Here is a 288,358-nt window from a genome sequence, read left to right on the forward strand (position 1 = left end):
ACCTGATTACGCTAGTTCGGATTTAAATTAGAAGTGGGGTTTCAGTGGCGGATCTAGAACTTTTGTAAAAGGTGGGGGCGCACCAGTCACGCTTCAGTGATTCCTATATAATCAACCAAATTTTCCCACGAAAAGGGGGGGGGGCGAGCCCCCAGCCCCCTCCTGGATCCGCCTATGGTTTTTCTTCGGCGGATCATGACATATAAAAGAACAAACTGACCTAGTCGACATATATCATCAGTTACGTTGACCTCTCGCGTGCATATTCAGGATAATTTTAAATTCAACAAAATACATTACTTAGCGTGATCTTGATATTTTTTGGTTAAATAATCAAGAATTTTATAAATAAATTGCCGACATTTACCCAATGAAACTAACTTTTCATAAATCAAATATGAACGGTAATAACTGTCCTTTCATAGATTTAGATATGTCAGTTTTACATGAGAAACTGAACACCAAACGGCCGATTTTTCGTTCCTATTGTTTGGGTTTTTTTTTCTTTTGCGGTCGGTTATGTTCCTTTGGCACCATCTTAATATTACGGCGTTTTAATATATATATATACGCACTAACTCGTTCTCTATGACCGTGTCTGTAGTGACGTTTTGGATTTCAGTGAACGTTATCTAGATGTATAACTTGTAAATTATTCTGTCAAGGATTTCGTTACCAAAAATCACTTACAGTAAAACCTTCACTAAATACATACAACTATTTGGTTTGGAAATTTGGCTGTATCTGTAGAAGACTTATTTCAAACGAGATAGCACATCTTAATTTTCACGGTTATGTTGTGTTTAAAACTGATTCTTTAAAACTAAATACGATTGGGTTTGTCGCCTGCAAGCATTTATATGTTCCAGGTTAGGGAAGGGTTTGGCACCAGCAAACATGTTAAGCAAACATGACTGCTAACGTGTAGGAAAATATTTTTGAAAAAAAAGCAAGGAGAAGCGCATATAGCCTCATCGGAGGAGGATTTCACGGCTATAATGAATTAGATGTAGAGACAATGGTGCATCTGTACAAAATATATGTATCCCCATTACTTCTCTATGGTTTGGAGCTAATACTATTTACAACAAGCTCATTAGCACTAATCGAAAATTTTCAAAAAAAGCTACTTAGACAAATACTGTCATTACCAACTTGCGTAGCAGATATAACTATTAACATCTTAACTGGAATATTGCCAATAGAAGCCCAACTACATATATTCGAGCACTTGGACTCTTCAACAACATCTGTCATCAGCCCGAAGAAAGTATAGAAAATTCGCTAGCTATACGACAACTTATCGTAAAAAACAACCAAAGTTCTAGTTGGTTTGTCGCCGTAAAACATATGCTCAGGAAGTACAATCTGCAAGAAGCCACATGGTACCTTGACAACCCCGTCAAAAAATAATTATGGATCTCAAACATCAAGAGAACAGAAAATAATTACTGGAGCAAATCATGTGCAACTGCTGCCACTATATAAAGGACTAGACCATCTCACAACGGGAAACCTGGAAAAAGGTAAAATTCATCCTCTATTCAGAATTAACTGCCACTCAGCCATAGATACGACAAGACTACCAGTTGAACTAAAGCTGCTTACTGGATCATATATTCTACAAAGCAAGCGAATAAAAATGTATAACGACGAAATCGATCCGAAGTGCCTACTATGCTCAAAAGGATGATGAAACTGTGACCCATTTCATATTACACTGCGTACAACTCCGAAATATCAGGAACAAGATACTTTTAGAAACAGTTGATGTACTAAACAGTCTTGGAATTCAATTTAATGAACTATTGGACAGTGAAAAGTTACAAATAATTCTGGACATCACACCGGTAGCAAAAACAAAGAAACTCTCTCCAGCCAGTGTAGCAAAAGTAGAACGCCTAACTAGACGCTTGATATATCAGTTACACATAGCCCGCTATAAGATAGTATGCGGATGATAATTATAATTATGACTTTAAAAAGGAAAGACTTACCAGTTAAGACTTGTGGCATAACATCGTGGCCACAAGTTATTTTTTTTCTGTTTAGTATTAAATTTATATTAAGATCCATTTTGTTACATCTTGTGATCAATTTTATTTGGCAATCGCCAATGGCAGTCAGCAGGGTTAAAGAACATCAGTTGTTCGACCTGTTAGTCAAATATATATAACAAGTCAAAAAGGGTACAACATCACCATTAAATAACTATAAAATGAACAAATATTAGATATTTCAGATAACAGATATCCTTAGCACGATGTCAAATGAATCATGTCAAAATATTCAAACTGAGAAACTTTTTCTAAATCTCGAAATGTATACAATTTAAGCGAACACCACAGACGCTGATACAATTTTAAAATTTCCAAACACGGCGCAAAGATTACAAAGATATGCCAAATGAAAATAGTTATTTTCGATGTGAACTGGCACAACTCTAAATTTCCAAAGGTTGTGACAGTTTAGATGTTATAACTGCATTGAGGGCAGTCCTCAAACAAAAAAATCAAAAATGTCCTAACCGAAGTTTGTATAATATTTCAAATTTGACAACGGTAGGACAATTGCAACAGAAACTACATATTTAAGCCTCCCGTACGAATAGCAGTCTAATAATGATTAGAATTAGAAATATTATGAACACATGAAGTTTGATAGAAAAGTTATAATTAAGCTATTCAAGAGAGGCAACATAAACAAATTATACAAAACCTTATATATCTAGTACAACTGCTCTATATTTAATCTTAGTTTTATCAAAGAATTGTTTATTGATAATTTAATTCGAGATTTGGTACTTGTCTTAATGAGTCGATTGTTCTGTTCAAGCAGATGATATCAGTTTGTTTATGATACGCCAGAATGTTATCAATGAACTATCAAACGCTAAACTTCACTGCATATCACTGTAAATGTAGCGTTTATGCAATTCACCACACTGACCAAAGGCACTTGTGTCTGATTTTTATTCTTATATACCTAATATAATCTTCTTATCTTACCTTAGACAAGTGCCTGTAACACTGACAAGGAATACAGCTTCTCATTAGCATTTGTCAGTCGTATAATGCACACCGAGAGTGCTCATTGAGCCCGGTAATTGAAAAAAAAAATAATTTCGGAAATGTATGGAATATGCCAAAGTAATGCTATCGATATATTTCTGTGTATCATAATATGTGACTGGCCACAAGATTTCCTGGCTTATGAGGTAGTTAAAATAAAATGAACTAATTGCTTATTTGTCCAATATATGATGAACGGGAAAAATCATGTCCAGTTTATATGACAGATTTGTTGAAATGAAAGTGTATTGGGTCATTTTCTAATTGAACTTAAACTTGCAATAAAATTAGCTTTAACCTTTTCTCTAATTTTTGTGCTATTTTCACATTTCCTGACCGGTGTGAGAAAAATATGATAGACCTGATGACGTCACATCAAAAGTACACAACTTTCCTCAAATCTTTGAAAAGGAAGGATATAAATAATTGGAGAAGCAGACTCTACCACTAACTCGTGTATTATGACATTTCTCCACTCTCAACAGTTAAATATTAAAATTTAACTGTCTCGAGTGGAGAAATATCGTAATACACTTGTTGCAGTTGTAGAATCTATATTTATCCTATATTTAGTAGTACTCAAATACAGTAGTTTTGAATATTTGATAAATAGCCTGCTGTTTAATCCATATTGCACAACTTTGCAATCTCCGGCGCAGAGATCATTGAAAATTTGTTTTTAATTCATGCGGGAAAAAGTAATTTCTACTTCAAACAAATACTTAAAACTTCTTCACATTTATGTTTTTGCCATCAAATAAGTGGAACCAAAGTCCCTCTTTATAAATATTTTGAAACGACTTGCACTGCATGAAATGATACGTTTACAAAGTTTATTCATAAATTAAATTTCTAGTTTTGAATTTAAGGTCTGATTTATGAAGAATTATTTTAGTAGTTTATGAAAGTTTAATAATTTTTTTAAATTTCTTATTTTCTTAAGTTTAATTCCGATTTATGGGTTATTAAACTTGTTATTTATTTGAAAAATAATAGCAGTTTAAATTTGTTATTTAAAAGGTTTAAATCTAGTTTATCACCGTTAAATTTTTCGTTTAAACATACGTTTATTTTTTATCAAAACTACTAATATCAGACGATTTAACTGAAATTTAATTTAGATTAAATAACAAGTTTATACTGATCAATTTTTGTTCGGTAAATTTGAAATTTAATGCCAGTTTTGGTATACGTTTATTTTTTATCGAAACTACTAATATCAGACGATTTAATTGAAATTTAATTTAGATTAAATAACAAGTTTATACGGATCAATTTTTGTTCGGTAAATTTGAAATTTAATGCCAGTTTTGGTAACGTGTTTTACATTGTTTTATCGGGGCCATTTATAGCTGACTATGCGGTATGGACTTTGCTCATTGTTGAAGGCCGAACGGTGACCTATAGTTGTTAATGTCTGTGTCATTTTGGTCTTTTATGGATAGTTGTCTCATTGGCAATCATACCACATCTTCTTTTTTATATTATGTTTCTTGTTTAATTTCAATGATGAAGTAATTCTTCTTCTTAAGGGTCAACAAGGCTTCACTACTGTCATATGAATACATGTTGTACAAAATAAAATGGAGCGAAAACGTTATTAAGAAAACAAGACGACTTTACGATCGGGCTTATTATAATTGTTCAAAGGGAAGAAGAAGAAAAAAGAAACTTTCGTTGAAAAAATATTTACAACTTACGTAAATCAATATTTAAATCTTGAAAATCCCCCAAACCTTTAGAGATTTTCAAGTAAGTAAAGGTCTTCGTCAGATTTCCATGGACGTTCTGGTTATCTTTTATCCCAGTAACAGAAAATACAAAACACAACAAATAACAAGAGCTTGGATAATGGCTAAATTTCATTGATTGATTTTTATCGTCTTTTATAAGGAATAATTCAGTTATGAATAGTTTAAACAACATGTATTTATCGAAGTACATATGTACATATCAACAACACAAATAGAATATATTTTTAGAAACAAGCAGTTTTGATTATCCCCCTTATTATAAACTAAATATATTTTGACATTTTGACATTTTTCTTTCATTTGATATTTATAATAATCATATATATACGAAATTTACTTCTATACAGTGCACTTTGTCAGATATTTTTTAAATATCGTATCACTTTTTTGATAATATTTATGATGGGATGTAACTCTTTTTGTCAACAATCATATCTGTTTCAGAGGAAAATATTTATTTTAAAAATAAGTTATCTCCCATTACATTGGAAAAGCGTAAAGATTTAAGATTATACATTTTAAAATTTGTCTTTCTTTTTAATATATTCAACACAGTTTTACAGATGGGTGGATAATTCTTTAAAAAAAAAATAACCAAATGTGCCGCATACTAGTATAAAAGGGCACACTAAAAAAAGTAAAAGCTGTTTTAGCGCAAATTTCACAATATTCACGTCAGTAAACGGGATTTTTTTCCCAGTCGTCGTATTTTGCTAACGACTCGTTCGCAAATAATGATACCCGTTTGTACAATATAAATCGCTTTTCCGTAAGTGAAAGTTATGCGGATGCATTTCATTTGCGCGCATTTTGTGATTATTAAGTCTCCAAAACAAAGTTATTGTTTTTGCTCAGTTCTTATTATTTTCATTATTCTTCTTCTTCCTCTTTTTCTTCTCCTTCTTCCTCTTCTTCCGCCACTTTAAAAATGAACTTGTCCGCAGCGTTTCTCCAAATCGCTTGTCAGATTAACTTAGGGTTTCAAAGAATGTTAGACTTATATGTCTAGATGAGCAATTTATTGTTCGTTTGTGCATTGGTGTCTATTTAGGGGTATTGGGGGGGGGGGGGGCAGTAAGAAGGGAGGGGCATAGGATTCTATTTTCTAAAATTTTCAAAAGAATATAACTTGAAAACTATAAGTGATAGACACATGCAGTCTTCAAAAATGTTCAAAGGACAATAAAACAAATTGCATAAAACATAGGGCAAGTCCCATGGGGGTCATCCCCACCCCCTTCAATTTGAGAATATGCAATTATCTTGTAAACGACCCAGATACCCACCCCTAAACCATATATATTCTTGAATGGGACAATAAAACAAATCAAATGAAACTAATAGGAAGTCCCGGGGGTCAACCCACCCCATTCAATTTGAGAATGTGCTATTATCTTGTAAACGGTCCAGATCCCCACCCCTAAACCATATATATTCTTGAATGGGACAATGAAACAAATGAAATAAAACTAATGGGAATGTCATGGGGGTCACCCCCACCCCATTCAATTTGAGAACGTGCTATTAACTAGTAAACGGCCCAGATCACCATCCCTTAACCATCTATAATATTGTATAATAAAACAAATCAAATGTAAGAAAAGGGAAGTCCATGGGGTCACCCCCACCCCTTTCAATTTGAGAATATGCTATTATTTTGTAAACCATTCAGATCCCCACCCCTAAACCATATATATTCTTAAATGGGACAATAAAACAAATGAAATAAAACTAATGGGAATGTCATGTGGGGTCACCCCCACCCCTTTCAATTTGAGAACGTGCTATTAACTAGTAAACGGCCCAGATCACCATCCCTTAACCATCTATATTATTGTAGGGGACAATAAAACAAATGCAATGAAATAAAAGAGAAGTCCCTAGGGAGTCACCCCACCCCCTCTTGTTTGAGAACTTGTAAACGGTCCAGATCCCCGACCCTAAACCATATACATTCTTGAATTTGAGGATAAAACAAATCAAATGAAATTAAAGGGAAGTACCTGGGGTCATCCCCACCCTATTCAATTTGAGAATGTGCTATTATCTTGTAAACAGTCCAGATCCCCATCCCTTAACCATCTATATTATTGTAGGGGTCAATAAAACAAATGAAATGAAATAAAAGGGAAGTCCCTAGAGAGTCACCCCACCCCCATCTTGATAGAAAACTTGTAAACGGTCAAGATCCCCACCCCTAAACCATATATATTCTTGAATGGAAGAATAAAGCACATCAAATGAAATATAGGGAGAGTCCATGGGGTCAACCCCACCCCACAACTTTTAAATGATTGAGATCCCCACCCCTAAACCATATATATTCTTGTATGGGACGATAAAACAAATCTAATGAAATGTAGGTAAAGTCCCTGGTGTTCACCACCACCCCCTCCTGTTTGAATACTTGTAAATGGATGGTACCATAGGAATGGCGAGTTATGGGAGCTTTGTTTGGGAGACTTCGTAACAGCATCCTGTTACAATTACTTCTTGGTTTTTTTACGTTTGCGTAATTACATTGGCGCGCATTAGTTTTTCAGAAACACTATGACAAGTAAATTAAGATAATTCATTTTTAAAATGACTGTACATATGTAGTTATATTGAACTGAACATGTTCAAAAGTTGAATTTTATATTTTTCACAATTCTGTATTTTATTTGTTTCTGAAAGAAATCGAAATGATTTAAAAGCAGACCGCAACGAGGACCCCAAATTGGATGTATTTCAAATAGATATAGGAAGATGTTTTTCTACTACGGAGATCTATGAACATGCACTGATACGCCTAGACTGGGAAAAGGATATCAAGGTTGGGGTAACCCACCCTTTTTATTCTGTTTTATTAAGTAAACAGCTTTTTTTCTTTTTGTTTCTATCGTAAACACAATCTAACGTTTGGGGCAGGTTACACGTGCTTACCTTTTTCTCTTATGTCCTCTGAGTCATTCAAAAAAAAAGTGCAAAATGACGACCTGATTTAAAAAAAAAGAAGGGGAACAATAAATGCAGGACCTTCTTTTGGAATCATACAGTGGATATAACTTCTGATCTCTCGTTAGAATTGTCAGAATAATCTGTCATAGAGCTGTTGTAAAATCTCCTAGAACAGTTCTACCTAGAACTGTTCTACCTCAAAAACTGTTCTTAGTAGAACTGTCAGAACCAGTTTTAGATAGAACTGTATTAAACTGTTATAGGTAGAACTGTTAGATCTGTAAATTTACTCTCGCATTTTTTGTTTGTTCTGTCCTATATATATATATCCGTGACAAGGTAACACTACGACTATAGAAGTTATATTTTTTTATATAGCGGATGTGGTCGAGTGGTCTAGAGCGCTGGACATGAGGCTAAGCGATTGGTGCTGTAGTGTATCAAAGGTGTGAGTTCGAATCCCGCTGAGGGACGGACAAAAATTTGTCAGTATAAAATCTAACTCTAACACTGTTTGGTGTAATTTTCAGACTTATATATATATATATATATATATATATATATATATAACAAGAACAGAACAATTGCGAAAGCAAATTTACAGATCTTACATTATTGGGTTGATGTTTAGACGAGTTGTATATACAGAATGTACACAGTCATGTATCACCATCACTGCTGGTGATCCGATAGATACATCTATTGTAAAATTGTCACTGGTTCAGACGTACTTGTAAATATAATTATTTCTGTGACTGTATCTTACATTAATTTGTAGGATCCTTCACTATATATCTATACTATTAAACGAGAAGACCTCATTTTGGGTGTCGCTTCTCTTCCTTCCACAATAAATCAATCATCATGCCTCTGTGTCCTATAGGTAACATGCATAGTCGCATTTGTCATCCATTCTTATGATTATTAGGTCTTTCCACCTCTCCGTGGAAAGACCTATTGGATTTCTTCTGATTATTATTATTATTTTTTTTTTTATTCTTCCGCCTAATTCTTTTCTTGCGTATTATTGATGTTTCAAAAGATGTCGCTTAGATATTTGGAATATGATATCGTAAAGCGTATGCACTTTTAAAAATGACCACTGCGTAACCAAATACTTTACGTTGTAAGAGTTATCTCCCCAAACACTGTTTTTCTTGTGGCCACTACTCCTTCGCAACCATAAAAGATTACGACAAATTTATTTTACCAAATTGCTCGTTACATCCTCAGGATGTTCTGTTTTATTTTGACCGAAGCCGTATAGAGACTCCATATGAGAGTTAGTTCCCCTTTTGTATTTGAAATTTTGAAATGTATTTTAAACTGGAAAACCATAAGTGATAGAGACCTAGGGTCTTTTGTTTTGAGATCATTGGTCCAAAAAAATGAAAATTAGGTAAAGGTCAAAGGTCAAGGTCATATTCTAAATTTTGATTTTGGTCTATTTTCACTAGTTTTCATTAACCTTATAAGATACCGACAAATTATTTTTACTAAATTGTTAGTTGCGACATGTCGTAACTTATATATTTTGGTTAAAAGGGTGTGTAGACATAAAATGGGAGTTTTTGCCCCTCCTATATTAAGAATTAAACGTAAAGTGATATAACTCATTAACTATACATATTACAGACCTAGGGTCTTTTTATTTGGGGTCCCTGGTTTATGACCTTGAAATATAGGTCAAGGTCATCAGTAAATTTGACGTTCTAGATTTTGACCTTTGCCCAAAATTCATATTTATACATCATTAAGCCATAGGAACTGACATTTTCAACTGAATTTTAATATTTTCATATCAAAATAGATCCTTATTGGTGGAAAGACCTTCAATTGTTCTCTGAACAATTGGTTTTTAATTCAGATTGAGTTGTTTTTGGAGAAATACGACAAAAAGGAGTCCGGATATGATTCCGTCATCAGACTGACTTTTAGTCATAGATAAAACTTCCGGTTTGAAACATGCACAAACACAACCAATCGTATGATAGATAACAAAAAATGAAGAAAAAAAAAATAAGCCTATCAAATCGTTCTCCATGTCATGGTGTTTAGATCGCAAGAACCACAACTATTATACCTCCTTATAGAGGACAGTTATCTTTCGCGTTTATCTACATGTAAACTACGATTATACTACTTTAATATATAGAGACTCTCTGTATTCTGTCTACTGTTTTTCTTTCAATTGTTTACTATTTCAGGGGTCATACCAGTTGCATATATATTAAAATAAGTAAAACATGTGACACATTTTAAAAAAACCAATCGTATGATAGATAACAAAAATGAAAAACAAATAAGCCATTCAGAGCGTTCTCCATATTATGGTGTTTAGATAGCAAAAATAACAACTATTATACCTCCTTAGAGAGGACAATTATTTTTCGCGTTTCATTTCATGGTGCAAAGATCGCAAGAACAACAACTATTATACCTGCTTAAAGAGGACAACTATTGTTCGCGTTTATCTACATGTAAACTACCATTATACTACTTTAATATATAGAGACTCTCTGTATCCTGTCAGGGACTTTCTATGTTAGTATAGAAAGTTCCTGATTCTGTCTACTGTTTTCTTTGAAATGTTTACTATTTTTAGGGGTCATACCACTTGCATATATATTAAAATAAGTGAAACATGCTTAACTTCATCTTAAACTACCTCGACCAAAAACTTTAACCTGAAGCGGGACTGACGGACGACCGACCAAACGAACGCACGGATGCACAGACTAGATGGGGCATAACAATTTATTGTTGAAAGTGAAAATAGTGATTTGGCAAAAATGAAAGTAAGCCGTAGAGATTAGAGGAGGCAGGGCCTTTTTCGGGGCGTCGGGATCGGGTGTTTAGAAACTCGGGATTTGGGGATTGATCCTTACGGGATCCGGGAATATATTTTTCGATTTCGGGATTTCGGGATATGAATTTCTTTAAATTCTGCATCTCGGGATTTCGGGATCAGGACCCCTCCGACCACCTCTCAAATTAGCCTTAGTCGGTCTTAGTCATTTATACAAGATTCATATCCTACCATTGGCATGTTAGTAAGACTCTCAAAAGAAAAAGCACTGATGGATTGTCCTTGAAGCATATTTTATTAGACTTATAATGGACTGTATATAAGCAGTTACATTTATTTGATGTTTGAAACGGTGCAAATTTTTAATTTGATTTGACTTGTACCAAAACAAGCATTGTAGCAAAAGAGACGAATAATTGTGGTCTGAGGCCAGAAACAAGAAAATAATTGAATGTAACAGAAAGCAAACAAATATCGGACTTTGGAAAAAGGGAGAGGGCTTTTGATACCTTTTATGAAATTCTTCATACATAATATCTTTTTAAAAAATAATTCTACAACAGTTCACAAGCTGTATGTGCCCGCGATTTCGCGGGTGTGTTCTAGTATAGATAATTTAGCTGATCTGTAAAAATAACATCTTCATGCCTTTTATAGCATGTACTGTAGTACGATGCTAGATTAAAACTGGCGAGGAAAGGTAACACCCGGCCAGCGAAAGCTTCATTTTTATGAAGCCCATGTGTTCGTGTGATCTAGCGCGCCGGTTACAGTGCAGGCGATTTGGTGCCACGATATTTCAGTAGCATGGGTTCGCCGGGATTCGAACCCATGCTACTGACATATCGTGGCACCAAATCGCCTGCACTGTAGCCGTCCCGCTTGACCACAAGACCACCTGGGCTTCACAATAATAAAGCTTTCAGCGGCCGTGTGTTACCTTTCCTCGTCAGTTTTAATCGAATCCCGGCGAGGGAAGAACAAAAAATTTGCGAAAGCAAAGTTACAGATCTAACATTGTTAGGTTGATGTTTAGACGAGTTGTATTTATTTATATATTTATATATACCACTCGACCACCTTGGCTTCACAATATGTATATATTATTATTAATAAGACTTATTTACATTTAAGATAAAGAGTTCTTAATACTGGTCTATGTGTAGAACTGACTAAATCAAATCTAGCCAATTTAGAATCGATTCTATGTGAAAGTTTGATATCAGAAGTTGATATGGAAAAAGAAATATATTAAAATATTTATAATTAAACTTTAATTTATTCTATGTCAACTGCAAAGGGATTATGTTGTATTGCAATTTTAATTGTTTTGCGCAGTAGCAAATATTACACACTTTTAAAAAGAGAATGACATAGGTTCAGATATTGTCAAGCATTAATGGGCAGGCTGGAAAAGAAGAAATTGATAAATACATTGTACTGTTATGGGACAGAAAGGGGGATAGTCATTTGGGGTGTAATTAATATTTTTCGTTTATCTTTTGATAAAATTGATTTTGACAAGGGCGTGTGCGACGTTGAAATGACACCAAAAGCTACACCATGTTATTTATCAAATGACATATTTACCTCAGTTTTTGTAGAAATGGAATTTGGCAATATATATGCCTTTATTGACTTGCATAGGAAGACATATGTAAGATATCTTTAGAAATGCCAAAAAAAAAAGGTGCAAGTAGTTATTACAACAAAAAGGAATGCTTATCAAAACAATCATACTAATTAACCAGATAGGTAAATACAGGTAGCTGAAACAAGTTCATGTTTTTCAAGTTTTTGAAAATCATGTGTTGCTGTTACTGCATTTGTACTTAAATAAATATGGATTTGTTATCTTAAAATGAAACAAAGTCATGTGCATATTGTCATAAAATCCAGTTTGCTCAAATTCTCTTTGGACTTCAAAGTTTATTTTTCAACATTTATATCTCGATTTATATAGTTGTGTGTGCTGTAATATTCTCCCATATTACTTGATGGAATTTCTTGAAATTTTGTATCGCATGTTAGTTAATTTACTATGTTTTATTTTCTTCAGTTTTTTCAGATATTTTTCTTGTTTCTAATATTTCTCCCTTTTTGTCGAGCCTGCAACTTTTGTCGCAAAAGCGATACATAGCCATCCTACATTCCGTCGTAGTTGGTTGCGGCCTCCACAAATATTCATTCTGTGGTAAAAGGTTTAAAAATGATAATAACCTTCTCAAACTGTCATTGATTTCTGCCAAACTTGGATAGAACCTTGTTTATTATCAAAAGCTAGTATCTAGTTCCGTATAGAACCTTTTAGAATTTTCTATAGTAGGGTTTCATAGAATAACATTGTGAAGGTGATTCGTTATGGTCACAAATCATCAGAATTCTTGTTACCCTATTTTATGGATTTTCTTTAAACCTTGTAACGTTTCCAGCTTGGAAATTATCAAATTTACTTATAGATTAATTGATTCGGATGATTTTTAAAGTTAAACAAATTGTTCAATTGAAATCTTCGTATAGTTTATATTAACTTATAAAATATTCAAAATGAAATGAAATTGAATAAACCGTTCAAACACTTGCAAAAAATGTTACAGTAGATTGTCTTTCAAATACAGGTTTCTTGTCAGCAAGTCTTCATTTTGCACCTATTCCAGATTTTCTTGTTTAGGGTCAAGGGTGTCTATCAAAATTATAATCAGGAGAAATTGAATGCAACTTTGGACCTAAAACCTTTGCTAAAGACATCAAGGGAGAACTTTTTTCCCAAGAAAACTAAATATTCAAGAAGATGAATTACCGTAAGCCAAAAAGAAATTGTCACGCAGAAAAGTCCCAAGGACTCCGCAGTTTAAGTAAAATAAATGGTAGCTAAAATGTCAAAACTACTTTACTCCAAAGTATGTTTAAGTTCAATCAATATCTAAAATTTAAAATAAATAAAAAAATGAATCCATAGATCAAGGACAATATTTTTGTTTAGCCCTCCCCCTTTTTCCAAGATCTGTTAGTTTTTGTTTTCTATTAATTACAGCTACATGTTACACTTGGAATTGAAAGTTTGTTTGATCATTTTAAACAAACTAGACAGGCAGGGCAATGCATACCTCGTGCCTACTTAAGAGTTAATTTTTACGCACGAAAATATATATATATATCAGATCCTTTGTCGATGCTGGAATAATTGTTTATGGTACATCTTTGTTTTTTCCTGAATTCACTGCAACAATAGTTTTAAAAAATAGGAAGTCATTAAGTTAATGAGAAATTTATCTAGATTTTTTTTCCATACATTTTATTAAATTAAATTAGATTAAGAAATACAAGGAATAGAAAATAAATATTCGTTTTTTCATTATCAATCTTGTATTTTTTTCTTATTATAAATGTTATCTGGACTATTAAACTATTTGTATAAGACCCTGTTTACACTGGCAACGAAACTGAATCGATCTTTATTTGAATCGATCTTAAAAAGACAAGGGCCGCGTTCGATAAGATCGATCTTATTTGTCAGTGTAAACGGGGTCTAATAGTCCCAGATTTTTTTTTTCAAAATCATCATATTTTTTTACCAGAGAGAGCAGAAAATACAATGAAACCTGTGGAAGGACAGGGACATACCAATTATACAAAACAATTTCTGATAAAAACAGTTTAACATTGAGGTTTACTTAGTCAACATACATCTGGTTACAATTAGTGAACCATAGAGAAAGTGTGACCACAAAGTTTATATATGTAACAGATTACTGATAACATGCTGAGATAAAACTGTAAATTATGTGTAAAATCAGGGCTTATGACTTAGAGTGAAATATAAAGTTCAATGAAAATCTTTATTCTCCCTGCAACATTGTTTTCTCTCACCAATTTCAAACAAACCTACTAGTAAATAGTTTTCAAATAAGATATTATCTTAAATATTCTTTTTAAAATATAGACAGTGTTAGTAGAAAACAAAGATTTTTAAACTGGTCTTTTATTCCTGACTTTTATTTTCTGATTTGCCATGCATGCAGTGGAGGATCACTGACTGCCGAAGAGGGGTACGCTGCAATCATGCCTCGGCAATTCCCTGTTTGACCAACCATTTTTGTTTTACCAAAAATTGTGGGGGGGGGGGGGGGGGGCTGCCAACTTAAAAAAAAAAAACTCTAAATCCGCCTCTGGGCCATGCATGTGTCTATTTTCTTAAGCACGAAGTATAAAACAACGTGATTCTGTCACATGTAAAATTAAAGTCTGTGTTCAGGGTAAAATCAAATTTTCAGGGACCTGATTTTTTGCTTTCTGTCTTATCATGTTTTATCATAACATACCGAAGGTGATCTTCGTTTGAATTGTCTAACAATTTATTACATTATATGGCTTTTGCTCATTGTTGAAGGCCGTCTATCAACTTGTTTGTTTAATTTACCGTCGTTTGGTCTTTGGCAGATACTTGTGGTATTTGAAAATAAACAATATATTTCTTATTTCTATATTTTAGCCATCCTTCAATTATGAAATATTATGGGTGCTCGATGAAATACGAAAAGTATCAAAAACACGACATGAACATTATAAAGATTGCAAAAAAGTTAGTATTCAATTTGGGCCTACCCATATATCATATATGAACCGCGCTGAAGTACGTCCATTATTCATAGTTTACTATTCACTATTCAATATTAAAAAAATGAATGATGATTAATGAAATGGTTTATGTTTCATTATTCAAATTGAAGCGGGGAATAGTGAAATAAATATAAAAAAAAATTGACTGTGACACTATAGCTATATTTTGATTCACAATGACCATAAGAGGGTTTACGGAGGACCTAAATGCAACAACATGCGTAAAAATGAGGAAACAAAAGAAGATGTGGTATGATTGCCAATGAGAAAAATATCCACAAAAGACCAAAATGACACAGACATTAACAACTGTAGGTCACCGTACGGCCTTCAACAATGAGCAAAGCCCATACCGCATAGTCAGCTATTTAAGGCCCCGATAAGACATTGTAAAACAATTCAAACGAGAAAACTAACGGCCTTATTTATGTAAAATACTGAACGAAAAACAAATATGTAACACATAAACAAACGACAACCACTAAATTACAGGCTCCTGACTTGGGACAGACACATACATGTACATAAATAATGTGACGGGGTTAAACATGTTAGCCTATTTTGAATAATGAAATGGATATTTTGAATTATGGAATGGACTGCTATGACCCTTCAGCCCCTAATTACAGATATATATTATACCTCAATCGAAAGCTTATTAAAAGAGGAACAAAAGGTATATAGTCAATATGTTCTGCAACGGATATTACAGGAGTAACCAAGGACTTAAATATCGAATTACGCGTGAACATTGAAAAATAGCCAATTTTAAATAATGAAATGAATATTTTGAATAATGGAATGGACTGGCAGGACCCTTCAGCCCCTAATAACAGATATATATTATACCTCGATCGAAAGAGTGTTTCTCGTTTCTCGTTTTTTTTTTATATATAGATCAGACCTGGACCGTTGGTTTTTCCCGTTTGAATGGTTTTACACCAGTAATTTTTTATCGACCTTTATATCTTGTTGTTGGGTGTGAGCATAGGCCCCGTGTTGAAGACCGTACCTTGACCTATAATGGTTTACTTTTATAAATTGTGACTTGGATGCAGAGTTGTCTCATTGGCACTCATACCACATCTTCCTATCTATGTGGATATCTTTCATAGAGTCTTGTAGCGATCATTTGTACTCGTGCATGTGCATGGTTAAGTATAGGAATCAAAAGGCGATCGAGTTTGGTAGAGTCGAATATAGGTCAGGTTTGGATTTATTAATGGTGGCAGTAGTCAGCCAGTGATCAAGAAATATTGTTCGAATAAATCTAGAAAACAGATAAAACGCAGATTAATGGCATTGAGCTCCAAGCGTCGTATATATTTATTTATCAAGTAAAAGTCAAGCTTATCAAGTACTGACCATTAAAATATGTAGGAAAGAAAGTCACTAGACAAAAAGTCACGGACAAAAAGTCACTTGACAAAATAGTCACAATTTAGTTCTGAGATTAGTTTTCTTTGAAAAAGAAAACACTTAATAAAAAAAACTAAATAGGGAATGTGTGCATGGGCCATATGCAGATAATCCCCCCGCTTGCATAAGACGTTATAAAGGCTCATAAATCAAGAACATTAAAAGTGTGTTCCTGATGTGAGTTTTGTGGCAGTAAGCATTTTTAAACTTCATAACATTTGGTTGAGGCAAATTTGAGTTAGAGACAGGAAACGAAATATTCAGCAATTTTGCATATTTGTAAAAGGCATAACTCTGGAACGGTGAAAATTAATGAGACCAAAATTCAAACTTGATATGTGTTATGTGGTGATAAGCATTGTGTGTGAGATTGTTACATTTGGTTAAGGCAAACTAAAGTTAAAGAACGGATACATTTTTTTGAACGCACGGACGTATTTATAAAAAAGAGGATGTGGTATGATTGCCAATGAGACAACTGTCCACAAGAGACCAAAATGACACAGACATTAACAACTTTAGGTCATCATGCGACCTTCAACAATGAGCAAAGCCCATACCGCCTAGTCAGCTATAAAAAGCCCCAATAAGATTAGTACATTTTTACGTATACGTACGAACAGACAAGGTTAAAAATTAATGCCTCCTCGGCAACGGCGTGACTGATTGTAAGTGTGACTGTTAGTTTGTCCTATCAAATTTTCACTTTCTGTCTTGTGACTTTTGTCCTGTGACTTTCTGTCCGTTTACCTCAAATATTTGTATGATGACCTTTCTTGATCTCTCTATATATATACTAACATTTCCCGACGAATATCTAGTGCATGGATTCTACTTCTTGATCCCTATTCGAATTTTATTGACTTTCAAAGGTTATCGCATAGAAATTGGAATCAGTCTCAAGCAAGATAGACACCCGAAAATTTTCGTTGAACGAGTCAAATCAATCTTCTGGTGGCTTCATCGATCAGTGTTGATTGAGTCTGATCGACAATGTGAACCTACTTTGTTAACTTGATGCTTAAACATTTATCTTCTCTTTTCTTACTCGATGTTTGACTTTAATATTGATAAGAACTCGATTATGGGAATTCTTTAATATGAAACATGCCTGGACTATAATATATACATTTTTAGATTTTTTTTGGCAGTCAAGTTGGTAATTTTTAAATAAAATTTAAGCCCAAATTAGCGGCCCAAAAAACCCAAATAAGTAGTTTAATTAGCTGATAATCTTTTTGCAAACCATAATACCCAAACGGGTTAAAATGCAAACATGATTTTCACAATTATGCATATACATGTAACCAAGACGATGTGGTATGCTACGGATCGATAACGAAGCCGTACAGTAACATACATGTATATAGATACATGTTCTGCGTGCTGTCATTTGAAAGACAATTTCTCTTTATTTTCAAGGAATCCCCATTGCGAGTAAGATTTTATTGAAATATTATTGCATGATGTTTATAAATATCAAAATAAATAGGCATTTCAAAAAAGTTATTCCCAAAAGGCCGTTTAATCTTGAATTTAATTTGTTCATTTATTTGGAGGTAGATGTCAGCCATTAAGACTCCATATACCTGCAGTGGCGATCCAGAACTTTTCATTAGGGGTTTGGGGCAATGACTGACCTAAAGGGGGGGCCGCTCTAGTCATGCTTCAGTGATTTCCTATATAATCAACCCTTTTCTTCAGGAAATGGGGGGGGGGCCTAACCCCACCCACCCGGATCTGCTTATAACCTGTCCCTTTTCTAATGTATATTTTTGTTTAAACATGATATATATGTCCATGTATATTTCCAGATATTTATATACCAAAATGGAGACCTACACCTATATAATGATCTGCGCTACATTGCCATTCCCTCTTAAAACATTTTTAAAACAAAGCTTATCGACACTTGCAAATTCCTACAGCCTATTTTTGATGTCAAATGGGTGCAAATTTACAAATAATGCCGGAAACATCTGACACATTTACAAAATTTTAATGTGGTTTTAACCGCAACACGATAAATACTACTAGCATCAGACACTTAATTAGAAATAACCCTGACCGTTTTAAATTTCCCACCCTTTTCATATATTAATGAAGCTTGAAAGACCTATTCAAGCTATCCCTATAGCCTTCCCCTGGGAATTAATGCATTAAGTTCCATGATAAGAAAAATATATAGTATGAGAATAGGGAATTTAACTAACGGATTCAGAAATGTTATACGTGGGGGGGCACACTGACTGCCTAAGATAGGGGGGGGGGGGTTCCGATCTGGTCATGCTTCAGTGATTCCCTATATAATCAAACAAACTTCCCCCAGAAACCCGGGGGGCTCCCTGGTCCCCTCTAAATCCGCCTCTGAATTTGACACATCCTCTTTTATAATTTTGACGACTCCTCTCCCAAAAACAACAGTTAAAGATGCTTTTCGAGCATCTGTACAATATTGTAGCAGGCTATTCTTCCGACTAAACTTTTGTCTTCCAAAGGTTATCATTCAGTTTTGGAATGTTGACCTTGCTATTGAAATTTTATAATTTAAAAACACAAGTTGTGCACATTGACAACGCTCCAGTCTGAACACTCTTAAATTATCCAGTAAAACTGACAAGGAAACTTATCAGTAACTGCATAACTTCAAATTAACATGTCATTTATATCAACCCCATGCAACTAGGTACACAGCTGCGTTCAATGAAACATGATCACAGATAGAAATAGATGTAAATTCTGATTCAGATCCTTTCTTTTCGATACAACATATAAAAAAAGGAAAAAAAGGGGGGGGGGGTGTTCAGAAGAAGAATGATCTTTAATTTTAAATAAAACTGATGTATTGAAATTATTTAAAAGGTGAATGTGTAATATAAGCTTATAATATATTTTAGACGGTTCAATAGAAAAGTATATTGATGCATTTTAAAAAGAGATCATTACTCTATATACCTTTAACTTAAGGGGAAAAAAATACATCACCAAAGATTAACCAAAATATTTTAACTGACAATACTACTGTGATAAAAAGTTACTAAACATCTTTACACATTAAAGACATGAATTTAGGAACACGAACTGAAAAATATATATTTATATAACTTCAGTGAAAATTGAAAAACAGTTAGTGAAATATGAATTGTACAACTCAACATGTATTGATTAGTAAATGCAAAATTATGTCCGTAACGCGTTCATCTCTATGTATACAACTAAACTGACATTTTCAGTTGGAATGATTTCGGAGAAGTAAAGGGTTTTTGTTTCTTTGATTAATAACTATCTAGGTTTTACAAAGTATTCAAAAAGTCTTGTTTTGGCCTCTATTATTATAACAATTTTAAGCAATATATCCTTAACCCCTAAATCGACCCAACCTTTCTTTTGTGGAATGAAACCTCAGTGGCGGATCCATGCATAATTTTTCATAAGGAGGGGCCCGTCGACTGACCTAAAAGGGGGCGCTCCAGTCATGATTCAGTGATTCCCTATACAATCAACCATTTTGTTCCCACAAAAATGGGGAGGGGGCCTCTGGGTCTTATGAATCTTGTGCTTTAAATTATAGATATTATTACTAGTATACTGATATTCCGAAAATCATTAAAAATACCCATTTGTATTCTTCACCAACGCTAGCAGAGGGGCATTATGTTTTCTGCTTTGTGCGTCCGTTCGTCTGTTCGTCGTCCGTCTGTCCCGCTTTAGGTTAAAGTTTTTGGTCAAGGTAGTTTTTTTATGAAGTTGAAGTCCAATCAACTCGAAACTAAGTACACATTTTCCCTATACTATGATATTTCTAATTTTAATGCCAAATTAGAGTTTTGGCCCCAATTTCACTATCTACTGAAAATAGATAATGATAGTGCGAGTTGGACATCCGTGTATTGTGTTTACATTCTTGTTTGCACTTTAACCCTGAACGGTTTGAGCTATAACCAACAAAATAAAACCCAACCCTCCCTCCGTTGTGCAAATATTTGTAGTATAATTGTATAGATATCAATACACTTTTACACAAGTTATTGTCCGGAAACCAGAAAAACGTTGTTTTGCTTATTATGGCCAGTTTTTGGTCCCTAATTCTTTTAAACCATGATATGGGACCATAACATTCAAATTCTAATTTAACGCTATCATTGATTACTCATCATTTGCACAGGTCTGATCTGCATTTCTTTTGCGCTGATTTTTTTTTATTTCTTTTTTGCCGAATTTGTGTTTCATTTGCGTTGTTTGTGTACATGTTACTTACAGGGTCGTTTTGATCATTATAAATCTCTTCCGTTAGCCAGTACATAAGTCATAAATTGTCAATCATAACATGTATATAACTGTTGTAACATACTCAAGAGGAGGTGAAAGTAGGCTTCCGAGCAGGATTATAAAAAAGAATTTAGATGTGGTATGGTTGCCAATGAAACAACTCCCCACAAAAGACAAAAATGACACAGAAATTAACAACTATGGGTCACCATTTGGCCTTCGACAATGAGCAAAGTCGATACCTCATAATCATCTTTAAAAAGGTCCCTATCTGACGATGTAAAAAAATTCAAACGAGAAAACGAACGGCTTAATTTTTGTACAATAAATGAACGAAAAACAAATATGAAACACATATACAAACGACAACCATTGAATAACAAGCTCCTGACTTGGGACAGGCACATTTCATAATGTTTCGGGGTTAAACATGTTAGCGGGATCCCAACCATCGCCCTAACGTGGGACAATGCCAATGGTATAACTGTTTAAAAACATACCAGTAAAATTAAGATAAAAGCACTCTGTTTACATCCATGAAAAACTGCACCGTTATTCTTACAGTTTTCAACGTGTGCAGCCGACCAGCAATGAGATGGCTAACTTGAAGTTCAGCATATACAAGTACAACATCTTAGAATGCATGGATGACGGCTTCGAGCGTCAGACATAATGTCAAACGTGAAGCAATCCTCGATTTCATGGGGGAAGGAATGGTCACCGCAAAACTGCGATAGCCATTTACCAATTTCACTTGAGTTTTCTCTCTACTAGCCCAACAGACTGGACCCCCCCCCCCTTCCACCCCCCCCCCCCCCCACACTAGTTATTTCTGCGCCAGATGAAAACGACAACAGCCTATTTGCAAGGAACAACAATTATTATGACAATTTATAACATGTGTATATAAATAGCGAACAGTAGAGGTTTGTAATAATAATGATGATAATAGTAATAATAATCGGTGCAAAAGAGAGATCGAATATTTTTAAAAAATGTTGAAATTCAATACTGGTCCGAGTCATTTGTGACGATTCATCTCTGATATAAGTTTGATTCACAATTGACAAGAATTTTACATGAGAGGTGGCTGGACAGAAACACGGACACGTTCGGACGCCCATGAAAAAGTTTTATGTCTACCGCAACGCATGTCGCGTAGGGTGGTACATTTAAGAAATATAAAGAAGAACAGTGCTGACTGCCAGGTTGTCAAAATATATATTAGAGCGATATTTTTGACACGATTATTAATAAGAACTTTTTTTTTACATGTACATGTATGTACTAATTTCCGAAGTTAACAAAAATGAATTCCGATCATCATCCCGTTCACAAAAAATTATAAGTTATATCATACCGCCTATATATGATTATCACACAGTCATGTCCCATGGCGAACAAGGCGGATGCAAATAGCAGAAAGAAGTGTTTTTTTTTTTTTATTAATTAACTAGTGTGTGTTTACGCCATGTATCTAAAATTTGGGCGAATGAAAAAAAATAATGTATTGGCGAAAATGAAAAGATGTTCATCGAATGTTTTAGAAAGACTACATAAAAAAAGGTGATGTGGTATAATTACCAATGAGACAACTATCCACAAAAGACCAAAATGACACAAATATTAACAACTATAGGTCACCGTACGGCCTTCAACAATGAGCAAAGCCCATACCGCATAGTCGGCTATAAAAGGCCCCGATAAGACAACGTAAAACAATTCAAACGAGAAAACTATGCCGGGTAATTCAGATTTAAATGAATATAGTATCAAATTTTAGGAACTACATATGCATGCAGAAGATCCCTCCCCATCCCTTTTGTGACACCACTGCATAAAACAACATAGGTTTGCATACATTTCATTTAGCAAAAAGCAATAAAGAAGTAAAACGTAAATTATGTGTGTCTATAAGACACGTTTAAATACCCCAGCCATAGTTGATTTAGTCCAATTATTAGTTATAATGTATATGAATGTATATTTGAAAAAAATATCCTATATATATAAAAGAAGATGTGGTATGAATGCCAACGAGACAACTCAGTCTCCACTAGAGACCAAAATGACACAGAAATTAATAATTATAGGTTACCCTACGGGCTTCAACAATAAGATAGGCCAATACCGCATAGTCAGCTATACAAGGCCACGAAATGACAATGTAAAACCATTCAAAAGAGAAAACTAACGGCCCTATTTGTATAAAACATTGAACGAGAAAAAAAAATACTAGTATGTAACACATAAACAAACGACAACCACTGAATTGCAGGCTCCTGACTTGGGACAGGCACATTCTTATATTATGTGGCGGGGTTAAACCTGTTAGCGGGATCCCAACCCCATGCACTTAACATGGGACAATAGTATAACAGTACAACATAAGAATGAACTATTAAAATCGTTTGACAATGGCTTAACTCATCAGATGACAAAACTACAAGTGGACGTGGCCGGGTACTTGTTCATCCCCCAACAAAAAGACACTATAGGAACATATCTCAAAGTATACTCGCAGTTAACTGACAGCTAGTTCAAAGCCACCAACAACTAATAAAACAAATCATGTATTTAAGACTGAATATGGACTTGCACATCACTATTATGCGTATAAACATCCCAGTTGCGGAACTAGAAATTTTTAAAAGTGGGTCTCAGTACTGCCGTTAAGGGGGCCTGTGCCAGTCATGTTTCAGTGCTTCTCTTTATAATCAATAACAAAAAAAGGGGGAGGCCCACCTGCTACCGCATTCCTTGATACGCCTCTGCATCCTACAAGATATCAAGGTCGTTGCTTAAAAAAATGTAGGAGTAGCTCTATAGATGCTGGTTATATACATAATTGTTAAGGTTCAACTTCCTGGCATTTAAGAATATTTGACAAAAATCAAGATGCATATATAGGAATACATGCATGAACATCTCAATTGTATGTTCGTTCAGGCAACCTCTGAAATATTAATTAAAACTATAAATTTATAGTTAAAAAAATGTCGGAAGAGGAAGCAGGACAAACCATGATCTCTCTCTGCATTTATAATAAAATGTATCCAACTACCTTGAATTTTGAGGATATTTGACTTAAAATGTTTCAGTTGCAACTCAAAAACTGTACGAGGTGATAGCTAGACAAACCAATCTATAGCTTGACGAACAGACGAACGGGTAGACGAACGAACCCGTAGGCGATACATTAATATACCCTTCGATGAAAGTGAGGTCATAAAATAAGCTTGAAATTGCAGTTGATACTTATAAAAAATCAAAACCTCATAGTGCTCAGTATGCTTAAACATTTCTCTTCAGCTTTATAGCCATGAATTCTAAGATTTCTAAGATCGTAATACATTTGAGTTTCTGAATTGAAAGTTATTTTTCAGGGATGCAATGGTTGCTTTCTATCAAATTTTGTTTTTTGTTTTGTTCTTGTTTTTACATACTCTAGGCTATTAATTGTTTCACATTTTGTCACATCGGGACATTTTATAAATTGTTACGTATATACATTTCGCATGTGTTGGTTTATTGTCGAAGGTCGTACGTCGAGTTTTTCGATTGAATCGATGGGTGCGTGGATACTTACAATACATGTGTCGGATCGGCAATTATAGAACATTTTCTGTTATATCCGTATTTTGCGTGGAATTCTCGCCGCGTTGAAGACCCAATTGCCTTCGTCTATCGTCTGCTTGTTTTCGAGTCGTTGTCTCTTTTACTTATTTTCAATAGCTGCAAATGTTAAATAACACCAAGATTAAAAGCACCAACAGCTAGTGTATAGTTCGGTTGGTATAGGCGGATCCAGTGGGGGGGGGGGGGGGGGGGCGTGTCCCCCTCTCGTGGGATTTTTTTTAGTGATTATTTACTATATAGGGAATCACTGACTTGAAAGACCCCCACCCACATTAGGTCAGTCAGCACCCTGTCATGTCATATTTGTTAAAAGAAAAGAAATATATTGCCATTCACTCTAAAAACGAAGCTAAATACTTAAACCCTCTTTTAAGAAAAGTTATATTGTTTCATTTTTACAATTTATTTTCAATAGCTTAAGATTAAAAGCGCCGACAGCAAGTGTTTAGCTCGGTTGGTATAGGCGGATCCAGTTGGGGGGGGGGGGGGGGTCCCCCTTTCGTGGGATTTTTTTATTGATTATATACTATATAAGGATTCACTGACTTGAGAGACCCCCCACTTTAGGTCAGGCAGCGCCAATGTCCTGTATTTGTTAAAAAATATATAAAAATATATATATATATATATATATATTGCCATTCACTCTAAAAACGAAGCTGAATAGGTAAATCCTCTTTTAAGAAAAGTAATATTGTTTCATTTTTACAATTTATTCTCAATAGCTGCAAATGTTAAATAACACCAAGATTAAAATCGCCAACAGCAAGTGTATAGCTCGGTTGATATAGGCGGATCCAATTTTTTTTTTTGGGGGGGGGGGGGCCCGGGTCCCCCGTTTGTGGATTTTTTTTTATTGATTATATACCATAAAGGGAATAACTGACTGGAGATACCCCTCACTTTAGTTCAGGCAGCACCCTGTCATGTATTTGTTTAAAAAAAATACAAATATATTGCCATTCACTCTAAAAAAAGAAGCTGAATACGTAAATCCTCTTTTAAGAAAAGTAACATTGTTTCATTTTTACAATTTATTTTCAATACTGCAACCAAGATTAAAAGCGCCAACAGCTAGTGTATAGCTCGGTTGGTATATTTAATAGAAAGATATTTGTAAATATGGTAAATAAACTCATCATAAATACCAGGATTGAAATTTTACATTCACGACAGACGGGTATTTCGTCTACAAAAGACTCATCAGTGACGCTCGACTAAAAAATGTTAATAAGGCCAAATGAAACTGACCATTTAACTTAAAAAATGCCGAAGTGCAAACATTTTTTTAGTTTTTCAACGCTATCCTCTTGACCACATAATGTGTTTTCATCAAAATTGGAAATGATAATATTTTATAAAGAAAAATCTTTACCTACGTCGCATTATATATACTAGTATACTAACATATTGTGTTGGAAAATGATGCCCTTTATGGGTTCTTGATTAGATTAATAAAAAATTCTATACTATTAACAAATTCAAAATATACTGCTTTACAAAAAAGGTAAAACAACAGATACATTCAAGTCAAATCTATCTTAATTTCTGTCAAGTTTTTCCATTTTCAAGTAAAGAAAATCACGCATTATGGTTCCATTTATTTCCTGTAATAATTAGATCACTTGCATACTTGTAACACACACACAGACAATAGGTATTGTTTATTTGTTGAAATATATTAAAATATGCGCTGCTGAACTTATATTCGTCAGTATAGTATATAGACTGTTTAATTTCCTGTAGTGTTTGATAATGACCCAGTGACCTACAACTTTTATAATAAATAAACCACATAGACAACGCTTCTGAATCAGTATAAAAAGTATGAATTATTTGTTAAACTAGTGTAAAATGTGGTGTGAAATAATTGGTAAAGGCAACGATATCCGGCTAATTAAATTGACCCGATGAGCTGACATGATGTTGAATTTATTTTGGAAATATTACACTTAATTTAACCTTACAATTTTTCATTATGTTTGTTTAGTCTATGTATTTGCAATAATCAAAATTGTTTTTTGTTTGTTTTGCAAATAAAGAATCATTATGTTGAATATTTTAATGAGAGAACCTTAAATAATCCATTATTTTCATTTTTGTTCTTAACTGAAAAAAATGGTAATACTAAATCCATTATAGCACAACCAAGTAAAAAAGTGTCCTTTAGTTTATACTTAAATCATAAATGAGATCATAGAACATTTCTAATCCGACAAAATGAAGATTAATAAAAAAAATTCGTTTAATTGAAAAAAGGGGGGGGGGGGGGCTTTGATAACTGTTACCCTAGCTTGCCCTACAACATAATATCCCCCCCCCCCCCCCCCAAAAAAAAGAAAAAGAATATAGATTTCTTATTCATGTAATTATATCCTACATTGCTCATGTTATCAATTTATTATTTGTGTATTACTTATAATATTGTGTATTTCACTAATGTTTATATAATCACTGTATGATGTTTTTGTATCTTGCCTGACAAGGGCCCATGATTGGTTTAATAAAATAATGTCTAATGTAAGTCTGAAAATCAAACCCAATAGAGTTAGAATTAGATTTTTAGGCTGACAAATATTTTCTGTCAATTTACATTTGCACAAGTCTGTCTACATGTTCACCAGTTTTTCAATTATCCACTAGTCTGTTTTTACTTTCACAAGTCTTTCTTATAGCCCCCTACTCTGTCCATATGATTTTTAACAGTCTGACTATGTCCACAAGTCACTGCGTTTTAATCGCGGTCTCTATGTGTCCGTCAGTCTGTCTCCGTGTTTACAAGTCGATATACACGTTTACCCGCCAGATTACGTTTCTAACAGTTTGCCTTCATGTCCTACACGTCTACCAGTCTGCTTATATATATATATATACCAGTCTGGCTACAAGTCTACAAGAATATTATTTGCATCATTGACTAAGTCTGTCTGGATATGTCGTCTGGCGGATTTGCTTGTCTCTCACATTCTGAAGATGATGATATTCCTCGTAGTGAAATCGTTAATACAATGTACCAGTACTTAAGTCTATCAGTGTCCATCTCCATGCAAGACTCGGGTCTGATGAAGGTTCTAAAACAATTAAAGATTCGTCTATACAGTCCTTCTGAAAGTCTTCTCGGTCAGATGCAAAAGAATGCCCGGTTAGCGCCATTTGATTTGCCCGGGGCATGTGGAGAATCAGTAGATATCGACACACCAAATTCAGTTATTCGACGAAGAATTTCAACACCTATCTCATTTAACACCAACATTACACAATAATGTCAACATGGAGTCAGTAACTGAGGTAACATTAAGTTAATTTAGAAGTCAATATCTTGTATTTTTCTGTATACAGTTTATAATGCATATATCACTGTCATGAATCAAGGATGTGTATAGTAATAAGGGTCTTACTATCATCGGAACTTTGTTTTTTTTGGTAACACGCCATTATTCCGACAGCCCATTAGTCCGACAGCCTATTGGTCCGACAACCAATTAGTCTGACAACCCAATAGTCCGACAACCCATTGCTCCGACAGCCCAATACTCCGACAACCTATAATTCCGACACTTATCAAGTCAAGTATCAGGATATCAGGGTAAAATAAAATGTGTCTGTCTGTATTATTACGTTTATATTTGTAATAACATATTTTAAGAAATAACTCCGTATATATAATACAAGGCTAAGGTAGTTCGTATACTTTCAATGTTAATTCTCGATTCGAAATCTGTATATAGAATAAAACAGAAAATAATATTTTATTTTTCAAATTAAAGGATCTATGTAAATCAACAACAAGCATTGATGGCGCGAGCTACTGATGATACCCTGCCCAAAGATTTCGGTAGATAGAAAGTTTTTGAGTTGTGAATCTGAAAAAGCATTACACTGTATAACTGACTTATATAAACCTTGAAGTTAAATATCAGAAATCATGGTATTGTAGTACCTGAGAAAAATGTGACAAAAGTTTTCAACTTGGCTGTCAAGTAATGAGTGATGAGTTTGAAAAAGCATCACACGATATAACTGACTTCAATAAACCTTTCAGAAATCCTTGTAATGTAGTTCATGAAAAAGATGCAACGAAAATAGTTATGGGACGGGCGACGAACTGACGGATGGACGGTTGGACGGACGGACAGACAGAGATAAAACAGTATACCCCCACTTTTTCGAAGCGGCGGTCTAATGATTGTGTCAACATTAAGACATTACAATACTAATATGATATAATTATATTTATAGCACTATAAGCCTCAGTCACAATCGGAGCTAAGACAAAATATAAGAAAAAAATACGTATTAATATCAATTAACAGTCAGTATCCAGACATGTACTACATTATTCAAAAGAACTAACGATATGATCCTCATTTTTTTCTCCATAATAGTAAAGTTTTCTTGTGTTCACTTCGAAATTAATCATAATTGTCTAACGTTTTAAAGTTCTGATATGTGCTAGAAATATGGCGAAAGAATTCCTCCCTCAAATTATAATGAAGTGAGCATGCATTCGATTGAAAAATGACGCTCATCCTAAACTTTATCAGCTGTACAATACGATTTTTTGAGTATTTAGCATTTTCAATTCTTCATGTAATGGAAGAGCACCGATTCTGAATTAACATATAAATTACCTTTCTTAAAATCAATGATATCTAAATATGTTTCTTCTTGAAACCAATTTTTAAATGAAAAATAAGTTTCCCACAAAACACATGTTACTAAGTTTTTACAATTAAACAATTTGACAAAGACACAAGGACAAGAATGTCACACATTGTCTTATTCTACTAGTTTGTTATTGTCTTTTATACTGCACTCGTTCTACTTGAGCAGTCAAAATGCGTTGACTGTATATTTCTATGACATATACAGTTACTGACCCGATATCACTTTTCCTTATGCATATTTAGATAGAAATTGCCGAAATATTCATGTCCGTCATATTTGTTTTTCGTAATAAGTTTTGTTGTAAATCATCATGCAGTCCTGCATCTCCACCAATCGTTAAAAAAGAGGCATATCTTTCTAGAATTTAAAATAATCTTAGGATACAAAATCGGTCTCCCAACAAAGTATTGAGTGTCATCTCTCGGATTATGTCTGAACGATCGCTATTAGAAGTGCTACATGTACTGTCTCCGTATTTCGTGGATTCTCATTCCCGAACATGATACCGTATTCATGATTGATCATGATTGGAATTGCTCATCTTTTCTGAGCACATATTTCGTCCTATTTGTCTTCTTATTTTTTAGGTTCTGGGTACGTATTTGTCTCTTTGTTCTTCTTATTTTGACTGACGCTACTTTATCCCATTATTTCTGCAACAAAATAAATTTAAATAAAACTCAGATGAGTGATACAAGGAGAGAAAGTGTTGCGACCAAAGAGGGCGGTTAGTGTTTTCCAACTCCGATGTATTATTTATTTATGTAGTTCATAGTGGGGGAACCTCACTCGGCCCCTAATACGCGAAAAGGGGGATTCGAAGATCTAGTGAAAAGAAGGTAGATCAAGACACACATGCAAGAAATAGCGAGCTAGAACAGCACAGACTGATAGTAGACACACAAACAACGAAATATAAAGATAAATAAAGTAACTAGACACGCAAAACGAAAGAGGGGCGAGGTTAAGGACTGAGCAGTTGCTATAATCATGTGTATCAACTCCAATATACTGAGACAAAATTAATGTCCGCATGCAAAAAATAATTGGAATCAAAACGGACAACCACAAATATCAGAGAGCGGAGTTGTTTTTTTTTTTTTAGAGAAAATTTATCCATACACTAAGAAAAACGCATATTGTCGGAATAATGGGCTGTCGGAGTAATGGGTTGTCGTAATAATGGGCTGTCAATAGTACATGTTGTCGGAGTATTGGGCTGTCCGAATAATGGTTGTCAGACTAATGGGATGTCACCATTTTTTTCCCTCCCCCTTTTTTCCAATATCCGTTATTTTTTCGTTTTCTATTTTAAAATTCACTCTCTTTATTAATATATCTGTGACCGCTGTGGATAGTAAACTTGGAATTGATAGTAAATAGCAAAACCAAGTAATTTGTAGTGTATTTATGTTCTAATGACACGTACAGACAGACGCGAAAAAAAAAATAATATTAATACGAAAGTGAGAAAACGAAAATATAAGATTTTGGAAAAAAAGGGTAGGGTAAAAAAAATGTCCTGTACCCAAGTACCTAGCTATGCTTACTATTAAAGCAATAATTTGAGAAATATATATTAAAGGTTATACTAATATCATGCAGGGGCGGATCCAGCCATTTTAAAAAGGGGGGGGGGGTCCTAACCCAGGACAAAGGGGGGGTTCCAATTACGTGTCCCCATTCAAATGCATTGATCGTCCAAAAAAAGGGGGGGTTCCAACCCCCGGAACCCCCCCTCTGGATCCGTGCCTGAATATGTGAATATTATGAGTCCAGGTAACTCGATCAACTTGATTTGTACGTATGAAAAATTATATTTATTATCTGGTCATGTCCCGCGGTTTTTTTTTGTAATGTTGTTATAATAACAGTGTAAGTTAAGACCAAAAAGTAGACCAGGAAAATACTTTATTATCTTTACTAGTTAATTTCTGGAGATCATGTGTCTGTCATTTATTCTGTTATTCACATCTTTTAAACAATTATATTATATACGCATCATATCAATCTATCAATTAGGATACATTATTTTATTTGGCTTAATAACATATTATTGGTATTTAGTGCGACCGTGCACCTTTCGGTTGTCTCGAGTGTTTTCTATTATAGCAATGTTTAAGTCGTCATGTTGTGGGATTTTCAAATCCCAAAAGAAGAACACACTTCAAATTCAACATGATTTTCGATTTGGTAACCGCATTACTTTAATATAGATCATTATATATTACATAACCTTACACAATCAATTTACTTTTTATGATTAATCTGATATGAATGCCCAATATATTTTATTCCCAAAACCTTATTTAAAAGGAGGGGACATGGTCAAAGTGTCGTGCAAACCAAATTATTGTTTATTGTCACGGAATAATTACAAACTGTGCTATAGTTTTTAAGATTATTGGATAATTGACTTGTTCTCTAGGTACATGTATGCTGTTTTTTATTTGGTCGGGTTGTTGTCTCTTTGACACATTCCCCATTTCCATTCTCAATTTTATACCTTACTTACCCAGGTGACATATCAGTTGTACCCTTGATATTGGTATAAATTCAAATCACAGGAACTTGTTTCTATCCATTAGAACCCCCACTATTAACGTATATATTTACCAGAAATAATGGTTTTAAGCGGAGAGGTGAAAAAATTACTTGGGTACCTTCTCGAAAATATACGTTGATAGTGGGTCTTCCAATGGATAGAAACAAGTGCCTGTGATTCTAATGCTTAATGATATATTAAAAGAAGATGTGGTATGATTGCCAATGAGACAGCTGTCCACAAGAGACCAAAATGACACAGACATTAACAACTATAGGTCACTGTACAGCCTTCAACAATGAGCATAGCCCATACCACAAAGGCCCCGATATGACAATGTAAAACAATTCAAACGAGAAAACTAAGATACATGTATATGTACATTGTACATGTTGTATATGAAGATTAATTAGATTAAAGTAAACAATGTGGTATGCTTCCAAAATAAATGCTATCCGCTAAAGACCAACTGATGTTGATCCAATTACTATAGCCAAACAAATGATACATACATGTAGGTTACCATACTTCCTTCATTTATATTATGATTATTGAGTATTTTTTTGGAAACATTTCAAACCTTTACATGCTGTTTATATATATGTTACAGTAAATAGGTGAAATTAGGAATTACATGTAATTACTAAAATTTAGGAATTACAGGTAATTCCCGATGCACTTAGTTAATACAAGTAATTCCTTAAACGGACCAGTAATTACTAAATTTAAAATGAATATTTACACCTATTTACTGACTGCTAAAACAACCATAACTTTTGATCACCTGACCATAATACAACATTGTTTTAGCTGTGTAATACTAACTAGAAGATCAGTTAGTACTCTTAAAATTTTGAATGGTTGATATGTATAAAAAATATCTTGAATAAATATGGACTTTCAAATATTTGGTTAAATCAGAGTAACTTTAGTTTTAATCCAAAATAGTTTAAGTTGAGCATTATAATACAGATAATTTTTGACCAACTTCAAGTGTTTAGTAATTACATGTAATTCCTAATTTCACCTATATTTACTGTAACATATACATGTTACTACAGTTCAGCGACTCAAGTTTAAAAGGCATTTATATAAAAGAATTTAAACTTAATATCATTTTGTATGAACATCATGTTGAATATTTACATTTTCTCAAAAAGTTTTTATTTTACTTAGCTAATAAAGAAGATGATGGATTTCCAAACAGAAATCTTGTTGACAGTGAAAAAATTGAAGAATTGCACCAATTGTTACAGAGAATCGATTTCAAGCAGAAACAGATGCTCAAAGATAAGGGAATACAACAGCCATCCATGTTCACATATAAAGGTATATATTGTATATATATATTTTGTCTACATTTTCTGAATTTATGATTTTAAAAATCTTTCAAAAGATATAAATGTACATTGTAAGTCATGTAATTCAAATAGAGACATGCCATTCATTGTCTTTGATAAAAGATAGAGTTACATGTATACCTTTTTAGTATTATCAGCTTATATACTTACTTAGCCTTGTTAATATCTATAAATATACCTTATGTATATTACATGTATGTTGAAATGTCTGTCAGAATATATACATATATGCATGTGATCATAATGTTTCAAATAGCCAAACATTGTAAAATACATGTATATACATATATATATATATATACAACTCGTCTAAACATCAACCCAACAATGTTAGATCTGTAAATTTGCTTTCGCAAATTTTTGGTTCTTCCCTCGCCGGGATTCGAACCCATGCTACTGTGATATCGTGACACCAAATCGCCTGCACTGCAGCCGTCCCGCTAGACCACATGACCACCTGGGCTATATACATGTATATATATATATATATATACAACTCGTCTAAACATCAACCTAACAATGTTAGATCTGTACATGTAAATTTGCTTTCACAAATTTTGGTTCTTCCCTCGCTGGTATTCGAACCCATGCTACTGTGATATCGTGACACCAAATCGCCTGCACTGCAGCCGTCCCGCTAGACATATATATTGAGTATTGGAAATCCTGTACACCCTTTCCTTAGACCAAGTTTAACAAATATAATATGAATGTTTAAATTCAACTAATTATCTCCTGGCAATACACATTTACTTTAGGAACTTTTTATGTTTTATTTTGCAGTAAGCAGCTGTTTGTGATGCTTATAGGCATAAACAATCTAGTCTGGACATGTAAAACAGCAGCTGGTTCTATTTTGAAGTAAGCTATTTGGTGATTACATTAATTTGACATGACCAGACCAAGTCTTGGGATAAATTAATAGTACTCATTGTCATGATTGTACTAGCTTTTTATTGTTTTATATATTTTATGGAAAATACTGTTAGTTGAGCCTTCAAAAATTAATTTATAAGGAGATAAAGTGTTGTTGCCAATGAGAGTAGAGACATCTAACAAATAGCATGAATAGAGTCATGGAGGATTGAATTCATACTCATTTTTATTAGAGTGTTACAAAATAATTGCAGGAAAAAAAACAACAACAAAAATCAAAATAATTGTGTATTTAGTAGAATTAGCCAAATCAAACAATAACTGACTTAAATCTTGTTTGAAATTTTCACATTTCTATTGATTAAATATTATTTTATAGATCAAATAATAAATAGATAAAAGGGCAGTAATCCAGTCTCAGATTTTTGTTTTGGTTATATTGTATACAGCTGATTGTATTTTAATACTATTTACAAATACTTCTTATATGTCAAAAGAAAAAAAAATTGCTGTACCTGATATTGTGATTTATATTGAAATTGATAAAGACAACAAACTCAATAATGAGCTATTCCAATATCAATCTCCTTAGGGAAAAAATGGGGTGCTACCTAATTTTAGACCTCCCTAGTGCCCATAGACACATCAAACACTTGCCAAAATATAAGCTTGAACCCCTGAGGGGATCACACATCAAATTATAAAAGTTGTATATATTCTACACCGTGAATAAGACCAAACAATGATAGAAGGAGTTAGTTTTAAAATATAATTGAAAAACTAAACTGATACAAATCAATAATTTTTTTGATGTTGATAAATAAATCACAATGTGTAATAGTTGTAATAAATTGTAATGCCAGCCTACAATAGTAGAAGGGGTTTATGTTTAATGATCCATGCTTTTGTTTGTTTATTCTTTCATCTGTTCTGCTTTAGGTTCAAGTTTTGGTAAAAGTTTTTTGGTCAGGATAGTTGTTAATGATGTTAACGACCAATCAACTTAAAAATAAATATACATGTGCCTTATGTTATGATCTTTCTAAGGATAAATTAATGGTTTGACCCCAATTTCATGGTCCATTGAAAATAGAAAATTTATCACAACTTCTAGCTATTCTTTTTATAGAGTTATTCCAGAAGATATTTTTGGGTCACTCATTAGAATATCTTTTAAATATATGATTTTGATTACAACTGCATTAAGATAGAATAATTGCATGCAGAAAATTATTGCTTTTGTCACATATATATCACTTGTCAATTTAATAAAATTAAACATTTTTTTTTTATTACTTTATTACAGAAGCTACAAAATAGAGCTAAGGCCCTTTAAGCCAAGAAACTGCCAGTGTCAGAAAAGGACAAACTTAGAAAGGCTATGCAAATTGATTTAATGTCAAGTTGGGACAGTGATTCTGTAGATAAACTCGCCTGATCACAACTGGGATTTGACTGTCACAAGATTTTAAATCTTACATGGATAAACTAAAGTCATTTACTAGACTGTAAATACCAGAGACAGCTGAATGCACAAGGCAAAGAGCTGAGGTCCAAGTAAATCAGAGAGGCCTTGTCACAAGAAATGTACAGAACTTGCATGGATTTTTACTTAAGGGCATATTACACAAAATTGAGAGATATCAATAAAAATTTCTTTAAATTTTAATAAGGACCAATTCAAAGGTACACTTTTGGAATTTGCAAGAACAAAAATACCTTCATGTTTACTTTTGAATTATAGTTGACAGTTTTCAGTTTAAGGGGGGAACCCTTAAAATGAAGTGGTTTGGTTTATTGAATTTGATTATTTTTTAAAGTAAAAAAATGAATTACTGCTCTTTTATTTCAACATTTGCATTTTTTATTAAAATTATTTACAAGTGCAGCATATCGGTGACATCAGATTACGTTAATGTGTTTGGTTAAGCTACATATTTCTTTTTACTTTAACTTTCTGTTGTCTTTTCTAATTAATTAAATGCTGAATAATAATTTGAGTGTTGCTCATTTCAGTGTCTTGTATTTGCTGTCAAGATTTTTCCTGTAAGATTTCACATTATTTATAATCGCTTGGTCAAAGGGAGATAACTTTTTGAATCTTCACATTAGATAATCTGCAAAGAGGATTATGTAAAATGTAAATAGTTGAAAATTAATTTTATGGTTCAATAAAATCAAAATAAGTTATTGCCATTCATTATAAATAAATTTCTATCAAAAATAAGGCTCAAAGAATTTTTTTATTTTATTTATATAAATAATAACAAAGTACACACATCATGCACATGTTGACTTCATAAAATTTGTAAACAAAAAAAATTGAAAATAAAACTAAAAAAATTTAACTAATCAGGAGACAGTCAATACACCAAATATATTTATAAGCATATAAACTTATTATTTTCTTCAATTGTCCAAGTACATATTCAATATTGATAATTTTTTGCTTGACATTACATAATTTTGTTGATAAAAGTTTATTTGTGTGCTATTTTATTCAATTGTACATATTTGAAGTATTTCATTACACCTTATTATTTTTATTCTTGCATACAGCATTTGGAATGAAATTTTAATCAATGTTCGAGCAGCAGGATGTTTTTTTTGTCGAGCCTGCAACTTTTGTTGCAGAAAGCTCGACATAGGGATAGTGATCGGGCGGTGGCGTTAGCTAACTTTTTAAAAGCTTAATAATTTAGAAGGTGGAAGACCTGGATGCTTCATACTTTGTATATAGATGCCTCATGTTACAAAGTTTCCGTCAGTCACATGTCAAATGTCCTTGACCTCATTTTCATGGTTCAGTGACCACTTGAAAAAAAAGATCAGAGTTTTTGTAATGTTGAATTCTCTCTTATTATAAGTAATAGAATAATTATATTTGGTATGTGCGTATCTTGCAAGGTCCTCATGCCCGTCAGACTGTTTTCACTTGACCTGACCTCATTTCATGGATCAGTGAACAAGGTTAAGTTTTGGTGGTCAAGTCCATATCTCAGATACTATAAGCAATAGGGCTAGTATATTTGGTGTATGGAAGGACTGTAAGGTGTACATGTCCAACTGGCAGGTGTCATCTGACCTTGACCTCATTTTCATGGTTCAGTGGTTATAGTTAAGTTTTTGTGTTTTGGTCTGTTTTTCTCATACTTTATGCAATAGATCTACTATATTTGTTGTATGGAATGATTGTAAGGTGTACATGTCTAGCGAGCAGATGTCATCTGACCTTCACCTCATTTTCATGGTTGAGTGGTCAAAGTTAAGTTTTTGAGTTTTGGTCTTTTTATCTAATACTATATGCCATAGGTCAACTATATTTCGTGTATGGAAATATTTTATGATCTATATGTCAGTCGCGCAGGTTTTATTTGACCTCGACCTCATTTTCACGGTTCATTGCTCAGTGTTAAGTTCTTGTGTTTTGGTCTATTTTTTTAAAACTATAAGTAATAGGTCAACTATATTTGTTGTATGGAAGCATTGTTAGCTGTACATGTCTGTCTGGCATGGTTCATCTGACCTTGACCTCATTTTCATGGTTCATTGCTCTTTGTTTAGTTATCTTGGTTAATGTTAAGTTTATGTGACAGTTTTTAATAAAGCTTTATACTTAGGACTACATGTATCAACATAATATCAATGATAAGTAAAGAAGGCGAGACATTTCAGTGTGTGCACTCTTGTGAATTTACGAATTATGTTAATCATGTAAATAATGTTATGTTTTTTGTTTTTTGCTTTTTGAAGTTTTTAAAATTGACAAATAATGCTAGCAGGGGAGATTATTCATTAACATTTTTATGATGCCAAACTTGAAATTTAGAGGTGCCTATGTTTGCTATTTGTTATAACCCAATTGTTATGATTCTTAAATAATCTATACAAGTAAGCATGTTAATTTGTCAATAACCATTATTTTATTAATTAGTTTGAATTTGATGGGGTTCTTTGATGTAGAACTTGACTTTTTTTAAACAAAAGTGTTTTTTTATTTGTTTTAAATGTTTTTAAAATTGTATAACAAACTTTTTGACATTTTATTTTAATTTATCACCAAAACAACTCTAATTTGTCAGTATCTGAATAAAATTAATTTGTTAGATACTTTGTTTCTTTTATTGAAGTATATACAAAGGGAGATAACTCAAAATTGTTTTTTTTTTATTATTCTGACCCGATTAGAAGTGATGAAAATAACTATGCCCTAGACAGGATGACAATAAGAAAATGCTAGAAATTGTTGTGTATGGTTATGCTTTGTCCAAAAGTTTTTGTTATCTCCTGTATTGTATATTGCTGCCATTGTCAAAATCCAAATCACACATAGATAGCCTTGTCCTATAGTTTATATCTGGTGTTTGTGTTTTTTGTATGTCTTAGATTCTAACTCTTCAAGTTCTTATATAAATTCAGATGCATTGCCATTCTTTACATATAGGTAAAGGCATATTTACAAAATGGAATTGAGCTTTGCAAATGAGTGACATGTATTCGTTGGATTATTGTTTAAGTTTCATCTGAAAAATACAGTCTTCAATGTTACTGACAAATTATACATTTGCACATTGCTATTTGAAACCACAAATATTATTCTACTGTAAATACACAGAGCAGCAATCCATGCCTTTCAAGTCTAATACTTTGTAAACATGGATCAGAAAAGTTGGAGGATCAATTTTATATGTACAGTAGCTACAAAGTTATCACCATTAAAAATTCCTGTTTTTCCTAATTTTTGTTTTTTTATTTAATTAGATATTTTCAAACCAGATATTTGGGTTAAAGTGAAAACAAATCCCCAACATCCCTTTTCCAAAAAGCAGAGGGAAAAATTCTGCCTTTTCTTTATTATTCATTTGCACTATTGTTTTGTAAGTAGTTATACAGGATTATATTGACTTTAAATTGCATTAAATTTGATGGAAGTTCTAATTTAAATAAGTCATAAACAAGAAATTTATTTGAATTTACATGTAATTAAATTACATAATTAATTAAATTAAATTTATATTTAAAATTCTTTAAATTTGAAATTTATTGAAATTTAATTTATATTAAAAGATCTTTAAATCTCAAATTTATTCAAATTTAAATTATATCAAAACTTCTTTAAATTTGAAATTTATTCAAATTTAATTTATATTAAAAATTCTTTAAATCTCAAATTTATTCAAATTTAATTTGCATAAACATTTCTTTAAATTAGAAATTTATTCAAATTTAGTCTATACTTAAATTCTTTAAATTTGAAATTTATTTAGATTTAAAAATACCTTTAAACTAGGTTGAAATTTGGGAATTTATTTGCAATATTAAATTTAGTTTAAATCTATATTAAATTAGAAATTTTCCAGCAAAGTAAATGCATAATATTTTTTGTAATTTGAAATTTAATATGCATAACATATGCATTTAATTTTATATTAAATGCATCATTTCATGCAGTGTTGAATAGAAGGAACAGTTTGAAAACAGCATTGAATTTGATTTGATTTACTTTTAATTTATAAATTACTTTTAGCCAATTTATGAATAAATTTATATTTTTTATAATATACCTCAATAAAAATAAATAACAAGTTAATGTATAATATTGTTTCTGATCTTTCCATTTACTAAACTAGTCTAAAGTATGAATATCTGAAAGATTTTGGGCATTTAATTTTTAAAAAAATCTATCTTCATGTCATGCGGCTTTCATACACTGAATAGATCGACATATAGACGAACTATTTTACATATTATTGGCCGCAAAAGGGAAACGGTCTTCTATATAGATAAGTTTAAGCAAATTAAGGAATAATTATTTCGAACAAAATGTGGTCGGATAATCATGTTATGATTTTACAAAAGAGTTGGATAATAAGATACCTTAAGAGATATAATCGTAGTAAAATATCCTGAAAAAGTGAACGGCTCATCATGGATCAGGAATGCGTATAATTAGACAATATACGTATAGTGTCTTGAAATATGAAATTCATTTGTATGAGGCTTAGAAACGGGGGAAACACGAGGTTCTACCGAGCATTTCCCCTGTTTCGTGCCGAATACAAATAAATTTCATATTTCAAGACACTATACGTATATTGTTTTTATACTGAAATCGATAAAAAAAAATTAAAAAATTAAAAAAAAACATGTGACAAATATTGTTAAAAAAAAGTTTGGAACAGTGTATGTAAAGTGCGGATCCTAAAATATCCTTTTTACTGTATATGCCATAAATGTCTAATGTAGAATGATAAATAAACAGACGAACTTTTTTTAATTTTTGAAGAAAATGAAGAAAAGTAGTTAAAATGTATATGTTCAGAAATACATAATACTAATAAAACAAAGTAAGAGATGCGAGCGGGATTTATCGCGCCTAAAGCCATCCAACTGTGAAATATATACCAAAATAGGTGAATTTTTAGGAAATTTCACGAACAGTTCGTGCAGGTGCTTTATAACTAACAGGTGAGATGTTGTTGCAGTAAAAAATATTCATTTTAATACAATTATTAAAGTTGTATAACGTAGAATATGTTTTGTCATTCAGTTTCTTCATATTTAACTAAATTCCACTATGATGATTTCGTAATGCTAGTCATGTTTACTGTCGAATAATGATACTATTCTTTCATTTTAACTGTGGAGCGAATCATTAGTATTGTATATGCGGTGCATTTTCACTGTATAATTATTATTTTTTTTTATCTATTACAGCTCATTTCTTTAAGCATGTAGAGCAAGACTTCAAATATTAAAAATACAGGTTAAACTGTGCCTATTCATATTGTTTAAAAATGTCAATCTTATTTACAAAGTTTGTATAAACAATTATACAAACAAAGCAAGCAAGCCAACCAAAGTTTTGCTTTACATGCATTAGGAAATTAGCTGTAAAGCCTTAATTTAGCCGACTTGCTCAAATAATAGATAAAGTAAGAGAAAGATTTGATAAAATTTAACTTACGGATAAAAGTTTGGTTTTAAAACACTCTACTAAATTCAATAGAAATAACATTTATTTCAAATGTATTCCATTTAGTTTCTTATAAAGCGTATAGAGATCTTTATCCTTATTTTTTTTATCCATTTCCATGACACTTCACCACTAATTACGTACATCTTGATATAGATTGCACCTTTGTTTTCCCGTTTAAAAGGTTTTACACTGGAGCCCTTTATAACTTGCTGTTCGGTGTGAGCCAAGACTCCATGTTGAAGACCGTATTTTGACGTATAATGGTCTACTTTTATAAATTGTGACTCGGATGGAGAGTTGTCTCATTGTCACATACGACATCTATATGGCTCAAAAACGAAACGAGACGGGATAAAAAGGGATGAAAAAATCTACGCTACTTTTTTAATATATTTATAATGGGCTTTATATGAGTCAAAATAGAGTAAAATAGTGGGTCGCATTTGGGTATAAGCGTCACGCCGGATTGCCGATTTTTTGCAAGCGTGACAGGTGAAAGTCTAATGATTGTGTAGAGAAAAACGGGAAATGAAGTCTAGCGGGACACGGATAATTACAAAAAATTAGAACTGCATAGTATAAGCGGGTTACGGGAATCTGACAAAACAATAAGCGGAATACGGGAATCTGCCAAAACAGTAAGCGGGATCCGGGATCAGAACCCCCCAATGAGACCCCAGAAAAAGATATTTTTGTATATTCATCCTATTGTTACAGTCATGCCTTCAATAACAAAAGTATCCGATGCATGCATTTTTTCATATTTTTGGTCCTTTTTTCAATTTTGTGGGGTCCAAATTTATAGACAAAAGTCCTTTAATATAGATATTTGGAATTCGTTGACATGCTGAATCTGACCATGTATCAAGTTTGGGGATTTTTTGCCTAGTTGCTGAAATAGCCCACATAGAGTTCCAAAGGGTCTAAAATCAACAAAAAAGAATTGTAGCATGCATTTCGTGTACAATAACCCAAATGTGCATGGTTTTACCTCTGTGGTAGTATCCATTCGCGGATCTAGAATTTTTCATAAGTAGGGCCCACTGACTGCTTAAGAGGGCCCGCTGCTGTCACGCTCCAGTGATTCACTATATAAGTTAAAATCAAGGAGAAACGTAATCTGAAGAATACAATATGACATTTTGAGAATCGCTTTTGTTACAAATTTGAAAAGCTATATATTTGATGAAGAATAAATGAGGAGTTTGTATTTCAATTGGAAAATACATGTATCATAAATCCTAAAGTCATCAACTAAGTTTTTTTTCATTTGTTGCAAGTGCATTTATCACATATAAATTCTACAATAAAAATTCCTCGCATCTTTGAAAATTCTACATTAATAATGACTGCACTAACAGTGATAATTCATCGCATCTATAGTTAAAATGGATCGCTTTCAATAATCGATATGCTATATTATGATGCTTTTATAACACTTATTTGAAGTTTAATGCTATGTTTGTATATTATAAAGACATATCACAATGAAAATATGTTAAAACTTAACTTAAAATCCTTTAACTTGATATTTTCAAAACGTAAACAAATACAGTTTTCCCATGATCCTTTATTCTACAATAGACATACCCGCATATAACAGTAAAAATGAACTAGCTGGATTCGTACTTTATATACACTGATTTCCCTCTTAGGGTACAATTTTGGGGTATTTCCCTATGACCGTAGCCCAGGCGGTAGGACATTGACATTTTAAGGAATTAGAAAGGAAAAATGATCTTAATTAATAACATTTAATAAACATGGTATATAAATTACCAATTTGAAGACATAACAAGTTTAAATTCATAAAAGTTTGACCATTGTTACTACACATTGTCATGGTTGTGACGTGACGTTGTTGATGAAATATAGTAGTTCCGGTAAGGAAGCGGGGCTTATAGGTTAGTTGAGGTCATTGACGATCATTGACGTATAAAGCTAACGTTTATACATACTTAGACAATATACGTATAGTGTCTTGAAATATGAAATTTATTTGTATGAGGCTAAGAAACGGGGGAAATGCGAGGTTCTACTGGTATGAAAAATCAGAAGTATGGATTTCAATATAGAAGCTCAATTCCAGAAGTTGTCGGACTGATTTATGGATGATTTCACCTGTACACCACCGAAAATGATGGTTAGTATTTTTTTATTTATACCTAGTTATCATAAATGGTTTAAGATAAATATTATTGATAAAGATCAGCAAAAACTCAAGGAAATTTTCGCTTTTAAAATACATTACTGGCACGGGGCTGAACACTTTTTTTAGGCACAATCATAACTTTGTTTACTTCCGAGAGATCCGAAAGGAATTTGTTTGCTACATTGAAAAGGCAAGAAATAACTTTTAAATATTATTAAATTGTAAGTAAACATGACACAATATAGTCTTTGTGATGTAATTATCACTCTGGTCTACAGGAATACCTGATAATCAAGGGAGATAACACACTTCATACGAGTAAAGTGAGATACAAATGTACATCATCGCATGTGCTTTTAACCAATGATTTGACCCCTGGTCAGTAGATATCATATGCATAAAAAACAGAAAAAACATTTACATGCTTTAAGAAAATCATGAATTATTATTTTTAATGCACATGAGCAAAACAAAAGATATTGTCATTTCTCAGCACTGAAAAAGGGGGAGGGTCAAACTTTTTTGAAAACAATATTTCTGCACCTATTCAATTATTAAGCTAGTTAGCTACTACCCATTGCTTCTAATACAAAAGGTTTAAATGAAGGTGGCTAAGCCACAAGGAAGAAGCATTTGTCTTTCTTTGTGATTAAACTTTCAAGAATAAGATTTTTCTCTCTCAATAATACTTATGTATTTAAATCAAATGATAACAAAGCCTGAGTATTTTTTTTTGTCTTATTTCAGTTCCAGACGTATCATTATTTTCAACCTGAGATGGCAAACTAGAGGTTTTAAAAAGTCCTGAATAACTGGTAAGCATTTTGTTTTATTAGGCAAGCTCTAAATTGTTTTTTATGATATTTATGCAATTGAAATTACAGTCGGTATGTTAAAAACATGCTAATATGAAAACTGTTGCTATGGTCTTGGTATTAAATGAAAAGGCTTAGTTACAGATCGTTACGACTCAATATTTCGAGTTAAATCTTGCAGCAACTGTTTCTCATGTAACACTGCAAACTATATTTAGCACTACTTTGATCTGTCGTTATTTAATGACGCCATTATACATGTGATGTCACAAGGTTTCCGTTAAGACCTCTTGTGGATTTCTCACTGATAAAAGGTTTTCACTGAAATACATGTAAAAAACATTTTTTTCTCAAATAGAATTATGTGAAAGGACAAGTTTTGAAAATTTGCACTATATTGTACTCTAATTATATGATATGGATGATTTCCAAGTAGTTTAGAGTGGTTTTAACAGTATTAAATACCAGATTTCCACTAGTAAGAATAATTATTTTGGTGTTGTTTTTTTTATACAACCTTCATTTTTGCATAATTTCTCTGTCAAAATGCACTTTAAGGCACAAGAAAATTTTGTAGAATGCTTTAACAGGGTCTGTGTATTGTAATAAGAGGTTATAATCAGAAGTTTTGTCCTTGTTTTGACTAGTGAAGGTATTCTGGAAGAAATTACTTATACATACTCATTGTATTCAAAATAAATGAATATAGCGACGAAAGTGTCATTGCCTTATAGTGCTAAAACAACTTTATTTTTTTTCAGAAATGGACAAAAATACACAGATTTATTCAGAATGTTATACCGATGAAGATCACATAAAAATATTTGGAAAAATCAGAAGTATGGATTTCAATATGGGACAAGATCCCTAATGCGCCTTGAAATGAGGAACTCAAAAGTCACGTGTAAACAAAAATTCTCTGTGTAGTGATATTTGACACTTTTCTATGATAAACAAGTGACTGAGCTTAACCATTTGAGTTAATTTAGAAAGTAGGGGAACACAGAATAAATGTGTAAAATCTATGGAGCTATTAAATGTGTTCAAAGTATTAAATTTTCAAAGAACTTTTTGTGTTAAAAATGGGATTATTTACCATGAGGAGCCGCATCACAAAAGGATACTCGGGGTTTGCTAATTTACGGAAAAAGTAATCTCACTTCGTACCCCGAAAATTTAACCACATATGTCAAAATGTCTCAGCTTCGAAACGAGCCATCACACATATCCAAGTTAACGATATGGACTGAGCAACAGAAGAAAACGTTACCATTACGGCCTATGGAAAAACTAATGCGCATCTGTACCCATTTATACTTCTAACGCGGACCTCGAAGAGAGCACCCTAGCAACACCTGTACAGGTAAAGCATCTGATAGCAACCAAGGATAAAGGGATGATTTTAGATACAGTTTTCAACGATAAAAAGATGATATGGGAAACTAATAGAGATATCGGAAAATATATAACTGTAGAACTATTATTATATTCTTAAACAGTAACTTCGTAACAGAATGACGTCATGGTTTGGTATGTGACGTCACGAACGTCAAGTTTTCATGTTTTTTTGGCACACTAAATGCAACTATAAAAAATACAAAACACACAAAAAAAATACATTATTAACCGATAATAAACAAACTAGTTTTTAAAACAACAGCACGCAAATTGTAAGGTAACCCAGGTGCTTCGGATAAGTAATTGAGAAGTTCTTTTTATGCTTTTGAAGCAAGACAAAAGTAGAACTGAAGGTAACCCAGTGCTATGAATCAGAAAACAGTTCATATTTTATAATACTAATCTGGTTGTATACCAGACTCATGGTCTGAAGGTATTATTGTACCAATATATAAATGTAAAGGAGACCCTGCAAATCCTGATAACTACAGGGGCATTACGGTTCTTAGCTGTTTTGGTAAATTATTCACATGTGTGCTGAATAATAGGCTTAATTGTTATTTAGATAATTTTAATGTTCTCTGCGAAGAGCAAGCAGGCTTTAGAAAGCATTATGGTACTACTGATCACATTTTTAATATGAACTGTCTGATTGATCTTTACTTGCGATGTAACAAACCTTTATTTTGTGCTTTTGTTGACTACCGGAAAGCCTTTGACTCGGTGGATAGATGTGCATTATGGCACAAGTTACTACAACAATGTATTGATGGTAAAATGTTTAAAGTTATTCACAGTATGTATAAAAATGCCAAATCTTGTGTACGATTAGGTTGTAACACCTCAAGTTTCTTTTTTAGCAATGTTGGCGTACGCCAAGGAGAAAATTTGTCTCCTGTACTATTTTCATTGTTTTTAAATGATCTAGTTGAATTTTTGTCACATTCTTATGAAGGTTTGTCAAATGTTTACAATGCTGCTCATATTTTTCTTGATAATGATGAAATTGCTGTATACTTTAGATTGTATCTATTACTTTATGCTGATGACACTGTAATTCTAGCAGAGTCTGAATCTGAATTGCAAGCTGCCTTGAATGCCATGTATTTGTATTGCAAATGTTGGAAATTAGAAGTAAATGTTGCTAAGACTAAGATAGTAATTTTTAGAAAACGTACTTTTGAACTGAATAATAACCTTGCTTTCACTTACGATGGTCAAAATATAGATATTGTTGATGATTTTACATATCTTGGAATAATTTTTGCTTCAAATGGTTCATTTTGTAAAAATAAAGAAAGATTAGTTTGTCAAGCTAGAAAGGCTATGTTTAGTATAATGAAAAAAAGTAGAAAACTAAATTTACCTATTGATATACAGCTTGAGATGTTTGATGTAATGGTTTTAGCTATATTAATGTATGGTTGTGAGATTTGGGGTTCTACTAATAACAGTATACTAGAATCATTTTGTCTGCAATTTTATAAATATATACTAAGTCTGAAGAAATGTACACCAAATTGTATCATGTATGGTGAACTAGGAAGATTTCCTATTGATATTTTTATCAAAAGTAGAATGGTTGCATTCTGGAAAAGAATTATTTGTAATAAGCAAGATAAAATTGCTGCTACTTTGTACAAGTTATTATATAACATGCATATCAAGAACTTTTTCCATTCTAAATGGATTGTTTGTATTGAAAAAACCCTTAATAATTGTGGTCTCTCAGAGTACTGGCTGTCACAGAGTGTACCAAAAAATGTAGTCATATCAAATCTAGTCAAACAATGTCTCTGTGATCAGTTCAAACAAACATGGGTTACTACTGTTTATGATTCAGCTAAATGTTTAAATTATAGAATTTTCAAAACCATTCATAATTTTGAAAGATATATTGTTGATCTACCATATGATCTTCGAAAGGCATATTGTAATTTTAGATGTATGAACCATAAATTGCCAATAGAACAAGGTCGTTTTTGGGGTGTTGAACGTGATGATCGCATTTGTGATTTATGCAATTTATGTGAAATTGGTGATGAATTTCATTATCTATTTAAATGTACTTTTTTTTCAAATGAAAGAAAAAGGCTTTTGCCCTGTAATGTGTATAAAAAGCCAAATGCTATAAAATATTGTGAACTTTTTTGTTCTGATGACTACAATTTAATTGTCAAACTTGCCAAATTTTGTAAAATTGTTCTGTCTGTTATAAATTAGATTTGCCTTCCACTGCAAATTCCTTAAATCATGTACTTTATGTATACCATTGTATATGTAACCATGTCATTCTATGATCTCATTATTTTGTATATATGTTATTGTTTGTTATTATTGTTTATATTAACATACCCCTGATGGGGTCTTGAGAAATAAAAAGTTTCAGTTTCTCCTGTTGAAATATATGATAAAGCGTATAAAACATGGCAAAATCCGTATCACATGCCGTATCACCCTCGACCATTATCGAACCACAGATGAATTATCACGTTGTGATTGGTTAAATGCCGTCACGTGGTGACCCCCTATGACACCGTATGGGGTTAGTAAGTTTCATATGGGGTTCATGACGCGTTAATGGCGACGTCATCTATTAATGTTGTTGTGTATCATTGTTTATTTTTCAACAAAACGCCGCAGAAAAAGACCAGCGTCCGATAAATTCGTTATACGGTTAACTACTGACCCCCTACGGATCCATAGAGGGTGAATAAAATTCATAGGGGACTTGGCCTCCGGCCTCACCCTCTATGGATTTTACTAACCCTCTATGGATCCGTATGGGGTCAGTAGCGAACCATATAACTTATAATATCATCCCTCGGGCCTAAAGGCCCTTGTGCTGATATTGGTGTCTCGGGATGATACGACATATGATACGGATTTTGCCATGTATTTATAGGTTTCATAACGAGTGAGAATTAGATATCGACTGATATCAACTCGAGTTATTTAATTTCAATAATAATAAACGAGCCTATGGCGAGTTTATTATTATTGAAATTAAATAACGAGAGTTGATATATCAAGCGATATCTAATTCTCACAAGTTGTTAAACCTATTTCTCTTATGGCAAAAAGTTGTATGTGCTGAATAGAGAATATATAACTAGACTTTATTGTATTACCATTGAGATACCATTGAGATATGACTTTAAGACAACACTGCCAAGGTTGACTACCTTGGACACGGATACGGAAAAGTGCCACCATAGTCCGTGTTCTCTTGTTGTCTCATTGGCAACCACACCACACCTACAAGATTACATCATTGACTCCTTATGATTAGTTCGTAAATGTAGTTACGTGCATTGAGTGTGGTAACTTTTAGAGACAACCGTGTCACTGTAACATAGGCCACTGTATCAAACACAACTTTTTTTAAATCAAAAATTCTATCATACAGAGGTAAGTTTTATTTTGAGAACTGGCTTTTGGCAAATAAACCAATTGCACATAAAGAGCCAAACTAAAAATGCTTAGCAATTATATTAACCAGCTGATTACGAATGAGTGACACAACTCATTCGACTGAATTCGGTTCCATGTATGGTATATTCTCGTCGTTGTCGTTATTGTTTCGATCTTTGTTGTTCCGTCGTGACTTGGTGGCATTTCGACGCTTACGTTTAGCATTCTTGATACTTGTCATCTACAAATAAACAACAAATAAAACTTGTTCCTGTTATTTTCGAAAACATCATTGACTCAATATATTTTTTTGAAAGATATACAATTCAAAATAATAAATACAAATAAAAATGGCCAATCTTTGAATGAGGTATTTATTTCAAATTTCATTTTTTTCGAAATATAAATTTCTATGAATTCTTAAATATATTTGGTCAATAGCTTTGGCAACTAAAAAAACGGACTAATATCAGAAATTCTAATGCAATTATTTTGTATCAATGGTTCTGATTGGATGAAAGTTAGCGTAAAATTCTATATCTTCTTGTCCGCTGTAACTAAGGAAGCCGACATTTTGAATTGCTGAATGTATTGACATATAATTTCTACAATAATAAGCCCAAAAAAATCACATGTTCAATGCACCTAAAAAAATTTATTTTATCAAATTTTATTACATTCTGAAGCAGCACAGAAGCCAGAAAACGCCCGTATTTATGTTTGATGCCGGAAGCATACCTATCATGACGTCACCTAGTGTAGAGACCAAAGACGCGGAATTTTCTTTAACAAAGATTTTACACTGAAATAATGATTGAAACTTAATTATGAACTTGTTTTGCATTAGAATAGAGATAACTGTATTGTATTTGAAGCTTTGCGGCGATCCATCGGTAGTTTTACTGTCGCAAATACCCGTTTACCTGTCTCCGCTACGCGTCGCCATAAACTATAAATTTGCGACAGTAAAACTACCGATGGACGTCCTTATGCTTCAAATACAATACAGTTATATAAGTTGAAAACGGGTTATTGTTCGAAAAAATATTTTTATTAATCACATGCCCCAACGTTTGTATAAGGTTTTGGAATTTAAAATATATATGGCCACGAGACATTTTAATTTTCCAAATATGCATCAGTTTTTTGTACTCATACTCCAAAATCAACCAATCAAAATGTTGGATTTAATGTTTCGGGCATGATTTTTATGCTCCGAGCACTGAGAAAAGTTTTATGACTTCAACCCCTTATAGTCGATTTCACAAAAAAACTTACGACTAAGATTGGTCGCGGTTAGTCATGAACAATTTACTTGCGATCAATCTTAGTCATAAGTTTTTTTGTGAAACTGACTCCTGGATTTGAGTAATAAGAGACAAAATGATCGCCTTGACTGAAATTTTTAATTTTAAGGATAAGACTTAGTGCACGATGATTAGTCGTTACGTTATAAGCAAATCGAAAAAAAACGGAATTTGCCATATATATATTTTGTATTCAATAATCCAATGAGTCATATACTCGGTATAATGCTTACCTCTGTCGCTAGCGAGTCGTATGCAGTATGTAATTTGATGAGCTCTTTTTCTACTTTTAAATACATGTTCTCTGCTTTATTGCAGTCCTCTACAGATACAAAAAAAAATTAATCATTAACGGTGGTATTAATAGTTGAACCCCAGGTTTTGATAAATATTGACAAATTTGTGATGATCACTCTTTGGTTTTCATTGTAGTGCTTTGTTTTAATGTTTTTCTCTTTATTTGGGCATTGAATCTGTCCATAGATTTACGAGTTTTGAACAACGGTATACTACTGTTGCCTTTATTTATCATTGAGTTTTTCATTGCCTTCATGGTATCAAGCCTTCTTCATTGTAACCAATCATGCAATCAGATTCCAAATTAATGCAAATACAGTTTCCCTATAGTATATGGCATGGTATTTGTTGCAAAAATTCGATATTTTTCATTTAAATGCAATATTTTATATTTTACTGGTATATTTCTTCATTAAAATGCAATATTTTTTTTCATTTGAATGGTATATTTTTTCATTTAGATGCAATATTTTTTTATTTAAATGGTATAATTTTTCATTTAAATGGTATATTTTTTCATTTAAATGCAATTTTTTTTATTCAAATGGTATAATTTTCCATTCAAATGGTATAATTTTTCGGCAACATTCCTTTTGCGCCAATTACTGTTTTTCAGGGGTATCATTTGCGCCAAATTTTTTTTCTTCAAATGTATCAATTGCGCCAGTTTTCGGAACTCATTTGCGCCAATTTACCTGAACACATTTTGATCGTACATATTAAAGATTAATATATATTTAGTATCATTTTTGTCTGAGTTGAAATCTTGCACATATACATGAGACAGACCCACAAAAGTTAGAGCGTCAAATACTACGAACAGCATGCAAAAGAAAAGCTACAGAAAATATATCCGAAAGACCAGCTGAGATCATAATTTTATGTTCGGAGCTATTTCATCATGAAGAGGAACATCTACAGAAAAATGACTTGAAGTGCATAAGACAGTCTATGTACAGAGAGAGAAGATAACTGTACCCTGCCCAACCAAAAAGTTCAGTAGAATTTCAAGAAATTTTAAGCGAGGTAGAGTGATCACAAATAAAGAAGAAGAGTTTGTTTTAGTAAATTATATTGAAAGTGGCATTGTTATTCTCGGTTGTGAAGCTAACTTGAAATTTCTTTGTATGCGGGGCAGAAGATGTTTTTGCTGATGGAACATTTTTAAATAAAGTGTTGTCCGAAGTATTTCCAGCAATTGTATACAATACATGGATTCAGGAAGGACATTTAATTTATATTCCACTTTTAGTTGCCTTTTGCCTTCCAAATCAGGAGACTGTTTCTTTGTTTGAGGAATGTTTTTCTTTAAATTGGCGCAATCGTATATTCAAAATGACACGTGACAGGGTTAGTGAAGGTCGTGGGTAGTATTATGGTGAGACAAAAAACAGTTTTATTGTTGTTTATAATTATATTTACACGACGAGACTCATGGAAGATGGATATTCTATAAGGACGATACTATAAATTGAAAATTTGTATAAAAACAATCGTTACATCACGTTTACCGAGCAAAGGTTAGTTTGTAATAGATCACGCCGTTCGAAATATTCGAGTACACCCAAACCCGGAAGTCAACAATCGTTTGTTTACATTATTATTATACCAGTGTCAACATTGATGCCAATTTGTTACTAATATCAGTATTTCTATTGAACTTATTGTTTCCGAACTTTATTTATCAACATGACTAGAAACAAGTTAAATACAAATGCAAAGCGTAAACTGAAAGATTTGTCAAATAATACAGACCCAGAATTTGATTCTCCAACACAACAACCTTATAAAAAGGGATCGAAAAAACTTTCGAAAAACAACACCAGTGTTCATTCTATTCACGAGGGCTTGTCGTCCGATAAGACACCTGATAATCAGAAGCATGCCTATAATACGCAAACCAGTACACCGCTTCAGTACCCGTACCCGCTCCCTTTTCCTGGCCCCCTCCAGCTCATTCTGGATCATATCCGTCATTTAGTTGGCCGCCACCTCCAGTGGCTGATAACAACGTTCTTGGTCATATTATGCAATACATCACAACAATCGATAGCCGGCTTAGTAATTTAGAAAATATGGACAAAAAAATCGATAAATTGGAAAGTTTTTGTGAAAATATGGAGAACTTGTATATTCGAGTTAAAAAAACTGAAACCGGTATTGAAACCCTAACTTCACAGATGACTGAAGTACAAGATATATGCGTTTCTCATAAAATAAAACTTGACGAGTTATGTGTAGAGAAGGATACCATGTGGGTAGCTATTGCCGCTGGTGGGGCAGGTAGTCCAGGCAAAGGGTCTAAAATTAAAAAGGAACTAGAACAAATACAAAAACAAAACGAAGAACTGAAATCAACCGTGACAGATCTGCAATGCGAATCTCTGAAACAAAACTTGGTGTTCTACGGAGTCGTTGACCAACCGGGTGAAAACACCGACAGTCTATTAAAAGGATTTATCCGTTCTGAAATCAACATAAAAAGCGAAATTAAATTTGTTAATGTTAGACGCATCAACAGCAAATTCAATCCACGTCCCATACTTGCCTCGTTTGAAAGTTTGAAAGACCGGGAAAAAGTGCGCCGTTCAGCTTATAGATTAAAGGGAACTCCTTTCAGCCTGAGTGAGCAGTACCCATCAGATATTCTTGCTAAACGGAAAAGGTTAATCCCAATTTTAAAAGAAGCCCGAAGTCAAAATGTCAAGGCAGTGTTGCTCAAGGACAAGCTTTACATTGATAATGATGTTTTCGACCCTTTAAGTACCGGTCTTTGTAAGAATCATGCAGGTTCCTGTTGATGGGCGATTCATGACCCCTCTTCAAATGTCTTTATATTTTGTTTATGATGAAGGTATGGTATGAAAATAAGTTTTCTGTATTATTTTTTTCTTTTCAACTTTGGTTGCCATGGAAACCATCCTTACAAAATTTTGCCTAAATACGTCCATAAGTAGCCTTTGAAAATTGAAATATAATGGATTTTAAAGAACCATAGAAATAAAGTTAATCAATACAAACAATATGTATATTTACAGTATTGACAAACACAACCCCAAACTATACAAACACGTTAAAATTTTGAATTTACTAAATGGTTTGTTTCCATAGCAACCATTTAAAAATGTGTTAAAATTCGAAAATGAAAAATTTCAAAAACTTTAAAATTTTAAATCTGTTTATCTCCCAAGACCAACAATACCATGACATGTCATTGACAAATTTTGAAAGACCACATTCTATATATTCAGAAAATAAAAAGAAAGTCGTGTGTTTTTTTTTTCATTAAAAAAATAATTTTAGTCAAAAATTGTCAATTTTCACCAAAATTCAGATTACCAAACAGATGAATACTGAAACATTTTGAACTTAAAAAGCTAAAACATTCCATTTATGCGTGCATTCCTGACACAAATTTGGTAATTATAAATGAGAAAATATGATTGATAGAGATATTTTTGTAGAGAAGGACATTTTTTTCTTTCTGGGCATGGTGCCCCCCCCCTTTTTTTTCAAAATTCAAAAAATCATTAATAAATTTAAAAGATGGAATTCAATTGTGAACATTTTGAGCATTAAAACATGAAATTTCTTCAAAGGGTGAGGGCAATAATAGAACCCCCTACACCATTTTTATATATTAGATTTTTTTTTAGAAATGGGGAATGTGTCAAAGAAAGAACAACCCAAACAGAAATTTAAAATCTTTAGATTCTATTTCATGGTCTTTAAAATTGACTCTAAAGAACCTGAATCGATCACCTGTAATTTTTGGTTAAATCTTGCATCAATGATTATTTGTCCCTTCAATATATATCAATGAGTGGCTTAACAATTCCATTTAAATGTTCTTTGTATCTGTCGTTTTTTCTTCAAAAGCAAAAAATGAATTTTACCCCTATGTTCCATTTTAGCCATAGTGGCTAAGTTTCTTGAAGTACAAGGAAATAAAAAACTAAATTTATACAAGATTATAACTCCCAAGTTGGGCTGAAATTGATTAAGCATATTCAATATCAAAAGAAGATTTTTTTTAAAGGAAGCAAACTAGATGAACAAATTGTGAAAAATTTCTTTAAAGGGCTATAACTCCATACGTCTGTCCGTCCGTCCGTCCGTCCGTCCGTCCGTCCGTAACACTTTCGTGTCCGCTCCATATCTAGAGAACCGTTATGATTTCATACTTGATACTTAACATGATTATTAACCAACACCAGAGGGTGTGTCATGTTGTATGTACAACTTCCTAGGTCAAAGGTCAAGGTCAAAAACTTTGGTTTCAGTTGACAACCCCGTGTCCTGTGGTGAAGATCGTGTCCGCTCCATATCTAGATAACCATTATGATTTCAAAGTTTATACTTGACATCCATTTTAACAACCACCAGAGGGTGTGTCATGATGTATGTACAACTTCCTAGGTCAAAGGTCAAGGTCAACAACTTTGGTTTCGAGTTGACAATCCTGTGTCCTGTGGTGAAGATCGTGTCCGCTCCATATCTAGATAATCGTTATGATTTCAAAGTATATACTTGTCATACATTTTAACCACCACCAGAGGGCGTGTCATGATGTATGTACAACTTCCTAGGTCAAAGGTCAACGTCAAAAAAACTTTGGTTTCAGTTGACAACCCTGTGTCCTGTGGTGAAGATTGTGTCCGCTCTATATCTTGAGAACCGTTATGATTTCAAATATTATACTTGACATCCATTTTAACCAACACCAGAGGGTGTGTCATGATGTATGTACCACTTCCTAGGTCAAAGGTCTGTCCATCGCTAACAAATTTGATCCACATTATATTTTGAGAGGACAGCTGTTATTATTTCATACTTTATACCTGACAAACATTTTCAACTTAACATATATATTAACCAACACAAGAGAATGTGTCATAATGTATGCATCCTAGGTCTAAGATCAGTCTGTCGGTCTGTCCATCCGTTCGTTGTTCTTAACAAATTGTGTCCGCTCTACCTCTCGAGAACCATTAATATTTCATACTTTATACTTGGTGGGTCATAATATATTGAAGGCATAATTCTAAAAATATGTGACAAATATCAATTGGGCAGCACCTTTAAACATATTGTTCAAACATCAATCCATATATCCATAAGTCACCTTAGAGTAGTAAACAATGAGTTCACATCATGCAGTCATCACTATTATACTATGAAAGTAAGATGAGAATATTTATCAGTTTTAACTTAAAATCTTAGATCAAAATCACACATGAGACTATGTAATAACTTCAAATAATGCTTCATATCAGATTATCCATACAACTTATTTACCCCACGTTATTGACAGCGGGGCCCACAGAGATGGCTCCCATCTCAATGATATCTAGTTCAGTTTATAAGTTTTACTGGAATTGGTTAAGTAGTTTCAGTGGAAATGTTTCAAATATTTTACACCGGACAGACGACAACGGAAGCAAAGTGATGGCAAAATCCACAGTTCCTTTGAAACGGTGACCTAAAAAAACTACATCCGTTCTATCAGAAATAAACTGAAAATAAAAAATAAAAAATTTGTACCATCGAGAGCGCTAACAAGGCAACTTTCCATAAATTTAAATATTTTTAAGGGTCATAACTCTTTTAAAAAAGTCAATTGTCCATGATTATAGAACTCATCCGAGATATTGTTGATATTAATCTAGTGTATAAGTTTTATTAAAAATCTGGCAAGAATTGTACCTGTGGGAGCGTTAAAGGGGCTATTTTCCATAAATTTATTATTTTCAAGGGTTATAAATGTTTTTATTAAAGTCGATTGACCACCAATATCTAACTTGTTCGAGATATTGCTTATAATAACCTAAAGTATTAGTTTCTTAAAAATCTGACATAATTTGTACATGTGCGAGCGCTGCAAGGACAGCCAGATGGACACAAGGACGGATGGCAATCAAAATTTTAAGCAGACCATGTTTAAACGAAAAAAAATAAGTTCTAATTTCGATTTTTATTAATTGAAAATTTTTTGGTCGCATATTGGTATCACGTTGGAGTCGTCGTCGTCCGAAGACATTTGGTTTTCGCACTCTAACTTTAGTAAAAGTAAATTGAAATCTATGAAATTTAAACACATGGTTTATGACCATAAAAGAAAGGTTGACATTGATTCTTGGTGTTTTGGTCCCAACAGTTTAGGAATCAGGGGCAAAAAAGGGCCCAAATAAGCATTTTTCTTGGTTTTCGCACAATAGCTTTAGTATAAGTAAAAAGAAATCTATAAAATTTTAACATAAGGTCTCTATGACCACAACAGGAAGGTTGGGATTGATTTTGGGAGTTTTAGTCCCAACAGTTTAGGAATTAGGGGCCAAAAACAGGTCCCAAATAAGCATTTTTCTTGGTTTTTGCATATTAACTTAAGCATAAGTTATTAGAAATCTATGAAATTTTAACACAAGGTTTATAACCACAAAAGAAAGGTTTGGATTGATTTTGGGAGTTTTGGTCCCAACGAATTAGGGGCCAAAAGGGTCCAAAATTAAACTTTGTTTGATTTCATCAAAAAATTAATTATTGGGGTTCTTTGATATGCCAAATCTAACCGTGTATTCAGATTCTTAATTTTTGGTCCTGTTTTCAAATTGGTCTACATTAAGATAAAAAGGGTCTAAAATTAAACTTAGCTTGATTTTAACAAAAACAGAATTCTTGGGGTTCTTTGATATGCTGAATCTAAACATGGTCATAGATTTTTTGATTATGGGCCCAGTTTTCAAGTTGGTACAAATCGGGGTCCAAAATTATTATGTTAAGTATTGTGCAATACCTCTGCGGTCGTATAAAGCTGCGCCCTGCGGAGCATCTGGTTTATTTATAAAAATACTATTTTTGATATAACATTTTTGATAAAAAAACGTGATTATTCTGCGGTATACAAATAATAATTCAGTTAGGTTTTAAAAAAAATAATAGACAAGCTGTCTTTTTCCACCACATACAATAGAAACATTGACGAATTCTTGCACAATTAATGTAGATCGTTGGTATATATTTCCTCAGATAGAACATGTAGAATTTGTATGCCCCCACTGTAGCAAAGGGGGCATTAAGTTGTACCCTTGTCTGTGAGTACGTCCGTTCCAGAGTTATACCCTTATACAAATGGAAAAAAAATGCTGACTTTTTTGTTTCCGTTCTCTAACTTAAGTTTGCCACAACCAAATGTTTTGAAACTTATACACAATGCTTATTTCCATAAAATTCAGAACAGTTAGAATGTTATTGGTGTAACAGGTACTATCAATAAGTTATGCCCCTTTAAAAATGGAAAAATGCTGAATTTTCCGTTTCCGTTCTCTTTTTTTCGTCTGTCTGACATAGTTCATCTTACCCTGACCTCATTTTCTTAGAACATTGATAATGTTAAGTTAATATGATACTTGTATTAAAATCTTTACATAACACTTACAGAGTTTCAAAAGTAATTCAATTATAAAAAAAACCAACCAGACATTTCAGGGAGAGTGTTCTTGTTTAGCAGATCTTAGTCTAGGGTTAAAGTTTTTAAAGCATCAATCTGTTTCAAAAACCAACAATGAGTTGCATTAAATTGTTACTGTAACTTCTTTATAGCCATTTTGAAAGAGAAAGTATCCTGAGCTAATTTTTTTTAAATGTTCATTAAGATTTGTTTTATAGATAATCATGTTATGCTCATTGTTGAAGGATATACGGTGATCTGTGGTTGTTTATTTCTATGTCTTTGCTCTCTCTGGTTGAGAGTTAATTGCCTCATTGACAATTACAACACATCCTCTTATCTTTATACATAGACTTACTAGTAATTAAGTTTTGGATTCAACTTTATTCTTTTTCACTGACAGCATCAGTCTTAGACACGACAACGGGTTATGCGTATTACCATTTTTTTTTTAAACTTCTGAGAAATCTTACATATAAGATTGAAGGGAGGGGGTACATATGCTGCCCTCAACTTTAGAAGTTGTGTTATGCTTAAATTCTTAAAATACTTAGTTCACAAGTAAATACAATGAGATACCACATTTCTTTCAACAAATTTTATAATTTTGAATAAAAAAAAAAAAAATCGAAAAAACGGGGGGTGCACCATACCCAGAGTGATGATTTTTCATTTTGTACAAGTATATCTTCATTTATCATATATTCTCCTTTAAAATTAACAAATGTGTGTCAGAATTGCACATATAAATGGAATGTTTTAGCTTTTAAAGTTCAAAATTTTTGATTATTCATCTGATTGTTAATCAGAATTTTGGTGAAAATTGACAATTTTTGACTAAATTTTTTTTTTAAAGAAAAAAAAACACACGACTTTCTTTTTATTTTCTGAATATATAGAATGTGGTCTTTCAAAATTTGTCAATGACATGTCATGGTATTGTTGGTCTTGGGAGATAAACAGATTTAAAATTTTAAAATTTTTGAAATTTTTCATTTTCGAATTTTAACACATTTTTAAATGGTTGCTATGGAAACAAACTATTTAGTTAATTCACAATTTTAACGTTTTTATATAGTTTGGGGTTTTGTTTGTCAATACTGTAAATATACATATCCTTTGTATTGATTAACTTTATTTCTATGGGACTTTAAATTCCCTTATTTTATATTTTCAAAAAGGGTCTTTTTTCACATATTCAGGCAAAATGTTGATTTGATGGTTACCATGGCAACGGGCATAATACAGGGAAAATAAAGACAGAATTTTGACCATCTACCAAAGTTCTTATGATATAGGGCAAAAAAAATTACTTCTGTGACATGCCATGAATCACCTTCTGCATGATTTTTACAAAGACCGGTACTTAAAACACAAGCAATTTATAAAGGAGTCAACAGTGGCATTTCCTAGTGGTGCTAGTTCTGGGAATTCGAAGGCGAAGAGCACAGTTGGTAGTAACGATGATGACCCGGATCCCAATAGCAGTATGGCTGAGAAGGAAGACTAGGATAGCGTTGAAGGACTTCCAACTAGTGTTTCATCTAACATTTGTACTGAGAGTTTGAAATTTATCTCGTGGAATATTAATGGTGGTTTACAAACAAAACTTGATGATAAAGCATTTGTAAATTTTTTATGTACATATGATCTTGTTTTTCTTACGGAATGTTGGTTTGAAAAAGATTTTTCATTTCATTTACCTGATTATAATTGTCATTTATTCCCTCGATTGAAAGCTAAATCTATTCAGGGAGGAGGTAGTGTTATCTTGATTAAAAAATGTTTTTCTACTGTTATTGATATTGAAACTTGTATTTTAGACTCTATTGTATGGTTGAATATTAAGCAGGGTATATTAACCAAAGACAAATCTGTATATATTGCTTGTATTTATATTCCCCCAGTCAAATCTAAATACTATAAGTTATATGATTGTGATTTATACAATGAGTTAGAAAATAGCATTGAGTTATACTCTGAACTTGGTCACGTTTTTATTCTTGGGGATTTGAATGGTCGAACTGGGACGTTAGTCGATTTCCTGGAAAATGATGATATTCATTTTACTTTAAAGAACCGAATTTGTGGCGCTTTCGAATATTTAGCCGATAGTGTTCTCCCGAAAAGAGTCAATCCCGATTTAAATACAAACAGTTATGGATCTAAAATAATTAGTATGTGTAAATCCTCAGGCTTAAGGATAGTGAATGGTAGACACAAAAACGGATTTTCAAATGACTTTACATATTGTGGCCCTATTGGTATGAGCGTTCTGGATTACTTCATTGTACCTTCGTTTTATTTCCCGAATATAAACCAGTTAATTATGTCAAACTTTACAACTTATTCGGACCATGCATTTTTACATTTAGAACTGAATTTATTAATAGACACCATGCGAAACACAGGCAAATGCTCAGATGCCATGGAAGATACAGAACGTCGTGTTAAATACAAATGGAAAGATGAATTTAAAGAACAGTGTACTGAGTGTATTCGTATCAATATGGACAATATCATTCGTTTACAGAATCGTATAAACTTTGAAAATCAAAATTCTTTTGATAAATCGTTGAGCAATTTTACATGTATGATAGAGGACATTATGTCGCCTTTCTTTAAAACGATGCCTTATGTAAACAACAAGCCGTATAAACCAGTTAATTATTTTGACAAACCTTGGTTCAACACACGATGCAAGGAACTTTATCGATGTTATATAGATTATCTACATGTTTTCAATCGTTCAAAATCAATTGTAAACCATACAAACTTAACTTGTGCAAAGAGGGAATATAAAGTTATGGAACGTCGTCTTAAGCGAGAATACCAACGTATAGAGGGTAATGCAATGGACTTTTTGAAATATAGTAACCCAAAACTGTTTTATTCGAAATTTAGGAAAAGGACCGAAAAGAAAAATAATGTACCGTTACAATCTTTCTATGAACACTTTAAAAAATTGTCTTCTGTGAATATAGACAATACATGTAACGAAGATTTATTTAATAACACTGATGGCGATTGTGTATATCCTGAACTTGATGAAGTGATTACAGAGGAGGAGATTTTAAAAGCCATCCGCAATTTAAAGCGCAATAAAAGTCATGGAGTAGACGGTATTTTGAATGAATATTTTATAGAGTATAAAGATGTTTTTATGCCAATATTAGTCAAGGTTTTCAATGGTATTTTACAATCCGGTATATTCCCTACTAGCTGGGCCATTGCTATACTTGTGCCTATTTTCAAGAAAGGAAACGAAGACGATCCAAATAACTATAGAGGTATAAGTCTTGTAAGTAATTTCGCAAAATTATTTACTTCCGTATTAAATCAACGTTTGATGGACTGGTCTGATTCTTTTGATGTCATTACTGACGCCCAGTTCGGCTTTCGCCCAGGTTTTGGAACTGTAGATGCAATTTTTGCCCTAATTTCTGTAATTTTTAAGTCCCTATCAGCAAACAAACGTCTTTATTGTTGTTTTGTTGATTACACAAAAGCATTCGATACTGTTCAAAGGCTAATGCTATGGTATAAATTATCAAAAATTGGTATTCAAGGTAAACTTTTAACTGTTATTAAATCTATGTATACTAATGTGTCTACTTGTGTATGTGTTGATGGTTTTAATTCTGAATACTTTTCCAATGAATTGGGCTTGATGCAGGGAGAGGTGTTATCTCCCATACTTTTTTCATTATATGTTAACGATTGTGAAATGGCTTTCATTAATAGTAATGCCATACCATATGAGATGAAAGAATTGAATTTATTTTTACTTATGTATGCTGATGATATGGTTATATTCTCAGAATATGTTTTGGGGTTACAAAATATGCTTGATACATTATATGAGTATACATCAAAATGGTCATTGAGTGTTAATATTGATAAAACTAAAATTGTTGTATTTAGGAAAGGTGGAAGAGTTCATGTTGATGAGAAATGGTATTATGATAATAAGGAAATTGAAGTTGTTGATAATTTTACTTACCTTGGTGTACTTTTAAATTTTAATGGCAAATATAATATGTTACAACAGAAATTGTCAGAACAAGGTAGAAAAGCAATGTTTGCTTTAAGAAGAAATGTGAAAAGTATGTGTTTAAACTATGTCACTTTGTTATCACTGTTTGATACTTATATAAATTCTTTATTGAGTTATGCAAGCGAAATATGGGGTGCACATAAAGCCCCGGCAATAGAGAGAGTCCACATGAACTATTGTAAAAATATACTTGGTGTTAAGTTGTCTACTAACAATGTTATGATATATCAAGAACTAGGTAGATTGCCTCTTATTTTCGCAAGAAAATGTAAGATTTTCAAATATTGGTTTAAATTGCTAAATACTTCAAACTGTATATTGAAAAATTGTTATAACTACTTGTATTGTGAATTAGAGAGATGTCCAAATAATAAGTGTAACTGGTTGTATTTTATAAAGAACGAACTTTTTCTTATTGGTTTAGGTGATGTATGGTATAGCCAAAACCTTATTTGTGACTTGCCTGATGTATATTTTGCTGTCATAAAGCAACGTTTATACGATTGTCTAAAACAAGAACTTGATGCTCAGTTACATATGTCTCCAAAATGTTCTAATTATAAATATATGTTAGATAATTTTTGTCTGCAATTTTATTTATGCAAACCAATTCCAAATGTTTACAAAAAATGTATAACAAAAATAAGATTAAGTAGCCACAACTTAGCTATAGAAAATGGAAGATTTTATGGTATAACAAGAAATAATAGAATATGTACTTTTTGTAAAATTGATATAGAGGATGAGTTTCATTTCATCCTCAAATGTCCACGTTTTCAAGGTTTTAGAACATTTTATATTAAGCCATTTTATTGGAAAAAACCGTCGATGTACAAATTTATCAAACTGATGAGTACTAATAATGTAAAAGAATTGTGTAATTTAGGTAAATTTATTTTTAGATCTTTTAAGCTTAGATCCGAAATGTTAAAATAATGTTTGTTTATCATTACAACACCTTCTGCTGTCACATAGTCTGTGTTTATGTATGTATTATATGTTTTATTGATGTTGATATAATTGTATACCTATAGTTTATATAGACTTTGGTAATAAAGATATATATATTTTTGGCGCAAATGATACCATGTAAATTTTAAACAGGTGGCGCAAACGTAGCATTAGAGAAAAAAAGTTGTGGCGCAAAAGGACGCATTTTTGGCGCAAACGGATCTCTCCCAATTTTTCATTCAAATGGTATCATTTTTCATTCAAATGGTATAATTTTCATTCAAATGGTATAATTTTCATTCAAATGGTATATTTTTTATTCAATTGGTATAAAAAATGATTTGCGTGCAATATTTTCTATTCAATTGGGGTTTATTCCCGATTGTCCCACTTTTTAAAATTTTAGAGTTCTGATTGTCCCACATAAAAAGTTCTGATTGTTCCACATTATTTTATGAAGTAAAATGTTCTTAGATAAACAAGGTAACTGTTTGTTTGTTTTGCAAAATAAACAAGAATTATTATTGCACATAAAATATTAATTTTATAAAAGTATAACATATCAATTTTATAAAAGTACAAAATATTAATTTCATAAAAGTACAAAATATTAATTTTAGAAAAGTATAAAATATTAATTTTATAAAGGTATAAAATATTAATCTTACAAAAGTATATAAAAAAAAGTTATCAGATAAAAACACTTTTAATATAAAACCAATATTATATCTCTGATTTATGAAATATATCTACAATGTTACGTTTAATATTTATAAAACAAATGTCAATACCATAATTTTAATAACATTTTCTTTGTAAAGTTTTTAAATAAATAAATAAATAATGCATGCAATTATAAACTCATTTACATTCTACCCTCTATCTGGGATCAGTATATCTAACAGTCAATTAATATGTTCCAGCATCTATATATGAAATTATTGATGGAGAAATGTTTCTATTAGTGCCTTTGCAATGTTACTAGGGATTTCAGAGGACATGTTAACAACATTCTCTGCGCTATTGATTAGACTGTTAAAAAATCACCTGAACCAACAACGTTCTTTATTGATAACGAAGCTGTTGTCTAGATTTTGACCAGTTTTGTCTTTTAAATAATCACTATTAAAGATTATTTTACCAATATCCCTTTTGTCTTTGTCGACAAGACTCGTAACCAACTATATACAGAAGAATCAGACTTCAATAAAAAAATAAGAAGATGTGGTATGATTGCCAATGAGACAATTCTCCACCAGAGACCAAATGACACACAAATCAACAACTCAAAACAATTCCCAATTGTCCCACATTTAAACTTCCCAACTGTCCCACAAACATATTCCCGATTGTCCCACAAAATTTCGTTACTTTTTTACCTGTAATTTCAAAAAGTGGGACAATCGGGAAGACACCTCAATTGGTATAATAGTTTTATATTTATATATCATGGGACGCCTTAAGGTCAAATTTGCAACAACGTTTGTGATTGGTCGGTATTTATTTGGATTTTCTCCCCATTCTTTCTAAACTTGAGTGGCCAATAATTAAAAAAACGCTTCAGAATATCGCCCCTCTAACTAAATCTGCCGTTCGTGCGAGTTCTGCACTGGCTGTTTTATCAAAATCTTGTGGTCCTGACTATTGTTTCTATTGCAAAATTTGGATGGTCACAACGTTCGGGCCACTTTTCAAAAACTCCCATTGTATATAGATATATATGCAAGTACATTGTATACTTTTTTTTTTATTAAATAGGTTAGACTTGAAATGGTTTTACACTAGTCATTTTGGGGGTCCCTTTGTGGCTTTCTGTTCGGTTTGAGCCAAGGCTCCGTGTTGAAGACCGTACTTTGACCTATAATGGTTTACATTTACAAATTTTAACTTGGATGAAGAGTTGTCTCACAGGCACTCATACCACATCTTCTTATATCTATATACAACGTAAACTAGACGTTTCTCAGACTGTTTTTTTTTTTAACCCTTTACCGCGCGTTGTGTACTGGTTGATAACTCAATCAGGAAGAACAAGATTTATTTCAGTTCTAGTTGTTACATGTATTAGCTTTGAGCAAATTTCCAGTAATTGCATATACTCTTATGTCGGTGCTTTGTGTCTATTGTCTTAAAATTAGTTTTTTGTCTGTGTCTCGTTCCGATCTTTTGAGTTAATCTAATTGCAACTGATTTTACAGGTTGTTAAATTAATGTGCTGTTGTACCACTGTCCCATATTCGAGATGGATTGAGTGCTCACAAACATGTTGTTGTACTGTTACACCGCTGTCCCAGATTAGGGGGTGGATTTTGGATCCCGCTAACATGCATGTTTAACACCGCCACATTCTGTATGTATGTGCTTGTTCCAAGTCAGGAGCCTGTAATTCAGTGGTTGCCGTTTGCTGCTGTGTTATACATATTTGTGTTCGTTCATTTGTTTGTACATTAATTCGGTGGCTAGTTTTCTCGATTGAATTGTTTTACATTTGTGATTTTGTTGCCTTTATAGCTGACTATGCGATGTATGCTTAGCTTTTTGTTGAAGGCCGTACGGTGACTTATAGCTGTTGATTTCTGTGTCATTTGGTCTCTTGTGGAGAGTTGTCTCATTTGCAATCATACCACATCTTCGTTTCTATATCAACCCTGCCATATTCTTTATTTACTTGTCCAAGGTCAGGAGCCTGTTGTTTAGTGGTTGTCGTTGGTTCATGTCTCGACTAATATTTGATACTTTGTAAATTGTTTTGTTATGTATAATTAGGCTGTTAGTTTTTTAGTTTGAATTGTTTACATTTTCATGTAGGGCCTTTTATAGACGACTTTACAGTATCAGGTTTTTGTCATTGTTGAAGGCCTTACGATTATCTATAATTGCTTACATCCCCTTCATATTTGAACTCCGGTGGATAGTTGCCTTATTTGCAATCACATTCCATCTCTTCGTTTTTATATTATATACCTGACTTCTAAACTCGTGTTTTCATGAACAAGCATGAAATATTTGTCACTGGGTGTTAAAATTAGCAGTATACAATCAATCAATTTAAACTTGTGTTAAATAAGAGCCATTTTATATTTATTTATTTGTTCGGGTGGGGGACAGAAGGATTTCATATATGAATATGGTTGCCTGGTAAGAGTTGAAAAATGTGCATGATTAGAGACAGATTGAAATGAGTAATAATGCTCTCCCTTCTCTTCCCTATCCTTCATTTATAAATTTAAACTGACCACCACGGAATAGCCCAATAGTGTTGACAGTAGCGTTAAACACTAATCAATCAAAAAACCCTTCCCTAGAATATCAAATAATTGTCCCTTTAAAACAGTTATTGTCCGTATAGTTTTTATATTTATCCAGCTTATCGTCCTACTGTCATACCATAAAAACGTTTATAAACAGCTCACATTCTTATATATCTGCATTCATAAATTAATAATTTCATTTAGACTAAACGACGCCATGTTTGTTATGTGCCTCTACCGTCTTAATAACCTATCAAAAAAGAAGAGGTAAATGAGAGCCAGAAGATCTTCCAAATGCAAAAAAAAAAAAAAAAAAAAACACAGAAATAGACTCTTCTTGCTCACTTCCGAAGAACAAACAAAAAAAAAAAGGCACTGGCTACGGTTACATGGAAATGTAACAATAATAAAAATATTATTGTTACATTGGAGACTAATTGCCGGAATGCAAAGTTGGGTGAGGAACCGATTAATTACAAATGTAACAATAATTACTGAGGCTACGGTTACATTACGTTATTGTTACATGAAATACAGCAATGGACGCTAGATTGATTAAACTTAAATCTTCTATAGTTGTACTGCTTCATTCTTTCATATGTACTAAACAATACTTGTAATTTAATACTGATAAATAATAAAATATTATTATTCAACAAATGGTGTACAACTTGAATAGTTTTACTACGTATTAATGGTTTTGATGTTCTTAAAGATACTACTCAAGATTAGGAGTGTGACTGTCAAAGGCGAAAAATATAGTTCAATGGTTTCACTTTTTTAAAGTATTTAACTGCACACCTACTCTTATTACTGTCATTATACTTTGGACCAATTTTGTTTATGGTGGAAAAAAAATAAAACTTGGGATGCGTTTTAAAGGAAACTGAAACAATATCAAGACATACATTTCATACAGCTTTATAACTTGACGCAAATTAATAATCAAAAGCAAAGTTTGCTAATTGTAACTTAAATACTAAGAAATTCTGTATGTACACGTATCCGTGGAGGACGTAATTTCGTTCATCAAAAATGTGTCGGACTTTAAAACAACTTACTGGATTTGTAGAAATTAAATTGTCATTGTAAATATAAATAAATTGTATGTTATAAATGTATGTAATAAATGTCCTCAACTTTTATTATTTAGTACATATTACTAGTCCCATCGTACATTGTTTTTTTTTATGTAACAATAACTCAATGTAACCGTAGCCTCAATAATTATTGTTACATTCGTAATTAAACAGGTCCTTACCCAACCATGCATTCCGGCATTTAGTCTCCAATGTAACAATAATATTTTTATTATTGTTACATTTCCATGTAACCGTAGCCAGTGCCAAAAAAAACGCGACCCATTCAGTGCATTCATTAAGACCCGGTACCCGGTACTTTTACCCGCCTACGGAAGCGTCTGGTACCGGCAGAAAAAAAATAAAAATACAAAAAAAATAATGTGTAAAATTCTTTTGAAGATCGTTCAAATCTAATTTATTTCTTTCCTCAAGAGATAATCTCCGTGTACGTCGTTCATGTGTATGTTTATAGGTGTCTTCGTCGAGGTCCGCGTTAAAGTATAGATCTATCTGCCAATTTAGGCACACCTCCAAAGTAGGAGAAGTGATAATTATAAACCACGTGTCTGTGTCTGTATCGTAAGAGCGCTTTAAAATGGGACGATTTAGCAGTATATTTTCAAGCGGCAAATTGTTGATGAATTTAAACAACAACAGCAATACTTATGGCTAATAAAAAAAAGCAGCTTGTATCACAGATTATTTTATGAATAAAAGGTTTAATAAAGGTGAACATTCTATGGAATTCAGAAAATCGTTAATTGTATCAAATCAGTTCGTTTCCCGTTGGACGTTGTCACTGATCTCCGTTTTCTCGATATGTGTTCTATGTTGTGATTTAAATGACTGCTGTCTGCAGGAAATTTTTAGTGTAAAACTTCGTGAAACATAACTGTTACGTTTACAAAATATAATATCTGACGAGATTTAAGACTTTTAAAATTAAAAAAAAAAGACAGCTCTGAAGAAGTGAAAAAAAACCCCAACATTTTTATTAACACAATCACCCCTTTATCATGTTTATATAAGTTAAGTAAAAGTTAATACTTGTTTTTTATCTGACCAGAACAATCATCACAACACTTAGCGTATATCAAAAACGTTTGTTTGCTGTTTTGCATGAGAGCATGTTAATTTAATAAGACCCGGTATACTACAATGTTTGTAACTTATGAAATTTCTTTTACAATATTGAACAAATGCAAAACATTTAATAAAAGTATAAAAACAAACAAAACATTTAAACAACATTTCACATGAAACCCCTGCAGTGCATTATAGGTCATACATATTTTATAACTGATTACAAAATAATTATAAGCTATGTATTTTCAGATAAATACTCAAGAAAAAAAAACACTTCAGTGTTAACTTACCCAAAATTGAAGCAAATATTACAGACTTTACCCTATTTTTTAAAGTAAAAAATTAAGGCTGAAATCCCTAAAATCCAGGAGCTTCCGGGGGGGCTTTGCCCCCCTGGCCCCCTACCAGAGCTAGCCCTGGACCTAATGGGGGCCTTAAGCGAACCCCAGACCCCTCACCGTTTGGGTTTGGTTCCTCCTATAATCTCAAATGTACCTCCAGTCTAAAAAAATAATGAAACCCCTGCCCATTAATATGTTCTTAAAAACGCCTTGCCCCTACCTTTTTTCCAAAAAAAATGGCATTATCAAATATATAAACAAAAAAATAGATAAGGGGCGGGACCAAACCTATAGATAACATAATAAAGAAATGATGAAATATACAGAATAAGTTGATTGATTTTTGGTTGCCTTATGTCCAGTGGCAAATATGTCACGCATGTTTAGGACAAATATAATAGCTAGAGATCAAAGGATAAAGAATAGAGTGAAATGGTAAAAACTAAAAGATATAGAATTATAGAAACGATCTTTGATCCGAAACCCTCCCTACACACACACACACACACACCATAATCATTGCTGCCAATACTCGCATGTATACATCTCTATACAAATATCTAAATTTGAACCTACCCCCCCCCCCCCCCCCCCTAAGACACCCGAGGTTTTTATCCGCTCCTGTTATGTGTGTCTTAATATATACATTTTGTACGGGTCTAGATAATAGCTAAACGTACAATCATATAATTTGTTGGATACCTATAATTATATTTATATTATATACTGTATCACAAAATAAACATGTATACCCCCTTCCTTTCCTAATGCAGTATTGAAATGTAAATCATTTAAAAGTCCTGAAGATAAAATATGTTTTGAAATATGCTCTGCATACTTATTCAAGCAATGACATATAGTAATTATTGAACTACTAACTGTGGGGCTTGAAAAAAGTCTATTTAAGGGATTCGGAGATGAGAACAGTAAAAAAAGCTCAGCAACGCATCCTAAATGTAAAATGATTTGCGGCATAATACATGAGAACACATATTATAGATAGTATTAAATATGAAGTTCACGCCTCATACAGTGAAGTCCTATCCCATAGGACTATTGTTGTAACATGGGTTAGTGAACTGGTTCCAATTTATCCTGAATTGTCTTTATTAAAGAACAAGTTCCGGAGTATAACAGCTTATGTCTCTCCTTTTTTATTCTTTTTCATGTTTGTCCACCTACAACGTCTCTGAGGATCAAGAAAAGTAAAAAAAAAAAAAAAAAATAGACTATGTACATGTAGCACAAAAGAACGTCATGATAACATGTATCTGGACTAGCTATGTATATATATATTTTTTATTTCCAATGTGAAGACTGTAGGGGAGTTTCTTCAGAAAGGGTTTTTATCGGGGAGATGTTTTTGCAACGCACGCAGGCATCTGTTTCTATCCATGAACAAGTTGTGTGTCAAATTAATTATTATTACTTGTCACTCGCATTTTTTTCTCTGCCTGGCCATTATTGGCATTAATTGCCAGTGCACGAACTCGCACTAACGCCAAATTTTAGTTAGATGGGCGATATTCTGAGGCTGACGCGTTTTTCAATTCTTGTGTCACTCAAGTTTAGAAAGAAAGGGGAGAAAATCCAAATAAATACCAACCAATCACAAACGTTGTTGCAAATTTGACCTTTAGACGTCAAAGAATTTCCCATGATGCAATTATTGCATATAAATAAAAAAATTATTATACCAATAGAATAAAAAATATTGCATGCAAATGATTTTTTATACCAATTCAATAAAAAATATAGCATTTGAATGAAAATTATACCATTTGAATGAAAAATGATACCATTTGAATGAAAAATTATACCATTTGAATAAAAAATATTGCATCTAAATGAAAAAATATACCACTTAAATGAAAAATTTTACCATTTAAATAAAAAATATTGCATCTAATTGAAAAAATATACCATTCATATGAAAAAATATTGCATTTAAATGAAGAAATATACCAATTAAATATAAAATATTGCATTTAAATGAAAAAATATCGAATTTTTGCAACCAATACCATGCCATAATAGTAAAGATGCCAACATTTATACATTTACATTTTTTTTAACAACATTTGAAGAACAACATCTTATAAAACTTACCTTTCCACAAAATACATGACCTGTAGGCTGCCATGCGATCTTGTTGTAAATAATCCCATTGCTTCTGGTAGTAGACATGGATACGAGCTGCTCTTGATTCTATCTCGGCGTTTACCATTTTCCTAAAAGACATAAGTTTCTTCAATTTTATAGCTGTGATATGCATTACAGGAAAAAGACAGGTATTACGAAGAACATACTTTTCATCTTTATCTTTATATGTGACTGTTTCCAGAATGAGTTTTCCAATACCATTTCTCCAGTGTAAACGAGGATATTATCATAGTCTATGTCGACATAGAATTGTGAAGCGTTGTCCTATTTTGGAAGTGTTTGTTTCTCATATGTTTTACAGATTTTGAGAGAAAGTTATGTAGGGAAATATACATTTTCTGAACTTTATTTTCAGGAAAGTTTTGCTTTTTTAATTAATAGGTCAATTTGTCAATTGAAAATTTTAAACCGAATTCCTATAACATGTCTTCTTAAAATTGTTTTGATATAGCCATGCATTATCATCTATGCATTTTTGTTGTAAATCACGATCGTGTTGAATAACTGTATTTGTAGTAAGTCCTATCGATAAAGCGTGTATACATGCATCTACAATTGATTTGCTGTTGTTGTATGTTGCGTTAAATTAATTTGGCGAACAGTTGAACTTCCAACCTTAAGATCTTGGTGTGAATTTAAAGTTCTTTAGCTTATGAATGAGAACTTTCCTGCAATTTTCTGAATAAAACAAAGATCTTGGTGATGTTAACTCCAAATACCCGGCATTTTCCTCAACTAATAATCATGCTGATATTGGTGTGGCTGTTTTGCTGTTGTTGTATTAAAAAGGTGAGACAAATAGGTAATTAAAAAAAATAGTCCGAAAAAAGAAAAGACAAAACCATGACAACAGATAAACGATGTGTCGAAAAGACACACAACAGTCCATAAAACACTAAAAAGAAAACTAAAAAATGAGCAACACGAACAAAACAAAAACCGGGATGTGCTCTGGATTGGTTATACAAATCTTACTTCTTTATTTGTGCGCCTGTCGTGTTACGCATTCAAATTATAATTTCGGAATATCATAATCGAATTAAAGAAAAACAAATTGTTATTAAGACATTTCAAACATATCAGTGGTATCTATGACACAAATATTCTTTAACAGTCAAACCAAATCATGAAGGCGTATATAATCATGAAAATTTTCGTAAGAATTACTTCAAATAACCATTGAAAACCCTTTATTCGATAAATTCCTTTTTAGCAATCCTCTTTTCAGGAAACCATGACAGAAAGCGTAAACAGTACGACTTTGGGCGAATGATCGGACCTGTGGCACACAACTCGGCATTAAATGTCATATCTACTGGGAGATGCAAGCGCTGCTTCGGTCTTTTGTTAAAAGCCTATAGTAGGTGGTACATATATGTTTATCATAATATCATAATATGTTTTCAAATAGTAGTAATTTTAATTTATGTCCAACCTAAATTCGATGAGTGGTAGTGTAATATTTCGCTCAGTAGACTGTGTAACATTGTTCACATCTGGAACTGCTTCGAATGGAACGTCTTCTCTTTTTCTGTCCTTTTTATTCTTTTTGTCTTGACGCCTTTGCTTTAAGCTTCGATCCTTATTATTTTTTGTTGCTCTACGCTTGGAAGGAGAAATTCCGGATTCATTTTCTAATTTAGCTGAATAAGAGACGAAAGATTGTATAAATTAAAACGTAGCTATATGTTTGATAACATAGGTTTACAATGATTTATGCCGAGTGGATTAGTATGCCCTTGTGTGATATTGTGATATCACCAACTATAGACATAATACACGACCGTCCATACATGTGGTTTCTGAATAACCAGTCGGAAAGCAAGCCCTTTGAAACAACAATTTGTAAAGAAAGAAGGGTGACAATGGTGAATTCAAAGGGTGATAAAGGTCGTATGCATCCAGTGGCGGATACAGAACTTTTTATAAGGGGAGACCGCTGATTGACCTAAAGGGATCCCGTTTCAGTCATCCTTCAGTGATTCCTTATATAATCAATCAAATTTTTCCAACGAACGGGGGTCCCCCCCCCGGCCTATGACATCCCCCTTTGATCGGAAAAAAATATCATGTACCAGCATACGGCGATTACTTCAACATTTTACCACTTATAACCCTCTCCCTCCCTCTCGTATATATACTCTGATACCCGATACTCACAATCTCCAAAGTCATCCTCGCCTGCCTCTTTCATTGTCACAGATAACAAAACTCTCTCTATGAAACTGTTTAACAAATCATCGTCAACATCGTCATTGCTGTCCACTTTAGAATATTTCCTCGGGTCAACATAAATTTCTTCCCCCACATATGGTCGAAGTTTTGTACTTGCAAGGAAGTATGAATTACTGTCATCGTCTCCAAGGTCTCGATATCTTATGCGAATTGAATCTGGTTTACTAAAAGATCCTTCGCTCTCCATTATCAGGCAAATGAATTGTTTTTCGTTCGTTGTGCAATATTATGACGTCGAAAATTGCGCGAAAATCAGAGGCACTATGATGTGAACAAAACATACTAACGAAAACCTTTGGATAACTCAACCTCAAACAATAAGCAATTTCATTCCGTCACTTACATATAGTATCGTTTAAAATCCGAATAAAACATTGTATATTATATTTAATTTTATTGTCGAGCCTGTGACTTTTGTCAAAGCATGCTCGACAAAGGGATAATGATCTGACGGCGGTGGCTACGGCGGTGATAGCACACTTCTCAAAAGCTTTATCTTTTAGAAGGTGGAAGACCTGGATGCTTCATACTTTGTATATAGATGCCTCATCTTACGAAGTTTCCGTCAGTCACATGTCAAATGTTCATGACCTTATTTTCATTGTTCAGTGACTACTTGAAAAAATTTTTTTTTGTTAAATTCTCTCTTATTATAAGTAATAGGATTACTATATTTGGTAGGTGCATACCTTGCAAGGTCCTCATGCCCGTCAGACAGTTTTCACTTGACCTCGACCTCATTCATGGATTAGTGAACACGGTTAAGATTTGTTGGTCAAGTCTATATCTCAGATACTATAAGCAATAGGTCTAGTATATTCGGTGTATGGAAGCACTGTAAGGTGTACATGTCCAACTGCCAGGTGTCATCTGACCTTGACCTCATTTTCATGATTCAGTGGTTATAGTTAAGTTTTTGTGTTTCGTCTGTATTTCTTATACTGTATGCAATAGCTCTACTATATTTGGTGTATGGAATTATTGTAAGGTGTACATGTCTAGCTTGCAGGTGTTATCTGACTTTGACCTCATTTTCATGGTTCAATAGTCAAAGTTAAGTTTTTTTTTCTAATACTATATGCAATAGGTCAACTATAGTTGATGTATGGAAATATTTTATGATCTATGTCAGTCGCGCAGGTTTAATTGACCTTGACCTCATTTTCACGGTTCATTGCTCAGTGTTAAGCCGGTTTTGTGTTTTGGTCTGTTTTCTCAAACTATAAGCAATAGGTCAAATAATTTGTTGTATGGAAGAATTGTTAAATGTGCATGCCTGCCTGACATGGTTCATCTGACCTTGACCGCATTTGCATGGTTCATTGGTTAATGTTAAGTTTATGTGACAGTGAATTATTAAACGTGTTGTTTTCATTTTTTTTTTTTTTTTTTTTTTTTTTACATCACTCTGCTGGTAGACTATAAATCCCCGAGGGTATCATCAACTCAGAAGTCAGAACTTCAGTACTGACATGATTCAACATTTTTTTCTAAAATTGTCCGTTTATAAATTTTGAAATTATTAAGAAACTAAGGTTTCAACTCCCTCAGGCAAAGTTGACTTTAGATGAATTTGGCTATCAATTTTAAGTATTTTTGTCATATAGCTCTTCAACGGTTTCAGTACTTATACATCCTCGGATTTCAAATGTTTGGCATTGGGCGTTCCTGATGAAGAGTAAATCCAGAAAAGCGCTTCGGCCTCATTGAAATTATTAATTTAAAACGAGTTGTTTTCAATTTTTGTAATAAAGCTTTATTTTAAGGAATATCAACATAATATCAATGATTAGTAAAGAAGGCGAGACATTTCAGCGTGTGCACTCTTGTTAAGGCAGTGGCTATTTGTCGGCTCTAATTGAAATAGTATCTTAATTCAAACCGGCAAATTATTCTTTCAGTGTATTATTACTTGTTTTCGTATATAGATAAATAGATAGGTATATTTTATTTCCAATAGTGGACCCATTACGGACATATTCAGTACATTGATATACAGTCTTTTTGATCGAGTTACGCTATTTCAATTGACATTTTATAGTGTGTATTTTAATGTTGTAATGTTACATTACTGTTCCAAGTTGTGGTAATGGTTGGCGCCTGTTAGGTCCGATGCATTGTTATGCACCTGTCCTGAGTCAGGACCCTGTTGTTCAGTGGTTTCGTTTGTTGGTGTGGTTCATAAGTTTCTCGTGATTTGTATAGCCGATTACACCGTTTGTTTTCCTGCTTGACTGAGGTAGATTCTATGCTTTATGAAGTATTTAATGTGTACTGTGGAAATCATTGATTTATTTTATCTTCTAAATTGTTGGGGCAAATGTTTTAATGCGTTAGCTCCAAAGTATCAGGGTGAAGTTATATTTTTACCCACTTCGTTGAAATTATTCTGCTTTTAGCTGAAATGCTTCAACTCCTCCATATCAGATCTATTTAACGGTCTTTGGTATAACACAGCAATGAATCCTATTATATAATTGAAAACTATCCGTATTCAAGAGAGAATGCTTTCACCAAGGCATTTTGTTGCCGTTTAACATTCTGATTTGTTTTTGTTAGTTCTGTTGACGAACCATTCTAAGTATAAAGAATTGGGAGTTTATGAACAAGAAGATCGCAAGAGCCGGAATCGCTCACCTGTGTTTTTTTTTTTTTTTTTGCCTAAATCTTTCATCAATTATTTTTGCTTTGCACTATATATTAATGAGTGGTTTGAAAATGCCATTTAAATGTTCTTTGCATCTGTCATATTTTCTTCAAACGCAAAATAAAAAATGCAATTTATCCCTATGATCCATTTTAGCCATAGAGGCTTTGTTACTTGACGTACAAGGAAATAATATACACAATTTATATTAGACACTCTGAAACTCATTCAAACCAAGTTTGGCTGAAGTTGATTCAGCAGTTTCAAAGGAGAAGATTTTTGTCGAGCCTGCGACTTTTGTCGCAGAAAGCTCGACTTAGGGATAGTGATCCGGCGGCGGCGTTAGCTAACTTCTTTAAAAGCTTTATATTTTAGAAGGTGGAAGACCTGGATGCTTCATACTTTGTATATAGATGCCTCATGGTACGAAGTTTCTGTCAGTCACATGTCAAATGTCCTTGACCTTACTTTCATGGTTCAGTGACTACTTGAAAAAAAAAGATTTTTTGTAATGTTAAATTCTTTCTTATTATAAGTAATAGGATTACTATATTTTGTAGGTGCATCTCTCGCAAGGTCCTCATGCCCGTCAAACAGTTTTCACTTGACCTCGACCTCATTCATTGATCAGTGACCAAGGTTTAGTTTTAGTGGTCAACTCCATGTCTCAGATACAATAATTAATAAGTCTTGTATATTCGGTGTATGGAAGCACTGTAAGATGTACATATCCAACTGGCAGGTGACCTTGACCTCATTTTCATGATTCAGTAGTTATGGTTAAGTTTTTGTGTTTTGGTCTGTTTTTCTTATAATATATGCAATAGGTCTACTATATTTGGTGTATGGAATGATTGTAATGTGTACATGTCTAGCTGGCAGGTTTCATCTGACGTTGATTTTCATCGTTCAGTGATCAAAGTTAAGTTTTTGAGTTTTGGTCTTTTTTTTCTAAAACTATATTTGGTGTATGGAAATATTTTATTATCTATACGGCAGCAGTGCAGGTTTTATTTGACCTTGACCTCATTTTCACGTTTCATTGTTCAGTGTTAAGTTTTTGTGTTTTGGTCAGTTTTTCTTAAACTATAAGCAATAGGTCAACTATATTTGTTGTATGGAAGAATTGTTAGTTGTACATGTCTGCCTGACATGGTTCATCTGACCTTGATCTCATTTTCATGGTTCATTGGTCAATGTTTACTTTTCTTGGTTAATGTTAAGTTTATCTGACAGTTGTAATAAAGCTTTATATTAAGGACTATCAACATAATATCAATGAATAGTGAAGAAGGCGAGACAGTTCAACGTGTGCACTCTTGTTTCAAGTAAGCAAAACAAGGTATGAACTTGATACTCAAGTCAGGAACCTGATGTTCAGTGGTTGTCGTTTGTTGATGTGGTTCATAAGTGTTTCTCGTTTATTACACATAGATTAGATGGTTGGTTTTCCTGTTTGAATGTTTTTTCACTAGTCATTTTTGGGACTCTTAATAGCTTGCTGTTCAGAGTGAGCTCTGTGTTAAAGACCGTACTTTGACCTATAATGGTTTTTCTTTTACAAATTATGACTTGGAAGGAGAGTTGTCATATTGCCACTCATACCATATCTTCTTGTTCTATGGATTTGAAGGGCAATAACTCAAATTAAGGGGTCAATTGACAATTTTAGTGGTATAAAATTATTTGTAGATCTTACTTTGCTGAACATTTTTGCTGTTTACAGTTTATCCTTATCTATAAGAATATTCAAGATAATAACCAAAAACTAAAATTTCCTTAAATCATAAATTCAGGGGCAATAACCCAATAGATATAGAAAGATGTGGTGTGAGTCAGATACCTGATTTGGCTGATAATTTCAGGGAATTTGACCTAATGAATACCAACTTCATGTCTGTTTTGCTCTTATGTTTTTTTTTAAATATAAGTCAAACCTTCATTTTATCCTATGTTCTATTTTTAGCTATGGTGGCCATGTTTTCTGAGGAAACAGAATATAAAACACAAACTTTGTTCTAGATAACCAATCATTTAGCTTAAGTTGGTTCAATTCGGTTCAGTAGTTTCAGAGGAGAAACATGATAAACAAATTGTCTTTAAAGGGCAATATCTCCTTAGGGGGACCCGGGGTCAATAGACAATTTGGGTCATATAAAATTATTAGTAGTTCTTACTTTGCTGAACATTTTTGCAGTTTATAATTTATCTTTATTTATAATAATATTCAAGATAATAACCAAAAAACTTGTTGGATTGATATGTCATTTTCAGGACTGATAGAACTTGACCAAATGTCAAATTTGCGCTTAATGCTTTAGTTTTTGAGATACAAACTCAAAACTGCCTTTTACCCTTATGTTCTATTTCTAGCCATGGTGGCCATATTTTTCGACAAAACACAAAATAAAACACAAAATTTATTCAAGATACCCTAAGGATTAGTCAGCTCAAGTTTTGTTGGAATTGGTTGTCAACAGATGCCAAGTGATGTAAAAAGCTCACATTTCCTTTGAAAAGGTCAGCTAATAATACACAGGAAATATAAAATTTTATGTTTATTTTATTCATACATAACAAGTAAAAACTCATAACAACTTTGTAACAAATGTACACACATAAACCCTTACAAACAAAAGTATAAACAAAAATAAACATGTGTACATGTACATCTGTAACTAAAACTTTTGACAATTAATAAGAGATCCATTAAGTATTGAGGAAAAGTGTTTTTTTCCCCTGTAATTAAACTAATGTTAATTCAGAATTTATTGCGATATTTTTATTATTGGAAAAATGTAACAGGGTTATAATCACAATAATTAAACTTCGCATTTTGAAATTATTTATATGAATCAAACTGGATTTTTCTGAAATCGAAAAATTTAAAATCACATTTTAATCTGAAATGACAAAATCCCAATAATAAAAGCATGCAAATTTTCTGAATTTACAGTATATTGGTTGGAAATTAAAATTCAATAGTAATGGAAATACAAAATAATCATATAAATGTCAGTAACAAACAAAAAATAAGGAAGTTTTCCAAAAACCTGATTATGTTTCAAAAACAAATTTAGCGATGGTATAATTTCTAATTTTCCATATCAAGTTGAATTAAAATGTGTCTAAAAAAGAATGTATATTTTATCATAAAATTATGAGCAATTCAGTCCTAATATAGATAAGTCAGTATGTGCAATACTGGTGATGTTGCCATGTTGATATAAATCATAAGTTAATATTGCTTTCAGGGTCAGTCTAATCTACTGCCTACTGTTTTTCAAAATGTTTTGACTTGGATTTTTTTTTTTTGAAGTTACAGTCAACTTTAATTATTGGATTAAAAATAATAATAATAATAAAGTCTCCAAGGGTCTTATTTTGACAACCTGGTATCTTTACATAACAAAGTTCCAGTATTAATTTAGAAAATTTCTGGGAAACATTTCAGATGGCTTTTGTTTTCATCCATCCTCTTGTTTCCCTGGATTTTTAACTAGAGGCTCTCAAGAGCCTGTGTCGCTCACCTTGGTATGTGCATATTAACAATAAACACAGATAAATTCATGACAAAATTGAGTTTTGGTGATGGTGATGTGTTTGTAGATCTTTCTATACTGAATATTCTTGTTGCTACAATTATCTCTATCTATAATAAACTTGGCCCAGTAATTACAGTGGAAAATATTTCCTAAAAATTTACAAAAAAGTTTATCTCTATCTATAATAATATTCAAGATAATAACCAAAATCTGCAAAATTTCCTTAAAATTACTAATTCGGGGGCAGCAAACCAACAACAGGTTGTCCGATTTGTCTGAAAATTTCAGGGCAGATAGATCTTGTCCTGATAATTAATTTTATCCTGTCAGATTTGCTCTAAATGCTTTGGTTTTTGAGTTATAAGCCAAAAAATTTCCTTCAAATTGACTATAAAGGACAATAACTCCATTAGGGGTCAACTGACCATTTTAGTCATATTAACTTATTTGTAGATCTTACTTTGCTGAACATTATTGCTGATTACATTTTATCTTTTTCTATAATATTCAAGATAATAACCAAAATCTGCAAAATTTCCTTCAAATTACTTATTTCGGGGCAGCAACCCAACAACCCGTTGTCCGATTCATTTGAAAGTTTCAGGGCAGATAGATTTTCACTTGATGAATGATTTTACTCCATGTCAGATTTGTTCTAAATGCTTTGGTTTCAGAGATATAAGTCAAAATCTACATTTCACCCCTATGTTCTATTTTTAGCCATGGCAGCCATCTTGGTTGGTTGGCCGGGTCACGCCAAACATTTTTTAAACTAAAGACCCAAAAGATGATTGTGGTCAAGTTTGGATTAATTTGGCCCAGTAGTTTCAGAGGAGAAGATTTTTGTAATAAATTACTAAGATTTACGAAAAATGGTTAAAAATTGACTATAAAGGGCAATAACTCCTAAAGGGGTCAACTGACCATTTCGGTCATGTTGACTTATTTGTAAATCTTACTTTTCTGAACATTATTGCTGTTTACAGTTAATCTATCTGTAATAATATTCAAGATAATAACCAAAAACAGCAAAATTTCCTTAAAATTACCAATTCAGGGGCAGCAACCCAACAACCGGTTGTCCGAAAATTTCAGGGCAGAGAGATCTTGACCTGATAAATAATTTGACCCCTGTCAGATTTGCTCTAAATGCTTTGCTTTTTGAGTTATAAGCCAAAAACTGCATTTTACCCCTATGTTCTATTTTTAGCCATGGCAGCCATCTTGGTTGGTTGGCGGAGTCACGCCACACATTTTTAAAACTAGATACCCCAATGATGATTGTGGTCAAGTTTGGTTTAATTTGGCCCAGTAGTTTCAGAGGAGAAGATTTTTGTAAAAATTAACGACGCAGGACGACGACGGTCGCAAAGTGATGGGAAAAGCTCACTTGGCCCTTTGAGCCAGGTGAGCTAAAAATTGGTGGATCAGAATCAAATACCTTTCTTTGTTTCCGATAAGAAAAAGGAATTTCATTTATAGAGGAATATTTTAAACATAATTCATGTAATCTTCGAAATAATTTATGAAGTAATTTCCAAGAAGATAATAACCACTGTTAAAAGTTTCAAAAGCTTAAGTAACCTCTATGCTTTATAAAATTTTAACATTATTGTCATTAGCAAAATACTACATGATGAAGACAAAAACTAAAATAATATGTACTGTTCATACAATTTTAAAAAGTTTAATCTAGTACATCTGTTAACAATGCCCATGTGCAGCATTCTGCAACTTATAACAATATTTATTACAAAAATGATGTTTAATGACAAAATGAACAGCAATGAGCACCAAGATTGAAGTAAATGATCCAAACCATTCATAATATTTGACCATATAATTTTAATAGCTAAATCCAAATGTTATCAATTTTAAACAAACTCTTTTTGGAATTTTCAGACTTTTATGATTGAATGGTCTTGGACGTTTGTTAATGATGAAATACATAAAATAAAAGAATATCATAATGATTCATATACAAGTCTTTTAAAATAACAAAAGTAAACTTTGTTAAAATATCATCAAAATCAATAATAGGGAAATTGATGAGAATTGATTGATGATTAAGCAGCTAAATTAACATGCATATTAAAATATAGACACTTTTACACAGACTACAGCTAAAAAACAATGAATGATGTGCACTTCTTGTCTTGATTGTTCAACAGAAATAAGGACTAAGTGTTGGTGCAGAAAGTTTTGAACATGGTGCACATTACCACATGATCTCTTAATAACAAAAGTCTTAAAGACTAAATGTGTCTTCTTATAAATCTGACATATCTATGTCACATACTTTTATAAATATTAAAAATCATTTTAAAAAGTTTACATTTTAAATCACTTCTGTTTGATCATTCTTCATTCAGAAAATATTTTTCTCTTCTACTTTCAAAGTAGAAATATTTGATTTATAAGATCCATTTTATACAACATTTGATTATTTTCATTTCAGGATTTGTGGTGGTCTTTGCTTACAGACATTATTGAAGTATGGATGTGTCAGAGCTGCTTTAGCTGATATTCTTTGGCTTGGTTCATACTTTAACATTTGCTGAAAAAACATTGTAAAATTCATTAACATGATTTCATTATAAAACTAGAGGCTCTCAAGAGCCTGTATCGCTCACCTGATTCTACTTCAGGCCAGGTGAGCTAAAAAGAAGATATGTGAGAACGCCTTGCACACAATTTTATTTTTTTTGTACATCAAAGTACAATTTTACAGATAATGAAAAATGGCAACAAATACTGTGGATTCATTTGTATAATTTTGTGGGTACTGATTTTTGTGGATAAAGGAAAACTTGTATGCTTGTAGATTTTCAATTTTGTTGTTTTTCTAGGGTCTGCATACAAGCCTATGATATAAAATTTGTATTTCGTTGAGAATCTAATTTCGTTTCTCACCTTTACCAACCAAATCACGAAAATTGGTATCCAATGATTAATAATGAAGTATAGCACAAAGTTAAACCCATCATCTTGCTTATAATATATTTTCAACAACAGTGATTTTTTTTCAAAACTTGTTTCTATCTAAACTAAGATCCAAACTGTATGATTTTTATCATAGTAACTTGTTTGGAATTAAAAACTTACTTCTAACATATCTAATACATCTCCTGAAATATGAGGGACAGTACAGGAAATTGCTTGTTGAGGCCATTTGGGGAATGTAGATTTAAAATCTGGTAACTGTGATACTCCTGGCCATACAGTTTCATCAGGTGTACCTGAAATATATATATATATGTATGTACAAATGTATATTGTATATAAAAAATAATTGTGGTATGCCAGAAATTCATAAGGAACAGTGTTAACCCCACTGTTGCAATTATTTTATCAGCCCAGACAAAAGTTAAAGGCATGAGAGTGCTAGTGATGCAATTTTTCATAGAATTTACGTTTCAAAGGGGACATACTTTTTGTAAAATAATTGATCAAATTTTAGTCAATGGAGAGTTTGTAAAAAATTGAGTAAGCCAAGATTTGATATACATTGAACACCTTAACTAAACAACAATTCTTGGCCTTAGTATATATAATTAATGATTTATGAACATACCTAAAGTTCTGAATATTCTGAAGAGTTGGTCAATTTCTGAATCTCCAGGAAATAATGCTCTTCTCGTCATCTGCAACAAAATAAATGTTGTATAGTTAACTATACTCAATCACATACTGCACGTAGAATTCGATTTATTGCATAACATTCACCTTCACAATCATCTATTCATCTTATGTTTAAAACAAGAGGCTGTCAGAGCGACAGCAAACCCGATTTAAAAACATTTATTTGTGTCCTGAAATTTTTCAATATCACAAGGACCATAACTGATGACAGCGAAAGTGAAAATCGTCAATATCAAATTTACCTCCATTTTGTCATCAGTAACAACATATTAAAATTTGAAAAGCTTTGGTTGAATGGTTCATGAGTAAATGCAACAACCAGACTTGGGGTCAATTACATTGGAATGTAATTAATTAAATTACACATTACATTGCAAAAATGATCAATTACATCAATTACACATTACACTGTTTTTGAAATGTAATTAATTAAATTACAATTACTTTACTAAAGTAATTAATTAAATTACACATTACATTTCGTCAAAGTATTTTTTTAACAATATTATATATGTAGAAATAATGCAAGTATAAAATATTCATGTAAGCATAGTTTAAGCGTTGCATTTGATAATCATTAGCTATTTTAATGTTTTGTCATTTAGTATGAATCTCTTTGGTCTGAACACTTTGACATCAGTTCTAAATAGTCTATAGACAGGAGCTAATGTGGCAGATATTGGTTGATCAGAACATGGAAGTTCTTTGATCAAAAGATCATCTATACTATTAAACGAGAAGACCTCATTTTTGGTGTCGCTTCTCTCCTTTCCACAATAAATCAATCAACACGCCTCTGTGTCCTATAGGTACAGTGTATACTCGCATTTGTCATCCATTCATATGATTATTCAGATTGAGTTATTTTGGGAGAAAAACGAGAAAAAAGGCATCCGGATATTGTCCCGTCATTGGACAAAATTTTAAGTCAGATTAGACTTCCGGTTTGCGTTTTTCTCTATACTTTGAACATACATATACAAAGAATAAAGTGTATTTTCAGAATTCTATCTGCTATCATTTTCAAGTTTACTATCCACGGCGGTCACAGGGTTTATTAAATAGAGAGGGTCTGTATACTATATCAATGACCACCATGGATCGATTAGTAAACTTAGAATTAAAAGTAAATACACTATATTTATATAGTAATGAATGTTCATAATATACAGAAAAGCGCTAAAAATATTCATGTGAACTTTTGATACCTTTTCTGAAATTCTCCAGTCATTAAATCTTTTACAAAATTCATTGATTACAAAAAAAAGAAGATGTGGTATGATTGCCATGTTAAGACAACTCTCCACAAGAGACCAATATGACACAGAAATTAACAACTACAGGTCACCGTACGACCTTCAACAACGAGCAAAGCCCATACTGCATACTCAGCTTCAAAAGGCCCCGAACTGACAATGTAAAACAATTCAAACCAGAAAACTACCGGCCTTATTTATGTACAAAAAGTGAACGAAAAACAAATGTGTAACACATAAACAAACAACAACCACTGAATTACAGGCTCCTTACTTAAATGTTCATAACATACTAAATGAAAACTATGTTCATATTGAAATTGATAGAAAACCAAAAATTGGGAATTTTGGAAATAAAGGAGGAGGGATAAAAAAAAAAGAAGCATTTTCCTGTCCCAAATAACCTATATATGACTTATGATACTTTTGCTGAAATTCTCCAGTCATTCAATATTTTACAAAATTCTTCCAACAACACTTTACATACTTTAAACTACGCTCTGAATGCCCGCGATTTCGCGGGTGTGTTCTAGTCATATTGAAAGGAGGAGGAATTGGTTCCTATTAACTTGCCAATATTTCAAGGGGTATTTTGACATCCCAGAAATGAAGTCATTTAAATTAAACATAATATAAATAAATATATTATACATAAATCATAAATATTTGTTTTTACATTAAAAATATCAAAAAGTGTGCTTGTCACAATATTGAAAATAATGTTTAGTACAAATAATGTATGTATAATGTCTAAATATTAGCAATATTTTGCTAATTGGATAATAATACATGTAACAGTGGCATTGCCCCTGGACATTTTAATCTGATTAATTGCTGTTTGTTTTTACAGCTGTTAATTATTATTTCTGTACTCCTTTTGTGTATACTAATTTGACAAAATGATTGTGTGTAGATTTTAAATTCTAAATGAACTGTCTAAGAAAGATTTTTCACAGTGACACTTTTTTTTTGGTTTTTGTTAAACAAGGTGATTAATTACTTATCAATCTATTTAGTTAAAAGATCTTTCTTAAAAACTGAACACTAATATATGATTCTCACATTTTTTTAATTTATAATTAAATAATAATTATTAAAAAAAAATCTGTAGGTCAAATAAATATAAATATGCATTGTAACTTCAGTATAAATTATAGACTTCATATATTAAAAAAAGTATGTAATGTCAATATTTGAAAAACAAGTATTATTTTACAATTGATATTATTAAACACAAATCCTTATCTTTAACACAATAAAAGTATATGTAATTGAAATGTAATTCAAAAGTAATTGAGCATTACATGCTTTTTTCAATGTAATTAATTAAATTCCCATTACATGTAATTAAAAAAATGCTCAATTACACATTACATTCAATTACATGGAAAATTGTAATGCATTACACTTAATTACCATTACATTTTCAATTACCCCATCCCTGGCAACAACATGACTGGAAACACAATTTTTCCATCTTTCAAGAACCATAACTCCTGAACCAAAAAAGAGAAAATCTCCATTATTGAACTTGACCTCAACTTTGTCATCAGTAACAACATATTTAAATTTGAAAAGCTTTGGTTGAACGGTTCATGAGTAAATACACAGACACGACTAGAGACACCATTTTTCAATCTTTCAAGAACCATAATTTCTAAAGGGTAAAAGTCAAAATCGTCATGATTGAACTCGACTTCCATTTTGTCATCAGTAACAACATTTTAAAGTTTTAAAAGCTTTGGTTGAACAGTTCAGAAGTAAATGCATGGACACGACTGGAAACACCATTTTTCAATCTTTCAAGAACCATAACTCCTGAACGGTAAAAGTCAAAACCGTCATTATTGAACTTGACCTCAATTTTGTCATCAGTAACAACATATTAAAGTTTTAAAAGCTTTGGTTGAACAGTTCACAAGTAAATGCACAGACAACATTTGGCTGTCGCTGGCCTGGCCGACCACCCGACAGTCTGTGCCAAAAACTATTTGAAGCACTAGCCCTATGGGCTAGTTAAAAAAAAAAAATTACTAGCCAGAATTTATAAGTACTGGACTGAATAAAATCTGTGTCACTGGTTTCGTGATCCGAACCAGCTAGGGGGGTTTGGGGGCATGCCCCCCCCCCCGCCCCCCAAGAAAATTTCGGAATATTAGATGTAAAATCCTGCATTCTGAGGTTACATTTTTGTATCTGGAAGTGTATATAACTTTTCAAAAATATAGAGTTTTTTCTCCATGCAATATAAAAAATTCTACTTTCCTTAAAAAAACCTTCTCAAAATTGTTGACAATATAAAAAAGAAGATGTGGTATGATTGCCAATGAGACAACTATCCACAAAAGACCAAAATGACACAGAAATTAACAACTATAGGTCACCGTACTGCCTTCAACAATGAACAAAGCCCATACCGCATAGTCAGCTATAAAAGGCCCCGATAAGACAATGTAAAACAATTCAAACGAGAAAACTAACGGCCTTATTTATGTCAAAAAAGACTGTTAAAGACTCTTGAATTTAAGACATACATGTAAAATAAATGTATACATGTAGATATAAACCCCTTGCCAAGCCCATCACATTTTGTTTAGATTAATTTCTCATTTAAATTTGACTTTGGAAGTTAAAGAGATCATCCTTTCTGATGCAGACCAAGAAAACAAGAAAATCAATCAGTTAAAATTTTATTCTTCATATTATTTTTCAATTTGCTGAACAACTTCTGTTCAAATACAAATTTGCCTCCTTTTCCCTGCTCCTTACAGTAGCTACAAAACATAACTAAATGATCCTAGATTCTCGTTTGGAGCCAGGGTCAGGGACGACCGTCCGTCCAATGAGTTTTAAATTCTCGGACACGTTTATCCTCGTATTTTTTTTAGCCTCCGTAACTTGGTCGGACTTGCGAGACGGCCTTTTTGGTGCCTTTCATGGTCTCGCACTTCCCAACAGTGAAGCCATGTATATTAAACGATGTTTGTGACCAAAATTATGTGTACAATTTCGAAATGAAAACAAAACTGGTTCCACTTCTTCATAAAATTAACAGTAACCGGTCACTGAAGTCATCCTAATAACCAATCGTCTAAAATATACAAGATGTCAAGCGGGCAGTTACGAATTAATATCTTCCGACACAAAAATGTTCAATGTTTTTTTTATTTTCTGTTATGATTATATTTTATTCAGTCTATGCAACATAAAATCACCAAAATTTGACATTTTCAAAACACGTGGTACTGACCGTTTTCGCGTTTTTTTTTATTTTGAACAATCGGTTATTAGGGAGACCGTCACAATTGGTTTACGGAATTTTTGCAAGGAAGAGAGTATCAGTCTTTATTTATATCGATGGCGTTGAGTGACATTCTGCGTTAACTTACGGTAACGATTAAGAAAGTGCACACAGATATGCACTAGACCGGTCGGACTATCAGCAGTCTACGTTAACTAGTCCAATCTTATTTAAACTAGACACGGGCTTCGGGCTACCGCTTAACGTTGCAGACTGCCAACACACCACCCGCCCACTGTACATCCCCAAATCAATAACCTAACATTTTTGTCACAAAAATCCAGTTAAAAATCTGATTGCTTGCATAGCCTAACAAGTGGCCTTTCAGATAATTGCAAAGATAAAAGCTAGATATGCTCAGTTAAAATCTGATTATCTTTAATGCATTTTTATTTTCGTTTATTCATTTCATATTCACTTTTGTATTGTTTACATAAAAGTATTTTAAAAGAAGATTGTTTTCGAGGACACAAATGCCACAATTAGGCTTTGCAATTTTCAAGGATAAAAAGAGGCATTTCTATAGAACATTACATGACCCATAGCCCAATTTCAAACTCTTGTCTTCACGTTTTTGTTCTTAGCTTTATTTATGAGTTTCATACAATTTGCATGAGGCAAATTTAAGTTCGATTATAGAAACGAAAATTGGATGGATGGACAGATCAAGGGTAACACTTAATGCCCCAGTTGCCTATCTTTCTTCCAGGAACTATTTTAGCACCAGTTTGTTTTCTGAACTTATGCAGTTCATCACAAGTATTAACTGGGATTGCTATAGTCTTTTATTGGTTACTTTACATGGTTGTGTCATTTATTTCTTACCATTTCAGCAAATATACAGCCTAAACTCCAAACATCTACTGGTGTTGAATAAAACCTGCTTCCCAATAATATCTCTGGTGCCCTATACCATAGAGTTACAACCTGTAAAGATGAAATATCATTTATGACAAACTTTCATGAAAGTTGACAGATACATGTATGACTCACAAACTATGGACTTTGAGTAAAGGTCAATATCAATAAGTAAGTTAACAAACATAGGAAATGTTTTATATTTTATATATCCATTTTATTAAAATAATTTCACAGGATATATTAAAGGGATAATTCACGATTTTTCACTTTTCATCTTATTATGTTCATAATACCATAAAAAACATATTCACCAAGTTTTATTTTGATATGAAAACTAATAAAGAAGAAAATTGGAAATTATTAATTTTATTTCTTGAAACTTCCTGACTTATGTGACGTAGTTTAAGTCTTTTGCATGCCGGGAGTGAAATTAATCTCATTTAAGTCTTGTTCGTTAACCATCTGATAACGTTATTTAAAGCGCATCGATGACTTTTGGTGTAGCTATTAACCAATGAAAAATAAGTGAAAGCCATGCAACTTTTAAAATAAGATCGTGTGGATTTTTTTAAACGAATTTTGATAATAAAAGTAAATCATACAATAGAACATTTTTATGATTTTTTTTCTACAAATACTTTAAACAAACATATGAAACTGACATGATCCATAGTGCATTAAAAATACATGTTTGTATTCTGACCTTTTTGCTTCATTCCAGCAAAATTTCTCACTTGCTTGTACGGTGGAAATAAAATGTGTATTGTTTTGTGACACTTAGTGAATGTTGAATGCGTAGTTAAACTCAAGATAATTAAAAGATTAGCATTATGTAATTCCAATCTTTTGATCTTCGTTCAGTGAAATCTAGGCGTCACGGTTCACTGGCATTTCCGGTGTGAACAACATTTCGTATCAGAATGGTAAACGGGAGTCAGTTAAGTTTTAGACACAGAAATGTAAAATAAAAGAATTAAAATTAATTAATGGGAATAATAAGGGAGCTACCATTTGATTTTTTTTTTTTGGGGGGGGGGCTAGGATGAAATTTGAAAAAAATAGGCAGGACAGGAGTTTTGAGAAAAAAAAAGGCAGGATGAGAAACTTGTTAAAAAAAAAAAGGCAGGATGACAATTTGTGTAAAAAAAGTCAGGATAAACTAGTAAAAAAAAAGGCAGGACCGAATAGAGTAAAAAATAAAAAGGCAGGACAGAGATTACAACTAAAAAAAAAAGCAGGACAAAATTTTTCATCCTAGCCCCCCCCCCATAAAAATCAAATGGTAGCTCCCTAAGGTCGCACAATAACTGGATAGCTGTTGTATATTTTTATATTTTCCATAAGATCACTTTAAATGAATTATGACTTCTGATTACTTATGTAACGATAAAATACTGAATTATTTTAATTGAATAAATCTATTAAAAATAAAAATAGCCTTCTAAACACGAGTGTATGAACTAAAAATTGTACTATTTTAAATTAGAATCGGCAACCTTAAATATTTCAAACAGATCATTTACAATTGCAATTATATAATTAAGTCCATCCAAAGCGATCCTTATTTACCTATTTAGGAATAAATGTTCTCATCAAAATATTTTAAATCTCACAACGCATGAATACTTCAGCTATATATACAAAGAAAGAAAATAAATCATGAAATTGATTTGAAACTTTGATACTCTATAGTTTTCCCTGGAAAATATTCACATCCCTTGGGGATCATTGTGTACGCCCAGTTGCGTATGTATTACATGCATGTCGGAACAATTGTGATGATGACGAATTTCTTTCTTTATTCGAGAACAATCTAATTGATATATAAATCTGTGATTTTACTATGTCCATAACTTCGATGAGCCAAAGCAATATATCGACCTGTATTTAAATCAAATGGCTCTCTTCTTCTTCTTCTTCTTTTGGTATACAATAGTCTGTTACATACTGTTGGCATACTTGGACTAGTCTATCTACAAAACTTTTACCCCAATTTACACAAAATGTATGTTTTTTGTCTTATGTTCAATGTATACATGTATATATTTCAATTTGTGCTATAGTTCCGTAACTTATTATCCAGGCGTATAAACGAATGGTCGACAAGTGCGTAAATTTTTCCAATCTGTCCTTCACTATTGTCAACGAGTATATATTACATTTTACTAAATTTACCCTAGGAAAAATATGTATATAGATTTTTATTTCATCAAATCTTTTTTTTGTATTATTTATATTTTTATAAATAATATTCTTTACACCAGAAATGTTATTTATAAACAAGGTATGCGTTTAGTAATGACTAGTATATTATATCACTTTCGGACACGCAAGACAGAGATGTATATTATACACCTAATAGTTCAAAATGGAAAGTTATAAGTAATCGGCCGTGTACACTGATCAATACCCTTAGAAGTGAAACGATGCATGAACTTACAAGCCCGACAGGAAATCGCTTGAATACCTGGACGTGTCACCTCACAACCCTCACAATACCTTTGGGAGTAATACCTTTAGCCATGCGGGTGATCAGTTGAGAGAAGATCCGAATTTATTTGAATAAAGTTTATTACATAAAAGAATTATGGACAAATTAGATTTTCGAAAACAATTCAATTTTCACGGAACACTTATTATGATTTGAACTTTGACTTTTTCATTATTTCCAATATTAACAGTTTAAAAATAACAAACCATGGTTATTTTTAAAAAATAAGAAAATTTTATGTATCAAGTTAGTTAACTAGTCGGATAAAAACAACCGTACGATTGACAAGATATCGACACGCAATTACGACTACATCAGGTTACTGTAGTTTTGGTCCTTAGACATATCGTGGTTTCAAATCGGACAAGATAACAAAATGGCCGAACGCAGAGAATTGATACTCTAAATTTAAAATCGATGGTGATCTCTTATCCAGCAGAATAAAACTTTAATATCTATGAATTTGAGCGTTTCTATACAGAATGGACATAATATCAATTTTTGATTTTTTTGCGAAGTTTCCCTTTAAGCAATCTAAGGTGATACTGAGGATTCACTGATTTTCATGGGTACCAATTATCGTGGTTTGAGGAAAATCTGCATATTCGTGGATATTTAATTTCGTGGTTTTGGCAAACTGAAAGTCTGCATACATTCCTTTAGAAAATTTGTAATTTGTTGAATATTTGAATTCATGGTTCTCTTCTATCCCAGAAATCCATGAAAATTAGTATCCAATGAAAATTAATGAATTCACAGTAATTCAGATAAAATCACTCTTGCTGTAATTTACTCTTAAGTGTTTTTCCAGAATTAATTGTATGGTGAGGGGGGGAGGGAGGCATTTTTATTAAAATTTGATTGAAGGTGGTTATCTAAAAAAGATTGCTTAAACATTTAAATGAAACGAAATATCCAATTTAAAATGTATGCCATGGTGGGGTCAACTAAAAAAAGTGCCTTCCTCCCCCCCCCCCCCCCTATATATTTATTTTTGGAACAGCCCTAAAACTTATCTGTATATATTCCATAAGTTATATATATTTAGCAAGGTTATAAACCAGAATATTATCAACTCCAATCACACAGTTTCACATATAATAAGCCAATACCAGTAAGAAATATTTTTAACAGAATCAACTTGTGTATACTATGATGACAATTGCTTGTCATAATTTAAACCAGTTGCTTCGCAGGGTGCAGCATTATACGACCGCAGATGTAGAACCCTGAACAGATGGGACAAGTATGGACACAACTTTTAAGTTCGATACAGCTATAAATGTGGATTGTGATTAAATAGTTGACACAACATAGGTTTATGTCACATTATGAATTTGGTTTAAGAAATGAAAATTAGTATTTAAAATTTTTAAATTGGATATTAAACTATTATGGTTCAATATCCAAAATGTAGATACATGATTATATTCAGGATATTATAGAATTCTAAAAATTAATTTTTTGATGAAATCAAGTAATGTTTAATTTTAAACTTTGTAGGCCTCAATGTGGACCAATTTTATTAGTGAATCAAATATTTAAAATGTAAATATATTGTTAGATATAGTATTTTGAAAAACTCATATTTTCATTTTTTGTTGAAATGAAACAGTGTTTCAACAATAACTGCTCATTTAAATACATTATACAATATTAAATGTAATAAAAAGTGCTTGTTATCACTGAATAGTAAAGATTGTTTTAATTTATCAGTTGGTAGTAAAAATGAAAATACATTGTATATTGCATAAAACAATAATTAAAGTTGATTCAACTACTATTCTATACAAAGAAAGATAACTCCAATTGAAAATTAATTGCTATTGCACAATATTGTGCAATTAGATATTTCTTGCTATTGTGCAATACTGTGCAATTGAAAATTTCTTGCTATTGCACAATACTTAATATGATAATTTTGAATCCTGATTTGGACCAACTTGAAAACTGGGCCCATAATCAAAAATCAAAGTACATGTTTAGATAAAGCATATCAAAGAAGCCCAAGAATTTAATTTTTGTTAAAATCAAACTTAGTTTAATTTTGGACCCTTTGGACCTTAATGTAAACCAATTTGAAAACTGGACCAAAAATTAAGAATCTACATACACAGTTAGATTTGGCATATCAAAGAACCCCATTTATTCAATTTTTGATGAAATCAAACAAAGTTTAATTTTGGACCCCGATTTGGACCAACTTGAAAACTGGGCCAATAATTAAAAATCTAAGTACATTTTTAGATTCAGCATATCAAAGAAACCCAAGGATTCAATTTTTGTCAAAATCAAACAAAGTTTAAGTTTGGACCCTTTGGACTTTAATGTAGACCAATTTGAAAACGGGACTAAAAATTAAGAATCTACATACACAGTAAGATTTGGCATATCAAAGAACCCCATTTATTCAATTTTTGATGAAATCAAACAAAGTTTAATTTGGACCCGATTTGGACCAACTTGAAAACTGGGCCAATAATCAAAAATCTAGGTACATTTTTAGATTCAGCATATCAAAGAACCCCAAGGATTCAATTTTTGTCAAAATCAAACTAAGTTTAATTTTGGACCCTTTGGACCTTAATGTAGACCAATTTGAAAACGGGACCAAAAATTAAGAATCTACATACACAGTTAGATTCGGAATATCAAAGAACCCCAATTATTCAATTTTTGATGAAATCAAACTAAGTTCAATTTTGGACCCTTTGGGCCCCTTATTCCTAAACTGCTAAACCCAAAACTCCTAAAAACAAACCCAGCCTTCCTTTAGTGGTCATAAACCTTGTGTTAAAATTTCATAGCATTCTATATACTTAAACTAAAGTTATGGTGCGAAAACCAAGAAAAATGCTTATTTGGGCCCCTTTTTGGCCCCAAATTCCTAAACTGTTGGGATCTCACCTCCCTAAATCAATACCAACCTTCCTTTTGTGGTCATAAACCTGGTGTTTAAATTTCATAGATTTCTATTTACTTAAACTTAAGTTATTGTGCGAAAACAAAGAAAATGCTTATTTGGGCCCTTTTTGGCCCCTAATTCCTAAAATGTTGGAATCAAAATTCCCAAAATCAATCCCAACCTTCCTTTTGTGGTCACAAACCTTGTGTTAAAATTTCATAGATTTCAATCGCACTTTTACTAAAGTTAGAGTGCGAAAACTAAAAGTATTCGGACGACGACGACGCCAACATGATAGCAATATACGACGAAAAATTAAAATTTTTGCGGTCGTATAAAAATCATCTACATAAACTTTGTCTTGTATCATTATGCTAAAGTCAATGGAATGCAGATTGCAAAATTCCTACTTATTGTATATGTCCTGATTAATATCTTATACAAATAGTGGAATACCAATATCTTGCTCATCATAGCCTGAGTAATCTCTTTTTCAGAAAAAATTACATCAACCATGATTATACATTTTAAAGGGGAAATAAAAACTCATTCAGTAAAGAAATTGAATTTGAATTTTGACAAATTGTTTTCATGAGTTATTTGTTCATTTAGAAATTTAAAATTTCCTTAATTTTAAATACTATAACCAGATGCTCCGCAGGGCACAGCTTTATACGACCGCAGAGGTTGAACCCTTAACGGTTGGGGCAAGTATGGACACAACATTCAAGCTTGATTCAGCTCTAAATTTGGATTGTGATTAAATAGTTGACACAGCATAGGTTTCTGACACAGAATGAATGTGATCTAATGAACTTAAAATACTTTTTTTCCTTTGAGCAATTCACTATGCTGTTGAATATTAATCCTCTCAAAAAAATGTTTGAAGAAATTTTCTTTTTATTTATGAAATCTGAAATGAGAAAAATTTAACCCCCCCCCCATTTTTTTTTCACATCCCCCTTTCCCTTTTTCCAAAACTGATCTCAATTCAAATTTCTAATGTAGTTTGCAACAATAACTACTCATTTAAATACATCATAAAATATTAAAATGTAACAAAAGGTGCTTGTTATCACTGAATGGTAAAGATTGTTTTAATTTATCAGTTGGTAGTAAAAGTGAATATACATTGTATATTGTATAAAACAATGATTTAAGTTGATTCAACTACTATTCTGGACAAAGAAAGATAACTCCAATCAATTGAAAATTTCTTGCTATTGCACAATTAGATATTTCTTGCTATTGCGCAATACTGTGCAATTGAAAATATTTGCTATTGCACAATACTGTGCAATTGAAGATTTCTTGCTATTGCGCAATACTGTGCAATTGAAAATTTCTTGCTATTGCACAATACTGTGCAATTGAAGATTTCTTGCTATTGCTGAATATTGTGCAATTGAAAATTTCTTGCTATTGCACAATACTTAATTTAATAATTTTGGATCCTGATTTGATTCGAACCAACTTGAAAACTGGGCCCATAATCAAAAATCTAAGTACATGTTTAGATTCAGCATATCAAAAAAGCTCAAGAATTCAATTTTTGTTAAAATCAAACTTAGTTTAATTTTGGACCCTTTGGACTTTAATGTAGACCAATTTGAAAACAGGACTAAAAATTAAGAATCTACATACACAGTAAGATTTGGCATATCAAAAAACCCCATTTATTCAATTTTTGATGAAATCAAACAAAGTTTAATTTGGACCCGATTTGGACCAACTTGAAAACTGGGCCAATAATCAAAAATCTAAGTACATTTTTAGATTCAGCATATCAAAGAACCCCAAGGATTCAATTTTTGTCAAAATCAAACTAAGTTTAATTTTGGACCCTTTGGACCTTAATGTAGACCAATTTGAAAACGGGACCAAAAATTAAGAATCTACATACACAGTTAGATTCGGCATATCAAAGAACCCCAATTATTCAATTTTTGATGAAATCAAACTAAGTTCAATTTTGGACCCTTTGGGCCCCTTATTCCTAAACTGCTGGGACCAAAACTCCCAAAATCAAACCCAACCTTCCTTTAGTGGTCATAAACCTTGTGTTTAAATTTCAAAGCATTCTATTTACTTAAACTAAAGTTATGGTGCGAAAACCAAGAATAATGCTTACTTGGGGCCCCTTTTTGGCCCCTAATTCCTAAACTGTTCAGACCTCAACTCCCAAAATCAATACCAACCTTCCTTTTGTGGTCATAAACCTTGTGTTTAAATTTCATTGATTTCTATTTACTAAAAACTAAAGTTATTGTGCGAAAACCAAGAATAATGCTTATTTGGGCCCTTTTTTGGCCCCTAATTCCTAAACTGTTAGAACCAAAACTCCCAAAATCAATCCTTACCTTCCTTTTGTGGTCATAAACCTTGTGTCAAAATTTCATAGATTTCTCTTTACTTAAACTTAAGTTATTGTGCGAAAACCAAGAAAATGCTTATTTGGGCCCTTTTTGGCCCCCAATTCCTAAAATGTTGGGATCAAAACTCCCAAAATCAAACCCAACCTTCCTTTTGTGGTCATAAACCTTGTGTTAAAATTTCATAGATTTCTATTTACTTTTATTAAAGTTAGAGTGCGAAAACTAAAAGTATTCGGACGACGACGACGCCAACGTGATAGCAATATACGACGAAAAATTAAAAATTTTGCAGTCGTATAATAAATCATACCTCTAAAAATTTTGCAGTCGTATAATAAATCATACCTCATGTGTATATGTCCTGACTGGAACACCAAATGCCCTAGCCAAACCAAAATCTGCTAGCTTGATGTTACCATCCACGTCTATCAGCAAATTTTGTGGTTTTAAATCTCTGTGTAGAACTCGATGTGCATGACAAAAGGCTACACCTTGTAGCAGCTGGTAAAGGTAGCTCTATTAAAATACAAAAAAAAACAACATGATCTATTTTCTAAGTCTGAAAATCTTTAAATCAAGCTACTAAATGGTAGATGCAACACAAGATTCTAGTGTCAGATTGAAACCATGAAAATATTACTTAAATGATGAAAGAACCTACAATTAAATATTGCCTTGTCTGCTGGTAATGGACCAAAGTTAGGTATATATACAGTACACTTGTATCAATCAACAAAACTTTTCAATTATATCAATTAATCAAAAAAATTTTAGCACTGAAAGAACATAAAATACAATTCCAAATCAATCAATGGACAAAACTTGACAAGAGCAAAATGGAAAACAGTTCAAACAAGACTTGATCTCAAGTTTGTTATTAGTAACAAAATATTAAATTTAAAAAGTATTAGATGAAGGGTTCTCAAGACATTGCACAGAATCAGTTGGAGTTGCCACTCCAATAATAAATGACTATTTTTTCTATCTGATGAATTTACACATTGATTTTGATTTTTAACTAATTTAAAAATGCCATACATGTAGTTTATCAGTGTTCTAGCCAGGATTTGAAAAGGGCAGGGTGATAGTGATAAAAAGGGCAATTTTACGCGTGAATGTCATTGAAAAATGGGTACTTTTACATGTAAATTTATTTAAGCCTCATAATGAATTAGCACATAATTTTTATCATGCATTATTGAAACATCAAGTTTCAGTTATAATGGAGTTATGTAATTTATGTCTTTTGGCACAATTTTTTTTATAGTTGTCTTCATAAATCTATGGTCATGATACTTATACACTCTTTGGGAAACATTTGTCTAATATTGTAATTTGTACATTGAGCTGTCTAGTAGTTGCTGTCACCATAAATATTATAGCCATGTTTTTAATGTCTATAATGTCACCATACCAGGATGAACATAAACAAGTTTTAAATTGGGAATCTTCGTTGCACTTGATAGATCAATTAATGGAAGTACAGATGCAAAATATAATTTTCAAAATATATATTTTTGAAGTGTAATCAAGTGTAATCAAGTGGAAATAGTTTAAATTAATATTCTAATATGCATTTGCATTTAAATTGTTTTATATTTTATCTTTTTATGATAAGAAACATAAATCTAAGTAATATATTGTGAACAGGTGATAAATAAGGGGAAGTAATCAAATTGTTTGTAATTACTTTTTTGGAATTCACAAATTATTTATGGCCTTAAGCTAAGGTAATTGGTGTTCTAGAACACTCACTGTTTATAGGCAAAGTCTTAACATCAGTAACATTGTTCTATACTGTTTCTACACACTTGTTTCTATTAACAAAATATCCATGTTTCTAAAAGGTGCTGCAGTAAATGAACAAGTTACATTTCTTTTTCATTTTTCATTAAATTAGTGTTATATGTCTATTTATGATACATGTACTATAGAGCTTAGTTATCTTTACCTTTATCAATGATGATGGCATCCCAGAAGGGGGACAACTGTCCATATATTTCTTCAAATCTTGATTTAAATATTCAAAAACTAGATATAGCTTTTTCTCACTATGTACAACATCAAGTAATCTATAATAGTAAACATATTGTATCAGTATTGCATTAGAATAAAAATAAGCAAACTATATTTGAAGATTACTCCAGTCTTCACGCTGAGTGGCAGCCCAGACAGCCCAGGCTAGTAAAATTGCTCTTGGGCCTGTAAAAATCATATCTACAGGCCAATAGAATCTAACTAAAAATTTTCAAAAAATGAACTCCGGGCCTGTAGTTTTTATAGTTCCTCCGGAAGACTGTTACTCTCTGTCAATTTGTGATAAGATTTGACTCTTCAAACACTGTTCTATTATTCCTTGACTATTCTTGAAGTATTCATAAAGTACAGTATGTATAATAATTTTGTTGCATAACTGTAATGCTGATTAATCCCTTTTTTATAATTAACCTATCTATCTGTATTGTTTCTTTATTGATAATAATTATATTTTCTTTATATATATAAGTACTAGAAATAAGCTTGTTGACACATGTTCTGTTGGTACTTGCTTCTCATTGGTGTATGTTAAATATTACCACAAAATGGTTATATATTCAATATTTTTGCCTTAACCATCACTAAAGGGACATGCACTGTGACAATGCACATAAAGTGCAATACAATTTGTAATGTTTATGTTATTACATTTGTACACTGTACATGGTTCAGCTATAAATTCAAATAAAATTCTAACTAACTCATAAACTTAATGTTAAAAGGAAACTTAATGTTAAGGCGAAGTGTACGTAATTGCACGCCTCTAGCGGAATACAGGATTAAAAACGTTCGTCGTTAGTTACGCAAGTTATCTCCCTTACTCCAAGAAAGGACACACGAAAGAGAAACTACTTTCTGCGGTCTATAATGAATCCAACAAGCACGCCTGTGCTGTCTTAAACCTCATAGAAATTATCTAAATAACTCCAATTAGAAATCACAGCATTCTGTACGTTGTTCTGTGTGCAGCCTAACTTAAAAACACTTTTTGTTTTTGTTTTAGACGCATAGGAGAAGGTATTTCGTGTTTATGATATCAACAGAAAGAAAAAACGCCTTACAACAAAATTATAAACAAATAAACAAATAAACATGTAACATTTTTCTTCTATTGATATCAAATTAATTAAAATGAAACCTGAATTGACCCAACAATATCTTTTTAAAAAGCCGTAGTCTGACTTGAACGAAGTTTTATAATAGGTTACAAATATTAAATGAAAGACGTGTGAATTTAATTGTTTAATTAAAAAGACGTTGAAATGTTCGTATTTTGTGCAATTGAAAATTTAAGGACATGATTTATATTCATATAAGAAATCAGACGATACCAAGAGACTAATTTGACCACTAGTACAAAACTTACCAGTCGGAAGAACAAAGACGGAAAACAAACAAAAAATAAACAAATTATGCCCCAAAAATTACTCGGTAACTTAAAAATTGTCTCACTCTAACATTTATCTTAAAATAAGTATAAATTATGTGAATACAACTCCCAGTTTTCAACTTTTTCTACATGTGCAGAAAATAAACAGGTGTCTTCTATTCCGTCCGCAATTTATGAGAAAACTAAATCTAAATTTAGAACCATATTGAAATTGAAAGTACACATGTAAGATAAAATATAACATGTCATTTCTTCTTTCACAAATTCCAATTTGGAAGAGATATATAGCGAAATCTGTTTTCTTTTATTGTGCCTGTGTGCATCATTCAAAATTAGAGAATGTAATTTTGAAGTATCAAGTCTCAATTCAAGATTATGAATGAATTGAATATAGAATTATGGGGGGGGAGGGGGTAGGAACTTTATCGGAACTCCGGAATCGGGTGTTTTTAAGCTCGGGATTTCGGGATTGACCCTTTCGGGATCCGGGAATTCTATTTCCGAATTTCGGGTAGTCGGGATTTAAATTTTTTTAATTCGGGACCTCGCCGGAATTCGTGTTTTTAAGCCCGGGATTACAGGATCTGGATCCCTCCTTCCCTCCTCCCTCTACCTATATTATTAAACGAGAAGACCTCATTTTGTGTGTCGCTTCTCTTCCTTCCACAATAAATTAATCATCTCATGCCTCTGTGTTCTTTAGGTAACATGCATAGTCGCATTTGTCATCAATTCTTATGATTATTCAAATTGAGTTATTTTGGGAGAAAAACGACAAAATAGGTGTCCGGATATTGTTTCCATTATCAGACTGACTTTTAGCATAGATAAGACTTCCTGTTTTAAACATGCACAAAAACAACCAATCGTATGATAGATTACAAAAATGAAAAATAAATAAGCCAATCAGAGCGTTCTCCATATCATGGTTTTTAGATCGCAAGAACCACAACTATTATACCTCCTTAGAAACAGTTATGTTTTCGCGTTTATCCACCTGTAAACTACGATTATACTACTATAATATACAGAGACTCTCTGTATTCTGTCTACTTTTTTCTGAAATATTTACCATCTAAGGGGTCATACCAGTTACATATAAATTGAAATAAGTAAAACATGTGGAAACCGCAAGAATGTGCCATAGTATACAGATGCCACATCGGCACTATCATTTACTATGTTTAGTGGACCGTGAAATGGGATAAAATCTCTAATTTGGCATTAAAATTAGAAAGATCATATCATAGGGAACATATTTACTTAGTTATGAGTTGGTTGGACTTCAACTTCATCAAAAACTACCTCGACAAAAACTTTAACCTGAAGCGGGACAGACGGACGGACGAACGAACGAATGGACGGACGGACGGACGAACAGACTAGAAAACATAAATCCCATAAATTGGACATAAAAATTTATTGTTGAAAGTGAAAGTAGTGATTTGGCCAAAATGAAAGTAGGGTAGAGATTAGAGGGAGGCAGGACTTATTCGGGACGTTGGGATCGGGTGTTTTTAAGCTCGTGATTACAGGATTGATCTTTACGGGATGCGGGAATATTTTTTTTTTAATTTCGGGATGTCGGGATATGAATTTCGTTAAAATACGCACCTCGGGATTTCATGTTTATAAATCCGGGATTTCGGGATCAGGGCCCCTCAGACCACCCCTCAAATGGGCCTTAGTCATTAATACGAGATTCAAATCCTACCAATGGTATGTTAATAGGGCTCTCAAAAGGAAAAGCACTGATGGATTGTCCTAGAAGCACATTTTATTAGAATAATAATGGTAAACAAGCAGTTTCATTTATCAGTTCATGTTTGAAGCGGTGCAAATTTTTAATTTAATTTGACTTTTACCAAAAAATGCATTGTAGCAAAGGGGAAGAATAATTGTGGTATAAGGCCAGAAACACGAAAAATAATTGAATTTAACAGAAAGGAAACACATAACGGACTTTGGAAAAAAGAGAGAGGGCTTTTGATACCTTATATGAAATTTTCGAGTCGTAATATCTTTTACAAAAATTCATCCTACAACAGTTTACAAGCTGTATATATGTTCGCGGGTGTGTTCTAGTTATGGTTAAAGAAAAGAGGTCAGGGAAGTTTTGTGATACTTGTAACTGCAATTTAATATTTAGTGGAATGAGAGGTGAAATGTGTTCAGACTATTACATTTCGATTATTTTTTTAAATTTAACCAAAGTTTACTGCAAGGGGTGTTTAACGACCTCGATGATTATCCATGAGGATCTCGCACTCGGTCAGCTCTAGGTTTTCACCTAGTTCATGATCATACAAGAATTGAGAAGCCTGTGGTTTACTAGTCTTATAATATGAGACTTTGGAGTTCATATAATTTACATTCTACGTTTTTTTATCGAATATTTCAAGGCTTTTTGACTTTCAATGTTGACCCCCCCCCCCCCCCTTTCCAATTGATTGGATAAAATGAATGGATTGCCGCCCCTATTTCAAACTGAAGTCCTATAAACTGACTGGTATTCGAATTTGCTAAAAGAAATAATTGGTATCTCTATTGATTCAATACCGTAATGCCGAAAAACAATCATTTGTTTCCGCGAATTCCGAACAGCTAGAAATATATTCCAGAGTTTCAATTTGAGTAACTCGAATAATTCAAGCCCTTTCCATGTCCGATTTTCTCCCACACGAGAAATGTAGCATTCGTACATCAGCTGAATAATAAGACTGAATTATTCGGGTTACAATTTGTGTAAATCCCGAATGCACATAAAAGTAAAGGTCCAGCCCGACTTTCAGAAATGGACTGTTGTAAATTTCAGATTGATTTCCAGAAATAAAAATCATACAAAAATGTTTCACGCAAATATTCGTCTTCAGACGTGTAAAGTTATACAACGGTTACTAGCCGGTCTGGATTGTGATAAAAAGAAGCGCATGCAATGCATAAAATATATAATGTCGTGGCTCAGGGATGTGTTGAATTATAGAGATGCTTATGCGGCACAAAGATAAGATTAATTTACCCAAATGTACTAAGAATTACCACACAACTTAAATTTACTTAGATATTGATTTGTTATCCTGTGCCAGACAGATGGCTGATATTCTGAGAAGAGACCTTGATGAAATGAAGTTTTATGGGAACAAAGATTTTGAAAACACGTCGCAGTGTTTAGATTTTAACAAAAATAAGGCACCAAGGTCGAAAATAGTTCTAGTTCATAATGAAGAAAATGTCAACCGTTTTCTAGCTTGGCGATCTCCGAACGCACCCGAATATAATAGACAAATACAATACAATAGTACACACAACTTAACATAAAGAACTAAAGACCGAGCAACACCATGAATTATATCATACTAGAGATCTACTTCATTTCTGATTATGTATTTGATACAATCTCTATCATAACGTTACATTACATCCACGTATGTCGATTCTTTGAAAGTTACGTACATTCCTATTGGTATAATGAAACAAGTTACGAACAAGTTGTTTTTAAGTTACGGACAGCCTAAGCCTTTTTTCAAATCGTGCTGTGATCGTTTATTTTGTAGAATTTAATCACCTGTTAAGTTTAGGGGTTTCCCTAAACGATTAATACAACTTTTTAATTCAGTGGTTTAATTGATGCATCCATGGTATTGTTATTCTATAGAAAAGAAGTCCCTAACTGACGCAAGGCGGCTCCATCTTGGGCTGTGGGTAACTTAAGTTACCCACAGCCGTTTAAGCACAGTGAACACGAACTCCAACAAAACGGTATATATTTCATACAAGTATAGTCCAGGCATGAAGCGTCGTAACTGTTGCGGCGACGTCAATAACGTTGTCGTTGTTTTTTGTTTTTTTACACTCAAGATTCAACTTTAACAGGGTATAGCTTGAAAAGTAGCACGGTTGCTAAGGACTTTCTTTGCACCAATCGATTCCTCATACATTTTAAAATCGTCTCATAAATTTTTTAAAAAATCGATTGTCTAAATAATAGAAAATCTTGGAAATGTAACAATTCCTGCCGAATTTCACGATTTTACCTATATATCCTTTGTAATTTTGGTGTATGATGCTGTTAACTTCAACAACTTGTATCTCAAAAACGAAAACGGTTACCCCCTTTTTTTATTTTATTTTCCGATTTATTTTTACAAGCAGAATCTACATGTAAACTTCAATATGCTTGATGACAATAAAAGCTCAACTTTAAATGATTCTTGTGATATTTTCTGTATTAAAAACATTATTAATAAAGCAACATGTTATAATAGAAATTCGAAACCAACTCTTCTTGATGTAATTTTAACTAATCAAGAAAATAAATGTGGTAAAAGATGTAATTTTGGATGTGGCTTAAGTGATGTTCACAACCTGATTGGGGTTCAAATAAAATGTGAACGACCTAATATCAAACCAAAATACAGAAAATGTAGAAGTTTTAAAAATTTTGATGTAAATGATTTTTTATCTGATTTGAATGAGTTAAATTGGGATGTTGACCCTCATAATAACATAAATACTGAGTATGAAAACTTCAACAAGAAGTTTATTGAAACAGCAAATAAACATGCACCCTTTAAAGAAAGAAAAATACTATCTAAACAGATACCATACATGAACAAACAGTTAAAATCTGCAATTTATAAAAAGAAAATGCTGTACAACAAATTTCAAAAAATTGAAATTGGAAAAATATGGCCTTAGTCCATCTGCTCTGGAATTACTCAAAAGCTATCTGACTGCAAGAAAACAGTGTGTAAAAATAGGCCAGAGTATCAGTCAAATGCAAGATATATATAAAGGTGTTCCTCAGGGATCTATACTAGGCCCTGTATTATTTAATGTTTTTATAAATGATATTTTTCTTTTTGTCAAACACTGTGATTTATACAACTATGCTGATGATAACACCCTCTCAAAAACAGGTACTACTTTGGAATCAGTTATTAAACCCTTAGAGGAAGACAGTAATTCCCTAATCTCATGGTTCTCTTTCAACAAAATGCAGGCAAACCCAGAAAAATTCCAGGCAATTTCCATAGGTAAAAAAACACACACTCAAAATATTACTTTCAACCTAAATGGATTCAACATAAAATGTGACGACGAAGTGAAACTTCTCGGTGTAACAATAGACTTTAAACTGGATTTTAACACTCACATCTCAAATATTTGCAAAAAAGCTGCACGACAACTAAACGTTCTAAAAAGAATTGGCACTCATCTCACCAGACTTTCAAAACTTACAATATACCACTCATTTATCGTGTCAAACCTCAGCTACTGTCCTCTTACATGGCACTTCTGCAGTGAACAAAACACAAAGAAAATAGAAAAAATACAAGAAAGAGCACTCAGATTTATTTATGACGACTACACAAATTCTTACAATACACTTCTTGAACAATCTAAGCTACCAGCACTAAAAATCAGAAGATTGAGAACCATGGCATTAGAGACATATAAAATAATAAATAAATCAAGTCCAGAATTCCTACATAATTTAGTAAATATTAAAGAAAATTCATATAATTTCAGGTACAAAGGCATAGCAGATATACCACGGCCAAAAACAACAAGGTATGGTAAGAAAAGCTTTAGTTATGAGGCAGCAAAACTCTGGAACTCCTTGCCAAATGAGGCAAGGAGCTTATCAACTTTTGGCCAGTTCAAAAATTTTATCTCCACCTGGTGTTTTTCAGAAAAATGTACATGCAGTTCTTGTAAATAATGTACTTACTTGCTGCCCCATAACTTGATCTCGAAGCCTGCTGTTTGTTTGGTTTTTTTTATGTTTTATTTTTTTGCAGTTATTTTTATTTTTTATTTAGCCATTTATTTCTTTTGCTTATGCATTACCTTTGCTATAGCTGCATGCAGTCTTTTGTTTGTGCTTAAAGTGTTTAAGTTTGCATGTGCTACTGTTATATAAATACTATGTGCTACTGTATATGTGCTGATATTAGACATTTGTTTTAATCTATCTTGCTTAGCTTTTATTCTGCATGTGCTATCTATGTATTAATATATATATGTGATGTCTGTATGTTTGTGTTGTATGTGTATCTGATGTTATTACATGTATGTTTTGTTTATTAATATCAGTCGGTTAAAGAGCTCTTAAGAGCTCATGTTCATTGTTATTATGTATATATGCAACCCGACTTTAAAAATAAAGATTACTTTACTTTACTTTATGTAAAATTTTAAAAAAATCCATTGTGTAGTTTAATTACGTACACTTCGCCTTAAAAGGCATCTGTATTGATGAAGATCATTCATTGTTTACAAACAATGCCTAAATCTCAAGTCTAATGAACATCCTACCTAACAACTGTTGGATGGTCAAGTTCTTTGAGTAAAGATATTTCCCTGATAGCCGTCGACGGGACTCCTTCAGATTCTCTACAAAAAATATAAAACAAAACACAATTTACTTTCTACTTAGGCAAATGTTTGTATTGGTTATACCAGTAAGTATTCATGAACAAAATTTCCTTGGTTTATGATTATTACTTCTCCAACTTTGGGTGTGTTTTAAATATTAATTGATACTTAATCACAGACCTCAACAAGAAACCCATAACCATAATAATACGAAATCCACAACACATAGAACCAAGAATTTAAAGGAAAGAATAAAATTAGAAGTGATTGATCTTCACAAGAATTTTGCATATGACTTTTCTGCCAGTACCTGTATATATGTTTATATTATTTAGTTGGTGAAAAAAAAAGGTAAAACGTCGAAAAAAAACGTAAAAAATGATAAATGATAATTTTGACGAAAGAGTTGGTGGAAAAGAAAATAGACCCTGGGGAAAACCTGTTAAAACTTAGTCTGTCTGCAACAATTTATTTCCTTCATCAGTACATGTATATATTATAGTTTCCAATTATTTATTTTTTCATTCCATGTTTTGTTACTTTTTATCCTCCAAGCTTTTATTTATCATGATAAAATTCTGAGGCCAGTGAAGGTTTATAATTCTATAATTTGTAAATAAGATGCATCATGCTTGGTTGACGGTGTTTTACTGTTCTGAAAATATGCTTGTGTTTTATCTTTGTTGGGATGATATGTTTACAGAGATCTGGCTGAAAACAGCAGGTGTCATGACTATCAACATGCATGTTCGATGAGACTGAATCATGGAATATAACACATGAAATCAACGTACGCATCAAGTCTGATTTTCTTCAGTGCTACCAGTCGACCAGTTGTTTTATCTCTTGCTTTGTACACAACTCCGTAAGTCCCTTCGCCAATCTTTTCTATTTTCTGGAAATTTTCCATTGCTGTCTGCTGGCAAGTTGGTAATTGAAAAACCGGAAACGTTTGGTACTGTTTTTGTTTACCATTTTCCCGCGCGTTTAATCCTTGGCAAATTCAGTCATTTGATTGGTTTAGATATTTCCGGAAGTTTAAGAAAATGGGCGTGTCACCACGAGGCGCAAAAATATAAACAAACTGTAAATATTTGTAAACACAAATATTTGCTGAAATATGCACCTATCAATAATAATGATTATTATTTTTTTTGTTAGATTACAACATATCAATAATAACAACTATTTTAAATCTGTAAAATGTTAGATTTTCTCGAACATAATATATCTAAGGTGCCAAAAACTTCGTTAATTCAAGGATTTGACGTTTAGTACTATACAAATCCTTGGTTAATTTTTGTATACCTGATTTTTGGGCATATATGACACTTAGAAAGTAATCAATGAACAAAAAAAACATTTGGAGATGCATTTTTTTTATTAATTTATTTTTGAAACTGCCATTGGAAAGAACCATTTTTTTTTTTTTTTTTTTTTTTTTTTATGAATTTCCCATTTTCATCAGTTTTTACCAATTTTGGGGCTATTAAATATACAAAAAAATCAGTTTCACAATAAAACCATTTCTCAAACTGTCTGTAAATATGAAGTGGGCCAATCTGAATAACTTTAAAACTATAGGTAGGTGTCAGAAATAATAATGTTTTAAAGTTTATAAAAGTATGGTTGTTGTTTCGTTTCAAATTGGTCATATGATAATATGCTGTAAATTTTATATTTTATGATTTTTTTTTTTTCATTACAACAAAAGGATTTTATATCAACTTCTTTATTAGGAATGATTGAACAAATATATATGTAAGAATTTAAAAAAAAAAAAAAATGATACGGGATTGACATTTTTTTGAAAAAATCATTACTTAAAATTGAGAATGGAAGTGGGGAATGTGTCAAAGAGACAACAACCCGACAATAGAACAGACAACAGCAGAAGGTCACCAATAGGTCTTCAAAGCAGCGAGAAACTCCCATACCCGTAGGCGTCCTTCAGCTGGCCCCTAAACAAATATATATACTAGTTCAGTGATAATGGACGTCGTACTAAACTCCAAATTGTACACAAGAAACTAAAATTAAAAATCATACAAGAATAACAAAAGCCAGAAGCTCCTGACTTCGGACAGGCGCAAAAATGCGGCGGGGTTAAACATGTTTTTTGATATCTCAACCCTCCCCCTATACTTATAGCCTATGTAGAAAAGTAAACGCATAACAATACGCACAGTAAAATTCAGTTCAAGAGAAGTCGGAGTCTGATGTCAGAAGAGGTAACAAAAGAAAATAAACAAAATGACAATAATACATAGATACCAACAGACTACTAGCAGTTACTGACATCCAAGCTCCAGACCTCAATTACACTGATTGAAAGATTGTCTTCATCATAGGAATATCAGGCACAATCCCTCTCGTTAGGGGTTTAGTATTATACTATCATAAAATATATGAGAAGAACATAACCCGTATCATGCAAACAACTGGTTTTTAAATAAATGTGTTTAATTCCGATGCAAAGACCCTAGAAGTGAATCAATACTCAGTAAAGCTAAAATATGCAATCTTCAATGACCTGACAACAGTATCGTAACTATATCTTTTCTTAATGAGTCTTTTTAAAGGTTTTGTTAGCTTCTGAGGTGAATACTGACATTTTTTGTGTGCCTTGTAAAGAATATTGCCATAAAAGATTGGATGTGAAATACCTGAACGTATAAAAAGTTTGCATGTTGAGTTATATTTACAAATGATGTCCATGTACCGATGATAAAATTTTAAAATTTTTGAATAGTTTGTGATATCGGAAAATCCTGGTGTAATAATTTTTCAGTAATACATAAATTTCTATCGTTAAAATCTAAAACGTTGTTACATACACGAGTGAATCGGACAAGTTGAGATACATAAACACCGTAAACACCGTAAGATGGTGACAAGGGAACGTTACCATCTAAAAATGGATAGTTAACGATAGGAAATGAAAAATCATCTCTTTGATCGTAAATTTTTGTATTAAGCTTACCGTTAATGATATAGATATCAAGATTGAGGAAAGGGCAGTGGTCATTGTCAAAAAATCTAAATGGTTGCCACTTAGTGGCAATTGGCGGACCAGGGGGACATCCGCTATTGCTCGCAATGGCAATTCTAGTTGTATTTGGTTCTGCTTGTAAAGAGGTAGCTAAAAGTTTATGTTTGTTACAGATGACGTTTTCTGAAAATGGAGTTAGTTTTGTTAATCTGCTTAATAGTTTAAAAGAAATTTAGTATAAATCAAAACGAAATCTACAGCAATTTGTGCAAAACTTGTTCCAACAAATCCAAATCACGCTGCATCATGAAAGAAAATAGTGTTACTGTGTGCATGCTTGTTTTCTACCGTGATTGGCTAGAGGTTTAGGTGGAGGGTTGATATCTCAAAAACATGTTTAGCCCGGCCTGTCCCAAGTCAGGAGCCTTTGGCCTTTGTTAGTGAACATAATACGTCCATTTCAGGCAGGAATAAGAAATAAACTTTAATAACTTTCAAAGTGGTTTGAGTTTGTTGCTGCCGACAAAGCAGTCATGTATGACCGGACTATTTGGACAGTGCAATGAAATTAGTATTTAGTATTTCAATTGTTTTAATGTATATTTAGGGTTTGCTTTTATTTTATTATTCTAGACTTTGTCGTAAATTTAGGCATAAGTGTTTTATACGGATTATGTGTCATAATCTTGGACAAATGTCTTAAATGCATTTACTCTATTTATCTCATTATTTATTCTCTGTGACAGTTTGGACTATAATTTACAAATACGTGTCGGACACTAATTACTCTTTTAATCTATTGTAATTTCTAATTTGTCTTCTGTTAATCTTCTTAATCCTTTAATTGCTTGTGCTTATATATATTGTTATTGTTTGTATGTTACTTTACATTTAGTTTGGAGCTGGTTGTTCGGTCTTTCCGGACTGCTAAAATAAAAGTTTAAGGAGCGAAATCTTCCTTCTTGATTCTCATTTAGCCGGAACGCCATTTTACCCGGCTATATCTGGTGTTAGGACATACGGGCAACGCATCTATCGGATACCTTGTTCTACCTGTGAAGCTGATCCCCCAGCAAACAGAAAAATGGATACGCAGAGAAACAGAAATTTCGGCCGAGACTGGAGATACCAGATGCCTGATCATGGAACTACCTGTCAGACAAGAAATTTTCAACATATGGACAACTACCTATGTAAGTTTTGTGGAAAGACTGTAAACAATAAATTTCATTTTAGACAATGTATAGCAAAAACGTCATTTTGCTATAAGTGCAGAAGTTTTGGACATTACGCCAGAATGTGTGATTTTCACAGACAACCGGACGTGAAAGTAGCCAAAGTTAAATCGAAATCGAAATTACGTCGCGACGCAGAAAGGATGAGGATATTCAAAGAAAATAAAGCTATGTCGATATTTCCTTGTGCGGAACTGAATACCATAGAACTGATGGACTTCTTCCCAACCTTATATTATAATAAAGAATTCATTGATAGCGTTAAACACAGGCACGTCCGAGTGCATTCAGAGAGAGTAAAATTTGAAATCAAAAGTGTTCATTATGAAAAGAAGTTCAAAGAGCTGAAACAAGAGCATAACAGTGTGGTTCGCAATCTAGAAAAACTTCAAACACAAGGTGATAAAACAGAAATGAAAAAATTACGGGAAAGTATTACTGATCTTAAAGAGGCTAATCTTCGGATTTACGATCAAAGATGTGAAGCAATCGACCAGCAATACCAATTACTGCGCGACAAAGAACGTATGTGGAATCGAATCACAACACTAGAAGACGAACTGGACAATATTCGGAAAAATACAAGAGAAGATACTTATTCAAATCAAAACTATCGATACCGAGGACGTAACAATCACAGAAGAAACTTTCAGAACAATTTCAGATGAATATAATATTAAGACCCGGGTCGTGTCTTCAGGGGCAGCGGGAATATATGACCGGACTATTTGGACAGTGCAATGAAATTAGTATTTAGTATTTCAATTGTTTTAATGTATATTTAGGCTTTGCTTTTATTTTATTATTCTAGACTTTGTCGTAAATTTAGGCATAAGTGTTTTACACGGATTATGTGTCATAATCTTGGACAAAGGTCTTAAATGCATTTACTCTATTTATCTCATTATTTATTCTCTGTGTCAGTTTAGACTATAATTTACAAATACGTGTCGGACACTAATTACTCTTTTAATCTATTGGTATTTCTAATTTGTCTTCTGTTAATCTTCTTAATCCTTTAATTGCTTGTGCTTATATATATTGTTATTGTTTGTATGTTACTTTACATTTAGTTTGGAGTTTGTTGTTCGGTCTTGCCGGACTGCTGAAATAAAAGTTTAAGGAGCGAAATCTTCCTTCTTGATTTACATTTAGCCGGAACGACATTTCACCCGGCTATACATGCAACAATGTATTGGTGGTATGCCGTATATACTACACAGATGTTCTTAGGAACAAATTTTTTTATTCGTCTACATTCAAGTCCGTGCGCTCTACAGAGTCATATAGTTCACAAACAATATCACATCACAGCTTCAGGTCATTTCTGAACATTTGTACTGAGGTCCCTAAAAACAGTAACGTTTTCATCTATAGTATAGTGTTTGTTCTACAACTGTTATTTCAATGCTTTTAAAAAGTTCCTCAACTACTATCAAAGAACGTATTATAAACTTTTAATTGTAATAAAATATCTGAAAATAGTGGAATTAACTATTTTTGGAGTGTAAAACAAATCTTTGATTGGTTCAGATTTACGTGCTTTTTGATGGTCCTTTTGATTTTGTTGACATTTTTTACTTTTCTCCTCTTTACAATAAACTTTCGAATATCATATAATACTTACTGGAGGTGTGATGAGATGACTGAAGCTGTTATTTTTCTCCTTGATAATATCGATGTACTTTTCGGCCACACAGTTTATCGACAGGTTGTAGATATTTAGCAGACTTGTTTTTGTACTGTTATGAATCACAGTTTAGGGTAAAACTCAGTAAAGACCCATTTAAATTGCATTTAATTGATAAATTCAACAACACTTACAGTTATCTTGATGATATTTTTTTTCGTCAAATAATCAAGAATTTTCCAAATATACTGCCGAGATTTATCTAAAGGAACTGTTATATATTTATAAACAATACTTCAATAAATCAAATGTAAACGGTAATAGCTGTTCTTTTCTAGATTTAGATATTTCCGTTTTACACGGGAAATTCTTCACTAAAATTTACAACAAAATGAAGGATTTTGTGTTCCCTAATGTTAATTTTCCCTTTAAATGGTGATGTTCCTTTGACACCATCTTACGGTGTTTATATTTTACAACTACTTCGCTATGGTGCGTTATCTAGGTGTAACTGGTAAATTATTAAGTCAGGGATTTCGTTACCACAAATTACTTCAAACCTTTAAATTCTTCCATATATATAAACATTTGGTTTGAACTTTGATTGTACCTGCATGTAGAAAAAAATATTTCAAACAGGATAGCACATTCTCATTTGTACGGAGATGTTGTTTAGTTACCGTCCTGGGAAATTTAGAAACGATCCTGGTAGACTTATCGATCATTTAAATAAATGTAATTCTAAACGGTTACCAATTCAACACTGTAATCAGATATCTTTGAATATTGTTTTTATTGGTATTGGTATTGATTTGTTTATCAGTAAATTAAAAGCAAACGAAATATTATTGTTATATAAATTTGAAAATTCATGGATCAACAATCTGTCGTTACCTCTATCTTGGCATTGAGCAAGGTCATGTTTTTCTCTGACTGTTTATGGCGTATTTTACTTAATCCATTGGATGTTGGATCTGTACTAATTGATAATAAAGTCCTAGATGCATGATTTTTACATCGGCATGACTGTGAGGGCATTCCGGTGTATTGTTGGCTTGCCACAGAGATTTGACTTTCATTTTTTACCATTAACCAATCGTTTAATATTATCGCGTACATTTTCGAGTGTAAAATAAAATTCCTTATCGCATGTTATAAACTAGTTTCTTCAATGAATACTCATAAAAAAATATCGTTTTAGAATATAAATTAATAATATGAAAACGTTTTGTCGTTAGAAATATACATATAAGGAACAAATCATTAATATCTCTGCTCACGTACATTTGTGTATTTCAAAAAAGTTTGCCAAAAAAAAAAAAAAAAGAGTTACATGTACTTCCCCTTTTTTATCACCTGTTCACAATATATTCCGTTAAGTTATATTTCTTTTCCTAAAAAGATTAAATATAAAAGAAATTGAATGTAAATGCATATCAGAATATTACTTTTAATTATTTTTCCTGAATAAATATTTTGAAAAGGATTTTTTCATCTTAACTGCCAGTAATAGATCTATCAAGTGCAATCAAGTAAGAATTTAAAACATGCAATCTCTCACTTGACCAAACTGGCATGGCAACTAATCACAAAGAACAACTTATTATATAGAATTAATAAATGTTCCCTTAAAACTAAATTTCAGATGCTAAAGTGTTTCATCAGTATCATGACCATGGATTTATAAAATCAACCATAATTAAAATTTGTTCCAAAAGTATTAAATTACATTACTCCGTTTTAACTGAAACTTGATTTTACCATAATGCCTAAGTTATATGCTAATTAATTATAGGCTTAAATAATTGCCCTTTTTTCAAGACATTATTTATGCTAAAAATTGCCCTTTTTTCAATGACATTTATACTTAAAATTGCCCTTTTTCTGACTAGCACCCTGCCCTTTTCAAATCCTGGCTAGAACACTGTTAGGTATGGGCTTTGCTCATTGTTGAAGGCTGTATGGCTATCTTTAAGTGTTAATTTCTGTGTAATTTTCTTCAGCAGTGGTATAACAGTACAACATGAGAACGAGCTATAAAAATCAGTTGTAAAAGGTTCAACCCAACAGATCCATGTATCCCCCATTCCTATAATTATTTGTACCAATGACATGTTTTTTCTTTCCTATAATAAAACTAACTTGATCATATAAATGTTGCATTTATCAATGAAGCATGCAAATGAGGTCAAGATCAGATTAACCAACTAGAGGCTCTCAAGAGCCTGTATCGCTCACCTGACTGTACTTGGGTTTTTGAAATCATATAAAAACAGATAAAATTTGGCTACAAAGTAACAACACTTGGCCAGCACCTAATAAAGAAAGGACAATTCATGCTATGTTTGATTTCATTCAATTGCGTGGTTCTCTCGAAGAAGACTTTTGTATGCATTTCCCATAGGGTCCTATGTTAAACTAAACCCCCCGCTGGCAGCCATCTTGGATGATGGATCCGCTACAAAGTAACAACACTTGGTCAGCATCTCATAAGAAAGATTCATGTTATGTTTGGTTTCATTCCATTCAGTGGTTCTCTAAAAGATGTCATTTGTATGCATTTCCAATAGGGTCCTATATTAAACTAAGTCCCCCCGCTGGCGGCCATCTTGGATGATGGATCCGCTACAAAGTAACAACAGTTGGTCAGCACCTCATAAGGAACATTTATGCCATGTTTGGTTTCATTCCATTCAAGGGTTCTCTAAAAGAAGTCATTAGTATGAATTTCCCATATGGTCCTATGTTAAACTAAGTCCCCCTCTGGCGGCCATCTTGGATGATGGATCGGCTAAAGTAACAGCACTTGGTCAGCACCTCATAAGGAACATTCATGTCATATTTGGTTTCATTCCATTCAGTGGTTCTCTAGAAAAAGTCATTTGTATGCATTTCTCATAGGGTCCTATGTTAAACTAAGTTCCCCGCTGGCGGCCATCTTGGATGATGGATCGGTTACAAAGTAACAACACTTGGTCAGCACCTCATAAGGAACATTCATGCCAAGTTTGGTTTCATTCCATTCAGTGGTTCTCTAGAAGAAGTCATTTGTATGCATTTCCCATAGGGTCCTATGTTAAACTAAGTCCCCCGCTGGCGGCCATCTTGGATGATGGATCGGCTACAAAGTAACAACACTTGGTCAGCACCTCATAAGGAACATTCATGTCATGTTTGGTTTCATTCCATTCAGTGGTTCTCTAGAAGAAGTTCAAAATGTAAAAAGTTAACGACGACGACGACGGACGACAGACGACGGACGCCAAGTGATGAGAAAAGCTCACTTGGCCCTTCGGGCCAGGTGAGCTAAAAATAAGAACATGTACACCCTACACTCGTTCTAAGCATAAATTATTATATAAAAGTATAAGAACTGAACTATCATGTCTAGATAAGGTGAATACTGTGAAACATATATTCTAATGTTTCATAGTTGTTCTAATACTCGTAATACCCGAAACAAGTCAGAGTAAACATCGAAATTTCTCTTTTGCTGTACTGATCATGATTGTATTTTATGTTGAAAATCATTTAAGTCCAAGGACTTACAACAGGTTTCACATAAACTTATCAATGATAAAAAAAGGTCAATGTCCGATGAACTTGGTCAAACAGACATGCACACCTTACAGTCAAGTTGTACACTAAATATAGCTGTCCTGGTGCTTAAATTTATAATATCTGAGTAACGGTCTCTGATAACAGCAATAAAAGAGCTGTTTATTTTCCATGTCAGATGAATTGGTCACAGAAATGTAAATCTTACAATTATGCTATACAGCAAATATACTAGAAATTAACCTATTTCTTTAATGAATAATCAAATGCTCTGCAAGGTGCAGTTTGATACGACCGCAGAGGTCAAACCCTGAACAGTTGGGGCAGTATGGACACAACATTTAAGTGTGATACAGCTCTGAGTTTGGATTTTGATTAAATATTTGACACAGCATAGGTTTTTGACACAGAATGAATGTGGTCATAGAACTTAAAACCAGATGCTCCGCAGGGCGCAGCTTTATACGACTGCAGAGGTTGAACCCTGAACGGTTGGGGCAAGTATGGACACAACATTCAAGCTGGATACAGCTCTAAATTTGGATTGTGATTAAATAGTTGACACAGCATAGGTTTCTGACACAGAATGAATGTGGTCTAATGAACTTAAAAATTTTTTTTTGCCTTTGAGCAATTCACTATGCTGTTGAATATTAATCCTCTCAAAAAAATGTTTGAAGAAATTTTCTTTTTATTTATGAAATCTGAAATGAGAAAAATTTAACCCCCCCCCCATTTTTTTTTCACATCCCCCTTTCCCTTTTACCAAAACTGATCTCAATTCAAATTTCTAATGGAGTTTGCAACAATAACTACTCATTTAAATACATCATAAAATATTAAAATGTAACAAAAGGTGCTTGTTATCACTGAATGGTAAAGATTGTTTTAATTTATCAGTTGGTAGTAAAAGTGAATATACATTGTATATTGTATAAAACAATGATTTAAGTTGACTCAACTACTATTCTGGACAAAGAAAGATAACTCCAATCAATTGAAAATTTCTTGCTCTTGCACAATATTGTGCAATTAGATATTTCTGGCTATTGCGCAATACTGTGCAATTGAAAATATTTGCTATTGCACAATACTATGCAATTGAAGATTTCTTGCTATTGCGCAATACTGAGCAATTGAAAATTTCTTGCTATTGCACAATACTGTACAATTGAAGATTTCTTGCTATTGCTGAATACTGTGCAATTGAAAATGTCTTGCTATTGCACAATACTTAATATAATAATTTTGGATCCTGATTTGAACCAACTTGAAAACTGGGTCCATAAACAAAAATCTAAGTACATGTTTAGATTCAGCATATCAAAAAAGCCCAAGAATTCAATTTTTGTTAAAATCAAATTTAGTTTAATTTTGGACCCTTTGGACTTTAATGTAGACCAATTTGAAAACAGGACCAAAAATTAAGAATCTACATACACAGTTAGATTTGGCATATCAAAGAACCCCAATTATTCAATTTTTGATGAAATCAAACAAAGTTTAATTTTGGACCCCGAATTAAACTTGAAAACTGGGCCAATAATCAAAATCTAAGTTCATTTTTAGATTCAACATATTAAAGAACCCCAAGGATTCAATTTTTGTTAAAAACTAAGTTTAATTTTGGACCCTTTGGACCTTAATGTAGACCAATTTGAAAACGGGACCAAAAATTAAGAATCTACATACACAGTTCGATTTAGCATATCAAAGAACCCCAATTATTCAATTTTTGATGAAATCAAACAGTGTTCAATTTTGGACCCTTTGGGCCCCTTATTCCTAAACTGTTGGGACCAAAACTCCCAAAATCAAACCCAACCTTCCTTTTATGGTCATAAACCTTGTGTTTAAATTTCATAGATTTCTATTTACTTATACTTGTTATGGTGCGAAAACCAAGAATAATGCTTATTTGGGCCCCTTTTTGGCCCCTAATTCCTAAACTGTTGGGACCTCAACTCCCAAAATCAATCCCAACCTTCCTTTTGTGGTCATAAACCTTGTGTTTAAATTTCACTGATATCTATTTACTTATACTAAAGTTATTGTGCGAAAACCAAGAATAATGCTTATTTGGGCCCTTTTTTGGCCCCTTATTCCTAAACTGTTGGAACCAAAACTCCCAAAATCAATCCCAACCTTCCTTTTGTGGTCATAAACCTTATGTCAAAATTTCATAGATTTCTATTCACTTAAACTAAAGTTATAGTGCGAAAACCAAGAAAATGCTTATTTGGGCCCTTTTTGGCCCCTAATTCCTAAAATGTTGGGACCAAAACTCCCAAAATCAATCCCAACCTTCCTTTTGTGGTCATAAACCTTGTGTCAAAATTTCATCAATTTCTATTCATTTTTACTAAAGTTAGAGTGCGAAAACTAAAAGTATTCGGACGACGACGACGCAAGACGACGACGACGAAGAAGACGACGACGAAGAAGACGACTCCAACGTGATAGCAATATACGACGAAAAATTAAAATTTTTGCGGTTGTATAAAAAAATCAATTGGACATTTACCTATTATGATCAAATATCCAAAATCTAAATACATGGTTAGAACTGGCATATCAAAGAACCCCAAAAATTCATTTTTTGATACAATCAAACAAAGTTTAATTATGAACCCTTTTGACCTCAATGTGGGCCAATTTGATAACAGGGCCAACAAAATCAAAAATCTAAATACATAATTAGATTCAGAATATAAAAGAACCGTAATGATTCAATTTTTGTTGAAATCAAACAAAGTTTTAGACATTTTGGACCTCATTGTGGACCAATTTGATAACGGGTCCCAAAATACAAAAACTTAAGACATGGTTAGATTCAGCATATTGTTTTGGCACCTAATTCCTAAAAAGTTGGAGCCATAACCCCCCAAACTCAATCCCAACCTTCCTTTTTTGATATGGAACCTTATGGTACAATTGCAGGAAGATCCATACACTTAAACACAAGTTATAGTCTGGAAACTAGAAAAATGCTAATTTGGGCCCCTTTTTAGGCCATTAATTCCTAAACTGTTGGGACAATTACCTCCAACCTTTCTTTTGTTGTTTTAAACCTTGTGTTTAAATTTCATATAGATTTATTCACTTAAACTAAAGTTATTGTCCGGAAACTAAGTGTCTTCGGACGCCGCCAAAGATGATGACGTGATACCAATATAGGAACACAATTTTTTTTTGCGGTCGTATAAAAATATCTGCACTTATCACAAAATCTTAACATTGACAAAAAAAAAACATGAAAAGTTAATGAGGTTAAGGTCAAATGAACCCTGTGAGAACAACTAGTTACCTAAGCTTGTAATGAATCAATATATAAACTAGACAAAGTGATGCCCTGGCACTCCTCTCTGAAGTAACTGTAACAAAGTAAAAGCTGGACTTTCTTTGAGATATTATTTAGTCTTGGAGACACAAATGATGCAAAGTGTTATTTTTAAATACACAAAGTTGAGCATGGGAGCACATAGGTCTATGATTCACTGCATCATCAAACACATACTAAAACTAGATCTCTCTAAATGTTCAGAGTAGAGAGCTTGTTGTCAATTTTTCTTTAATTCATATATTCTTTTTAAGATCATTTGAAAATAAAAACTGCAATTATATCCCAATGTTCCACAAACTTAATAGTGAACATCCTATAGATTGATTGATTGTTGATGGTTTTGTTTCTCATGGTGGCCAGTTTTTTTGTTGAGGCCCGTTGGTGGTTTTGTTTTTCATGGCGGCCACTTTTTTTGTTGAGGCCCGTTAGTGGTTTTGTTTTTCATGGCAGCCACTTTTTTAGTTGAGGCCCGTTGGTGGTTTTGTTTTTCATGGCGGCCAGTTTTTTTGTTGAGGCCCGTTGGTGGTTTTGTTTTTCATGGCGGCCAGTTTTTTTGCTGAGGCCCGAGTGCACATAGAAAACCACAACCTTTGATAGGGAAACTGACAAAACAAGTCAATTAAGATTTGAGTCAAGTGCAACCTCACAATTTCAGACAGTGTTGACTGGATAGTGATTACAGTAGTAACTACTTAGACCTCTCAGGCACTGAGGCCCCAAACATCCTACAGATGTAGCAGACTCATTTTAGTTTAATTCATAGAGCAGTTTCAGAGGAGTATATCTATCAAGAAAAGTATATTGTTAGATGACAGATTGATTGACTATGGACTCATAGGCCAGGTGAGATTATAAAAGGAACCCTTTGAACATTAACTTTAGACTGAAGTACTGGACTAGTTTTTTAGACAATCATTTCAAATTTTATTTCAATGATATCTCATTTAACTTTTTCTTCTGAATGATACAAATTTCTAGAAAGATTCTTTTGTGGTCTTGAAATGCATTGAACAAATTGATGGCCTTCCTCTGTTTTCTGCTCTTTGGTTGGGTTATTGTCTCTTTTGACGGATTCCCCATTTCCATTCTCATTTTAGGAAATCTCAGCATAGGATTAGAAACAAATATAGCGAAAAGCCAGACAGATACATTCTTAAAACCATATATAACATCAACTTTATTTTTACTTTACATAAATTTAGTTACTGTTTTACATCAAATGATCAGCTTCACTGCTGGACGGAATGCTTGCACTTAAAATAAAATTTGACTAAAAATTGTATATATAATAGACCAATAAAATTTTTTAAATTTGTATTATGATCTTAGTAATACATGTAATAAGAAAATTACCAAGTACTTTTTTATAGACAAAAACATATGTCAACAGATAGCAGCAAGTCCTTTATCTTATAATTTAGACTAGACATATCTTTGATTAACCCATGGGAATGTTACAGTAAACTTCAATTTATATTTGCAGAATACTTGGAACATTCTCATACTCCCAGTTTATACAATTTCAAATATTAATATCAACAAACAACAGATCTGTGAAATTTTTCTTAATTCCAGATTTTGCTTATTCTTTATAGGCTCAAAAGAGTTTGAAAAATGTTAAAAAATATCAATTAAATACATTTATGAAAATATGTTTCCTCAAATTTCAATAGTTAAAGTATAAAGCAAAATCTCCAAAAATCCAAAATACAAAGAATCTATAATATAATAAATTAATTCGAACAATAACAAACAATTCAAAAACATCATAAAATGTAATTATACATTTTTTATTCAAATGAACAAAATACAGCACTGTTTTTCATGTAACATCTAGGTCATTTTTACATACATTAATATTTACTTCCACATGAAAACAAAACAAACATAATATATTAATTTGCAATTTTGATGATTAAAAATGGTTCTTATTACACAACCTCCTCTAAATGCATAATCTTGCGTCAAACCCAAAATATATGTAAAGTTATATTGTATTTTATACTTTTAAAAAATATTCTTATCCAATTAAATCAAACAAAACATGGTAGGTTTGCACTTCTTGAAAGTAACCTGAAAATCAGTTCTTTGGATTGGCAATTGATGTCTTTAACTGATAAAGCAATGATATTTTTCTCCAAAACAAACTATATTGACCATGCTACTGTCTGAAAAACAACCTAAGATATTAAGTGTACATTTAACACAAATATTAGGAAATTGTAAGGCAAAATTGTCAATTTAGAATCTGACATAAACAAATTTTACGATAAACAAGGCAAAATTGTCAATTTAGAATCTTACATAAACAAATTTTACAATAAACAGGGCAAAACTTAATTTAAATCATAAATGTACAGCAAGATTAAACAAGTTGAATTGACTTATGATATCCTTGCTGTATATATTAGTTAACATGATGATCAATGAATCTGGAAATGTATACCATGCTTACATGAAGTTTGATTCAAAATGTCAAAAATCAAGGAATTTAAGTTTCTAAGAAAAATGGGATGAAAATTTCATACATTACCATTATGTGTAATAAAAATTTTCTAGAACAAAGTTTTACAATGCAATGCATACAGACAATATTCTTGAAAAATATAGTACTAGGCTTAATGCAAAATATTAGTTATAGACATTCAACAAAAACAACACAACTTAAACTGATTCCTTCTAAGTTGATTAAAATCAAAGCAAATACATGCACATTCAGAATGGAAGAATTCATGAATTTATGGCCATAAACCATTCCTTTATTCAGTTATTATAAAAAATTAAAACATTGATCGAATAAAATTTAACTTTACTGAAATACCCATGAAATATCACTGACTCTCTATAGTCAAACCTAAATATTGTTGTTCAGTATGAGGATTTTTTTTTTATTTACTAGATATATAGAATAATTAAATTATGAAATATATCCTTGATATTCTCTTATTAGCTACTGAGAGGTGCACTTCACAAAATTTAAACACAGTTTGACATACATAAAGAAGTACATGAATGGTCACTTTATATGATCAACCTACAATTGCCATTGAACATTTTCTGTCTATTTTACTGCTCAGCTATCTGCTTTTCTATTTCTTCTTTTTGTTCCACTAATGTTTCAATTTCTCCTTTCCTCTTTTCAATGTCTTCTTTATGTTTCTTCAATTCTTCTTCTTTCTGTTTTAGTTCTTCTTCTTTTTTCTTCATTTCTTCAATTCTTACATATTGTTCTGGAAGATAATAAGGTTACATTTATCAATATCTGATGCTAAAACAATCAAGTAATATTAATTTGAATGTAATACATTTTATACCACTTATACCTCTCAATGCAATAAAAGTGATTGAAATCATTGGTGGAAGAATAGCACGACTTATAAACACCTTGATTTTTGAGTTATGATGGGGAAACACCTTATCATCTTATATAGCATTATTGTATATACCTGTATTTATACTGCTATCCTTGAGAAAAACAAGCAATTTATTTAGTAGATAAAGTAAGCTTAATGTGTGTAAATAGGTAACAAAATTCATATAATTTCCTTTAAATTGCATTTTGATATTTTTATCAAAATATGTTCACCACTGTCCCAGGTTAGGGGAGGGTTGGGATCCCCCTTACATGTTTAAACCCACCACGTCATTCTGTATGTATGTTTCTGTTCAAAGTCAGGAGTCAGTATTTCAGAGGTTGTCGTTTGTTTATGTGTTACATGTCTGTTTTTCCTTCATTTTTTTTTGTACATAAATTAGGCCATAAGTTTTCTTGTTATAATTGTTTTACATTGTCATTTCAGGGACTTTTATACTGACTATGCGGTATGGGCTTTGCTCATTGTTGAATGCTGTACAGTGACCTATAGTTGTTAAATCTGTTTCATTTGGTCTCTTGTGGAGAAGTGTCTCATTGGCAATCACACCACATCTTCTTTTTATATAGAACAGAATTGAAACAGCAGTTCAAATCTTCCCAAATATACAATCCCTTTATTTTGACAGATCTTTTCTACCCAAAGTCTATGGACAGACTGAGTGGAGTGGTTACTATACCTGCTCTTTCCTCGGGAAAAAATAAAAAACAAAAATAAAGCACTCAAAAAGAAAGAATGTGTGATACAAACCTGCTAAACTCTTGCAGAACTTTTTATGTGTAGACCAGTGAAGTTTTTGACATGTCTGATTACAGTAATTAACCTACAAAATAAATAGAAAGACATGAAATTAAGTACTATATATATCATGGTTCTTACAAGTTAACATATTTAAACAAAGGAATTCGAAGGATGAGTTTGTTTAAATATGTTAATGAGTAAGACACATGGTATATAAAATTTGTAATATAAATAAAATGACTGACAGCTTCAAGACCTTGAACTAATATTGGGTATTGATTCCGTTAGTTTTATCCAATGAAATGGACGCTCGCTCAAGTCACTTTTGCGCCCCTTGTATGATCTTCTGTGTATTCCAGAATTTGCAGAAAGTAAAGAAAATGTCGGCTTTTCACGATTTTTTAGTTTTGCACCCCATGTATGATCATATGCGCAGGTAATTTCATAATGTACTCAGAAAGTAAACTAAAATGTTGGATTCCAGCGACAAGGATTAAATAATTATTCTAATGACGGTAACATTGTCTTTTTTTTGTTGGTTTTCAAGGTATTATACAAATTAATCATATTTGATAGGTTGTTCATCTCATTGAAAAATGCATATTTATACATTAATAGTTTTCGTACTAACTGCTTTTCTTCTGTTATATTATTAAATCGATTATTATATTATTTATTAAAACACAATTTTAATGATAAAACACTGTATTTAAACAGTGGCGGATCCAGTGAGCGTAGATAGTGTACGTCCCCCTAATTGATCGCCAAAAAAATCATGTTTTTATCACAGATTTTTGTAGCTGATATTTATTCCTTTTTCTATAGTTACCCCTCTTTTTGAATCGTAATTTAATTGAATTTGATAGTATTACATTTCATTTTTTTTCAAAACTTAAAGAAGAAATATTTAGTAATTTTTCAAAAATTAAGGGAACTCTTAACAATCCTATATAGTTTGAAAAGGGTTTCTTAAGATGTGGTACACATGATTTATTATTTTTGTTATAAATTAAAAATAAATGCAGATCTTGACCTTTTAGTACATTGTTCAGTTTCCTAAATATTTCAGAGCGGATGGATACCTTTCAAGAAAAAGGTCGAGCTTCAGCCATGGAATAACATGAAAATGAATATGTTGTACCATAGCTAAGCTCTGCCTTCTTTCCTTTGGATTCTAGTTGAGTTGCATATTTAATCAGCAAAGTATGGTACAGCATCAACTTGCATATAATATACCATGGTTTCCCCTCACCACACTTTTTGAGCAAATTATTTCATTAAAACATCAAAGGAAAAATCCAATTTATGTTACAACATATATTGATAAGCTGTAGAGCTTAAATTTAAGTAGACCAATTTTGAACACAACTATATTTTATCAGGTATTTTATTGGAATATGATCTGATTTATACCTATCTTCTAAATAAACAACATTAATTGAATGATAAACGCAGGGGTCAAAATTAACTTATGAAGGCCAGTAGCCACCTGAGCTACTAGACTTGAAAATCAGTTAGCCCAGACAAAAAGTCAGTAGCCCACATAATTTTACTATCATTGGTGAAGCCCGCAAAGCGGGCTGAACTTCCTAGGGGGGTTTGGGGGCATGCCCCCCCCCCCCCCCCAAGAAAATTTTGAAATTTTACACTCAAAATCCTGCATTCTGAGCATACCTGGAGGTGATTTAGATGCCTGGGAAAAAGTTATTTTTTTCTGATCTTTGTTGTCGACTTTATTCAAATTTCATTAAAAAAAAAATCATTTGCAAAATGGGAATCTTCATGCCCTGTGTACAAGATTTTTTAACATATCTTTTAAAGACAACTAAAGAATTCACTGTTCTGGAATACGTGTAGATGATAGATGAAATATTTCATTTTATTTCTATAATAATCTTATTTATTAAATATCTAGGTCGATTCAATTTGCGTTTTAAAACTACGTACATTTGTAAACAAATGACCCCCCTTTTTTCTCGACTATTTCACGTATTCCAAAAGTGTTGTCATAAACTTGATATCTTCTCTGATTTTCTTTTTTTTTGTAAACTGTTCAGTTAGTAAGGAACATAAATCATTTTTAACTATAAATGTTATTTATTGTGGTCGACAATTCTCTACTTTCGTTTTTTGATCTTCATTCTCTGTACACACATAGGCTTTGAAAATGTAACTACAAAAGGTACTGTTTTCCAGATTCTTTACAGCATTATATATATCATGCTTTCTTTTATTTCACTGATATTACTTCATGACATGCTATTGTCATCTTCCCTGACTTTCTTTGCTTTCTTGAAGCCAAAACCGTTATTGCTTCATATTGTTAATGACCATCGGAACAACTCTCTTGTTATCCTTGCAAGTATACGATACATTCCGACTTTAAATAGAGGACCAATCAGTGACCTGAATTAACGTGAACTATATTTAGTCACAGGTAAACACTGATTTGACATCCTTGTTTATCGCGACCGCGACTTTGATGCAATACATTTTAAAAAGATTTTTCTTTTTGAATTTAAATTTTTGTCCGTGAAGTTGCCAGTACTTGGAGTCACGGTAAATGGCGAATTTCAGTTAGTCAAGAACTTGTTTTCAATTCGCCACCTGGGCTACCATAACTGAGTAAAAAGATCGCCCAGGTCAATTTCTGGTCGCCGTCTTTGAAGAATTGCAAGGAAACAAGAGATATTGACAGTTGTAAGTATAAACCTTTTTCCAAATCAGCTTTATTCAACAACGTTATCAAGCACATCAGACTGATATTTGTCAAGACAAATTGTTATAGACATATTGTCTTTGTGTTCATATGAGGATTAAACTAATACATAAGATCTGTTTAGCTAGAAAAAAACAAGAAGTATATTTTTACAAAAAAAAATCCATTATAAGATTGCTTTTTTTTTTATGAGTTTGCTATGATTTTACATTATGTCTATACATTACAATGATTTATCACATAAAAATGAAATTGCCTCAGTAACTAAGTTTCAAGCACTAATCTTTATACATTACCATTTTACATGCAGAACATTTTTTCTCAGCTTTGATTTCACCACATGTTGAACATGTTTTATCATCATTGAAGAATCTCTGTCCATTAATTACTTGAGACAGGACATTTAATGCTGTTGGGTCATCTCCCTACAACACATTTAAAAAACCTTATACAGCATGTGGCACATAACATTAACCTATGTTTTAAGACTACATGATAGAAGTATATTTTTAAACATCCCCTTGGAAGTTTTTTTTTTAGCAATGTTATACATATTAAAACCAACTGGTAGTAAGTCATGGCACATACATTCATTTCCCTTCTATTTGAACCAAAATTACTAACATGTTAAATGTTTATGTTTTAATCAGATAGGTCAGTGTTTGAGCTTCAATTTGTCAGGAAACATAATATGAAGCTATAAAGCAATATTTTTTTCTGCTAGGATCAGTATCTAACTAAATGCAGGCCAAAACGACTTTCTTTAATGCATCAAATTTTATTATGCAGTTACACGATCTTACATAACATAATTTACTTACAATTTTCACAGGTGCTAAACTACGAACACACTGATGAAACAATGGGCAATCAGAATAAAGAAATTGCTTTATAGATTCTCTAATCAAATTCTCTTGCATTACAGAAAATCCATCAGACTGTCTTCCTTTAATCAACCTAAAAAAATAACCAGAAGTTTAAGTTCATATGCAGAGAGTTTATCAACTGCAATATCTCAAAAAGACACACACTGCTTATGTTCAGTTCTCTTCATTTCTTATACATGATAAATGCCAATTTAATTCCAAGGAATAAGTATTTAGAATTATATTGAATTCTTTAGGGCTGTCCAAGAAAAAACAATGTCCCCCCCAGAGAAGACATTTTTTTTATGTGGGTTGTTGTATTTGAAATAACTAAATGCAAAGGGAGTGGTGTCCTAAATCTATTTTCATTTCTGTAGGTTGGTGGCGTCCCTGGAAAGGGGATGGGGGCAAAGTATTTTCTAGTACAGCTCTTATTCTCAAAGAGCTACATAGGTTATAAAATATGCAGGTAATTTCTATTGTCTACGATGTTGTCTTCATGATTTCTAAACCATGTACAATGATTTACCTTTGCATCCACAAAATTTACAATTATCATTTATTTACAAAATGTGTTGTCACAATTCCTTAAAAGGGGTGTTCACTTTTTCCTTAAATATTCTAAGCTTAAACAGGACACACAAAAATTAATATACAAACAATTGCATCAAGTTCACCAATCAGAGAATGAAATAAGTGTTCTTGTACCTGCCTTATCAGGGGATAAAGTAAGAATTCTTGTACCTGCCTAATACAATACCATATTTATGCATAAAATTTTATATTATACCAACTTACTGTTTAGTCCATTCATCAAGACTTCCTTTTTCTTTGTATACTTTGCCAGCTTCTGCTACGACAAATGAAAAGTAGTGTGTTTTCATTGCCATCACATGATTTGTGTCTCTTGATTTCATACACTTCTCACATAATGACTCCAACGTACGAACAACCCTCTTGGAATTCTCTAAAAGTCCTGAGTTCTCTTGAAGGTAAAATGCTAGCTGAAATTAGAAATTTTTCAGAAATTTAAAAATTGTTATTAAATTTGATTTTTAACATTCATCATCATGTTTAAAGAGAAGTTTCATTGAGAAAACATGGCTACACTGTCAGTTATATGAAAAAAAAACAAAAAAAACTTTTAGTTGTTTTTTTTCCATTGATATGCAGAAAAAACAAATCATCCCAGTTATCAATCATTATCATGCTTATTGGATCAAGCCAGTCATGCAAAATGGTACAAATACCTCAAATAAAGAAATTTCCTAAATGTGGGCATATTTATTGGAAGCTCACTTGTTGTGTGTTGTAGCTTGGCTTTTTTCTTGTTATTTCTTTCTATTCCATTTGAATACATTGTGTTGTAAACTTTTGTTACATGATTTTTTTGTTCGTTTTAATCATAACCTATCAATAAATTGCATTGATATTCTGAGTTTTGATATTTATGGTAATTTTGTAACTTTAAGTTTATTCAGGTACATTGTTTATAAAAACTTTAAAGCAGTGTTTTTGGTTATTTATACTTTATTAAGGTTGGGATTAAGGTATTTTGTCATGTGTTTTTGGTTATCTATACTTTATTAAGGTCAGGATTAAGGTATTTTGTCATGTGTTTTTGGTTATTTATACTTTATTAAGGGGTAGGATTAAGGTATTTTGTCATGTGTTTTTGGTTATCTATACTTTATTAAGGTCAGGATTAAGGTATTTTGTCATGTGTTTTTGGTTATTTATACTTTATTAAGGTCGGGATTAAGGTATTTTGTCATGTGTTTTCATTTTTTACATCTTTTACATGTGCTTTCATGTTTTTCTGTAGTATGGAACCGTTAGTGGTTTTTTTCATATCAATTGCATAAATATGACTACTTCTAGAAATATGTTTTTTCTGAACTGTTTTAATAGTTAACCAAATAGAATATAAATAAGAGCTATTGTGAACACTGTGTGTACAACTAATAAGACAGTAGACATCAAAATTCACACATTTTAATTTGCATGTACAGTAGTACTCTGGATTTACCAAAACATATATTTTAAAAACTAAATCAAAGAATTAATAAAGTCACTCATTCTAACAATCCAAAAATAGCCTACTTTGACTGGATGCAGATTTGCAAAGTTGATCATTTTCGCAAGAGGTGCGACAAGTTCTTGTGGTAGTCTTGGTTCTGTGTCAACTCCTGAAAAATATTTATAAAAGTTATCAATAGATATATATATATTTACCTACAACAAAAGTTCCTTAACAGCAATTTCAATTAAAGAGTAATTATTTTGTTCATGTGCAATGTACATGTTCCGGACCATATGAGTATTTGGACAATACGCGTATGGTCATGACCATATGCATAAACTCAATATGGTCCGACCGTACGCGTATGGTCGGACCATACGAGTATATACTCGTTTGGTTATTATCGGGCCAGACCATATGAGTATTTGGACCATATGGGTATTTTTCAAATATGCATTAGAACCATTTCCATGATAAAATAAACTTTATAACTCAAAGGCTACATAAGCATTAAATAGTGATGCCATAGTTAGTTTTTATCGCTTCTTGCATTCTTGTATTTATGCGTAGGGTGAAATTTATTTCCACACAGTACTTGTCGCCATACCATAACTTTTCTGCATTCGCTTGTCTTGGTTGTGCACGATCCTTTGTAGTTACACTTTTTGCTTTCGAGTGAAAAGTTAACCTTCTTAGCAGCTTCGTGCAGGGATGACGAGGTCTTGATAATTGCATAACGCTTCTTATAAGAAATTTTGGAAAATATCTTCCAAGGTCGAAATGTTGCCATTTTTAAAAGCGTAATAACAAATCGATAATTAGGTATAAAATGTGTAAAATTAAATGTGTGATGCACTGCTTATTTTTTTTTAGTTAATCTTTATATATATTCAAAATATGATAAAATGACCTTTGGTATCGTCTTTTTGATGAAGTGACAACTAGAAGAGCCATATCTTATGAAGAGTTAAGTATTAACTGTAGACTTATTAATTACCCTGACCATATGCGTACGGTCGGACCATATGAGTATATACCAATACGGTCATGACCATACGCGAATGGTCCGGAACATATATATTCATGTTTGTATGTGAATGTCTTCAGAAACTCACTGTACAGTGTTCTTCCCAGAATTTTCTAATAGCACCATGAAAATAAACAAAGCACTGGTTTTCCAACAAAATGTAGCACCATGGACAGGACCCTCTACCTTCTATAAGAAAATATTTTACCAGGATACCACAGTGGTTTCAGGTCATTGGTAGAACACTCTCAAACTTTATATATGTGACCAATATGCAAAAATATAAACTTCAAATTAAATACAATACAGAAAAAATCTAGATGTGTCAAAGCGACACGAATGGCCCCGTCCCAAAAAGTTGAAAAGTCTTTCAATATAAACACATGTGGACACAAACATGATTGTAGTCTCACCCATCAAAAATCAGCTCAAAATCTGGAGGGGAATAAAGAAAAAATCCGTATAACTGTGATTTTCAATAATTTATCAAAGTCCAAAGCCCGTAATTTCAGCGAAAATTAGTGGAGCGGAACGAAACTTAAGCTTGACCTATAACTCATCATGGTTAACTCAAATACCAAAAATCAGCCCAATATCTGAAGGCGTTTAGAAAAAAAGTCTGTAAAACTGTGATTTTCAACAATTTCTCAAAGTCCAAAGCCCGTAATTGCGGTAAAAATTAGTGGAGCAGAACGAAACTTAAACTTGATCTGTAACTCATCATGGTTAACTGACATACCAAAAATCAGCCCAATATCTGAAAGCGTTTAGAAAAAAAGTCTGTATAACTGTGATTTCTAACAATTTCTCAAAGTCCAAAGCCCGTAATTTTTCGGCAAAAAATTAGTGGAGCTGAATGAAACTTAAACTTGATCTGCAACTCATCATAGTTAACTCACATACCAAAAATCAGCCCCATATCTGAAGGCGTTTAGAAAAAAAGGCTGTATAATGGTTTGTTGAGGAATGACGGAATGACAGAATTACCGAATGACGGACAAGGGGAAAACTATATGGCACCGACAACTTCATTGCGGGGCCATGTCCATATAATGGTTTGTTGCAGAATGACGGAATGACGGAATTATGGAATTTCAGAATGACCGAATTTCGGAATGACGGACAAGGGTAAAACTATATGGCACCGACAACTTCGTTGCGGGGCCATAAAAATAGTATATCGACTAAAATTATACTTAAATTTTGTTGTTTTATTTTATCAACATAAATCTGTGTTAAGTTGTCCCTTATTAGAACTTTTGGTTTCCGATGCTTTCCAACTACATATAATGTCATAATTGATTTTGCCTTTCACTTTTTCAACTGCTTTCGTTCTTGACGAAACCCCATGTTTATCGTTCTAGCAATGTTCTCGTTAAGGTACGCAAACACGCCTGTGCGTTCGATGGACGCTTCCTAAAAACACTAGCTTGTCTTGTTATCATCATAACTTTCCCTCAGCTATCTAAAAGAAGCTGAAAAGATGCTTCTATTCAATATTTTTACCAGACGTTTGCTTTCGTTTCAATTCATTGTATGTTATGATAATCCCAAGCAATTCGAAAAAAATATGAAAACATGACAACGCTTATTGGATAAACGCAGAGAAGATCGAAATGTTTTCATAAACACATGTACCTTTTGAGGAACAGAAAATTCCAACAGGGACCTATTTCAGCTACTTGATGCAGGGCTGTATTTTTAGAACAAAGGGACATTTCCAATTATGATTATTATAAAAATAGATTAACGTGACGACTGTAATCAGATAAGGGTAAATAATGCAAACAATAGCTATCAAAGGGTTAAGAACTCATGGTTTTGGCATATAATTGAGTTTTCCTTTAAATCAATTGGGTTTTTGAACCCTGCAAAGTGCAATTGCATTGGGTTTTTAATTATTTGTATTGCGTGATTACGCAAATACACAGCTTATCTGGAGCTTATCTGGAGCTCTGCCAATACTGCATTGTCAGCTATAAAATGACCCAAAATATCAATTTAATTATCAAGCCTACCTTGTATCTTGATGTATGGTGTCAAATCATCTTTAGAAAAGTAGTTGTTGATGACAGAAACACATTCATGTTGACCTAAAATATAAGTTATTTATTTGTTGTTGCTTTATTTCTTGTATGATTGATAAATTAATTGATTGTTTTGCTGCTTTACATCCAGTGGAAAACATTTTATAACAAATATTACAGATAAATCACGAAAATGACCTACTGAATTAAGACAATTTACCACATTTGTAATAACATAAACAACACGACGGGTGCCACATGTGGAGCAGGATCTGCTTACCCTTCTGGAGCACCTGAGATCACCCCCAGTTTTTGGTGGGGTTCGTATAGCATAGTTTTCTATGTTATGTTTTCTGTACTATCATTTGTCCGTTTGTCTTTTTATTTTAAGCCATGGTGTTGTCAGTTTATTTTCAATCTATGAGTTTGACTGTCACTCTAGTATCTTTCGTCCCTCTTTTATTTCAATATGTCAATTAGTTTAAATATTTTCTTTCAAAAAGTATAATTTTGACTGCTCTAATTTTATCATAAACCGTTTTAAATATTTTCTCTAATGAGCACCTGTTAAAAATTATTTGACTTGAACACATACATACCTACAAAAGCTGCCATCTGAGTGGCTGTCCTACCAACTGAATTTGTATAATCTGTCCTAGCACCAGCCTCTAATAACAGCCTTGTTGTCTCAGCATTCCCTAAACAGAAAAAAAAGACAATGCATAAAAGTGTACCAAGAAAAATACAAGACTAAACTTACTTATGAAAACAATGTGTCGACAATAAAGACAACAACACTCATGTTTTTACCGCATAGTATCTGTTTATTGGGTCTACATGTTTCGCCTAATCGATAGGCATCATCAGGACAATTGTACAAAGAAATATGACAGTGAAGTATGAATTTAGCGGTTAGCGGTTTTAACCGGAAGTGTAAGTTACATAATAGTAGTTATGGTGACGTTATATGAATAGAAAGTGAAAGTGAAAGTAAATAGAAAATATATAAATAGAAATGTTAGTGTTTTCTTGAAAGGTAACAGCATCTTGTGTGGTTGACATCTATCCCATTCTGTGTAGTTAATCTCATGGGAGGTCTTTGGTGGTATTGTACGTTATTGTTATCTAATAATCATGTCAGTGAATTCCAAATTGGACAACACCTCACTGTTCATTCCATACAGCCAACTGGCTTCGCTCTGGGACCCTCGAGTTACTGCTTCCAATTGTGTCGGTAATGGTGTGAAGTGTATGATCATCGCACACTTTGGAAATTAAAATAGTGGCAGATCCGTAAATATTTAATCATGAGTTGTGTTAATGATTAAAGCTTAAATTTGCTGTGGTTTGATGTTGAATCTGTAAGGGCTTCCAGCAGGTTTCTTCTTTCTAAACCGGTGGTAAAGTATTGTAATACTCTGTTAAATCTTTATGTTAATTTTGCGTAGTGTCATAACTTCAGCTAGGTGGTCTTGATTTCTTATTAGTGTTATCAGCGGTTGTAGCGGTTTCTTCTTCTCTTGCTCCTTCTCTTCTTGGACAGTGCAGAATCTTGATCCTTTTCAGGAAAAGATCGGGAATCTTGGTATTGGTCTGTGGTATCATTCATGCTGTTGGTCGTAAGGTACAACGCAAGTGTGGCAGGGTGGATCCTTGCGGATGCAGGGGTTCACAGAAAATAAAACAATAAAAATACGAGTGAACCAACACCTGAAGTGGTGATCGTGCGGTAGGGTAAAAACGAGTGGATACCGCTAGGTATTCCCAGTCATCTTGAAAATAAAGAATGTGTCGACAATAAAGACAACAACACTCATGTTTTTACCGCATAGTATCTGTTTATTGGGTCTACATGTTTCGCCTAATCGATAGGCATCATCAGGACAATTGTACAAAGAAATATGACAGTGAAGTATGAATTTAGCGGTTAGCGGTTTTAACCGGAAGTGTAAGTTACATAATAGTAGTTATGGTGACGTTATATGAATAGAAAGTGAAAGTGAAAGTAAATAGAAAATATATAAATAGAAATGTTAGTGTTTTCTTGAAAGGTAACAGCATCTCGTGTGGTTGACATCTATCCCATTCTGTGTAGTTAATCTCATGGGAGGTCTTTGGTGGTATTGTACGTTATTGTTATCTAATAATCATGTCAGTGAATTCCAAATTGGACAACACCTCACTGTTCATTCCGTACAGCCAACTGGCTTTGCTCTGGGACCCTCGAGTTACTGCTTCCAATTGTGTCGGTAATGGTGTGAAGTGTATGATCGTCGCACACTTTGGAAATTAAAATAGTGGCAGATCCGTAAATATTTAATTATGAGTTGTGTTAATGATTAAAGCTTAAATTTGCTGTGGTTTGATGTTGAATCTGTAAGGGCTTCCAGCAGGTTTCTTCTTTCTAAAACGGTGGTAAAGTATTGTAATACTCTGTTAAATCTTTATGTTAATTTTGCGTAGTGTCATAACTTCAGCTAGGTGGTCTTGATTTCTTATTAGTGTTATCAGCGGTTGTAGCGGTTTCTTCTTCTCTTGCTCCTTCTCTTCTTGGACAGTGCAGAATCTTGATCCTTTTCAGGAAAAGATCGGGAATCTTGGTATTGGTCTGTGGTATCATTCATGCTGTTGGTCGTAAGGTACAACGCAAGTGTGGCAGGGTGGATCCTTGCGGATGCAGGGGTTCACAGAAAATAAAACAATAAAAATACGAGTGAACCAACACCTGAAGTGGTGATCGTGCCGTAGGGTAAAAACGAGTGGATACCGCTAGGTATTCCCAGTCATCTTGAAAATAAAGAATGTGTCGACAATAAAGTCTTTATTGTCGACACATTCTTTATTTTCAAGATGACTGGGAATACCTAGCGGTATCCACTCCTTTACCCCACTGCACGATCACCACTTCAGGTGTTGGTTCACTCGTATTTTTTATGAAAACAATATATAAACACAATTTTAGGGTATTTTAAAGTGAATTGTATCATCAAATATTTTATGAGTAATTTTTGTTTTGAGAGAGAAAAAAAGTACTGAGCAGATCTCATCTGGAAAACTCATCTCAATAAGTGAGTCAGAAACGTGAGAGATATTTCTTTCCTTCTTCCAATGATTACATATTTGAAAATAGTGGTTTCCAAATATCATGAATGTTACATGTTGTTTCATAATAACTGGTTTATCCATAATGGCCATGGCCATCATACAGATTTATTGTACAGCCCGTAACAGAGAAGTGATCGAATTGATGTTTCTTTACCGTCAAAATTAGCTACGTTACTTTAATTGAGTAGTGACCGAACTATTGGTAGTTTAACGTTAAAAAGATTGACAATGCTGACAAACTTTCATTTGTCAATAATCAAGTTTAATACCGATAATATTGAAAATAATTCTAATAATATGAAACAAAATATGTCCATGCACCATTTCGACTGGGCGAAAAGTAGTCATTTCTTCAAAGTCAGAACAGAAAAATAAGATTTATGGAAGGACGTCTTGATAGTATTATTTCCTTTTACCCAAAACTAAAAGTAATATACTGGTAAACAAGTAAAAAGGTGTTTGATAGGAATGAAGTCCTTTATTTTTTCGGACTACAATGTGTCCTCGTAGTGAACGCAACCGACTACACGTGCAGTAAAAAGTGTACTCTTATGTCGGATACCGGGCAGTTTCTTTGTTATATCTGTACTTTATCAAATACATGTACATGTTAATATTTACTTAATATTAAATAGGTAAAAATTATTGCTGAAAGCCTACTTTCTTGTGTATGATTATATAATTTTTCACATGCCTGAACTCATTGACGTTAATGTAAGGTGCTCTATTAGAAAAAAATGGATTTCTAGTTGTGGTTTGAAAAAGAAATTTCGCCTTTTCTTGAGCCTGTTTTGTACATTTAGTTTAACAGATATGATCCAATGGAAATTTTCACATGGAACCTTCGGTAAATAGGAAAATGAAAAGATATGGGGTAATTTACAGAGAGACCACACTCCATCCATGAGAAAAACGGAGGGAATTTAAAAATCTAGAGGTCTCCACAAGGCTTTCAACAAGGGGGGAATCTCACTCCTTCTGAAAAGCTCTAAATCGCCCCAACGTGTACATACGTTTGGTCATCAAGAGATTCTGGTTTCTCTTTTTGTGTGTCATAAACCATACCTGTCAACCTGTGACGATGAAAATGCAGGTCATGACCTGCATTGAAGAATCAAATCTCAGGTCATAACGCGTATGAACTTTTTCGAGCTGAATTTCAGTATTTATGGTACATTTTCTTATAATGTATATCAAAGATACCAAAACATCAATGCATGTTCACTTTGTAAAGTCATTTTAAATCTTATTAAATATTATTTCATTGCACTTTTAAAGATTTTTACAAATTTGTGTAACTCAGTCTTATGTGCTTTACTTTTTGAGAAAAAATACTACAATCATCATCAAACACTAGAATTTAAAGTAATTCTTAAATGTTTGAGACTATTGACTATGTGGCCTTTAACCATAAAATTTCATTGAACAAGGAAATTAGACCATGATAAAATATAGTAATACAGTTAAAGGAAGTATAAATATAAAAAATAATTTTCAACTTTTAAAAAAAAATTGTATAAAGGTATAAAAATAATGAAAAGTTATTTTTCAATATGTATTTGAATTTTATATTTTTATGATTTAATCTTTTTCACCCATAAAACATAAATATAAGGAATAATTTTGAATGGTGACAAATAAGGGGAAGTAACTCTAGTTCAGTTTGTAAACCAATGGTGCAATTTATTTACGACCTAAAGCTAAGGTAATTGGTGTTAATTAACAGTGTGTTTGACACCAAAGCTGTCAAGTGAAGCCATGCACTCAATGGGTCACTTAATTTGACAGTTTACATAGCTAGATGAACTTCCTGTTCATGGAAGAATTACGAATTTGCCGGTATTTCAAAGGAATATTACTTATGAAATCAATCTCAAGGCTAAGAAATACAGGTGAAATCGGGTCATTTTCAGAATTCCCGGGTTATTTCATTGACCCGGCGGGTGTTCCGGGTGATCCCTCAGAATTGTGAAAATCTCGGGTCACACCCGCAGAATACGGGTCAGTTGACAGGTATGCATAAACATTCAATTCGGATTTGAATTTAATTTACCGAAGTACAATTTTAAGTAGTACATAGATGTACAATAATTCAGCTTCCTGTACATATTCATAAAGTTCTAAATTTTGAATGTTGATTTCTTTAAAAAACACCATTTTTTTACAATAATAAATCTCAAAATGTCCGTTAACAATGAAAAAGTTTGACCATGAAAAATCACATATCTAAGAAAGGCAGTCGTTTAATTGATTATAAGAAAGTTTCAGTATATCATGTCAAATTTCTTTAATTTGAGAGTTTTCCTTTAGTTACAAATGTAGCTCCATGTCTGATGGTGAAATAAAAATGAATGTCTCAGAAAGTGGTGAATTAGTTTCCATAAATGACAGATGAATCGGGCCAAGCTTAGTAACTTACAGTAAACAGACTACTGTAACATTGACGCACTCGTCGAACTGTTTAAAAGATTTGTGTTTATGACCAAAAATTTATATACAACTTCATTTATAAATTAATCTGAATTTCATAGCGCGTCGTCACAATAATGAAAGTTGTAAAAAAAAAAAAAATCTATAATCAGCAGATCTATACTTCTTGTACAAAAGGGTATTTATTATAGAATGGTCCTAACAATAGAATAGATAGTTTACCACAGAAATCTTAAACGGAAGTTTCGACAATTTTAAACAGAAGAAATTTGAAAATAAATTTAACTTTAAATAAACACTGAAATAATTCAAATACCTCGAAGGTGAAAAGAATAAACCAACAATCTCAATCTTTAAAAGTGTCTTCATTGCACTAACCGACGAGTTCATGTTTACAGTAGAAACAGTGGATTTGACTCTAATAAATTCATTATCATTGTAGTCATGAATATTTATCGCTTATATCAAATTGATAAAGATTTTATCGAGGTCGCACCAACTGTTTCTACAGCTAAGATCAGTTACATGTAACATGATCTCGTCGATTCGCACGATGAAGCCATTGTTTATGACAGAACACACATTCTAGATTATGTATTTTTGTTTCCGTCAGTTCGAAAGTATTTGATCATTTCAACTCCTTTGTATTTCATAATATGTGTCATGAACAAAGACATATGTTCGATTGAATAATGATTTCCTCGTAACAAATTTTAGAAATTTCGGAGATCCCGTATTTGATCCTTTACCGTTAAAATGCCAATGCCAATGACAGAGGTTGATTATAAAAAAATGTTTTACTGTGTTAATAAAACTTCGACTTAAACAATGAAAACTTACATTAAACATGAAATATTTTGTCGATGAAGAAAATTAAATTATATCACTTCTGAAATAAGTGTTGTCGATAATGTAACTTATTCTGACGGTAAAGAAACGCGAATTCGATCACTACTCTGTTACGGGCTGTAATTATAAAACATGTATGTAATTTTTCATTGATGCTATTATATTTGTATATGTAAATTATATAAGTTGTATTGCTTTGGAATAAAAGACTATTATGATAATCATAAGATGCCAAATCGGCTGTAATGGTTTGAGTTCTAATTAAATCCCCATACCTGATAATGCAGCAAACATAAGTGCTGTATAACCATTATCATGGTATCTTGAGTTTACATCTGCACCATTGGCTAGCAACAGCTGACATATATCAGTCTTTCCTCTGAAAGCTGCATGCTGAAGAGGTGTGGTACCAGTCTAAGTAAAAAATATTCATAAGAAAATTATGATTAATTTATAACATAGCTATAACATTTTCTTTAGTCTTTCTCTGTATAAACTGCTTTTGCAAGAAATCTTTTATTCTAAGGAAACACATACATCTGTTAAACCTAATTGAACATTTTCAGCGGCAGATTCTGTATGGGGGGTCCCTCTTTTGATTGGAAAATGTTATTTTCTAGCGTAAAATCATTTGTAATATGTTTAATAGGAATAAGGCAGGTTTAAAAATCAGACACGTCCCTAATTTTATCAGCTTAGTTTCTAATTCCTGTAAAGATAATTTCACTGACCCAGACAGACACAATGTACACTACCATAACAGATTATGCATTTATAGAATGGAACCTGCTAAAACTAAAACCTTTGCTTGCAAGACTTTTTTGTTTTCCATTGTAGATAGATGTTTAAAAATGTTAATCTATTGAAGAATATTCACTGTGTGTCCCAATAACAGTTCTTTAAAGACATATCTGACTGTTTTACTAACAAAATAAAATGCTTCGCTGAGTGCAGCCTGATACGACCATGGAGGTTGAACCCTGAACAGTTGGGGCTAATTTAGACACAATATTCAAGCTTGATACTGTCTGCATTTGGATTGTGATAAAAAAAATTGACAAAATATAGGTTTCTTACACAAAACAAATGTCAAGATTACTGTGCAATTAAAGATTTCTTCTTGAAACTTTTCAAAAATTTTAAATTTTAAAAATTTTGAAAAAAATATTTGAACCCCTTCAAAAAATTAGAACCCCCAAAATGTTTTGAATCCCCATTGGAGTAATTACCCCCACACTCAATCCCAGCCTTTCCTTTGTAGTACAATTTCAGAGAGATCCATACACTTAAACATAAGTTAGTGTCTGGAAACTAGAAAAATGCTTGTTTTTGGCCCTTTTTTGGACCTTAGTTCCTGCATTAATGGGGCAATTACCCCTAAACTCATTGCGAGCCTTGTTTTAGTGATATATGGAACCTTGTGGTACAATGTCAGAGAGTTCCATACACTAACACACAAGTTATTGTCCAGAAACTACAAAAATGCTTGTTTTTGGCCCCTTTTTGACCCTTAATTCCCAAACGTTTAGCACCATAACCCCCAAAATGAATCCAAACCTTTTACTTCTGGTATTAAACATTGTGATACAATTTCAGAGCAATTGAAAAACTTATACACAAGTTATTATCCTGAAAGTAGAAAAATAATTCCTAATCGCTTGGGACCATCATCCCCAAAATCAATCCAAACCTTCCTTTCGTGGTATTGAACCTTCTTATTAAATTTCATAGAGATCCATTCACTTAAACTTAAGTTATCGTACGGAAACCAAATGTGTTTTTGGACGACGCAGACGGCAACATCATACCATTATACGATCCAATTTTTTTTTGTGGTCGTATTATAAAAAGCATAAACATGTATTTAGAAAATCATGTTACACATTTTACTTACATCATCTGTAAAGTCTATCTTAATTGTAGGTTCTTTCAATAATGTCTGGACTTCCTCAAGTTTTCCTGAAATACATAAACATAAAAGCTCATCATTCCAATTTGGAATCAAAGTCAGATATACCAAACTAGCTGCTTTGAAAATTCTTTACAGAATAGTTTAATTTTCTCCCATCATTCACACTACTTTCGTATTCATCTTTCATACAAAACAGTACATTTTTTTAGTATATGATAACATATAAATACACTGTGATGTTTCTATTGTAAAGACACACCCTCATAGTATATTGAAATGTAAACAGGAAAAGTGCACAAATTAGTGTTACTGTATGATTTTAATTCTATCATCAAAATTCCAACTTGATGTTTGTAAATCTTTTATCTTTATAAGTGGCCAGATGCAGCCAAAGATGCTTTTCTTAACATTGAAAAATACTACCCATCAATGTCACTGCTTTGATTAAATGGGGTATAAGTATGATTTGTTGTTTTCTATATATATTTCTATATGAAACTATATCAAATAATCTAATATACAAAATTTTCTTTACGAAACTACAGTTTTATTCAAGCTGTCTCAGTATGGTCAGTATGGAAGACAAAGTTTGCATTATATTGATAGCGACTAGTACATGTCTAAGACTAAATATAACTATGAACAGCAGTATCTTTATTGAGTATTAGAATGTGTCAACATGATCAAAGGGTTTCAGTCATAAAACTTTTGAGTAAAATTATTGCAGTAAGACTCAGAAATCAACAAATTAAAATACTGGATTTGCCATTTAGTGTTCTGAGTACTCTGATGAGTATTGACTAAGTTTTATGATTAAAAAGCCTAGTTTAAAATAAAATTTCAATCAATTTATCTGACATTCAGAAATATTTCTGAAACTTGGCTCTAATATATATATAATAAATATATGCAAGTACAATGTACATGAAGTATATGTATAATTCAGCATAATTGCAATTACTTGGTATCTTTGTAATTTTCTATTTAATAATTTTGATTTTTTTCAGCTCTTCTTTTTACAAAAAAAAAACATTTAATTGTTTAAGTACAATGTATGTTAATGGACGGTAATTGAAAAATAAATTTATGCAAATTTTCTTATATCAAGTGTCATGATATAAAAATATAGGTGAACTGAAGGGCAAAAAACATGTCAATACAAGAAAAGGAATGGGAAACCACAGTTGATATCAGGAAAATCAAAAATTTTATGTCAATGGAAAAAGTCAATACAAATTACTTTGACAAGCAAACTAGCATAATCATGATAATGTACACTATTCACCTGTTCACAGGTTTCTTGTGTAAATGTCAGCCATTATTACAGTCAGGGGAATTAGTTAGTTATTTATCACTTTTGTTGACAAACTGTTATAACTATATAAGTATGTGAGAAATTTTCAGTCAGACTCAAAGCAAACATAAAATGCTTGACAGATTATTAGTTCATCATCATGTAAATGTATATCTAATATGCTTTAGAATATGACTTTAGCCAACTGATGAGTTAAATAATTAAAAAAATTATAATTGTTTGTGCAGTATTTTGCAGCTTTAATATTAATATCTTACAATTTTTAGTGTACAAGAAGTCTTATTGTGCTGTGAAACAATTGCTTATATGTTTGGGGTCTGCTATCAAATATCCTTATTTTTTTTATTGTTGATGTTTTAACATTTCTAACATGTCTGAATATGTTGGGTGTTTTGGTGATACATGTATTGCCTTGTCTTTAATCATTATGTGCGTTTTAGTTTTTGATGACCATGATGACTATATGTGATGAAAGGCTTTATGAAACAACCAAGTCCTAATACATAATAGGTTTCTGACACAGAAGAACTTGAACTGGTTATGTGATTGTGCAATACACTATGCTGTTGTGAATTAAACACACCACCCCACCCCCCCCCTTTTTTTGGGGGGGGGCGAATATTTGAAGGAAATTTTCTTTTTAATATCTGAAATCTTGAGAACAAATTGTCCCTGATCCCCCTTTTTTTTACCTTCCCCATTTTTCTTTCACTAAAGATATGGACCTGGTCATATAAATCTCAATTCAAATTTCCAATGGAGTTTGCAACCATAATAACCTATTTAAATACATCATAAAAGTTCTTAAACGGTTTGAGCCATAACCCGCATAGCCAATTTTTACCATCCCTTCGAGAAATTTTATAATTTATAAATTTGTAAAGCCTAAAGGTCATGCCAATATATATAAACAATTCACCAAAGTTTCTTGCAAATTGATGAAAGTTTTTTTTTGCTCCCCCCCCCCCCACCCCCACCCCTCCTCCCTTTTTTAGTAATGATTAAAACTCAAAAACTCAGAAACATAAAATCTAAAATTTATAAAAAAAACAAAAGGGAGCACACATCAATAGATTTAAACAATTTACCAAAGTTTCAAGCAAATTAGTTGAAGCGTTTTTGAGTTGATGTCTGACATGTTGATGACGGACAGACAGACAAAGGTATACCATAATACGGCCCTGACAAACCTTCAACAATATCATGACAAGAAATGTTCTTTTTGTCAATGCTGACTTTGAGCAGGAATCATTTCTGTGTCATCAACAGATTCATGAAATTCATGAAATTCATCATAGAACTTTCTGATATTCAATGGAAGTGATTTATATAATACAGTCTGTTCCAAAATCTTTTGAAAATACTAGTTAAAAACCAATATTCAGACATTTTTCTTACTAATTGGAATACAATTTTACTTGTCTGGTGTATGATTCTTATTTCTTTTTATTCATAAAGGTCTACTATTTCCATTTCAATGATTTTTTAGTTCATGAATAACATATTGTTTATTTCCTATTTACTGATTTCAACTGATATTAATCAAACCTGTAAGTCAAATGGAAACATTGAAATTGTCTTAACGATGTATAATGTAAGAAAGTCCATGTTTATTCTGCATTCTAATAACAAAATGCCTTTTACTAAATTATATTCCTTTTTTAAAATCATACACAAAGCAAATTTCTGTTGATACAAGTAATGCATATTTATGTAAATTATATGTAAAAACCATATGAAATAGAGTGACCCAATCAAAATAAGACCTTATTATCAATGTCCATCATTACTTGACATCACAAAGGTTCCTGTAAAATTCTGACGACAAAGTTGTAAATGTTTGACGCCACAAAGGAAAAATTATGATTGTTGTACAACATGTACAATGTCAATAGTCCAAGTGCTATAGATTTGCGGGTCAATTGAAGCAGATTTCCAAATACATGTAGTGATAAGTTTTTTTTAGACAAAACTATGCCTATGGTACAACTGATACTGACTACTGTAGGCTTCGGTAGCACATACCTGTGATCGTCTCATAGCAATATCCGAATATGTTGTTAACCTGATCAAGTTTTGTTTCGTCAGTCGTGTATTTTCTAATTATTTTTATTTTGCCTTCTTCTTGACTTCCAAATACTGTCCACATTCAACATCATGACATTTCTGGCTATATTTGTTGCTTTCTGTTAGGCAGCAACAAGTGTTCTGCCTTTTAAGAATGAACCGTTCGATTTGTTGCAGTGTAGAATAAATAATAGTTCATTTTACATATTATACAAAAATATTTCACATTTAAATATAATTAATTTACCTCCGACAATGGCATCAATAAACTTTTTCTCAGCTTCACTCGGCATTTTCTTTTCATCAGCTGCCATGATTAATAATCTCTAATACCTTTTCTTGTTTTAGTATATAACTAGAGATAAGATATAGCTTTACTTTAACATGATGAATGCATTGGATGAAATATGTTTTCACTTGAATTATCTTTCTAGATTTTATATTTGAATTCTTTTAGTGAAGATTTTGTTTCCTAGATAATTATGAAGTTCATTTTATAATAGGGGTGTTTTTTTTAGAAAGTTTTAAACATAAAACATAAAAAAAAAAGAATAACATGGGTGAAATCTTACAGTTCGCATTGTAAATACAGGCGTTTAACAAATCTTTACAATATTTCAACAGAATCACAAATTAAAATTAAATAACTAAAAAATACATCTTACCTTTAGTATAATGAGATCGCCCATTAATGGCGACAAAAAACAGGCCGCAAGGTGAAGCCACATAATTTTAGAATGATATTGCTAACAAATTGATTGTTGATATTCAAGTAAAACATTGTCAAACAGACGAGTTAATGAACTAATTAAAGGGTACAAATATATGAAAACAATTGCATGTCACGGTCTGTTTTAAATCCACTATCTATATAGTGTTGAAATTTTATGTTGTTGACAGTGACAGTGTTCGAGACGCGAAGCCCACATATCCAAAACGTCCATAACCATAGGATGAGCCATACCACCACATCGTCCATACGTTTTAGAGTAATTTGAGAGCTTGATTCTACAGACTCAAACGCTGGACACCCATGACTATGTCACAACGCAGTACCCCATCTCAGCAACTGCTTCATATTTTTAGTTTTACTAAGATTTCAAGTTTTATACTTTACTGTGGCATATTAGAAAATAACTAATTTCCAAATTAATAAGTGGGTCTCATTGGGGTCTAATCGTGACTCAAGATTGACGATTTTTTGTAAGCATGACACGTGAAAGTAAAATTATTCTGCTGTGAAAACGAGAAAGCAGTACACGGGAAATTACAAAAAAAATGGTAATTGCTTACATACATAGTGTAAGCAGGATACGGGAATCTGACAAAATAGTAAGCAGGATATGGGATCAGAACCCCCCAATGAGAACCCCTAATAAGGTCACAATAAATCAAGAGAACAATCCAACTAATATATAATACAAATATGGAATGCAACCTGCAATACGAATAACTGGAGATAACTTTCTTAAAAGTATGTGAACTTTACTATTTAACGTCTTGACCATGCCAAAGTTACATATAATATGTATAACAAGATAATACATGTTTTATTTGAAAAAATTATTACATTGGTTGCAATGAATTACATTGATTTACCAGTTCAATAAAAACCTATAATTTCACATGTGAAATAAACATGGCTATTTCACTCTCTGTTGTCATACAATAGGCGTTGTCAAGACGTTGATAACAGCGGATCAAAACAAATTGTGAATGCGTAGAAAAAAGATATAGTTTCTTACATGATTTACATAATTTCTTTAAAAAAAGTCATTTGCCAATGTAATATAAAGAATAACTAATTAAAGAATTCAAATATAGAAAAATATTCAACTCGTAACCGAACAACACTGATAATTAACTCATGCGCTAAGCGCATTCGTCAATTAATGTGTTGTTCGGTCACTCGTTTTTTGAATTCTTCTATTAGTTATTCTATAATTATTTAATAGTTTCTTATATTATGATAAATGTGAATATATAACAGTTATTGAAAACAGAGCTTGTTTAAATAAGGACGTAATACTTATCATGATTATAAAGTTCGTGAAGTGAAATGTGAACTAATAAATATTCATATTAAACTTGTGACTTTAGAAGCTCAAATTAAGACCTTGTATGCAAAATAAAAAACAGTAACTACTTATATTCATTGTGTTTTTATACTAATTTTATGTAGAATGACCATCAAGGCAGAATTCAGACCCAGGTGCTTCTTTGACTTTCAAATAGGGGGACAATCTGGTATGTATCATGTTATTGAAAGAGTGACTGAATATTATTGTTCTAGATTTTCATTTTAATGTCATGGCACTCATGGCAAGAAGTTTTTGCTCAGAAAAAATCTTTACTTTAGTTTTCCAATGGGTAGTAACAAGTCTTTCTAAGCATAAACATAAAGCAGTCTTACAATATTTACTTAAACGAAATTAAAGACAACAACACCCATCAATTACCGCATGGTGATTAATTTATTGTGGTCGACATGTTTCGCCAACAAGCGTGGCGTCTTCAGGACAATATTATACATGAAATCAAACAGTGAAGTACAAATTTTGCGGTTGTGCGGTTTGCCTTAACAATAGAGGTTGTTATGACGACGTTATAGATATAAATAGAAAGTGAAAGTGAAAGTAAAATAAGAATCTAGTATAGTTCAAAGAGAAAGTTAGTCAATAAAGTTATTAACGATGTGGTTATCTGCTATACTAGATTCTTATTTTACTTTCACTTTCACTTTCTATTTATATCTATAACGTCGTCATAACAACCTCTATTGTTAAGGCAAACCGCACAACCGCAAAATTTGTACTTCACTGTTTGATTTCATGTATAATATTGTCCTGAAGACGCCACGCTTGTTGGCGAAACATGTCAACCACAATAAATTAATCACCATGCGGTAATTGATGGGTGTTGTTGTCTTTAATTTCGTTTATTTGCTTTTATAGTGAAAGACAACTGTGAATACCGCGTGGTATCCACCCGCTATTACCCAACCGCACGATAACCACTTCAGGTGTTGGTTCACCATTTTTAAGTTAAAATATTTACTTAATTAAAAAAAAAAATGGAATGTCAATGAGTTCCTGATAACTCCAGTATCGCTCGGTAGTATCAATTATGGAATACCAAAATGATACTTAAACTAATTGGTTTCTTGTTAGAATGTTGTTACCTTCATGACCTTCTTATGCTTTAATAATTTTATTGAGAACTTGATTAGATTATTGCAAGTTTATATAATTAATACATGTAATAAATGAGCTATTAGATATGGTATAAAATTCTTTGGCCTATTATCTAGTCGTAGGTATTAATGTAAAGGTGTTTACGCGTCTGGCGTACTAAATTATAATCCTGGTACCTTTGATAACTATTTACGTTTACAAGACAACAACCCACAATACATAAAAATGGGTATAATTGTTTGTTTCCATGTTGTAAATGCAACAAGTACAGGAGAAATGCTGGATTAGAGTTGACATCCCTAAAAATAAAAAAAACAAACAAAAAATGTTATTTATTAATTACAATTCCCCAAAGCAGCAGAGTTTAAGCCAGGATTTTGAGGGCTTATGTAAAATAACTGATAATACTCATGAAGTTATGTTTCATTTTTCAGCTGGAAGAGTTGTGTTCGAACTTTTTTCTGATTTGTGCCCTAAAACCTGTGAAAATTTTAGAGCATTATGTACAGGTAAGACTATTGATTTTTTTATTTGTGCAGTCTGTTCAAACTATCAGAATAAAGCAAAGATTTGAAAGTTATTTTAATATTAAGGAAATAATGAAACTGACACAAATGTGTTGTGGGAAAAAAATTGTTTACACAATTACTTGAATACAAATAAACTAATTTAAAAAAATATGTTATAAACAGAGGTATTTGGCTATTATAGATCATTGATATTTTGAGAAAACTGATTTTAAGAGTTTCCATATTCACACTTGAACATGATTAAACATGATAAGCTTTCATAACAGGAAAATATATATCTTTGGTGAATTCTGGTATCATAAAGATTTTATTGCTTTTATGAAAAAAGAAACAGATTTTATTTATTAGAAAATAAAGCCCAAGTGCAAGTTGAAGATTCCCAGTGTGCATGTGCTAGGTGGAGTTTTGATTGATGTGCTTGCAAAAAAGATTATTTAACTACATGTACTATACTAATCATGCTATTAGTAATTTAAATCTTCTTTTTTTTCAGGAGAAAAAGGAATAAGTCAGAAAAGTGAAATTCCCCTCCACTATAAAGGATCCCCCATCCATCGTATAGTAAAAGACTTTATGGTACAAGGTGGAGATTTCACAAAAGGTAAATATGGTGAAGTATAAGAATAAGAAGATGTGGTATGATTGCCAATGAGATAACTAAGCAACAGACACCAAAAGATATAGAATTTAACTATAGGTCAATTTATGGCCTGTATTAGGTAGTCTGTATTTGACAGTGAACAAAGGTTCTTTTTTACCAGTGTTGACTGATATAACATACTAGAATTTTATTTCTGTTCTCAAAATTGATAGGATCATTACTGATTTCTGAGGAATATTGAATTTTAAGTCATTACAAATTCTTTTGTAGGAAAAGTCATGTAGTTTTTACAAAACCATGTCAGAAATGAAGGATCTATTTTAATGATAAGACATAGGATCTTGCTTAAATCCACCAGAATATTATGCATTCTGCAAGATAGGATTAAATGAAAAATAGTGGCACATGATACATGTATATGTATATGTGTATGTTTATTTCAGGAGTCTTGGTTTGTAATATATATTTGAATTAAAACTGTATGACAGTGTATAATTTTTAATGGTTTGACATTTTCTATTACAGGTGATGGGACAGGGGGAGAATCAATTTATGGAGGGGTATTTCCAGGTAAGACATTGAAAATATATGTACAGTGTAACCTGCCTAATCCGACACCTGAGTTTTCCAACATTCTGCTTTATACTGCACATTGTTCTGGTCCCAAAATATGCCTATCCTTGTAGAAAAAATATGACGTATTTCAACACCTTTTTAATCAAAAAATAAAATTACAGTCCCCCCAGTGTGTTGGATAACACAGGTTACACTGTACATGCTTTAGGAGTACCAAGAAGTATCAACAAAAACTTAAGGAAGAGATATTCTTAAAAAAGAATTTTGTAATAGCTTAATTATGTGGGTGTGTAATTAGTGTATTAGATTAAGTGTGCTTGCTTGTTGAGTGATCATCTTTAAGCTAGCATACTCATGAATCATTTTTGTCTTTTCTTTGAGTAAACAAGTTCTAATCATCTATTTATATCCATATATTACATGATTAATATACAATAGTATTTACTTACAAGTGTACAGTCTTTGGTAACATTTTCTAGGCATCTATAAATTTGATAAACCTTAATGGAAGGTTTTGAAATTTGGAAATAAAGCTTCTTCAACTTTAAGATTAAGAAAAAGCATCTGAAGAAAAAAACAAACTGACAACAGTACACTTTTTTAACAACAGCAGACACGACACGGTTCTGCAACCCCCTTTACAATTTTTTAATGTGGTATTTAATGACACAGGGTCATTTAAAACTTATTTAGTCATTTTGACAATAATTAAAATTATATTTTAACAACTTCCTTTGGTATTTTATCAGATCAATTGACTTCACCGTCTGAATCCATACTATGGCTGGTTGTCTGTATTTTACATTCTGGCTGTGTAACCTAAATTGTTGTATTCAGCTTGCTTAGATTTAACACTTACAGAATTACAGTTTGGTTTAATGAGATTTACAGAAGTCAAGAGAAAAAACCCCTATTCCATGTAAACTTAAGTTGTTATTTCAAATAAATTTTCAAGAGGCATCTCCTAACTCACAAAATTGAAATAATTGATGACCCACCATGTGTAATATTAAAAATGATGAGACTTAATTGAAAAGTTTAAAAAAAAAAAACAAATTATAGAAAATGCTTTGATTCTTTGGTCAGGAGGCATCTTGTAACTCTAAAAATTGAAATAATTTATGACTCATTATTTGTAATTTTTAAAACGATGCTACTTAATTGAACAGTTTAAAAAAAGAACACTTTATAGAAAATGCATACTTTGGTCAGTAGGCTTTAGTCTTAAAAAATGTATCATTTTTTTTTGTATGCACTTTTTTTCTTTTGTAGATGAGAATTTATCACTTAAACATGATAAGGAGTTTCTTCTTTCCATGGCCAATCGTGGAAAGGATACTAATGGTTCTCAGTTCTTTATGTACGTAAGGTGGACAAGGGAGATAACTCTTGATGTCTACATTTAACTATTGTTTACTTACTGATATATACCCATTCTATTGAATGGTATTATATGTATTTTGTGTAGATCTTAACTGCTTTTCAATTATCTTAGCTTTATACTGCTTATTGATTGAGTGAAGAACACAAGGTTTTTTGACAAAATAAAATTTTATTAAAACATTTATTTAAGTACTATTTCTGGTCAATAATTTTAAGAACATGCATAAGTTGTAAGGAACATGAATGAGTTTTAAAGAACACAATTTAGTTGCAAAGAACATTACCAAGTTGTAAGGAATATGAACAAGTTGAAAAGAACATGAATTAGTTGCAAGGAACTTGAATAAGTTGAAAAGAACATGAGTAAGTTTAAAAGAACACGAATAAGTTGCAAGGAAAATGAATAAGTTGTATCATAATTAATATCTTTTGATTGTAGTAAAAGTAGTTCTATTACCATTGAGAAGGAAATATGAATTGGATCCAATGGAGTTTAAATTATAATCCAACATAATGTACATGAACTTCATTTACACGATGATTTTGTTGAAAAAGCTTAGACCACATGTAATTGTTTCAGTGCGAAGAAAAAAAATCTAATGTGTAGCCAAAAAAAATGAGTTGATAAATTTTATTTCAGAATATGAATATCACTTCCAACTAAGATTACTGCAGTACTAAGTGTAAAATAAGCAACAGACAAACACTAAAACATTGAAAAAGTGCTCACACATACTAAAAGCTTTCACAAAAAATATAAGAAAGAGAAGTTTGTAGCTTTTGCCTTTGATGGCCACCAAAATTCTTAAATGGTGTATATGTCTTCATTTTCAGATGTTTTAAGTATTTACAATTTTATGTTTTAATCTGATTCTATGCAATATTTATCATTCTATACAGAATCTGATTGACAGCTGTATGGACCAATAAAAAGTCAGGTAACATTACCAAAGTCTGAGTAGATCTTGTCTACGAAAGGCTTTTACGGCACATGTACTTAATTTAAGATAGTATGAAATATTTGAAACTGTTTATAACCTGAGCTGTTTTAGATTTTGAGAATTAATTTTTTCCCTTGTAAATTTAATTAAAAAAATAGAAGTTATTCTGCATTTAAAAATGTTGTGAAGAAAATATATAAGACCAGACATGTTTAAATAGATAAAGGCTCCAAAAATGTGCCTTTGATGGATATTAATGAATATATCTACATTTGTTTTGATTTAAGACAATTATCAGAAGGCTGAATTTTCAATAGCCTTGTTTTATTTGCATTATTGGTTTAAATAACAATTTTATGTGTAGAATATACATGTAAGATAAAATGCGTTGTAGTAATACTTGGATTAACATTATTTGTTGATGTATGAATACATTAATCTAAATCAGCTCATAAATCTAAGATCTTTTTTTGCAGTTAAAAATAATTTTACTGGATATTCCAAACATAAGAACTGACCATTCTTAATACTATAGATATTTTATGGTTGAAATGAGATTTAAGTTAGAAATACTAATTTGTTGTCTTTTTTTTTCCTTTTATTTTTTGTGTTCTAATATGATTTATTTCAGATAGATGACCCAGCAGAAGAGCCAGTCCATTTTGTTGTAACTTTTATTTAAAATAGTGTATTTTCAAAATTCAAACATGATTTTCTTTCTTTTTCATATTATCCTTATTTTCCCCACAAATAGAACAACAAAGCCAGCTCCACATTTGAATGGGTATGTAATCATTATGTGATACATTCAGGATGAATATATTTATGGAATCTTATGTATTATCCAGTCTGAGCCATGCAAATTGTTTTGACACAAAATAATTGAAAGCTCTGTGATTTTCACATCGTATCAAACAGAACACATACAGACATATAAGACAATTACATCAAGCAAAATACAATTTGCTAGCTAAACCCATAAGCAAAATATTTATGGGTGGTCGTTCTGGTTTTTTTTTCCTGTACTTTACTTGATTCTCATATGATGCTCTTCTTACGCTTTTGAAACAAATATGGACATTTTTGTTGGTGTTGCTCACTATTAAATAAAATCATTCAAAAAGTAAGTTTACATGTATCTCGTTTTATTTTATTGTGAAACTATTGATTTTCTATATCATTTTGGCTTCATTCAATCAAAATGGCCTCTTTGCAAACATGGATTTTAGATCCTCTTTAGAATAAAGATGTGTTATGAGAGCAAATGAGACACCTCTCCATCCAAGTCACAAATTAGAAAAGTAAACCATTATAGGTCAAAGTACAATCTTCAACAAGGAGCTCTGGCTCACAAAGAACAGCAAGCTATAAAGGACCCCAAAGATCTTTAGTGCTTAACTTTTCAAAAGGGAAAACCAACTGTCAAATCTATATTAAAAACAAGAAAACGAGAAACACTTCAACAAAAGACAACTACTGAACATCAGATGCAAACTATCGCAGCCGGTTTAAATGTTTTAATGGTACAAAACCTTCACCCTTATCTGAAACAATAGTGTAACATCTATGCTCATTTCAACATCCATGTAGGTAGGCATTATATTTGTCAACATTTTACACCTATTATAAGCTCTGTATAAAGATAGTAACAAGTAGAATGCCTACCTATGTGAAAATGAGCATAGAGCATGGCATGAAAGAACTATTTCTGAAATAATCTAGCTTTCAGAAAATTATTTGAGGTTGGTCATTTAAAACGAGGTTCTGCTGTTGGTAACATTCTTGGTAATGTTTGTAAATCAATTGTGATGCTTAGCCTTAAAAAATACTGAACCTAGTGTTTGCCACCAAATACTTAATGGAGATTCAGCAAATTAATCCAAGACAAGATTTGAAATTATATAAAGCTTATATGGTTTTATTTTGTAGAGTGCATGTCATATTTGGTCATGTTATTTTTGGCCAAGAGCTTGTGATGCAAATAGAAAATTTAGAAACTGACAGTTCTAAAAGTTGTCCTATAAAAGAGGTTAAAGTGGAAAATTGTGGGGAATTGGTTCCACAGATGAAGTCTAAAGGTATGTTAAAGCGCTATAGAACTTTTTGTTGTATGTCTTTTTCTAGTTATCAATTGCAATTCATTAGAGCCGCCAGTAGCAAACAAAGATAATTTAAGATATTTTGATAGTGGTTATAATTTATGAAGACTTCAGTTTGTGTGCTTGGAAACTTTCAAAGCAAAATTGCAAAATGTGCAGTTTTATTTATTTATTTGATTAATTTGGAAAAAAGATTTCCAGAAAACAGAAGAAATTAGATGTCAAAGTTAATGATATAAAGATCAAAATATATTTTGGCTATATACTGTTACTTTTGTGTTGGTACTGGCAAAGTGGATACAATATTTTATCTGATTTGATTCTCTCAATGTATTCCGTCTTTTTCAGCCAAAATAGCTTCTTTTTATTAGGAATAATTTATTGTCTCTATGAATAATCAAGACAAGAAAGGGACCCAAACATTAATATGGGGATCTACTTAGTGCTACATTTAAGAGTTGATTGCTTTTTTTTGTAACTTCATTGGGGAGTAAAAGCGTTGACCAAAGCGCTTCATTCTAAAAATGTGCCACTGTCAACGCTTTTTCGACCCTATGAAGTTACAAAAAGAAGCATTCAATACTTTATTACTTATAATTACATTTTTTTAGCTAGGATCATGAAAACACGATTTTTATCAAGTTTTTATTTATTTACCTGTGCACTTTATTGTAGGACCTCGTGTCATCATGAATGATAGGTTTTATTGTGTAATGAAGTTGATTAAGGAATAACGCGAGACTGCAGTGTAGCCAATCAGAATAATGTATTACAATGAAACATACATCTAATGTAATTATTCCATTATAATCCTAAAACTAGTAGTTAGCATGTTTATAAAACTTGTTGATACAAAATTAATTTTAGGTAAGAAGAGGAAGAAAGTTTCAGAATCTGAGTCCGCTAAATCATCAGAAGAGGAATCGGCTAGTGAAGATGACAAAAAGAAAAAGAAGAAAAAACATAAAAAAGAATCAAAAAAGAAGAAGAAAGAAAAGAAAAAGAAAAGGGATAAAAGTCCCAGGTATGATATACTTACATGTTTTTCCTGCATATTATTAGCTCACTAAGATTAAAAGGTCAGTGTGAGGTTTTACCCTTTTTGCAGTCATTGTTTTACAAATTCAGCAGGAAATTAGTTAATAATAACAAAATGATTGCTTTTAGATAACTGTATAATTTACAAGCTTAAAATTGTGTCAGGTTGATTCCCTTGACCTAATTATGGACTCCAAAATTTTTGGTTTTCAGCTGTGATGGTATATTTGGTAAATAATTTTATCATTAGAAGTTGCATGTTATGTAACTTTGTTATGATTAACTTCTTTTGAGTCCTGGCTTTGCTATTGGATTTTAAAATGGGACAATGTAAAGGTATATATTTTGAATGAAATAACATATTGATTTTATCTTTACGTGATGCAGTAGTGAAGATGGGAAAGAGACTAAAGAGGAGGTAACCACTGTCTTTGGTGAAATTAGACCTGAAGAAATCCCAGAAGTCCCTTCATCAAAGTTCCTCGACAGAGGGGGTCCACAACCTGCAGCAGACAGGTAAATTGTCAAGTACCAATAAACAGATAACATGCATATTTTGTAGTTCCAAATTATTAAGGTCTTGTATGAAGGTCTTTTGATATTTTCTAGAACAAATAAGAGGATAGTTAAGCAAGTTCTTTCTTAATCGTGTAGCATTCCTGCCCCTTTAATCTAGATTAGTTAAACATGTATGAAGTAAAGCTGTTGGTTCAGAAGATTCACATTTTATGTTTTCATCCATTGAAATTTCTCCATTAAAACATTTCTAGATTGTAGACTTGACATCAACTTTTTGATTACCACTACAATCATTTTTAAATTGGAGCATCATTATGTTTCTTGTCATCCCAACTCCTCTCAAACCACACAACAGAATTTCACGAAACCTTCTTAGATAATAAGGACATAATATGTAGATGTGCATATCCACAGGAAATTATGATTCAAAATTTTTTCTAGGAGTTACGTCCCTTTGAACTTATTTGCTTTAATGTAATACTGCAACAGTTTGTCATTGCATCTCCTCTGAAACCACACAACCGAATTTCACAAAACCTTTTTAGCTCACCTGGCCCAAAGGGCCAAGTGAGCTTTTCTCAGCACTTGGCGTCCGTCGTCCGTCGTCTGTCGTCCGTCGTCTGTCGTCCGTCGTCGTCTGGCGTCGTTAACTTTTACAAAAATCTTCTCCTCTGAAACTACTGGGCCAAATTTAACCAAACTTGGCCACAATCATCATTGGGGTATCTAGTTTAAAAAATGTGTCTGGTGACCCGGTCAACCAACCAAGATGGCCGCCATGGCTAAAAATAGAACATAGGGGTAAAATGCAGTTTTTGGCTTATAACTCAAAAACCAAAGCATTTAGAGCAAATCTGACAGGGGTAAAATTGTTCATCAGGTCAAGATCTATCTGCCCTGAAATTTTCAGATGAATCGGACAACCCGTTGTTGGGTTGCTGCCCCTGAATTGGTAATTTTAAGGAAATTTTACTGTTTTTGGTTATTATCTTGAATATTATTATAGATAGAGATAAACTGTAAACAGCAATAATGTTCAGCAAAGTAAGATTTACAAATAAGTCAACCTGACCCAAATGGTCAGTTGACCCCTTTAGGAGTTATTGCCCTTTATAGTCAATTTTTAACCATTTTTCGTAAATCTTAGTTATCTTTTAGAAAAATCTTCTCCTCTGAAACTACTGGGCCAAATTAAACCAAACTTGGCCACAATCATCATTGGGGTATCTAGTTTAAAAAATGTGTCCGGTGACCCGGCCAACTAACCAAGATGGCCACCACGGCTAAAAATAGAACATAGGGGTAAAATGCAGTTTTTGGCTTATAACTCAAAAACTAAAGCATTTAGAGCAAATCTGACATGGGGGTAAAATTGTTTATAGGGTCAAGATCTATCTGCCCTGAAATTTTCAGATGAATCGGACAACCTGATGTTGGGTTGCTGCCCCTGAATTGGTAATTTTAAGGAAATTTTGCTGTTCTTGGTTATTATCTTGAACATTATTATAGATAGAGATAAACTGTAAACAGCAATAATGTTAAGCAAAGTAAGATTAACAAATAAGTCTGCATGACGGAAATGGTCAGTTGACCCCTTTAGGAGTTATTGCCCTTTATAGTCAATTTTTAACCATTTTTCGTAAATCTTAGTAATCTTTTACAAAAATCTTCTCCTCTGAAACTACTGGGCCAAATTAATCCAAACTTATCCACAATCACCTTTTAGGTATCTAGTTTAAAAAATGTGTCCGATGACCCGGCCATCCAACCAAGATGGCCACCATGGCTAAAAATAGAAGATAGGGGTAAAATGCAGTTTTTGGCTTATAACTCAAAAACCAAAGCCTTTAGAGCAAATCTGACAGGGGGATAAATTGTTTATCAGGTCAAGATCTATCTGCCCTGAAATTTTCAGATAAATCGGACAACCCGTTGTTGGGTTCCTGCCCCTGAATTGGTAATTTTAAGGAAATTTTACTGTTTTTGGTTATTATCTTGAAAATTATTATAGATAGAAATAAACTGTAAACAGCAATAATGTTCAGCAAAGTAAGATTTACAAATAAGTCAACATGACCGAAATGGTCAATTGACCCCCTAAGGAGTTATTGTCCTTTATAGTCAATTTTCAACAATTTTTATAAAATTTGTAAATTTTTACTAACATTTTCCACTGAAACTACTGGGCCAACTTCATTATAGATAGAGATAATTGTAAGCTGCAAGGATGTTCAGTAAAGTAAGATGTACAAACACATCACCATCACCAAAATACAATTTTGTCATGAATCCATCTGCTTCCTTTGTTTAATAGTCACATAGACCAAGGTGAGCGACACAGGCTCTTTAGAGCCTCTAGTTAGATGATAAGAACATAATATTTAGATGTGCATATTGACAGGAAATTACGATTCAATTTTTTTTGTAGGAGTTGTGCCCCTTTGAACTTATTTGCTTTAATGTACTACTGCAACAGTTTGTCATCGTAACTCCTCTGAAACCACACAACAGTAATTTCATGAAACTTTGTAGATAATAAGGACATACTACGTAGATGTGCATATTGACAGGAAATTACGATTCAATTTTTTTTCCAGGAGCAGCACCCCTTTGAACTTATTTGTTTTAATGTACTACTGCAACAGATCATCATCGCAACTTCTCTGAAACCATACAACAGAATTTCATGAAACTTTGTAGATAATAAGGACATACTATGTGGATGTGCATATTGACAGGAAATTAAGATTTTTTCTAGGAATTATGCTCCTTTGAACTTATTTGCTTCAATGTACTTCTGCAACAGTTTGTCATCGCAACTCCTCTGAAACCACACAACAGAATTTCATGAAACTTTGTAGATACTATGTAGATGTGCATATTGACAGAAAATTATGATTCAATTTTTGTTCTTATACAATTTTCTTTTCTTACACTTATTTCATTTCTCAAATGACTATGTGGGGACGTGGGGTATGTGAGTGCGCTCACTAAGGTTCTTTAATAACTGAAAAATATTGTCTGACCCTTTGACATAACTGATTTATAACATCAATTTTAACTTTTAGGCAAAGGTCTCCACCAAGATTTGGTAATAGAAGAAATATAGAGAGGTTACCCTATGGAAATAGGACACAGTATGACCAGAAAGGCAGAAAAATTAAAGGCAGAGGCACTATTGTAAGAAAATATTAGCAATTGAATTTTATGCAAATTTTTATTTTGATTAGTAAAATCATATAAGTTTGTGTATTCTTTTGCATCAAGGTGGGAGCAGATATGGATAAAATAAGATACGAGAAATATGACAAGGAGACAGCAACACAACTACAAAAATAAACAAATACAATCCTGAGGTCAACAAATGATCTTCAATAATATACAGATGTCTATACATATACATCAAGCTTTATATCAAATGAGTCTAGAAAAGCTGTAAATAAAAAGACTAGATACTATCTGTTAAAACACCAAGTTTTCAATATATTACAAAAAACAAACAATACTATATCAAAGAAAGCATACAGTAACTGATACCAAGTGCATAGTACCAGCTAAACAAACACACAAAATAAAATTCAGTGCAGAACAAGTGCTTAAATTTGAAATATATGTATAAAAGACAAAAAAACTACTTTTACAAACAAAACATTGATAAATAATAATGTATAAAGATTATTGATATTAGTACATTTATTTTTAGATGTCAATGTCTAATCCTGGTTTTATAATCTTACTTAAAGACAAAATTTATGCAAGTGAACATATTTGTTGTTTTATCTTAAGTATAATAAACCCTCCTGAAAATATCACACATAATAATATGTAAATATTTATTTCAGAGATACGGAGGAGATAGGAGTAGAAGTGAGACTCCTCCTCACTGGAAACAGGCTATGGAACGTAATGCTCCTGTCAGTACCATGGGGGATGCTGAGGATGGTGATCAAGATAGATGGGTTAGAGGAGATCGATTACAGCAAAGACAACCTCCACCTGATAGACAGGGAGGCAGACGACAAGGGTTTGTCAGAGAGGATAGGTATTAACATTGGATATTTGAAAGTACATTGCCCTTTGAGATCAAACATGTCATAAAAGTTATGACTTTTTTGTCGTGCCTTGACTGAGTCAAAAAGCGAGACATAGATATGCTGTCTTCGGCGTCGGCGGCAATGGCGTCAACAATGTATTAGTTTATGATTAGGTCTAGTTTATGGTGAACCACAAGTGGAAGGTAAATCATATTTGGTATGCAGTTGTATAAGCATTGGCACATCTCATTCCCATGGAAATTATTTGGCCCTGCTCCCACAGTCATGGTCTATTGACTTTGAAAATTTTGCTTATTTCACATGTATTAGTTTGTGATAAGGTCAGTTTATGGGGAACCACAAGTTGTAGTTCAAATATATTTGGTATGCAGTTGTATAAGCATTGGCATATCTCATTTCCATGGAGATAATTTGGCTCCTCCCCCTTAGTCATGGTCTATTGACTTTGAAAATTTTGCTAGTTATCATGTATTAGTTTGTGATTAGGTCAGTTCAAGGAGAACCATTAGTGGTATGCCAATGTTAATTGGTATTCAGATGTATCAGCCTGGGTACATCTCATTTCCATGGAGAATATTTGGCCTCGCCCCTCAGTCATGGTCTAATGACTTTAAAATTTATCTTAGTTTACATGTATTAGTTTGTGATTAGATCAGTTTAAGATGAACTGCTAATTATAAGTCAATGATATTTGGCATGCAAATTTATTGGCATTTGCAAGTATCGTTTCTATGGAGTTTATATAGGCCCACCCTTTCTTCATGGTTCATTGACTTTGAAACTTTAACATAGTTTACAAGTTTATGTTTGTATTTAGGTTTCGGAACGACTTATAATAAGTCAATGGTATTTGGAATGCAGTTGTATTAGCATTGGCACATCTCAGTTACATAGAGATTGTTTAGCCATGTAACTCAGCCATGGTTCATTGACTTTAAATATTTGCATAACTTGTGTAAGATGTTAAAGTATTGCTATTTTGATTTCAACATTTGCATAATCAAAATTACAAAAAGGTGAGACATATCTCTGTGATAAAAGTTTTATCCTAAAAAGAATGAGGGAGATTTTATTTTTTTTTTACCTATATGTCGGAGTTGTCTCAGTTTTTCTAGGGTATCCTATCCCAGACAGTACTGATTATGTATAAAGTTTGAACTTTTCTTATCTATCTGGAAGGATTCATTCTTTGCATTTTTAATCTTTAAAGTGCTGGGAAATTTTTTCTCTGTGATTTGTAAACAATTATTTTGTACCTTTGTTTATCTTATTCAAAAATTGCTTAACTTACTATGAACTGGTTGATGGGTTAACATAAAAATTTGTTATTTAACTTCTTTTGAACTGCTTACAGTTCATCTGAAGGAATGACAAATAAAGCTGTGTTTACACATCAAAATTACAGTCAAACATGTTCATGTGAAAATGTTAAAAGACATTGTGGGACATAGATGAATAAATTTGGATGCAATTTGTGCTTCAGAAATATTTTTAAAATTCCAAGATTTTGAATGATATGAAAACGGATATCCAGTCACACATACATGTTTGAACTTCATTAGAGTTTAACCTTCACAGATATCTTATTTCTTACAATAAAGTCCTTAATTAATAATTTTAAGAATAAGATAGGTAAACAATAATAATTAAGCTCATGTTGTTTTTAGGAAACTTTTTAATGTTTATACAGGTGCAATTAAAAAAGATGATCAATATCAAAATTGTTTTTAGGGAGGAAAGACGTCAAGTAAGGATGACAGGTCGTGTTGAACGTGTTCACAGCAGAAGAACACGATCCAAAAGTTTAGAGCCTGCTGATAAGCGTTTGTCAATAGCAGCCAGACTTCAGCAACATGCTGGTTATGAAGCTATAAAACCATCATCTGACGTGTATGTATAAATGTCTTACCTTTTATTACCAGAGGTCCCATTCAAGGTCATTTAATTTGTCCATAAGTGAAAAAATGAATAATTTAGCTACAGTTTAATATGAAAAATGAAGAGTAGTTGACATTTATAATTTAAAAATAGGGAGATGGAGTATTATTACCAATCAGTCAACTATCTACAAGAGTCAAGTTAAGTATTGATTAAGCTGTTTTTAATTTTTTTTAAATCTGGTAGATTTAGATAGATCTACAATAATAATCATTTTAACTATGCTGAACAAGCCACTATGGCCAAAATGGAACATAGGGGTAAAATGAATTTCTTTGATTTTGAAGAAAATATGACAGATACAAAGAACATTTCAATGAAAGTTTTAAGCCATTTATTAATATACATATTGAAAAGCAAAAATAATCATTGATGAAAGATTTAAGCAAAAAATTACAGGTGAGCTCTCTTTAGAGCCTCTTGTTGTTTTGGAAGGTGTTATTAATATTGATTTTATGAACAATTTTCTATTAGTTCATGTAGTTAGGGTCTCAAAATTACAAGCATTGATAACCGTCTCAGAAATATTAAGATGAAATAGCAATTAGCTAATAAATATATTGTGGAACTTTTAATTACAGAGAAGATGAAGATGGAGGCAGAAAAAAGAAAAAGGAAAAAAGGTATAAAACTGGCTGATATTTTATGCCTTAATTGCTATATAAACAAAACATACAGTTATAACCATTCTGTGACAGTAATAAGTTTTATCATCATGCTCCTTATTATTTTAATCATAAACACCTGCTTTTTGAGGTGGCCAATGTATTGTGACAAAAGTGTGTCTGATCTTTTCTCCTTCCATTCATTTATTCATTAGTTTAGGGACGACATCAAAAGTTCAATGTAGGATAAAAAACTTAATTCATATAGTTTTTTCACTGACCCCCCTACCCCCCTCTTAACTTTATTTTGGAAAAATTGATTGACCAATAAGGATATTTATCAAATCGATTTTAATTAACCAAAACTTGCAGCAATTTTTACCCCCACCCCCAAACTAATTGAATTAAGTTTTTTTTATCCTTCATTGATTTTTTTATGTCGTCCCTTATCTGACTGTTAATTCATCCCTTTGTCTCACATTTGTATCTGCAGCTGATCCTGAAAAGCTTGAAAGAACTTTTTCTCATATGATGTACTTTTGAGTCTTTCTGATAGCAATGCTTGCCATTTCTTTGTTCTGGAGGGTACACATTTTCTTAAACTCCTTATTAGATTTTATTGAAATTGTTTTATCCAAACAATTATTGGAATTTCCTTGGCACATCCTTATTCTTGCTTATAATTTATATGGGGTATCTATTATGCAATATCCAGATCCCTCCGAAGCCCCTCATCTAATTTTTGTAGTTTCCTTAAGCAAACCAATGACCACAATAAATTTGATTGGTAGGAGCATACTTAAAACTATTAACAAAGAACTATGAATACTATATCAGAAGATAACTTGTATCATTGTATTTTAATATCATTCCTTTTTGTAGAAAAAAAGAAAAGAAAGATAAGAAACAGAAAAAACAAGATCGAAAAATGTCAGAAAGTGATGAGGAAGAGACATCAAGGAAACCAGTTAGAAGGCAGCGTGACAGTTCTCCATCAGAAGGAGAAATAATCTCATCACCAGAAAGAGAAAGGAAGTCCAAATATTTAGATAGAAAAGATAGATATAGTCCCAGTCCTGACAGAAACCGTCAGATGAACAGGTCAAGACAAAGAAGGTACTTGTATTTGTGTTCCAAATGCAATCTATAAACTAGTATTTGTAAAATAAGTACTATACTGTCATTTTAGGTTTACATCTATTACAAATGATTTTCATGTTAAATAATTTCTAATGATTTGTTAAACATGTTAAAGTTCAATTGCTATGCCTAATTGTTCTAAGTACATGTATACATGACATACTTGCATCTGGACATTGAGCAAACAGGTATCAATCAATATTAACTTGACATTTAATTTCAATAGCTGCCTATAAAACAATTTTAAGATTCTGCTTTAATACATGAAGAAATCATGTTTTTCTAATTATAAAAAAATGAAAAAAAAATTCCTATCAATATGCACTTTGTTCCATGGGGTATATAATTTGATATGTCCCTCTTACCGTCTGTCTGTCCATCTATCAGTCCTGTTCCTGTCATAACTTCTTGGAAACCACACAGCAAAATTTCTGTAGAAAATAAGAACATAATAGGTAAATGTGCATATTGACAGGAAAATTTTATTCATTTTTTTGCTAGGAGTTAAGCCACAACAGAATGTTATGGAACTTTCAAAATGAGAAAGACACAAAATGTAGATCTTTTTATTTTTACCAAACTTTATAGGTCCCCTTCTGAAGAAAACAGAAGAAATGAAAAGAGAAAATTTAGGGGTGATAAGAAAGGTCGAAGTTCAGATGAATCCAGATCACCAGAACCTCCATCAAGGTCAAGGCGACGACATTCAGAATCAGATTCAGACTCTGATTCAAAATCCAGGACCAAGAGAGATGGTAATAGAAGAAGGTCAAGATCAACATCATCATCAAGGTCACGGTCAAGATCTAGAGACAGATCTAGCAGATCAAGATCAAGAGGTAGAAGAGATAGACCAAAAGTACAGCCAGCACAAAGGTATAACAGGGCATATATTCTAGTCTTATTTGAATTACTTTATGAAAGGAGTAGGTTCAGTAAGACCCCATTTTGGCCCCAAAATATAGCAGTTTTGCAAAATTGTGAAAATGTTATCTTTTAGCAATTTATTGGAAAGTAGAATGCTTTTGCTACACAAATATGGGCTATTTTTTTACAACACAATGCACATATATCGGGTACTAACATTATAAGGTCATGCTAAATTACTGAAATCTTCACAATTTTAGCATTTTTGTTAAATTTTAGACGGTTTCCGTCTTAAATGAAAGTGGCCGCATTCGTGTTAATTCATGATATTAAAATGTAAGTTGCATTTGATGATAATACATAACGTATATAAAGGTTGAGGATGAACATGGATGCGGCCACATTCAGTTTTGACAAAAACCATCTGAAAAGTGACAATTTTTTGCATATTTGATAGATTTTTCATATTTTAGCTTGAATCGGAGGGATTTTAATGACTTAATCAGTTAAAATCTTTCACATAAACTAACTGAATCAATTGAAATAGACACTTAAGTGTTTAAAAAGTGTCCAAAATCTTTCGTAAGATAAACCTGAAATTTGAGGCCAAAATCGGCCCTTACTGGACCTACTCCTTTTAGTTTTCTATCACAATAATTGTGTGTAAATATTAAATAGATTTTTGATGTAATTCTGAATAGGCTGACTTATCTTGGAAGATAACTTGCTCACTATGTACATACAGTATGTATGGTATGTTTAAGACTTCCTAGTCATACCATGAAGTTGATTTCTACACTTAGATTGATTGTTAATTGTTTAATGTTATAATCATAGTGATGTTAAATATAAGAATTTGCTCTCTGATCTTTATTTTAAACATGTTCAGGCTACTTTATCCACAAATCAAGTATATACAGACACATTACAAATATTTTCTTCGTTTGCAAGATAAATAGACATGTTGATTAATGTCAACCTTTGGCAAAAATCAAATGAGAGTCAAGTTTATCTTTGGATGTATGAATTTCAAAAGCACAAATAAAAGGTTTGTACATATTGTGTATAAAATTTTAGTTGAGGTTGTTTAAGCACTGATTAGTTGGGTGTTTTGTCTAAATCTAAATTAAGGTTTTGGTAATAAATTTTTGAACAAATTAATATTTCATCTGCAGACCAGTGAAACTGAAATCTGATAGCCCTCCTCCTACACACTGGAAACCAGGACAAAAACCATGGAAATCTAAGGAACCTGAAAGACCAGTCTTCACACAGTATGTATTGGGTTTAACTTTATCAATTGTTTTAAAAATGGAAGACATAAAAATAACACACAGATACATGTAAACAACAGCATAATGGTTCATATACCACAAAAATATCTCAGTCTGATTGATTGATATTGTCATTAGGCCTCACACTAAAATCATAATGAGGGGTGTAAAAACTTAAAAGAGAGGTTCAGTCACATGTCATAATGTTTGGTTTTAACAATGATATATCTAGCCATTTGTATATCTTGTAGATTTAATACTTTTCATATTGGACAAATCATATCTTATTTTATGTCTACAAAGAACAATTTACAAAAAATTAACAATCTTTCATAAGTGATTTGGAAAGGAACATTTTGGTTTTGATGCAATTAATAGATAAAACATACTATCAAAAGTAAAATGAAACAAATTTGTATTGCTGAAAATCATGATCTTTTGATGTACAATAGTATAACAAGTGGCAGAATTGAAAGAGAAAAGTTAATTTGTTTCTTTGATTTTGAAATAATATATGCCTAGTCTACAATGTCAATTCTTTCCTGACATTTCTAATGAAATATATTGTCTATGTCTTTGAATTTCTATACTTAGAAATAGAAAATTGTTGTTATATTGACTTGATAAAAAAATGAAAAATTATTAATGAGGAAAATGACTTTTGTGAACACCTGGGCAACTAGATAATTGCTTTTTGCCATTCAGCAAAAGTGAAACAACAGTATCTTCTTTGCCCTTGTCAACCAGAAGCATTAGCACAAATTTGTAATAAGTCATGTTAATGTGAATTGTGTTATAGCAAAGATTGAATTCCCTCTCAAATCCTTATCATACACTCTATAAGGCTATCAGATTTGGTTCAGTAACACATTAGCATTGCCTTTTAATTAAATACCTACCATAATTTATTTTCAGACAAATTTTAAATCAAGGCCACAAACCTCACTCTGATGTTACAAGGGACCAAAAGTCAGAGGTCAATGGATTCAGAAAGCCATCCACTGAGAGACGCTCTAGGTCAAGGTCAGCTAGTCCTCAAAGGGATGTTAGAAGAAGTAGTCATGTTGAAGGGAAATCCCCAGGTCAAAAAGAAAGTAAAATTCAGTATGATTTGGCAACAACTGAAGCTCCTATAAAAGCTAGTCCTCTTAGGGTACCAGATAAAAATATATCTCCAGAAAAGAAAAAGGTGTCTAGATCAAGATCATCCAGCAGCTCAAGTTCAAAGTCAGGCTCTGGAAGATCAAGGTCAAGATCAAAGTCATATTCAAGTGATTCCAGCTCTGCCAGTTCCAAAAACAAGAAGAAACCAACAAGGAAAGTTGAGGTATATAAACAATCCTTTTTAAACCAAACCTTTGTTTTTTGCACTGTCATATTGTGTGGACTGTATAAGCATTTACGATAATCAATCATTCCCCCATTAAGCCTACTCTATGATGTCAAGAAAATCTTGTATTTATTAACGTAGTCTAAATGGTTATAAATTTATAAACATCTATAATACTAAAATTACGAGGTCCAATTTGTCAGCCGTCATCACGTAAAAACGACGAATCAAAGAATTCAACTTTATATACAACTAATATAGTACAAAGGTGTAGATTAAAAATTACACCACTCCAGGCCCTTTTGTTTTCCACGTAATTAATATTGCCAATAATTAGGAAGTTCCGGGTCGAGTCCGATACCGATACCAATAGTATAATCACCTGTTACCTATTACCTTATCTGTACGTTCCTCATCTGACAGGCGCACCACCATACGGTGTATTCAGGATTAATATGCTATATACACGGGTCATAATCACAGGGTTGACACTACTAAATTGTCAAATTGTTACCTATTGTAGTATTTTAATCCGTAAGACTTTCTAAGATAACAATACGAATACTAAAAATCTGGACTAAAAATAAGTTTCAATTTGTTAGCGGGCATGACGTAAAACAGCGAATCAAAGAATTCAACTTTATTTATAACTAATATAGGACAATGCTGTTGATTAAAAAATACTCCATTCCAGGACCTTTTTTTTTCCAAATAATTAATATTACCAATAATTGATAAGTTCCAGTTCGACGGGTTCAAACAGAAAGATTTGAAAGCAGAGAAAATTGTGTATCTTTTAATCGGCATGACTTTATCAGATGACAGTACTAATACTAAGATAAGGCTTGGGCATAGTTATATACTTTAATTCAGTCACGGACCCGTATGGAACGCCATAGCTGTCTTCCGTTGTTCATATTTAGTATATGCTGTGATCATTTAATTATTTTCAGCGTTTCTTTCTCGATTATGAGTTCCCTTTTCATTATGTTCAGTAGTATAACAATTATGTTGAGCAGTAACATCATAATGATCAGTAGAATAATCATTATATTGTGCAGATCTGGTATTATATTCAGCACTTTAATCAATATACTTAGCAGTTTTGGCTTTATGTTCAGTAGGTAAATTATTCTATTGAGTAGATTTGTCTTTATATTCAGTCCTTTTGAAAATATCTTCTGTCAACATATTTTTATATTATGTAGATTTCTCATTATGTTGACCACAGAAACCGAAATATTCAGTGGTCAAACACACTTTATAATCAGTACTGTTATCATTATGTTGAGTGAAATAAATATTATGTTCTGTAGACTAATCATTATGTTCTGTAAAATAAATATTATGATCAGTGGTCATTATGTGGTGGTGGTAGACTTCCGAAAATAACCGAAAACATACGAAGCCGGACAGTTTATTCGGGTTTATTTTCATACTGTCAACATGTCGTCTGCTATACAACGTGCTCTTGCAGAACTTAATCTGTAAATCTTTCAAAAGTTTAAAGATGAGAGGATAGAGGATGACACTTTTCAGCACCTTACTGATCAAGACTTGATCAGACTAGGTGTTGAAACTATTGGTGATAGAATAAGATTGAGGGAAGCGATGAGGAAGACTCTGTGTGACTAAATGACACAGAAATTAACAACTATTATAGGTCATCATAATGTCCCCAATAAGAGAAGCTCCCGCATAGTCAGCTATAAAAGAGGGAGGAAAGATACAAGAGGGAGAGTCCCCAAAATGCTGTATGGCAGACAGTGTTATTAATTAATTATTAGCTCCCTTGGTAAAACTCCAAATTTCATATTTAATGTATTTCATTGTTAAATAATTTACATGAAGCTGAATAAGTATATATTTGTTAATTGCATAGCTTTTGCTATTTGAATTCATTGGTTAAAGATATTTATTTATATTGTAAATTTTAATATTTGCATCGTCGCAAAATCTTTGGTTACCTTCTTTGGATACCTTCAGTGAGAAACTTATATATTTTATAGATCCCATTTAAGATTACAAAGTTACCGGTCGTGGAAGAGCTGATCACCCAGAGAATCTATACTATTAAACGAGAAGACCTCATTTTTGGTGTCGCTTCTCCTCCTTCCACAATTAATTGATCATTGTGACTATATGTCCTATAGGTACCATGCATAGTCGCATTTGTCATCCATTCTTATGATTATTCAGTTTCGGTTATTTTGGGAGAAAAACGGAAAAAAAGAAGTCCAGATATGTGTCCGTCATCACTCCGGCTTTTATTCATAGACAACTTCCTCTTCCGTTTATATTGCTAGAAGTTTGGTAAATTTACATTACACATGACATACCCTATATTATCATGTTTTATTTAACATTCATTGCCTGAATCGTTATATAAGAATGTTGTCCCAAGTGTAAGCAACGACCCAGGCTGTGTGAAAATAAACACAATCATTTTTGTTATTCATTGTCCCAAGTGTAAGCAACGACCCAGGCTTTGCGAAAATAACACAATCATTTTTGTCATTCACTTATCGTCACGTAAATAACGACACAGGCATAGCCTAAATTATCATGTTTTATTTGTCACGTAAATAACGACACAGGCATAGTCTATATTATCATGTTTTATTTAAGATTCATGCAAGCCATTTTCACACTTATCGTCACGTAAATAACGACACAGGCATAGCCTAAATTATCATGTTTTATTTGTCACGTAAATAACCACACAGGCATAGTCTATATTATCATGTTTTATTTAAGATTCATGCAAGCCATTTTCACATTGCCTGAATCGTTATATGTTGTCCCAAGTGCAACCCATTTTCACACTTATCGTCACGTAAATAACGACACAGGCATAGCCTAAATTATCATGTTTTATTTGTCACGTAAGTAGCCACACAGGCATAGTCTATATTATCATGTTTTATTTAAGATTCATGCAAGCCATTTTCACATTGCCTGAATCGTTATATGTTGTCCCAAGTGTAAGCAACGACCCAGGCCGTGTGAAAATAAAAACAATCATTTTTGTCATTCACTTATCGTCACGTAAAGAACGACACAGGCATCCGGGAATATATTTTTCGATTTCGGGATATGAATTTCTTTAAATTCTGCATCTCAGTTTCATGGTTTTAAGCCCGGGATTTCGGGATCAGGACCCCTCCGATCGACAACCCATCAAATTAGCCTTAGTCGGTATTAGTCATTTATACATGATTCAAATCCTACCATTGGTATGTTAATAAGGCTCTAAAAAAAGCACTGATGGATTGTCATAGAAGCATATTTTTTAGACTAATAATGGTCTATATATAAGCAGTTGCATTTATTTTATGTTTGAAACGGTGCAAATTTTTTATTTTGATTTGACTTTTACCAAAAGAAGCATTGTAGCAAAGGAGAAGAATAATTATGGTCGTAGGCCAGAAACACGAATATAATTGAATTTAACAGAAAGGAAACAAATATCGGACTTTGGAAAAAGGGACCTATACCTTCTATGTAATTCTCCATACATAATATCTTTTACAAAAAACAGTTCACAAGCTGTATATGCCCGCGATTTCGCGGGTGTGTTCTAGTAGTATAAATAGTTATAAGTTTTACTGTAGATAGGGAATAATCATACATCTAAAAATAGAAATTTAATTTTAATTTTTTACTTGACATAAAACATTTCTAACTGGCTGCTTTCAAAATAACTTCAATAAGGTTAAATCAATTTCCTGGTAAGCATTAAAGTCTTGTACAAATATATTCAATGAGAGAGTTCATTTATGTACATGCCTCATACCATAAAGACTTAGGATATGATTTTATTATAGGAGAAAATAAAGTGGCAGCCGCCTCCAGATCCTGAAGACCATTTCAAAGAAGAAGAGTATCACAGATCTGTACATATTCAGGTACGTGACTAACTAGAGAAAGTGTACTGACTTGAGAAATTAGTTCCTTATTTATATCAAGGTATAATAATTGTAGGTAGTGTTAGGTCTATAACATATTTAACATATTTAAATGCAGGAGGGATGGTTGGTTGCATTTTTTTTAAGTTCCTCCTATCCTCACAATTCAATATTGGTTTATGTCTGGAATAGCCCTTATCAATTTCTTCTAAATGATTGCAGCTTTTGCTGGAACCTATCAGTATGCCATCATTTTGTATTAATTCAGTATACATACACATTTTTGTACTTATGTAAATTTATTTATTTTGAACTAGAATACTGTTTAAAATTTTCTTTTCCTAATTTAATTTCATTATATTAAAGGACTACAGGTATTTTATTATACTGAGATAAAAACAAAACATAGTATAAGAAGGTTGCACTATGAGTAAGAAGTTGTTTAATTATTGAGGTTTTAAAAGCTAGTTACAACTTAAAAGTGTAGAAGAAAACTAAAAGATCAATCATATTATAAATTTATGAAGACTATAATTTTGATGTCCACATTAAACATTATCAATCATTTACACCAAACAGCACTGTTGATAATTCTAGTATACCATGTTGACTTGTTAAAATATTATATCTAAACAATAGACCTGATCTAAAGTGTATATGAATATCATATTTAAAAGACCTTTATCCGTCTTGGTCTTTATTCATTGTATTATTTTGTTGTTTCAGCCAGTTGATAGCACACAGGAAAACCGATTAAGGACTCCACCAATACCTAATTTGTCACAGGTGGCTGAGGCAGCATCAGAAATGGCCAAGTAGGTTCATTTAGATAACACTGTAAAATCATTATTGATTTCCAAACAGCTTCATTTGTTGTAATTTTGTTGTTCATTGTTGTGCCATGTTTTTATTGAAATTTATTTGATTTACAAATTAGAACCATTCAATTTTGTTGAAAAGCGAATTTTTCACAAGCGGAACATGTTTTTATTTTCTAGGCAATACACATGTGTTGAACTGTCAGTTTCTGACAATTTTTAACAAGTTCAAGAATAGAAGATTGATTGTAAAATACATAGTTTTCTAATCTTAAGTAATTACTTGCCATATTACATTAGAAAAAAGATTATCAGTCATATTTTAACCCTTTTACCAGCATAAATGCTTAAAAATATGTTGATTGACTATCATTTGTTTAACAGAAGGAACCTGTATCGTTATCTGGAATTCATTTGTTATTTATAATCAACTTCAAATATCCGGTTTATATATCTATACTGTGGATTCATTTATTTTCCTGGGTATCAATTTTCGTGAATTGCTGAATCCTTGCATATTTGTGGATATTGGATATTGGGGTTTTGCTAATCTTTCTATACAAAACCTGTTGAAAATATGTTATTCGTTGAACATTTGAATCCATGGTTCCCACGAAATCCATGAAAGATGGTATCCAATGAATAATAATGAATCCACAGTACCTAAAGGAGCAAGGTGGAGTTCAAATCAGACATGTGTAGTATCTGTAGTGTAACTAATTCTTGTCAAGCGAAAGGGATCATAGATTTTGATATCTGTGTTTGTAACATTTAGGTTCAGTCTTTATCTAGGTTATTTGAAGTCATCAATAATACCAGGTATTGTCAAATTTTCATAAAATATAATTCAGAATTCCAATTTGTTTTCAGACATCATAGTAGATGGGATAGAAAGAATCCACCAAAAGCAGATATTCCGCATCAAGCTTGGCCAATCAAAATGCCAGCAACAGCATTTGAAAGAGAGAGACGGTCAGGAACTCCTTCTCCAACAGACAGAGTGTCCTCTAAAGCTAAGGAGCAAAATAAAGGCAGTTCATCCTCAGAATCAGATTCCGACAGTTCAAGCTCAGATAAATCCAGATCAGCATCTCCAACAAGTCATTTTTTATATGGCAAGGAAAATGAAGGTAAAAGAGGGCCACCTCCACCCCCTCCGATGAAAGATAGTAAGTCTTCAGTACTGCCAATACCAGTGGTTGGAGTAAAGAAGGAGACCATTTATGAAAAGGTGTTGAGCCATGTTATGACAGAACAGATTCCTATACCTGTAAAATCAAGTGATTCAAGTCTAAAAAACACTAACTCAAATGCAGACACAGGAAAGAGCGCTTTAGATAATAGGTTACAAGATTTGACAGAACCCCCAGTTTTAAAAAAGGAAACTCCAAGAAAAGTAGTGAGAAAATCAGCCTCACCAGCAACAAGACATAAATCCGATAGCTCATCCAGGTCACGAAGCAGGACTCCTAAAAAAAGGTCTACATCACCAACCATTAGACGTGTTATAAGGAGGTCAAGGACTCCCTCACCTTCAAAATTGTCAGCTAGAAGATCATCAAGAAAATCATCCTCTAGAAAAGGTTCAGAAACTCCTCCAAGAAGACGTATTTCACCTAGGAGAAAGTCATCCCCATCCCCGAGGAAGAGGTCACCTCCCAGGAGAATTTCTCCATCCCAAAGGAACAGGTCACCAAGGAGACGATCTTCTCCTTCACCAAGGACAATTTCTAGGAGATTATCCCCACCAAAAAGGAAAAGGTCATCTCCGTCACCTAGAAGGTCTCCACCAAGGAGATCATCTATTTCACCAAGAAAAAGGTCACCTAGAAGACGATCCTCACCATCTCCAAGAAAAAGTCTGCCTAGAAGGAGATCGTCTCCTTCTCCACGCAGAAGATCACCACCAAGAAGAAGGAGGTCATCATCTTCACCAAGAAGAAGACCTCCTATAAGAAGATCTCCTTTAAGAAGAAGGAGGTCGTCTTCATCCAGAAGACGTTCTGTTTCCCCAAGACGAAGTTCAAAATCACCAAGGAGAGCTCCATCACCAAGAAAACGTACCAAATCTCCAGCTAGAAGGAGAACACCTTCACCAAGAAGGCGCAGCAAGTCTCCAAGAAAACGTAGTATATCTCCAAGGAGAAGGTCACCGTCACCACGAAGAAGATCCAAATCACCAAGAAGAAGCAGGTCAAGGTCAAGGTAAAACAAAATTGTGGTTATTAATTAATTGCTGAACTGTTATGATTTTACTTGTTTTTTATACGACCGCAAAAAAAAAATTTGGATTGTATAATGGTATGATATTTTTCTTATCTAATCACTCACCTTGTGACACTTCATACTAATGAAGTTCTATTAAAAATAAGTTTCTTTTTCTTATTCAATCAGGTTTAGTTATTCACAACTTTACTTAGATATAGGAAGATGTGGTGTGAGTGCCAATGAGACAACTCTCCATACAAATAACAATTTAAAAAGTAAACCATTATAGGTTAAAGTACGGCCTTCAACACGGAACCTTGGCTCACACCGAACAACAAGCTATAAAGGGCCCCAAAATTACTAGTGTAAAACCATTCAAACGGGAAAACCAACGGTCTAATCTATATAAACAAAACGAGAAACGAGAAACACGTATATATTACATAAACAAACGACAACTACTGTACATCAGATTCCTGACTTAGGACAGGTGCAAATTTTGTCTATTGTTAGAGAATGTATATTTACTTCTTTTTATTGTTGTTTCATTGAAATACACATGACATTTCGATTTGATTTCCATGTGTTAAAATCTGAGCAATTACTTGACAATTTTTTTCATTGTCAGAGTTTATGTTTACAATTGCTATAAATATATAAACACTTATAAACTTCTTTTTTTCCATAATTTTTTCTTCCTTATAGGAGCAGGTCTAGAAGATCCCCACCACCCCGTAGAAGAAGGTAATTATCTTTAGTTCCTTTTGTGATCTAACATTATCAGAAATATTGTTATATGAAGATAATTAATGGAAAATGTTTACCTTGTATTCTGAAGGATAGCCAATTTAGCCATTATGTTAGTTTTCAAATATTTTATGTGAAAATGCCATCTGTAGCAACACAAAGCATTGAATAACATTTCTACTCAATTTAAAAAAAAATTGCAATAATAATTTAAATCCTTTAAGATTGTTAATTTTTAAGACTTGTAAAGTTTATATGACACTAGATTTTATCAATGTTCGGATTTTATCCAATGGGTGAATAAAAGTAAGAGAAAAATTTGCTACACATACACCTTAATAGGTCTTATATTTGTGAATATTCATACCATTGAAACATATCTTTTAAATTCTTTGTTGTGCTACTCATTGAATTATTTCTGGTCTTAAATCAATTAACAAAACTTACAAAATAAAAAGATAGCAGATGGTGAAACACTAATTTTCTTCAAATCTGTAGATTAGTTCAATTTGTGGTATCTTCCAATCAAATAGATGATTTCCATATTTAATATATTGTATGTGTTGAAAAGTGATAGGTATGGAGTGTTAAAATATTATACAGGAATGTTTATTTTTATGGCTAATTGTTGTTTTAGGTTTTCACGCAGTAGATCAAGATCACGTAGGAAAACCAGATCACGTAGCAGATGCCGCAGTAGTAGCAGTTCAGGAAGTTCCAGTCGTAGTAGGAGTCGTAGCCCTAGAAGACGAAGAAGATCCCACTCTCGCAGCTGGTCGTAGTCGTTTTGTTAATACAAACAGGTTATATTTTGAACTGTCATATCAATTCATGGTCAAAGGTTGATGGTTTTCATACAGAGCATTTTATAAATGAATCTGTTATTTTAAATATACTAGTGGGTTTTTAGTCTAAGGGATAAAAAAAAATGTATGAAAATTTATCATAAACCAATAGTGAATTTTATTTTATAAATGGTAAGTGATTACATAGATAATTTTTCTCTTTTACATCATATTTTTACTTTTTCAGAAGGGATTTAATCAAAACATTTATGGTAGTTTAATATGCATTTTATAACTTGTTGAAAGATTTAATAAATCAATAGTTTTGTTTGTACACATTTTACATTTTAATTAGATGGCAAGCATTTATACCTAAATATACATACTCAATCATACTGACAGCAATCACATATGCACTAATTTATTCATTATCAAACTTCTTTGGATAAAGCCATAACAATCATGTTGTCATATTTGGATATTCTTTCATCAATTCATTCATTCTCATTTTCAATAACAAATTCTTTTTCTATTTAACCTAACTAAGATATGTTAAAATCACAAAATTTTATTTTTTACAAACGATTAAAAGTACATGTTACAAAAATGGACTACACCCATAAAAAGATGGAGGTAAAATTTTTGCAGGTCATCATTAGCTCTGATTTAAGGCCAACCAACCAACCAACCCTATTTTTTTTAACCTTGCATGTTTCCTAGTGAGTCTTTATTATAATGATAAATGAATGTGGTAGGTTATAGGTGCACTTTTTTTTTTTAAATCTTAATTTATGTGGTAATCAAATTCAGGCTGAGGCCTTTTCTTATTCATCAATGGCCATTTCAATAATTTTTGAGAAATTATGTTGGAACATATGTATTGTCTTCTCAGAAAAAGCTAAGAAATGATATTTACTTCAACAATTTTCTGTTACAAAATCATGTGGTGATTCATTATAGAGTATGCTGTTATTGAATAACAATTGATTTCCATTATTGGATCATTTTTAGGGTGATGCTGTTTGGTTTTATTTTTCTTCATAACTTAATGTTTGACTATGTTCACCAATTGTGTATACCTTAATTTTTTGTCTATAAATGTAGCAAGTTTTAAGTGTTCATTAATTAAATCACATTTAATCCATCTTATCATGGTTAAAACAGTTACACTTGCCTTGTTAATAAAGACCTTGTGAAATCTACTTTAGTTTGTTACTTTTTGCACTCTCGTATACATAAAAAAATATGATGTACAGCAACAAATGGCAACCACCATGATAGAGGCTCCTAATTTGGGACACACAAAATGTTTACACAGCTAAAAATGTTGCAAAACCCTCCCCTATAACATGGGACAAAGGTGTAAAAGTCAGGTGAAAAGTGCTTAACTCAGTATATCAATACAAAGCACATACTAAGAAAAAAGACCAAGCCGCAATGTACAGATCTGAGTGTACTTGCAGTTACTGATAACTAGTTCAAAGTAAAAAAACAACTTTTTAAGCAACTCATGTATTTAAGACTGAAATATCATTCGTACAAATCCAACTTCCAATAGATTTAAAGCAAAGACCGTCATTTACAATCAGAGAAAAACATGGTATACCAATATACAGGTATGGCCAGATTGTAGGACATTGACTGTTCAAATGTGTACTCTGTGCATGAAAACTTGTTGAACATTTTTTGTTGACCTTTTGTTTTTATACGACTGCAAAAAATTTTGCGGTCATATATTGGTATCATGTTGTCGTCGTCCGAAGACGGATGGCTTCCGGATAATAACTTGAGTTTAAGTTAACAGAAATCAATAAAATTTTAACACAAGGTTAATAACAACTAAAGGAAGGTTGGGATTGATTTTGGGGATTCAACAAAAATTAAATGTATGGGGTTCTTTAATATGCTGAATATAACCATGTATTAAGGTTGTGATGTTTATCAAATTGGTCCACATTGAGTTAAAAGGGTCCAAAATTGAACTTTATTTGATTTCATCAAAATTTGAATTATTGGCGTTATTTGATATGCTGAATCTACCATGTATTTAGATTTTGGATATTGGACAATTATAGGTAAATGTCCAATTTAATAATAGACCACATTCATTCTGTGTCAGAAACCGATTTTGGGTCAACTATTTATTCACAATCCAAATTCAGAGCTGTATCAAGCTTGAATGCTGTGACAATACTTGCCCAACTGTTCAGGATTTGACCTCTGTGGTCGTATAAAGATTTGCCCTACGGAGCATCTGGTTTACTTATACTGGATTCATACTGTATCGTATGCCCCCATCAACATACAATCATTATCACATCAGTGACACTGAAATCAAAACCGTTGGAAGGCCAAATAAATTGAAGAGCATTAAAAAAACTAAAACTAAAACTTTGTGCCAAATATCCAGAGATATTATGATGGGTGCTCATGAAGTTTTGTCATTTACTGCGATTCATATATCTGAAGGGATACATCTGCATTGAAAGGAAAACAAAACTCAAACAAACTTACCCAAGGCCGTAGCTAGGCATCTTATTTTCGTGAGGCAAAAGAATTGAGCCGAGCGAAGCGAGGCGAAATTTTTTTTTGGAGGGTATGAAATGAATGGTGCAAAATCCTGCATTCTAGGCATTTTTAGAGAGTTTGATAATGTTTTGAATTTGGACACTTTTTATATAATTTTTTTATATTTCAAGACTTTTACTAACACCAAATTTTTAGCAACTTTGTTTAAATTTATATGTAAGATAATCATCCAAATGTCACTGATTTGAGTCTGCTGCCAGAACATAGAACAAACATGGATTCAGTAGAGTTTGACAAATTTTTCTATTGCCGGTTCAGTCAAATCGTTTCAGAATCATAATTTGGTCTGCTGATATCCTTATCGCGATGAACATGGAGCATGACAAGACCGCACAATCTCTCGCCACTCATGCATGCTCTTTTCCAAGTTTTCAGTCGTTTCAGGGCATTCTGTGTTTCTTAAGGTAGCACATTATCATCAACAAAACATCGTTAGCAGCATCGGTAGTAACAGTTTTGTTTGAAAAAGGGAATTAAGCTTTCCTGTAAGCACCATCATACAGTCGCAGTTACAAAATATTAAACTCGCTTTTATGCTGACAAAGAGTAGACAAACTAGGAATAGAATGAGATAATTAAGATACAGGTATATGATTCTATCTATAGAGTAAGTATATCTGATATGGGTACAGGGGAAATTGGAATGGAGTTTTTGACGTTTACATGTAGGTCTGTAATTTTCAATTATTTCTGGAAATAGTTGGTGGTATTTTAGTTCCAGAATCTATAAATTTAGGGGTTAGGGGTTGGGGGTGTCCGATTCCGAAACCCCGAATATAAAGAAACGAATTCCGTAGTCCCGAATAAGTAAAGACGAAATCATGTGTTAAAGGTTCTACCATTCCTCAATAATATTAAATTGGAATACGGGATATTCTTTTAATTTTTAAGGTTAAAGAAACATGGATAAAAACTAATCCATGCATGTTTCATATTATTTATATTTTATTTATCTGTAAAGAGAAAGATTAAAGTTCGTGAAATGAATACGCAGACAGGACTGCCCCCTTGCGATGCCCAGTATACTTGATTTGTCAAAAGTTGGTGAAACGGAGAAATAAATACGACTGCCCCTTTCCGAAGACCAGTACTTGATTTGTCAGTCTACTTATCGTTTTTGGATTGTACCAATGAAGTTATATGCAATACTCAGACTCTGTTCACAAAAATAGTTTACTAGAATTATTCCTTCTTTACCTTCAGTGTCGCTTTTCCTTTTTCTGCAAGAGCCTGTTTTAACTAGAAATCCATAATGATTATCGTTACTAGGTTAATGCAGAGACATATAATACATTGTATTATATGTGTCTGGTTAATGTAATTGAGAAACATCACCCGTTGAGATGCTGAGTTATATCCAGGAAGAATAGTTTAAAAGGAATGATGACAAGTTATAGAAATCAAGGTTGAGACAGAACAACAAATGACTATTATATTTACATATATGTATAAAAAAAAATAATCAGTGTCGAAATTTAAGTGAGGCATTTGCCTCACTTGCCTCAAGGGTAGCTACGGCCTTGCTTACCTCCAAAGGGATGGATTTATCAAAGACTTAAATAAACTACGATAGGAATCTGATGTACAGTTACTGTAGTTGTCATTTGTTTATGTAATTTATACGTGTTTCTCGTTTTTTTTTTGTTTTTAACCGGATTTTTGTGACAAAAATGTCGGTTATTGATTTGGGGATGTACGGCGGGCGGCCGGGCGGTCGGGCGGGCAGTCGGGCGGGCGGGCGGCAATCAAATGTTGTCCGTGCATTAACTCATGAACCGTTCAACCAAAGCTTTTAAAATTTTAATATGTTGTTACTGACAACTAAATGAAGGTCAAGTTCAATAATGGCGATTTTGACTTTTACCGTTCAGGAGTTATGGTTCTTGAAAGATTGAAAAATGGAGTTTCCAGTCGTGTCCGTGTATTTACACATGAACTGTTCTACCAAAGCTTCCCAAATTTTATTATGTTGTTACTGATGACAAAATGGAGGTCAAGTTCAATAATGACGATTTTGACTTTTACCGTTCAGGAGTTATTGTTCTTGAAAGATTGAAAAATGGTGTTTCCAGTCGTGTCCGTGCATTTTCTCATGAACCATTCAACCAAAGCTTTTGAAATTTTTATATGTTGTTACTGATGACAAAATAGAAGTCAAGTTCAATAATGACAATTTTGACTTTTACCGTTCAGAAGTTATGGTTCTTGAAAGATCGTAAAATGGCGTTTCCATTCACTTTATTGCATTTACTCATGAACCATTCAATCTAAGCTTTTCAAATTTTAATATGTTGATACTGATGACAAAATGGAGGTCAAATTTGATATTGACGATTTTCACTTTCACCATTCATCAGTAATGGTTCTTGTGATATTGCCAGGACACAAATAAATGTTAATAAATCCGGTTTGCTGTCGTTGTGACAGCCTCTTGTTTTTATTTTATATAGATTAGACCGTTGGTTTTCCCGTTTGAACGGTTTTACACTAGTAATTTTGGGGCCCATTATAGCTTGTTGTTCGATGTGAGCTAAGGCTTCGTGTTGAAGGCGGTACATTGACCTATAATGGTTTACTTTTTTTAAATTGTTATTTGGATGGAGAGTTGTCTCATTGACACTCACACCACATCTTCCTATATCTATTCAATAGACACAGTTGTATTGGTTTAAACATAAGCTTTGCATGCCCATATTTTTATTTATTGGTATATTGTAATTCGGAGCCGACTTCATAAGTATGGTTTAGTTGTGTCCAATCCATTTTACTTAGAGTAAATAACATATGTTTCTACTGAACATTAGCTTTGTCATACAATTTGATAATGAATGAGGCAATAAGAGCCTTGACATTTACTGGATGTAGATAAATCTATAGGGTTCTTGCTCAATTTAGGGAGACTTTCAGTAGTAACTAGGTGGATTTGTTTTTAACTAAAACACTGTAGCATGAATATTTGTTGGAACATATGTTTCGTTTTAGAAAAAATAGAAGGAACTGCCTATTCCTTCTTGGCTTTGTTACGGCCAGAAATCGCCTTTAAATTGTAGCCAACAAAAGACACAAATCAATAGTAAAATTTAACAATATTATACAAAAGTTTACAAGACGTATTACACAAATATTACTGTCAACTTAACTGTCAAAATATGAGTCCAATCTTTATCTTTATCTGTATCCGGATATCTTTCGGAATCCAATCTGAATATTACAGTCACAATCCAGTATGATGTTGTTTGTAGAATAAAAGTGTCAATCCAAATGCTATGAATATTAATGTCTATCGGTGTCTAAGTTTAAGTCCAAGAGTGTGTTTTACTTTAGTGTCTATATATATATAATTGTCATGGAAAATACTAGAACACTCTAGAATGGAACGTCCTAGAAAGTTACAACGGAAGTTTCTAGTAAAATGTAGAAGTTTATACAACGCATCTTTTATTAGGATCATTCTGGAAAGTTCCAATCATTCTTGTTTCAGTGATTTCTAAACTGCACATTTATAAGATTATTCTGTAAACAACTATCAGGCCACACAACACAAATCAGGCCAACATAAATAAATACAATAATTACAATATCATAACACCTCCCCCTTAAAAGAAGTTTTAATGTAACAAAAACTTATCATGAATAATATGAACAAATATACATAGTATATACAAAATGTTTTAATAAGCTCTAGATAAAGCATCTGCTATTACATTATCTTTACCCTTGATATGTTTTACAATAACATATTCCTGTAACAATAAACTCCACCTAGTCAACCTCTGATTCTTGTTTCTCAATTTATGTATGAAGGTGAGAGGATTATGATCAGTACAAACAAGAATAGGATATACAGTGGGATTCAAATATACATCAAAATGTTGAAGTGCTGACAACATTGCAAAACACTCTTTTGATAGTTGAATAATTTTTCTGATGTTTATCTAATTTCTTGGAAAAATATGATATAGGTTTCTCAACATTATCATCTGTCTCTTGATATAAAACAGCTCCAATTCCTACATCGCTTGCATCAACGGCAAGTTTAAATTGTTTTTCAAAGTCTGGAGTAATCAGAACTGGACTATTAATTAAAAGTGATTTGCTATTTTCAAAAGCGTTTTGACAATTTTCACTCCAGATAAATTTAGAATCTTTTCGTAAAAGATGAGTCAATGGTTGAACCACAGTAGCAAAATTTGAACAACATTTTCTGTAAAATCCAATCATGCCTAAATATCTCATAAGTTGTTTTCTATTTGTAGGAGGAGGAAATTTGGAAATGGCTTCCACTTTAGCCATAATAGGTTTCACTTGACCTTGGCCAACTGTATGCCCTAAATACTAGTAATCAACAGTGGCCTGACAAAATTCACTTTTACCAAGATTAATAGTCAAATTTATCATACAAATGTGTTAAATGCTGTTCCCAGCTATCACTACATACAATTAGATCATCAATATAAGCATAACAACAGTTTAAATCTTTTATAACATTATTGATCATTCTTTGAAATGTAGCTGGTGCACTTTCATGCCAAATGGCATTACAGTATATTGAAATAAGCCATCATCTGGTGTAACAAAAGCTGATATTTCACGAGCTCTCTGTGTCAATGGAACTTGCCAATAACCTTTCAACAAATCAAATTTGCTTACAAATTTTGCTTGACCAATGTTGTCAATACAATCGTCTATCCTTGGAATCGGATAGGAATCAGATTTTGAGACTGAATTTACTTTTCTGAAATCAGTCACAAAACGAAAGGTTTTATCTGGTTTTGGCACAAGGAGACAAGGAGAGCTCCATTCACTGTTACTCGGCTCAATAATATCATTGTCAAGCATATATTTAATTTCTTTTCTCATAGCTTCAAGTTTGAGTGGATTGAGCCGGTAAGGATGTTGCCTAATTGGAGAAGCATCTCCTATATCAACATCATGACAAACAGCAGTGGTTTTGTTTGGCACATCTGGAAAAAGATTTTTAAAAGAAAATACCAAAGTTTTTATTTCTTCTCTACGATCAAAAGACAAATGTGCAAGTTTTGAGTCTAAATTTGACAAAATTTCTGAATTTTTCAATCTAACTGTCTCTTCGATAGTTTTAGAACTAAAAGGTGGCTCAATTACATCTGGTTTGTCATGATTGTTCTCATGATTGTTCTCAAATTTAACCATGCCTAAAGTGGCAACTGGTTTACTCTCACATTCATTAGTACGCTCAAAATATGGTTTTAACATATTAATATGACAGACTCTATTTTGTTTGCGCCGACCTGGAGTTTTCACAATATAATTCAAATCATTGATTTAACTCTATTGTATAAGGACCACAATATTTAGCCTGTAAAGGATGTCCAGGGACTGGCAAAAATACAAGTACCTTATCACCAGGCTCAAAAACTCTGTCCCTGGCATCTTTATCATACCATATTTTCATCTTGTTCTGTACATTTTTTAAGTTTTTCTGAGCAATTTGACAAGCAGTGTATAATTTTTCTTTAAATCTAGATACATAGTCTAAATGATTCAAGTCAGTATGATCAGTAAGCCACTTTTCCTTAATCAATTTTAACGGTCCCCTTACAGTATGGCCAAATACCAACTCAAAGGGACTAAAACCAAGGGATTCTTGAACAGCCTCTCGGACTGCAAAAAGTAGAAAGTGAACTCCATCATCCCAGTCTCTGTCAAATTGAAGGCAAAAAGTTCTCATCATGTTCTTCAATGTTAGATGAAAACGTTCTAAGGCACCTTGAGATTCTGGATGGTACCGACTTGATCTATACTGAGCAATCCCTAACTGGTACACGACTTGCTGAAATAAACCTGACATGAAATTTGGTCCCTGGTCGGACTGTATACACTTAGGAAGTCCTACTAACGTGAAAAATTTGATAAGAGCTTTGACAATAGTAGGTGTCTTGATATTTCTTAGCGGAATAGCCTCAGGAAAGCGAGTAGATGTACACATGATCGTCAATAAATACGCATTTCCAGTTTTGGTTTTTGGTAAAGGTCCAACGCAGTCAATTAGAATTCTGCTGAAGGGTTCGTCAAAGGCTGGAATAGGCAGAAGTGGTGCTGGTGGTATTTTCTGGTTAGGCTTACCAACAACCTGGCATATATGGCATGATTTGCAGTATTCTTTGACATCATTTCTAAGTCTTGGCCAGTAGAAATGCTGCAAGATCTTAAGGCAAGTCTTTCTTATACCTAAGTGTCCAGCCAAGGGGGTGTCATGGGCAAGACCAATAATTTCTTGCCTATAAACTTTAGGCACCACCACTTGGTATACCACTCTCCATTCCTCCTCTGGGGTAGCATCAGGAGGCCTCCACTTCCTCATTAAAATGCCGTCCTGATGGTAATAGCATTCGGCCACTTTGTCTGCTTCCTCCTGTGGTTGAGCCCTCTGGCTGAGCTGAAGAACCTCAGGGTCTTTATTTTGTTCTTCGAATAAATTCTTTCTGTCTAATGAATGGCTGTTTACGTCTGGCCATGGCATAATAACATTCTTGTTAACACTAGGTGGTCTTATTATGGCCTTTTCTGATCTACCAGGATCTTCTATGTCGGCTAGAAAAGTGTCAGAAAGGTCCATGTAATCAAACTGGTCTTCTTGCAAATCCTCATCTTGCTGTTTTCTAGCCATCGCCCTAGTAACAACACAAGCTGGATACAATTCAGCATCATCTTCAGGTGATTTAAAATCTAACACGGGTTCACTGATAACAATTGGTTCAGCAACCACTTTGTTCCTAGCTAAATCGTTTCCTAGCAATAATGTAACACCCTCAACAGGGAGATTAGGACGAACACCTACAATAACTGGTCCAGTTATCAAATCTGACCTCAGATAAATACGATGGAGAGGAACATCTATACAACCTAACTCTACACCTTGTAACAAAACGGAGGCACCAACAGAAGTCTTCTCGGACAAAGGCAACACACCTTCTAACAATAAAGACTGAGAAGCTCCAGTGTCTCGTAAAATCTTAATAGCCTGAAGAGTAGAATCATCAACAATAGAAACAAACCCATCAGACATAAAGGGTTTATATTCCTCCATGTAATCACAAAAACTGGACTCAAAAGCCTGACTCGCAGGACATTCCAATGTACTGGTAACAACGGGTGTCGTACAAGCACTTGACTTTGGCTTATTATCTAATTCATTCTTCTTCTGGAGTCTAAAACAATCAGCCATCAGGTGACCATTCTTCTTACAATAAGCACAAATCAGTGTCTTCTTCTCAAAAGTATCAAATTTTGGACTAGACATATTATAACTGGACTGACTCTTATTCTGTGCAACAGGCTTACTATCAGTACGCTCAGTGCTTTGATTTTTGTAATTTCCACTGGAAGTATTTATATTTTGACCCTTGAAACTTCTTTTATGTGAAAGGGTATAATTATCTGAAATTACAGCTGCATCATGTATTGTCCCAACAGTTTTGTCGTCTAAATGTGTTTTTAAGTCTAAATGAACACATTGTTTGAACTCTTCTGAATAACATCAATTGTCTTAGGTTATCAAAATTGTTATTTGTTTTCTTTGAAGTAAGCCATTTATCAAATAGATCTTCTTTTTCCCGAGCAAATTCCACATAGGTTTGCGAATCAAACTTTTTATAAGATCTAAATTTCTGTCTATATGCTTCTGGTACTAGCTCATAAGCTTTCAAAACTTCCTGTTTCACCGTGTCATAATCGGAACTTTTTTCTGATGGAAGTGCGGCGTATATTTCAGCGGCCTTACCCTCAAAAACACTTTGTAGCATTGTAGTCCAATATGGCTTTGGCCAATTCAAATTATGAGCAATTTTCTCAAACTGTGGAAAATATTTATCGACTGTTTTTTTCACAAAATCTGGGAACCAAGCGTATATTTTTTGCTGCATCAAAATATTCTGATTTCAGCTGGACTTTAGTGTTGCTTTCTTCCTTGACCATTTCAATTTTCATTTTCGCCATTCCTTCATTTCAAGTTCTTTTAACTTCATTTCAAGTTCTTTTAACTTCATTTCAAGTTCTTTTAATTTAAATTCATCTTCTTTTTCCTTTGTTTTCTTTTCCAATCTTTCCTTCATTTCAAGTCTTTTACTATTTGTCTATTCCCAAATTTTTTATAATTTGTTTTCTCATAGATACCTTAAAATTCAATTTCAGATGTTTAGCAAGCAACATTAATTCCTCTTTCTTTAAATTATCAAACCCTTCCAGGTCTGGCGTTTTCAAAAATTTACCGGCATCAAATGCCATTTTGTAGAATTTTGTTGGCTAGTTATAATAAAAATACTGAATAAATTTTGAATAAGATATTTTCGTTATCCCGGACGAGCCCCCAATTTCTGTTACGGCCAGAAATCGCCTTTAAATCGTAGCCAACAAAAGACACAAATCAATAGTAAAATTTAACAATATTTATTATACAAAAGTTTACAAGAAGTACTACATTAATATTACTGTCAACTTAACTGTCAAAAAATGAGTCCAATCTTTATCTTTATCTGTATCCGGATATCTTTCGGAATATAATCTGAATATTACGGTCACAATCCAGTATGATGTTGTTTGTAGAATAAAAGTGTCAATCCAAATGCTATGAATATTAATGTCTATCGATGTCTAAGTTCAAGTCCAAGAGTGTGTTTTACTTTAGTGTCTATATATATATATATATATATATATATATAATTGTCACGGAAAATACTAGAACACTCTAGAATGAAACGTTCTAGAAAGTTACAACGGAAGTTTCTAGTAAAATGTAGAAGTTTAAATAACGCATCTTTTATTAGGATCATTCTGGAAAGTTCCAATCATTCTTGTTTCAGTGATTTCTAAACTGCACAGTTCTAAGATTATTCTGTAAACAATTATCAGGCCACACAACACAAATCAGGCCAACATAAATAAATACAATAATTACAATATCATAACAGCTTTAATGTCTTTAATAGTCTACGGACCTTGCTGTATATTATCATCACTTTGTATATGTCCTTGCAACAAACAATGATAGAATTGTTAACCGTTTTGTCAGCTGCTACAATCTCATGGGTTTGACTGGGCTATTAAAATATGATCATACCATATACATACATATATTTTTTCTTCCGACCGACAGTCATTGAAAACCTTTGAAAAAGTGAGCGGCTGACTGGCTGGCTGTACAGGATGTATAGATTTGCTCCCAATGGGAACGTTGAATTTAATGTCTCGTACAGAGAGAGAGTGTCACGTTTTCTGTGCCTTAAAGGAATCTTTCATTGACCCTTTGAATGGTCCGAAGGAGGTCTTTTAACAAGCCGAATGTCTACCCTGTCCAATATAACCTCATTTCCAGTGATATTCCAAGCAGCGTCTTTTATAAGACCTACTTATTGTGAAAAAAATGATAATTTGTTCTCGACATGAACATACAGATGGACGGAAAAAAACCAAGGCACTTTCAAATATTTTTGAAGAAAGAACCTCAAAGACTAAGATTTTGTAGTAAGGTGAAGTGGAAATGTTAACATAATATTAAAACATTCCGGAAGTATTTCCGATCAAAAGGCAATAGTTTCGACGCTTTTCATGTACATTCTATGCAATTATAGACCAACTTTACAAGATGTTGAATGCTACATATATAACGTTTCCATATTCTAAATTGAAGACTACTAAATGAATACAAATTCTCATCAAAATTCAAAATATCGCGCATACTTTGCCTTAAGGCATTTATTTAGTTACAGTGACTTGACTGTAAGTATTGCTACCCAGCAATTGCAACTCATTCAAAACTTTGACCAAATTGCAATTTGTATTATTAAACCAAATTGTTCAACTGGTCAGAATTTTGAGCAATTGTTCAGCCAAAATTTGAAAGTGCTAGGTGATAAAAATAAAACATACTTACAATCCTATAAGACTTTAACTCCACTTTAATGATGTTATGACAAACTTGACAGTTTGTATAGCTATATATTATAGTCATTTCCATGCTGAAGGAACTGTTATTATTTTGAATTGCTATAAAAAAAAATGTCCAAACTAAGCTTTCATATAGTTTTTCTTTCTAAAAGTATTCTATATTCATAAGAATCAGATATCATTTTAAATAAAACATCATATATTCAGTAAAATATGTGTGAAATAACAATATGCTATTGGAAAGTTTCCATGGGGAGATAACCTAAAATATTATTCTTTTGAATAAAGACTTTTTGAAAGAAAAAAATATTATCTCTCCATGGACACTTCCTACAAACATATTGCAATTTTACACATATTTTACTGAATATGAAATGTTTTAATTCACATAATGTCTGTTCTTATGAATATAGAATACTTTCAGAAAGAAAAACTATATGAAAGCTTAGTTTGGACATTTTTATAGCAATTCAAAATAATAACAGTTCCTGGCGCTAACTGTCATTAGACTCACGGTAGGTATAGTGTCCGGCTAGGATCGTGGTTTTTCGAGTGATTTGATCGGGTTTTTTTCGAGTGTGAGCACTTTTTTTCGAGTGAATATTATCAAAAATGTAAACAAGCAGACTTCCTTTCTGACAAGACGTGACATAGAAGCTTGAGTTTAATATACAAGGTTATACATGATATGTTTGCATTTGAGATATAAAGATAGTATCTTTCTGACATTGCTTTTCGTTTAAAAAGTTAAATTTAGTCTTAAAATGCTTTTATTCCAAAATACCGAATAAAGCCCTTTTCTTACTCATACTAATGCAAATGTCGACGGAAATGCATACATCAGTGGAATCCATATAATCCTTAGATATACAGACACTTTACAAGAAATATTGTTCTTGCATTGAAAACGACATTTTGAGACTAAATTAAGTTTTTCATGTCTCTGCTTTTTCGAGAGCAGCCCGGGCTTTTTCGAGTGTGTCCTTTTTTAACGAGTGATTATACACATTTCTTATAGCTAAAAATGTTATGTGTTTACGTTTAAGAACGGCTCAAATTAAGTACTTTCAAGGCACATGGTGTATCAACACTTGTATTTTATCATGAAACAAGTATCGTTCATTTGTATATATTATTTTTCTCACATCTTATAAATTGCATGTACAATATATAATTATCCATGATGTCAACAATCTAATGTGAGTGTTCCGGATACACCCTGATTAAGACAATTACTTGAAAGGCAATGGGTTTCAACTTGTAACTTGTGCTGTTTTGGGTAGCCTTTGAACTATAAAATTAATACATTTCATGTAACCGTCATTGTTATAGATAAGTTTATTTGTAGTATTGAATCGTTTCTAATGTATACCTATATGGTCCCAAATTGGGTGTCCCCTTGGGCAATTATTTCTTTTGCCACCTCTTTCGCCAAAACAATATATTTTTCGCCACTTTATTACGTTTTTTTCGCCAAGTAACATAAATATATCTTTCGTTTAAAATTTTTCATTTTTTCTACCCCACCCCACCCCTAAACCGTTAGTTTTCCCGTTTGAATGGTTTTGAAAATTTTCCTTTTTTTCTACATCACCCCACCCCTAAACCGTTAGTTTTTCCCGTTTGAATGGTTTTGAACTAGTTATTTTGAGGACCCTTTATAGCTTGCTGTTCGGTGTGAGCCGCAAGGCCCCGTGTTGAAGGCCGTACCTTGACCTATAATGGTTTACTTTTATAAATTGTTATTTGGATGGAGAGTGGTCTCATTGGCACTCATACCACATCTTCCTATATCTATTATATGGTCCGACCATACGCGTACAGTTTGACCATATGAGTATACGCATATGGTCGTGACCATGCGCGTATGGTCCCACTATAAAAGATTATACATCTTAGATATTTCATTATCTATTTGTCTTGTATCTTGTATTATTGCGTGAAGCCCTGATGTTATGATTCTGAGAAAACAATTTGGGTTTGATGGACAGTTATACAAACAAGCCATAAGAGCGCCCATGGGTGGTATATTTTCACCATCATGCACATATCTGCATCTGTATGTCCTATTAATAAATATCTTAGATAAGTTCCAATGAAAAGATAACATCAATCAGTGGCGGATCCAGAATTTTTCTTAAGTGGGGCCCACTGACTGACCTAAGAGGGGGCCCGCTCCAGTCACGCGTCAGTGATTCTCTATATAAGCAACCAAATTTTTTCCCCAAAAATGGGGGCCCGGCAGTATAAATGACATATCTTAAGTTTAATAAAATAACATACTCTTGTTAAATACTCGTTCAAATGGTTATAAAATTATGTTCAAAGGACTGAACATTATATAGTAATTGCACTGGATCCCTCTGGCCTGTTGATTCTAATAGCTATCAAGAGTCAAACCCCCAAGCCATTTTACTCGAAGCTGTGAACATGAACCGTGCAGGATTATGTTGTGTATTGTCCGCAGTTCTTCTGCCTCGCTGAATGTTTTCACGGTCCATTGACTCTTCTGTTTTTTTCTCACCAAAAGGGCTCATGCTTCTTGCACATGATCCACGTGAGGTAGATTCTCGAGATCTTACTCTTTGTGGCGTCCTATAGATACCACCAAAGGCTTGGACGTTGTCATCGTGATGATCAACTCTAAGAATTTGTGCTGTTTTGTAATTGTCTGTGATCCCTGTATACTGTACGTTGTTGTCCTTAATATTAGAATTATGCCGTCTTTTTCTATTGATTTTGTTGACATTAATGGTTTTTGGTACTGTATAATCACTGTTATGACTATCATAAGTACCATCTTCGTCAACTTTAACAAGTCTTTGTGACTTGAAAATATCTCTATCCTCCCTGCTCCTTCTTTTATTTATTCCATCTTCGTCGACTTTAACTAGTCTTTGAGACTTAAAAATATCTCTATCCTCCCTACTCCTTCTTTTATTTAGAGGTGCCATGTAACTACTACCTATACCAGTCACAGCGGGCGTATCCAGTCTTTCAGGTGGATTGTTAATCCCACCAACACCTCTCGCATTCGGTGTATCCCTATTCGTATTGGTTACCCACTGTAAACCGTCATCTCTCCTTTGAAACAGAAAACCTGGAAAAGATCAAATGTACAACCAAAATAAATAGAACATGTATACTGAGAATGAGATGAATGCGTTTCATATTTCTATTGAATTTTTTCAATAGGCCGAGAAAATGCCTCATTCTGATAATATAAAAATAAGAAGATGAGGTAAAATTGCCTATGAAACAACTTTTCACCACAGACCAAATGAAATAGAAGTTAACAACTATAGGTCAGATCTCGGCCTTCAACAATGAGGTACACATGGGGTTGAACATGTTTGTAGGCGCACAACCCTCTCCTAATCGGGGACAATTGTGTAACGGTGCAAACATATGAAAAAACTATGAAAATTCGTTTGAAAGGGTTTAACTCGTTAGATCACGGGCGCTGTTGGATTTGATCACCCCCTTTCTTTATCAAAAAAAAAATCCCTCTATCCTTACTTTATTTAAGGGGGCCACTCCACAAACGCCTGTGATACAAAGCAGAAAACATCAAACAAAATCACAGACTGGACGTGGCAGGCTATTTATACATTCCTTTTACAACAAAAACTTTTTATGTACAGATCCGAGAATACTTGCAGTTACTGACAGCTAGTTCGAAGCCTTTAACAACTAATTAAAAAAAATCGTGTATCAAAGACTATAGTATAAATCAGCACACATCCGACATCCATTGGATTTAGTGTAAAGACGTCATTACAGTCAGAGAAAAGCATTGGCCTTGTGCAATGCCAAGATATATGTATCGACAGATTTGGAACATTGCATGTGCATATTTATACATTTGCAATTAGATTTTTCAAACAACCATTGGATTCAATATGCTAACTTTTATTAGATAAGATTGTGTGGAAATGTAGTGCTAAGAGTTGAAAAGTCAAAACTGTCAGTAGAGTCAGATGTTATTAATTGAAATAAAACAAAAAACTAAAACCTTGCTCTCCACCTTCATTGTCATCTTCGTCTTCTAATCTGTTCCTGTTCGGAGCTGGTCGCACCTGCATATTAATCTTCTTTTTCTTGCGGTGACATTTGCAGAAAAAATATATCGCCATTGCAGACACTGACGTAATGGCGAAAATTGCAACAAATATAACCACTATTAACAATCCAGACCATTGATTATCCGTTGCCATCTGAAATTTGGGAATATGCTTATTTATTAAGGATGAACATAATATCATTTTTTTTTTTTTTTTTTTTTGCGAATTTTTCCTTTAAGAAATGCTCAAAATGTATTTTTCAGTACATGCTTTTCTTCGTCATTTGAAAACTAATGGATAATTGTCGGTTAGGCAATCATATAAAATTCTGTATTTCATATGTGTATGCAACTGACAAAAAAATACACTATAGTTTACTTGGCTCACTTTAATAATTTAAATTGAAATTGAAAAAAAAATGTTCTAGTCTAGCAAGCAATTGACCTAAGTCCTAAACATTCCCAACTATAAACTTTAAAGTCACCATAGAATTTTTTTCAATTAAAGAATATCAATACATCTATATTTGTTTTCCCCATGTGTGAATTATTGTAAAAAGACGTTTAAATTATACGTACCTTTTAGGGAAAAGTTAATTATGATTCAGAATATACCATTAATAATTCCGTAGTTTTTCCAGACTCTTGTTATTGAACTGTGCAGTGTGACCTTAGCATATATTTGACATAATCTTACTATGTTACTTAACGAGCGAGGAACAGATTAGAAGATTAAGCAGCTTACGAGTGGTTTTAGATTCTAATTATCAATTAGAGAAACGTGTGCGTATTTAAACCAAAATAAGGCTAAATCTTAATCCGAGAAAGCAAGTTCAAATTGAATATAGTATAGGGCATATTTTTAACGTGCTCATAAGTACTTAAAATAAATAATAAATAAGGAAAGGTTGAGAAGATTTTTTATATTATCGATTTGAATATTTTCATATAATTATTTTGTGAGGGATAAACACATGTACTCCAACTCTGTTTCAGAATTGAAGAAAAAAATATACGAATACGTATGCCAGTTTAGCTTGATTCGGTTCACATACTTGTATAACAATACAAAAATAAGGTCTTGAGAGCTTTTTACCGTGCTACAAGCGTACGTCGCGTGATATGAGACATATAATGCTGCGGCTGCGGTGTTAGTAATATGTATATAGCTCTATATTTCGTAACTCAAAGTATGCTTTCTACCTTGTTCACAGATTATTTAGACTAACTGCATAAGTCTCTGTTGTCATCTTTCTGGTGTCCTTGAATTAATTTTCATGGTTTAGCGACAGATAATAAACTGTACATATATAATAAATGACTTAACCATTAATTAAGAGTTACAGATTATGGAAAATTCTACATGTCTGTTGGCCAGGTTCGTTTGACCTTGATCACATTTATTGTATCAACGGTCAGTGTTAAAACCACTATATCAACAACAGGACACTTAAAATTACGTTTCTTTTAAAACAAATAAAAGCTACCTTTTGAGCAATTAAAATCCCTCCGAGCGAATTCATAGGTACATGAAAACACGGACAACATCACAACCAAACAGAAAAGCAAAACACTACAAAGAAAACTAAAGACCGAGCAACACGAACCCCACCATAAACTGGTAGTGAACTCTCGGGTACTTCGACCAAAACAGTTTAGGCACCACTAGTGTCACACTTTGTGTTTTAAACATGTTTTGAATATATAAACTATATCGCAGAATCTTCTGCTTAAAATAAAAATACGATATATTTTTTTTCTTAATACCTACACATTTTATTATCACAATCTAAATTGGGTGATCATTATGCGACACACATACATTCATTCATTTATTCATTCACTCAATTCTTTATTTTATTTCCTCTATCAAGAGATTGAATGAACAACATATATGTTAACGGATTAAATTACAAAAGTTTACAAAACAGACAACACAATACACTATTACATTATGTACACTTACAATAGTAAATTACCAAACGAACATTTTGATGGCAAAAAAAAGAAGAAAACAAAAAAGAAAACACAAAAATGTTCTCACTAACAATAGTTCATGTATTGGCACGCTACCGCATCATCCCTCTCGTGACTCTGCTATACTCAACAACACACAGTGCAACGTGTACGTGGCACAGATTGAGAAAACTGTTGGTGTCAACATTGACTGATTCAGACACGCATACAAAGAATTAATAGAATACAAAAACTCTTCAAAATTACATTTTAACAAATCAGAAATAATCTTCAATTAGTTTCCATGCAAGAAATATTTTACCCAAGATTCAATTCAGCAGGAACAAGTAATACTATATAGATTCAGTTACCGCAGAAGGATTTAACAATTACCGATGACCTTCTTGTGTAACGGTTTATTTCTTCCTCTGTGATATTTTATCCTGAGGATAATTTGTCCTGGTAATTTTTTTCCAGGCATGGTATTTCACAGGTTGATTTTTTCCAGAGGAGTGAAAATCGATCTGTGTTATGCGGATAGTATGTACCGGTATATATTTGCCGTACTATATTTCACAGAACCGTGTGAAATAGAGTCCCATTTACTACTATGTAGGTTACTCACAATCAGTATATACCTGACTATAATTATAAAATGTTTCACAAAGGTAGACCAAATTTGCATAATTTATCAAAGGGAGGTAATTATGAGCAATTTATATTTTAAAGATATTAATATAATATATATTTCTGAATCTATTTTATAGTGAAATTTTTCCTTGAACCTTATTTTATATATATTCATTGATATAAAAAGATGACTTACAACTTGATTTAATAAGACAGATAACATTTCACAGGTAAAAACTATCCAGCTGTTAAACATGCTTTTGTTCCAATATATTGTTATGCTATGATTTATCTGATTTCCATATAATCAACAACTACATGTACATCTCTGTCCCCAGACAAAACTATTTATAAAGTTAAAAAAATCATCAGAATCAAATTCTTCTATTACTGATAACAGTAGTAATGCAACTATATTTCTACCTTACTTTTAAATTTATATTTGTACTGAGATCTGAAAACAACTCACTTTAACATGTATTTCACTAACCTTATTTAATCATGATATTATTTTCACAATTACGATCTTTGAAATTACTTCTGGTTTTCTTCCCTATGTTTCATGATAATTTTCTCTTTAAAAGGATGATATTGACTTGAATATTTCAGGTAATTTTTTCAAGGATAATTTGTGAAATTATTTCCCATTATAATACATTTTTTTTAACAGTTTCGCTTTATTTCAAATACACTATTATTATTTCATAATATTTTTAAAGGATAAGTTTTTTCTAATAACTATTCAATAAGTTAACTACCAAGATGGAATTTCACGGCAAAGGAAAAAATATCCCAGGGAAATATTTTCCTCCGGATAAAAAAATAATAACAACTACTGTGACATTTTTTCCTCCGGATCAAATTTTACCCGGATATAATTTTGCTTTACACTTGCGGCTGTCCTTCGGTATATCGAGAAAAATGATCGCGGAAGAATAAGTAATGGTGATCAAGTATAGCGATTGATACAGGATCATGAACAGAAGAAAATATTATCGAGAAGGCACACGACACAGTAAATGGTATAGCTTATTTGCAATTTTAATGACAAATATTGGAAAAATTTAAATTGTTCAAAATTATGCCTTATTTTACGAGAAAATCAAGATTCAAAAGTTTACAAACCTACAATTATAGTCTACAAACGGCAGGTTTCTTATCGAAATTTCAATGCTTAGCACGGATGCACCGTAACATATTCAGTTCAGCTACATAATGTGCAATGGGTGCAATGCTTGATTCAACAAAATCGTTAAAAAAATAAACAATCGTTATTATATCATAAACATGCATACTAATGGTATATATTTTTTTATGTCCTCTTTTTAACTTCATGCATTTTTCACTCAGTCCTCAATTTTCAGCAAGTTTTCTTCCACCTTTTTCTTTTTTTCTGACATTGTTACAATGTTTTAGAAATTGCTTCAGGGTTCCTTATTTACTCATGCATCATTAGTCGGTCAAATAATCTTTATATTTATTTACAAGGCAATTGCGAAAGCAAAACATACATAGTCCCTAGCTTTTACCGGAAAAATTCTTAACCGGTCCCGTTCCCGAACCATTTATTAGCCTTTTTTATCTACTTCCTTTTTAATCCAACATGTCGAAAAGAGGTTAACATTTGTTACATTTCTATATTTAATCCACAATCATCTGTCAATCTGTATCTTACAAAGTTATGTTCATCTATAATTTAGGAAGATAAATGATTTAACTTGGTCGTCACATAGATATTTTGAAAATCAGACCAATAATAAAGGATGTTCGGCTTTATTTCTACGGTAGTGGTAGAAGAAGAGAAAAACAAATGCATAAACACATACCACAAGTTTGACATAAGAATCTATAACTTTAAAAGTGTTGTATTTAATACTACAAATTCATTCAATTGAATTTATAATGTTATAAAACTTAATTCTTCACAATGTTATTCCAGTCCAGTTACATTACCGTGTTGTGTGTCGCGCTCTGTCCCAGGTTAGGGGAGGGTTTGAGCTTAAATCTAGTCTAACCCACCACATTCTGTATGTGCCGGTCTCAAGCCAGGAGCCTATAGTCTAGTTCACTGGTTGTTATTGGTTCATGTCCGTCAATTTTGTTTTTGTGTTTTGTAATGAATTAGACAATTGCGTCACTACATACAGTATCGGGTCTAATTGTTGAAGGACTTATGTTTGCATATAATTGCTTACATCCACTTCATTTGAACTTTGGTGGATAGTTGGCAATAATACCACGTCTCTTTACTTATATATTTGACATGAATTTGTAGGTTGAAATTTCTTTGATTTATTATGTTTGAAGTCAGTATCCAAAACATTTATACATGACAGTGGACACCAAAAAGAACATGATAATTGTGCTGATCTCGAATGTGTTTAGGCCTTTATAAAAGTAGTGTACTTATAGTCGCCGTCGGCTGAAATTCGTAGCGGTTATCGGTAAAAATAATCTAAACTATCAATCGCGTTCACTCGAGATATGGTTTTTCACATTCCATTCATAAATCGCAAAAAGAAAAACCACTACTGACCTACCTTTTAAGTGATCGCACTGTAATAATCCTGACCTTCACTTTTTCATAGACGATTTTGAAAGGTGGAATCAGCCATTGTTTTTACCGGAAGTGTTTCCGTGGAGTTCAATTTCATAAAATTTGCATAAAGCGCGGGAAACCTTATCACATCAATGAAAGGAACATTTCAGGAAATTGCGTACAGTGACGAATGTCATATGTAAACAAATGATCCTCATAGAAACGAAGATGCCAGAATTACAATGGAAAATATTCTGGAAAATGTGAAGGTCAGGATTATTACAGTGTGATCACTTAAAAGGTAGGTCAGTAGTGGTTTTTCTTTTTGCGATTTATGAATGGAATGTGAAAAACTATATCTCGAGTGAACGCGATTAATAGTTTAGATTATTTTTACCGATAACCGCTACGAATTTCAGCTGACGGCGACTATAAGCTTTATTTGTGGGATGTAACCAGAAAGCCCTGATTTGGTGATTGATTGGTGTTTCAGTGATATTGTTGTCTTTTTTCAAAACTACCTCTACCGTTTTTTATTGGGAAAAATGCATATTTTTTATTGAAATTGGGAAATATTATTCTAAACACATCTCCGATTTTTTGCTGACCTTTGCTGTCTTTTTTGCACTGTTTTTTCATGTATATACATTTTCAACCCGGAAGATACTTTTCAGAGAGGGGAAAGAAACAAAAGCAATGATGGTACTTAATGCATTGAAAACCACATGTGTTACAAACACCATGATGATTCTGATCAGAAAACCGGATCTCAAAAGTGCTTTTTAATATCAAAATAATAACATGAATACGATATTTACAAACCTTACTACCAATGCCATTACTGTTTGGGGAAAATGTAGACCTTTTTGGGAGGAATCTTAAGCCATTTTTTTTAGAAATTGGGAATTTTCTCTAGGGGAAAAGGCCGAATTTCGGCTGTTATTTGAAGCAAACAATATCACTGTGTTTAAATGCCACTTTAGCACCTAGTCATTTAAGTCATTCACCTGCCACATGTGGGTTTCAAAGTCACAATCTCTGTGTTGACAGGCTAGTGATAACGTAGTTTGACTTGGCTTAATCACTCCGCCACGCAGTCTCCCTCCCCCTGTGAAAATGTGTATGCCTAAATGAAAATGTTACGTCAGTGGTTAAATTTCAATTGTTTGGGACATTACTAGAGTCAGAAACAGCAATTTATGTATAGTTCAAAAATATACTTCACTGTACCCAATCTTGTTGAAATCTATTCCTGAAAATTTAAACTAAGTTATAATAAATGTAACCCCTTTCCAACTACAAATGTAGTACACTTTTCATTACCACCACAATTCATTACAAAAGTGACCTGAAGAAGGTTAACACTGAAAAGAGAGATATTTTCTTACAGGATCTCTTATATCTCAAACATACTAGCATTAAAAACCTTTGATGGGTGGTCTAAACCATTCCATATTTTATGTGTATGGCAGAGAGCAGGAATAACAATTAACAAGTCTTTGGTTTGAACCAATTGGGATTGAATGAATGCAATCCAGGTGAGCACAGTACACTTCCACAAGACCCATGAAGCGGTAAACTTTTGAAAAATGTTATAAATACATGTACATGTATGTCATGTTGAAGTAAATTATTTGACCTAAAAACAAAGTATTGCTGTAGATAAAAATGCCGAGAAAGATGAATACTCATATATTTTACTGAATAAATATGTTAAGTCTGCATTGTATACTCATTACAATTTATCTATTCCAATTTTAGGAAGAGGAGGTTCCGCAGGAGGAAAGTTCAGGATCTCCTTGGCTTTGCCAGTTGGAGCAGTTATTAATTGTGCTGATAATACAGGTATGAGAACATGTAAGGCCTGGTATAAGGAGTAATCCACAAAAGCTATCAACAGATGTGACAAAATGTTTGATATTTTCATAAAGTATTATTTCAGGAAATGTGAAGATTTAAAAACATTTTAGTACAGAAAATATTTTCTTGATGACTAAACTATTGATGTTGACTCCATAAAGATCAAAATAATTCTGTCAAAATATATAAAAAAAAAAAAAAATAATCAAGTTAATAGTTTGATTCATAAGTAATGCCCAAACTATACAAAATGTATCATCCTTCAGAAAGAATAGAAAATTAAATGCTTTTAACGTGACATTGAAATATCAGTGAACTTGTTTAACGTAGATTCTGAATGGATATTGAAATTTTTCAGGAGCAAAGAACCTGTATGTGATTGCTGTCCATGGTATTAAAGGACGTTTGAACAGAATGCCAGCTGCTGGGGCTGGTGATATGTTTGTAGCCACAGTGAAGAAGGGAAAACCAGAACTTCGTAAAAAAGGTCAGCGCAATAACAGTGTTCCAAATTTCCTTAAATGTGATATGTGTTTGGACTCAAATTTAAAGCATAGACTTGCCAATAAAAGTTTAAAACAAAATTCCTAAAAACTATGTGAAGTTGTGACCTTTTAAAAAAAATCTTCTGGATACAGACAAATTTATACCAAAACTTGGTTACAATCAACTGTAAGTGTTAAAATAAAAATAAAAATCCCCATAATATATGAGAAATCATGTGATGACTTGGTTCTGGCCATCTTGCAGGAAAAAAATATGATGTGATTCTTTCAGAACGGTGTTTGATAAAAAGAAAAATTTACAAATCTGGAAAAAAACTAATGTGAAAACCAATGGCCGGCCTCCTTGATTAGAAAAAAAGACTAAATGTTTGAATACTAGCAACCGTCATTAAAAAATGATTGTCGCCAAACTTCAAGGAAGCTATCTTTCAAAGAACTAACACATCTACAGATTAAGATGGATCCAATATATACAGAAATTAAACAAAAAGTACATGCACATGAATTCATATAAAGGTTTTTGCATTTATTCTTTCATATGCATGACTGTGTGATTAATTTTACCTATTAGAAATATAAACATTTTCTCATCAAAACTCTGAATTTGTTTTAACAAATCTACTTTTTATTTTTAGTAATGCCGGCAGTAGTGGTGAGACAAAGGAAACCTGTTCGGAGGAAGGATGGGGTGTTCATTTATTTTGAAGACAATGCGGGGGTCATAGTAAATGTGAAAGGAGAAATGAAAGGTAAAATTTCTGCTGTTTATTGTAAAAAATATGTTTAAGTCGGTATAATAGATATTCTGATAAGCTGTTTGTTGACATAACAGTTGTAGGGCTTACTCCACACCTTTGATCAGAACAGGACAACACATTTATTTCAAATGAAGCATTCCTCAACCTAGTTATATACTGGGGTGTAAAATTAGTTTTCAAAAAAATTATGCAGAGATGCAGATAATATACTAATAAAAAAAACTTGAAGAAATCTATATCAACTGCTAAACTTTGATGGGTGCATAAAAAAAAGATTGAATTTTAAAATGCATTCACTATATATTTCTGATCATAAAAACAAATAAAAATTAATCTGTTTTTATTGAATTTTGTGAAAAAATATTTGTTGGTCAATTTTTATGCCCCACCTACGATAGTAGAGGGGCATTATGTTTTCTGGTCTGTGGGTCCTTCCTTCTGTTCGTCTGTCCGTTTATGCCCCACCTACAATAGTAGAGGGGCATTATGTTTTCTGGTCTGTGTCCGTCTGTTCGTTCGTCCCGCTTCAGGTTAAAGTTTTTTGTCAAGGTAGTTTTTGATGAAGCTGAAGTCCAATCAACTTGAAACTTGAAACAATATGATCTTTCTTATTTTAAGGCCAAATTAGACTTTTGACCCCAATTTCACGGTCCACTGAACATAGAAAATGAAAGTTCAAGTTTCAGGTTAAAGATTTTGGTCAAGGTAGTTTTTGATGAAGCTGAGGTCTAATCAAATTTAAACTTGGTACACATGTTCGCTATTGAATGATCTTTCTACTTTGAATGCCAAATTAGACTTTTTAACCAATTTCACAGTCCATTGAATATGGAAAATGATAATGCGACTGGGGCATCCGTGTACTTTGGACACATTTTTGTTTCATCTTAAAAAGAAAACATAATTTAAAAAAAAATTATATATACATTATTGAGTTGTTGTTTTGTATGATAAATTGTTATAATTAAAGAGTTAAATCCAGATTTGAAATATTGGCTAGAAATGTGCAACATTATAGAGTCCTAATCTCATAGATAAGATAAGATAAAAACTAGTTTATTAAAGTGTCACATATTGATCTACATTAAAATACATAACAATGTTAACATCATAAAAAAGAGGATCAATACCCAGCCTATAAAGACGAGACACTGTATATACAAAAAAAAACTATAACAGATATTACTTATACTGAAGGAAAATGTTTTTTATAAAAAGGCATAGTCATGCATTACATGATTTAAAACTCATTAAATATGTACACACAATTATAAAATATCTATTCATGAATGCTTCAAAATAATAATATAGAACTTACTAATAAAAATCAACAATAAATAAAAAAGAAGTATAATTACAGTTTAGTTCTCTTAAAAACGCCACTAGGGTAAAGGTTACTTAAAATTCAGTAAAAATACAGCAAAAAATAAATCAGTATATATACTCCTTCATGATAAAACATGAACCTCTGTCAAAAGTTTTATCTTGCTGGCCATGTGTAAGACATAAAAATCTGCTCTTATAGTATACTGGTACATGTATATTCAATATCCAAATCATTACTGGTTAAAGCAAATCAAATTTACTATTTAAATTCCCTATATTGTAGAAGGCGAGACCTTTTACTGTATAAATAAGGAAATGTAATAATATTGCCAATGAGAAAAAAAAATCCCCAGAAACAAAAGAACAAGAATGAAGGATACTGTATGTCCTTCAGTCATTATCACATCTTCGCTAACCAAGGGTTACGATCCACTCCCGCTCTCTCCACCCTTGGCAGATTAAGCCAACATTTGTGATATCAATGTTGCGCCATCTATCGGAAGATTAAATTTAAGCCTATTTCAAATACATTATTGTTGACCAATGGTAGCACTTTTACTCTTCAATTTGGAGGTAAAAACACGGTAGCATCTAGATTCTACACACTTGGTAAAGCCGGAAACGAAAATATATGTCAACATTCATGCATTTGTGCATGAAACATACACAGGAACTTCTATTAGTTCATTAAAAACATTCAAGCTGTCACTAAATATAGTCTTATGTTTAGTGATGTAAAGACTTGTTACAATTAAGACCCAATCATGACTAAAAATTATTCAAATGAAAAGAAAAAAAAACAGCTGAGGCACCTCATTAATGATAATGGGCAAAGTCAAAATAAATGGTTCCTTGCATATATAGCAATAATTATCAACCATGCTGATAATTTGATTGGATAATTTGATTTCAAATGATGTGGTTTAATGTGTAGAATATTCCTGCAAAATTTCTTTGGGAAATCTCAAGTATTAAAAAAATTATGTTAAAAAAAGATGCCAAAATTGTCAGGAGTGCAACACTTTTTTGTGACATTTTGAAAAAATACTTTTTTTTCAAGACACAGCAAATTGTTTTATGGAGTGATATGCCATAAATTCTTATTTCTTTGAAAACTGTTATATCTTAGTAATGATTCTAGCTCAAAATGAAGCTTTTCCATTGAACCGTTTTGATACAGATGTGTTTTGAAAAAAAGTTGTGCCATGTCAGGAGTGCAACACAAAAATTAGTATTACTGAGGAATAGAATGAATTTTGCTCAAATGACTCACACCTAAACATAAACAAAAGTCAATACTGTTAAACAAATATGTCCTTTCTAGAATAAATAGTTTATTTACCTGATTATTGATATAAATAATGTGTGAGAGTCAAGTAAATAAGGCCTCCCTATGAGTGTCAGGAGTGCAACTTTGAAGTTTAAAGACTCACACTTAAAAAATACAAAAGCAAATATATGGTTCTGTTTTATTTTTCAAAAGATACTATACTAGATACAAGATTGAACCCAAAGAGTAGTCTGATAGACAAGGAACTTTTCTTTTAGAACCATTTCTTTGATGTCAGGAGTGCAACACTTTTAAAATGACATTTTCTTGGACTTACATTTTAAGATAATCTCACCTCCTAGTGACTTATTTGCATCTAAACATGTTTTCTAACTATTTAGGTTACATGTATGAGGTATCATAAATTCTTAAAGGTAGGTTTCAAAGCAGGACTTAGATCCAAGAATTGTTTTTTGTCACAGGCAAACATATTTTAATGCTAAATATTCATATAATTTTCAAATTATGGAAAGTAATTGTCTTAAACTTTGTCATTTGATAAGGAAATAACCATATTTCATTTTACAAGTTTTAGAATGGTTTCATGTAACACTTATTAAATTATTATAATTGTTATAACAAACTATTAATTGTGTTGCACTCCTGACATGGATTTATCATAACAAACCATTTATCAATTTTTGAGTTCAATTTTAAGACCCAATCTTTCAATGAATGAAAGATGGGAAAGATGGTTGTGAAACTAAGCTTTAGAGTAATATCAGACAGGCTAAGTGCATACAAAGTCAACAAGAACTTCAATTTTGAGGAGTAGAAAATTGAGAAAAACAATGAAATAAGATCCTAATCTGAAGGACAATCTAGACAAATATAAACAAAGAAAGAATAAAGAAAACAAAACAATGTAACACTTAATTCAAAAGACTTTGACCAGAATTAAAACACATATGAGAAAAGGAAAACAAAACAGAGAAAGTGGCAACAAAAGAGAAGAAGAAAATTGACACAAGCTGAAAAAGTTGCAAACCAGCAGAAAATTGTTCAGTCATGTAGCAAAGGTACAGATGCACTAAAAATACCTAGAGAAATCAGAAAGAGAAGTCAAAGAAAAAGACATCTGCCTGACCATTCCAAATCTTGTGGTAAAACAATTGAGCACATCATATCCACAGCTACACCAAGGTGGTTGTCAGAGTTAATGAGAACTGATGGCAGCTGTGTACCAGAAATTGACGAGTCTTAAATATGTTGAAATATAAACAAAGATGAGGAACCCCATAAAGATCTGAAAACTGTTGAAAAGAAAATGACATTTTCAAAGAGTTCCTTAGTTCTAAGTCTAAGTTTTTTAGGTAGCCTCTATTCTTTTTGAAAATGCCAGTTTCTTTTCAAGTTTCCAGATCTATTAAGTGTCTCTCAACTTTATTTCCACTTCAGCACCCATCAATTTCTAGCACACTTCCACCAGTACTGATTAGTTCTTACAACTACCTTGGTTTAGCTGTGGATATGATGTATTCAATTGTTTTAGGGTAATATTTGGGTTTGTCAGGACGAATTAGTCTTCTCTTTCTGATTTCTCTCTATGGTGTATCTGTACCTGTACTTTTACTTATCGACTGGATATTCTTCTGTGAGTTTGGATTTATTTTTTTTTGGCTTGTGTAAATTTATTTTTCTCTTCTGTTGCCAATCTCTCTGGGTTTTTTTTTTTTCATTTTTCATATCTATGTTTTTGTTTTCATGTTTAAGTCTTTGTAATTAAGTTTTACATTTCTTGTTCTTTCTTTGGTTATATAATGTCTAGTGTATCCTTGAGGTGGATCTTCTTTCAGATTTTTTCTCAATTTTCTGCTCATCAAAGTTATAGTCGATGTTGACTTTGATGGTGTGTTTTGGTCCCTTATTAGTCTGTCTGATTTTATTCTCAAGTAAGTTTAGTAAGTTTAGTTTCATCAAATAATTTTCCCATCTTTTATATTTATTTTAAGGTTGGATAGGCAAGATGAACTCAAAATTTGTGAAACTTTCTATGATAAAAATATTGAATATGTGCAAAAACTTTTTGTTGTGGTAAATTCATGTCAGGAGCTCAACAAAATTAACTGTTTGTGATTACAGTTATAATAATTTAATTAGTATTTCATGAAACCATTATAAAACTTTTGAAACTAAAATATGGTTATTTCTCATTAAAATGCACAGTTTATGAGAATCAGCTTCCTAAATTCTAAAATTATATAAAAATTTGTCATTCAAGAATTTTTGATTGGGACAAATATATTTAAATAAATAAATTTATAAGTCCTGCTTTGAAATTCTAAAAGAATATGTTTGTTATACAGGATTGTCTTTTATTTTTATTTATATGTGAGCCATTAAAGCAAAAATTATTCTATTCCTCAGTAATATTATTTTTTGTGTTGCACTCCTGACATGGCACAACTTTTTTTCAAAACACATCTGTATCAAAACGGTTCAATGGATAAGCTTCATTCTGAGCTGAAATCATCCCTAAGACATACTAGTTGTAATATACATAAGAATCTATGGCACATGTCATCATATTACAAGTTGCTGTGTCTTTCAAATAAAACTCTTTTTTTTAAATGTCAAGAAAAAGTGTTGCACTCCTGACAATTTTGGCATCTTTTTTAATGTAATTTTTCTAATGCTTGAAATTTTCCAAAGATATTTAGGAGGATTATTCTACACATTAAGCCACAACATTCAGCCCATTTTAACATTGCAATCACTGCCATTTTAAAAAAATAGTAGCGAAATGTGATGAGATGTGAATTTATGTATACAAAAAGTGATATATATGATATAGCTCAAAAAAATATTGTTTAAATGAAAATAAAATGTCAAATCTGAAAGGCATAAATGTATATAAACACTTAATTTAGAAATCATGGTATGTTTTGATGATGTATAAACTATTTTGTTATGATATATATTGAATGTCAGGAGTGCAACAAGATAGGGGAAATAAAGTACCTTATATAGGTAATAATTTAAAAAAAAAATAAGAGTTCAGAAAAATTTTGAAGATTGCAGATCTCTTTTTAAGCTGTTAAACAACAATTCTGATGGATATTTAATGGAATTTAGTTCATAGTTTGGTAACTTACCCTCAATTGTATAAGAATGTGTCAGCAAAATGAATTTAAATATGGTCTGAAGTGCATAAGATGCATAAGGTAAAACAGAAATTACATTCAAATGACAGATTTAGGTCTTTATAAACCAGCAATGATTAAAAAAAATTTAAAAATCATGAGCATTTTGTTCTAGTTTCTGTATTTTAGTTTGGTGTATAATATGTCAGGAGTGCAACAAAAACAGGGGAAATTGGATGTATTTTCTGTTTGATACATCTTTTTTATTAAAAAATTTATCTATCATTTTTTTTCGTCAGTGAATTTAAAAAAGGGTTACTTTTGATAAGAAGAAGGTTTTTTATCAACTTATTGATGAATTATTTTTTAATTAAAACTTTTTCAATCAACTTTAAATGAATTGATACAAAAAAATAGCCAAAAACATTAAAAAAAATTATAATCAAAGATGAGATTATTATTTTTTGCATTAAAAGTCATGTTTGGATTTCTGCAATCAAATGGGGTGAAAAAAATATTAATATTTGATAGTATTTGTTTGGAATCATATTCCCAAAAGGTATACTTGATTTATTTTTTTTCAATTGGTTTATGTCAATAAAGTTTCAGAACTTTTTTGTTTCTTTATACTTTTTTTATATCGTTTTGGATTTATTAACTTAAATGTATATGTATCAAGATACTATAAAAGAAAATGGACTAAAATTATGTTGAAATTTGACCAAAAAAAATAAATTTGGACCATTTTTTTTGACTTTGCCCTATTAAAGAAAAAAATTTGTCTGACAGCCTTTTTAGTACTTGCTTGGGCTGTGGGAAGTTTGAGCCCAGAGAATATTTTAAACATTGAAATTTCTGACCCAGACTTGGGGCATGCAAGTTTATGTCTAGAAATTAGTAATAGATCTTTTTTCATGTAAAATCACATATCCTTTGATTCCTTATTAATTTTTCTCCACCACAAACATGTGCCTTTATTCAAGTGTCCTGTAGTAAAAAAAAAGGGAAGCTTTTTATTTATTTATTTTAGATCATGCTCTCTGCATTTAACCTTGTATAGCTTCTTTTGTTTTCTGTTTTAGGTTCAGCTATCACAGGACCTGTTGCAAAAGAATGTGCAGATTTATGGCCCCGTATAGCTTCAAATGCCAGTTCAATATCATAATAAAATACTGTGGACTTCATTGTATTAGTTTTATATTATATTGTTTTATAAATATGTGGGAATACATTTGTTCAGGCACTATTGGTATGACTACAGATGTGAATCTATAAGTCATTCACAGATTGAATAATTTGAACAATCAATTCTATAGAAGCAGTACCTTATCTTTTGATAAACATATGTATACTTTTCAACAATATTCCACTATAAAAAAATGCTCATCAAAATCCTTACCTGGTGTTTGAAAAAGAGGTAAATCTGTTTTAATTTCAAAGAATGTACTTCAACATGTAAGAGCTGTTTTATCCTTCAGCCTTTTGACGGAACCAAAATTTAAACCAAAAAGAATGGTGCTGCAAAACAACTTTTTTTGTGTGGTGGACTGACTTTTTACCAGCTTTGTTGAAGGTGGAATCAGTCAAGTAACTGCTGGACGCATTACTCCGTACATCAGAAAAAAGTTGTCAAAATTTTCTTGGCTTCTATGTTAAGGGAAATCAATGATTTAATATTTGGTCTGCAGCTTGATTATGTTGCATTGTAGTGAGTAAGCAATTTCTGTTGCAGAAATCTTGTCAAAGGGATAGTGATCTAGTGGGGGCCAGAGCGGTGTTAACAATCTTCTTCAGGTTGCACTTTGTAAATACAGCTGTTTCTCAAAACAAGCCTCTTTTGGGGAGATCTTGAATATTCATAGAAAATTAATTTTGTTTACATACTGGTTCCCAGTTGTGCTCTCTGTGTTCCATCTCACAGAGACATAACTTGGGAATGTTACCAGTAAATACATACATGCATATTGTTTACATTGAAATTTGTGGTAACCTTTCATTCGAGGTAGGGGTAGTTAAGAAAATTAGTGTTAGTTTAAACTCTGAGAAGTTCAGGGCATATAAACTTTGAAAATATGCCGCACAGCCCTATATTTTGACCTTTGAAAAAAATTGTGGTGCATATGAACTTTAAATTCTAGGATAATATTTTTTTCAAAACTTCATAGTTAAAGGAGTTCCTATGGGAAATTGCATTGTTAATATTTACAGAAATGCAACCTTCAAAGCTTAATATTTGAGATGGTAGTAGACCTGTGTCCTTACTTTGAATATAAATGCCTGATGCTAAGGAGTTTTTGTCAAATGTCAATTATTCTCGACCTCATTTTCATGGTTCAGTGCCAGTGATTTCAGGGGCGGATCCATTTAAAAAAGGGGTGCTCCAACTATATGTCCCCATTCCAATGCATTGATTGTCCAAAAAAAGGGGGGGATTTGTAAAAAAAAGGAATTTTAATTTCTCATCGGTTATAGGATACTGTATAATGCTCTTTGTCGAGCCTTCAACTTTTGTTGCAGAAAGGTAGACAAAGGGAAAGTGATCCGGCGGCAGCATTAGCTAACTTCTGAAAAGCTTTATTTTTAAGGTGGAAGACCTGGATGCTTCATACTTAGTTTATAAATTCCTTGTGTTACAAAGCTTCGGTTTGTCGCATGTCCATTGTCCATGACCTCATTTTCATGGTTCAGTGACTACTTGAAAAAAAGTTTTCAATGGAATCCAATCAAATCAGCCTTATTTGTGATGAAATCCTACCTTGGAAAACAAATGAAGGACAGCAATAAAAGACAACTGAATAAACGGATATAACATACATTTTTTTCTAGTTTTCAGAATATACATGAGATATTTGCAACTGGGCATAATTGAAACAATGAATTATTCAAGTGTGGGGGTTACATTTTCCAAGAATGAGGCCTTTTGTAAATACTCTGACAAGTTTTTTTTTTTCTATCAATGACTTTTTAATGCATTATTACTAGATAACAAAGCTGGAATAACTGAGATTTTTTGTAACGTTAATTTCTATCTTATAAGTAATAGGATAAATATATATTTCGTATGTGCGTACCCTGCAAGGTTCTTGTGGCTGTCACACAGTTTTCACTTGACCTCGACCTCATTTCATGGATCAGTGTCAGAACAAGGTTAAGTTTTGGTGGTCAAGTCCATATCTCAGATACTTTAAGCAATAGGGCTAGTATATTTGGTGTATGGAAGGACTGGAAGGTGTACATGTCCAACTGGCAGATGTCATCTGACCTTGACCTCATTTGCATGGTTCAGTGGTTATAGTTAAGTTTTTATACGACCGCAAAATTTGAAAAAATTTTCGTCGTATATTGCTATCACGTTGGCGTCGTCGTCCGAATACTTTTAGTTTTCGCACTCTAACTTTAGTAAAAGTGAATAGAAATCAATGAAATTTTAACACAAGGTTTATGATCACAAAAGGAAGGTTGGGATTGATTTTGGGAATTTTGGTCCCAACATTTTAGGAATTAGGGGCCAAAAAGGGCCCAAATATGCATTTTCTCGGTTTTCGCACTAACTTTAGTTTAAGTGAATAGAAATCTATGAAATTTTGACACAAGGTTTATGACCACAAAAGGAAGGTTGGGATTGATTTTGGGAGTTTTGGTTCCAACAGTTTAGGAATTAAGGGCCAAAAAAGGGCCCAAATAAGCATTATTCTTGGTTTTTGCACCATAACTTTAGTATAAGTAAATAGAAATCTATGAAATTTAAACACAAGGTTTATGACCATAAAAGGAAGGTTGGGTTTGATTTTGGGAGTTTTGGTCCTAACAGTTTAGGAATAAGGGGCCCAAAGGGTCCAAAATTGAACTTTGTGTGATTTCATCAAAAATTGAATAATTGGGGTTCTTTGATATGCCGAATCTAACTATGTATGTAGATTCTTAATTTTTGGTCCTGTTTTCAAATTGGTCTACATTAAGGTCCAAAGGGTCCAAAATTAAACTTAGTTTGATTTTAACAAAAATTGAATCCTTGGGGTTCTTTGATATGCTGAATTTAAAAATGTACTTAGATTTTTAATTATTGGCCTAGTTTTCAAGTTGGTCCAAATGGGGGTCCAAAATTAAACTTTGTTTGATTTCATCAAAAATTGAATAAATGGGTTCTTTGATATGCCAAATCTAACTGTGTATGTAGATTCTTAATTTTTGGTCCAGTTTTCAAATTGGTCTACATTAAGGTCCAAAGGGTCCAAAATTAAACTAAGTTTGATTTTAACAAAAATTTAATTCTTGGGCTTATTTGATATGCTTTATCTAAATATGTACTTTGATTTTTGATTATGGGCCCAGTTTTCAAGTTGGTCCAAATCAGGATTCCATATCAAGTATTGTGCAATAGCAAGAAATTTTCAATTGCACAGTATTGCACAATAGCAAGAAATATCTAATTGCACAATATTGTGCAATAGCAATTAATTTTCAATTGGAGTTATCTTTCTTTGTATAGAATAGTAGTTGATAATATATGTTGGAAATTTGCCAGACATGACTATGATGTCATTTTCTATTTTTATTTGCCAATAACTTTATGTAAATAACTTCATTGGAAATTTGCCAATATAAAATGTTGCTGATGAAGCTTTTTTTCCTTATCTTATCTAAAATGTTTTTAGATAATGTATGTTGGACATTTGCCAGACATGACTATGATGTCATTTTCTATTTTTATTTGCCAATAACTTTATGTAAATAACTTCATTGGAAATTTGCCAATATAAAATGTTGCTGATGAAGTTTTTTTTATTGTTTTATACAATAAACAATGTATATTCACTTTTACTACCAACCAATCTTTACCATTCAGTGATAACAAGCACTTTATTTTACATTTTAATATTTTATGATGTATTTAAAAGAGTAGTTATTGTTGCAAACTCCATTAGAAATTTGAATTGATATCAGTTTTGGAGAAAGGGAAACGGGGATGTGAAAAAAAAGGGGGGGGGGTTAAATTTTTCTCATTTCAGATTTCATAAATAAAAAGAAAATTTCTTCAAACATTTTTTTGAGAGGATTAATATTCAACAGCATAGTAAATTGCTGAAAGGCAAAAAAAAACTTTTAAGTTCATTAGACCACATTCATTCTGTGTCAGAAACCTATGCTTTGTCAACTATTTAATTTTAGATTTAAAAAGTTTGAAGAAGAAATCTTTAATTGATTTGTAAAATCTTGACATTTGTTTTGTGTAAAAAAAACCCATGATGTAATGTCAAAAATTTGATCACAATCCAAATTCAGAGCTGTATCACGCTTGAATGTTTTGTCCATACTTGCCCCAACTGTTCAGGGTTCGACCTCTGCGGTCGTATAAAGCTGCGCCCTGCGGAGCACCTGGTTGTGTTTTGGTCTGTTTTTCTCATACTTTATGCAATAGGTCTACTATATTTGTTGAATGGATTGATTGTAAGGTGTACATGTCTAGTGGCATATGTCATCTGACCTTGACCTCATTTTCATGGTTCAGTGCCAGTGATTTCAGGGGTGGATCCAGCCATTTTAAAAGGGGTGCTCCAACTATATGTCTCCATTCCAATGCATTGATTGTCCAAAAAAAGGGGGGGATTTGTAAAAAAAAGGAATTTTAATTTCTCATCGGTTATAGGATACTGTATAATGCTTTTTGTCGAGCCTTCAACTTTTGTTGCAGAAAGGTAGACAAAGGGAAAGTGATCCGGCGGCAGCATTAGCTAACTTCTGAAAAGCTTTATTTTTAAGAAGGTGGAAGACCTGGATGCTTCATACTTAGTATATGAATTCCTTGTGTTACAAAGCTTCGGTTTGTCGCATGTCCATTGTCCATGACCTCATTTTCATGGTTCAGTGACTACTTGAAAAAAAGTTTTCAATGGAATCCAATCAAATCAGCCTTATTTGTGATGAAATCCTATCTTGGAAAACAAATGAAGGACAGCAATAAAAGACAACTGAATAAACGGATATAACATACATTTTTTTCTAGTTTTCAGAATATACATGAGATATTTGCAACTGGGCATAATTGAAACAATGAATTATTCAAGTGTGGGTTTTTTTTTTTTTCTATCAATGACTTATTAATGCATTATTACTAGATAACAAAACTGGAATAACTATGAGATTTTTTTGTAACGTTAATTTCTATCTTACAAGTAATAGGATAAATATATATTTGGTATGTGCGTACCCTGCAAGGTTCTTGTGGCTGTCACACAGTTTTCACTTGACCTCGACCTCATTTCATGGATCAGTGTCAGAACAAGGTTAAGTTTTGGTGGTCAAGTCCATATCTTTGACACTATAAGCAATAGGTCTTGTATATGCGGTGTATGGAAGAACAGTAAGGTGTACATGTGCAAATGGCAGGTGTCATCTGGCCTTGCTCTCATTTTCAAGGACATTGGTTCAGTGGTCAAAGTTATGTTTGAGTTTTGGTCTTCTTATACGACCGCAAAAATTGAAATTTTTTTGGTCGAATATTGGTATGACGTTGGTTTTCGCACAATAACTTTAGTATATAAAGTAAACAGAAATCTATGAAATTTTAACATAAGGTTCATGACCACAAGAGGAAGGTTGGGATTGATTTTGGGAGTTTTGGTATTAACAGTTTAGGAATTAAGGGCCAAAAGGGTCCAAAATTAAACTTTGTTTGATTTCATCAAAAAATGAATTATTGGGGTTCTTTGATATGCAATCTAACCGTGTATTTAGATTCTTAATTTTTTGTCCTGTTTTCAAATTGGTCTACATTAAGGTCCAAAGGGTCCAAAATCAAAATTTAGTTTGATTTTAACAAAAATTGAATTCTTGAGGTTCTTTGATATGCTGAATCTAAACATGTACTTAGATTTTTGATTGATATGGGCCCATTTTTCAAGTTGGTCCAAATCGGGGTCCAAAATTAAACTTTGTTTGATTTCAACAAAAATTGAATATATGGGGTTCTTCAATATGCTGAATCTAACCATGTATTTAGATTTTTAATATTTGGGGCCCGGTTATCAAATTGGTCCACACTGAGGTCTAAAATTGAACATTATTTGATTTCATCAAAAATTGAATTCTTGGCTGAATCTTACCATGTATTTAGATTTTGGATATTGGACCATAATAGGTAAATGTCCAATTTAAAATTTTTAAGTTTAAGTTCTTAGACCACATTCATTCTGTGTCAGAAACCTATGTTGTGTCAACTATTTAATCACAATCCAAATTCAGAGCTGTATCAAGCTTAAATGTTGTGTCCATACTTGCCCCAACTGTTCAGGGTTCGACCGCTGCCCTGGGACATATAAAGCTGCGCCCTGCGGAGCATCTGGTTTTCTAATGTATGTAATAGTCAACTATATTTGGTGTATGGAAATATTTTATGATGTACATGTCAGTCTCGTAGGTTTTATTTGACATTGACCTCATTGACACGGTTCATTTCTCTGTTAATACGTTCATGTGTTTTGTTCTGTTCTTCTTAACTTTAAGGGGCCTCAGTGGACGAGTGGTCTAAGTAGTTACTACTGACTGTTGTCGCTAGCCAGTCAACACTGAGGTTGTGAGTTTGAACCCCGCATGTGCGAGTGCACTTGACTCCAATCTTAATTGACTAGGATTGCCAGTTTTCCTATCGAAGGTCAGTGGTTTTCTCCAGGTACTCCGGCTTCCTCCACCAATCAAAAAAACTGGCCGCCAAGGAATAGCCAAAATGCAGTGCTTAAAAGTGGCGTTAATATCACCAAAAGTAGAAATCTAAATCTAAAGTTTAAACAGGTCAACTATATTTCTTGTATGGAAGGATTGTAAGATGTACATGTCGGCCTGGCTTGGTTCATCTGACCTTGACCTCATTTTCATGGTTTATTGGACAATGTTTAGTTTTCATGGTTAAGTCTGTTTCTTAGAAATTATAAACAATAGGTCAACTATATTTGTTGTATGGAAGGATTGTAAGCTTTACATTGCATGAGGGTATTAAAAAGATCACTAAACCAACAAAAAGTATGTTTTTTTTTCCGGGACAGGTCACTTTTAGGACATTTAAAAAGAACTGCCTGCAACTAAAGTCGTTGAAGAAACACTAGTCTGTAAACAATTCTAAACTCTTTAGGTGTCGTCAGCTTTGACATTTAGTTTATATCGGACTGAAATCAATAAAGTTTATCCTATAAGACTTTATTTCAATGAGAACTGAATACAAATCTGATGGCTTAAACAATCCTTATTTTCGCAGTCTCATCGACTTTATCCAGATGATATTTCAGAGATGTTTTTTGGCCAATATACATGAAGCACCATCACCGTTTTTTCTCAGTCCATGCATGTATTGGCATATGCAGTTTTGTAAATCCATAAAAGGATGAAATCTACTTGATTTTCGGTTGTTTTACTATTATATATAATTATCTGTTGAAATATAGCTTGCTAACAATTTATAAAAAACACCGCACTAACTAATGGAAGACTACTGAAATTTACACTCAAATAGTTATGGTCCTGCAATGGTTCATTCGATACTCTCGATATTCATCTGGTTATGGCGATAGACTAAACAACAAAAATGTTGCAAAGAAACACTCCAAATGAAAATGCAAGGAAATTCTTATGTTTTTACAAAACTTCCATAAACATTTAAGCTATATAGTTGTTTGAACAAGTTGGTGTCTGTGTAAAAAGAAAACAACATTTTGGGTAAAGATTGCATGAAATGCAATCAAAATCCCGTAGTTTAACATTGACCTGATATCTAAATCTTCCAAGGCTTATGACTACTTTTGAAATGCACAAAACATAGCAGCGCATTGATCATATAAACAACATATCCATAAATTTACCTAGACAATTAGATATTTGCTATAGACATTCAAATTACAAAATGATGTTATACTTTTTAAAAAAAATTCATAATATGTGCAAGGTGTCCGTCCGAATCATGTCATTATTAAAGTAATATTTTAATATTAGAGTTATCTTCCTTTGTCCATAGTTTTAGTTTAATCAACTACACCCAATGCTTTATACAGTACAATGCAAGGTTTAATTTAACTCCCCACAGATAATTGAAACAAGCTTCAATGCTTGCATGCACTTTTATTTTTCAATATCTTTTAATTGCCCTACTTTGATTGTAAAATAATAATAACAGTTCACTATGGCCCGAGTTTGTTGATTAAACCTGAATTTTTTAGACATAGTGGCAAGTAATGGGTAAGATTTTTTATTCAGACTGATTTATTTAATACCAAATATTTTGTGTTTGTTTGAATCAAATTTTCAACTTAGCCATCTTAAGGAAGATAACTCAAATAGTTCTTTTTAAGGAATGATGGAGAAAATTTCATTTTTTTTTCTTGTAGCAAGAAAACAAGGTCAGTGGCAGCATTCTTTACCCCTTAAAGCATATTTAAAAACCTATCTTCTCATATTTAGTTTCAAGATTCTATATATAAAAGAAGATGTGATCTTATAACCAATGAGACAACTCTTCACAAGAGACAAAATGGCACAGACATTAACAGCTCTAGGTCACCAAACTGCCTTCAACGATGAGCAAAGCCCATACCGCAGATAGCTATGACAGGCCCCGTATTCACAAATGTAAAACCATTTAAACGATAAAACTAATGGCCTAATTAATGTACAAAAAAATGACCGAAAAACAAATATGTAAAACATAAGAACGAACTATAAAAATCATTTGAAAAGGCTTAACTCATCAGATTGATATAAATAGAAATACATATCAAAAACATAGAGTGAACGTGGCCAGGTTCATGTACATCCGAACAACAAAAGGAAACTTAGTATGTATACAGATATGAGAGAACACAAAGTTACTGGCAGCCAGTTCAAAGCCAATAACAACTTATAATAAAAAAATAGTCATCTAAGACTTAGAGTTGTGGTATGTATAGATATGCTACCATTTTTGGTTTGTGTTTGTTAGTAGTTTTCTGCTTTTTATTGGTTGATGCGTTAGTTCTTATATGCTGTACTGTTACACACTGTCCCAGGTTAGGGGAGAGTTTGGTGCCAGCAAACTGGTTAAACACCGCCACATTATATATGCACCTGCATGTTTTAGGTAAGGATCATGTAATTTAGTTGTCGTCTGTTTTGCTGTTTCTCATCTTTGTTTTTCCTTTATTGTTTTGCATAGTTTGTTCTTGGTTTATACCGTTACACAACTTCCCAGATAAGGGGAAGGTTGGTGCCTTCAAGCTAGTTTAATCCTTCATATTCTATGAGTATATGTCCCAAGTCGGCATAGGATATTAGTTGTCGTTGGTTCATGCCTTTCGTATTTGTTTTTCGTTAATTGATTTGTTTTAAATTAGACCGTTAGTTTTTTATTAATTGAATTGTTAATTCATTTTCTATGTCGGGTCTTTTATAGCTGACTATACAGCATTGGGTTTTCTCATCGTTGCAGACCGTACGGTTGCATACCGGTATAATTGCTAGCATCCACTTCATTTGAACTTTGGTGGATAGTTGTCTCATTGGTAATCCTACCAATCTCACTATTTTTATACACACTGACTAAAATGGTTTCGACATTGACTATGATATTCCAGATTCCAGATATTGTTTATATAGATTAGGCCGTTGGTTTTCCCGTTTGAATTGTTTAACACTGGTAATTTTTCGGGCCCTTTATAGCTTGTTCGGTGTGAGCCAAGGCTCCGTATTGAAGATCAAAATGACCTATATATATATAATGGTTTACTTTTACAAATTGTGACTTGGAAGGAGAGTTGTCTCATTGGCACTCATACCACATCTTCTTAAACGTATGTTAATCTCAATTTATTTATACCATAGGAAACAAAACTCCAATAATGTTTTTAGATTAGCATCAGTTTTATACTATAATCAGTCTGTCAAACTAACAGGTTTCATCAGACCTTGACCTCATTTTCATAAATCATTGGTGAATGTGATTTTTTTTTGTTGGTTTGTTATGTTTGTCAGATTCTAAAAGCCATAGGTCAACTATATTTGGTATGTTGCATTGGTTGTAAGGTTTGTATGGCCGACTTGTCAGTGGCGTAGTAAGGCTATTTTAAGTGTACACCCGAACCGCCGCGAGGGATCTGAAAGCTCACAGCCCCAGGGGGGAGGACCTCCGGTAGGATGCGGAACAATCGTAGGCTCTCGCGTTATCGTGAAAAAAGATACAATTTGTTTCAATCAGAAACATATAATGGTCGGTTAGGAACAAAACTTTACTATATATGTAAGAGATTAATCCAGCTTCCTAGTTGTGAAATTTCCATTTCTATGTAGCAAAATTCCAGTAGAACCTGCATATGAGTATATTACCTGTTGGTATGATAGTTAAGCGCTTGCATTTCCCATCATGAATTCCTTCAATAAGGTTGCTACTTACAAGGAAGTTATGCAGTTCCATGTTGTGAATTTGAAATCATCCCTTCGAAATCTTTTAGATCGCTATCACAAGTTGGTTGACTGTTTCACAGATTAAGACGGACTCTGTCCTCTTTATCTAGAATTTTAACTACCGAATTAGACATGTCACCGAGTTGTTAATTACATGAGCATCACAACGGGTGCCAAATATGAAACAAGATGTGGTTATCCATCTGGAGCACCTGAGTTCCCCGCGGTTTTAGTTTAGGGTTCGTTTTGCCTGGTCTTTAGTTTTCTATGTTGTCTTGTCACAGTACTGTTTGTCTTTTCGACGTTTTTCGTCAGTTGAAATGGCATTATATTGTATCAGTTTGTTTTCAACTGATAGAGTTTGAATATACCTAAAATGGTTTCTTTAGCTATTCTTTTTAAGATGGATTCGTTTTTTCCAATGTTGATTTCATTGTATTGATTTTGAATCTAAGTGTCCTTTGTTTTAAAGAAAAATTTCCAAAACCAGTTACTTTAGAAATCAAATCTTTTTAAAAATAGTAAAAAAAACAAGTTCTTTTTATTATTTTAGCTTCATATAATTTTCTCACCTTTTACGAGAAAATTTCGTTAATGGACGCAAGAAATAATTCATTTTCATAGATGGTCAGGTGTAACTTAAAAATGCAAGCCCGACGGACACATATTGCCGGTATAATAAGTTGCTTTAAACACAACTAATTTGAGTATAGAACATTCAAAGTTTTACAGAAAATGAATGAATATATAATATGATACCATTTGATTAAAAGTTATCGTCATTTCATTGACAACTTGAGAAAAATAGTTAAGATTTTTCTCAGACAAGTCAAGCGATTTCGCTGAACTCTTACCACGATCTTTTTCCAAATTGAACATTCGATTAGGCAAGGCTCCTATGATGGTAACGTTCTTGTATAGTCTAGTAGTGTATTGCAAGTTTATACATTTGTCAAAATAGGTAATAGTAAAGTGTAACGTTCTTAAAAGGTGCGGATGATGGACGCTGGATGTGGCTAATGTTGCACTTTTTTTAATAGTCGCGAAAGTGAAAACACGAAAGAGCAAAATCGTGAAAACACAAAAACAAGAAAGCAAGAAACGCGAAATCAATTTCAATGACTTTCACGTTTCGCGATTTTGCGTTTAGTATCGATTTCGCGTTTGTCGATAACTGACCACTACTCTCAATCATCTCGTATATCCGATCTGATTAGACAACCTGACTGGAAACCGATAATATGATTGTTTAAGTGCTCTTTTTTTTTTTTTTTACAAAATAGTGAAGATATTTAAACATGCTTTCATGATCATTTATTGCCGACTGAGATTTATGGTCTCTAAATATATTGCAGATATGTTATATCGAAAATGAAACAAAGTTAGTTCTAGCATAGATTACATCTATCATTCTAGTGAATGTTTATCGCGTATAACAGTAACTCATTTTAAGTGGGCATTTCGTTCAACCTTTCGTCTTTAAAAAAAAAAGTAAACTGTCAAGTGCTATCCGTTAATTATTACAAATTATCTTTGTTTAAAAACATAGAGCATCTATATACTAAGAAATCCCGGTTCCCGAAAGGCTCAATCCCGAAATCCCGAGCTTAAAAACACCCGACCCCGAAGTCCCGAAAAAGGTCCTGCACCCTCTCTTATATGTCTCCGCTGAAACAAGGAATTGTATATTTAAACTTGGCTGTAATTAAGCACTTTCCACGTATAAGTTATAATCATTGTTTTTAAAAGCGTTCTACACTAGACTAACTTTTTTTGGTATCTTGAATAATAAATGCTTTTACTGTATGAAATCTGTTTATGCAAATCCTCGATGAAATGCATACTGATTACCGTATATAGTAGGAACACACGTGCATGGTGTTGGATGATCTCAGAATAATTTCAGATAAAATTGCTACACACGAAATTACTATATATGTTAGACTGTTTTATAATATTATCATACTTCATAAGTAATAATAAATCAAACGTAATAAGAAACGATTTATTTAAATGACAATCCAAAAAATTAATTAAGAAAATCCATTGGTATGTTGTTTTGTTTTGAGACGCGCCCCTGATTTATTCAAAATGGCACGTGCCCGCCAACTTTAGAATTGGGATCGACAAATACCAAAACCAAAGTAGGTATAGACGGAGAATAAAAAAGGATTCGCGGACGTTATAAACTGTGTAATAAATAACATAAATGCAAGTTTCAATAACAAATTTTGGTGGAAAAGTTCAAAAAATGTTTTGGCTTAAACATAGCCATGTGGTATTAAGTTCTTCTGTATGAATAATTAGGTCAGAAGACCATTGTAGATAGCTCATCAGTTACACATGGTTTTGGTTTTTAGCTGTTTCTCTCATTACTTCCGTGTGAATTCGAAAATCAACACTTGAATAGGAATTCGATGTCGTTTGTGTGTTTATGATATAATCACTATCTCTTCTTTTAATTGTGGATACATGAAAGACTAACACAAAATGAATCCTCCGTGTGCAAAATGTACCAAGATTGTTTATCCAACAGAAAAACTGAATTGTTTGGACAAGGTAACAGGGCGCTGACATTTTTTCTAACCGGCTGCACATAGTTTGCCACTGGTTAGCCACTTGTAGGTCATTGGGTTCATATTGAAAAGGTATTTATGTGACCCAAATGCTATTATTATTATCAATAAGATAGAATCATGGACAATATAGGTAGTATATAATAACAATAGTTATTCTCAGTTGTATTGGTGGGAGGGGCTCACGTTGACCTTGTCCTTTGATTTTGTTTATATTGCTGTGTGTCAAATTGAAAAGTTTTAAAAAAACATTGGTTTTGTGTTTTCACGAACAAAGCAATGTACTGTACAGTTCTTTCAGTTAAATATGATATGTACACAGGTCACAGCTTTCATCTTCAAACTAGACACCCACAGCCATGTTCAAGATTTATACTAATTTATAAATTATAGTATAATACGGACACTGTACCGCTTTCAGTGTACAATGTACATGTATCTAAGAATACATCAGTTTCAGGATTTGAATTTTCAGTTTAGGATTAACATGGTTAATACATCATCCAAAAAATTGGGGTAGATAGGTTGGCACTTTTATTTTTTATTTTACATTAGGTTTTTGCAATATGATTTTTGAGTTTAAAATATATTTATATCTGTATATATGTGGTCCGTTTTCAATGGGCCATATTTTAAAATAATATTGGACTATTTCTCTGATTTTTGTGGGAAATAAAATGACAGCAAATAAAATGATTTTTTGTTCATACATTTACATGTATTACTGTTTGTACAGTGTACATGTAGCTAGTTGCCAGTTTCCTTAAAAACAGCTATCTTAAGCACAATAGTGAACATTGGATGTTTAACTACATACATTTGTATGTTGAACATCTTTGAGACAAGTTCAGTTAATCTCTTCCTTTAACGGAAATGAAATAGCTTAGGGTTTGTGATTTATAAATAGATTTGAAATTAAGGATGGTCAGGTAACCCTAAACAGATATATAGGAAGATGTGGTATGTGTGTCAATGAGACAACTCTCCATCCAAATGACAATTTATAAAAGTAAACCATAACAGGTCAAGGTAGGGCCTTCAACTCGGAGCCTTGGCGCACACTGAACATCAAGCTATAAAGGGCCCCAAAATTACTAGTGTAAAACCATTCAAACGGAAAAAACAACGTCTAATCTAGATCTATATAAAAAAAGAGAGAAAAGAGAAACATGTATAAATTACATGAACAAACGACAACTACTGTACATCAGATTCCTGACTTAAAACAGGTGCAAACATTTGCAGCGGGATTAGGCAAAATAAAAATATATGTGTGGTTCCAGTTACATACTTTTAAAAAATTGGGTTGGTAGGTCGGCAATTTTTTTTAATTTTAAATTTATTTTTTTTTAATGTCAAAATCCCGAAAAGAATCGTGTGTTTACCGAAATTGTTTCCCTTATTATACACACCCCAACCGGAAGTCCGACATTTTTACATGTGCGTGGTTGTAAAATAAACAGCCATGATACTTTTTTAGTTAATTTTGTTGCATTCTGTTATGAATTCTTGCATTTTAGCCATAACAGATACTTGTGATGGAAATTCAGATGACAGAAATCTATGAATTTAATTATTTAATTCACAGTCCTCAAGATTTGATCGTTTGAAAATTTATTTTTAAGAAATGAAAAAAAAGTTCTAGGGTCGGGGGGTTTTAACTAGGGTCAGTCGGGTTACTGGAACCACACATATATTTTTATTTGGCCTTAAACGTTTTAATGGTACCAAACTGTCTCCCTTTTTCTGAAACAATAGTATAACATCACAACATAGAAAAACACACAATAAAATATCAATTGGAAGGCTTAACTCAACCAAAAAAACAGACATACATTTTTTGTTCACATAATGTCATTAAAGCATGAAGCTATGTCTTGATTATTGCCCAGCCAATGGTGGAAGGTAGTTGGGATTTGAGACAACAATGTTTTAAAACGATGTAAAATGTATGAATAGGTAACCAACATGTTGTGGTTACACCTACAATATACGTCAACATTAAACTCAAAACTTGTAGCACGGTGCCCTGTTGACACATATTTGTGTTTGATATCAAAATCATGTTATTTATGATGCCCCACTAATAGTTAAATGGCATTACATGTATGTGGTCTTGTCTCTGTGTTCGTTGGTTAATAAAGTTTGGTCTAAGGTAGTTCAAAGTTTATGGCCACATCAACATGAGATGTAGTGCACAGTGAAGTTGAACTGTTTAAAATATATATGCCAAATTACAAAACAAAATATCTAAGTGCAAGCGGGGAATGGTGTCCTATTTACCAAAATGTACAGGTGCATTCTTTTTATATAAACATGTACAGGTGATATTGCTTTTGGTACAATGTAGCTTCACTATAAATGTACCTGTATAAGTACATGTACTAGTGTGCAAGTACAAATGTATATACATTGTATGTACATTTTGTGCTACATGTATGTCCAGTGTGCACGCCATGGAGTATGTATGCTAGCATAGTACCACTTTTAAACTTGCAAGTTTTGTCATGAATAAATGGTTTTGAACTATGAATGGTGACATGTCATTGATCCTTTAAATAGTACATTCATTTTTATACGACCGCAAAATTTGAAAATTTTTTTGTCGTATATTGCTATCACGTTGGCGTCGTCGTCTGCGTCGTCGTCGTCGTCCGAATACTTTTAGTTTTCGCACTCTAACTTTAGTAAAAGTGAATGGAAATCTATGAAATTTTAACACAAGGTTTATGACCACAAAAGGAAGGTTGGTATTGATTTTGGGAGTTTTGGTCCCAACATTTTAGGAATTAGGGTCCAAAAAGGGCCCAAACAAGTGAAACTGCGAGCTACTGCTCACTGATGATACCCCCGCCGCAAGTGGATAATATTAAAAGTGTAAAAATATGCAAGTGTTCGGTAAACCGGAAGTTGTCGAGTGATGAATCTGAAAACGCATCACACGGTATAGCTGACTTATAAAAATCCTGAAACCAAATTTCAGAAATCCTTGTATTGTAGTTCCTGAGAAAAATGTGACGAAAATTTTCAACTTGGCTATCATGTGTAAAATCAGACAAGTGTTCGGTAAACAGGAAGTTGTCAAGTGATGAATCTGAAAACGCATCACACGGTATGGCTGACATATATAAATGTTGATACCAAATTACAGAAAGGGTGGATGTGTAGTTCCTGAGAAAAATGTGACGAAAGTTTCATGGGACGGACTGACTGACGGACTGATGGACGGACTGACGGATGGACTGACAGACAGACAGAGGTAAAACAGTATACCCCCCCTTTTTTAAAGCGGGGGTATAATAAAACAGTATACCCCCCCTTTTTTAAAGCGGGGGTATAATAAGCATTTTCTTGGTTTTCGCACTATAACTTTAGTTTAAGTAAATAGAAATCAATGAAATTTAAACACAATGTTAATGACTACAAAAGGAAGGTTGGTATTGATTTTGGGAGTTTAGGTCCCAACAGTTTAGGAATTAGGGGCCAAAAAGGGACCCAAATAAGCATTGTTCTTGGTTTTCGCACCATAACGTTAGTATAAGTAAATAGAAATCTATGAAATTTAAACACAAGGTTTATGACCATAAAAGGAAGGTTGGTATTGATTTTGGGAGTTTTGGTCCCAACAGAATAAGGGGCCCAAAGGGTCCAAAATTAAACTTTGTTTGATTTCGTCAAAATTGAATAATTGGGGTTCTTTGATATGCCGAATCTAACTGTCATGACTGTGTATGTAGATTCTTAACTTTTGGTCCCGTTTTCAAATTGGTCTACATTAAGGTCCAAAGGGTCCAAAATTAAACTTAGTTTGATTTTGACAAAAAATGAATCAGTTAGGTTCTTTGATATGCTGAATCTAAAAATGTACTTAGATTCTTGATTATTTGCCCAGTTTTCAAGTTGGTCCAAATCGGGGTCCAAAATTAAACTTTGTTTGATTTCATCAAAAATTGAATAAATGGGGTTCTTTGATATACCAAATCTAACTGTGTATGTAGATTCTTCATTTTTGGTCCTGTTTTCAAATTGGTCTACACTAAAGTCCAAAGGGTCCAAAATTAAACTTAGTCTGATTTTAACAAAAATTGAAATCTTGGGGTTCTTTGATATGCTGAATCCAAAAATGGACTTAGATTTTTTATTATGGGCCCAGTTTTCAAGTTGGTCCAAATCAGGATATAAAATTATTATATTAAGTATTGTGCAATAGCAAGTCTTTTCAATTGCACAGTATTGCGCAATGGCAAGAAATATCTAATTGCACAATATTGTGAAATAGCAAATTTTTTTTTAATTAGAGTTATCTTTCTTTGTCCAGAATAGTAAGCAAGAAATATCTAATTGCAAAATATTGTGCAATAGCAAGATTTTTTTTTAATTGGAGTTATCTTTCTTTGTCCAGAATCAACTTAAATCTTTGTTATATACAATATACAATGTATATTCACTTTTTACTACCAACTGATAAATTAAAATAATCTTTACCATTCAGTGATAACAAGCAGTTTTTTTACATCTTAATATTTTATGATGTATTTAAATGAGTAGTTATTGTTGCAAACTCCATTAGAAATTTTAATTGAGATTAGTTTTGGAATAAGGGAAAAGGGGATGTGATTAAAAAAATTGGGTTCAATTTTTCTCATTTGAAATTTCATAAATAAAAAAGAAAATTTCTTCAAACATTTTTTTGAGAGGATTAATATTCAACAGCATAGTGAATTGCTCTAAGAGAAAACAAAAATTTTAAGTTCATTAGAACACATTCATTCTGTGTCAGAAACCTATGCTGTGTCAACTATTTAATCACAATCCAAATTTAGAGCTGAATCCAGCTTGAATGTTGTGTCCATACTTGCCCCAACCGTTCAGGGTTCAACCTCTGCGGTCGTATTAAGCTACGCCCTGCAGAGCATCTGGTCCAATTTATATTAGTTAAAAAAAGGCATGTAAAAAATGTACATTTCTATTTTAAATTAATTTTGTATATGCACAGACCAGTAAGCACTTTAAAGCATTTGTAAGTAGTTATTACCGCCATATTTTTTTTATATATATTTACAGATGTTCTATTTTTTAAATACTTGACATGCTTGACAAAATTATATAATTATATTTTATCTGTTTACTTTTAGAATTTAATTCCCTTGACCTGATTTTATCTTTATAACGTATGTACAGCACATACTTAAAGATATAAATTTGAATAAACTTTTGCATGTAATGTCATGCCTGTTTTATACATTTATTATAAAATTGTGATTCAGAAATTATTTGTTTGATTTATTGATTTTTGGTTGAACAATGTTGAAATTATTTGAAAAAAACATACATGAACCATAAGTCTTTATGTCCCTCCCCCTCTTTCTAACATGGGTTTTCTTGTTTTGTTTTGTTTTGGTTCTGAGTATGTAACATGTACATTGTACGTGTAGAACTATTACCTCTTAAAAAAAACCTACATGCATAACCCATAAATTTGAAGAAAGTAAAATGTGCCAATGTTGATAGAATACCCATTACCCCCTTTTTTTCACATACATGTATATGCACAAAAGGAGACAATCAAAATGAATATATGTATTTTAATTGATTTAATTTAGGCATTGTTTAATTAAAGATCAAAATTCTTCTAGAAGATACACTGTATCAGACTATATAACCAAAGTCATGCATGTACATAATAATGTCATATGTACATGTAGATCCATTTCAAAACTTGAAATTATAGCTTCCAAAAAATGTTTTGAATAAGACATTTGTAAAAGTTTTAATGAAAATGATCAATTTTATGGGTACATTTCTTTTTTTCATCAAGTCTAATTGACTAGCTTACAGCATAGAGGTTTTTGAATACTAATAATTAATAAATGGAAAACATTATCATCATGTAAAGAATTACCACGACCAAAAGATTTAGCATGTCCATGTACATTTGTACAAGGTTCTACTCTATATGTACTATTTTTCCTGTATATATTTTATCATGTACACATTGTACATTTTTTGTACATGTTAAATGTATACTGATCATCACATGTGCAATCAAGATGCCATTCCTTAGTTTTCATGGTTTTAATAATAACAAGATAAGTAGAGATAATGAGTTATTTTGGTATTTCCACCTACACATCTATATAAAATATTTTCTCATTTGTTGGTAACATCAAATAGTTATAGTATCTGTTGATTGATAAATCACCGAGCCAGACTGAATCAAACTGTTTATTTATATATAATATAGATAAAAGTAACAAATGAACATGCCTTTGAATAGCAACTGGATTATTGGCAGGTGGTTACTTACATGTAGGTTTCATAGTTGTACCTCTATGCTGAGGTGTCCAGAATCCTAAATTACATATTTTGTTGGGATCTCCAATTATACTAATTATTATCACAACAATGTGTAAGCTAATTGTGTACAAAGGGATGATTCCAGGATGCAGTGGCGGATCCACCACTTTTCCTAAGGGGGGCCCGCTCCAGTCATGCTTCAATGATTTCCTATATAATCAACCAAATTTTTCCCACGAAAGGGGGGGCCCGGCCCCCCCTTGGATCCGCCTATGGGATGCCATTCCTTAGTTTTTATGATACAGGATAGTATTCACCATGGCTGACATAAAGAACCAGACAAGAGTTTTCTGTACCTACATTTACATTTGTCCATACATTTTGGTTGATATGGCAGCATGCATCGTAAAAAGATAATGAAATTCAAATTGTATCAAAGGTGTCTTCAACCTATGCCAACATTTGAAAAATATATATTCAACCTATGCCTACAAACAAAATACAATAGGTGTTGTTATAACAATGAATAATTAATTACCTATTAAATACAGTCAGTAATTTTGAGCATTAAAACTTACTCCATTTGAATAAAACAACACCAGTGAAATACTGATTATAAATTATGCTGATACAATGTAAGTGTATGAAAAAAAAGATAAAAACATTACAACAAAACACTCTTTTTTGGTAAAATACTTCCAAAATGTTGTAGTTCTAGATATGCACTTAAAAGCAAACAAAAATAAATGAATAAATAAAAATTAAAAATTAAAAAATTAAAAAGAATTGAATAAGACTAGATGTGTCAAAACGACACGAATGGCCCTGTTCCAAAACGGAACTCAAACTTGATCTGTAACTCATCATGGTTAACTCACATACCAAAACAAAATCAGTCCAATATCTGAAAGCGTTTTGAAAAAAAATCTGTATAACTGTGATTTTCAACAATTATCAAAGTCCAAAGCCTGTAATTTCGATAAAAACTAGTTAAGCGGACCGAACCTCAAACTTGATTTGTAACTAATCATGGTTAACTCACATACCAAAAATCAGTCCAATATCTAAAGCCGTTTAGAATAAAAACGTATAATGGTTTGTTGCGGAATGACGGAATGACGGAAAAATGGAAAGCGATTGATTTTGATTGAACTCCTCAAAAGCGACTATGTGGGTAAAATATTTCACTTTGAAATAATGCGTCTGTGATGAATAAAAAAAATGTACAGTGGACATACAGATGCGGGTTACAATTTTGGCGCCCTACGTTTTTATTTTTGTTGAGAGGTTAAATACCAAACCGGGTTAATTTTTTATCAAGTATGAACTGGGGTAATTAATTCCGGTTAGTTTCTCCGGGTTTGCCCCCGGTGCAAATTTTATAGTGTGAAGACTTCATGAATAGCTCATGAAAGGTCGTTTACTAAAATTTCAGCAGATTCTAGATTTTTTTCTTTCTGATTTGAAACCCAAATAATACCACTGCAAATATAAAGTGAAAGTCTGAATTAGTATTTTGTCATCTTTTAGCAAAAAAAAAAAAAAGGAGTTTCATAGCCTATCAATATTTCGTTTTAGCTTATTCTGTCCTTAAACCAATGATCTTCTGATTTAAAGTATAAAATTATAAATTCTTGATTTTCCTTTTAATTTCACCTAAGTAAATCCTTAAATCTGATATATAAATATCTACATTTAAATTTTATTTCATTCTGATGTTAGTATTTTCGAAATATGTATATTTGTACAATAAACTACATTGAAAGGTAGAATAAAGCACTTTTGTAATAAGTAAAATAAATGTATTCAAAACACAATTATTTCATACTGAACTGTGAAAAAAAACACTTTTCTATTTGAAGCAGTTTTTAGATAGTGCTATATTCATTATTTCCATGCATTTGATGTGGTTCTACTTTTAGAAAAATATCATCAGTTATTTTCACCATGTATAGTATTATATTCACATAATACTAGTATATTCTGAACATGCATGCAATAGTTGCCACTGAAAGTAAAGCAATGTCAATCATCAATTATTTCTAATACGAAAGAGATCAATCTAATTAAAAACCGATCTCTCATCGCTCCTGTTTCTGATATGTCGCGTGGGAGATCTAACGAAACCGGCTTTGAGGTCACATGTGAGTGAACTAAAAGTCAGGAATTTATAAAGATATGCAAATGAGTTGACGACCTATTAATAAGCCAATCAAAAAAGTTTATGAATTATTATGACTGACGATTTCGTCGTAAATAAAATGAGTTACATCCCTTTGCCTTACGTTAAACTTCCAAGATCGTGGAAGACTCAATTTCATTGGTCGAAAAAGACACACCTACGAGGTCACTCACATGTGACCTGAAAGCGGGTTTCGTTAGATCTCCCACGCGACATATCAGAAACAGGAGCGATGAGAGATCGGTTTTTAATTAGATTGGAAAGAGATCAGCAACACATAGAGTTGTCTTTACAAGTAACAAAAAAAGTCTTGTGTACACTTAACGCCAATTTTAAACTGGTTGTAAATTGATTGGCCTCTAATTAATTTTTTGTTTTTTTAACACTTAATCTATTATATTTTTTTCAACCTATGCCAACATATTTTTATAAAATTTTATACCTAAATTTCAAAATGTTGGCATAGGTTGAATGAACCGTATCAAAATTTCAGGAATTAAATTTTTAAAAGATTAAAGTTTGGGTTCAAGTGAACAGTGACTTAAGATAAGATTTCGACAGTACTCAAGCCAGTCTGAGTAATTTCATTTTGGTTATTTATCTGGTATGTTTGATTTTGAAAAGCATCCTACATCTGACCACCAAGGTTTGATTCAGTTTTGTTCTATTTGCTCAATTTAGAGGAGATTTTGACAGGGGGTCTCTTCCTAGTATATAAAGATATAGTCATATACAAAGATATGCTGCTGGTACCAATTTCGAAGGTCAAAATTTAGATATATCAATCAGGTGCTATTTCATGGAGGCAAAACAAGTACATTGTAGAGGTACAGGATTGGTGATTTATCTAACTTATACATAAATGTATAAAGTCTTTTCCAAGATAAAAAATCTCAAAGTAAATTATTGTTTGCTATAATGTATTAATTACTATACATGATTTTTATAAGCTTCCCATAAAGTTTGTTTTATATACAATGTACAAGCTAAACTACTTAAAAGTTGTTGTGTACAAAATTCCACAAAAAATACTTGATAGATTAATAACATATATTGCTATAAGACTTGAGGGATAATTTGTCATTAAGGTCAACATCTATGTTTGTCTTTGTACAGTTGTAAAGGTCTTATGAATGGAAAACTAATTAAACATCACATTCCTATTCATTTTTTTTCTTTAATATTCATGTTCATTGATCATAGTTATGTGATGTTTATTCATAAAATTTATTTTTAAGGAAAAATTTAACTCATACTTCTGTATTTGGTATTTGCCTGTGACTGATTGTATAGGTGAATGAAGAATTAGATTTCGCTTTTTAATTACCTTTTAAAGACTTAAGAAAGCTTGAAAATGTTGAGGCTGAATGAAATAGTTGTAATGCAGAGGTTAATTTTGATTTTAAATGTGTACCAGTACTTCTTTTTAAATGGGAATGTCCAGACTGTAGGGAGCATACTTCTAAATGCACCTTAACCTTAAAATAAAGCTGTTGTGAGTCAATTGTTTTGTTTTAATTGTTTTCCAAACCAAAAAGTTTTTTCTTCCTTTCATATCGCAATTTCAAACATTTGTACTTTGTGAAATCCTACATAACTTTCATTGAGTATGATTAAGTCATTCCTAAGTGTCTACATCTGCTGTGTGTATGTACACCTACATGTTATTACTGGTGAAGTTACATTACCAGCACCAGATAAAAAGTCATAATATCATCATGGATAATTGGTTTCTTAGCTTTATTAGAAAATTTGTATTTGAAGTATTATATAAACCTATTTCTGAGTTTAGTGTGACGTCCATTTTAGCTGAACTAGTACACATTTTTTAAGGGTCAGCTGAAGACTTCCTTCGGTTGTGGGATTTTTTAGCTATGTTGAAGACCAATTGGTGGCCTGGGTCTGTTTTCTGCTCTTTGGTTGGGTTGTGTTTTTTTGACACATTCCCCATTTCCATTCTCGATTTTATGTATAATCTTACGGTGAGTGAGACATCTAGTGAAATGATAATATTCCAAGTGAAAAAGTTTTATTTTAGAATTTCATTAAAATTGAATGGTTGATTGTAATGTGTCATAATATTTCCCCAAAACATTTAGAGTTCCCGCCAGCATAAATCCATATTCCCAAACCCAACCAGCTCTGTCAATTGTTCCTTTCTTTTAAATCCTCCTGTGTTCACTTGATTGGCACTTGAAGATAATGTTAGCCTCGTCCATGAACCCCAAAAGATCTGACAAAACCAGTTGGGTTGTTCCTTGTGATGATTACTTACAAAGCATCCTTGCAGTCTGTTAGTAGTCAAAACCATATAAGGTGTCCTTAAAGAAATGAGGTACAGTGGTGGATACAGGGGGGGTGGGTACTGGGTGTTGTAACCCCCTTTTTTTGGACGATCAATGCATTTGAATGGGGACATGTAGTTAGACCCCCCCTTTTTTTGTCCTGGGTTAGGAACCCACCCTTTTTAAAATGGCTGGATCCGCCCCTGAGGTATATGTATTATTAAATTTCTATTTGTTCGTTATTAAGGGATTTATATACGATAACGGTAACAGGTATACTTCAGATTTATCTGTTCTTCTTGTTGAATGAATGAAATCCTCAAGAGATATAATATACACATTAATGTAAACATGGTGTACATTGAAAATTACCATAAAACACAAACATTTGACATGGGAGTTGACAAATGAAATGCTTATCTATGTTATTTTCCTATTTACAAATGCTACAAAAAATCGTAAACTCACACTGAATTCACCTGTAATTTCTCAGGTGTGACACACGCCTTAAGGTTATGTTTGTGATACTGGTATGTAGGGACCCTGTGGATAAATGTTAAAAGATAAAATGATAATTAATACTTGTAGATCCACACCTTAACTAGATAAACCTGGATCATAACATTTATGTTTGTTTATGGGTGTCATTTTAACCATCAATATGTTTTTGATAAGGGCAAAAAGATATACTTCATTGCATCTATTACTTAACTTGACCCAGTAGATTCATGGTTGACCAAATGGTCACTCTCTTTGTTTATAGTTGCTTTGTTTAAAATGTTGGATTGCTGACTCAATTATAATACCTGTCATCCCATGTTCTTAATTACTACCGGTACACATAAGTTTATACATGTAGTATCTTTTGTTGGAGGAGGAAAAAACTCATTTATTCTCTCACCCCAATGTTTTATATGTATATTATGAAGTTTCTGATTACCTATAAGCTTATTTTCTGCTTTGGAACAGGTGCTTTGATAAAGGGAAAGTGCATGTGTGCATAATCATTTAATTTAATACCAAAGGTACAAATGTATGCAGTTAATACTACATTTTTTTGTACTTTTAAATTTGTTAAAATAGTTATACATTCTTGCTGAATGTAACTTTTGTTAAATCCCCCCTTGGTTTGAAACATAAAATAAACCATTATTTATTTTTATGAGTGAGATTTTTGTACTACTCGTCATGTTACCTTGAAGATGGTTATCAGTAAATGTATATCCTTTTGTATATTGAGATGGTCCCTCTGTTTGAGATAAGTAGTATTGGAATGTTATTTCTATCAATAGAAACATTAACCACCTGATATCTCTAAAGCTGATTTGATGAACAGATATATCCAGAGTGTATAGTGACTGCATTATCAAAGAGTTATATTGGAAATAATATCAGTAACTAAATATTTATGTCCAGTATGCGTACATTTATAGTTATACTGATATTGTATTTGTATGTCCAAACAGTACATGCTTTATTCAAGAAATGTTTTAAAACATGTTCAAATATGCTAGATTTAAAAAAGAATTGTAGAAGTATTTTAGGGAGAAAAAAAAATTAAAAGACAGACAAATGATGTTCTAAAAAACTATACTTCTAAAATATATGTTTGAAATAAGGTTATAAAACCATAGAGTACACTGGTATAAATTGTTTACTTCTTAAAAAAAACTATTATTTTTTATTTGTTTTTAATAACTTTTTAATGAGGCATAATTTTTTTTTTTCAGATATGGCACAAAGGATGCTTCAAATGTCAGTCGTGCAACATGACATTAAATATGAAAAACTACAAGGGTTACAACAAATTTCCGTACTGCAATGCGTAAGTACTTTTGGGACATGTAGGATTGCTTAGGCTATGTTTTCATTTTATTTATATATTAAAGATTTAACTTTATTATCTCCAAGAAAAGAAAGGGTCTTTTTCCACAAACAAAGAGCCATTACATATTTTCTGATAGCTTGAACAAGTTGTATAACCATTTAAATTTAAAAAATAAATTTCGGGGTGGTTTTCAGGGTCAATATAGATAAGATGTGATATTAGTGCCAAGGAGACAACTCTTCATGCAAGTCACAATGTATAAAAAATAAAAATTATAAACCAAGTACAGCCTTAGCTCACACCAAACATCAAGCTATAAAGGGTCCCAAACTGACTACAGTAGTGTAAATCATATTAGACCTGAAAACAATGGAAAACCAACGGTCTAATTTTTATATAAAAAAGAGCACTTATGCATGATTAAAATTTGGATGCTTACACATATCTCTAATCAGTGAGTCTGACCCCTCTTAGATCACTGGTTAGAAAAAAAACCAGAACTTTATAATTTACAATTGACTGGTGGATGTAAAATCTCATTTATTGATGTTACAGACATGAAAGATATCTTTTAAGGTTGTACCCAACACTTGCACTAAAATTAATTTGGCTCGTTTAATTTTCATAAAATTTTGACAAAGTATTTACTTTGACCCTTTTACAAAAATGTAAAAAATTAAAATAATTTGAACCAAGCGTTTTATCAGAAAAATTACACTGGTTATATAGCAACGTAATTAAAACGTTTAGCTGATATTACAGAGTTATCTCCCTGTAGTGTTAGGTACCACCTTAAGAAAAAAAATTAATACAAATACATTAAATTTATTGAACCAATTCAGCATGATATTATTATTTATACCATTTTTAAACAAACATGGGTGGAGAAAAGTTCTTTTTTCAGTAACTGCTGCATACAAATAGTATTATCTCAATTAAGAATGCAAGGTCAATCTTTGCGAAACCTATCATGTTGCAATTTTTGCCATTATATATATTGTTAAAAGAAAAACTAGTTAATGTGCTTATCCAGTGACCTTTGGGGTATCACAATAGCAATGACCCAAACAGTTTACCAAATTGCAGTTAGATTTCTTTTCCAACTAACTGATCAACTGGTAAAATATTTTAGCAGATTGCTCAAGTGAAATGTTGTTAGTATGAAGTGAGTGCTGTAAAATCAAAAGTAATACTTACCATCCAGATCCAGTTAGTTGATATCTTTGTCATTTGTTTCAAACACAAAAATGACTTACTATAGTATGAGTCACTGAATAAGAAGGTCTAATTTTGACATGGAAACTTCTATCATAAATAGATTTTATAAATAAATAGTTTAAAACATTGTTTTGTAAGTCTATAATTTATAGCTCCGTTTTCCAACAACAAGTTAGTGCATAATTATAATTTGGATTTTTTTTTCTAAAGCAATTACTTATCTGCTACCATTAAAGGGAAATAATTTACATTACTGAAAATCAGCAAAATGTTGTCACAATTTTTGTCTGACAAATATCAACTTTCCTCATTTAATTTGTTTGTAACATTACTTTTATGATTATTAAACTTTTATCCTCTGTTTTGAAAAGAAACAATGAAATTTATTTTTAAGATGATTAAAATTTTGAAAAAAATTGTAGGCAAAATCAGAAGCCAGGTATCATTGATTAATTTTTTAGTGTACAATAACTCAATAAAAATTATTTCCCTTTAATGCCAGCAGATGAGTAATTTGTATAGAAAATATTATACGAATCATAATTACACAATAACTTTGTCTTAGAAGACAAATCTATAAAATATACATCTACAAAACAATGGTTTGAACTATTTATTTATAAAATCTATTTATGATAGAAGTTTCCATGTCAAAATTAAACCTTCTTATTCAGTGACTCATACTATAGCAACTCATTTTTGTGTTTGAAACAAATGACAAAGATATCAACTAACTGGATCTGGATGGTAAGTATTACTTTTGATTTCACAGCACTCACTTCATACTAACAACATTTCACTTGAGCAATCTGTTAAAACATTGTACCAGTTGATCAGTTAGTTGGAGAAGAAATCTAACTGCAATTTGGTAAACTGTTTTGGCCATTGCTATTGTGATACCCCAAAGGTCACTGGATAAGCACTGTAAAATTTCCGAAATAACTGAGTCTGTAATAGTGTACTTGTATTTTGACAACTCAGAAAAATGATCATACATCAATAGAGATGTTTTAAATAAATAAAAGCCTCACCAGTTTTTTTTTTTAACAGAGCTATAAGATTGAACTAGATGAGTTTAAAATTAATATACAGAGAAGTTTTTGAAAGGAAATTGCATTGGTGTTAATCTATTAACTCAATATTTTCAGACATTATCCAACCACAAAACCCACACAAGTAGCTGATACACCAGAGAACAGACGAATAGCAGATAATACCAAAATACAAAGTAATGTAAGTTGTCTCCCTTACCTGAAAAAGTACAAAATATACATATAAATTGTACAATATAGAAGCTTCTGTCGTATATGTTACAATGTGTTAGTTATATATTACCCAATTATTATTTGGTTATCAGATTTTAATGGTAAAAATATGAAAGAGATTTTTGCAGATAAGTTTGCTTTAGTGTAGACAATGGATGAAATGAAGTGCTGTATCAACTGCTTTAGATACTCAGATATTGAATAATCATGAACATTTTAGAATTAATTGGATTACATGAATTTTCTGTTGTATTTTACAATCATATTATTTGTCCCATTTTTGTTTCCACTTTCTAACTTTAGTCATGTTAGTTTGCTTCTTTCTATAACATGGAAAATTGCAAATTACTTAGTTTCTGCACTCTCACTTATGTTTGCCTCATCCAAATTTTATTAAACTTGTTAACCCTTTCCTCCATTGAAATTTTTTTTTTGCATACTTGATTCGCATAGGATTTTTTTTAATAAAATGCTGAACATACATGACATATGCTTTAAAGTATTAAGGCATTGCGATAAACAACTATTTCATCAAATAAATTGAAGTCGGATATTCCTATGATATTCCTTTTCATATTGGATACAAATTTTATTAAGTCAACTGCAGACACTTTGTAGTCAAAGTGTTTCAACTGAGGTACTACACAGGCGTCAAAAGGCGTCATTATGGAGTAAGGGGGGTGGCGTCAAAAGGCGTCATTATGGAGGAAAGGGTTAAATATGGTAAAATCCACAACACACAGATAGTAGAAAGTGAGTCATTTACCATAATTAAATTATCATCAAAATGTTGTACTTGGTTCGTAACCTAAATCCTAGAAATGTAGCCAATGTTGTGACATTGTATTAATTTTCGGGGACTCCCAATAAAAAATACAGTTTCAACCAGTAAATCTGTGGTCTTTTAGATTCTGAAAAGGCAGATTCTGGGTTATCTGTAATGTTAAAATAAATTAGCCCAAAGCCATAGTTGTACCCAACATCTTTTGAAACTTGATGAAATGGATGTGTAACTAAAAAGGTGAATATAGTTAATAGGTGAATCTTGTCTATTTAGGTTTCTCTCCAGTACATGAATTACTAAATTAAGCTTTACATGAAATGTTTGTTGTCTCCGATTTATTATTTGAAAAAATATAAAAATTTGAAATGTTCATTTAATATTATATATAAACTAAAGTTAACATTTTCATTTTTTGTATGAAATTCTTAAATTAAGATATGAACAGTTGGAACTTTTATTCCTTCTTAAATATTAATTATAAAATTCAGTGCAGTATGAACTACTTAGTTGATCTGAACCAACTAAAGTAAGTCCTAGTAGGTATTGCTAAAAAGGACTGAAAAATCCTGTTCCCACAAAATTGTATCTCTGCTGATCTATATGTAGTCCCAGTCACATTTTCTAGATTTCATTTGCCATTTCTAACATAAAACACTTTTTTCTTGATTGATTTTACATTTTGTGTGTGCCTTTCTTTTAGTTTGTATATATTTATCATGTATATTATGATTTGTTATTTGAATAAGGCTGTATTCAGTTTAATGCTAAAGTAACACGGTTTTGTTTTGCTTTTTTTCTCTTTATACTAACTGTATTTAGGTACAATATCACAGTGATTTTGAGAAAGCCAAAGGTTCCTACACTCAAGTCTCTGATCGACTAGACTTAAAACAGCACCAAGTCAACACCAATAATATTAGTATGGTATTGAAGCATTTTTATGGCATGAGTTAGGCAGTTGATGTGAAAACTGATACAAGAATGTGTTTGAATATGCTCTAATCAAATTTTGCAGTTGCTTCTATGGTTTCATTACTTTCATAAAAATGTGTATTTTGAACATGTTGAACATGTTGAATGATGTTATAATTATTCGTCTATGATTGTTTTCAATGATTGTTGTGATCTAACCAGTGACCTTTGAACTACTGTTGATTCATCCTTATTTGTTTGATACCAGTTTTAGTGGATTTCATGGGAACAGGCCATGAACCACAAATTCAAACGTTCATAGAATTACAAATTTCCTATATACCTATATGTACTATAGACTACTGCAAAACCATGAAATCAAATATTTACTAAAATGCAAGTTCTCCTCCATCCAGTAAATTGGTATCCACTATAATGCAAGTTCTCCTCCATCCAGTAAATTGGTATCCACTATAATGCAAGTTCTCCTCCATCCAGTAAATTGGTACCCACTATAATGCACGTTCTCCTCCATCCAGTAAATTGGTATCCACTATAATGCACGTTCTCCTCCATCCAGTAAATTGGTACCCACTATAATGCACGTTCTCCTCCATCCAGTAAATTGGTATCCACTATAATGCACGTTCTCCTCCATCCAGTAAATTGGTATCCACTATAATGCAAGTTCTCCTCCATCCAGTAAATTGGTATCCACTATAATGCACGTTCTCCTCCATCCAGTAAATTGGTATCCACTATAATGCAAGTTCTCCTCCATCCAGTAAATTGGTATCCACTATAATGCAAGTTCTCCTCCATCCAGTAAATTGGTATCCACTATAATGCAAGTTCTCCTCCATCCAGTAAATTGGTACCCACTATAATGCAAGTTCTCCTCCATCCAGTAAATTGGTACCCACTATAATGCAAGTTCTCCTCCATCCAGTAAATTGGTACCCACTATAATGCAAGTTCTCCTCCATCCAGTAAATTGGTATCCACTATAATGGAAGTTCTCCTCCATCCAGTAAATTGGTACCCACTATAATGCAAGTTCTCCTCCATCCAGTAAATTGGTACCCACTATAATGCAAGTTCTCCTCCATCCAGTAAATTGGTATCCACTATAATGCAAGTTCTCCTCCATCCAGTAAATTGGTACCCACTATAATGCAAGTTCTCCTCCATCCAGTAAATTGGTATCCACTATAATGGAAGTTCTCCTCCATCCAGTAAATTGGTATCCACTATAATGCAAGTTCTCCTCCATCCAGTAAATTGGTACCCACTATAATGCAAGTTCTCCTCCATCCAGTAAATTGGTACCCACTATAATGCAAGTTCTCCTCCATCCAGTAAATTGGTACCCACTATAATGCACGTTCTCCTCCATCCAGTAAATTGGTATCCACTATAAAGATGAAGCCACAGTAACTTATCTACAAAAAAACATCAGTTAAAAAGCAAGTTCAGTAAATTGGTATCCACTATAATGCAAGTTCTCCTCCATCCAGTAAATTGGTACCCACTATAATGCACGTTCTCCTCCATCCAGTAAATTGGTATCCACTATAAAGATGAAGCCACAGTAACTTATCTACAAAAAAACATCAGTTAAAAAGCAAGTTCAGTAAATTGGTATCCACTATAATGCAAGTTCTCCTCCATCCAGTAAATTGGTATCCACTATAATGCAAGTTCTCCTCCATCCAGTAAATTGGTACCCACTATAATGCAAGTTCTCCTCCATCCAGACAATTGGTACCCACTATAAAGATGAAGCCACAGTAACTTATCTACAAAAAAACATTCATTAAAAATTTTGTGTGTTCCCAATTTTTACATAGATGTATATCAAAATGGCTAGGTTCTTGATTGTACATTGAGAATATATATATCAAAATGGCTAGGTTCTTGTTTGTACATGAAAATATATATCAAAATGGCTGGGTTCTTGATTGTACATGAGAATCTCAGCATAAATTTGAATGGACTTCTTGTGTACCTTCCTGCATAAAGTGAATTTTAGAATTAACTTGTGAGTTTGGAGAAGATATAAAATTTATTCCTAGATTGTTGTGCAATGTTAGTGCATGTTGTGGACTCAAAGATGTTAAATGTCAAAAGGCTTCCAGCACCAGTTTGTAGAAATCAGGGTACATCATCTTTCTAAAAGTTTAACTTGTATTCCAAAAGGTTTTTCTATAAAACATACATGCATGAAACACAAAAGTCGTTATTGTTTATATTATTTTAACTTAAAAACCATGAGCGTATTATAATCTGGCCATTTGGGTCATTGACCCACTTATAAGTAATATGTCAAACCATGTATACATTATTTTTTTATGGCTTCTAAGTTTAATTAATTTGATAAACCTTATCAGGTATTCAAGAAGCACATACAACTCCATTATTTAAAAAATGTCTGTTGTAAATTTGTATTGCAGATAAACGTGCTTTAGTACAAAAATGTCTTCTGCTCCATTGATCAACATGACCATTTATAAACCGTTCTTTCTCATCATAAATAATTCAACATCTTTTACTGATATAACATTGTTAAAGGACAATAAACTTTGGTAATAAAAAAAACCATTCCTTTAAAATTCTTAATGGAAGATGAAAGCAAAGTTTAAAAGTCAGTGAGATGGAGTAAAGTAGATTTTGGTTCCAACTTATTTTTTTTTTAGGAATAATTAGTTTATAGATTTCTATATTAAATTAGTCTATGTTGGATTAAAATATTTCTGTATGAAGGGATTTATAAGTGGATTGAAGGGAGTCCTTTATATGAAATATCTAATAGAGTTAATGCAAGCAAGTCATGTAAAATTAAACTGCAACTGTATGGTGAATTTAACAGGATAAGGCATGAAGTATTGTATGAAAATTCAGTCACACCCATTCCATTCATGCCATTGTTTTATAAAAAGATAATGTTAAAGATTTTTATCTTCTTTTGTAAGTTTCATATTTTTTCTATAAAGTACTTGACCCCAAAACAGTAAAATATAAATAGTACATGTAGTACATTTGAGATGAGGGGTAACTTCCTGATGATAAAGCTGTCGCAATAACATGCTTCATAACATGTAACTATCAATAAAAAATAATAAAAGTCAGGTATTTGGATACATGTCAAAAAACACGGAAAGTAATGTTTAATACTTCACTGTAGAAGAATACATCACAACACATTACCATAGTAAATTGTATTTTTTAGTTTGGGATATTGGATTTTGAACACTTTTTCTGTCTTTCTTCAATAAATATATCCAGTGATCCTTATTTTTTTTCCTTTTTGTAGTGCTTCAGCTTTAACTTTTCCGTGTATTTGAACATCAGTATGATTTAATGTAAATAGACTATTCATTTAATTTGCTAAAACAATATTGATTTGAAATACTGATGCTGAAAATCTATGATTAGTATAATATACATTTATGATATAAGGCATGATAATATTTATTGGCATTGATTGTTTGATGAGAAGAGAAAATATGTAAAATTAATATCCTTTTCATTCTGTCTGTAATGTAATCCCTTGTGGCAGCAATAATATTAGCTTGATTTCATACATGTACATGTATTATCATATGTTCATTGTGAGACTGTAATATTACATACGTTACTGGAAAAAATTTCCAGTGTCTGTTCTGAAGAAATGTTGCATGTTTTAGTAGACATAACCTTAATAGTTAATGGCATATCTACCTAGTATAAGTAAATGATTAATCTAAGTGGAAATCTGATACAAAGTTGTGTAATTTAGAAACAGACAGTCAGTCCATGTGTGTATGTAGACTTCTGTGGTATTGAAACACATATCATATGCATCATGGTTTGAAGTGGTATAAGAGAAAATAAACATTATATTTGTCAATTTGATAAAGAATTTTGTCTTGTTTTAAATCCATTAAATGTATGTGCATGAAAGAAAGAACTGTTCTCATAAAATGAATAAGTTAATATAAAAATTTGAGCATTTTATTGATACATGAATACCCATCAAACTCCTGAAAATGCAATATGAAATTTATAGATTTATGAATACCAAAATGAAAATGTTAAACTTCTGAAGATTCAATACACAAATATGAACATTTTATCGATACATGAATACCTTTTACCTTTTTTAACATCATCCTTAGATATTTTTTATAAAATAATTATTTTCTTATGTGCTAGATAGCATATCATAAGGATTTTGAAGAAGGAAAAGGGAAGTACATACAAATTGAAGATCCTGTTGAGATGAAACAGAATATGAAAAACCAGGAAAACATTAGCTTGGTAATTCTTACCAGTCTGCTATAGACCAGCAACAACCATACTTTTGGGTTGCAAGTAAATTTATAAAATTTAAAAAAAACTTGAAAATGAATTTTACAATGAATAAATTCGAAGAGGCGTATTTTTTATATTTGAAATATGCGTTAAACAATGTATATAGTTTATTTATAAATATTTATTAAGTATTTTTCATATGTTGATACCTTGAAAAAAATATTCGATAAACTGATAAACCACAAAAACTTTTAACTGAAGGAGATGGCAATATAGATTTGTATATTTTTTTGTCAGTCTTTTAAATCATGTAAATGCTTTTCTCATATTATAAGTATAAATGCATCTATGAATTGATAGTTTTTAAATGAACTGATTTGCAGTGTAAATTTGTTATTATAAATGCATAGAAAATGTGTACTATGTAGTTGCTAGTTGACATAGAAAAGTAAACATAACATTTAGACTGTTTATATTCTAACATATCAACAATAATGTGTTTTTTAGTATTGAATTTTCAACAGCTTGTTATTACCAATTAACTTAATGGATATGATTAGTTTTCTTACTTTGAATACAGCTAGTGACTACATGGATTTGTTTTTACAGTAACTGAAGTTTTAATCAAATTGCTTTTTACTAATTGCCTATAGATTAAGTATCATGAAGAGTTTGAGAGGTCCAAAGGAGCTATAATGCAAGTTCCAGACACAGTGGAAATGCAACGACATAAGAAAAATGTTGAAAATTTCAGTTTGGTAATGATGCATGGTGTGGCAGCCCATGCACAAAAATCAACTGTTGTATAACTGTGGCATGGGCTTCTATAAGAGTTACTTCCCCTTTCACCTGGTTATAATTCTGCATGGATTTATTGAAAGAAAAACTGTCATATTGTCAAAATAATTGGTGGTCTAAATAATACACCAGGTTAATTTTCCCCAAGAATTCCATGCATTTTTGTTAACAGTTATTGTTGACTGAATTATTGATGTGCAAGAATTATTTCCCCTTGTTCCTTTCAGAGGAATTTGCAAGACCTTTCTTTCTTTTCATGTGAAACATTTTTGATGTCTAATCTAGACAATCCCTGTTTGTTTACAGTGCATGTCTTGTTTCAAAGAATTTGGATTACTAAGTACCTTTGATATTTTTTATTTTTAACCTATCAAAGCAAAGTATGAATTGCAGAAGGGTATACAATATTTGTTTACCTCAATGTAACCTACCTTTTAATAAATTTCAAGAAGCAGAACAGCAATGTTATGTACAGTACATGTACTATCCTCATACTGTTAAATAACTTCCTTGTCTTAAGATGCTTTACAGCCGATTGCAATGAGTGTGTAGGCAAAGGTAATATCTTTGGTTTACTAGCTGAACCGTGTAGTCATTATTAGATTTAAGAGTAGACTAGTCCAGCAGATAACAAATCTATCTGTCCATAGGACTAGACTACCTTGAAAGGAGGGTAGTATACCTTACCTAATAATGACTTCATGGTTAAGCTAGCAAGCAAAGCAAGCTAACCAAAGACATTACCTTTACCAACACATTCGTTGAAATCGTCTGTTACATTATTTAACCCATACGCCATAGCAAACTTTTTTTAATAAGGATTCAAACTGTCTAATATTTCTTTAACTTTCAGGTGGAAATCATAATCTATTTTATAAAGTGCATTTGTTTACATCTACAAATCATGGAATTCATTAAAAAAATGTGTAAATTTCAATGGATGACCATATTCATCAATTCTAATGCTCAATTTCTGTATTCTGTTTCATGTTTGTAATTTTTAATGAGCTTAGGGATGTGAGGATGAAACAGTCATATTTGATATGAATTTATGTAATTTGCAATCATAAAGTCAGATATGAGCATGCCTTTTTAGTGCACTGTATGTTTAACAATTGATATTATTCAAGCTAAAATAAGATTTTAGGTACTTGTTTAAAAGTATAACTGACATGATAATTTTAGATAAAGGAATTAATAAATAAGAATTGTGTGTAATTTCAGGTTAAATACCATGAAGATTTCGAAAGACAGAAAGGAAAGAAGATGACAGTTGTTGATGACCCTGAGACTCAGCGTGTACGACAGAACACACAGAACTTCAGTCAGGTGACATATTCTGGACATAAAGATCAACTTAGAGACATGGAGTACAAAAGACCAGCAGAGCAAGTCAATGGTAACCATTTCTATAACCTATATCGTGTCATGTTGGTTTAAGTCTATTTTATTGCCATGTATGCTCGTTGGCTATTATTATTTTGGTTTTTATAATAACTGCATTGAATATTTTTTTGGAATACTTTTACCCATTGTTTTTAATACTATACAGAATGTGTATGATTTAAAATGTAACAAAACTTTATTTTTAGTTAAGCAAATATTTTGTTAGCATTTAGTTTTAACAGTTTAATTTTTATGCATGGGAATGAATAAAGCAATATCAAGTGCATCTACGATATTTATATGGAGTTACATTGGATTTAAAAAAGTAACATTTGAAATATAGCAAACAAAGTCTATTTTTCTTTAGTTTTTTGCTAGCGTTTACATTGTTAGGGTGACTAGTGGGATAACATACCTGCACTTTCCACAGTCAATTCTCCGATTATGAGTGATTGACATAAAGCCATATTGACTCTAGACAAAAGGATTGTATGACTTAAGATGAAGGTCACATGAACAAAAGTTGAAAGACTTTATTATGTCTTGAAGGTCAAGTTTTTTTCATGAAACATCAAATAAGGCATGCTATTTTTCACATAACTTTCATTAGGGCCCCGCCGACGGCGGGTCGCCCTATAGTGATCAGTCTGTCCGTCCGTCCGTCTGTCCGTCCGTCCGTCTGTCCGTCCGTAACACTTTCGTGTCCGCTCCATATCTAGAGAACCGTTATGATTTCATACTTAATACTTAACATGATTATTAACCAACACCAGAGGGTGTGTCATGTTGTATGTACAACTTCCTAGGTCAAAGGTCAAGGTCAAAAACTTTGGTTTCAGTTGACAACCCCGTGTCCTGTGGTGAAGATCGTGTCCGCTCCATATCTAGATAACCATTATGATTTCAAAGTTTATACTTGACATCCATTTTAACAACCACCAGAGGGTGTGTCATGATGTATGTACAACTTCCTAGGTCAAAGGTCAAGGTCAAAAACTTTGGTTTCGAGTTGACAATCCTGTGTCCTGTGGTGAAGATCGTGTCCGCTCCATATCTAGATAATCGTTATGATTTCAAAGTATATACTTGTCATACATTTTAACCACCACCAGAGGGCGTGTCATGATGTATGTACAACTTCCTAGGTCAAAGGTCAACGTCAAAAAAACTTTGGTTTCAGTTGACAACCCTGTGTCCTGTGGTGAAGATTGTGTCCGCTCTATATCTTGAGAACCGTTATGATTTCAAATATTATACTTGACATCCATTTTAACCAACACCAGAGGGTGTGTCATGATGTATGTACCACTTCCTAGGTCAAAGGTCTGTCTGTCTGTTGGTCTGTCCATCGCTAACAAATTTGATCCACATTATATTTTGAGAGGACAGCTGTTATTATTTCATACTTTATACCTGACAAACATTTTCAACTTAACATATATATTAACCAACACAAGAGAATGTGTCATAATGTATGCATCCTAGGTCTAAGATCAGTCTGTCGGTCTGTCCATCCGTTCGTTGTTCTTAACAAATTGTGTCCGCTCTACCTCTCGAGAACCATTAATATTTCATACTTTATACTTGGTGGGTCATAATATATTGAAGGCATAATTCTAAAAATATGTGACAAATATCAATTGGGCAGCACCTTTAAACATATTGTTCAAACATCAATCCATATATCCAGAAGTCACCTTAGAGTAGTAAACAATGAGTTCACATCATGCAGTCATATCACTATTATACTATGAAAGTAAGATGAGAATATTTATCAGTTTTAACTTAAAATCTTAGATCAAAATCACACATGAGACTATGTAATAACTTCAAATAATGCTTCATATCAGATTATCCATACAACTTATTTACCCCACGTTATTGACAGCGGGGCCCACAGAGATGGCTCCCATCTCAATGATATCTAGTTGATTTTAGTTCGTAGTAGAAGTTCTCATCACTCTAGTCCACCGCAATCACCAGGATTTCAACATGAAGGTATTGACCAATCAAAATATATCTAACTTATATAGTCTCTATCTGATTTAAACTTCAACCAGTCATATTATTAACCATGTACTACTTCTGTACATGTATCATTTTGAAATTAAAAAACTATGAATACGAATGTAGGTTTAAATTGAGATTAAATGTATGAATTTACTACATACAGCAAGTAAATCAAAAAAGAAAGATATACACTGTTTATTCTTAGTATTCATGACGGTTCAAATTAAATTGAAGTGTATTCAAGAGGCTCCTTATGTTGTTGGAAGTAAATATTTCTGTAATTTATCACATTATTAAAAGCCTAAAGATGTTTTTATGACAAGCAGTACTTTTTGTAAAAATGAATATATAACCTAAATCTATTATTATGTAATCATTGCATAAGTATAAGTGTAGGAACGAAATTCATTGGAGAGTTTTGAAGACTATATAATTACTATAAAATTAAACCTTTAAGGATTTTTTTTATATCTCATTTTGGTGTTTTCTATTTTACTAATTCATTATAGTTAAGCAGCGTGTCAGTGCAGCAAGCCCTCCTCACTCACCTGGATATAGGGACCAACAAGAAGGTATCCAACAGTCAGCATTTCTATATTTTTTTGTTATTTGAATAACTATTAATTTTCCGTAATTTAGTGAATTTGAAGTAACTCATAAAAAGTGACATAACACAATGCTGTATTCTCAAGCTTAATTGGTGAAATAACATGTGTAATTTATATGAATAACATATCAAATGATATCTTAATTTGAGATAAATATTTAAATAATAATTCATTTGGCCGTTGCTTTGGTTAAGCTGCAACATAAACTTTACATGAATCCTTGGTTTATAGTTAGGCGTACTAGTGCCACCAGTCCCCCACAATCACCAGGATATAATAGGGACTATCAAGAAGGTATCTCATTCAATATTTCCTTTAGTTATTATTAACACTGATAAAATCTTGAAAAATAAATTGAAAGGCCCCAAAAATATTATGATATTAATTATCATAGTATTTACAAAATGTAACAAACCCTTCCTCTTCAATTTAATTATTATAATGGATGAATCAAGATTTTATCATATCCTTACTAATCTGAAAATATATATTGGTCAGAGATAGGTAATGGCTCACTAATATAATGCACAATTATATAACTGTAATGCTTTACTTTGACTAAAAACTTATATTGCATGAATAACAAAGAATGCTTCAGAAGTTATAAAAGTTGTTAAAGTGAGGATAGGAATTAGTATGGTTTAATTGCATTCCATTTAGAAGATAGCTGAAGGGATATGAAGAATGAATCTGCAGGGAACTTGTAATCATACTGATAGTGTTTAAAAGTGAACTCTGAAATGGGATATTAATGCTGTACACTGTACATGTTTGTACATGGACATTGGACTAATAGATTTATGTATTAATTCCAGTCTGTTCACAGTGTAACCCAAACTCTGTCTGACCAACAAAATGTCAGGCAAAAAATCATTCAGTCTACGGAACTTTTAAGATTTTTTGGTTGAATGTATCTATAGTAGAAAAGTTCAAATTTATTTTTTCATCAGACAAACACTTAAAAGTTTGACACAGACTGCTGTATGTGTGAGATTCTTTTTGTTGAAAAGAAAATCCTAGATCATTCATGAATTGTATGTCATGCAGTTATGAAGATTAATTTTTTGTGCCATAAACTGTCCATCAGTTCAGTCAATTTGTTTATTTCTGTTGGGACCATTTCATGGATATTTGTTTTCATGGTTTTACCAACATTTACAGCCTAAAGAAAATGTGTACTTCAGTTGAACATTTAAATTCATGATTTGTATATGCCCACTAAATCCATGAAAATTGTTATCCCATGAATATTACAGAGAGGCATTGACACATTTGAAAGCTGTTCTCTTCAGTTATTCTTTGACGGGATTTTTTGCTGAATTCATATAGATGTATGTTGACAATTGGGGAACTAAGAAAGAAAAAAACTTGGATTTTTCAGTTGTGTTTAGAAATTCAAAAAGCTAGGTTATATGCATTGATCAAATCATGGATCTTGGTAGAAGTTTGCTTTTAATTTGATAGTTCTAAGATAACAAATATTTGAAAAAAGGTTGTCTTGATAAACCATCATAAGATATTTTTTAACAACGTTTTTAAAAACCTTTATGCATGCTCCTTTTCAGTTTTCTGGAAATAAATTTTAAGGCAGCAAAATTTTTGTATAAAATTATTTATGCTTTAGAAAAGCAACTTTATTCCGAAACAGCTGAATGTAATTTCTTCAAGGTTAGATCATAGTGGTTGGTACACTTGTTTTGATATTTCTAGGATAAAACTCTGTGGTTGTCAGATAAAACATGATCTGTAGAAACAAATTGATGGTGCATTATATAGTATGTCAGACACTTCTTTCATTTCAATCTGCACAAGATGGAGATTTGGAAAAAAAGTTAGTTCATGAAAAGTTGGCCAATAGTTGAAATATTAACAACACTCATTGTACAAGGCAATTTTCATCAAAGTTTCTTTGCTTCAATAATTTTTTGGAAGGATCACTTATGCATCAGTATGGATGATACCTAAATTCCAATGTCTGTGACATAAGACTAGACAAGGTGTTGGTCTTGTATAAATTTTTGATCTCCAACAACAACAAGATAATTTGGCAGAACAACCAAAAATGGCTGTCAAAGTAATGAATAAGTACTGCGCTATAGACACTTACAATGAAAAACTGAGGGTTGAATCAGTTTTTAACAGGAAACCTAACCTCTCCATTGTTTTACTGTTAACTTAAGATTTAGGTTAATCAATACCTCGTGTGACTGGTTGCATTAACATGTATTAGTAAAACTTGCATTGCAATTGTATTTTTATTTAAAAAGATATGGTATGACTTTTTATTTTATAAAATCAAATAAGTTAGGAAGAGGACTTATGCAGACATATATATCAATATGGTATAAAGAATTTTAAGAAAATGACATTTCCAAGGACTTGTTATTTAAAGCCATTAGGAAGTAAAAACATGATTATATCTTGCATGAAAGGTTAAAAAAAATTTCATCAAAAGGTACACCCTTTCATCCTCTATCTTGTAAATGATTAATTTTATGTCAGTTATAATATTTTTTATCTTCATGTTAACATCACCAGCATGATATATACAGCTAGGCAGATTGCCATTTCATATTTATATTTTTGGCAAAGGAAAAGCTTTTTATTGCTAACAATCAGATTTAGTATATATTATAGTCAAACCTATATTTCAATATACATTTATATGTATATTATATATGTATATTATATATTGAATTATATTCTTGTATCATCAATTAATTGATTGTCACTAGATGTAAAGCAATTATGATCAATTAATCTATTAATAAATCCATCAATCAATCAATTAATGATATATTGTATAACCTGGTTATGGTATAATTTCTTTCCAAAGTAAGTTTAGTTACAAATTACAATTGCTTTCAACAATTATTAGTCTTGAAACATCAGGTAAGCTATAGCTATTATAACTTTCATTTTCTTTCTAATGTATCAAAGCTATCATACAAAATAGACCACAGGAAATATTAACAGATTCAGAACCAAAGCTAAATTGTGAAAATATGCCATATTATATATTCTATATTAAATATGATTTTTTTTTTTTTTTTTTTTTTTTTTTTTTCCTTTGATTTTTTTTACTTTGATTTGATCTAAGAATTGATTTAAGTTTCTATACATGATATTATATGCTCATTGTAAGTTATTTAAAAAGTATGTTATATAGTGGCTATTTGAATTCAGATGTCTATCTGAAGTGTTAAAGTAGTAGATAATTAAATACCGTGTTTAGAAACAGGAAAGAACTTCCCTTAGTGGATATCCTGATTATATATAATTAATGCATAAAAAGAGAAACGATAACACTTTCTTTTGTTGTCTGATCTAATTCATATACTTGTGTATAATTTTAAAAACCAGTGATTAACCATGCTAAAAGTTTCTCGTCTAAAAGTTTCTCCGTCTCTATATAGATATAGAAACATGTGGTATGAGAGCCAATGAGACAACCCTCCATCAAAGTGACAATTTATAAAAGTAAACCATTATTATAGGTAAAGGTACAGTCTTCAACACAGAGCCTTGACTCACACTGAAAACAGCAAGCTATAAAGGACCCAAAAAAATTACTAGTGTAAAACCATTCAAATGAGAAAACCAATGGTCTAATCTATATAAAAAACACTTATGAACCCCACAAACAAAAGACAACCTATGAACATCAGATTTCTGACTTAGAGGACAGGTTCAAACAATTGCAGCGGGATTAGATGTTTTTATGGTACCAAACCCTCTCCTTGATCTGAAAGCAGAAACAATAGTGTAACATCACAACATAGACTCACTATAAAATATCAATTGGAATGGCTTTACTCAATTAAAACATGAAACGTAGTAACACAAATTAACACACAATGAAAGAATAAATTAGATTAATGATACAGTCTATCACTATAAAAAGCAAGACTTTTCTTATTTCTTTTTCTCTCTCTCTCTCTCTCTCATTTTGATAAAAAAAAAAGCATTTTTAGAAATTTATTTCAATCTATAATTAAGTAAACATTTCATTCTGAACATAGTCAAGACAGATTTTGTTCTAGACTTTCCAGCACATACTAGTATATTATTCTGTTTCATGAATTTTTTATAATCTCTTAAGCAGTGTATTACTCAATTAAAAGTAAAAGTAGAAGTATTATTTTATTTTTATAGATGTTCGTGTACGCCCAAATCCTGGAAGTATTCATAACTATGACCCAGTTAGAGACCAACAACAAAACCAAGGAACACCATACTCATCCAGGAACTCTGGAGCTGTGGTCTATGATTCTAACACAGGAAGAGGTGGGTTATTGGACAATTATATATGAAACCTTTTATTATGACAAAAAATAAGAAAATGTTCTGATAAGAGACCAAGTATGGAAGATATCTGACCATTGTTTGACAACTCTTTAAAAGTGATGTTTTCTTATCATATAGTTTACCCTAGGTAAATCTTTAAGGCTATTTCTGAAAGTCTGCATTTGTATTTGAAATAATTGTATGACAGTCAATTGTTGCACACCACTCACATGTTTCCAAAAGAAGTACAAAGGAATAATACCGATCAAAAACACATCAGTCAAAAGAAAGGTACAGAAAAAAGATTGCACATTATTTGTTATTATGAGTTTTTTGTTGTCAAAGGGAGATAACTCAATTGTTTGACTACAATTTGATTTGATGTTAAATGTATATATACAGGACTAGATAAAAATTTTAATGCCAAGGTGCAGCCTTTCTCTCTACATCATGATAATAGTGAGTAAAGTTGGAATGCCATTAAAGTTTTGAGACAGTTCTAGGACTATGTTTAAAGGGCTGTATAGTTTGACAGTTCTTGGACTATAGTCTTAACACTGTTTAGTTGGACAGTTTGAAAGTTATTTGCATTCCTTATTTTTGTTTATTGTTTTATTGATAGATAGAATGATAACTTGTTTGCCATGTTTGATTTTCTGTTTGAAAGCAATTTCTGAATAACCAGTAGTAATCCTGTTTTATCAATTGTTTTATTTTATATGCTCTATTCATTAGAACATAAGTAGATTGATATTGAGAAGATATTTGGTAAACATGTATGCAAAAATAGACCCCATTTATAGTTTAGGATTTACACCAAATTTAGATAATCGTTGAGATCTTTACACAGCTTAATCTAGATGGAGAAATAGGTAAAAACAAACTTTAAGGGAACAAGTTTTAAGGCAAGCTGGTAGAGTGATGCTACAATATACATCTATGAGAAATTAGAAGAAATATCCTATTACTATTGACTTTTAAAGTTTTTTTAATCAGACATGACTTATGTAGAATTGCTTTTTGGCAATGATAAAGTATCCATTTGTCTAAGGCAAATTAGGTGAACAATTTTTTCTCCCTAACATTTGAAATCTATGTGTAAAAATATGTAAAAACCAGGAATTGTTTAAATCTGGAATAATTTTGGAATTGTGGAAAATTGATAAATACAAATGATGAAAACTAACCCAACTAAATAGGGTAAGCCATGATGGGGTTAGTTAGTTCATATTAGAATAATTCAGTGAAAGTGAAATAAACCTTATACCATGCGTGCATAGCTAACTAACCCTATTTAATTAGGTTAGTTTTCATCATACATTTCTAAACAATTTTCCAGAATTCAAAATAATTCCAGATTAAAATTATTCCTTGTTTATAAGTTGTTATTGGGTATGTTGCTTAATATATTATTTGTGAAATATTAAATACTTCACTATTCTTATACAGAATTTAATGAGTATGTTGAACATTATTGTTACTGATACATCTGACCAGTGAAATGTTTTGGCATGTTTTTTCACTAATTGTTTTTTATTTTAGGTTTTTATAATTATTTATCTTTTAATCTAGTTCGTGTTCATGTTGTTACCAACTTAATATTTTTTACTTCTTAATTGTATTACCAGTATTTTATATTAAAGCATGTCTTTTTAAAAAAATAAAAGCTGTCCAATGGGTATTACAGAAACCTCTGATTACATAAATGCAATCAAAAAATGAAAAGAAGATATAAATTTAAATGTGTTCGATGCATTTTTCTGGATTTACCTTCATCAGGAACGCTCAAAGCCAAATATTTGGAAGTCCATAATTCATCAAAACTGAAACAGTTGGAAGAGCTATATAATCAAAGTACCAAAGTATAAAATCTTATCTATGTTATTATTGGTTAACCAAGATGTTGACAGGTTTAATCACATGAAATATAATGAAAACAAAATTGATTTCTATAGATGGTGAAGGTTCAGGTAAATAATTCAGTACTTTTTATTTTTGCTTTTTTCCAACTTTTACAGTGGACTTGTTTGATTAAATGTGGTCATGTTTTTTTGTGTTTTTTTTTATTTTAACATCAGCATCATTCAAGTACAAAGATAAATATAGTTCTCGCGTAACTCAGTGTAGAAGTATATGAAATATTTTCTTTATTCATCTATCTCATGAATCTACAGTTGTTACCTAAAATAATAATTCAAAATAATTCAAATAAAAAAAAGAAAAAAAAATTAAAAAAGTATTGAAAACATTGTTTTTTTTTTTTTTTTTTTTTCTTTTTCCTTTTTTTTTTTATAGAAATTATGGTTTAGAAACTATTTTTAATAATAAAAAGACCAACCTAAAATTATGATAACACTAAAGGTGTTTGTTAACAAAGGCTTAGAATTAATGTAAGATGCTGATGTGGTCTTCTAAAATCTGACTCATCAAGGATTTTCACTGTAATATGTTTGCTTCTTCTTATATTGTTATATCAACTTGATACAGTTTGGTACAAATGTTTATCATTTTAGCAGAACTATTTTTTTTAAATTTCTTTGACTTTGCTTCAAAATTATAATGCATTTTCTTTTGGTTGATGTATACTCTCCTTTTCTTCTAAGCAGCCTGATAGTATATGGTTCAGGGTTTCCAGATAAAAAAGTTGTCAGCTGGATTTGTTTCTTATCCATTATTTCTTGCGTTTGTAAATAAAGGTATTTAAGTCAATCAAGGGAAATAACTAAAAGGGGAGGATATTTGATCACATGATAAAAGAATAATAATTGTTTAATATCATTAAAGCTTTTAAAACTTTTCAGTGAACCATGTCAGTTACTGCTCAGCTGTTTTTCTTATTAAGCCTTCATTATTAAGGGTGGCAGTTGTTTAGATTAAATATTGTAAAGTTTAGTGCATAAAAACATGTTTTTAATAAAAGAAACTTAACAAATTAAACAGAAAATTTGATTCCTGGTGTATTCTTATTATGAATTTATTTTAAGATCACTGTGGTGAACTTAAACAATTTGCATGTTTAAATGCTAGGTAAAACCATGGTATTGGGTGTAGTGGATCAAAGGCACTTCTAATAGATATTTAAACATAACATAATTAAATGTAGCATACTGCATATGTTATTTATTAACTTCATCAGTAATAATAATGCTAAAAGTGAATGATTAGAAATCTTTTATAATGCAATGAAATACACCAATATGAAACTGAAAGCTTAAGTATAGTGTTGATTTAATGTTATAAGAGATGGAAGTTGGGTATATGCTTATGAGATAGCCCTTGTTACTTGGTCAAAATTGCCTGTTTTTATGAGAGAGATTTCTTCTCAAAATAATCCTTTCTGAAGAACTGGTTTCTGGGCAATGATACCCACAACACAAAAAAGGTATCAGCATAGAACACCATGGTTACCATAAACTACCAAATTAATATGATGTGAACAGCAGACATTTTGGTACATGTTGTTGCAAATAGTATTATTTAATATTGATATTAAACATTATTTTTAGTACTGACCAATCAGCTTATCTTATTTCAGTTGCTTCTCTTGCATACTTATTAATACTAGTGCCTTCTATCTATAACTTATTAAAGTTTGATTGACAATACACATGTAGGAAATGAAAAAGTGAATGTCCTATTTTTACAAGCACTTTTTTCTTCCATACAATATTTGCATGAACACCAATCTAGTAGTCCTATTTCTGTTGGGGAAATTGTATACAGTTGAACAACATGTTTGTATTCAAGGTGGAAGTTTGTAGACCCACTTTTTGCAAAGGTGGAGGTGTTATAAAGAGCATATTTGGCCTGCCAAATTTGTGTGTAAGATTTTGTTTTGTAAAAAGGAAATTATAGGTATTTGAAAGTTTGTTAACTGTAAGTTCTTTAAAGTTAAAACATAAGTGTTCAGGTAGATTTGAAAGACAAAAATATTTTTTTCTACTTCCAAATATACATTTTTTTTAGTTTACTTATGATTTGAGTTTGTTTAAAATTATCCCAATTTTAACATAATTCAAAAATGAAAGTCTTAAATTAAAGTTATATGTTTTGTTTGGATGAAAACAGATCTCGTATCACCCTGTTTTAGAAGCTCTCGTAACTTAATGTCTTCAAACGTACGAGTCAGAAAATTATATACATGTTCTTGTCCTTGATTGTTTTGATGGGAAAATTCTTGAAATAAATTGTTGATATGTAGTTAAGTAAGATGTACCATTAAAAGATTTGTTTGTATGTACTGTACTTGTTGTTTTAGTATCATGTTGTGTTGTTCTTAACCTAGTTTGTATAATCACACTTTATTGATATATTTTGAATGCCACATTCAGTTTTCATTCACATTGAAAAATTTCATCAGAGGAACCAATTAATTATTATGTTGTGTATAAAATTTCAGTGGAAAATCCCGCTTCACAAAGAAAAGTTGGTTCCATTTCGGATTATGACCCAATAAACGACAGATGGGGATCAGTAACAGGACAGTATTGTATGTTTGTCGTTTTAAATTAATTGCATTGATTGTAGTTGACATTGAGTATGAACTTTTGAAGAAAATGTGTTTTACTCAAGTTGAGGGTTAATTTTGATAACAACTAAATATAATTTTCATTGAAATTTAATGCAGTACTTTTCTTTCTTTCCTATTGATTAATATTGCTGCATCATAACTTCTTTAATAGCTTTATTTAATATTATGGCAGTTCGCTTACTCCTTACTGTCTCAATAAGCATGATTAAATTCTCTTTTCAAGGTCGTTGACAAAAATGTTTGATAAAACAACAACAAAAAAGTTTTAAAAAATGTGTAATCAAGAACACTGTAATAGATTTATTTAAAAATCAAACATTTATTTGATAATTTGCATTTCATTTATTTATCATCTGTAATGAACATTCTGTTTAAACAGCTGCAGGAACCCAACAACCAAGAAACCAACCACCCCCACCACAACAGTATGCCCAACCACCACCACCACAAGAAGCAGATAGATTTTCTGGAAAAGGAGTAAGTTACAGTTAGATAACTATTCAAATTACTTGGGGAGATGTGTATAAAATTGAGAATGGAAATGGAGAACATGTCAAAGACCAAAGAGCAGATAACAACCAAAGGCCACCGATGTGTCTTCAACACAGCAAGAAAATCCCACACCCAAAGGCAGGCTTCAGCTGGCCTCTAAATGAATAAGTGTACTAGTACAGTGAACATAGACATCATACTCCAAAACATAACAGTAACACTCAGTATAACTATATTGATTACTTGGGGAGATGTGTATACATATACCAATTCATTTGGCAGATGTATATATCTATACAAATTACCGTACAGTTATTATAGTGTTCAGCTATACCAGTTACCTTCAACAGAAAAAATTTCCACCGACATATAAAGCCTAAAAATTGTATTAAAATGATGAGTAAACATAAATAACAAAAATATTTAACATAAAACTTGAAGGGTCACAGTAGGCAAGTTTTCAAAGATTGTCCCAATTTACTTATACCATAGAATTTTCGAAATTTATTACATATAATAAAAACCCCAAAGATGATTGATTTGTTTCGTGTGGTCATCACTGATGTATTTATGCCCTGAACAATAAAACCCACAGCATTGAGTGTGTAAATTATCATATCTGGTTTGGATATATAACATTACAGGAACAAGATGAAAGTGAATCGTCTTATGATACCACGGGCAAAGGTGTAAGTACAGGGGCCATCCTAAGCACGCTTTTATATTTACACATTGCCATCCCCAGAGTTTTGTCAACATTTTCATATATATATATATATACTCCATATTTTTTGTACTGTCCTTTGATAATAGTCCTAGATTTTTTCAAAGGTTCAAGTAAACGCCTGAGATAAAAGTCCACTGTCTTAGTTGCCAAAGCCTGAAATAAATATTTTCTATCCATAATCCATTTATGGTATCAAATAAAATTAATTTATTAATGAAAAATGATCTTCAGCAATGATTTCAAATGAAGTAGTACAATATACCTTTATCCTAACATACTTGTAGGCTATCCACCAGAATCTGCACAGTATCATTATTTATTGTGTGTCATCTAGCTCAATATTATTGAAAAGTACATATTGAATTAAGCTTGGAAACTATAAAAGTAACTTTGAAGAAAATTTTGTAAATCTTTTTTATGACCATTGAGCACTGTAAAGCATTCCAGGTATTTTGTGTATACCCATCAAGCACCAACATTCAAATGAGATTATTTTTTTCTTAGGTTATGTGCACCATTAAAAAAAATCCAATGCTTTATAGCATAAGACCAGCCTTGAGCTTATAGTAATCTCTTTTTTGTGTACCGGTATATGTTATTAAAAATTATTCACCAGTTAGTTTCCTTTAAGTATTGTAAATTTTGTCCATCTGGCTGGATACATTTGACTGTGAACTCATTCACATATATATATATATATATATCATTGATAATGTTAAGTTAATGTGATGTATTATCATTTAATCCTTGAACTTTAAATCAAGTAACATTTGTTTTCTTTATTTGTAAATTTTAGATGGTTTGTCGTGCAGCGTATGATTACGTGGCTGCCGATGATGATGAAGTCAGTTTTAACGAGGGCGACCACATCATATTTTGTCAACCAATTGATGCTGGTTGGATGGAGGGTACAGTGGAAGCAACAGGAAGACGTGGAATGCTCCCATCAAATTATGTGGAGACTGTCAAAAAGTAGTACACAGATGAATTATTTCTAGCTAAACATTTATAAAATTTTGAGTTACCTCCCCTGTTATGCTTTATCATGTTATTTTTGTGTATATTGATTGTCTGTTTGTCCGTTTCAGATATTTTAAATATAGCTCATTATAACTATTGCATATTTTATTTAGGTGCTTTGATAAAAGGGAGGAAGTCGGATATGTATTATTTTGTAAGAGAATATGTTTGTTAATTGAAAGTTAATATGATCAAAATTAGAGACTTATTATACATAGTGAGTGTACACATAGCCTTTCAAGACTCTTGCATGTTTGAATTTATAGTGGATAAATGAAAAAAATTAAATTAGAAAAATAGCATGGTTCATATTGCTGTTAGTCATACAATTTTATCCGTAAAAAAAGAATTCATTATCATGTTTCCAAGTAGATTTATAGATACATTGTAATATCAAGCAGATTCTTGTAGAGCTAGATTCTTGTTTTTCGCTGTTTCATTTTTTTTGAAAGAAGAAAGCTTATAAAGGAAAAGAATGTTCTCTGTAGTGGTATGTTACTGCTTTAGCATGGGATAATAACTGTGCAATATGAAATTCAGTATTGTAGATAAATTTGGAATCAAATTGCCTTTTTTGTTGTTGAAGCTTTTGCAAAGCTTGCTGTTTGGATTTTGGCCACTTTCTTTATGGGCATTCAGGTCATATGATAATATTTGGACAATCGTAATTTATAGAGATTGAATGGTTATGTGTTATCTCTGGGTTGTATGTATGGTTTTATTTGTATAAAAGTAGAAATAGTTTATTCAAGTCATAACCAGAAATATTTTGTTTATTAAATATTTTTAAAGAATCCCATTTATTTGAAAAAATAAATAAATGTGATTTGTTCTTACAGTAAAACCTGACTTATCAGTTATAGTTAATTATTATAATATTATGATATGGTGTTTAGTATATAGAGTAAACAAATGATGTCTCTGTCTTAGTTCAGATTCATAGTGTGATGCATATGTTAGAAAAAATATAATACTTTTTCATTGGTTTTCTAACTAACAATTTTATGGAATGAGTAATTATGTCTTAAAACAATGTGAATGATATCTATGTTTTAAACTTAAGAAATATACCCGGAAGAAAATACTCTTGTTTTGATGAATTGGTGAATAGTTGTAGTTTCACATTTTCTTGTCCTTACACAATTTTACTGTTTTTCAGTGTTTTTTTTTAGAATTTTTAATGTTTTATATTGAGATTTTAATGTTGTAAACAAAGCCAGTAAATGTATGGATTTTAAGTTACACCATTAAAGAAATAAGTAATTTTATTACTGGAGCAAGACATTCAGAATGACTGCAGAGATAAAAAAAAAATAAGGAAAAAAAAATAATTAAAATTAAAATTCTGAAATTTAAATCTTAACTGAATGACATATATAACGATTTTGAAAATTCATTGTCTGTTATTAATTTTTACAAGTATAATTTTGAAAAATATGTAGCACATTTATTTGGTTTATAGAGAGGCTTAAGAGTACTAGTACCACATAATTTATTAATAGGTAACATATCAGTTTATGAGCTTTGCTTCCTAATAGTTTAAGCTGCCTTGATCACTTGAGCAATTATTAAGCCAGCCATGTCCTACATTCACAAACTGTGCTTGACATTTATCACATACTTTCAGTGAAATAAACTATTATTTTTTCTTAGATATTTTTTTTTGAAGAAAACATATTCCAATTCCAAAAACTGATGCCATACATTTAATTAATCTATAAATATTTGAAGCCTCTGGCAATTTTTTTTTTTTTCATTTTCATTGCCTTGTGTTAGATTAAATATAGGGATATAAGCATTATCATTTTCGTTTCATTTTCTTTAGTGGTCTTTATATCCAAACCTCTATTTACATTTTAATTAATCTTCTATCAGTTACTTTTGTGATAAGGATATAGGACGACGTTTATAGTGTTTTTATTTGAATTTTTAATTTTTTCATGTTAGATTGTTTAGTAGAGTTTAGAATGAAATACTGCATTTGTAAGCATAACACACCAATTTGTGTAATTATAAATTATATAAAAGCCGAGTTATTTGAACCAGTTTATATATTCGCTGAGTTGCATTAATGTGCATCATATTGAATGCGTTTTATGGAAAGAAAAAAACCCTAAATTCACATTAGGGTTAATATGTCACCTCTACAGACTGGTGTTGATTGTGTCATAAAAATGTCGATGATTTTAGTCAAAACCAAATTTTCGAACAAATTGTTTGGTATATTTGAATTTTAAAGTGGTAATTTAGAAATTGCTTTAAAGATATTGAAAAATCAAATTTATATTTAAATTTCAGAATTATTATCTGGTAAAAATTTGCACGTTTAACAGCTTTTGACAGGATAACTGGACTGTGTAAATAAGCTTATTGTATTATAGCAGTGTAGTCAACTGTACTGCAAATAAAGTTATATTGTTATCCTAGATTTAATATGTTTTCTTTTATGTCTTTACTGCAAATTTAGATATAAGATATGGTATCATTGCCAATGAGATTGCTCTTCACTAAAGTTCAAATGAAGTGGATGTAAGCAATTATTGGTAACCATCTGGCCTTCAATAATGAGAAAAACCAAAACCAGATAGTCAGCTTTAAGAGGCCCCGACATGAAAAATATGAAACAATTCAATTGAAAAAAATCAACTGACCAATTTATAATAAAACAATTTACAATTTAGTGTTAAGACGTCATCACAGTCAGAGAAAATCATGACCTTATCAAAGCCAAAATATAGATATCGACAGATTGTAGTACTATGAAAGTACATATTTAGTTTTGTTTTAAGGGGGCTCGCGGGTCTAAATAATTTTTTGTCAAGCCTGCAACTTTTGTTGCAGAAAGCTCGACATAGGGATAGTGATCCGGCAGCGGCGGCGTAAGCTAACTTCTTAAAAGCTTTATATTTTAGAAGGTAGAAGACCTGGATGCTTCATACTTTGTATATAGATGCCTCATGTTGCGAACTTTCCGTCAGTCACATGTCCAATGTCCTTGACCTCATTTTCATGGTTCAGTGACTACTTGAAAAAAAAGTTAATATTTTTTGTATTGTTAAATTCTCTCTTATTATAAGTAATTGGATAACTATATTTGGTATGTGCGTACCTTGCAAGGTCCTCATGCCCGTCAGACAGTTTTCACTTGACCTCGACCTCATTTCATGGATCAGTGAACAAGGTTAAGTTTTTGTGGTTAAGTCCATATCTCAGATACTATAAGCAATAGGTCTAGTATATTCGGTGAATGGTAGGACTGTAAGGTGTACATGTCCAACTGGCAGATGTCATCTGACCTTGACCTCATTTTCATGGTTCAGTGGTTATAGTTAAGTTTTTATGTTTTGGTCTGTTTTTCTTATACGTCATGCATTAGGTCAACTATATTTGGTGTATGGAAATATTTTATGATCTATATGTCTGTTACGCAGGTTTTATTTGACCTTGACCTCATTTTCACGGTCTATTGCTAAGTGTTAAGTGTTTGTGTTTTGGTCTGTTTTTCTTAATTTATAAGCAATAAGTCAACTATATTTGTGGTATTGAAGAATTGTTAGCTGTACATGTCTGCCTGGCATGGTTCATCTGACCTTGACCTCATTTTCATGGTTCATTGATCCATGTTTCGTTTTCTTTGTTAATGTTGAGTTTATGTTACAGTTGTAATAAAGCTTTATATTTAGGTCTATCAACATAATATCAATGATTAGTAAAGAAGGCGAGACATTTCAGCGCGTGCACTCTTGTTTTATTTAATATAGGATTTCTCTATATTTTTCTATAAATGAACCTTATCTTATACTTAATAGAAAAATGAAATAAAAAAATGGGGTCACTGTTCATTTACGCTCACAATCTGCCTTCGAAAGAAGTATACATTTTTGCTAATGTCCTTTTTTTCTGTTGAACTAATAGGAGAAATAGGGGTAATATCGAAATAAAAAAAACAAACTAAATTACAGAAATCGCTTAAATTTTACAATTATTTAGTTTATGTACAGCTTATTCGAAAACAACAATAAAAAATATATGTCACCGATGAGTTCAAAAAGATATTTCAATTTTAATGCCAAAAAAATGGCATTTTTGCACCAAAGGGAGATAATTTGGAGCTTTTTCAGTGATATCTACATTTTAAAAGTCACTTGGGCCCAACACGAATTGATTTTTTGGAATAATTTTTGTACCATATGATAAAGTAACAACTACTTCAGGTAATAAATAAAGTTTGTAATGAAAAATTAATGTTTAATTTTTTTATGAAAATCTTATACCCGCGAGCCTCCTTAAGTCGTCTAACGTAACGGTACCCAAATTGCACCGAGTACCCAAATTGCACCTATTTAGCAAAACTAGCAGCGAAAATCTTACAAGATTTCATAGAGACTAAACAATTTGTATTTTTATGATTTGATACTAAGCACATCTTTCAACATATGTAAAACTATTTAGATATGCACAAAACGTTCACAGTATTTATCAACAGATGAAGTATTTACTGAAAAAGCAAAATGTACTGAAACGTCGCCATGCGACGTCATCAAAACGTCATCAAAACGTCATCTTTTTAAAATGAGCAAATACAATATGTTACAAGTATCCATTTAAAAAATAATGAAGAGTAAGCATGGACTAATATCCAATTTTTCAAAATATTTGAAAAATTAAACAAAAGCTCTGTTATTAGACTTTTGACGATGTGAATTTAAGCATGGATGCAATTTGGGTACTCCTCATTTCAGAATCATTGATGGTTTGGAGGTCAGTTTAGACCAATTTTTCTATGATTCCATATGGAATAAAAATCAAATTGGTGTACCTTTATAATAAAGAAGGATACGGCTACAAAATAAACACAGAATGGACATTTTTGTCTTTATCATAAAAAAACGTAGACGAAAAAACTGTCAAAATAGGTGCAATTTGGGTACCGTCACGTTATTCTTAAATTTTATAGTCAATTGCCATATAAGATTTTGTTATAAACTCACTCATAATTGAATTGATAAAATAAGAATAGTTTTATTGGTCAACATTTTTGTCAAACTTGCAACATTTATATTGCAGAAAGGAGATAAAAAGATTCTACATTTTGTAACCTTCAGTTGTGGAAAAATATTTTTTAGACATCTTAGATAGAGTCTTTTATATATCTGTATTTTACTGATCAGTGGAAGTAATTTTTAATAAACATTACAATATTTCACTGACTGCAGCACACAGTGAACATGTGTTCGTAGTTTCAAGTTGATGCAATCAAAACATCACCACAACACTTATTTATTATGTCTGTTTTGTTCATGCATCGTTGTAAATATAACGGAATTTGATGAGACTGTTATAAAAGTGAGAGGTTTAGCGCTATTAAACCAGGTTAAATCCTCCATTTTCTACATTTGAAAATGCCTGTACCAAGTCAGGAATATGACAGTTGTTGTCCATTTGTTTGATGTGTTTTGTTATTTGATTTTGCCATGTGATTAGGGACTTTACCATTGAATTTTCCTCGGACTTTAATATTTTTGTGATTTTACCTTTTGATCAAAAGTCTTAGCCTGAGAATGTGCACTTAAAGAGTTATTACCCTTGAAATACAATTCTTCACAATTTGTTCATCTAGTTTGCTTTCTCAAAAAAATCTTCTCATTTGGAACTGCTGAATCAATTTCAGCCAAACTTTGGCTGAATGAGTTTCAGAGTATCTAGAATAAATTTTGTATTTTATTTCCTTGTACGTCAAGATACATAGCCACTATAGCCAAAATGAAACATAGGGGTAAAATGCATTTATTTTTGCTTTTCAAGAAATTATGACATATACAAGGAACATTTGAATGGAATTTTTAAGCCACTCGTTAATATATATTGAAAAGCAAAAATAATCATTGATGAAAGATTTAAGCAAAATATTACAGGTGAGCGTTTCAAGCTCTTAGAAGCCTCTTGTTTCCCCCTACTATTACATTTCTATGTACCGATGTACAGAGTTCTCCACGAAATCGGGGTTATATCCATTATTTTAAAAGTTCACATCATACTGAACCTATTTACTAAGTTTAACGTTGATTTGACCACACTTGCATAGTATACAAACTACCTTAACTAAAATATTTAACCTGACATTAGATGACAAACAGGCGAATACTAATACACAGACCAGAAAACTTCATGCACATCTTCTATCGTCAGCAGGGCATACAATTGTATTCAATGTTCTTGTCATTTTAAGCTGATTTAGCTGATGTCAGATTAGCTATGACCCACACTGAAAGGTCTTTTTTTTGGTGAGTTTGCATCTCAAAAGCAGAATCAGAAAATGATACGAAGTGAAGCTTTGTTGCATGTACCACTCAGAGGCCAGAGCAAACAGCGAAGACATGATTTACACTTAAATAGAGCAACAGAACTTCAACTTAAAGCATATTTGTCAATATTGTACATTTTAAGCTCACCTGGCCCATAGGGCCAAGTGAGCTTTTCTCATCCCTTGGCATCTGGCGTCCGTCGTCGCCCGTCATCCGCCGTCATCCGTTGTTAATTTTAACAAAAATCTTCTCTGAAACTACTTAGCCAAATTTAACCAAACTACAATCATCATTGGGATATCTAGTTTAAAAAATGTGTCCTGTGACATGCCAACCAACCAAGATGGCCGCCATGGCTAAAAATAGATCATAGGGGTAAAATGTAGATTTTGGCTTATAACTCTGAAACCAAACCATTTAGAGCAAATCTGACATAATTTTTTTTATCAAGTTATCAAGGCAACATATATCTGCCCTGAAATTTTCAGAAAAATCGGACAACCGGATGTTTGGTTGTTGCCCCTAAATTGGTAATTTCAAGAAAATGTTGCCGTTTTTGGTTATTATCTTGAATATTATTATAGATAGAGATAAACTGTAAACAGCAATAATGTTCAGCAAAGTAAGATCTACAAATAAGTCAGCATGACCAAAATCGTCAATGAGTTATTGCCCTTCATAGTCGATTTTTAACAATTGTCATTAATTTGATAAATTTTTGTAAATTTTTACAAAATATTTTTCTCTGTTACCAAACGGCCAAATTAATAATAGATAGAGAAAATTGTAAGTAGCACGAATGTTCAGTAAAGTAAGCTCTACAAACACATTACCATCACCAAAACACAATTTTGTCATGAATCCATCTGTGTCCTTTGTTTAATATGCATATAGACCTGAACAACACAGGCTCTTAAGGGTCTCTAGTTAAGACATTCTCACCGTTTTAGTGCAAAATTGAAACCAGAGGCTCCAAAGAGCATGTGTCAATCACCTTGGCAGCAACCCAACAACGGGTTGCCTAAATGGTCTGAAAATTTAATGGCAGAGAGATCTTGACCTAATGAACAATTTTGTTTTGTGAAAGATTTGCTCGAAATGCTTTGGATTTAGATATATGAGCCAAAAACTGCATTTTACCCTATGTACTATTATTAGCCATTTCGGTCATCTTGGTTCGCGGGCGGGGTCATCAGACACAATTTTTTAACTACATACCCTAATGATGATGGTTTACAACTTTGGTTAAATTCATCTTAGTAGTTTCAGAGAAGAATATTTTTGTAAAAGATAACAAAAATTTACGAAAAATTGTAAAAAATTAACTATAAATCCTTAAGGGTCCACTGACCAATTTGGTCATGTTGACTTATTTGTAGAACTTACTTTGCTGAACATTATTGCTGTTTACAGTATATATCTTTCTATATCTATAATAATATTCAAGATAATAACCAAATATGGCAAAATTTACTTTAAATTACTAATTCAATCCTTTAATTCAGTGGTTGTCGTTTGTTTATGTGTTACATATTTGTTTTTCGTTCATTTTCGTTCATTTTTTTTTACATAAATAAGGCTGTTAGTTTTCTCGTTTGAATTGTTTTACACTGTCTTATCGGTGCCTTTTATAGCTGACTATGCGGTATGGGCTTTGCTCATTGTTAAAGGCCGTACGGTGACCTATAGTTAATGTCTGTGTCATTTTGGGCTTTTGTGGATAATTGTTTCATTGGCAATCATACCACATCTTCTTTTTTTTATATCAGGGGCAGCAACCTAACAACGGGTTGTCCGATTCATCTGGCTTCAAATTTCAGGGCAGATAGATCTTGACCTGATTAGCATTTTTACCCCATGTCAGATTTACTCTAAATGCTTTTGTTTCAGAGATATAAGCCAAAATCTACATTTTACCCCTATGTTCTATTTTTAGCCATGGCGGTCATCTTGGTTGATTGGCCGGGTCACCGGACACATTTTTTTAAACTAGATACCCAAACGATGATTGTGGCCAAGTTTGGTTAAATTTCGCGCAGTAGTTTCAGAGAGGAAGATTTTTGTAAAAGTTTACGGACGACGGATGCAAATTGATGAGAAAAGCCCACTTGGCCCTTTGGGCCAGGTGAGCTAAAAATGAAACCAAAATACATACAACAAAAAACACGATAACAACTTGCCAATGACAAACTTTCCGTTTTTGGAAGGCACTTGTACAGTTTTCCCCCGGAGATATCAGGAATGAAATTTTATATTTGCATCAGTCGCGCGTTTCGTCTTCAAAAGGCTAACCAGTGACGCTTGAATAGAAAAAATTTAAAAGACCAAATCAAGTACGAAGTTGATGAGCATTGAGGACCAAACATTCCTAAAATATTGCCAAATACAGATAGGGTAATCTTTACCTGAGCTAGAAAAGCCTTAATTAGTATTCCAAAAATGATAAGTTTTGTTAACAGTTAATTAAAAATTATGACCATATCAATGATAATTCATGACAACGCAGAGGTGCTTTTTTTATCTTAAATTTATTTTTATACTTTACAATGAATTAAATGAGGAATTGGATATACGTCACCAAGGCAGAAATCCAAGGCAAATATATTACCAATGTTATTTCAACGTTTTGCATAAGGACATTCTATTTGAAGATGTGTGTGATAAGGATGATTGCCGTTATACTTATTATTGATTTCTAATCACCTATCAGTGTCATGAAAGGATTTTACAAAACAATGACTGGACACGTTATTGATGAGTTTATCCTAAAACACCTATCTATAGATAGACTTGTTTAGTATGAGCGAACGGGTTAAACTCCGCCCAGTCAAGTGAAATAAATCGATTAATAGTAATGTATGAATGAATGATTTTCATACTTATAATTATTTAAATACCGAAAACGGTTTGTGTAGAATGCTACTTGGAATATGAGGAAACCGTTTGAAGAACTTTTGTATCTAATTTCCCACTACCATAGATTGCTGCATACCTGACATATATTCAACACTTTTACAAATTAATTCGTCGTAAAGTATAAAATGAATTTGAAATGACAAAAGCACTATAGCAGTTGCTATTAAATTACAACCCAATGTTGAGGCGTTTTCTTTCCTTTGGTCATTTTTGTTAATACATTATTTTTATAGCCGGCATAGAATTGTATTAATAACTAAAACATACTATGTTTAATATTGCTCAAATCGAAAAAGATTCGCGTTTGAAACAGTCACCGATAACGAAGAGTAGACGATTTTAGCTATTAATTGGATCGGGATATGAAAACCGTTAACACCGAAAGCAAAGTTTTATTCTGATTCAGTCAATAGTAACTTATTCATACTCAACTGATTTAAGGTAGCACAATACAAAGATTTTTCATCCCCAATCAGACATCTTTAAACTGATGTAATTCCACTCATCTTTCTTCAAATTTTATAAATGAGGTACCAAAAGAAAGAAGAAGGATTAATCTTTCAAATTGTGATAATTTCATTATGACATAATTATTACATAATTAATTGTTATGTAATTAGTTGCCATTCTGTGATGTCAATACTTGAATGAATTTAGCTTCTTTGTTCTTCATAGCATCCTAAAATTTTTTATAGATTCTTGCACAACACAGTTTGACCTCCAAAACTGTGTCTCAGATTTTTCCTATTGTATTTCATTCTCTCATAAATCTTCAATGAAGTTTGCAACATGAATTCATTAGAGACCACTAAGTTCAATTGGGTATGAAATTTGTTCTATTGATGGTTTTGGAAATCTGAGACACAGTTTTGGAGGTCGAGCTGTGTTGTACAAGAATCTATAAAATATTTTGGGATGCTATGAAAAACAAAGACGCTAAATTCTTTCAAGTGTGGACATCACAATATAGCGACTAATTACATAATAATTAATTATGTAATAATTATGTCATAATGAAATTATCATAATTTGAAAGACTACTCTTTCTTCTTTCTTTTGGTACCTCATTTATAAAATATAAAGAAGGATGAAATGAATTACATCAGTTTAAAGTTGTCTGATTGGGAGTGAAAAAATCTTTGTATTGTGCTACCTTAAAATAAACAACTGTATGTTATAATAACGTGAAAATACTTTCAGTTGTTAAAAAGCAGTATGCCATCCAAGAAAAATTGAAGCTAAGATTGGCTGACGTAAACAAAAATTATCTGATACTACAAAACCTCTCATAACATTTATCTTTGAAACACATTTTTTGTTGCTGTGGACATAGGACAAAAATACTTTTGAACTGTAAAAAAGGTTAGCAAATAACTACTGAATTAAAGTCTGAACACAAATAAAAATCTGGCAACGTTTGTTAAATCTTTTCCAGATAATTCGATGGCATCATTCCCTGTTCTCCAGTAGCCATCACTGTACCTGTCATCCAAGAATCATCTATAATTTCACAATCTGTAATGATATCTCCCTCACTAAAGCTAACCTCGTCATCATCGGCTGCTGCGTAATCATAAAGAGCGCGATATATAGCCTGAAATTTAGATAGAGAACAAAAATCAGCTTCCCAAATATTTTTTTGTTAGTTTTTCGATCAATCAAATCATTGTTTCAAAATTTAACACTATAAGCTATGAGCAAATCTGGATTCAGATTACATTTTTGTTGTCTTCTGGTTGACCATAATATTTTTGTCTTCATCAAATCGAGGATCAGAATATTATTTTTACTTAAAAAAACATAACCCCTCCCCTTACCCCCCTTGATGTTAGATGGTCGTTCCCTACGTCTTTTCTCATTAAGTTTAACGATACATAGCGGTCCATGGAAGTTTATTGACATCCATCAAATATTCCTACATTTTTCAAACAATATTGTCTTCAGCTCAATTTGCATTGTAGTATATATCTCTTTCTCTCTTTTTTTATTGCTATAAACTAAACTATAAAAAAATATCAATAAATAACTTGCGTCATCTTCGGCAGATTGCATGTCTTGTGTGGGTTCTGGCTCTGGTTCTGGTGCTAGAATAAATCAAAGAAATCAATCAAAACAATCTCGCTGTAAATGTTTGCACCTGTCAGGAATCTGATGTACAGGAGTTGTCGTGTTTATGTAGTTTGATACGTGTTTCTCGTTTTATATAGATAAGACCGTTGGTTTTCCCGTTTGAATGGTTTTACACTAGTAATTTTTGCGGCCCTTAATAGCTTGCTGTTCGGTGTGAGCCAAGTTGAAGGCCGTACTATGACCTATAAAAGTTTACTTTTATAAATTGTTACTTGGATGGAGAGTTGTCTCATTAGCACTCATACCACATCTTACTATATCTAATCAATATGAAATATAAAGATTTGAAATTCTTGCAAATGAGGCAACTATCCACCATTGTATTAAAAAAGAAGATGCAATTTTTATATCTGTCCCAGCAAATGCACGATTTTAACTAGACCAAAAAATGTCCGTGAAATTATTCATTTCAGATCATAATTTATTTTTATCACCTATTCAATTTGTTAAATGCACAATTTCCCTGACATTTTTGCCTTTCGAACTCATTGAACTGCTTCTGAATATCGAAAACAATATTTGTCCCATTGTTAATTTCTAAGATACAGTAACTTTGTTTTACTTGATAGGTTGAGGTATTTACAGTAAGTACGTGAAATTTATTTTCACTTTATGTTGCGATTTTCTCTCAGAAAAATGCGTCCACAGCACTCGATAAAAAATGTATTATGTTATTGTTATAACCATGCATATCTGTTTTGATAATATTTATAGGATCACCAGGTTCGATAAATTTTTATGTAGTAAGTTTCAATATGCAGCGATAAAAATTGTAAATGTTTTTTGATATACAACTCAAATCCGTTGAACCCCTAACATTTCCATTTAGCTTAAAAGAAAAATGTTTACAGCAATACAAGATCATTTTTAATCAAAACTCTTTTGACGAATTTTCGAGAAAAGTGCGAAAATTTACTCGGTACGCGTACATCTGTTTAGTTTGTCTTTTACACTATAATATAAGTTTCTCCTATATTGTTAAGGCAACGGTATCTTAAAAAATGTGAAAATAGGAATGTCACTGTTTCCTCAAGAATCAACCTAATAGTAAAATATAGGAATGGAGACCCACGTAGTATAATTAAAGGTCGAATGAAGCCAAAGCAGATGATTATGCATTAACCAACATTTGTGACAAACATGCAGATAAACAGACGAACAAAACATTAGGCTTTCCCCAAAAGATGTTGATAAAGTATGTAAATGGGAACTTCATGCTTCCTATTTGGTCAACAAAAAAACATAAGATAACTCACCGTGAGGACGTGTCAATTCAACAGTTTCCTGTTGAGGTGGATCGACTTGTGCTGGTTGTTGTGATTGTAGTTGATATGGAGAGACTTGGGCTGGTTTCTGTGATTGTTCAGTAAACGCCTGTTTCCCTGAGTCATCGACTGCAGTAAACTGTCCCTTCTGTCCTTCAAACTCTTTATGATATACAACCTTAAAATGAAAATAATTCTACTTAGTACGATTACAAACTTGATTCATTTAACAAGTTGGATTGAAATAGGAATAAAATATCGAGGGGATCGAAAGCTAAAAATCTAAGAAAAGCAGACACTATGTTGGGTCTAAATATACAAACAGATGAGAAGCCCACATTTCAGCACACATAAAACTACAAAGACCAACACGAACCAGGATTAAATTCTTCGTGGTAAAGTGATCTTTTGGCAATCATATTTTAAGAAAAATGATCGGATCACCAGTTATAAAAGGTTAAGATATTGTTTTTATACAGAAGCTTTAAATATATATAGGAAGATGCGGTGTGAGTGCCAATGATACAACTCTCCACCCAAATAACAATTTATAAAAGTAAACCATTATAGGTCAAAGTACGGCCTTCAGCACTGAGCCTTGGCTCACACCGAACAACAAGCTATAAAGGGCCCCAAATTACTAGTGTAAAACCATTCAACCTGGAAAACAAACGGTCTAATCTATATAAAAAACAAGAAACGAGAAACACGTATAAATTACATAAACAAACGACAACTACTGTAATCAGATTCCTGACTTAGGACAGGTGCAAACATTTGCAGCGGGATTAAACGTTTTAATGGTACCAAACCTTCTCCCTTTTTCTGAAACAATAGCATAACATCACAACATAGAAAAACACACGATAAGATATCAATTGGAAGGCTTGACTCAATCAAAAAACGTAAATTAACACACAAGAACGAATAGATTTGATCTGTGCTACATTTATTGTTAAATTTATTAACACAAACATAAAACGCATTTTACATCGCTAAACGTTTCCCAAATTATGAAGAACAATGATGTGGCATGGAATCGACATTACAGGAAATATAATTTTACTTTGTTTTTGGCAGATAAACACAACATGAATTCTTCTAGCTGCATCATTCATAGAGACAATAGGTAAACCCCAACAAGACATAACCTTAGGATACAAATAACCAAACGTAAGTCGATGCAATATTCTACAAAACTCTAATGTTCATTTGAGTCCCGATTCTTAGTTTACCATGATCTTTTGTGATAGCGCCCACATCTCCTATTCCAATTTTTACAAATGCATAGTATCACGAAGGTAGTTTCTACAAACAAGAGTTCCCATACATTATAGATTAGACTGTCAATCCTAAAGTGTTTTATTTTGTAAAAAGCAGCGAAAAGGTTTTGCCCATTTGTTCTTGTATGGTTTCAAGTGAAAACGATTTAAAGGTTCTGAAAAGTAGATTGACCTTTGACTTATAGATCAAACAAAACCCAGTACGTTATTAAAGAAAATTTAGATTTTTAGCAACCCATAAATGACTTACGTTACTCTGCATTGACGTATTTTGTTGAAGTCTTTTATTCTCGGGTGTGTCTGCTACGGCTGTAAACTTTGTGGTTGGGTAATGTCTGATTAGATAAAAAGAAACAGATGACATCACGATTGATATTTGAACCGAATAAAGTGATTATATCGAAATTGAAAAACTTGATCTACAGAAAAAATAAAAGATGAATATTTATTAAAAAAATTATGGCAAACCGTATTTATTTGCATATACATATATGTTTCTATATTTTTTCTATTTTAATTTTCTATACTTCTACTAATATCTAAATTAAGAACGGCAAAAATAGCAAAACTCTTTAATTACGTTTATAAAAATCGCGGTCGTTTTATCTTAGAGTAGTTGGAAATAATAATAAAAAAAAAATGAGTAGATCATGTGGGAAGGTCTAAATAAATAACTGAACCTCAGAATTCGACCGATGCACCGGAATAAACAGTCAACACATATATATATCTATCTAGTTTAGACCTGCATGTATTATAATTGAACATTTTACAGCCTTTATTTAACTTACGTTTTACAGTACGGTAGCTTGTTGTAACCTTTGTAGTTTTTCATGGTTAATTTCAAACTGCAGACTTCACAATTGAAACAACTTTTGTGCCAGTACTGAAATAAACACGTTACATGATTTTAAATACTTATAAAATTAATCTATAATGACATACCTATGATATCCATCAAGAACAATGCAACGTTTGATATGGTGCTTTTTGTCCGGGATTTTTTTTTTGTTTGCTCTAGTTTTATTTCCGATAATTTTGCTTTTTGTCCAACACTTTTGCCTTTGTCCATTACTTTTGGTCTGGTGTGCTTTTTGTCCGATATTTTGCTTTTGGTCTGACACTTTTGCTTTTTGTCCTTTTTGCTTTTTTGTCGATGATTCGGTTCTTTTTGCTTTTTGTCCGATAATTTTGCTTTTTGTCCGACATTTTTGCTTTTTGTCCAAATATTAGGTAGAGAGAAAATTTTAGGTTACATAACTTTTTTATGAAAATTGTCCAATTGTTTTTACTAGAGTACACATTAAAAAAATTCATACCTTATCTAGACAGTTGAGTTTTTCCACCGGGTAAACAGTCTTTTTACACTTTGCACATGGAGGATTCATTTTAATGTCCTTTCTTGTAAATTTAACTGAAAAATAAATAAATAAACAGTTAGTGACTACATTCGAAAACAATAGCTCTTATTTTGCTTATATACAAATTCTTGTAAACTAAACGTTTCAACCAACTTACCGAACTTGCTGTCAAATTTCAAAAACAAAACAACAATACAACAATAAAAGGTAATATTTATATACACTTTAAAAACAGGACTTTTTCAAATCCTGTATCAAGATTTATATTTATAATCTTAATTTCTTTAGAGATGTATCCGTTTATTAATAAGATCCTGAAATAGTTATATACATTGACCGTTTGTATCTTTAACAATTAAATTACGCAATCCAAACAAAATGTTTTGTTTCAACAAAATAAATAGAAATTACTATTCAAGCAAGCATACTTGTAAAAATAGAGTTGGTACGAGGGACAATTGCCAATGAGACAAAACTCTATCAAAAGACTGTTAATAAGCGTTTAGCCGTCCTAATAAACTGAGACAAATTACAACATGAGATCGAAAATTTAAATAAATGATAAGCACAAACGCACATAAAATTAATAACAAGAAAGGATAACATGATTAAAACGGATTATGTCCTCGATATATAAAGCGAAATTTCGTACAATAAAATATGAGAAAAGTTTATTACAACTCATGCACAAAGAAGTGTTATACAAGGAAAGACAAACGTAAGATACACATAAAGATAAGAAAAGCTAGGGTCTCTATCGCTCACGTTGCATTTTTACATAACACTGATATATTTGCATTACGAATATTTATGTTGAATAGAAACCGTGTCAGGAATTGTTTGTCTTGCTGATCATTATTGACAGCTCTTATTTTTTTAAATCTTGTGCTGTTGATAATTTTTAAGTCAATCGATTTGTCTGGTTGTCTTTTTATTTTTGAGCCATGACATTGTCAGTTTATTTCCCTTCTTTTACAGTTTTACGATATAAGGTATAAAAAAGAAGACAACACCAAAATTGGAATTGCGATTAAACTTTGGTGACACGATTTTGAATTAACCGTAACATTCATAACAAACAAAACCTCTTTCTAAATTATTAACATATATTTTATCAGCAATCAAAGACGGGCTTCAAAGTTATTGTGAAACTGCCTATTCTAGAGGTGGCGTGAATCAGATGTGGATACTTAAAAATTCCAAAGATATTTTAGAGTACATACAATCTAACTCTCTTTCATCTTGTAACAGTATTAAAACATTTGACTTTTCTACTCTTTACACAAGTATTCCACATTCCAAACTAAAAGACAAATTGAAAGAGTTGGTATTACTTTGCTTCATAAAAAAGAATGGCCAACGTAGATACAAGTATCTTGTCTTAGGGAGGGATAAATCCTACTTTGTAAAGAATCACTCTGATTCAAACAAAAAATTCTCTGAAACTGATATTATCAAGATGCTTGATTTCTTGATTGACAACATATTTGTTACGTTCGGAGGACGTGTTTTTCAACAGACTGTCGGCATTCCAATGGGAACAAACTGTGCCCCTCTACTTGCCGACTTGTTTCTTTATTATTATGAGGCTGACTTCATGCAGGAACTTCTTAGGAAGAAAGATAAGAAGTAAGCAATATCCTTTAACTTTACTTTCCGCTATATAGATGATGTTCTTTCACTAAACAATTCAAAATTTGGTGACTATGTGGAACGCATCTATCCCATCGAACTAGAGATAAAGGATACTACAGATACAGTTAAGTCGGCTTCATATCTTGATTTACATCTAGAAATTGACAATGAGGGTCGGTTGAAAACAAAACTGTACGACAAAAGAGATGATTTCAGCTTTCCAATTGTGAACTTTCCTATTCTAAGTAGCAACATTCCAGCAGCACATGCATACGGGGTATATATCTCCCAATTGCTACGATATTCCTGTGCTTGCATTTCCTATCATGATTTTCTTGATAGAGGGTTGCTTTTCACAAGGAAGCTATTAAACCAAGAGTTCCAAATGGTGAAGTTGAAATCATCCCTTCATAAATTTTACGGACGCCATCACGAGTTGGTTGACCGTTATGGAATAACCGTTTCACAAATGATATCGGATATGTTCCTTACGTCGTAACTACAATTCCCTTCCTTTTCATGAATGTGACCTACCGAATTAGACTATTTACCGGATTAAAATTTTGTAATCACATAAGCAACACGACGGGTGCCACATGTGGAGCAGGATCTGCTTACCCTTCCGGAGCACCTGAGATCACCCCTAGTTTTTAGTGGGGTTCGTGTTGTTTATTCTTTAGTTTTCTATGTTGTGTCATGTTTACTATTGTTTTTCTGTTTGTCTTTTTCATTTTTAGCCATGGCGTTGTCAGTTTGATTTAGATTTATGAGTTTGACTGTCCCTTTGGTATCTTTCGTCCCTCTTTAAGGCATAACAAGATGTATATGACATTTTGAAAAATAGAACCTAAAACTAAGCAAGACTTACATAATCATTGGATATATATCTACCCAGTCGTGACAGTCCATCAATTTAGAAGTATCCAAAATCGAGCAAAAAGTGTGAATGTCGAATAATTACCTTAGCAAACTTATTTTCATGAGAGTTTAAATTCGCATTATATACTTACATTACGTGCATTCAGGAAGAAAAGGTAGACAAATATTTCAATCAAGGAAGTAACATATTTTGTCAAATTTAACATTCTACTTGATAATTTTGATAATTTTTCTTTTTTATTTGTTTTGTGAACCATGTTTGAAAATATCTATTTGAAATTGAGGATATTGATTGAATTCATTTCCTTGTAGCAGAGTTCATAGTTCATTAGCAGTTTGAGGTAAAACAAAGTCGTCTACAACATGATCAACTTGTTTTTCAACCTCGTTTGTAAAATAAACAATTTGAAAGCAAAAGAAAAATATGCATTAAGCCCTATGGCCTAGTAAAAAATGTCAACGAAAATGTGAGTGCAAATTCGTACGACTAACGTATTTTATCTTTTACTTTAGATACCAATAAGCCTAGTACCTTTGATAACTATTAACATGATGCTAAAGATTATGGTTACAATATTATGTCAATTATCTCAGAAAATGGAATTCTGTAATTGTCATATTTTAAACAGGAATAAGCAGGACATTATAACCCAAACCAAAATCACCAAAAAACCAAACCTTGTGCAAACTTTAAGATATTGATATCAGGTTTTGATTGTTTTCTTTAAATTCAAAACTGAACATGACAATAAATATTTGCAATGAGTTAAAATTGATCTCCACAGTGGTTGGTAGCACATTTGTTAAAGTGTTAAAAAAATCAGTAAGTCTGATTCGGTGAGTGGAACATATATAAACGTTATATACAGGTTGCATGTCTGTAAATGTAGACAGTGCAATTTCTCATAGAAAAACATTTTACGACTAAAACTGTACCACCTTTACTATGAAGTTTCGAAAGAAATTATTCCCAAGAGTAAAAAGCTCATATGCACTTCTATTTATTCAAAGTTCAAAATATAGGAATGTGCGTCATATTTTCAACATTTATATGCACCGAACTACTAAAAGTTTAAACGTAAACTTTATTTCTGTACAACCCATACATTCACTTTGGGTCTTCCCAGAATTCAAGGCTGCCAATATATGTTTTACTTATACTGGTAACATTGCCAAGTTTTGTTTCTATGGGATGAAACATAGAGATCATATGAAGGGAACCAGTACGTAAACAAAACAAAATATCTATGAATATTCTATATCTACATCTAAAATAGTCGTGGTTTATGAAACAAATGTATTCACAAAGTGCAACCTACACTCTAAAAAATTGAAAACAACACGTTTAATAATTTCTTGCGTCCGAAGAGCTTTTCTGGATTTACCTTCATCAGGAACACTCAAAGCCAAACACTTGAAATCCTCTAAACGTCTCATTAAAACCAAAAGAGTCTACCATATAGAATCAACTCATACACTCAAAAATTGAATTTTCGAACATAAATCTGGACCAATATTAATATCATTTCTACAATATTTGTATACTCACTGTATGTAATTTGTGTGTTTCTAAAACATTTCAGTCCACTTAAGATGTAAAATGATATTAATCTAAAGTTTAACACTCAAGCTTTAACACCCTGTTTTTCAAAAATTACTACGGGTATTTTCTAATAAAATATAAATTTTACACTTAATACTTCCTTAACGTGACTGTCGTTTAATTATTATTTCTCGATACATACATATTGAGCAATTACATTAAATACACAAAATCATTTTAACTACTGTTAAGGAAAAGATTATCAAATAGGACACATGGCAATATTAAACAATTATTTTTCACGACTCCATCAATTCACTTATTGTTCACGTGCTCCAATCGACCTGTCATGATTGTTTATCAATGTCACGATCCAGTACAAGGCTGGGGTAAACTTCGACAAAATAGGGACGAAAGATACCAAAGGGACAGTCAAACTCATAAATCGAAAATAAACTGACAACGTCATGGCTTAAAATGAAAAAAGACAAACACACAAACTGACACAACATAGAAAACTAAAGAATAAGCAACACGAACCCCACCGACAACAAACACGAAAGTTAATTAGCTTTGCGATAAACAATCACCAAATGATATATTATTTGTCAATACTAAGTTTAATACATATGCATGCATTGGTTCATAAATTTTGATAACATAATATTTACAAACACCTAGTTTTATATGACTTTAAACCAACTTTTGTCTGAATCTGTAAGTGTATGTTACTAAGTTGTAAACGCCATTGTCATGTAACATATGAAATGACCGCCATGGAGTTCGGTATTTTTGTGTATATTTTTTTCTGATATAGACAATAAATGTAATTTTTTTTGCTTATAAATAGATAGACAAAAGTTCATTTTATCAAAATAATTTTGAAAATGTCAATACCAATCAGCAAGATAAAGCTTACAAGTCAACTTGAACATACTTGATTATCATTATTATTGTAAAACGAGCTATTGCCTATTGAAAGACACATTTGCCAATTCCTAGGTTAAGGCAATTTTCTAAAAAAATTATTATAGATTGATAGAAATCGAGCATACCAGAAATGACAAGCACACCTTAGTTTACCAATAAGTCATCATTACAGTTATCATCTATAGAGCAATATTTGCCTTTGACAACTTTACCAATTTTGTTCGTTTTTGACCATTATCTTTGAAATTGTAATTGATTAAGAAAATCTGTTTCAACAAAACTGATCTTCAAATCAAGATCTACAAATATGTAAAATGCACTATAATGTTAACTCCTCTATGATGTTTATTTCCTTGTTGACTATAAACCTTATATTTTTCCTGTTGTTTTTATATTGTAACTTATTAAAGATTTATTGAAACCATAAATATCAAAACATGAATAGAGGAACATCCACAAGAGAAAACAATCTTAGTACATGATAATAACATAGATTGGTCAGGTGTCATACCGGAAATAAATAGTATTGATGTTTCTTTAAAGACGTGCTTGCATCACTAGTTGATTTATAAATACTTATATCATGGGAAAATTCTTAAAAAATAATATTTGGATCCCCAATTTAATACTAAAAATATTGTGGTCAACAAAAATATTCTGAATTCAGATTTTCCTCATACTTTATAGTGTTAAATTTGGAAAATATAAAATTGAAAGCGTCGAGATTTTTTTAGAAAAAGATGTTAACGATTGCAGTTAAATGGTTGCTCCATTACATGAGTTCTTTGTTGTAGTATTAACAATCATTTTAACAGTTTGTATCGTACCAGGACGTTTAAAAATTTACCATATGGCTTATGTTTATACTTTTATTAAAGGCGGTATTCACACACAGTTGTCTTTTAATCTTTAATCTAAAAAAGTAAAATAACAAAAATTCTGGAATCCAAGGCGAACTCAAAACAGATAGTTCATTATCAAATGGTAAAATCAAAATCGAAAGCTCAAACAATCAAACTAATCGAAAAAAGTATAATCACAACAATACTGAACTCCGAGGAAAATTCAAAAGCGGAAAGTCCCTAATCAAATGGCAAAATCATACGCTCAAACACATCAAACGAATGGAAAACTACTGTCATATTCCTGACTTGGTACTGGTATTTTTTTACATAGAAAATTGGGGATTAAACCTGGTCTTATAGCTATCTAAACCATTCACTTGTATGACAATCGCATTGTGTTTTATTCATATTCACAATAAAACAAAACAAATATGCCAACATAAAAACAAAATGGCATATACACAAAGCACATAAGCAAAAAGTACACGTGGATATAAAATGTTTTAGTTTAGTTTGAAAATACTTTTTTTATAGTGGATTGGGAAACAATTTTTGCAACTTATATTAATCCCTTTCTACAAAAAGTGACCAAAGCACAACACACTGGCGGGATGGAAAAAGTACCAACCCACGGCCAAAGTATATCACCAATTTGTTTTTGTTGCAGCTCAGTGTTTCTGATGTTTCTTTGATTTCCTCTTATTGTTGATGTGTTTCCCTCAATTTTGGTTTGTGACCCGAATTTGTTTTCGCTTAATCGATTTATGACTATTAAACAGCTGTATGCTACTGTTGCCTTCATTTAACAAAAGTTGGAACATAATTTAAGATTAATATCATTTTACATCTTAACTGGATTAAAATGTTTTAGAAAGATATAAATTTTAGACAGTGAGTATACAAATATTGTGCAATTGATATTAATATTTTAATTAACAGTGAAAACCACTTCGTGCCAAAAAAGAAAAGTAAGAGGCATTGCTTGATAATGGGTTGTTCGTTATTATGTGAAGTAGGACTACTTGATGTACCCAGAGAGATTGTAGAATTATATAGTTGGGTATAGCTCAATAAAATGATACAAAACTACTTGTAGGCATAATTAATGGACATGGAATCATGATTGCGCTTGAATTAAACATACAAGTCCAATGGTTGTGATATGATATGAAGTATGGCGGATAAGGAAAAATTACTGACAAATAGGTATGGGGTTGTGCAAAATATAAGTGGTATGTTTGTTACAAACATGTGGCATGCAAAAATAAAGATGATAATTAAATAAGGCGACAGTTTACCGATGTTCAAACCCCGCAAATCGAATAGGAAAAGACAAACCAAGGTTAACAAATGAAAACGTAAATGCATAATATTAATACCTGTTCACCAGAAACCGGTTGGCTCACTAAATTTTTATCGTTGCAAGGTCTCTTTAGCAGTTTGCTCTCTCATATCTGAAATACTATCGAATGTGACATCATGCTTCGGTGACTTCCACAGTGGTCAGTCTCCATAACTGGAGGCATAAATTCCGCTAAAAAATCATACTGTAAGTAGTTAAAACTGTTAGTATCCGGATTTCTTTTCGTAATTTGATGTTGTGAAAATAGTTATTATACTAAATGAGAGAAAAACGGATTTTTAACTTTTTAGTATTCTTGAATGGTGATATGGATGATGAATGATTTCCAGTATCACTGTAAATGACAATTTATGTAGTAAGACATTCAATATAATGTAAGAAGTATACTGAAAGTATCGAAGTGAAAAACAGCGGCCTTATTTTCACTTTTTCACTGAAGACAAAAAATAAGCTGCAAAGAAAGATTTAAAAACATTTGATAGTATTGGATGCGTCATACATATTTTAACCGTAAACGCTTTGAAAATGACTGGTTTATAGTTCCAAGATTGGAATTATAATTCATCCACAATAACTTCGTATATTTGGGATAAATGTATGTATACTAACACTTTTGTGACAGTCAGTGTAATTTATTTACCATATTTCTTGAAAACAGTTTTTCCTCTAAATATTTGAGACTATTAAACATGGTGATATTTACATATATGCCTACCTAAAATAAAACTGCCGTATCCTGTTGGTTTCTGCATACTATTGACTTAATGTTTTGTTTGTTATTTGATAAACGCAATCAAATAGATAATGCGAGAAGATGACCGTTTTCTACAGAGAATTAAATTTGTATAAATATCTGCTTAATGGCAACACATATTTTAAAAGTCAATTTCTAAAATGAGATAGTAAAATGTTTGTAGAATTGAATCGAATATTCTTTTTTTTTCATCCGAAATACAACTATTCCTATTTAAAAATAATAGCTCATTGTCTATGTTGCAGTCAGGATTTTACTTCGTCAAAATTATCTCCCAATTACGCCAGTTCAATTTCACAATCGTAGAAATGGAAGCCATTGTAGGGATGACGCGCTGCCAATTTTGCTCTTGGAAACCGATAAATTTATTCAGATTGCACCATTACGATCATTATTTGTCCGTTGTATTTTAAAGGACAAATGTATCAACTAGCTAATGAGCATCAGTTAATGATCTTGTCTGCATTGATTCAACTTCAAACTATTGTTTGATCGGTTGTCAGGTGGAATTTTCGAAAATTCATAAACATTTAAAAAAAATCTAATTAAATATTTCGTGGTAGGGTAGACTAGATTTTTTTAGTGGTTGAAGACTATAAACCCTAGTTATCACACACAAAATATTATAATTTTTCGAAGATATTCATTTTCATCATCCAACTTGAAAGACTGTCGTCAAGTACTTTTAGTAAAAAAATATCTATTCGAACACACCTACTCTGTTTTTGTGATTCATTAGATAGGTATTTCACTTGACCCATATATTTCATCTTTTAGTACTGTGATTTTTTTGTGTTATAAAATCAAACTGTAGCTTTGATATATAAAAGTGATAGAACCTGAAGCGAGACGATGTATGAAATATTCTTGCTTTGTACGATATGAAGACAAACGTTTTAACTCAAACACGCCTCTACAAAAAAAGGTGTACTCGATTTTCTCTTTTCGATAAAATTGTTACCCATTTTTTGGATTTTTTTCTTGAGTCACATAATGGAAGGGCAGACACGAAGATTACTGAACTAATAGATTGATATGTTTTTCGTCCGTGGTAATTTAAAAAAAAATTGGAGGTTATGCATTTTCTTCATCCAACTTGAAAGATACCCATGTCGTCGACTTGATATCTAATTGTTCTGCATAACTATGTACTAGATAAATTGAAAACTTATGCAAATGGTCTTTTTAAAATAAAACACTTTGTTATTGAGAAGAAAATTGTCATTTTATTTGTTTCTATTAACTTTTATTTTTTTTTGTCACTTTAGTAAACATTACAGTAAGCATTTATAGCGTTCTCTAACAAAGAGCTTCGATTCTTTTGTTCTATTTCAACCGGGTTCCCGCCTGTTGGAATATTAAAAATATCAATTTACATTCACAGAATATTTTAAAAGAAAGAAAATACAAATTAAATCGAAGTATACAAAAGAAGCTCATCCTGCATATTTGCATGTTATCATGACATTTGAATTAAAACAAAGACATTATCAATTTTAATGCATCCTTTGCTCTTGATTCTATGGCAATCAATATACACTGTGTAACCTCAATGACAAGCATTTACTGAATAGAAAATTGATAAAAAAGCCCAACAGACAAACCACCGTAAAACTTTAAAAACGTTTAATGGGTATAATGAAAAGAGATAATTAAAATTTATTATTAAAGGAATGAGAAATTTTATTTTCAAACGATGCACATAGAGCTGTCATAGGACTAGGTATGTCTTAGTCCTATGATTAACGTTTATGTCATTATTGGTCTCTGATGGAGACTTGTCTCATTAACAACCATACCATTTCTTAGGATAGCTTATTATGTATCTAAAGATGATCTGAAGGCAGTTTAGTCGACATGAGTCGAAATAAAACTTCAAAATGGAAAACAATGCATACATATACATATTTATGTTTGTTGAATTATGCCAGCGAAAAAAATAAGCTTGATTGATAACTTTTTTGCCTTCATTTGGAATCAATGAACACGTGTTTACATGTAATAAAAAAAGTTAATAAAATGTAAATCTCGTGTAAAACTTATTTTCTGATTCAAAATGCTCATTTTGACAGTTATTTGTATCTTTCACCTTTTTTAATGTCTCTTCATGGATGATCGAGGCCAATATATTTGCGAATGCAAGAAAATTTAACGTCATAATGGAATTTTGTCCAATGAACAACTAAGATCAAACAATACACACGTTCATTAGATTAAAATAAAAGGAAAAGGATAAATCGAGTAAGAATTAGAATAATAGTTGTATCGTATTTTTGTTCATGTAGAAATATTTCATGTCAGAATAGAAATAATGTGCAACTCCCCTTTTACAGATATTATGTATTGATTTAATACTTTTCTCTGTCTATACATGTTTTCATATACAAAATACTGTCTGAGGATGACCTCTACTAAGTTTTGTTTTGTCATCCAATGACGTCTCATCAAAGTGTCAAGAAAATCGTAGATCAAGACATAAGAAGTATATCAAGACATATCTACGGATACTTTCACGAACATGACTCCTGACTTTTCATCATCATTATTCAGTTTCCTTTATTATACTTCTTTTATTTAATTCGTTATTGAGTTTATAAATGCTGCAAACATTAAATGGGAACTTAACCGTTTTTTGTCTATCTAACTTTAAAATTGTTGATTGTGAAAAGCTCTTGATTTTACCTTTTAACTGAAGAATGAAATACATGGCTATTTGAGAGATAGAATAATAATATTGAGAAAGGAAATGGGGAATGTGTCAAAGCGACAACCACATGAGTTGAAAACAGCCGAAGGCCACCAATGGGTCTTCAATGTAACGAGAAACTCCCGCACCCGGACACGTCCTTCAGCTGGCCCCTTAAAAATATGTCTACTATTTCAGTGATAATAGACGTCATACTTAACTCCGAATTATACACAAGAAACTAAAATCAAAAATCATGCAAGACTAAAGAAGGCCAGAGGCCTCTGACTTGGGACAGGCGCAAAATTGCGACGGGGTTAAACATGTTTATGAGATCTCAACCCTCACCTATACTTCTAGCCAATGTAGAAAAGTAAACGCATACCAATACGCATATTAAAATTCAGTTCAAGAGAAGTCCGAGTCCGATGTCAGAAGATGTAACAAAAGAAAATAAAGAAATTGACAATAATACATAAATAACAGACTACTAGCAGTTAACTCACATACCAGCTCCAGACCTCAATTAAACTGATTGAAAGATTATGTCTTCACCATATGTTATCAGGCACAATCCCTCCCGTTTGGGGTTTAGTATCATACTATCATAAAATATATGAGAAGAACATAACCCGTGTCATGCCTACAACTGTTTTTTTTTTTAAATAAATGTGTTTAGTTCCGGTGCAAGTACCCTATAAGTGAATCAATATTAAAGCCAAAATATGCAATCTTTAATGACCTGACAACAGTATCGTAACTATATCTCTTCTTAATAAGTCTGTTTTAAGGTTTTGTAAGCTTTTAAGGTGAATACTGACATTTTTGTGCTTTGTAAAGAATATTACCATACAAGATTGGATGTGAAATACATGAACGTATAAGATGTCTGCATGTTGAGTTATATTTACGAATTATTTCCTCATATCGATGATAAAATTTAGCAAATGTTTTGACTAGTTTGTGATATCGAAAACCCTGGTGTAATAATTTTTCAGTAATACATAAATTTCTCTTGCTAAAATATAATACGTTGTTACATACACGAGCGAAGCGCGTACAAGTTGAGATATATAGACAACATAAGATGGTGACAAGGGAACGTCACCATCTAAAAATGGATAATTAACGATAGGAAATGAAAAATCATCACTTTTATCATAAATTTTTGTATTAAGCTTCCCGTTAATGATATATATATATCAAGATCAAGGAAAGGGCATTGATCATTATTAGTATTAGCTTTAAGTAAGTTCAACAGGATAAATTTCGTTAGTATACATACTGAAGTCGTCATTATTGAGAGCCAATATCTCATCCAAATATCTAAAAGTATTGTTAAATTTCTGTATCAAATATTGTTTCGATGGGTCTTTGCTAATTTTAGTCATAAATTGTAACTCATATGAATACAAAAACAGGTCCGTAATAAGTGGTGCACAGTTAGTCCTTATTGGAATTCCAATAACTTGACGATATACGGAATCTCCAAAGCGAACAAACATGTTATCAAGTAAAAATTCAAGCGAAAATATAGTATCAAAGCATGTCTAATTAACATAGTTCTTTTGTTTATTGCTACTAAAAAATGACCTTTTTCGGATTCTGACTTTTTTAATGCCCAGTTAATTAGGGATGTGAATTTTTTCTTAATAGAATATGAGGCAAAGTGGTATATAGGGTAGAAAAATCAAAACTTTGAACAGATTCAAAATCACCAATACATGTATATGCATGCAATTTATCAAGTACTTCCAACGATTTTTTGACACTCCAAAAGTAATTAATTCCACTATTTTCAGAGCCCTTATTTGAACAATTTATTATCAGGTTTTTTGTTGTACCAAGTGTACTAGTAAGTAGAATAGATAATTTAGAAGTGGAACAATGGCTTGAAGATGAAATAAATCTATATTTGTAAGGTTGTTTGTGTAGCTTTGAAAGCCAGTACATAGTTGGGACTTTCGTTGTTTTTGGTTCTGCTTGTAGTTAAAGTAGTTAAAAGTTTGTGTTACAGATGTCGTTTTTTGAAAATGAAGTCAGTTGAAATGTTGGTAAATTCGTGATTTCCCTTTGCAGAACCTCAATATAAAATTTACGTCAAACAATAATGATATTATTAGCAGCTTTATTAGCCGGGACAGAAACAAATTCCGGGACAGAAACAAAGTATATATATTGAGATGTAGATATATTTTTTATAATAAATAAACTGACAAAAACAGGCATTGATAGCTATAGTGAAATGGTAGTGGGAGCTCTAAATGTTCGAAACTGATTTTAATTTTAGCTCTGTTAAGGTGGTACATATACAGTAAAATAACTCTGTAAAAGCAGCTGAACGTTTAAATCACATTCTATTGTTAAGAAAATACTAAGCTTCTCAATTATCAAAATTAGTGTTTGTCAATATATCCTGTGAAATGTTTTTGATAAAGTGAGTGGTTCAAGTTTCTAGATTTTTTTTTGTCAATAGGTCAAAGTAAATATTTTGTAAAATGTTTATGAAAACTAAACCAGCCAAATTAATTCTAGTAAAGGTAATTGGTACCATCTTAATTTATCAAATATAGATATACAAAAAATGACCCATTGATAATCTGGCAGTTAGACATAGTATTAACAACTATCAAAATATCTGGAAAACATTTTGTACTAGTATTTCAAAGTTAAACTTAAGTTATGCGAATTTATCATTTTTTTTTAGATATAAGTGGCACATTTCTCTAAGACATCAACACATTGAACGTTTAAAACATAAATGATCGCCATCATATAGATTTAAGTGACATTATTTTTTTTACTTTTAGAGTATATTTACAGCTCCTTGGCAAACCAATTTGCTTGAATTTTCCCTGCAAACAGTTTCATGATACATACTAAAGTACTCTTTTGTGTACATAGAAGTTGCATGACTACAATAATATTAAATTGTTCTGTACTGTGATCAAAATATTAAGAACAATAATTATTTATCTGTTTTAAATGATAGCATCTTGTCTTTTAAATATGTATTAAAAATCCAACGATTTTTATAGAACTATATAATGAAATCAGTTTGAAAACGTATTGAATGACATTTTTACACCTTTTACCAGACATGTTTACTAAGTACTTGGAAAAATTAAGAAGGGAAACCCAAGCAACATTATTATAGGAGAAATTGTAAATATGTGCTTAAAATGTAATCTTCACTTCATTACTCAAATTGTAATAATTTTTTTGGTTGATAAACAAGCTTTTTCTAAGATTTGTACAAATCAAGAATAGTTTAACAAACTTATTAATATCTTTTAAAACTTTTGCTCAAGAGTGCATGTTTTAGCTGACAGAAAACTAAGTCCATTTATTAGTAAAAGATGGACGAAAGATACCAGAGGGACAGTCAATCTCATAAATCGAAAACAAACTGACAACGCCATAGCTAAAAATGAAAAAGACAAACAGACAAACGATAGTACACATGACACAACATAGAAAACTAAAGAAATACGAACACCACCAAAAACTAGGGGTGATCGCAGGTGCTCCGGAAGGGACAGAAAAACACGATTTTTTTTTTACAAAATTAACTTCTGGATACTATCTTAGGATCATATACAAGCTTCTTTCCAAGTTTGGTTAGAATCAAGGAAAGTTTAAGAAATTTATTTAAATTTCAAAAACTTTAACCACAGAGTGAATATTTGTGGAAGCCGCCACCGACTACAACGATGCTGACGACGGAATATTGGATCGCTTTGTCTCAATTTTGCGACCAAAGTTGCAGACTCGACAAAAGTGACAATGAATGATCCAGTAACTTTAAACCACAATTCATAATTAAAGTATTCACATTTATATGTGAATCATTATTAATTTGTTTAAACGAAAATACGCAGACCTGCGAAAATAACTCAAGTTAATATATGAAACCAGTTTCTGGTTATGATATTTTTAAGGAAGAGAGAGGCGAAAGATACAATTTAGATATTCAAACTCATGAATTTAAAACAAACTTACAATGTAAGAGTAAAAAGATCTCCCCCCCCCCAAAAAAAAAACCAAACAAAAACAAACAAAAACAAAAACAAAACAAAACAAAAACAAAAAGACCAAAACACGAACAATATATAACTTTCGTGGTCCTTTTTAGCATGCTGTTCGGTGTGAGCCAAGGCTGCGTGTTGAAGGCCATACCCTGACCTTTAATGGTTTTCTTTTATAAATTGTTATTTTGATGGAGAGTTGTCTCATTGCACTCAAACCAAATCTTCCTACATCTAGATAGTACACAAAACACAAAAAAGAAAACTAATGACTGAGCCATATGACCCGTACATAAAACCAGAGGTGATCTCATGTTCTCCGGAAGGGTAAACAGATTCTGCTAAACATGATGCACCCGTTGTGTTGCTCGTCTAAATACAAAAGCGGTGATAATTCTGATTAGAACACACCTGAATTTATCTGTGAAGATATACTCAATAGCAGTCAACCAACTCGTGATGGCGTAACAAACAAAATTAACAAACAAAGCATGCTTATATTCTTAACTTATTTCTTTGTTCACGTTAAGAATCCATAATGTAGAATAACAAACACTAGTGTATTATACAATAGTTGTTGGTCGAACACTTCGACTTCTAAATTTTTGTTCCGATTTTGGCACCAACAGTTACCGATTGTGCCCTTTATAAACAAACAAAGCACGATCATAGAGAATGTGACTAATAAGGGAGATAAAAGTGCGATATTCTATGTTGTTGTTTTTTTACTTTCAACACGTTCTCGTTTGTAAACTAAATTTTTATATAACTATTGTTAATTGATTTTGTATATGAATTTCTTTTTGCGTTCAAAATCTGTTCAACAGGAAGTCAACTATCAAAATACTGACAGACACAAAAGTCGATATGATGAGGACGCTTTGAGGTACTGAAGTTGTTTTTCATATTAAGAACGTATTAAACATTATCTTTTATTCGTCTTTGTAAATTATTTCTTTAACGTTTTAGTCTATTTTTGGCGTAGCTCGGTAATGCTACATCCGGCATTGTTTTATTGTGCTATGTAATTTTGTCTTTTAATTTTGCTTATGTGCTTTGTCAATATGCCTTTTTGTTTTTTCTTCTGACATGTGTATTTTTTTACCTATCATGTCTGTTTGTTTTGTTCACACATTGTTGTCAATATAATGGAATTTTATGCGACTGTCATACAAGTGAGAGGTTTAAACAAAGACAACGGCAATCAGTGTTTAAACTTTAAGACTTGTATCTTAGATGAGCTATTTTTGGTTAAGACAGTCCTTCAAAGCATAGTAATAGAGAAACATGTAAACAAAATAGCAATGTATTCTGATTATTAGATTTGATGAATCTATACTTAAATGTTGATGAATGTTTAATGTGAAATTACTTTAGACAATCAATTTAAATGTAAATTTATGTCTTTCAAACGACAAATTTCATATTTTTTAATCAATGAAATCAAATCAAACAGACACAGAAAATCGCCATTATACGATTTCATGTAACGGTCCGTTTATATTATTTACATTTATGTTAATCATCCACAGTCTTCGATAATTACCTCGAAAATTAAGATGGCGACTAGTATAAAATACGCACAAAGAAGAAGCATAAGTTTCTGTTATGCAATAATATTCTGCAGACAAATATTTAATTGTTGAATACAATTAAGGAAACAATACAGCTATGCTTAAAGATATGAGAGCAGCTTTATTTAGTTGAATGAAAAAAAAAGGAACAATTCAACAGCAATGACATATCAGTACATTAACAAAAGAAGTTAAGAAATATCACTTTTTTTAAACACATTTATACACATATAATGGGAAAGCACAATACCACAATACATTAATGCCCTCATGTAATAAAACAAGGGAAAAGCTTTAGGGAAAAGCAATGCTAAGAGCTATTACATTGCCCTTGATAAAATATAAAAAGTAATGTTTCTCAAACCATCCATTCTTAAATAAGTGCTATTACTCTATAAATATAATGATCTATATATCGTAGTGCTGAAAGTAGTGGTTTAACTACGACGTCACAAACACATAACATATACCACTCTTTACTACACTTAGCTTTGCCAAAAATAGCTATGGACCAATGCCTTACACAAAATATATTTTTCATAAGCTATCTTTTACGGTACCGAGACAGGAGTATGACAATTGTTTTCCATTCGTTCCGTTGCTTGATGAAGTTTTATGTTGTTTGTTTCATGGTCCTTTTTGAATTTACACAAGAATTTGGTATTTTTGTAGTAACTTTTTTTTAAAGCAAGCTATCATTGTGTGTACCTGTCTTATATCTAAATATTAATGACAGGATTTCACAATTATACTATTTTGACAGTTTCAGCATCTTTTTCTGTATATGTAATAAGTTATAAAGCCGAATAGAAAACATATAAAATGTACAAATATAATATAATCATTCAACCTTAGCTCACCCGAATTATAAGGCAACATGTTGGAATTTTTTGAATGCAGGATGACCCTCTTGAATCTTTTGCCCCTCTTTTAGGAACGGAGTACAACCTCAATTGTGTTGGTAAATAATCAATTTAAAAATATAAGTAATAATGATACTCCATATAAAGTGGTTTCTTATGAAATCATTCAAACATAGTTAGTCTGTAGGCCGCAATAGAAACCTTTACCACATACAGACTCATTACATCCAAAAAATGTTTGTATTTTTGTTTGTTTTTCCTCCCTGCCTTTGACTTCTGAAAATTTATAATACGCATCTTCTCACATTTTGTAGAGAACAAAAATCTTAGTTTCCATATGACAAATATAGATATATTGTATTGCTTTGGTTTTGTACGGCAGATTTCTGATATAAATAGGTACCAGTTGCAAACAAAGATTAAACAGGGATAACAAAAATATGATTACTAAAGAACATACTCATCTCATTTAGGTTTCACTCTCAGCTATATCAATTTTCACAGACGAATGAAGTGTTAAGATAATTCATAGTTCTAATTTGTCATTAGAATGAGTCTATTGAAAACCATCTGACTTTCAATCATAGAGGGACCAAAGACGAATATAATAATTGTTTTATTTATTATAATAATGAAATACCGTGAAGAATATGCGCGCTGGACAAATTGTGCTACGCTAGTAATAACCTGGTTATATTTTGATGACGAAATTTGAAATTATCGTATTTACCACTTTAAATGATGACTTTTAAAGCACTTATTAAAATATACGGAGAATGGTTAAATTCTTCTGAAATGTTGGACTCTTAAAAATATTATTCATAAAAAATAAATGCCTAGAATGACTGTGAAAATAACACATATTGTGTAACTGCAAAAATACTTGCGGTAAGTCAGTTACGATAGAGAGTTTCGGCAATCAGAACTACATCAAATGTTTCAACTTATCAAATGTCAAATGTTAAAGTATT

General features: G+C 32.1%; 7 protein-coding genes and 2 long non-coding RNA genes across 34 annotated transcripts; 5 read left to right on the forward strand and 4 right to left on the reverse strand.

The window, feature by feature from the left end:
- The first annotated feature begins 33,870 nt into the window (after positions 1 to 33,870).
- Positions 33,871 to 38,079, forward strand: LOC139512546 (uncharacterized). Its single transcript, XR_011662302.1, has 2 exons — positions 33,871 to 33,956; positions 35,278 to 38,079. It is a non-coding gene; the product is annotated as an uncharacterized lncRNA (long non-coding RNA).
- Positions 38,080 to 43,001: 4,922 nt separating this feature from the next.
- On the forward strand, positions 43,002 to 44,985 carry LOC139512547 (uncharacterized). The gene is made up of 3 exons (XR_011662303.1): positions 43,002 to 43,093; positions 43,850 to 43,917; positions 44,679 to 44,985. It is a non-coding gene; the product is annotated as an uncharacterized lncRNA (long non-coding RNA).
- Positions 44,986 to 48,719: 3,734 nt separating this feature from the next.
- Positions 48,720 to 72,358, reverse strand: LOC139512557 (uncharacterized). The gene is made up of 4 exons (XM_071300249.1): positions 72,147 to 72,358; positions 70,658 to 70,779; positions 50,270 to 50,358; positions 48,720 to 48,970 (listed from the first exon to the last, which is right to left on the reverse strand). The coding sequence occupies exons 2-4, from the start codon at positions 70,773 to 70,775 to the stop codon at positions 48,842 to 48,844; spliced, it is 336 nt and encodes a 111-aa protein (XP_071156350.1). The 5' UTR covers positions 70,776 to 70,779; positions 72,147 to 72,358; the 3' UTR covers positions 48,720 to 48,841.
- An 8,717-nt stretch (positions 72,359 to 81,075) lies between these two features.
- LOC139510621 (cyclin-dependent kinase 2-like) lies at positions 81,076 to 106,773 on the reverse strand. Its single transcript, XM_071297171.1, has 8 exons — positions 106,572 to 106,773; positions 105,718 to 105,795; positions 97,921 to 98,041; positions 96,315 to 96,485; positions 88,163 to 88,264; positions 82,713 to 82,782; positions 82,244 to 82,377; positions 81,076 to 81,695 (listed from the first exon to the last, which is right to left on the reverse strand). Exons 1-8 carry the CDS (start codon positions 106,685 to 106,687, stop codon positions 81,588 to 81,590), a joined length of 900 nt encoding a protein of 299 aa, XP_071153272.1. The 5' UTR covers positions 106,688 to 106,773; the 3' UTR covers positions 81,076 to 81,587.
- Positions 106,774 to 119,703: 12,930 nt separating this feature from the next.
- On the reverse strand, positions 119,704 to 143,481 carry LOC139512556 (ankyrin repeat and MYND domain-containing protein 2-like). Of its 2 annotated transcripts, XR_011662308.1 has the most exons (12): positions 143,238 to 143,481; positions 139,591 to 139,655; positions 137,972 to 138,110; positions 131,912 to 132,010; positions 131,304 to 131,378; positions 128,339 to 128,424; positions 127,034 to 127,239; positions 126,191 to 126,326; positions 125,666 to 125,794; positions 122,660 to 122,732; positions 120,743 to 121,765; positions 119,704 to 120,462 (listed from the first exon to the last, which is right to left on the reverse strand). XR_011662308.1 is itself a non-coding variant. In XM_071300248.1 (11 exons), exons 1-11 carry the CDS (start codon positions 143,302 to 143,304, stop codon positions 121,602 to 121,604), a joined length of 1,239 nt encoding a protein of 412 aa, XP_071156349.1. In that variant the 5' UTR covers positions 143,305 to 143,481; the 3' UTR covers positions 119,704 to 121,601. The 2 variants fall into 2 exon arrangements, 1 of the variants encoding a protein (XP_071156349.1); XM_071300248.1 differs by having other exon boundaries at positions 119,704 to 121,765.
- A 164-nt stretch (positions 143,482 to 143,645) lies between these two features.
- Positions 143,646 to 174,748, forward strand: LOC139512555 (peptidyl-prolyl cis-trans isomerase G-like). 2 transcript variants are annotated; one of them, XM_071300246.1, is made up of 23 exons: positions 143,646 to 143,706; positions 145,173 to 145,237; positions 146,619 to 146,693; positions 147,208 to 147,315; positions 147,841 to 147,885; positions 149,164 to 149,251; positions 150,970 to 150,999; positions 152,145 to 152,293; positions 153,182 to 153,338; positions 153,740 to 153,868; positions 156,940 to 157,051; positions 157,714 to 157,913; positions 159,658 to 159,816; positions 160,446 to 160,487; positions 161,352 to 161,585; positions 162,198 to 162,485; positions 163,652 to 163,750; positions 164,666 to 165,077; positions 168,908 to 168,988; positions 169,715 to 169,803; positions 170,677 to 172,011; positions 172,720 to 172,758; positions 173,399 to 174,748. In XM_071300246.1, the coding sequence occupies exons 1-23, from the start codon at positions 143,666 to 143,668 to the stop codon at positions 173,541 to 173,543; spliced, it is 4,122 nt and encodes a 1,373-aa protein (XP_071156347.1). In that variant the 5' UTR covers positions 143,646 to 143,665; the 3' UTR covers positions 173,544 to 174,748. The 2 variants fall into 2 exon arrangements, with proteins under 2 accessions (XP_071156347.1, XP_071156348.1); XM_071300247.1 differs by lacking the exons at positions 143,646 to 143,706; positions 145,173 to 145,237; positions 146,619 to 146,693; ... (1 more) ...; positions 147,841 to 147,885; positions 149,164 to 149,251 and adding an exon at positions 150,169 to 150,212.
- A 19,485-nt stretch (positions 174,749 to 194,233) lies between these two features.
- On the forward strand, positions 194,234 to 205,294 carry LOC139512560 (large ribosomal subunit protein uL14). Its single transcript, XM_071300275.1, has 5 exons — positions 194,234 to 194,324; positions 197,009 to 197,092; positions 197,466 to 197,594; positions 198,249 to 198,362; positions 205,193 to 205,294. Exons 1-5 carry the CDS (start codon positions 194,312 to 194,314, stop codon positions 205,273 to 205,275), a joined length of 423 nt encoding a protein of 140 aa, XP_071156376.1. The 5' UTR covers positions 194,234 to 194,311; the 3' UTR covers positions 205,276 to 205,294.
- Positions 205,295 to 217,876: 12,582 nt separating this feature from the next.
- On the forward strand, positions 217,877 to 257,455 carry LOC139512558 (LIM zinc-binding domain-containing Nebulette-like). Of its 23 annotated transcripts, XM_071300250.1 has the most exons (16): positions 217,879 to 218,087; positions 230,599 to 230,693; positions 233,063 to 233,147; positions 234,783 to 234,887; positions 239,070 to 239,174; positions 239,822 to 239,926; positions 241,191 to 241,365; positions 243,291 to 243,350; positions 243,872 to 243,934; positions 244,202 to 244,264; positions 248,126 to 248,257; positions 250,213 to 250,227; positions 252,657 to 252,746; positions 253,168 to 253,265; positions 253,925 to 253,969; positions 254,804 to 257,455. In XM_071300250.1, the coding sequence occupies exons 1-16, from the start codon at positions 218,019 to 218,021 to the stop codon at positions 254,981 to 254,983; spliced, it is 1,485 nt and encodes a 494-aa protein (XP_071156351.1). In that variant the 5' UTR covers positions 217,879 to 218,018; the 3' UTR covers positions 254,984 to 257,455. The 23 variants fall into 23 exon arrangements, with proteins under 23 accessions (XP_071156357.1, XP_071156362.1, XP_071156356.1 ...); XM_071300256.1 differs by lacking the exon at positions 252,657 to 252,746 and having other exon boundaries at positions 217,877 to 218,087; XM_071300255.1 differs by lacking the exon at positions 244,202 to 244,264 and having other exon boundaries at positions 217,878 to 218,087.
- Positions 257,456 to 265,530: 8,075 nt separating this feature from the next.
- Positions 265,531 to 274,483, reverse strand: LOC139512548 (LIM and SH3 domain protein 1-like). Of its 2 annotated transcripts, none has more exons than XM_071300233.1 (7): positions 274,351 to 274,483; positions 270,246 to 270,340; positions 269,718 to 269,812; positions 269,177 to 269,261; positions 267,635 to 267,821; positions 266,280 to 266,332; positions 265,531 to 265,842 (listed from the first exon to the last, which is right to left on the reverse strand). In XM_071300233.1, the coding sequence occupies exons 2-7, from the start codon at positions 270,312 to 270,314 to the stop codon at positions 265,669 to 265,671; spliced, it is 663 nt and encodes a 220-aa protein (XP_071156334.1). In that variant the 5' UTR covers positions 270,315 to 270,340; positions 274,351 to 274,483; the 3' UTR covers positions 265,531 to 265,668. The 2 variants fall into 2 exon arrangements, with proteins under 2 accessions (XP_071156334.1, XP_071156336.1); XM_071300235.1 differs by lacking the exon at positions 274,351 to 274,483 and adding an exon at positions 272,791 to 272,931.
- Positions 274,484 to 288,358: the final 13,875 nt, after the last annotated feature.

Source organism: Mytilus edulis, chromosome 2 (assembly GCF_963676685.1).
Source record: "Mytilus edulis chromosome 2, xbMytEdul2.2, whole genome shotgun sequence".
Lineage (NCBI taxonomy): Eukaryota > Metazoa > Mollusca > Bivalvia > Mytilida > Mytilidae > Mytilus > Mytilus edulis.

What these genes read in the sequence shown, in the direction of transcription:
- LOC139512557 (XM_071300249.1), bottom strand. Translation starts at nt 70,775, where the DNA reads ATGGTAAACGCCGAGATAGAATCAAGAGCAGCTCGTATCCATGTCTAC. An exon ending in GTCATGTATTTTGTGGAAAG is followed by an intron (nt 50,359 to 70,657) that starts GTAAGTTTTATA and finishes TTGTATCTGTAG; the next exon opens with AGGACTGCAATAAAGCAGAG. An exon ending in ACGACTCGCTAGCGACAGAG is followed by an intron (nt 48,971 to 50,269) that starts GTAAGCATTATA and finishes GTTTATTTGTAG; the next exon opens with ATGACAAGTATCAAGAATGC.
- LOC139510621 (XM_071297171.1), bottom strand. Translation starts at nt 106,687, where the DNA reads ATGGAAAATTTCCAGAAAATAGAAAAGATTGGCGAAGGGACTTACGGA. An exon ending in AAGAAAATCAGACTTGATGC is followed by an intron (nt 105,796 to 106,571) that starts GTACGTTGATTT and finishes TATTTTTTGTAG; the next exon opens with AGAATCTGAAGGAGTCCCGT. An exon ending in GACCATCCAACAGTTGTTAG is followed by an intron (nt 98,042 to 105,717) that starts GTAGGATGTTCA and finishes TTACTATTATAG; the next exon opens with ATTACTTGATGTTGTACATA.
- LOC139512556 (XM_071300248.1), bottom strand. Translation starts at nt 143,304, where the DNA reads ATGGCAGCTGATGAAAAGAAAATGCCGAGTGAAGCTGAGAAAAAGTTT. An exon ending in ACCATACATCAAGATACAAG is followed by an intron (nt 128,425 to 131,303) that starts GTAGGCTTGATA and finishes AATATTTTTCAG; the next exon opens with GAGTTGACACAGAACCAAGA. An exon ending in CAAATCTGCATCCAGTCAAA is followed by an intron (nt 127,240 to 128,338) that starts GTAGGCTATTTT and finishes TTCTAATTTCAG; the next exon opens with CTAGCATTTTACCTTCAAGA.
- LOC139512555 (XM_071300246.1), top strand. Translation starts at nt 143,666, where the DNA reads ATGAGATCGCCCATTAATGGCGACAAAAAACAGGCCGCAAG. An exon ending in AAAAGGGATAAAAGTCCCAG is followed by an intron (nt 153,339 to 153,739) that starts GTATGATATACT and finishes TACGTGATGCAG; the next exon opens with TAGTGAAGATGGGAAAGAGA. An exon ending in AGAAGCAGGTCAAGGTCAAG is followed by an intron (nt 172,012 to 172,719) that starts GTAAAACAAAAT and finishes TCTTCCTTATAG; the next exon opens with GAGCAGGTCTAGAAGATCCC.
- LOC139512560 (XM_071300275.1), top strand. An exon ending in ACCAGAACTTCGTAAAAAAG is followed by an intron (nt 197,595 to 198,248) that starts GTCAGCGCAATA and finishes TTTTATTTTTAG; the next exon opens with TAATGCCGGCAGTAGTGGTG. An exon ending in TGTGAAAGGAGAAATGAAAG is followed by an intron (nt 198,363 to 205,192) that starts GTAAAATTTCTG and finishes TTTCTGTTTTAG; the next exon opens with GTTCAGCTATCACAGGACCT.
- LOC139512558 (XM_071300250.1), top strand. Translation starts at nt 218,019, where the DNA reads ATGAATCCTCCGTGTGCAAAATGTACCAAGATTGTTTATCCAACAGAA. An exon ending in AACTGAATTGTTTGGACAAG is followed by an intron (nt 218,088 to 230,598) that starts GTAACAGGGCGC and finishes TTTTTTTTTCAG; the next exon opens with ATATGGCACAAAGGATGCTT. An exon ending in ATGTTGAAAATTTCAGTTTG is followed by an intron (nt 239,927 to 241,190) that starts GTAATGATGCAT and finishes GTGTAATTTCAG; the next exon opens with GTTAAATACCATGAAGATTT.
- LOC139512548 (XM_071300233.1), bottom strand. Translation starts at nt 270,314, where the DNA reads ATGAATCCTCCATGTGCAAAGTGTAAAAAGACTGTTTACCCGGTGGAA. An exon ending in AAGCTACCGTACTGTAAAAC is followed by an intron (nt 269,262 to 269,717) that starts GTAAGTTAAATA and finishes TTATCTAATCAG; the next exon opens with ACATTACCCAACCACAAAGT. An exon ending in ATACGTCAATGCAGAGTAAC is followed by an intron (nt 267,822 to 269,176) that starts GTAAGTCATTTA and finishes TTTCATTTTAAG; the next exon opens with GTTGTATATCATAAAGAGTT.